General features: G+C 36.4%; 7 protein-coding genes and 1 long non-coding RNA gene across 18 annotated transcripts; 5 read left to right on the top strand and 3 right to left on the bottom strand.

Moving 5' to 3' along the window:
- The first annotated feature begins 2,633 nt into the window (after positions 1-2,633).
- LOC127843975 (VPS9 domain-containing protein 1-like) lies at positions 2,634-30,879 on the top strand. The gene is made up of 15 exons (XM_052373901.1): positions 2,634-2,771; positions 5,285-5,357; positions 5,621-5,716; positions 5,988-6,276; positions 7,967-8,072; positions 10,311-10,373; positions 11,403-11,455; positions 13,124-13,211; positions 14,458-14,543; positions 15,066-15,906; positions 16,373-16,491; positions 20,651-20,847; positions 21,155-21,227; positions 26,961-27,065; positions 29,060-30,879. The coding sequence occupies exons 1-15, from the start codon at positions 2,679-2,681 to the stop codon at positions 29,151-29,153; spliced, it is 2,376 nt and encodes a 791-aa protein (XP_052229861.1). The 5' UTR covers positions 2,634-2,678; the 3' UTR covers positions 29,154-30,879.
- Positions 30,880-31,664: 785 nt separating this feature from the next.
- Positions 31,665-50,188, bottom strand: LOC127843972 (uncharacterized). The gene is made up of 7 exons (XM_052373898.1): positions 50,009-50,188; positions 46,228-46,349; positions 43,670-43,871; positions 39,146-39,802; positions 38,856-39,029; positions 38,151-38,265; positions 31,665-36,937 (listed from the first exon to the last, which is right to left on the bottom strand). Exons 2-7 carry the CDS (start codon positions 46,337-46,339, stop codon positions 34,580-34,582), a joined length of 3,618 nt encoding a protein of 1,205 aa, XP_052229858.1. The 5' UTR covers positions 46,340-46,349; positions 50,009-50,188; the 3' UTR covers positions 31,665-34,579.
- A 1,694-nt stretch (positions 50,189-51,882) lies between these two features.
- Positions 51,883-108,522, top strand: LOC127843979 (bromodomain-containing protein 7-like). Of its 6 annotated transcripts, none has more exons than XR_008032496.1 (18): positions 51,883-52,049; positions 58,926-59,077; positions 64,407-64,492; positions 65,245-65,409; positions 71,248-71,392; positions 72,365-72,475; positions 74,748-74,902; positions 77,374-77,491; positions 80,911-80,983; positions 84,307-84,417; positions 85,280-85,415; positions 95,720-95,831; positions 98,272-98,313; positions 102,617-102,680; positions 102,871-103,026; positions 104,425-104,465; positions 104,779-106,150; positions 107,781-108,522. XR_008032496.1 is itself a non-coding variant. In XM_052373920.1 (17 exons), exons 1-17 carry the CDS (start codon positions 51,989-51,991, stop codon positions 105,043-105,045), a joined length of 1,995 nt encoding a protein of 664 aa, XP_052229880.1. In that variant the 5' UTR covers positions 51,883-51,988; the 3' UTR covers positions 105,046-108,522. The 6 variants fall into 6 exon arrangements, 1 of the variants encoding a protein (XP_052229880.1); XR_008032495.1 differs by having other exon boundaries at positions 104,779-106,295; XR_008032494.1 differs by having other exon boundaries at positions 104,779-106,730.
- A 10,831-nt stretch (positions 108,523-119,353) lies between these two features.
- On the top strand, positions 119,354-125,142 carry LOC127844019 (uncharacterized). Its single transcript, XR_008032515.1, has 3 exons — positions 119,354-119,852; positions 119,927-120,111; positions 125,078-125,142. It is a non-coding gene; the product is annotated as an uncharacterized LOC127844019 (long non-coding RNA).
- A 5,105-nt stretch (positions 125,143-130,247) lies between these two features.
- Positions 130,248-215,785, top strand: LOC127843981 (anoctamin-10-like). Of its 5 annotated transcripts, none has more exons than XM_052373923.1 (15): positions 130,248-130,385; positions 159,615-159,890; positions 166,257-166,392; positions 170,496-170,633; positions 186,224-186,340; positions 188,571-188,703; positions 191,089-191,386; positions 193,408-193,549; positions 193,781-193,836; positions 198,595-198,669; positions 201,690-201,899; positions 202,087-202,278; positions 207,165-207,299; positions 210,272-210,388; positions 212,494-215,785. In XM_052373923.1, exons 2-15 carry the CDS (start codon positions 159,705-159,707, stop codon positions 212,548-212,550), a joined length of 1,992 nt encoding a protein of 663 aa, XP_052229883.1. In that variant the 5' UTR covers positions 130,248-130,385; positions 159,615-159,704; the 3' UTR covers positions 212,551-215,785. The 5 variants fall into 5 exon arrangements, with proteins under 5 accessions (XP_052229883.1, XP_052229884.1, XP_052229882.1 ...); XM_052373924.1 differs by lacking the exon at positions 130,248-130,385 and adding an exon at positions 150,154-150,385; XM_052373922.1 differs by lacking the exon at positions 130,248-130,385 and adding an exon at positions 150,434-150,696.
- Positions 140,328-150,117, bottom strand: LOC127843985 (toll-like receptor 2). Of its 2 annotated transcripts, none has more exons than XM_052373932.1 (2): positions 149,982-150,117; positions 140,328-145,443 (listed from the first exon to the last, which is right to left on the bottom strand). In XM_052373932.1, exons 1-2 carry the CDS (start codon positions 149,999-150,001, stop codon positions 143,526-143,528), a joined length of 1,938 nt encoding a protein of 645 aa, XP_052229892.1. In that variant the 5' UTR covers positions 150,002-150,117; the 3' UTR covers positions 140,328-143,525. The 2 variants fall into 2 exon arrangements, with proteins under 2 accessions (XP_052229892.1, XP_052229893.1); XM_052373933.1 differs by lacking the exon at positions 149,982-150,117 and adding an exon at positions 149,628-149,777.
- On the top strand, positions 174,375-183,946 carry LOC127844003 (uncharacterized). Its single transcript, XM_052373969.1, has 2 exons — positions 174,375-175,054; positions 177,605-183,946. Exon 2 carries the CDS (start codon positions 181,398-181,400, stop codon positions 182,340-182,342), a length of 945 nt encoding a protein of 314 aa, XP_052229929.1. The 5' UTR covers positions 174,375-175,054; positions 177,605-181,397; the 3' UTR covers positions 182,343-183,946.
- A 159-nt stretch (positions 215,786-215,944) lies between the features above and the next one.
- Positions 215,945-222,781, bottom strand: LOC127846226 (uncharacterized). The gene is made up of 4 exons (XM_052377396.1): positions 222,507-222,781; positions 221,069-221,229; positions 220,277-220,500; positions 215,945-219,661 (listed from the first exon to the last, which is right to left on the bottom strand). Exons 1-4 carry the CDS (start codon positions 222,779-222,781, stop codon positions 218,816-218,818), a joined length of 1,506 nt encoding a protein of 501 aa, XP_052233356.1. The 3' UTR covers positions 215,945-218,815.
- Positions 222,782-234,716: the final 11,935 nt, after the last annotated feature.

Genomic DNA, 234,716 nt, shown 5'->3' with positions numbered 1-234,716 from the left:
ACAATTTTCAGTCTTCAAAGTTTCTTTAAAAAAACTGTTTAAAAAATGTCTTTTACACTTAAATGTAAATATGATGACTCTGGACCAAATTTGAGGGTTGAAGCTCGGTAAAAATGTATAGGTCCCTTTTTACAACAAGCTTAATTCCGGAAACTTAATGATTTACATCGACCGTCCGAAGACATTGCCATGATATGTGTCCAATCAAATATTAATAATATTAGTTGCATTAAGTAATTATTATTAAGTCGAGTTTGGTTAATGCTTTCCGGTGGTTTATAGAGAAATTTCAGTGAATTAAAACTTAAAATTCTCTGTTTCATAGAGTGAAAATCAACAGTGAAAATAATCGAAAAACTTCACTGGTTTTACGCTGTTTTTATGTCACGACGTCATTATTTTTGCATAATTGTCCAGTTGAAATACACAAATAATAATTTGCTAGCACAAAACAGGGACATATACAAATTGTTTGTGTATGTCCCTGCATAAGATAAAATCTGTTGGATTCGTTGGATTATCGATTTTAATTCACGATACACAACTCGCTTGACCTACTCATCATCGATCAGACCCGATCGAAGACTGAAATCTTCAGGGAGTAAAGGGCATTTTCCCTGCAAAGTTCACGGACCTTGGTACCATAATTCAATAAAAATCATGAAAAAAACATTCTTACAGTTCTTGCCGTTACATAATGCATCAAAACTAACGCTAGCGCCGTTTGAACCTTTGTTTACATACATTTCAACTGGCAGACATTTTAAACACACGAGTCATTTTATTGTGTCTTTACTCCTGAAGATTTTCTTCATTAATCGGGTCTGATCGATGACGAGTAGGTTACGCGAGTTGTGTATCGTGTTATTTCTTAAAATTTGACCCAGCATTTGTAAACAAAATACAAGATATGTACATTTCTAGAAAGGAAATTCATTTCTGAGTTGAATAAGACCGAGCTAATGGAAATCGCTGCACAATTGATGAAGTTATGTCTGTTCAAAGCGATGCACCCTGTTTTCGGGTGATTTTGAGTTGAATACCTTGTTATATATACAGTTTGTCAACCAGTTCTGGATAATCAGCAGTTCCGATTAATTTGTATTTAATTTTCCACAATGCCCCAATAAATAAAAATGATAAGTGTCTACGGTATACATAAGGTAAAGGAATAAATTAACAAAGTTTTAGCAAGAAAGCTTTTGTATTATGCTTACAGGGGGGATATATGCAGCAAAAAGTTAACCGGAACTGATTGAATGGGTTATGTTTTGAAATGTGCATATGGATATAGAAGGCTTTATTATTTTCAAATAAACTTTATGCTGATTGAAAACAAATGCCATGACAATGTTTTGAAATACTAATTCTGTAAGTTGAATTATTTTTTTTTCGAAGGGTGAACTTTAATTTGCTAATTTTCACAAAAAACTGCATTTGCCGTCTGGCCTAACCTGTTATTATACAAAATTAATTTTACCCTTTATTTTTACATCTTCTCACATTGACACTAATCTAAAAGAAATTATTGTGGTCGAAAGAATTAACGTTTTTTGCCGGGTGATTCTAAACTGGTTGACTGACTGTATATTTGATAGTGAAATTATTTTTCACATTAGTTGGTTTTTCGTAATAATTTGAATATAGTTCATTAAAAATGATGTTTTTACTAATTAATATCATAGCAACACGCTAACCACCTGTGTTCGGCATTGGCTACATCTTTTTTTTGAAAAATGCAAATTTATCTATTAGCCAAGCTAGAAGCCGATGTTTTTGTGCACGCACTTATACATGTTCAAATCAATCGTTTTATGTAATGAGCGATTTAATTGACTGGGAATGTGCTCTTCATACAGGCAAAATATCGCTTTGCTTTTACGAATTCTACCATGCCACAACGTATAAAGGTCCTCACGTTTCGAAACGGGTTGTATTTGTATGTTTCTGTACATTTTTGGATGAATATATCATCGCTGAATTGCACTTCATAGATTTTTTTTAAATAATGCAAACTATGTAGAAAAACATATAAAACCTAATCACCCTGTAAAATTATCCGTTAAATTTCAATACATCCGGGCCTAAGCGCCACCTCGGAAGTAGCATTGGCTCATTTATTAATGAATCTCACAAAAGTTGTGGCCCCCGTGATTAATGGCTGTGGAAGCGACGATATCAAATTTGACTGGTAAGTCTAAATTTATGTACAAAAAAAACTCGATTGATCATTGTCGGCTCGTGTACTACTTAAATGTACACCGGGTACATTTAAGTATACTTCAGAGTACCCGGGGTACATTTAAGTGGTACCCGAGCCGACAATGACCAATCGAGCACCAAATAAGCTATATCGTTATATCAATATACTGATATTGATGCGTTAGTATCTATTTTTTTTAAAGGAAGACTATAAACCATAACTTAACAGTCATTTTCTTCGTTTAATTGCGCTTATGTTTTTACATTAAAAATGCAAATCTTTGCTGTTAACATTTGGGACCGTTTATAATCAATGCCTTTTTATAATCTGTCACTCTGGATCAGCAGACGATTTATTCCATAATCGAGATAGCCGAAATATCGATAATCTGTGTCATTTTTGTTGACACAGTTATCCCCCTTCACAAAAGTCGGAGAGAAGCTTGAAGGTTTTAACATCACACATCATAGGCATAATGTCATCCGCTGAAACATTAGCCAAACAACTGATGGTGGTTATGAAAGATGTGTCAATGGCACTAGATTTCGACAATGCAGATAGAATAGAGGTAATGTTCTTAATTTCCTACACTCAGATGGCATAGCGGAACACCAACACTTCAGTTGCAACAGACCAAGTCCAAGTTGAAGTTGACTACTTTCGGTCTAAAAAAGTTCACAAATCGATATTGAAAAAGTGGACCTTCGGTCGCTATCTAAATCAAATGTTATATTTATGTACCCTCAACATACCCACATCACTGGACATTATGTTGACCCTGAATTTTACCCAGTGATTGACTTGGACAAAGATTAGTTGCAATAATACAACTCCCAACTATTGACCCTCCGGGTCGCTCGGTACGTATGTACTCATAAAAGCTCAGAGCATTCAAGAAGAACTAGGACAAAGATAGATGGTTCTTCTAACATCGTTAATGATTGCTACAAAGCTTTGATACTTGCATCAATGTTATCTATGAGCACTCTCAACACACCCACATCTCCTGACTTCATTTTGACGATGACATTGACCTACTTTTGGACTTATTCTGAAGGTCAATTTTCTTGGTTCACCCAATTTGCTTGTTTGATTGAAACCATTCTTACTAAAAAGATTTAATACTTCAATCTAATACTCCAAACACTCATTTTGACCTAGATTCTGAACTAAATTTGGACTAACACTATTCCTTATGGACCAATGAATCGATAATGATCAGGCTTCCGTTTTGTTTATCAAAGGCAGAATCTTCTTTCTATTATCAGATGTGTTCACATGCGGAACAGTTGAGTAAAAAACTCCTTCTTTGATGGTTCAAAACAATGCTAAAACATTTTTTTTAAATTAATATATTGTTGTGTCACTGCTAGTTTAAACTGACCCTGCATTAAATCTCAAGGCAATATCTTGCAATAAAAAATATTTTGATGATAAACTAATTGCGTTTATGATACTAATAATACAGACAATTTTGGATTAACAAGTCATGGCATCATGCTTTTAATATGTCGTATTGTTGTCTTCCAAGCTACTGAACAATTTTTATCCCCCCCTTCGAAGAAGAGGGGGTATATTGCTTTGCTCATGTCGGTCGGTCTGTTGGTCGGTCCGTCCACCAGGTGGTTGTCAGACGATAACTCAAGAACGCTTGGGCCTAGGATCATGAAACTTCATAGGTACATTGATCATGACTCGCAGATGACCCCTATTGATTTTGAGGTCATTAGGTCAAAGGTCAAGGTCACGGTGACCAGAAATAGTAAAATGGTTTTTGAATGATAACTCAAGAACGCATACGCCTAGGATCATGAAACTTCATGGGTAGATTGATCATGACTTGCAGATGACCCCTATTGATTTTGAGGTCACTAGGTCAAAGGTCAAGGTCACGGTGACCCGAAATAGTAAAATGGTTTCCGGATGATAACTCAAGAACGCATACGCCTAGGATCATGAAACTTCATGGGTAGATTGATCATGACTCGCAGATGACCCCTATTGATTTTGAGGTCACTAGGTCAAAGGTCAAGGTCACGGTGACCCGAAATAGTAAAATGGTTTTCGGATGATAACTCAAGAACGCATACGCCTAGGATCATGAAACTTCATAGGTAGATTGATCATGACTTGCAGATTACCCCTATTGATTTTGAGGTCACAAGGTCAAAGGTCAAGGTCACGGTGACCCGAAATAGTAAAATGATTTTCGGATGATAACTCAAGAACGCTTTTGCCTAGGATCATGACACTTCATAGGTACATTGATCGTGACCCGCAGATGACCCCTATTGATTTTCAGGTCACTAGGTCAAAGGTCAAGGTCACAGTGACAAAAATCGTATTAACACAATGGCTGCCACTACAACGGACAGCCCATATGGGGGGCATGCATGTTTTACAAACAGCCCTTGTTAAATCATCTTTTACAATTGAGTGCTTGAATCTGAATCTTGAATCTCATTAAAACATTTAGGGACACAGAGCATTGTGAAATAATTATTTTATGGTCAGTGAATTTTCTTTAAATATTTAAGGTTTACATAATGGCAATCATATTTCAAAATAAAATAAAAAAACTAAGAAAATTACTGTTGCCCCATTGGGGAATTTTGGTTATTTGTGACTCAAGTATAGTATCATCATCCAGCTATTTTGATAATCCTTTTCACTGGCACACTATCACAATCAGAGAACCCACAAAGGTCAGGAAGAAATTTTGTAGTACTTAGAAGTCTTATGTATTTAGTTTAGTTTAGTAATAATTTGTATTTTGGCCACATTCAGTCGATGTTTATCCATTATCCTAGTCAAATAAACAATACGCTTAAATCCTTTTTGTGCTGAAATAATATGATACTGACGTTATGTATTTGGTGTGTTCAAATTATGCCTCTTTGGTTTAAACTCAAAACTTGTCATATTACTGGTCAAAACGGCTTCAAAAGCAAAATAAATTTGAATTATTTTTTTTCTCAATAAACATTACACAGTTGGTAATCTAAGGCATTTTGGCCCTCTATCTCAAATGCAAGTTACTTATAATGGTTGAAGAGTATAGATATGCTAGTTGTATTTCAGGATGCCTACAAGAAGTATCTGGAGGTTGTGTTGAGGGTCGCTACAAGCCTGTTGAAGACGCTGCATGCTGATGGTAGGTGTTTGGTGTGCCAAACAGATGCAGTGGAAGTGCTCGTCTGTCTGTCAAATGTTCACAAGTAGAAGATTCACTTATGTTAGTTTAAAAATATTATGGATTAACGCCTTTTTTGTTCCATTTTTTACATTTGATATGTTTTATTGGGTTTACCTTTTTATTGTTTATTTTTCAACCCATTGTATTGTACTGGTCAAAAGTGTAGCTATTAATCCTGAGAGAGCATATAATCCATGTAAGTAATCCTTGAATGTTTGTAGTTGGCCACCTTCATGTGGCTCCAGACATAGTAAAGCTCATCAATCTGGGACAACAATGCATGGACCGGGCTGCAAACATCATCAGAAAGAAGTCAGGTGGGTATTTGTCTTCTTGGGACTGCTGGTAGTGGGTCAGATATCGAGGAAGATGTTTGATGCTGAATTGTAGCATGTTGGAACTTAGAAAATACTCTTTTGACAATGCCCATAGCATTAATGTATCTGTACATTTGTGCTTACTCTGATTCACCGATTTACATGTACCTTATGCTCATGAAAGTAAAAAATGCTGAAGAAAATATTTTGTTTTTTTAATAAACTTATAGAAAAATGTAGGTCATGTGATTTGCTACATCTGTGTGTTTAGGTGGTCAGACTGCCGCAGGTCCACCTAAGTCTTTTCCATCGTCTTTAGAGGGCAACAAAAATCAACCATCAAAGAAGCAGAAACAGACAAAAACATCTCCGTGGGATTGTGTTTCACCTGTGCTAAAAGACAAGATACTGTCTGGAAAGAGAACTCCAGGTGTGGACAGGCTGTCACCAGTGGTCTTCTCTTCATCAGTCAAGTTGCCAGACAAAGAGTGCCGAGGTAGTGTTACAACAACGGAGGGCAAATTGGCTTCTATAGTTAAAACATCATACACATTTTCCAGGTAGGGTTTCAGTTGAGCTACCATTGGGTACTCATTAATATAGTGAACATAGTTAGCTGTCATGGCAAAATCTCCAATTTAGCATCACTTCCATTGAGCTGGTAATAATAGACAACTTGTTTGGTGGATGGTGGTGGACAAGTTTCGTTTAATCTACCTGACTCAGTTCTTCAATTTGTCCGCATGAAATGCTTTAAGATTGTGTAGCAACCTATTTCCACATTTCACTAGTTGAAGCTTAAAAATGTGTCCTAACCTTTTGTCTAGATGTACAATTATCCACGCATTCCTGAGTTATGTACCTTTTAACCATGGGCAGTACAGTATCATAAAATTTTGAAAGTTTGAGGAGCAAACTTCTTTATAATTCTCAAAAATAGTAATAAAATACAAATTTAAAATGTGATATTTCCTTTAAGTGTCTGCTTTTCTAGGCACATTTAAATGCCAAATATTCTCTATGTTTCGAAGCTATGCGCTGTTGAACTAAGCCATTAATACGTCAGTAGCATAGAACTATGCGGAGCAATTCTTAGCAATTAAATTGAAACTTAAAATTGGTCAACTCTATGATTTGTACCTGTGCAAGATACTTTTTTATGCTCCCCGAAAATTTTCGGGGAGCATATAGTTGCCAGTTTGACGTTTCGTACTTCCTTACTTCCTTACTTCCGTCGTTCCGTCACACTTTTGTTACAGTTTCTCATAGCACCTTCAATACCTTACCGATCTCTTTCATATTTGGCATGTAGGTACCTTGCATGGACCTCTAGACTACCTTTTGATGAGGTTTGAGGTCAATGGGGTCAAGGTCACCGAGGCTTATAATAGATTTTTCCATCACACTTTTGTTACAGTTTCTCATAGAACCTTCAATACTTTTCCGATCTCTTTCATATTTGGCATGTAGGTACCTTGCATGGACCTCTATCTTTTGATGAGGTTTGAGGTCACTGGTGTCAAGATCACCAAGGCTTATAATATATTTTTCCGTCACAATTTTGTTACAGTTTCTCATAGCAGCTTCAATTCTTTACCGATCTCTTTCCTATTTGGTATGTAGGTACCTTGCATGGACCTCTACCTTTTGATGAGGTTTGAGGTCACTGGGATCAAGGTCAAGGTCACCAAGGCTAATAATATATTTTTCCATCACACTTTTGTTACAGTTTCTCATAGCACCTTCAATTCTTTACCGATCTCTTTCATATTTGCCATGAAGGTACCTTGCATTTGATGAGGTTTGAGGTCACTGGGGTCAAGGTCACCAAGGCTAATAATAGAATTTTCCGTCACACTTTTGTTACAGTTTCTCATAGCACCTTCAATTCTTTACAGATCTCTTTCATATTTGGCATGCAGGTACCTTGCATAAACATCTACCTTTTGATGAGGTTTGAGGTCACTGGGGTCAAGGTCACCAAGGCTAATAATATATTTTTTTAGGTGGTTATTTACACATAGATTGACAAAGCGCATTATAGGTGAGCATCCATCAGTTTCACTGATATTCTTGTTTATCTTGAATGCCCCATTTCTGAGTTTTTTGCCCTTGAACATAGCTGACAAAGCAGTGTGGGGGTACAAGCCATGTTTGTTACAAATGAAGCTTTGAATATTGTTTCTCTGATGAACCATCCTCTTTTTGATAATCTTGTCCTAATTGTTCTAATTACTGTCCATCATACAGGGGGATTGCCCCTTTGGAAGTTGCTAGGCGACAAAATCAGCAGCTGCTATCTGCCTTCAGACGACGCCAGAACCTGACAACAAACAAATCCCTCTCAACTACACTGGTAAGATGGTTTCTTTCTGCATTTTTTCAGATGTATGATTCTCATGAAAATCCTTTTAATGTTTATATTTCTTTTTTAGCTCACCTAAGCACAACGTGCTCATGGTGAGCTTTTGTGATCGCCTTTTGTCCATCGTGCGTACGTCGTGCGTTGTCCGTTTTGCGATGTCAACATTTGCCTTGTTCACTCTCTAGAGGCCACATTTATTGTCGAATCTTCATGAAATTTGGTCAGAAGATTGGTTTCAATGATATCTTGGATGAGTTCAAAAATGGTTACGTTTGCTTGAAAAACATGGCTGCCACGGGGCGGGGCATTTTTCCTTATATGGCTATAGTAAAATCTTGTTAACACTCTAGAGGCCACATTTATTGTCTGATTTTCCTGAAACTTAATCAGAAGATTCATCCCAATAATATCTTGGACGAGTACGAAAATGATGCCGGTTGGTTGAAAAACATGGCCGCCAGGGGGCGGGGCATTTTTCCTTATATGGCTATAGTAAAACCTTGTTAACACTCTAGAGGCCACATTTATTTTCCGATCTTCATGAAACTTGCTCAGAAGATTTGTCCCACTGATATCTTTGATGAGTTCAAAAATGGTAACCTTTGCTTGAAAAACATGGCTGCCAAGGGGCGGGGCATTTTTCCTTAAATGGCTATATATGGCTATAGTAAAATCTTGTTAACACTCTAGAGGCCACATTTAATGTCCAATCGTAATGAAACTTGGTCAGAAGATTCATCCCAATAATATCTTGGACGAGTTCGAAAATGATGCCGGTTGGTTGAAAAACATGGCCACCATGGGGCGGGGCATTTTTCCTGATATGGCTATGGTTAAACCTTGTCAACACTCTAGAGGCCACATTTATTGTCCAATCTTGATGAAATATGGTCAGAAGATTGGTCCCAATGATATCTTGGATGAGTTCGAAAATGGTTACGTTTGCTTGAATAACATGGCTGCCAAGGGGCGGGGCATTTTTCCTTATATGGCTATATAAGGCTATAGTAAAATCTTGTTAACACTCTAGAGGCCACATTTATAGTCCGATCTTCATGACACTGGGTCAGAAGGTTCAACCCAATAATATCTTGGACGAGTTCAAAAATGATGCCGGTTGGTTGAAAAACATGGCCACCACAGGGGCGGGGCTGTTTTCCTTATATGGCTTTAGTAAAACCTTGTTAACACTCTAGAGGTCACATTTATTTTCCGATCATCATGAAACTTGGTCAGAAGATTTGTCCCAATGATATCTTGGATGAGTTCGAAAATGGTTTTGGTTGCTTTAAAAACATGGCCACCAGGGGCGGGGCATTTTTCCTTATATGGCTATATATGGCTATAGTAAAACCTTGTTAATTCTTTAGAGGCCACATTTATTTCCAATCTTCATGAAATTTGGTCAGAAGATTGGTCGCATTGATATCTTGGATGAGTTCGAAAATAATTATGTTTGCTTGAAAAAAATGGCTTCCAAGGGGCGGGGCATTTTTCCTTATATGGCTTTAGTAAAATCTTGTTAACACTCTAGAGGCCACATTTACTGTCCGATCTTCATGAAACTTGGTCAGAAGATTTATCCCGATAATATCTTGGATGAGTTCAAAAATTATGCCTGTTGGTTGAAAAACATGGCTGTCAGGGGGCGGGGCATTTTTCCTTATATTGCTATAGTAAAACCTTGTTAACACTCTAGAGGCCACATTTATTTTCCGATCTTCGTGAAACTTGGTCAGAAGATTTGTCCCAATAATATCTTGTTATCTCAGGTGAGCGACTTTGGGCCTTTCAGGCCCTCTTGTTATTTTCTTATTTTACTCTTCCAAAATTAAAACTATGTGATAAAATTCATGATACAAATTAATCATAGAACACCCTAAACATTTCATTCATTAGACTGCATTTTTAAATTAAAAGACCACCAGTTAAGACCAATATTTTCCTTATTGTGAATCATTTTTATCCTTCTAAAAGTAGACATATAACTGAACATATATTTTCTTAAAGAACATGTATATATATATTTGACAAATTAAAGTATTTGCAGCTAAATCATGATTTGGCACTTGTATTTGACAACACATAATGGGCTCTATGTATTTTGTACCAATAAATTATGTAAACGGAAATACTGTACCATATCATTACACATTACTACCTTTAACCTGTATTAACCATTTGAAGATGTCATTTCCAATAGTCATTATGGTGTCATATTTTTTACAGAGTTTGACCATGCAGCGGAAGATGGCAGAAAACTTGGCGATTGCTCATGCACAGGAAACGGCTGTATCTTTTGTTATCACATGAAAAATAATGTGTATATAATATCCTATTTTTGCATTTCTTCCTTCATGACTGCTTTTGACCTCATAATGTGAAAAAATACTTATACTGTGAAAACACTTACTACGGAAGACCAGTTTTTTCATCCATTGCAACATTTCTTTCTTTTGACTGGGAAATCTTGGTTTCATGCTCAGACTGTCTGTTCGACACAATTTTAATGCACTGAAATTAACATGCATATGTCATTTTGACAAGTGAACATTGATGTCAAAGAGTCAAACAAACCTTAAGTCCTATCAATATTTGCATATTGGACAAATTTAAGCAATATATAAAGCACCAGGTAGCTTGCACTCAGTTTTCTCAATAAATGGGGCAGAGCAACAGATTTGTTTAAGTCTTCAGCTCGTCTATACAAACAAGGAAGGAGGATACAAGTTTTACAAACATCTTTTGTTCCTATTTGGATGTGTTGGTCATTAATATTAATTTTTATTATTATTCTTATAAAACCAATATATCAAGTGTGAATCATTAAAAAACAATTAGTTTTAAGTAAACATTGTAAGGTCATATTGATTAGAACACATACTCATAAAAAGTATACATGCACACACGTGTATCTGTCATCTAAGAATGTAACAAAATAAGCTTAACAATATGTGTTTTTTACAACACATACATTTGTGTGGAATTTAACCAGTCACTTATTTGTGCATTATTTAAAAACTAAAAGATTGGTGCAGTAGCTAACAACTCACTAATTCGCACTGTATCTAATAAGTCACTTATGGGGGCAGAATTTAACAACTCACTAATTGGTACAGTATTTAGCAATTCACTAATAGGTACAGTATTTAACAATGCATTGATTGGCACTGTATTAAACAAGTCACTTATTTGCGCAGTATTTAACAACTCACTTATTTGCTCTGTATTTAACAATCACGAATCGGAACTGTATTTTACCAAAGGAAGAATGTCTTGTTATTATCATAAGCTACTGTGAAGACCTTGACAAGAGCTCAGTTAGCAAAGAAGATTGCAGAACGTCAAGCCAGGCTCGAGGAACAAGCAACTAAGTATATTATAGCATGCATAGGGAATCATGAGTTGGATTTTTCAAATAAGTTGGAGATGCAGAGATATGGTTCTATTTTTCTGTAAAAGCAAATTGCTGTAGTGAACAAAATGGTACACATGTCAATATTATGCTTATGTGCGTTCGTACAGTCGGGCGGCGGGCGTGCCTTTGTGCGTGCATTCGTCTGAGCCTGTCTGGACTACAACTTCGTCATTCATCTTGCAATTTTGAAATAACTTACCATAAAGGACAATCATTTTAAAGCCATGTATGTCTCACTACCTCAAAGTAATTATACAGCATGTCCAGACAGCAACTTCATCATTGATCATGTAATTTATAAATAACTCGCCACAAATGTGCAGCATATGCAGATGGCTTGTCACCTGGTCAAGTTGTCTCCTAACTCAAAGGTCAAGGTCAAACATTAAGGTCAAATGTCCAGTTTGTCTTTACTGTAACTTCATCATGCAATTTTTAGCTCGGCGTTTTCGGAGAAAACCCGAGGTATTGTCATAGCCAGCTTATCGTCCGCCGTCCGCTGTAGGCGTCGTGCTAAAACCTTAACATTGGCTCTAAAATCAAAGTGCTTCCACCTACAACTTTGAAACTTCATATGTAGATGCACCTTAATGAGTTCTACACGCTACACCCATTTTTGGGTCACTAGGTCAAAGGTCAAGGTCACTGTGACCTCTAATATGAAACTGTAACATAGGCTCTAAAATCAAAGTGCTTACACCTACAACTTTGAAACTTCATATGTACATGCACCTTGATGAGTTCTACACGCCACACCCATTTTTGGGTCACTAGGTCAAAGGTCAAGGTCACTGTGACCTCTAATATAAAACTTTAACATAAACCTTAACATTCGCTCTAAAATCAAAGTGCTTCCACCTACAACTTTGAAACTTCATATGTAGATGCACCTTAATGAGTTCTACACGCTACACCCATTTTTGGGTCACTAGGTCAAAGGTCAAGGTCGCTGTGACCTCTAATATGAAACTTTAACATAGGCTCTAAAATCAAAGTGCGTCCACCTACAACTTTGAAACTTCATATGTACATGCACCTTGATGAGTTCTACACGCCACAGCCATTTTTGGATCACTAGGTCAAAGGTCAAGGTCACTGTGACCTCTAATATAAAACTTTAACATAAACCTTAACATTCGCTCTAAAATCAAAGTGCGTCCACCTACAACTTTGAAACTTCATATGTAGATGCACCTTGATGAGTTCTACACGCCACACCCATTTTTGGGTCACTAGGTCAAAGGTCAAGGTCACTGTGACCTCTAAAAAAAAAATCTGACAAGCTTTCATTTATTTAAAACTGCACCCGTAGCCGAGCGTGGCAACCGTTATGCGGTGCTCTTGTTTATTTAAATAATTTTCCACAAATGGTCACCACTTGGTGTAGGCATCTTTTGGGCAAAGTTTAGGATCACACTAAAGGTCAATGGTTAAACATGTGCATGGTGCCAGTTAAATAATTTCAGGTATTACTGACAATGGGAATGATGTGTTTCCGAAAGGAATCTACCTAGTTACTAATTATTGGATCTAAATATATGACATACCAGTAAACTTTTAATGGCTATTACCAACCCTATTCTTTGGTTGTCAAGAATGTTGCATGAAACTACTTCCACCACAGGAGGTTTAATTCACCAATTGGAATGTCGGAAGAGGAACAAAAGCAGCGTCATATTTACAGACGGGTGCTGGAGTTGGAAATGGAACAGGTATCTGTTTGTGTTTGAAGGGCATGGATAGTGGTGTGTATTATGTATTCTAGGGTTCTTTGGTTTCTAGTAGCTATCACTGTCTTGTTCAATATTAAAAAAATATGCCACTGTTTTAAGCTTCCACTGTTATTGTGTATTTTGAATGTCATCATCAGTAACTGCATTTGTTGAGTACGTATTGCAAAAATTGTATTTGTAATTTTAAAACAAAAATCTCCTATTTGAATGCTCTGATTTATTCTTAACACATAGCATTCAGAAATTAATTATTATATCCATTTTAAGCTTGACTTTTAAAATCTCAGAGGAGTTTTTCCTAATTAGAGAAAAAACTTTATTACTTGATATGAATACTTAGAATTGGGTTCCAATGCATACATTTATTGTATTTTTATCCCCGCCAAAAAATGTTTCGGAGGGGATATAGGAATAGTCTCCGTCCGTATGTGTGTCCGTCTGTGCGTCTGTATTTCCGTCCAAAACTTTGTCCATAGCATAACTCCAAATCTATTCAATGGATTTACGTTTAACTTAGAATATAAACAGATGGCAACTAGGAGAAGTGCAGTGACCAAGAACCATAACTCTATCTACCTTAGTTTTTGAAGTATCTCCCTTTATTTAATTTCAAAGTAAATTTTTGTCAGGAGCATAACTCTAAATCTACTGAAGGGATTTATTTAAAACTTGAAATATAAACAGATGGCAAAGTAGGAGAAGTACAGTGACAAACAACCATAACTCTCTCTACCTTACTTTTTGAATTATTTCCCTTTATTTAATTTCAAAGTTAATTTTTGTCTGGAGCATAACTCAAAATCTACTGAAGGGATTTACTTGAAACTTGAAATATAATAAGATGGCAAGTAGGAAAAGTGCATTGACTAATAACCATAACTCTATCTACCTTAGTTTTGAATTATCTCCCTTTATTTAATTTCAATTTTTTTAATTGCATCTATGCTATTATAAAGACAAGCGCCTGTGTTAATCGATTATTGTACATTCGGATACTTTTTCATGGTAACAGCTTTTATCCTTATAAAACAATTGCTAAGTGCACTTGTACTCAACTGTCCAATAAGGAAAAAATACAGACTTTCTGGATCCAATAACGGAATATATTGGACAGTAACGTGGTACATATGAACAATGCCCATTGGATGAATTTATTGGATATAGAATAATTGAGATTTATTGTGCTTCTACTACACTATTTGTTATAGGTCTGTATATATTTTAGGTATGGCTTGCAGAGCTTCGCAAAAGGCTGGATAGCAATCCTACAGACATTGAAGTCATAAGTGAAATAATTACCAGTATCCTTAGGTGGGTACATGATCCACACATCCTGAAGTGAAGTATATTCAGATCAATCCATACTATACTAAGATTGTTTGTTCAAATAATACAGTTTGGTTTAGTCTGCTTGCAGAAACAGCAATCACAATGCTGAATGTATGTGCCGGTGTCCAAGCTTGTTTTGACTATAACTTTGTCATTTACCATGCAAATTTAAAGTAAATGACCACAAATGTTAAGCATTATAAGAGGATGTCTTGTGAGTAACACTCCTCAGCCTTCCTCAAAGGTCGAAGTCACATAAAGAGATAAAAAAAGGTTTATTGTATGGTCTTTGTTTTTGACCTTTGAATAGCATTTATTTTGTAATTGAACAAAAATCTTTAAATAAAGTTAGTTTTAAGGTTAGTCATATTGCCTCTTTTCAACAATAACTCAATAAAAACAGTAACCTTATAAAAAAAAATTGTTTGTTTCCCATATATTTCAGGTTTTTATTGGCACAAATTCTTAATGACATTTATGATGTCAATTTTTTCTTCTTTTCAGTTGTCAAAGTCACCCACTGACAGAGGAGCTTGAAAAACATCAGAACAGAATCCTAGACAAACTTACACCGCTAGTGAAAAACATAGATTCTGATCTGAATCAAATCCAGCGTGTTCTGGAGTCAGATGTTAGCCTCGATTTACTGTCGCTGGAAGCAGGGTTGGATTCCAAACACCAGCTGATATTAGAGGGTGAACAACAAGACCTGATTTCTCCTAGTGATCAACATAATGAACTGGAAAATACTGCAAATAATAAAATGGAGGAGGATATAAAGAATGCCATTAAAACACATGATGTATCATCAAATGCCAGTACGAGTGGTAGTAATATTGTAAGTTGCACACTTGAAATGAAAAGTCAGATTAAAAAGTCGCTTGAACAAGGTGAAGAAGTGACAGCCGTATTTCAGAAAGAAGATGAGATGGTGAAAACTATAACAAGAAATATGGCTTCCGATTATTTAAGGTACAGTCAAGAAAATATGGATGACCTCTTTGATTCCGATGATGATGAAGCAGAAAATGATCTCCCTGTTGCAGATGATGTATTATCTAGCTCACGGGTTAAAAATGCTGACATTCAACAAGATGATGAACACAATGTCACAGAGGAAATAGAACTATCTAGTGCAAACAGGGAGTTAATTGACGATAATGACTGCCAACCTGATAAAGGGCCTGAAAACAATAATATTGAACATGGAATTGAGAATATATCCAAGAAAGATACAAGTTACAATGAAATGGAATACAAGATCTTCAACCTCCGTACTGAGGCCTACCATCGGCACTTGTCTGGGATAACAGAAGAAATCATGACCAGCATTGATACATTGCAGGTTGCGTGTCTTTTATTGAGCTTTTGGTTTGATTAACATACTTAATTTAGCCTAACTTATCTGAAGAAAAGTTTGTAATATTTTCAATTTGTTTACTAATCATTAATTTGGGCAATATTTGCATGAGCTTAGTTGTTTCATCTCTGTTCATGTACAGAGTGTTCTGGTTTTTGAACAACGCAATAGGTTCATGTTACTGTATAGCAACCTCATAGAGTGTTGGAGGATCATGTTACACCCCATAATTGGCCTTGTTCTATTTACAATCTTACAAATACAATCAGTATTTTTCTGATTTAGAAAGATGTTCTTTTTCTTTTGAATTTCACATAACTTTTTATGTATACAAGAACACAGTTTGAAATGTTAAACATTAGCAGTTGTTAGTAGTTTTGTTTTAGATTTTTAAGAGAAAGAGACTGGCAGATTGTTGCAATGTTCACTGCCACCATGCATTGTGTTTCAGTTGCTGTTTGTGGTTGTGTTTGAAAGTCTGGACAGCCCTGAGGGCAGGGACCAGTGTAATGTCCTCATTGAGCAGTACTTCTTCAGGCCCCTCTGGCAACACTTGCTCACCCTCTTCAGGTATCCTAGGGGCCTATCTTAACATAAGTTGATGAAGAAAATCAAACCTTTTAAAACTGGACATGCTTTATTGCTATGGAGTCAAATAAAGGCATTTCTAATGTCTTAAACTTTCAGTAAGCAATTGAACAAATAGGTCACAGCATTTGTGAAAATGATATCTTTCCGAGTTTGTAACTGGGTTACATGGCGTCAATAACTAGGTCAATAGGTCAAACTAAAAAATAGCCTGTGAACACTTCAGAGGCCACATTAAAATTAGTCACATTAGTCTTTATCATATCTTTTTAGAGTTCAAAATTGAGTCAGTTGGGACCAAAAACTAAGTCTCTACTTCAAATTAAATAAAAGGCTTGTGAACACAATAGAGGCCTCGTGTATTGCCAAATCTTAATGATACCTGGTCGGAACATTTTCACCAATGATATCTTGGCCAAGTTTTTTAACTGTAACATGGGGGTCAAAAACTTGGTCACCATATCAAATTTAAGGAAAAGATTAAGAACATTCTTGATGCCACCATTTATTGCACAATCTTATGAAATTTCGTGAAGGATAGCTCGGCTAAGTTTAAAACTGGGTCATTTGTAGTCTTAAACTAGGGCAAGAGCTCAAATAGAAAAAAAAGATAAAGCTTCTTTACATGGAAGTGCCCACATTTTTGGCCCAATCTTTATTAATGGTTCAGATAAAATAAGTAGTAAAGATACCTCAGCTGAGTTTGAAACTGGGTCACATGGGATTGGTAATAGGTAAACTAGGTCAAATTAAAGAACAACTTTTTAACACTAGGTAGGCCACATTTATTTATAATCTTCATGAAATTTAGTGACAATGATGTCACTGCAAAGTTAATTACTTGTTCTTGTCTATTCAGAAACATGGCTGCTATACCCTACATTTGAGGCATGTTGGGTCAAGGTAACTGCTGAAGATATATGAAGATTGTTTTTGCATAACTTCCACTAGAATGTAGATATTTTTGTGAAATTCTGTGTGTAGTTAACATACATGCTGATCTAATGTGGGATTGCTTTTGCGGCCACTGAGTCAAGGTAACTGTTACTGGAAATACAAAATACACATTCCTTTCACTTACTTGATTTGGAAGGAGTTATTTTGCTGAAATTTTGTTTGAAGGCATCACACATGCATACCTACCTAGAGACTGTATTTATGGCCATAGTTGTTTAAAAAAAACTACAAATTTTGGCTACATAAGTTTGCTTTTAGGTATTTTTCTGAAAGTTGGTGTGTGCTAACATTCATGCAAACATAGCTTGGGATTGCATCTGGGGCCAGTCGGGTCAAGGTTAAAGGTCACTGTTTGCTAAAAGTTGGAAAACAGTTACTGCACATGAACTTTTGTGGGGGGATGTTTTTTGTTGAAATTTGTGCAAGCGTAGAGTATACTGAGACCTTGCATAGTTATATTACTTTCTTTAATTTAAATGAGTAGTTAAAAGAATGAACGTCTGATTGTGTTGCATGCCCACATTTATTGTTGTGATGTACATTTTCTGATTTAATGTTGCAGATAACTTACTATATAGCAATATCAGATATTCACCAACAAAGATGTCTCTGCATTCTTTATATCAGGTGGCAGATAATGTATATACTTTTAGAGCGGAAGAATAGTCGAGCACGTTGTCTTGAGACATCTCTTGTACAATATTTATTCACACCAACCGTTATAACATATTTTTATGTCCTCTTTTGTCATGTTGTGTCTCAGCTGCAACTTTGCCCCTGAAATTGCTAAATGATATCAGATATGAAGTGCAAAAACACAATAAAAGACATTTTGTAGCTCATCTATTTTTTGAAGAAAAAAAAGAGCTATTGTCATCACCTGAGCATCTGCGTAGACGTCGGCATCTGCGTCCGGTTAAGTTTTGTGTTAAGGTCCACTTTTCTCATAAAGTATCAAAGCTATTGCATTCAACCTTGGTACACTTACTTACTATCATGAGGGGACTGGGCAGGCAAAGTTAGATAACGCTGGCTGGCATGTTACAGAATTATGGCCCTTTTTATACTTAGAAAATTGAACATTTGGTTAAGTTTTGTGTTTAGGTCCACTTTATTCCTAAAGTATCAAAGCTCTCTTATTTAAGTAGTTTTCATCTGATCTTTACCAAACTTGGTCAGAAGTTGTATCAAGACAATATCTAGGTCAAGTTCGAATATGGGTCATGCCGGGTCAAAAACTAGGTCATGGGGTCACTTAGTGCATTTCAAGGATTTAGCATGGTGTCCGCTCTCTAGTTTATGTGGCTTTCTGATTTATTTTGATATTCTAAGACATTTTATGCCCCCAAAGGAGGGCATATAGTGATCGGACTGTCCGTCACACTTTGCGTTTAGATTTCGAAAAATGCTCATAACTTCTATGTCGCTTCAAATAGCAATTTCATATTTGGCATGCATGTGCATATGGACAAGGCCTTTCCATACGCACACAAATTTTGACCCCTGTGACCCTGACCTTGAATTTAGGGTCCGCGTTTAGGTTTCGAAATCTGCGTTTAGGTTTCGAAAAAAGCTCATAACTTCTACCAAGCGTTTATAGGGGGCATAAGTCATCCTATGGTGACAGCTCTTTTTTTTTTTCTTATTTTTGGAAGATAGTGTAATAAATGACCACACACCCACACTATACACCCCTCTCCACCCCCACCCCTCCCTCCTCCTTTCTGATTGAAGTATTGAGATAGGTCCCTTCACCTTTATAAAGAAAAATAGATGAGCGGTCTGCACCCGCTAGGCAGTGCTCTTGTTTATAATTTAGTTACTCATTTTAAATTCTTTTATAAATTGTTGCTACCTGGTTTTCTAACCTACCATTACCCTTTATTCTGTATGTTGACAACAGCCCTGTCAGCCTGAAAGATAATGGGGTGAAGTATGCTGGAAAAAATAACATGGCATCTATTATGAATACAGTCCACTCTCGTTATGTCGACATCGGATATCTCGATATTCTCGATATGTCGAAGTAAGCTCAATGTCCCAACTTTTTTCCTTCTTTATCTATATAAATAAACATCGCATATCTCGATTTTCGTTATGTCGAATAATTCGATATGTCGATATAAAATTTTGTCCCGAGTCCAGATTTTACATGTATTTACTGTGGTTTATCTCGAAGTGCGAATAACTGTCCCAGTGTCGGCAAAAGGTGAGAAAAATTTTCTTTGATACTTCACCGCCCCGCTTCGCCCGGCTGCTCCCGATACTGTGCGGTAGGAAATCGATCCGTTGATTGCATCAATGATCACACGTGTGTAATGTCGTTAGCAATTAAAACTTGAGTAAGGCCTGTCACTTTAACTGTCACTTTAACATCAATTTACTGCAATTAATGCACCGCCTGCCGAAAGGCCGAAATATATTTTTTTATTTTATAACCGATTGAACTTTGCATTTCAAACTACAAAATGTTAAGTATTCTGGAACGTGATTTACACATGTTCAGATGGAAAACCCTCGTCTTGATTGGACGTCAATTGCATCATAACTATAAATAGCAACATTACCGGATGTTTACTCGACAGTTTAGAAAAATTATAACCGCATGTGTTCATGCAATTATGTAATACTTAAAACGTCATTTTAAGCATTTAAATTTAATCATGCCTCGTAAAAACGCGTATACATGTATATCAGGTAGAGAGTATTCTGCCACACGGTGACGGCTTTAGTTAGACCACTTAGCAGGTATATTTATGTTAAAAACAAGGTAAATATTCGTCTTATTTTTTCTTTAAAAACGCCAAATCGGATATCTCGAACTCTCGTTATCTCGATATATTTTCTTATTCCCGCCGACTTCGAGATAACGAGAGTGGACTGTATTTACAATTGCTTAATGATAAGTTTGCAAAGTTACACCTCTGTATTTGATGTCACTAATTTAAATATTTTGGTGGTTGACATAAATGCACCCAGAGTTATTTGCATCTCACCAGGGGCATTTATGAATAAAAAAATTATAATTGTAAATAATGTTCTGATTTTTTTTTATTCCCCCATCACATTTTTAGAACAAGTTAATATTTTAGTGGTCAACAAGACCAATTTCAGAAAACATGTCAGTCCAAATGTAATTTTGCCTGGCAAGGCAATGTGACAAAGACTGCTATCAATACTGCAGAATGGCCAACAAACCGAAGGAGATGAGGCTTGCAAAGGTGATGCGTAGCCATGCTGGTTGTGGCCCTGATCGGTTCAGTGTACGTGCCGAGCTGTGTCTCTCTGACCAGTCTGGGCCCTCCCCATACCAGAGTGCTGTACAGGAGCTGCACCAGCTGTGCCAGACAGACACCATGATGAACAAGCTGGATAGACTTGGTACTACAAGGACTGGTCTCATTACCTGTGTCTTGCATTCAGTTTAATATAGCTGTACGGTGTGTGTGGCTGCGTGTTTTCATTCCTACACAAGATCTGTGGCGAAAAAAGAAGTCATTGGTTTATTTGGAAAGATCTTGGAAACACTACTTGATTTTCTCACACCTATAAATGTATAAATCATCATGGATATTATGCACAGATTGATTATGGTAATACAATAAACTGTTTTGGCATAAGTACCTATACACATTAAAATTCATATCAATTCCCAATCTATTGATTGTGTTTCTTTGTTCTTTTACAGTGAAGGCTTCTAAAGAGGTGATGCAGTGTGTGGAGATGTACTACAGAGGTCGAGAGACCAGCCCACCTAGCATGTAAGTATTGCAGTGTGTAGAGATGTACTACAGAGGTTGGGAGACCAGCCCACGTAGCATGTAAGTATAGCAAGTGTGGAGATGTACTACAGAGGTCAGGAGACCAGCCCATCTAGCATGTAAGTATAGCGGTGTGTGGAGATGTACTACATAGGTAGGGAGACCAGCCCACGTAGCATGTAAGTATAGCAGTGTGTGGAGATGTACTACATAGGTAGGGAGACCAGCCCACGTAGCATGTAAGTATAGCAGTGTGTGGAGATGTACTACAGAGGTCAGGAGACCAGCCCATCTAGCATGTAAGTATAGCAGTGTGTGGAGATGTACTACATAGGTAGGGAGACCAGCCCACGTAGCATGTAAGTATAGCAGTGTGTGGAGATGTACTACATAGGTAGGGAGACCAGCCCACGTAGCATGTAAGTATAGCAGTGTGTGGAGATGTACTACATAGGTCTGGAGACCAGCCCACCTAGCATGTAAGTATAGCAGTGTGTGGAGATGTACTACAGAGTTTTGGAGACCAACCCACCGAGCATGTAAGTATAACAGTGTGTGGAGATGTAATACAGAGGTCTGGAGACCAGCCCTCCTAGCATGTAAGTATAGCAGTGTGTGGAGATGTAATACAGAGGTAGGGAGACCAGCCCACCTAGCATTTAAGTATAGCGGTGTGTGGAGATGTACTACAGAGGTCAGGAGACCAGTCCTCCTAGCATGTATATAGCAGTGTGTGGAGATGTAATACATAGGCCTGGAGACCAGCCCACCTAGCATGTAAGTATAGCAGTGTGTGGAGATGTAATACAGAGGTCTGGAGACCAGCCCTCCTAGCATGTAAGTATAGCGGTGTGTGGAGATGTACTACAGAGGTCTGGAGACCAGCCCACCTAGCATGTAAGTATAGCGGTGTGTGGAGATGTAATACAGAGGTCTGGAGACCAGCCCTCCTAACATGTAAGTATAGCAGTGTGTGGAGATGTAATACAGAGGTCAGGAGACCAGCCCACCTAGCATGTAAGTATAGCAGTGTGTGGAGATGTAATACAGAGGTCTGGAGACCAGCCATCCTAGCATGTAAGTATAGCGGTGTGTGGAGATGTACTACAGAGGTAGGGAGACCAGCCCACGAAGCATGTAAGTATAGCAGTGTGTGGAGATGTACTACAGAGGTCGAGAGACCAGCCCACCTAGCATGTAAGTATAGCAGTGTGTGGAGATGTACTACAGAGGTCTGGAGACCAGCCCACGAAGCATGTAAGTATAGCGGTGTGTGGAGATGTAATACAGAGGTAGGGAGACCAGCCCACCTAGCATGTAAGTATAGCGGTGTGTGGAGATGTACTACAGAGGTCAGGAGACCAGCCCTCCTAGCATGTATATAGCAGTGTGTGGAGATGTAATACATAGGTCTGGAGACCAGCCCACCTAGCATGTAAGTATAGCAGTGTGTGGAGATGTAATACAGAGGTCTGGAGACCAGCCCTCCTAGCATGTAAGTATAGCGGTGTGTGGAGATGTAATACAGAGGTCGAGAGACCAGCCCACCTAGCATGTAAGTATAGCGGTGTGTGGAGATGTACTACAGAGGTAGGGAGACCAGCCCACGAAGCATGTAAGTATAGCAGTGTGTGGAGATGTACTACAGAGGTCTGGAGACCAGCCCTCCTAACATGTAAGTATAGCGGTGTGTGGAGATGTAATACAGAGGTCAGGAGACCAGCCCTCCTAGCATGTAAGTATAGCGGTGTGTGGAGATGTAATACAGAGGTCTGGAGACCAGCCCTCCTAACATGTAAGTATAGCAGTGTGTGGAGTTGTAATACATAGGCCTGGAGACCAGCCCACCTAGCATGTAAGTATAGCGGTGTGTGGAGATGTAATACAGAGGTCAGGAGACCAGCCCTCCTAACATGTAAGTATAGCTGTGTGTGGAGATGTACTACAGAGGTCAGGAGACCAGCCCACCTAGCATGAAAGTATAGCAGTGTGTGGAGATGTACTACAGAGGTAGGGAGACCAGCCCTCCTAGCATGTAAGTATAGCGGTGTGTGGAGATGTAATACAGAGGTCAGGAGACCAGCCCTCCTAACATGTAAGTATAGCGGTGTGTGGAGATGTAATACAGAGGTCAGGAGACCAGCCCTCCTAGCATGTAAGTATAGCAGTGTGTGGAGATATACTACAGAGGTCGAGAGACCAGCCCTCCTAGCATGTAATTATAGCGGTGTGTGGACATGTACTACAGAGGTTTGGAGACCAGCCCATCTAGCATGTAAGTATATCTGTGTGTGGAGATGTACTACAGAGGTCTGGAGACCAGCCCAACTAGCATGTAAGTATAGCGGTGTGTGGAGATGTAATACAGAGGTCTGGTGACCAGCCCAACTAGCATGTAAGTATAGCAGTGTGTGGAGATGTACTACAGAGGTTTGGAGACGAGCCCATCTAGCATGTAAGTATATCTGTGTGTGGAGATGTACTACAGAGGTCTGGAGACCAGCCCAACTAGCATGTAAGTATAGCGGTGTGTGGAGATGTAATACAGAGGTCTGGTGACCAGCCCAACTAGCATGTAAGTATAGCGGTGTGTGGAGATGTAATACAGAGGTCTGGAGACCAGCCATCCTAGCATGTAAGTATAGCGGTGTGTGGAGATGTACTACAGAGGTCTGGAGACCAGCCCTCCTAGCATGTAAGTATAGCAGTGTGTGGAGATGTAATACAGAGGTCTGAGGACCAGCCCACGTAGCATGTAAGTATAGCAGTGTGTGGAGATGTAATACAGAGGTCTGAGGACCAGCCCACGTAGCATGTAAGTATAGCAGTGTGTGGAGATGTAATACACAAGTCTGGAGACCAGCCCTCCTAGCATGTAAGTATAGCAGTGTGTGGAGATGTAATACAGAGGTCTGGAGACCAGCCCACGTAGCATGTAAGTATAACAGTGTGTGGAGATGTTTTACAAATGTAGGGAGACCAGCCCACATAGTATGTAAGTATAGCAGTGTGTGGAGATGTATTACAGAGGTAGGGAGACCAGCTCACCTAGCATGTAAGTATAGCAGTGTGTGGAGATGTACTACAGAGGTTGGGAGACCAGCCCACATAGTATGTTTGTATAGCAGTGTGTGGAGATGTACTACAGAGGTCTGGAGACCAGCCCACCTAGCATGTAAGTATAGCAGTGTGTGGAGATGTACTACAGAGGTTGGGAGACCAGCCCACCTAGCATGTAAGTATAGCAGTGTGTGGAGATGTACTACAGAGGTTGGGAGACCAGCCCACGTAGCATGTAAGTATAGCAAGTGTGGAGATGTACTACAGAGATCAGGAGACCAGCCCTCCTAGCATGTAAGTATAGCAGTGTGTGGAGATGTACTACAGAGGTCGAGAGACCAGCCCACCTAGCATGTAAGTATAGCAGTGTGTGGAGATGTACTACAGAGGTAGGGAGACCAGCCCACGTAGCATGTAAGTATAGCAGTGTGTGGAGATGTACTACAGAGGTCAGGAGACCAGCCCATCTAGCATGTAAGTATAGCAGTGTGTGGAGATATACTACAGAGGTCGAGAGACCAGCCCTCCTAGCATGTAATTATAGCGGTGTGTGGACATGTACTACAGAGGTTTGGAGACCAGCCCATCTAGCATGTAAGTATATCTGTGTGTGGAGATGTACTACAGAAGTCTGGAGACCAGCCCAACTAGCATGTAAGTATAGCGGTGTGTGGAGATGTAATACAGAGGTCTGGTGACCAGCCCAACTAGCATGTAAGTATAGCAGTGTGTGGAGATGTACTACAGAGGTTTGGAGACCAGCCCATCTAGCATGTAAGTATATCTGTGTGTGGAGATGTACTACAGAGGTCTGGAGACCAGCCCAACTAGCATGTAAGTATAGCGGTGTGTGGAGATGTAATACAGAGGTCTGGTGACCAGCCCAACTAGCATGTAAGTATAGCGGTGTGTGGAGATGTAATACAGAGGTCTGGAGACCAGCCATCCTAGCATGTAAGTATAGCGGTGTGTGGAGATGTACTACAGAGGTCTGGAGACCAGCCCTCCTAGCATGTAAGTATAGCAGTGTTTGGAGATGTAATACAGAGGTCTGAGGACCAGCTCACGTAGCATGTAAGTATAGCAGTGTGTGGAGATGTAATACAGAGGTCTGAGGACCAGCCCACGTAGCATGTAAGTATAGCGGTGTGTGGAGATGTAATACACAAGTCTGGAGACCAGCCCTCCTAGCATGTAAGTATAGCAGTGTGTGGAGATGTACTACAGAGGTCTGGAGACCAGCCCACGTAGCATGTAAATATAACAGTGTGTGGAGATGTTTTACAAATGTAGGGAGACAAGCCCACATAGTATGTAAGTATAGCAGTGTGTGGAGATGTATTACAGAGGTAGGGAGACCAGCTCACCTAGCATGTAAGTATAGCAGTGTGTGGAGATGTACTACAGAGGTTGGAGACCAGCCCACATAGCATGTTTGTATAGCAGTGTGTGGAGATGTACTACAGAGGTCTGGAGACCAGCCCACCTAGCATGTAAGTATAGCAGTGTGTGGAGATGTACTACAGAGGTCGAGAGACCAGCCCACCTAGCATGTAAGTATAGCAGTGTGTGGAGATGTACTACAGAGGTTGGGAGACCAGCCCACGTAGCTTGTAAGTATAGCAGTGTGTGGAGATGTACTACAGAGGTCGAGAGACCAGCCCACCTAGCATGTAAGTATAGCAGTGTGTGGAGATGTACTACAGAGGTAGGGAGACCAGCCCACGAAGCATGTAAGTATAGCAGTGTGTGGAGATGTACTACAGAGGTCTGGAGACCAGCCCACCTAGCATGTAAGTATAGCAGTGTGTGGAGATGTACTACAGAGGTTGGGAGACCAGACCACCTAGCATGTATGTAAGTATAGCAGTGTGAGGAGATGTTCTACAGAGGTCTGGAGACCAGTCCATCTAGCATGTAAGTATAGCAGTGTGTGGAGATGTACTACAGAGGTAGGGAGACCAGCCCATCTATCATGTAAGTATAGCAGTGTGTAGAGATATACTACAGAGGTAGGGAGACCAGCCCACCTAGCATGTAAGTATAGCAGTGTGTGGAGATGTACTACAGAGGTTGGGAGACCAGCCCACCTAGCATGTAAGTATAGCAGTGTGTGGAGATGTACTACAGAGGTCGAGAGACCAGCCCACCTAGCATGTAAGACCTCTACTACTGCCAGAAGTGTCGTACACAAAAAAACACACACTATAATGCCTCTAAACAGGAGTTTAACATGTAATGAACTTAACATACATGCAGTTTTATGTATTTGAACACTGTTCTGCATAGCACTAACAGATCATTCCATTTCAATATGGAGAATACTAGGTAAGTATTCAATGAACGGATATGTACCTTGTTTAGAAGTCTTTGCAAGAGCTACTCATGTTAAGCTAAGCAAGATTAACTTCTATATAGTCAACATTTCCACCATTGGTTTTAATTTCATTCCAAATAATTTGAAAACCATAAACTCCTGTCAAAAATAACATCAAAATAGTTAATTCCATCCATAGTTTATCCTACAGATTTTCATTACCTGAATGTCAATGTCACTGTTTAGACAGCATAAGACTCAAGTTACCTGCGTTCTTTAATATAGTATCCGAAATGGATTGGTGCATCCCTTATGTTAATATCAATAAACCTTTGACATGCTGTCACTGATTTCAGAGGTGCCGATGACTTGTTGCCTGTCCTCAGTTTCATCATAGTTCGCAGCAGCCTCCCTCAATTGGTGTCAGAATGTCATGCAATTGAGAAATTCATCCATGAAGCGTTAGTAAATACTGAAATATTTTTCCTTAAATATTATTAGCTCGGCTGTTTTTTGAGAAAACCCGAGGTATTGTCATAGCCAGCTCGTCGTTATGTCCGCGTCGTGCTAAAACCTTAACATTTTGTCAAGGTTTTGAACATTGGCTCTAAAATCAAAGTGCTTCAACCTACAACTTTGAAACTATATATGTAGCTGCACCTTGATGAGTTCTACATGCCACACCCATTTTTAGGTCAAAGGTCAAGGTCACTGTGACCTCTAAAAAAAAAAAAAAAAATTTTTTTTGACAAGCTGTCATTTATTATGCCCCCCTTTGAAGAAGAGTGGGTATATTGTTTTGCACATGTCGGTCCGTCCGTTGGTCTGTCCACCAGATGGTTTCCGTATGATAACTCAAGAACGCTTAGGCCTAGGATCATGAAACTTCATAGGTACATTGATCATGACTCGCAGATGACCCCTATTGATTTTCAGGTCACTAGGTCAAAGGTCAAGGTCACGGTGACCCGAAATAGTAAAATGGTTTCCGGATGATAACACAAGAACGCTTATTCCTAGGATCATGAAACTTCATAGATACATTGATCATGACTCGCAGATGACCCCTATTGATTTTCAGGTCACTAGGTCAAAGGTCAAGGTCACGGTGACCCGAAATAGTAAAATGGTTTCCGGATGATAACTCAAGAACGCTTATGCCTAGGATCATGAAACTTCATAGGTACATTGATCATGACTCGCAGATTACCCCTATTGATTTTCAGGTCAATAGGTGAAAGGTCAAGGTCACGGTGACCCGAAATAGTAAAATGGTTTCCGGATGATAACTCAAGAACGCTTATGCCTAGGATCATGAAACTTCATAGATACATTGATCATGACTGGCAGATGACCCCTAATGATTTTCAGGTCACTAGGTCAAAGGTCAAGGTCACGGTGACCCGAAATAGTAAAATGGTTTCCGGATGATAACTCAAGAACGCTTATGCCTAGGATCATGAAACTTCATAGGTCCATTGATCATGACTCGCAGATGACTAATGATTTTCAGGTCACTAGGTCAAAGGTCAATGTCATGGTGACTCAACTTAGAAAAATGGTTTCCGGATGATAACTCAAGAACGCTTACGCCTAGGATCATGAAACTTCATAGGTACATTGATCATGACTCGCAGATGACCCCTATTGAATTTCAGGTCACTATGTCAAAAGTCAAGGTCACGGTGACTTGATATAGTAAAATGGTTTCCGGATGATAACACAAGAAAGCTTATGCCTAGGATCATGAAACTCCATAGGTACATTGATCATGACTCGTAGATGACCCCTATTGATTTTCAGGTCACTAGGTCAAAGGTCAAGGTCACAGTGCCAAAAAACGTATTCACACAATGGCTGCCACTACAACTGACAGCCCATATGGGGGGCATGCATGTTTTACAAACAGCCCTTGTTAAAAACTGCACCCGCAGCCGAGCGTGGCACCCGTTATGCGGTGCTCTTGTTACAACTTGTATTGAAAGTAATGAACAACTGTTATAAAATAGCTTCAGCTGAGTCAATAGAATAGAATAGAATAGAATTGAATGTTTATTGTATTCATCTTGAACACAAATCCTTTATCAACAGACTTGATTTAATGTTTATTGTGTTCATCTTGAACACCAATCCCTTATCAACAAACTTAATTTTATGTTTATTGTGTTCATCTTGAACACCAATCCTTTATCAACAGACTTGATTTAATGTTTATTGTGTTCATCTTGAACACCAATTCTTTATCAATAGACTTGATTTAAAGTTTATTGTGTTCATCTTGAACACCAATCCTTTATCAATAGACTTGATTTAATGTTTATTGTGTTCATCTTGAACACCAATCTTTTATCAACAGACTTGATTTGATGTTTATTGTGTTCATCTTGAACACCAATCCTTTATCAACAGACTTGATGTTTTTTGTATGATGAGTTGTTTCGCTGGTTTGTTTAAGGTACATGCTTGGTGAGGAGGGATATTGCTTGACCTCCTTTCAGACTGCCCTTAATTACCTGGTTACACAGGGAATGACACAGGATAAGAATTGAAGACCCTCTGTAACCTAGCCATACAATGAATGGTGCAGAAAGGAAATCCAAGGCCATTAATTAATGGGCACACAGGGGATGGAAATGAACAGGGATTGATTGGCTTCAATAGTGTGTGGACCTACAGGGGCATTTCTCAACTACCTAGTAATACAGGGAATTGAACAGGCATGGAAATGACATTTCTTAACTACCTAGAAATACAGGAAATGCAACAGAAATGGAAATGACATTTTTCAACTACCTAGTAATACAGGGAATTGAACAGACATGGAAATGACATTTCTCAACTACCTAGTAATACATGTACAGCGAAGGAACAGACATGGAAATGACATTTCTTAACTACCTAGTAATACAGCAAAGGAACAGACATGGAAATAACATTTCTCAACTACCTAGTAATACAGGGAAGAAACAGACATGGAAATGACATTTCCTAACTACCTAGTAATACAGGGAAGGAACAGACATGGAAATGACATTTCTCAACTACCTAGTAATTCAGGGAAGGAATAGGCATGGAAATGACATTTCTCGACTACCTTGTAATACGGCGAAGGAACAGACATGGAAATAACATTTCTCAACTACCTAGTAATACAGGGAAGGAACAGACATGGAAATGACATTTCTCAACTACCTAGTAATACAGAGAAGGAAAAGACATGGAAATGACATTTCTCAACTACCTAGTAATACAGGGAAGGAACAGACATGGAAATGACATTTCTCGACTACCTTGTAATACAGCGAAGGAACAGACATGGAAATAACATTTCTCAACTACCTAGTAATACAGGGAAGGAACAGAAATGGAAATGACATTTCTCAACTACCTAGTAATACAGGGAAGGAACAGACATGGAAATGACATTTCTCAACTACCTTGTAATACAGGGAAGGAACAGACATGGAAATGACATTTCTCGACTACCTTGTAATACAGGGAATTGAACAGACATGGAAATTACATTTCTCGACTACCTTGTAATACAGGGAATCAGTAGCCACAGTGCAGAATGTAATAAGAAGACCCTTAACTACCTAGTCAAAGAGGGAGAGGACCGGAATAGGAATTAATGGCCCTCAATGACCTTGTCACTGACATAGTAGATTTGGAATTGAAGGGTCTTAGCTATCTATTCACAGAGGGAATAGAGCAGAACTACGACAACTACCTGGTTACAGAGAGAATGGAACACAATGGGAATTGATAGCCATTAAATACCTAGCCACAAAGAGAATGTAAAGGATTGGGAATTGATTGTCCTGAACTACCTGATCACGAAAGTAATTGAAAGAAATAGGAATTGAAGGACCTAAACTAAACAGTCCCATAGGTAATGGAACAGAAATTGATTTGCTATTAGGTACCTGGTCACACAGGGAATAAAACTGAATGTGAAATGATTGCCCTCAACTTCCTAGTCACAGAGGTAATGGAGCAGAATTGGAAATGATATCTCTCTAATTAACTGGTTGAAATGTGTAAAGGAAACAATAGGAAGCGTTGTTCCTCAACTACCAAGCCTAACACTGTAATGACAGAATTAGAATTGAGCTCCATGTCTTGGGAATCAAGTTGACAGAGAAATGTTGCATAATGAAAGTGTTTGTTTTTTTTACTTGTTTCTTACTCAAACTTTTTCTATATTTATTTGCACTTGTTTGACATGCATGTTAATATTTTTTAAGACTTGTATAAAATATAACAGAAACCTTATCAGTTGTCAGTTTTTATACACACGTTTTCAAAACGGGACGTATCATATGATCACACTTGGCGGCGGCAGCGGCAGGCGGCGGCATCCACAGCAGTGTCCGCTCTCTAATTCATATAGTTTTCATCCGATCTTCACCAAACTTGGTCAGAAGTTTTATCTAGACAATATCTAGGTCAAGTGTTTATATGGGTCATGCCGGGTCTAAAACTAGGTCACTGGGTCACTTAGAGCATTACAAGGATTTAGCATGATGTCCGCTCTCTAATTGAAGTAGTTTTCATCCGACTTCACCAAATTTGGTCAGAAGTTGTGTCTAAATGATATCTAGGTTAAGTTCAAATATGGGTCATGCCGGGTCAAAAACTAGGTTACTAGGTCACTTAGTGCATTTCAGGCATTAAGCATGGTGTCCACTCTCTAATTGAAGTAGTTTTCATCCGATCTTCACCAAATGTGGTCAGAAGTTGTGTCTAGATGATATGTAGGTCAGTTCAAATATGGGTCATGCCGGGTCAAAAACTAGGTCATGAGGTCACTTAGTGCATTTAAAACAATTACCATTGTGTCTTTTACCCTAGTCTGTTAGTTGTGATATGCTACACTTGTTAATCAAGTTGTCCAAAACCTTAAAACAGGCGTATTGTGACAGTTTGGCACTCTTGTTAGTCTTGGTAGTTAGCTCATGGACTACCTCTTCTCAGCTTTTAGCCATTATATTGACAGAGCAATTTATTCTTCATTTCCGACATGTTTCTTGTACATTGTGAAGTAATAAACACACATGTTTAAGTAATAGTTTTATTGATTAAACATAAAAAAGCAAGTTCCAATTTCATTTGTATATAATTTCTACAAACTGATCATGAATGCTGAAAATTGTGTGTATATTCTACCAGCAGAAACAAGCCATAAAGTTCAGCTTAATGACAAATAACTATTGCAATCATTAGGCCAATATTGCACTTTGTCTACCCTAGAACATATTGTTACCCAAGATGACACTATTGCATAAGTATATTTTTAGGGTTGACAAATTTCACTCTAGTTTTAAGTTAATGCCTTTGGAAGTGTCTTGTTCCAGGCAAAACAAAACAAGGATCAACAACTCCTGATTCACAGAGTACCATGTCTTGTGCACTACATTGAAATCTGTCTGAATGATGTCATCCAACAAGCAAGTTATTGTACTCTTAGTGTTGCGTGTACAGTACTTCGACATTACCTTTAATGTAGCTTAGAATGAATCATCAGCCTCTTTAAAACCAGGTTGTTATATTGTAACACAATCATTAAAACCTCTAGACTGAGTTGCTCAAAACTTAATCACCCACTTAAGCTAACTGCTTGTAACTTTAGGATAGAGATATTTTTAAAAACTAGATGATAAAACTGTAAACTTTGTGTTTGTTGTCATACTAATTTTATTTATATCTAAAGTAAACAGTTTGTTTGCTTAATTGGCAGTTAAAGTTTAAAGCATCTGGTCATAATCCAAAACCCAGAACTATAAAGAAAGCAACCAACTACTGGGGTCATTATTGTATTACAAGAAAAGTAAAGTCTATTGCACATATGAACTAATTAAAGATTTTTAAAGAAATCACTTTCAAATTCATAAAACCTATTTAAAGAAAATACATGCATTTAATTTAAGATAAACAATTTATATTAAAACAATGATGTGGTGTAAAACAGTAAATTAAAGTGTAAAATATTGATATAAAAATACCTATTAAAGAAAATTGTTGAAATAACAAGTCGACTTTGCCGTAAAAAAACAACGTTTGAACATTCAAACAACAGAATATTAAATATATATTGGTACAAAAATATTTTTGATAAAATACATATTAAGGGAATGTTGTGTGATTTTCTTTCACTGATATATCTGCATGTTTTCACATGCCCATGCAAATGTTGCTTGGAATCCCAAGTTTATTCATAAAATCATGTTTGATTACAGCTATGATATACCAATGTACTTGAGACATGCTGCAATATTATTTCAATAATCAGAGAGTACAGACCTCTCTGCAATGATCTGCTTGGCATATATTAACAAATAAGATTAAAGGAACTATTCCAACAAACCAACTGTCTATTGTTGCACTAGAAAAAGTATGGTCTTATTTAAAGGCGCTATAAAGAGACCTTTGCTTTTTTTTAAATAAACAAGAGACTCCTTGCCATGATAGGAACCTCTGCCAATTTATTTGAACTAGATGCCTGTTGGCAACTATTTGAGCCCATTGTCAATAATGCTTGTATTTCCATGTATATATAACAAGCTGCGACATGTATGACCTCTGACCTGTTGTATGGCCCACTGCCCAAGGAGTGAGGGCATTGCATTGACATGTGTTCTCCACTGTGTGAACATTTTTGGTACATTGTTTTTTTTATTATTGCATGATAAATGTTAAGGTAGATATATACTGTAATTTGACACATTTAATCATAAGTTACAGTTTGGACCTGACCTCTGACCTCTAATTGTGCCCTTAACCTGGAGAGGGAGTTGCTACATATGCCATCTTTACATGGTGCACTTTTATAGTAACTCCAAAATCGGTATTATATATGGGGCAGCAGTTTTGGGGGATTTGGTGGTAGATTTTGTTGCATTTATAAATTGGAATTGGGAATAAAGACATTTATTTGCTTTTAATTGTGTGTATGCTAAATCAGTGGTAAGGTTTGCATGTGAATCATGCACATGATTCATGTACCAATGTACATGAATCGGAAAACTATAAACCCAATTACTATGAGCCAACCCAAGAACTAAGGACTCGTGTCAAATTCCAGACCTTCAAAAAAATATTTTAAACTAATCATTTTTTTTTATTGAACATTTATTAGTCAGTTGACTTCGATGTTGCTATTTGCCAAGGATTTTGTGAGCGCAAGTGATAGCTTTAAAGGGACCTTTTCACGGTGTGGGAAAATGATGATTTTTTAAACAATTATCATATATTAAAAAAAGAATGTATGCAATATGTTTAAACAAGCAAAATAACACTTTTAACTAAGATTATTTTTTTAAATATTGGTTCATTAACGAATAATAATCATTTTAAATCCGTAACAAGTTGGCTTTTGCTTCAAGAGGACCCAGGGATGGCAATATTTTTAATGAACTTTTTGTTCTTGCTTTTATAATAATTTAAGACTATTAAAAACATAAAAAGTTTTTTCAAAAATATGAAAATCTGCAAACAAATCTCTTTTATGATAACATTCCTACTCATATGTCAAATTTTGTATTGCAGTAAGATTTGAGGAATACGTTCACATTATTTCAGCAAAGTTATATAAATCCATGCATGCTGGAAAAAGTTATGCTCAGGGCAAACAGTAAAGTAACATTGACCTTGGACCTAGGTACCTGGTTCTTGTTATAACACTTAGTCTCAACACGCTCATCATTTTTTCCAAATTAATTGATCATTTGATCTACGTCTTTTTTAACACTTGTATGCACTTCTAACAATTATATATAGCCAAATGTATCTGTTCTAGGTATAAATATCTTAATTTCCTTTTTTTAAACAGAAATTCTCCCCTTGAAGTCCTTTTTGATCCCATAGCTCATTATTAGGTACACAATTGAAAGTATCAACATTCAAGAAAGTTCTGGTCAATACAGAATAAACCAGCATTTAATTAGATTGACTTTGACAGTTTCAATTCTAAACATTATCGCTGCTTATCCAAAGTTGCTGGTCTATATACTTTCACGGTGACTTCTTGCAAGGGAGGTAAACCACGAATCATATCTGCAGCCTTTTCTGCCAACATGATGGTTGGTCCATTCAAGTTGCCGCTGACAACACTTGGCATGATTGAGGCATCCACCACCCGCAAACCTTCAAGTCCAATGACTTTGGTTTCTGGATCAACAACTGCCATTGGGTCATTGACTGATCCCATTTTACAGGTACATGATGGATGGTATGCTGAATCACATGCCTCACGCAAGAATGCATCAATTTCTGAATCAGACTGGACAGTAGGTCCAGGTTGGATTTCTCTTCCTCGAAACTCATCAAACGCTTTCTGTGCAATGATCTCGCGTGACAGCTTGACAGCATCCCTCATTTCCTCCCAATCTTGAGGCATCGCCATGTAGTTGGCCACAATCTTTGGATGTACCTTGGGATCTTGTGACTTCAGCTTCACAAAACCCTTACTCTGTGATCTCATTTGTCCAATATGGAACTGGAATGCATGACAGTCACCTGTTTTCCTACCATGATCCTTCACTACAGATGGTAGGAAGTGGATCTGAAGATCTGGATGTTCCACTCCAGCAGATGAGCGGATAAATCCACCAGACTCTAGGTGCGTAGTAGCACCCCAGCCCTTGCGTGTAAAGATCCACTCCAAGCCAATCTTGACCATGTTGTGTGGAAACTTCCACTGTGCTGTATACAGAGTAATGGGCTTTAGGCATTCATACTGCACATACATTTCCAGATGGTCCTGCAAGTTTTCACCCACCCCAGGCAGATGGGCGACAACAGGAATGTTCAATTTCTTGAGATCATCAGCATTTCCGACTCCAGACAACATTAACAACTGAGGGGAATTGATTGACCCTCCACATAGAATGACCTCCTTATTGGCAAATACTTTCTTCTTTTTTCCGTTCTGTTCATATTCCATGCCCACTGCTCTGTTTTTCTCAAACAGGATTTTGTTTGTAAGCGCTTTCACTTCTGCGGTAAGGTTGTGTCGCTGTTTTATGATTGGACGGAGATAGCTAGCTGCAGAGCTCCACCTCCATCCTTTGTGAATGGTCATATCCATCCAGCCGACTCCCTCCTGCTGGTACCCATTCATATCATCAGTGAACGGGTAACCAGCCTGCTGACCTGCCTCGATGAAGGTCTGGTGTAGAGGGTTCCCAGACGTGCCTCGGGACACGTGTAGCGGCCCACTGCTACCGCGATAGTCATCCTCACCAAGCTCATGAGTCTGTGACTTCTTAAAATACGGAAGACACTTAGAGTAGGACCAGTTGGTTGCCCCTTCCTTCTCCCAGCGATCGTAGTCATATGCATGGCCGCGGACATACACCATGGCATTGAGGGAGGAGGAGCCCCCCCACACTCTGCCTCTCGGCCAGTACATCACCCGGTTGTTGAGGTGTGGTTCAGGCTCTGTGTGGTAGAACCAGTTGTACTTGTCATCACAGAGGTTGTAGAACAGAGCTGCTGGCATCCAGATCTTCCACGAGTTGTCCTTTGGTCCGGCCTCCAGTAGCAGCACTCTATCTTCCCCATTCTCTGTGAGGCGGTTTGCTAGAACACAACCAGCAGAGCCTGCCCCCACAATAATATAGTCATACTCACTTCTTGTAGCAGCAGTAGAATACTTTGCACATGATGTAGAAAAGGGTTTTCTGCCATCTGGTTGTGCTCCCTGTGAACAATTTCTGAAGAGTTTTGAATTGACCGGAAATGTACTAAATTTCCTAGAAAACTGATTCAAAGTAGATTGGTGATCAATGTTACCATATATCTCATTATTACCTACTTCTTTTAACAAGTATTTATTCACATGAAATACGGAGGGAACAATAAAATCAGCATGTTGAACCAAAGCGTCCTTTTCGCCAACACCATTCAAAACAGCAATTTTGCACAACACATTGGCATCCTTGGCCATCCTCATGTCTAACACTGAGTCGCCCACCACCACAGTGCGATTGGAGTCCACACGGAACTCTCCCATGATAAGTTGTAAATTATGTGGGGATGGCTTAGGCTGAGAGAATGGATCATCACCACAGACCATCATGTCAATGTACTTCAACAGCCCAATAGTCTTCAGGTCTGCCAACGCAGACTCGCGCGAGTCCCCCGTGTTAATGGCAATCTTCACGTTGCAATTCTTGAGCATCTTGCAGAGGTCCCTGGCCTCGCTGCTGTTGTCCTCTGTATGGCCCTCCAGGAGGTGACGACATTCCACCCACAGCTGGTTCACCGTCCACATCGACTCCTCATAACTCAGACCGTTGTGCAGCAGGATCTCCAGCAGCTTGGACTTTACCTGAGACACCACACAGAAAGTTTAAGGAAAAAAAACTCAGGAAGGCATTGATCTCTGTGAATAAGAAAAGAGCTTTTTAAGGACAGTGTATTAGCCAGACGGCCATAAAGATTCAAGTATACCACCTTTACTCCATTTTGGGGGGTATAAAAGATGCATTAATTGTAACAAATTTTAAACTAGGTTTACCAAACTTGGCATATGAGGTTTTCAATATGGGTAATAAAAAAAAAAATGTTTTTAAGTGAAATCCGTCTAGCCATTTCATAGAAACTAGGTAACTAAACACTTTTAACTGCTTAGTTTATATGAAAATTTCATAGTGAAAAAATGGCCTGTTTATTTTTTACACGTTAAAAACAAGAGTTACCATATTTAACTATTATGTAAAAAAAAAAGTGTAAAAAAAAACACCTTAATTTTTACAAATATTTTACTACAGCTTCTGAACTCGGCTATCAGGGCATTGCAATATGGGGAACACATGTTGCAAGTTTGAATGAAATCTGCCAGCCATTGAAACAAGCTTGCTGAAAAACTTTAGCCTAGCTCAAACGCAGACAACTGGGCGAGTACAATAGCTTGCTTTTAATCAAAAAGTCTTGCTCAATAGTGTCTTGAATATCTATGGTTCATGGTAATGATATATTCGAAGTTTCAAAGTAATCGTTGAGAAATATGGAAATAGGTTGCTAAAATAAACTAGAATATTGTATGCTACTAAAATGCCCATTGCAAAGTTTATTGGAAAATAACTCAGCAACATGTGGATCATTTGGCATGTAAAAATTGTTTTGCACATCCGCACTTTGTGCTGATAACATGTTAATTTTCAATTTAAGCACTTGACATATGCAGAAGTAGTTCTCTTGACAAACACTTCATGTGGAATAATCAAAGGATAAACAGATCAACAAACAAGAGTGACGTCTATAAACATCTTCCCTGCAGAAGTATAAAAACATTATTCCTGGACATACTGACAGACTGTGAGAATGACTACCATATTTCCCCTGTCATAGCTAGGGGTATATTAACATAATTTTATAGTAACTGCTGATTGTTTTGTTGTTGTTATTGTTTGTTTTTGTTTTATTTCTGTAAAAAATGCAGAATTGCAGAACAATTTATCAAACACATACTGTAAAATATATTGTTGTAGCCATACTCAACATGAATACTGCGGTACACTCAAGTGTTGTTTATATCTGACCTGCAGAGTGGTGCCGTCTGCCAGTATTCCCACTTGCAGTTTCTGTGTCTCCAGGCTGACTCCCAGCTTCTGATGCACGTCTGCCCTCAGTTCCAGCCCTGTTGTCTGCTCCATCCTGCAATATATAAAATGGTTTGTAAACATATCACCCATGTATCTTTTGCATGTGTAACAGACCAGGAATGTTTTCTCGTTTATTGTGAAATGTTAAATGTGTTTACCAGAAATTTCTATTTGTCTGAGGAGATACAGAAAATGCCATTTGACGGAAAAGAAACAATATGCCCATGTCAAAGACTTCAAAATAAGATATGGCACTTGTAAAGTTAAAATAGCAGTTGATAATAACTTTTGGACTCGTAACATTAGTGATGTATAAAAAACATGGAGGTCACATACACGCAAAAAGTCCAAATAAAGCCAAGGTCAACAAAGGGTTGTGTGATATTGATGGATACAGAACAGTGATCAGCAACAACTGTGTAAGTATCAAATGTTTGCTTTATTCAATATTGGTGCGATAAGAAAGAGTAAAATCTACTGCACCTATCTGTCATGTCAGGAACGGTGAAAGGACACACAGACATATATGTCTCCCAAATTACAAGGGGCAAAAGTCTCTGGATTTGACAGCATAAACAACAGTATTCTACCAATATTAATACAGCTATCTTTGATGACCATGAAAGCAAAATGACAAGTTACCTGTTACATAGTGTGTGGAGCCATTGCACATATCTGCGGTGGGTGTTCATCAGAGTGCCATGCAGGTCAAACACAACCAGTTGTATGCCGTCCTGCACCATGAGGGCCCTGGTTGGGGAGGTCTTGCCATGCTCCTCCAGGTGATGAGGCTCAAACATGATCCGCTCTGCAGAACTGCAATCAGGAAGCTAGTTGTGTGTGATTTACATTTTAGAATGATTCTCATTATTTGTTTTAAAATGGTAAACTTCAGTTTCAGTGTAAATCAAAGAATCTAGAGCACTATGCACCTGTACTTATAGTACTGCTGCCACTCTTTGCCAGGCAGTATGAGAGGGAGGAGGTCACTGACTGTGTGTATGACGTGGTCTGCCTCTGGCAGCAGGTCCTGGCTATTTCCCACCCCACTCAGCACACCCACGGTCCAGCCCAGCTTGGCAGCCTTGCCCATCCCCACGTCTGCCTTCGTGTCTCCCACCATGACCGTCTCAGAGGGAGCCACGCCCAGCTGGGAGCAGATCTTGTGGGCGGAGTAGGGGCTTGGCTTGGGAATGTTGTCAGGATCATCACCGCACACCACCAGGTCAATGTACTTCTCAAGGTCCAGCTCTTTGAGTGTTTCTGTTGTACCCTTACGTGAATCTGAAGTGGATATTGCTATCTTGACATCATTCTTCTTCAAAATTTTGAACAGCAGTTTCAGGTTGGCCAAAGACTTGAGAGTGTCGGTGCTTGTGTGGTCTCCCTCCTCCCAGACGCTGACTACCATGCCCCTGGCTGCAGCCTCCTCATAGCCCTCTGTTTCCAGCAGCTTGGTGAGCTCTGTCTGGATGATCAGCTTGGTGGACTCTGCAAGCAGGCCAGGATTGAACTTCTTGCTGATGCGACAGTAGCCCAGCAGCTCAAAGATTTTATTCTCTAAATCTCGGCCTGTGGCTGCACATATCCTGCAATGAATAAGTGAATTAAGTAGAATCTAGATGGTAACACAGGACATGATTATGTATGAGAATTATTTACATGCAACTTTGCAGCAAATATTGGCAAACTAGCCCTTTTGTTGTGGAATTGGTAATTTTTAAGTTTTGTAAATTGTAAAAAAAAACTATAGACAACAAATTTATAGTTCAACTTATGTTTTTTCCCCATTAAAAAAGATTCAGCATACAACTGACCAAGTTTTTTATATTGCATGACCAATTTAAGATTTGAATTTATCGGAGATCTTGTTGGAAGAAAGGTTTCCAGCAAATGTCATAAAGTGTTATCATTTAACTATTGACCATGTTGCCATTTCAAGAATACTTCCCCAACCCATGGCAGTAAATCAAGAAATATTATATTTAAGATGGTAAGATTATAACATACAAAAATAATATTAATCCTCTGAGCCTTATCTTTTCAGAGCATATAATCTTTTAAGTTTCCAATGTAAAGTCTATTTTAAGGGAGGTATAACAAGTCTATTGGGGGATATAACAAGGATGTACAGATACCAACAGAAAGATAGCTTTAAAATGTAAACATTAAAAGATACACCCTCTCATGTCTAGATAACAATGTCCTACCACAGGTGATTTTTTGGTTTCAACACAGTGATAGATATGGGCAGGTAAACAACCAGTGTATCACAGAACACTGAGGACAATGTGTGATAAAGATAGTGAGCAATAAGTAACTGCTTACCATTAATATAGTTATATAGTTCACATTTAAGGACAAAATACAGAACACTTTTAAACAAGAAAATAATTGTTTATCACAACATTGAGCTGTTAAAGGACAGCACCTTCACAACAACATCATGAACACAAATATATGCCCATTATACAAAATGGACCCCATATCTGGAAAGTTAATGACGATTCTGTAAATATTAATGAGTGAATAGACCTGAAAATTGGTGAAATTTGCTTTTTTGTATAAACAAAGAGAAATAACTCTGATTTGCCTTGTGCATTTTGGCAAGTTATCAAAGTTAGCATATATTTTATGTCAACAAATGTTTGTAAATTTGGTGAAGATTAAAACAAAACTGTATAAGTAAAAGATGGCAATTATTCTGCATTGACTCGGGTGGAAATTGGCTGGTTATATCAAAATTGCTCTGCTTTTTATGTCAACAAAAATTGCCAGAAAGTTTGGTAAAGATTTAAAAAAACTGTACAAGTTACAGAGCGCACTGGCAAATCTAGCAATTTTAGTAAAAATAAAGGACAATAACCATCAAGTGTAAAGTGCAAATGTGCTCCTTATCACACTTAGTCTCTATCTTATGTTAAACATTTTCTGAAAGTTTGGTTAAGATTTGATGAAAACTGTACAAGTTAAGAGAGCAAAAAGTTGCCTGCCCAACAACCTGCCCATTTCTTCCTCAGCCACGGGTGTCCCCATAATACATTCTGTCGAGAGCCTAGAATATGAAAAGCTGAAACCACATTAAAGTAAGACTTTTTATTTTTTATTTTACAGACAGAGATAACAGGTATCAGTGAATGTTGATGAGGCCAACATTTTTAGTTCATGTATTAGTTTTTAGAGGAACTTTTTTTTTAAACAAGACGGCCATCATTTGGAGTGATTTTCTAGAAAAATAAATACTCTGAAGTCATGGAAATATATAATTTGTGTACTTCAATATCATTAGAAATAAGGCTAGTTGTTCATGTTTTTGAATTCATCACAAGTCCTTCTCGTCACAATCATCCTCATCATCATCATCATCAAAAACAACTTAGTAACATCAATTTCCGTATCTCATTAATGGTTGTAATCATCTTAAGAAAACAGCAACTTCAACCTGTGTTAATTCAAAGGTTGCACTTTATCAAAAATTGCACACTAAATTATCACATGCTGTGGAAGCAATATATTTCAACAGACAAAATCAATTTTTTAAATCAGTGGACATGTAGTTAAAACAAATCTGAGAAGGTTTCATAAAGATTGGGCAAAAAGTAAGACTTCTAGGGTGCTTAAAAGGTTTTATTATAGGCTGCCATGTTTTTCTACTGACAGGGATCATTTTTTTACTGGGCCTAGATATCATTTAAACAAATTTTCTGAGCAAATTTCATGACGATTGCAGTACAAAAGTAACGTCTACAGTGTTAACACCCTGTCAATATATCCATATTAAGAAAACTACCCCCCTGGCGGCCATGCTTTTCAACAAACCGGAAACATTTTCAAAATTAGCTGAGACATCATTAGAACATGTTCTGAATAAGTTTCATAAAGATTCGAATATGAAGATTTCTTCTATAATTTTAACAAGCTTTTACTTTAATTTGACATAGTGACCTAGTTTTTGACCACACATGAACCAGTTTCAAATGCAGACAAGATAATATTGGAAGGGATGTTTTCACAAAGTTTCATAAGAATTAGAAAATATATGTGGTATCTTGAGTGTCAACAAGGTAAATGTTTATGTTGGACTACGCGAGATGCAGAATCATTATTGAGAAACACCCACAACACCAATGTGATCTCTTCCACAACTTCATTGACTTTAAGAAAGCTTACGACTGTGTGTTGCATGATGGCCTATGGCATGTTTTGAGAGGATATAACGAAGGGATAGTGCAAGTCATTTAAGAACTCTACAGAAACTTCAGGACATCAGTGGGCATCGGTCAGTGTTGTCGGCTATATCCCGTCCTGTTCAACCTTTTCCTTGACAAGATAATGCAGGAGACATTCCATGACCACCACACCTCTATCTTCATTGGTGAAGACCCATCAGTTGAGATTCGCTGATGACATTGATCCCATGGGTGGCATCAGCAGTGAACGTCAAGAGCTCACCAACAGACTCGAGGAAAGAGCAAGAGCATACAGGATGGAGGTCAGCACGGATAAGTTGAAGATCATGGTAAACAGCACGACCAACACCAGTGCCGACATCACTATAAACGGCGAGAAGCTAGAAGAAGTGACCAGCTTCAAGTACTTGGGAGCAACCCTGTCCAGAATGGTAGCAGTACTTCTGATGTCCAAATAAGAATTTCCATTGCAACCGCAGCGATGGCCAGACTGAGCAGGTTGTGAACAAGCAGTTCTGTCAGCTTTGCCACCAAGGACAGGCTCTACAAATCCCTTGAAGTCTTCATCGTACTCTACAGCTGCGAGAACTGGACGCTTCTCGGGAACACAGAACGCAGGATACAGGCATTTGAACATAAATGTCTCCGAAGACTGCTTCGCATCTTCTATATGGAGTACAAGACCAACAAGTTCATCCGGAATATGACTGCAACACTTGTTGGTCCACAAGGCCCCCTACTGACGACTGTCAAATGACAAAAGTTGTCTTGATTTGGACACATCACCAGGCACGACTCTCTGTGCAAGACTGTTCTCTAGGAGGGCACGCTTGAGGGAAGTCGCCGTCGTCAGAAGAAAAGCTGAATTTACAATGTAAAAGAGTGGACATCTCTTTCCATGGATGAATTACTCTCAGAAGCACACAACAGTCCCGACTGTAGGATTTCTGTATCGTCGTCCCTTATTTCCCCCCAATGGCTAAACCAGTCAAGGGATTGATGATGATGATAATGACGCAAGACGCACAACAAACAATGGAAAAAAGGTAATCACAAAAAATCTCACCATGAGCAGGTGAAAGTATTAAGTTTCTGGTAAAAGAAAATCCAATCCCATGATTTTTACGTTGGGCTATATTGTATCGAAATGTTTCAATTTTGAGATAAAGAAGAAGTTGTTTCATGAGGACTATATGAAATCATTGTTTATCAGTTTTATTGTGATTTAGTAGATGCGTGCTCATCTGAAACACTACGGGTACTCACTTTTTACTGATCTTGTGTAACCATGGCAGCCACATGGAATGAAAGCAAATGAGAGTTCCATCCTTGTCAAAGATGACCAGAGACATCTTCTTGTTTTCTGTCACTGTTCTAGTGGTTCGCACATTTTTTACTGTGGCCCTTAGATCCATTTGCGAATGAACAGTTCTCAACTTTGCATATGTTGTTATTCTGCGATGTATGTCTGAAAACAACAACAATTTACTTAACAAGATGAAGCACTATCCAACATGTGGTTGGTTCTCCATCGCTTAATGAAACTCAGAACAAACAAACAATTATTAAATTATTATTTACTTTAACTTGCAAGTCAGGGTGTAGTATATTTTGTGTAGTTTTAAGTGTGTTTCCCCTCATACTCCCAGTACAGACTGCTACCTAAGCATGCAGAGTGTCTGCTTTAGCTTGGATGCAGTTTCTGAGACTGCCTGATCAATCATAAACATAAGGCCACAACAAATTTATCAGTTGTTCTGCAGAATTTGACCCAACAAAATTGGAGCGAGCTAGTCAAAATAAATTCATAATTTTTATCCCATGTTTGATATAAATAGAGACCAGCAAAAAGAGCATAATAAAAAAATGTGTTCATATCAATTAAACATTTCTGCCAAACATATTCAAATTATATATATATATATATATATATATATATATATATAATTCCAATAGTTTCCTATTCATACAATCCAGTCCAATTTTCTTCCTTGACTTTTGTAAGCGACCATTATAGCAATATTAGCAATCAATTTTCGCATCAGAAATGGTTGATTGAGGCACCTTTTTAAAGATCCCATAAATTATGACAGCAGTTTGATAAGATCTGCTTCAGAATTGTTGCTTTAAGATGTATCTTTCATTTCAGTTCCTTGTATATATGTTCTGCACAACAATTAATGAAGTTGCAGTGAACAAATAAAAAGAGGGCCACAATTTCCCTGAAGCGCTCGCCTGAGTTTTAAGTAAGCAATTGAGACGTGTTGTGAGAAAACTGGGCTTTATGCATGTGCGCAAAGTGTCGTCCCAGATTAGCCTGTGCTGTCTGCACAGGCTAATCAAGGACGACACTTTCCGCCTTAGCTGGATTTTTGTGTAGAAGAGACTTCATTTAAACGAAAAATACCATGCGGACTGCACAGGCTAATCTGGGATGACATTTTACGCACATGCATTATGCCCAGTTTTGTCAGAACACGACTCAATTGTTAAAACATGACCAGTTGACCAAGTTGTTAGACACATGTGACTTGACCTAGGTATGGTCAGAGTATTTTTTAAAATAACATTTTGTCTAAGTATTATTAAGATCAGGTGAGCTAATAAGTGCTTTGCAACTTCTCCATCAACTGTCTATTCATAAGTGCAAAAGAGGACAAAGGATAATAATTCTGTCGAAATCGTAGCAGCTGAAATTCTTCTCTTTACAATCATCTCCACATTAGGGTCATTCAACTTAGAAAATTTGAGAAAGATCCACCCAGTATTTTAAGAGGAGTTTAAAACACAAGTTTCAAGCAACTATTCCAAATAGAAACAAGAAATGTGTTTGTCAGAAACACAATGCCCCCTATTGCGCCACTTTGAAGCCATAAATTTGACCTTTGACCTTGAAGGATGACCTTGACCTTTCACCACTAAAAAGTGCAGCTCCACGAGATACACATGCTTGCCAAATATGAAGTTGCTGTGTTCAATATTTAAAAAGTTATGATAAAACTTTAACGAAGGTTAAAATTATAGGAAAGAAAAATACAATGATATTTTACCTTTGACCTTGAATGTTGACCTTGACCTTTTACCACTAAAAATGTGAAGCTGCACGAGAAGTAAGTAAGAGATTAAATGGAGAAATGAAAATTATTTATTTTTTAATTTTGACCTTTGACCTTGAAGGATGACCTTGACTTTCACAACTCAAAATGTGCAGCTCCACGAGATACACATGCATGCCAAATATGAAGTTGCTGTGTTCAATATTATAAAAGTTATGATAAAACTTTAACGAAGGTTTACATAAAGTTTTAGGAAAATAAAAAAAAAGGAAAAATAACAACAATATTTGACCTTTGACCTTGAAGGATGACCTTGACCTTGACTTTTCACCACTAAAAATGAGCAGCTACATGAGATACACATGCATGGTAAATATCAAGTTGGTATGTTCAATATTGCAAAAGTTATCAAACATTAAACAAGGTTAAAGTTATGGGACAGACAGACAGACAGGACAAAAACAATATACCCCCGATCTATCGATCCGGGGGCATAAAAACAAATGGTCACAATTCTTCCAAAAATTATTGCAGACCAATTCTCTCAAAACACAAGGTTCAGGAGATATGGATAGACAAATAGTGACATTCTTAAGGATTAAAATGTGTTATAGTGAAAACAATTAATTGTTCCAATGTACTTGACCTTACAAACATGCAAGCACACATGTTCTGATGCTTCATGAACACTTAAAGTATATTTCCAGTAAGTATTCTTTCTTAATAGGAAATGAAGAAATACAACATTTACAGACAGCATTTACTTACTATTATAACATTGTGAGGTATGTCTCAGTTGCCCTCGGGATGCCAGGTAGGCCAGTTGTCTCTGACATTTCTGGGTGTGGCTCAAGACTCTGGTCAGATGACTAAACCCCATCCTTGGTGACCTGAAATCAAGTGAGAGCTTGTATCTTACTAACAGTTTACTAATATCTTTTAATTATGGCAAGGTAAAACAACAACAACAAACATAAACAAGAGAGCCTTAAAGTGCTCATCTGAGTTCAAGGTACGCCAATTGTTGATGACTAGTCCTGGTTATCTAGCCTTTGACCCCACTAAGACCCAGGTTGAAACTGTCCTAGATACAGTAAGGATAAACAATATGACAAAGTGTCAATACTTCTGAGTCATAAATTTAGGTTCTAGAGTGGTAACAAGGTTTTGTTAAGATTCAAACCTGGCCAATGAAAATATTATTATTATATTTATTATTTTCAATATTCTGACCAAGTTTTGTCAGGATTGAGTCAAAAATGTGGCTTCTAGACTGGAAACAAAGTTTTGATTTGAACAAACTGTGTATGGGACCACTATATGGTATTACATAGCCATTATTAAACATCTAAGCATAGTGTTACAGATACTTTTTAAGTCTCCACTTGTAAAATCAAACTTTAGCTCTGAGCTCATTATCCCTTCATACAATACTAAGTTCAGGCTTTTGTTATGGGTTTGCTAAGTCAAGAAAGGTTTGTCCGAGAAATGTTCTTTCAAATTTTTCTTCAGCTTGTTTATTATGACTAACGAGTTCAGCAATATTGTGTTTTTGTTCTTTTTTGTGAGAGAGTTTCAAGAGGATGAAGCCAGTCTTCAATTCCAAAATGAAACATATTTATTCAAACTAGTAATGCTGTCATACAATCATGTACAAATCAACCATTAAATTTAGTATATAGTAGTATATTTGAAATGGTATAGTAAAATTATTTAAATCATAAAGGCAAACATGATTTCTTACCTGCAAGTTGATTGTCAATATCAAACAAAATTATTCAAACTAGTAATGCAGTAAATCTCTAGTGCCTGCATCACCTTAAACACTAGTTTGGTATTTGAATCCTGGATTATTTGGCTTTACCAGGTGATTACAGAATCTAATACAGGAAACATTTGTTGTCAAATCAAACCATTAATTACTGAAACAACACTTGTATACATGAAACTTGCTTAAGAAGTGATAAACATTGCATAATCCAGATGTTTGCAGATAAGAAAGGAATGCACAACTACTACATGGACAAAAACTAAGAAGAAGACTTGCTAAAAACAACCATTAATATTATATAAAGTTATACAAGGGTTCATTCTAGCTAGCAATTTAATCATGTCATGAAGAAAGTATTCTGGCTGATAACACGTTGTTTATCTGAAATTACAGACAGTATAATTCAGGACGAATCTATGTGATAGGCATTTTCTTCGCTTAAACAATGCAGAAAAAATCACAATCTTCAGCATTTTTCCAGCAAAAATACACTTACAGTAAGTGTTAAACAGGTGTACTTTTTATATTTGAAAAAAAAGTTATCATAAGATTAGTATGTTCAAATGAAATTAAAGCTTGTTTAAGTATATTTTAATTAAGTTGATTGATACACTTTATAATGCAGAAAAAGTAGAGGAAAAAATCACAAGCGCATTAAATGGGCATAAAAACGTCGCCAATACCGCCGCCTTAAATGCGCATTAAATACGCTTTTCATAGCAGACCAGAACGATTTAAACCAGTATAATGAGAAACCGCTCTCATAATACTAGGATTGCGTCGAGCAAATATGCGCGACTGTTTTTGAAAATGTTCGTTTTCAACTTCTTTAAATCTTTAGCATCTTTTATTCTTTCTGAGTTCCGCAATTCAGTGTTAAATATGTTACACAGATAAATACGATAACCCTTTATGTATAGATCTTTCTCCTCGCTCAGAATGGTATAGAAATCACGCACGTACCTATTAATCAGATAAGTAAGAAATTCCCCGAAGAACGGTCAGCTGTACACAAATAACTTGCCAAAAACAATACAAAATTCCAGTTCCGTAGTTCCGTGCAGTTGAATGACGCTAGTACGTGTCAAACATGAGCACGTGCAGTCGGAACGGTCAACTTATGTGACATAGCATTCTCTTGATCACGACGTCAAATTGTTTATAGTCGGAAAAAAGTGTTGTTATCAACATCAAATAACAATAACATTTATGGTGTAAAAAGTTCATAAACAAGTCAATAAAATAGCAAAAGGAAATTAAAAGATTCGCAACAATTTGACAGTGAACCCACCTTGTGCGTGTGTATTGTTTTACTCTGACCCTCGTACAGCGTAGTTCCTTTATTTATAATGTTCGGTAAAAAAAATACGAAAATAACAATAATCCATACCCACGCAGGTATGCGGATACTTTGATAACAGATAGCACTTCCATAACAGATAAAAACACTTCCATAACAGATAAAACCAAAAGCCACGGCGAGAAGAGAGTTCTTCATCTTTTTTTGCAGTTATGTTCTGTTTATTTGGTTTTCAGATACGAAATATTGTTGGTCGATTAATGGTGTAGCACTTCGTATTGCGAAGAAAGAAATTCGCAGAAAAACGGTTGATAATATACAACAAACACGATAAAATTCCATCGATAAGCAGCATGAATTAGATGAATGAGTACAAATTTCAAAAAAAATAAAAATGCTTTAAAGTAAACCAAGAGGTGCTTACTTTTCGAAATAAAAGATAAATATTATCCATTAATGTTACACCATGTTAAATATAAGTCGACACTTTGTACCAGATATAGCACACTTTTTTTAATGAATCAGAAATGCAGAATTCGCTTTGGCATACCGGTACTGTTATAGTATTAAAGCAGGCAATGTATCAACATGTATGCACTGAAGTAAATAAAAAACGAATCTCCGAAACATTTTTTTATCCCTTTGAAACACGATTTTATAAAAAAAAGGGAAAGATAAATGTGAAACTAACTCGATATGTCTGATGAGTACATTCTATATGACCATATATTTTTCAGTTTTCGAGTCACCCAACCGCCAGATCTTCGCATTGTTCATGAGCTTAACCAATTTTAACGAACGTTTTTTGAAACGAAAAGGTTGCTATAAAGCATTTTAACTATGTCCTAATAAAGATACTAGCTACATTTACTTACATATTACATAGGATGTTATGAAACATTATTCTGCTAAAACTGCTACTTAGAGATAAATATCAGCGGCTATGCAGGTCCGATATTCTTTTAACTCAACCAATAAAGTGATTTAGAGTAAGGTGAATCGCACTTCGAACTTACGTTATCATTGCTCAAAAGTAAGGGCTCACTATAAGCAGAGCTCAAGATAAAGGGAGTTTTCAGTTTATATTATTTTTTGTGTGGCTACGCATTAGTATCGTCTTGATGATGCGATTCTAATGAGCACCATTGACATAGGATTAAATGAAGAACAATGGTGCATTTGCCTCTTTAAGTCCCATTCGCTCCAGTTATTGAGAGCCCTGCTTTAAAAAAACACTTAAGAACTTTCCTTTTCCTTGGGCTTTTGTTTTCCTCTGTTATCGAAGTTGTATCGGTTATCGAAGTATCCACATTACCGCACATTATCTTTTATAGTTTTGTATTCAACACGTGTATAACAATATACATTTTAAAAATTATATGATAAAATTTGCATTGTATTGTGATGTCATGCAAAATAATATAATTACACATATACGAATAAACTAAGAGTTACAAACATTGAAAGTAAGAACTCACAAATTTGCTCACAACAGCAACGTAGTCCTGTTAATAAGAATGTTCATAACAAATCGGATAAATACGTATAAGCGCGACCTTTTAAACAAAATAACACACGCATAGCGCATCTGATATTGCACTTTTTAATTTTCTTGTCTTATCTTCTTGATATAAATTAGAACATTGATAAAATACTGAGGCTACAAAGTATTGTCTGATTGGACAAGACAGAAAATATCCGTAATCAGTTGCAGTGGCGGATCAAGAATAAAAGGGGGGGGCGTAAACTTTGATGATTACAAATTTTAGTTTTAAGCTTTTTATCTTGTATTCTAAATATTTGGATGAGCTTACTTGCAATTGATTTGAAATAGGCCATCTTAAACTACAGACTTATGGGAGGTTTTCGTTCGATAGCTTTTTTTTAAATTCCGTTCCGACGGAAAATATCATGACACAAAAAACGAGGAATGCACGATACCAGTAGAGCTCAATAGGAGTATTCACTCAGACGAACTGATCGCCATTTTGTCAACCAGTTACCTGTAAGTAATCTCATTAAATACAGTCAGTCTACTAATGCTAAGCATTTAAACTGTACTGCTCCGTTGTTCTGATTTTCGACTAATAATTGAACCTCGCAAATCATAAAAGTACGTTCTACACCCGCCGCCGTATTATGTAAGCGTATGAGTGTTCTAATCGTGCAGATGTTCTTAAACATTTGGAAACATTTTACCCCAGCGGATATACGGAAACGTGTCTCGCTTAAGTAGGTTCCTATAATATTATTACTCTTATCGTTATTTGAATTTGATCTTAAATCTGCCGTCTACTACTAGGCTCTCATAGGGCTTCCGGAAAGGAGTTTTTGCAAACTCGGCATGTCCGGTGTGTCCTAGCGACGATATAGGACCACTCCATGTTTGATCATATACTCCCACAGCCATCTGACCCTTCGGTGCCTCATTTCATTGCAAATTGAAACATCCGCATCCAAAAAAAATTAAGTTTCAAAAGTTGATGCCGAATGGTGTTCTCTGGACTGTTCCGGTATATTCGGCGAACAATTTGAAACCATTCAGAAAATTCTGGTGTTTACATGCGACAGATGTGTTCTTTTTTCCTGCGCAATAAACCCGCTAGCGGCAAGACTGGTTTATCTACTTAAACTTTAACATCATCTTTGCAATGTTCGAAATGAGCGAACAAAAAAATCATCATATCATTATTTTTGTTTGATATGTGCTTTAAAATGTATAGCCCAGATTTGTTATGTATTGCGCCCTGACTGGCCCCCTACCGGACATTTGCGTAATGCGTTAAATGCAGACAAGTATTTTTGTATCTAAGTTACTCATTCGAGGCCAGTTAGAGCAGTGGTTGGTACATGCGCTTCTTGCCTACGCGACGAGTTCAACCCCCGTTCCCGTATCGAGGCATGTGAGTTTCGTTAGTGGTCACCATGCCTTTTCTCTGGACACTTCGGCTTCACCCCACACCACAAGACCAAATCAAAATTGAAAATCTTTCAGTAACAACTATAAATAGCAGAAAATTGAAACTATAATTCAAAATGAACCCAACTTTTGTGGGTTGAGTGAGTTTATTAGGTAGGAGTACTTGAACACACTCCGGGTCCACACATATTGCAGCCACACATAACGCACACGCACCCCCTCCACACACGCATGCCGAAACCACTGGTCCACACTTGAGCACATAATGTCTTCTGTCGCTAAAAATCCTATCTCTATATCTATTATTTCTTCTTTCTTATTTGTGTTTTTGGGGTCTTTATTTAAATATTTAAGGCTATATTAGAATAGAATGATCTGTTTTGTTTTTGAAGTGTTTTGGTTTTTGCTTTACCGTTTTTGTATTTGACCGTTTTGACTTTTTTTCACGAAGGTACGTAACTCCTGCCGAAACAAAATGATAGTAGCGTCAGTTTTCGTCTCAAATAAAATACACTAAAGACACACATTTTAAATTGAAATGGGGAAGAAAAACAAATCCAAAAAACATAAATCAAAATCTTACGAAGATGATTACGAAAGTAAGTGAAGAACGAATTCTATAATGCTTTGTTATATGTTTACGCGTTGTTTGACAATCGGCTAAAAATTTAATTTTGGCTTGCTTTTGCAGATACTATCATATAATCTGATGAACGCACACTAAGCTATTTCATGTAATACATATTTTTATGAGTTGCAGTCTTTCCGAAACATCGTCGGACCGTCGGAGATTTACAGACGTTTCGCACCCAAGTATTTTCGCATCCTTGTTATTTCGCCCCCATGACGTTTCCGCTCTCATCGTTTCATCACCAAATTTAATTTCAATAAGATTATATCACTTCAATGATTTCACTTATAGTCTAGAATAGTAACAAAAAACGAATAATTTTCTTATCTATTTATTTATTTATTTAATGTAAAATAACAGTGTAAAACAACATGATGAAAACAAATGATCTTCAGTAGTTAAGTAACATAAAACAACAATGAAAGCATTTCTTTATTTATATATTTAATGATGTACATAAACATAACAGCGTTCAAGCAACATGAAGAAGAGTTTCCCTCAAGCACACAGGTAGTGGGTGGTTAAGTTCGCCTGTTGAGTGTTAGTAATGCAGCGTACTCGGTAAATTCCATTACTCCATGTCTGGCGGTCTGTAGAGTTTTCAGCAATGTATATTGTTTTATATGTAAATTAAATACATAGAAAAACAAGTTGATTTATCATTTCATTATTAATAATTAATAATAACCCTAAAAACAAAAACAACATTTTATAAAATAATTTCTACTATGTAGCGAATAACAATAGAAGTACACTTACAGTTATTCAAAAATATATATCGCTTTGAAACCTTAAAAACTAGAAATTGTAATGTTTTCATGAAAAAAAAACAGCATGTAAATATCATTGAGAGTTGGTAGAACCGCCACATCATGACGATCTTTATCTTATAGTACAAATAACACTATGCAAAAACATCGGATTAGCAGCGATTTTCTAAAAGATAAGATGCCCGCATTGAGTGGCATATTTATGACACTTGTTCAAACTGTTAATCAAATACCCATTGAGGGAGCACTTTAAAAGAAAACTGAATTGTTTATTTATTGGCAATTGAAGGCGTGTGTCATTAATGGATTGTTGTCCAAGCACCATTTTGTGCATTAGCTGTCTAGTTTATGATTGGAATTTAAGTCGATATCTCTTTCATATTTATCCTACCGGAAAACAGTAAAAAATATTTAGGGTCGGCACAGCCAATGAAACCTTTAGGGTCGGCACATTTTCCTAGGTAGGGTCCGGTGACCCGAACCACAACATTTTTTTTATAGGCCTTACTTAAATTTAACATGGTACACTGTAATTTTCATTATCAAAGTTTAATAAGAAGCGCCGTTTTCTGTCAATGATGGTTCATCTATTGTTTCATGTTATTAAACCATATTAATTTGGAGGAAATATCAAATTATTCGCCATATAATTGTGTTAAAAAATACCAAAGAAACTTAACCGAAATCAACAGAATTCAGTGTTCTCTGCGCTACAAAGTTTGTATAAAAAATCAATACATGCACGCTTTCCACGCATAAACCTTGAACTTGTACATTGCAGCATAATTTTTGCGAGCTTTTGTTGGGAAATATACATGATGACTGTATATTAGAAGCATTTGTAAACGTCGTGTTAACATTAACAAGAAATATCTTTAAAAAGATATACGGAGTTGATTGTGGTTGGATTTGGTGAAAGGTAAAGAGTTCAATGAATGAGATCAAAGATAGCGAATGTCTTTTTCTGTGCAGTTCTTAGCTGCATCACACGCAGTACGGAATGTTACGCGGAGTTTTCACGGCTTATTTTACATTATTACATATTGCTGGTCATAAACCTATAGATACAAAACAGAAAACCAAAAGAAGAATGGAAGTGAAATTAAAACATTAAGTCAACCGGCCACATGTGAAGTATCCATACATATTTAAAATATTCATATACGTGCAGGGGACAAAAATATTCATAAACTGCACTCGTCCTGCAAACACACGCACTCGTCCTTCAAATATGTGTGAAATAAAGATTGCAAAGGGCTGATATGACTTATAAAAATTTCCTAAAGTGTATCACTGCTAAGCAGTGAAATAAGTTACTTTATTTATGAGGAACACAAAATAAATATTTTTTCTAATGCTCGCCTGCTTTCCGTTTCGGACGTTTAAAAATTGCCCCCGCCCCCTTTTAAGTACGCTCGTATGTCAGACATTTTTCAAACGAAATTCAGACTGGTTTAAATCTGGTTTAAAACCGTACTTCGCGCTTAAATAATTCTTTAAAAGTCAATACTAACAGTGACTGCAGTCGCATGGTTCCCTGTCAACATGTACGCGCAAAGCTTACACCAAAAAGCCAATATTTACTCGGGACACTAGTCTCACATAACAACGCGCACCTGCTGTATGAAATTTACAATTACAATTTCCGGTTCATTCATATTCTACTTTCGGAATAGATATGCTTTTAGAAAATGATTTTATTAAATGAAAAATAGTCTTACTGGTCGGAAAATTCATTTTTTAACATCAGCTTTTTTTCATTCGTCCTGTAGGACGAGAGCTTTAGGGAAATTCACTCGTCCTTTCAAGATTTCACTCGTCAATACGAGCGGACGAGTGGAATTTTTGTCCCCTGACGCGCGTTTTTCGAACAAACCTGTTTTAGTGGTTTGTCGATTATTAACAGTATCGAGAATAATGGCGCTCATGCTTGATACATTATTCAATATTGTGGAATAATTCTTGTTAAATTAATCGAAAATATTATTTATCATGGTATTGTTGAAAACACATTAAGAATCTAGTATTGACATACCATAATTATATCGCTGAATATTTTCATTTAACATATTTCTGGTCGAAAGAAAATTCCACAGTCCAGGGTATATGTCAGATTCTTGAGTCAGATAGACTTCAGTCCTTATCAGCAATACAATAATGGTCTGTAGCTGTTAATGAGATAACATGCTGAGATTGACCCTTTGAGAAGGTTAACCCGAGAAAGTGATTTATTGCTGCTGACCACAAGTCTTCCAGATAACCCAAACACCTCACCTTGTTCACTGGATAACCTCTATATTATATAACGATTATTTCACTGGCCTTGAATTGACCCTGATACTGGCGCTTGCAATCCTCTGAAAATAAAAGGTGCACGCACAAACTGCATTGATGTCGAGAGTTGAGTGTTAAACTGTTCTATCTATGAAGCCTTTTCAGGGGTTAACGTAAGAAATTGACACTCACTTGCCCGGGGGGCAAGTTACTTTGAACATCTACTTGCCCTCATTAAAAACTGGTTGCCCTATTTTGAAGTCAATTTTTTATTGTCATTTGATCTTTAAAGAAATGATACACATGCATTATTATGCTAGATTTAATTTCAGCTAAATTCAATGTATCAAAAATAAAATAATAATCGTTTTTATAATATAAAGTTGTAAACAAAACAAAATCTGGACAGTTTTATTTCATTGAATAGTCACTATTGAATACAATACATATGAAGAGTTTATTACTATTAAAATTTTAAAACGGTATACTTGTCACTATATCTATACAAGTTATGGCATAGATTAAAAGGGGGGAGGGCTTAAAATAGTACTGTGAAAATGATTGTTCAGAGTTTGAAAATCATGTTGATGTCTTTAATGAAGAGTTTCTCACTATTTGTAACTGTGAATGTGTAACAAACAAGTTATTCACATTTTAAAATAGTGAGAAACTCTTGATATGCATTCTTAGCAAGTTTTAAACAGTCTGCATATTAAACATGATTTTCAAACTCTGAACAATCCTTTTCACAGTTATTATATTCATGTTCATAGACATCACTGTCACTAGTATACGCTTCTTCATCCAGTTCTAGTAACTGTTCTGAAATTGTTTCAGTTTGAGTGCTTTTACACAAGAAAATTGGAATAGCACAGTTACTACCAACAATTTTATCTTGCTTGTTATTAAAATCAGGGACATTGTTGTTTTGGTCTGGTTCAGAACATTTAAAATGTTTAAATGAAAAGATCGGCTGGACGCTACCGTCCGCCATGTTGAAACGTCTGCCGAGTAGAACTTGTTTTGAGCGTTTAGATTGGCTGATACAACGCAAGCGACCAATGAAATCTCGTTTTACTAGTACTTGATAAAAAAATATATTGACCCAAAGAAAATAAATAGATAAAGGTGAAAAGTCGAACAAATACCGCAATTATGCTAATACGAAACGGGCTTGCCCGGCGGACTATCTACTTTGGAAAATCACTTGACGATTTTAACCCGGCACGGGCAAGCGGGCGTCCGCTTAAAAAAAGCCCTGCTTTTCATTAGAGATAAAATTGTTTCATGCAGTAAAACAGTGTTACAAAGACGCGTCCATGTTTCCAATGTTCTGGTGGTATGTTCAAATCAGCCAATTGAATAAATGAAGTGTATTCATTCGTATCTAGCTGCGGGAAATTTTATTTGAATTTTATTGGACACTTACAAAGGTCAGGTAAGGTGAAAAGCTGGCTTATACAGCTACGCCGAAAAATCAGAAGCGTGTTTCGGATTACAAACTACTTTTCTCATTTGGAAATTTAACGGAACATTTATTCTTGTGTTATATGTGTTATAAATTAAATATTAATTTGTCAAAACGCTTTACGAGTTGTATATTCATTCATATTGTAGGCATACCTGTAGATAAAAACATATTTTTTATACAATTATCTTTATTTTTATAAGCCACAGTTTTTAAACAATTTTTATTTACAATGTTTTTATTTTTTGGCATGCACAGTAGCACACTGCTACCGCGGTGTCGCGCGGCGGTGTCCTGATAAGAACGGAAATTGTCTGCATTTACCGACTAGGCTTAAGTAATAAACGCAGCGGATATTAGCTAACTCGGCGGAACACTGAGCGTTTTAGTGAGTACACCTCGCCTTCCCCGCTGCAGAATCTCTAGCAGACAAATGCCCCGCGGAGAAAAAGGCGTGGACTGTACTGTAAGCCCAATGTCTGCACTTAGAAACAAGACAACTGTTTAAAGGGGGACAAGTTAGCAATACTATCCCCCCCAGTTAATAAGTGCTTCAACAAACTTACACTTACTGACCGTTCATGGATTAGCATAATTTTGATCATAAGTTCAACACTTGGCATCCATAAGTTCACCTTTTTCAAACTTAAAAGAATTTCTGAGTTTTAGAATATGTTTGAGTATCTGGATGGTTAAACTTATTGAATGAACATTTTCAAGGTGTGATTAGTAAACAAGTGCATATTCACAAATGTGATATGTTTGACAGTGCATTGTGAGTACATTTGATATGTGTGACAGTGAAATGTGAGTACATGATTGTGATATGTGTGGCAGTGAAATGTGAGAACATGTGATATGTGTGACAGTGAAATGTGAGTACATGTGATATGTGTGGCAGTGAAATGTGAGTACATGTGATATGTGTGACAGTGAAATGTAAGTGCATATGAAATATTTGACTGTTCAATGTGCGTATGTAACATAATATTGTTGTTGTGTTTGTTTGTTTGCGGAACACTGAGCGTTTTAGTGAGTACACCTCGCCTTCCCCGCTGCCGAATCTCTAGCAGACAAATGCCCCACGGAGGGAGCGCATTTTTTGGGGAAAAGGCGTGGACTGTACTGTAAGCCCAATGTCTGCACTTAGAAACAAGACAACTGTTTAAAGGGGGACAAGTTAGCAATACTATCCCCCCCAGTTAATAAGTGCTTCAACAAACTTACACTTACTGACCGTTCATGGATTAGCATAATTTTGATCATAAGTTCAACACTTGGCATCCATAAGTTCACCTTTTTCAAACTTAAAAGAATTTCTGAGTTTTAGAATATGTTTGAGTATCTGGATAGTTAAACTTATTGAATGAACATTTTCAAGGTGTGATTAGTAAACAAGTGCATATTCACAAATGTGATATGTTTGACAGTGCATTGTGAGTACATTTGATATGTGTGACAGTGAAATGTGAGTACATGATTGTGATATGTGTGGCAGTGAAATGTGAGAACATGTGATATGTGTGACAGTGAAATGTGAGTACATGTGATATGTGTGGCAGTGAAATGTGAGTACATGTGATATGTGTGACAGTGAAATGTAAGTGCATATGAAATATTTTACTGTTCAATGTGAGTATGTAACATAATATTGTTGTTGTGTTTGTTTGTTTGCGGAACACTGAGCGTTTTAGTGAGTACACCTCGCCTTCCACGCTGCGGAATCTCTAGCAGACAAATGCCCCACGGAGGGAGCGCATTTTTTGGGGAAAAGGCGTGGACTGTACTGTAAGCCCAATGTCTGCACTTAGAAACAAGACAACTGTTTAAAGGGGGACAAGTTAGCAATACTATCCCCCCCAGTTAATAAGTGCTTCAACAAACTTACACTTACTGACCGTTCATGGATTAGCATAATTTTGATCATAAGTTCAACACTTGGCATCCATAAGTTCACCTTTTTCAAACTTAAAAGAATTTCTGAGTTTTAGAATATGTTTGAGTATCTGGATGGTTAAACTTATTGAATGAACATTTTCAAGGTGTGATTAGTAAACAAGTGCATATTCACAAATGTGATATGTTTGACAGTGCATTGTGAGTACATTTGATATGTGTGACAGTGAAATGTGAGTACATGATTGTGATATGTGTGGCAGTGAAATGTGAGTACATGTGATATGTGTGACAGTGAAATGTGAGTACATGTGATATGTGTGGCAGTGAAATGTGAGTACATGTGATATGTGTGACAGTGAAATGTAAGTGCATATGAAATATTTTACTGTTCAATGTGAGTATGTAACATAATATTGTTGTTGTGTTTGTTCAGATGAGGGAGAGGAGCGTGAGAAGGAGTCCTTGAAGATCGTACTTAAAGTCGGGGGTGGGGGAGAGCAGTCAGACGTCTCGTACCACGAGGAACGCAAGCACAAACATAAGAAGAAGAAAAAGAAGAGGGACAGAGATCGTCAAAGGCATGAGGTGAAAGGTTACGCTATTCTGTAAAGTTCAGGGCTCCCGCTGACATTCCCAATTGCGAAAATTTTGGAAAAAAAGCGATAAAATATGTTATTCTGCTATTTTGCGAAAACAAGTGACCATTATAATGAATTACATGTATCATTAGAGAATGGCTGGTCAATACAGGTCGTGCAAAGATGAACATCGAAATGGACGGTCGGGAGCAATTAAACTTCTTGAAATGGTTCATTGATGATGCCTTGATTAATTGCCTTGTGCCTTTTAACTATGCTTCTGCAGTTTAATGACCCCTTTTAAAACAACACTCAAGAATGAGTAAATGGGAAGAGGTAAAGTCTTAGATTTTCCTGGCTCTGGCAATTAATATTGGGCTCTTTTACATGTCAGATTTGGAATCTCTCTTGTTAAATGAGATTTACTTTTTATGCCCCCCTTCAAAGAAGAGGGGGTATATTGTTTTGTACATGTCGGTCCGTCCGTCGGTTGGTCCGTCCACCAGATGGTTGCTAGAAGATAACTCAAGAACGCTTAGGCCTAGGATCATGAAACTTCATAGGTACATTGATCATGATCCCTATTGATTTTCAGGTCACTAGGTCAAAGGTCAAGATCACAGTGACTCGAAATAGTAAAATGGTTGTCGGATGATAACTCAAGAATGCTAAGGCCTAGGATAATGAAACTTCAGATTGATCATGTCTGGCAGATGACCCCTATTTATTTTCAGGTCACTAGGTCAAAGGTCAAGGTCACAGTGACTCGAAATAGAAAAAATGGTTATCGGATGATAACTCAAGAATGCTTACGCCTAGGATCATGAAACTTCATAGGTACATTGATTATGACTATCAGATGACCCCTATTGATTTTCAGGTCACTAGGTCAAAGGTCAAGGTCAAAATGACTCGAAACAGTAAAATGGTTTCCGGATGATAACTCAAGAATGCTTACGCCTAGGATCATGAAACTTCATAGGTACATTGATCATGACTGGCAGATGACCCGTAGGCCATCCTTAAAAAATTGTTTGTTTGGCATAACCCGACCAAGGTAAATTTGGGTGGGTAGGTAGGTAGGGATTTTTTTTTTTTTTTTTTTTTTTTTTTCTGACATTGAACTCCGACATATACCAAACTGAAAGGTAATTATCAAATAAAGCTCCAAGTCTTCTGCCTCTGGTAAAGATTTTTCTGCACCGTCCGTATCACCGCACGTGTATTTGTAAGTCTATTTTTTCTATAAAGAACTTCGAAAATATAATATAATCGACAAAAAATACTTTATCTGAAAACGACAGTCCGAAAAATTTTACGCATTTTACACATGAAATAAAATGACAGAATATGTGCATATCGTTTGACTACAGAAAATGAAAACAAGTAACCTAGCAAATACGTAATTAATATACTATTTGGTTGACATATTACTTTACAATAGCATAGTTTGTGAGTAAAAAAACAACAAAGTAATTATAACATTTTAATTTCAATCAAGAACAGAAAGGTGAAACATCTTCGACATGTAACAAATTATTTAATTATCATCCTTTAATTCAGATCGATAGTCGGTAGAAATTTGTAAAGTAATCAGCTTAAAAATAATTTATTGAGTGTTACGCTTCTTTTCATTTGCTTATTTTTTATATGACTTTTGCTATCGGCCGTTATATTGTAGGCAAACGACAATATCAACTGTGTATTCCATTATCTGCGCATAAATGATCCAATATTACCCGATAGCGAACTCAATGTTGATTGGCCAGCTACCATATGCGCTTCAAATTGTTCATGGAAAAAAAAGAGAAAAATAGTTTAACAAGAGCTTGTCACAGTCGTGCCAAATCCCCGCCGAAATGTGTTTGCTTGTATGACAACATTTGTTTTAGAGAGTATAATAATATTTGTAAAAACTAATAAAGGGAGATAATTCATTATGCTCCAGACAAAAATTTACTTTAAAATTATATAAAAGGGGAGATAATTCAAACACTAAAGTAGATAGAGTTATGGTTCTTAGTCACTGCACTTCTCATACTTGCCATCTTTTTATATTTCAAGTTTCAAGTAAATCCCTTCAGTAGATTTAGAGTTATGCTCCGGACAAAAATTTACTTAAAATTATATAAAAGGGGAGATAATTCAAAAACTAAGGTAGATAGAGTTATGGTTCTTGGTCACTGCACTTCTCCTAGTTGCCATCTTTTTATATTTCAAGTTTCAAGTAAACCCCTTTAGTAGATTTAGAGTTATGCTCTGGACAAACATTTACTTTAAAGTTATATAAAAGGGGAGATAATTCAAAAACTAAATTAGATAGAGTTATGGTTCTTAGTCACTGCACTTTTCCTACTTGCCATTTGTTTATATTTCAAGTTTCAAGTAAATCCCTTCAGTAGATTTAGAGTTATGCTCCGGACAAAAATTTACTTTAAAATTATATAAAAGGGGAGATAATTCAAAAACTAAGGTAGATAGAGTTGTGGTTCTTGGTCACTGCACCTCTCCTAGTTGCCATCTGTTTATATTTCAAGTTTCAAGTAAATCCCTTTAGTATATTTAGAGTTATGCTCCGGACAAAAATTAACCTTAAAGTTATATAAAAGGAGAGATAATTAAAAAACTAAGGTAGATAGAGTTATGGTTCTTGGTCACTGCACTTCTCCTAGTTGCCATCTGTTTATATTCTAAGTTTAAAGTAAATCCATTGAATAGATTTGGAGTTATGCTCCGGACAAAGTTTCGGCCGGACGCACAGATGGACAGACGGACAGGACCAATTACTATATCCCCTCCGAATTTTTTTTCGGCGGGGATAAAAAACACTCCGGATTAAAATGGCAGATGTTTTCAATGAAATTTAACGAGATTTAAGCATATTCGCAAATTTTATTTTTCTTGAGCCAAATTTGCTATACTTTCGCAAATGGCGAACGACAGCGCAAGCCCTGTAATAGTGAGCATTTATTTCAATAATAACACGTTCGCAATGCTCGCACTGTCGTTTGCCATTTGAGTCATTTGCGAAAATATTGAGAATTTGGCTCAAGAAAAATCTAAATTGCGAAAATGCGAAAATCTAGTAAAATTTCGTTGAAAACATCCGCCATTTTAATCCGGACTGGTTTTCTATATTTGTCTCTTTGTTTCAATGAAAGTGTTCGCAATTGGAACAGTTAACGAAACCCGGTCTGTACCCGATTAGACATTGCTTGACCTTATTGTTAATAAAGTGCAAATGGTAGCTGGCCAATCAGCATTGAGCTCGCTTACACATGACATGACGTTGTCGAATGAAACGTGAGGACGGGTGGAGCTATCGGATAATATTGGGTCATTCATGCGCAGATGTTGTATAATTTGAATACACATTTAATATCGCCGTCTGCCTCCAAAATAGCGACCGGTCGGAAAGTCGTATAAAGAGATAAGCAAATGAAACAAAAATGTGACAATACCCGTCAATAAATATTTCTAAGCTGACCACTTTTTATCTTTCTACTGAATATTTACCGATCTGAATTCAAGAGTGATAATTAAATAATTAGTTATATGGCGATAATATTACACATCTCTGCCGATTGCCAAATTAAGTTGAACGGTGATAATTAATTTTATTTTTTTTACTCCCAAACTATCCTGAACAACAGCAGCATATTTTAATAAAAGGGATACAAGAAAAACAGGAGCGTTTTAATTGTATTTAAAATCTAATTAATCGCATATGCATATGTCAAATAAATAGGCGACTCAAATAAATACTGGTACACGTTTTGTTCATTGCTATTCTAGATATCCTTGAAAGAGCATTCAATTAAATGATGCAAATAACCGAAAAGGATAAAAAGTGGAAAGGAAAAATTTAGCGGAAAGAATTTTCGGCGAGCTCCAAAAATATTTTTTTGGGAAAGTAACAAAAAAAAATTCAGTTGGGCCGATTTTAGTTGGTCGGTCGGGTTATACCAAACAAAAGAATTTTTAAGGATGGCCCTATTGATTTGCAGGTCACTTAAGGTCAAAGGTCAAGGTCACAGTGACTCAAAACAGTAAAATGGTTTCCGGATGATAACTCAAGAATGCTTACGCCTAGGATCATGAAACTTCATAGGAACATTGATCATGACTGGCAGATGACCCCTATTGATTTTCAGGTCACTAGGTCAAAGGTCAAGGTCACAGTGACTCGAAACCGTAAAATGGTTTCCGCATGATAACTCAAAAATGCTTACGCCTAGGATCATGAAACTTCATAGGTACATTGATAATGACTGGCAGATGATCCCTATTGATTTTCAGGTCACTTGTTTAAAAATAAAAACAAATATTTGTAACAAAATATATTTTCAAGGAAGTAAAAAGAGACTAAATTAACTAGTTTAATCATAATTTTTATAAGTTAATACACCTGTACAAGTAGAAAATCTAAATGTTAAAAGTACCATCATAATCTACAATCAATAACAAATAAGAACAATATAGGTTTTACTTACGTATGTCTTATAATAATTGAAATGCAGCCTATTGTCATTGACCACCCATTTCAGCTTCTATTATAGTAATTAATTCAGCAGTAATGAGGCTCATCAGTTATTACATACATAGCAGGTTGAGGGTTAAATATATTAATGAAACTCAGCTAAATACATCAATAACACAACACACTTAATTGTGTTTGTTTATTATGCCCCCGAAGGTGGGCATATAGTGATCGCACTTTCCGTTTGTCTCTCCGTTCGTCTGTCTGTCTGTCCGTCACACTTTTTTTAAATATGCTCATAACTTCTATGTCGCTTCAGATGTAACCTTCATAGTTGGTATGCATGTGAATGGACAAGGCCTTTCCATACGCACACACATTTTGATCCCTTTCACTTTGACCTTGAACTAAGGGTCCGCATTAAGTTTAGAAAAATGCTCATAACTTCTATCAAAGCGTTTTTTAGGGGCATATGTCATCCTATGGAGACAGCTTTTGTTAATAATAAAACAAAGAATAAAAGCATTGTATCAAATTGAACACTGATTTAAGAATGATTTAAGTGGCAAAAAATATTAAAATGGTGAATATGGGTGGCGAAAGAAAATTGTAACCCAGCGATAGCCCTGAAAGCCTGTAACATATTTTCTGAAACTGATACTGATAGTATATTTATTCTACACGATACAAAGAAGATTTAGGGCTTTAGCGATAGAAAAATGGCAAACAATTTATCATGCAAAGATTTAAAATGTTAACTCAGATCCAGCTTACTGAAATCAAACTAGGCTGTAAAATTGTTGAATTTATTCGTTTAAATTTGTTTGATACCATAACTATACCTGTTAACTGGTAGGACACCCCTGTCAGCAAGGAAACCAATGATGATGAAGAGGAAGTGGAATATCCAGTCAGTCAGGAGGAGGATATAGATGAGGAAAGGTACGAGTTGCATTTATGTTCTCATGTTATTATACTGGTTAGCATGGGAAAGGTACGAGTTACAGACATCCACTACATATATGTCCACTGTTGTGCATTCAGACTAGAGCATCCACTACATATATATCCATTGTTGTGCATTCAGACTAGAGCCTCCACTACATATATATCCATTGTTGTGTATTCAGACTAGAGCCTCCACAACATATATGTCCACTGTTGTGTATTCAGACTAGAGCCTCCACTACATATATGCCCACTGTTGTGCATTCAGACTAGAGCCTCCACTACATATATGCCCACTGTTGTGCATTCAGACTAGAGCCTCCACTACATATATGCCCACTGTTGTGCATTCAGACTAGAGCCTCCACTACATATATGCCTACTGTTGTGTATTCAGACTAGAGCCTCCACTACATATATGCCCACTGTTGTGCATTCAGACTAGAGCCTCCACTACATATATGCCCACTGTTGTGCATTCAGACTAGAGCCTCCACTACATATATGCCCACTGTTGTGCATTCAGACTAGAGCCTCCACTACATATATGCCCACTGTTGTGCATTCAGACTAAAGCCTCCACTACATATATGCCCACTGTTGTGTATTCAGACTAGAGCCTCCACTACATATATGCCCACTGTTGTGCATTCAGACTAGAGCCTCCACTACATATATGCCCACTGTTGTGCATTCAGACTAGAGCTCCATTACATAATTTTATATGCCCACTGTTGTGTATTCAGACTAGAGCCTCCACGCAAGCGAGCCCTGCTAGAGCTGGATGAGGAGAGCAACTCCAGCCAGGACCACCAACCCCGCAGGACCACACGCAGGGTCACTGAAGTGAGGGATGATGGCAAGGGAGTGCTCCGGGAGTGCTTGCTTTACATCCAGAAACACCTTCAGAGGTATGCAACCCTTTGGCTGTGTAAATATAGACACAGTGACCGATCATTTTTATAACCACATATATTTTGACTGATTGCCATTGCCAAATACTGTTTGAACCTTATGTGAATGTTTGAACTGTAGATGGGAATTATTAGTGGGAACCAGCTTAATATTGAATTCCAAATTTTCCTACATCAAAATTTTAATTTGATAGAAAATATGCTCTGCATCAAATTGAAGTTGTTGTTAATTAGACAATGTTTTAATTACAGCTGACATCCATTAACAAACTTATTGATTTGATGAAATTTTTTGTAACAGCTCATTAGCTTATGAGCATTCATTTCATTTGACAATGCGTCTTAAATACATGTAGATAAACAGTGAAACACCTCTAAACTAGAAACTCACGGGATCAGGTTTAGAAGGGATTCTGTTGTAGACTGGAAAAGGCGTGTTGGTACAGCTGTATATTGAAGATAAATTTACATACTGTATTTAGAAACAAATACCAATGTCAACATATTGTTTAGTATATATACATCATTATAAACCTTTTGCAGTGCATTAAATCACAAAGAATCTTGCTCTTTGTTTTGTCAATACAAGATCAATATAAGATCAATTTAACTGGGAACAAGTGAGAAACTCTGTGATCAGGGTTTTTTCGTTCTCAAGAGACAATTCCTCATGCATTTGCTGAGAAGCCAGTTTACTCATTTTTAAGCTTGCTTACATATTGCTTTAATAAAAATTTAAGAACAAATACTTTTAGATTATCCCCGTTTATATGGTCTTCAGGGGTGTAAATTATTCCGGAAATCCGCATTTCAGCTGACCAGGGTAGGTTTTGAGATCAATGTAAATCCTATGAGATAATTTTTACTGGGGGGGGGGGGGGGGATTTGTTTGAAAGTGCAATGAATTGAGAACTAAATTATTATATTTAGTAAAGCTTCATCTTCTATCTGAATAGTTGCGCTCGGTACCAATTAATTTATTTCTGATTGGCTAGCGTATGGCACAGACATGAACGATAACTGGCGAAAAATAGTCGCTACTTTCAGAAAATCTTACAAGTCAACGAAGCGTTGCACATGTCTGCCATCGAGAAATGTTCTAAGTGATTGATTAGCAAACTAAAGCAATTCAATAGCTTACAGTACAGTCCATGCGTTTTTCCCCAAAAAACGCGCTACCTCCGCGTTTTTTTTTCTGCTAGCGAGTGTTTACCCGGAGTTAGAGAGGGAGGTGAACTCGCTAAAACGCTCGGAGTTCTGCCGAGTTCTGCCGAGTTCGCTAATACCCGCGGCGTGCATTACTTAAGCCTCAGGCGGTAAATGCAGGCAATTTCCGTTCTTATCAGCGACAGTCGCGCAACACCGCGTTAGCAGTGTGCTACTGGGCATGTAAAAAAAAAACAACATTGTTATTAAAAATTGTTTAAATACTGTGGCATATTAAAATAAAGCTAATTGTATAGAAAATTAATACGTATACAAATTATGTTTTTTAATTCACAGGTACGTCTACAATATGAATGAATATACGACATGTTAAGCGTTTTGACAAATTAATATTTAATTCATAACACATATAACACAAGAATAAATGTTCTGTAAAATTTCCAAATGAGAATAATAATTAGTAATCCGAAACAATTTTTAATGTTAACACGACGTTTACAAATGCTTCCAATATACAGTCATCATGTATATTTCCCGACAAAAGCGCGCGAAAATTATGCTGCAATGTACAAGGTCAAGGTATACTCCTTAAAAGCGTGTGTGTATTGATTTTTTTATACAAACTTTGTAGCGCAAAGAACATTGAATTCTGTTGATTTCGGTTAAAAGTCTCTTTGATATTTTTTAACACAATTATATCGCAAATAACTTGATATTTCCTCCAAATTAATTTCAAATCCAACACGCCGAATCTTTATCGTTACGGTATTTTTAGTAGAGTAATTATTTTAACAGTAATTGTACTGTAAACTGATTAAAGAAGACATCTGGACGGAACTGGATTAATTGTTTGACGTTATGAAAACACGCAAAGCTTGTCTACTAACCTTTTGTGTAGACTGCTGTCTGCGGTGTTTTGACAAAAGGGATTAACATGTGTGAATGTCACTCTGCCGATTTGGTCCATAATTACTGGTAAAACATTGTTTTGAATGTCGACGCAACTAGAATACAACTGTTAATATTTAATGCAACTATCAACTCAATAGTTACCACCTTCTTTTAGCAATCAATGGAATAACCTACCTACAAAGAGAAAATAAATGCATTAGTGAGCAGAGAATTGACTTTGTTCCGACAACTAAAAAACCATTCCTTATGCATTCGTTGAACGTATTTACTTGAGTAAGTTATGCCTTCAGACAGGAAGCGGCTTTCCTTTGATAACGTCAAACTGTCAATTCACACAGATTTGCGAGACTTTTAATAGGGTCCCCGGTCATTTGTTTACATGTTCAGTATAGAAAAAACACCTGCTAACATGACAACTTTGGATTAAATTATCAAAATAAAAACAATGTTGCAAACTGTGATTATATTAAATGGTAAGTATCAGTTTAAAGACGTTTTGTTTGTTGTAAATCAATGAGTTTTCTATACAACAACAACTACTTCTACAACCACGTGGGGATCGATCTATCTTGGTTGGCCTTTTTAATTGTATATATATATATAGGATCTGGCATGAGTTGTCATATCATACCATATTTTATTAAACGAGTTTAGGAATTTTGTAAGTAAGCGAGCCTGTGGCGAGCTTACTTATGAATTTCCTGGACGAGTTTAATAAAATATGGTATGATATGACAACGAATGTCAGATCTTTTTTATCACATGCTTTTAAATGAGCAAATTAAATACATATTTACGCCAACATAATGATAAATCCCGAATGTTGTTTACATTTCGTGACGTCATTTAACGTTGCAATGTCATTTCAGCAAAATAACAAAATGCGATTGGTCAATAAACGAAAACTAAGCCAATGAAAACGCTTAAAACTGTTGTATTACGCATGTGAAATACAAAAAAATATGTACTGGTTGTATTACATGGGAAACAGGGTATAGCATGTGATAAATATAAAATATTATATATGTACTTGTAATAAATGTAATTTATTTGAAAATCAGGAAGTCAAACAAAGTTAAATTGACTGTTATCTCATTAAACACAGAGTTTCCCCCGCGCTCCAACGCAGAGGGCCGCCGCGTCGGCTTATCAATTTTGCCGATCGTTAACCGCGAGTCCCAAATCATATAAACGCCGCGTATCGCGGGATTTTCTTAATCTCCCTCGGAGATACTGCCCACGGAGTAGTGAGGGAAATTGGGGAAAACGTGTGGACTGTTCTGTATGTAAAGCAATATGTTAACAAATTTTATATTTATTCAATTTGCTAGGTAAATGGTTTTCATTTTTCAGCATTCAAACGATATTCACATTGTATTTCATGCGTAAAACACATACAATTTGGGATCAGATACAGCATTTTTTGCCAATTTAATTTATGTTTGACGTCCTTAATAAACAAACACAGAGTGATGAATACACGTGCCGTGATATGGGCAGTCTGATTTATAATATTTGGAATAGAGTTCACCAGAAATTGCAACTACAAAGTCATTCAAATAGTACAATTAGTGGCTCGATGGGGGGGGGGGGGGAGGCACTGCCTTTTATCTGCTTTGGGGACCTATGTCCCCAGACCCCCTGCCTAGTTTTCCAAATTTTTAATTTGGGACAATTGACATCCCTGAATCACTATACATGTATGCCTTGGTAAACCCGCAAAATTTTTGCTGTCGTCTGTCAAGTTCCAGGCATGCATGTTGCAAAAGACCATGTGCTGTAACAAAATATTGACTTGCAACTCAGTAAATGTTTTTTTTTAGAATGAAAAACTTACATGGATATTAATGCACACAAAGTATTGAGACATTGAATCTATACAAAAACAAGTATCGTTGAAAACTATGGATGCTCCCCTTATGTTCGCTATGAGAAACTGTAACCAAAGTGTGACCTTGAGAAAATCTATTATTAGCCTCAGTGACCTCGGTCTTGACCCCAGTGACCTCAAACCTCATTAAAAGGTAGAGGTCCATGCAAGGTACCTACATGCCAAACATGTTAGAGATCGGTAAAATATTGAAGTCGCTATTAGAAACTGTAACAAAAATGTGACGGAAAAGTGTGACGCAAGGAAGGACAAACTGGCAACTATATGCTCCCCAATTGATTTTTGTCATTTTTAAACTCTACATTAGCGTAACCGATTGTAAAAATCGCATTTTGAGATTACAATTCCTGGTTGGCGATTAAAAATATGATTTTCATGAAATTAGCGATTGAAAAAAAGCACCCTCTGATTTTCAAATGCACATTCTAAATTCCTGTTATAAGGCCGTATAAATCACCAGAAACATCGACATGAATACACAGATAACATCCTTACCGAAAAGGCATGAGGGGATAGTGACAATTGCTTTGTTTGTCGATAATCCACATGGTTAATCCCTTAATTGGTCACGCCTTACACTGCAACCAGACTTTTATTTTAATTTGAGCGATTTACGTTAGAACTGTATCCCTGAGGCATGTCCTGTAATAACCTAGATGTCACGAGAAATTCTCGGGTTACTTTCTAGTCGCCAAACAGTGATTTGACTGTCCAATCGGTTATGAGAATGCTTATGAGGGTGGCGTTAAAGGCAGTCTTAACTGGCGACTATTATTTTTGATTGAAGCAGTCATGAATTAAGCATTTACAGCAGATTGATTGACAACGAATCACATTTTACTATTTCCGTATTATAAAACGGTAATTAATACAGTACATCAAAGACAACGTCGGGCATCATCATCACACCTTTATACTGTTAACAATTACTGTAATCATACTGTTAAGAATTATTACTTATAAAAAGTTAAATGCAAATGGTGAGCAATTAAATACTTATGGCAAGTAAAATGTGAAAACAATAACTGTTAACAATTTACGCGGTAGAATTTAATTCCAGAACTTGTATATTTCATCATGTCCATTTATAGAACTGATAACACCGTTTTTCTACAGCCACGTTATAATAATTGCTGCTACAAGTCCCTTTGTACACTATTCATGTTCACCATGTAAAACCCCTGTTTTAATAAGAGAGTGAAATTATTGCTTTTGTCTGTCAAAATCCATGCATGGAAAGTGTGCGTGTAGCAACATGCCACGTGCTTTAATTAAATATAGCAGTGCAACTCAATATTGCCGTATTTTATAATGAAAAAAATTATATCAGATTTAACTCGCACGATGGCACAGTATTGACCCATTTAAATTAAAAAAATCATCATTTGCAGTAGATGTATTTCTAAAGAGCTAAAAAGAACCAGACTAAGTTGTTTGACTTGTACGTTCATAAGAGATATTGGTGAGAGGGGGAAGCGTAGAGGAGTTACCCGTTACTGTCAATGCATGACAATGAATGAAAATAAAATAAAAATGAAATGTAAATAAATGAAATGAACATTTAATTTCAGGTGATTTTATTAAATATTTTATTTAAATGTGGTCTTCTTAATAATTTAATACATTGATTTCTGTATTTTTGATGCTTGATTTCTGTATTCCTGATGCTTGATTTCTGTATTGCTTTACAAAGAAGCAGTATTACTTTATAATATATTTTGTCATCGTCACTGTTAACAAAAATTTCAAAAATTCAAAATTGACACCAACAATTTTCACTTCGACTCCTCAAAATTTGGTCCAGAGGTCATTGACTCCTGGCTTTAAAAATCTATTGAAATCCGAGGTTTATACATTAATTTCAGGAAAGATGTGAATGGGTTCTTTGCTGCTCCAGTTAATGACACCATTGCTCCAGGATACTCAAATATCATAAAGGAACCGATGGACTTCAGCACCATGTTGTTGAAGATAGAGAATGATACATATGACTCAATCATGGATTACAAGGTATGCAATAATTGATGTTATTCTATATCCATCCAATGGGCATTCTTCACATGCACCACGTGACCGTCCACTATATTCCGGTATTGGATCCATATGGGACAGTTGAGTATAGGTGCACTAAGTAATTGTTTTATAACAATGAAAGCCTTTACCGAGAAAAAGTATCCGAATGTACAATAATTGATTCACACGGGTACTTGTCTGAAAATAGCATAGATGCAATTAAAGCATTTTTAAATTAAAATTAAAATCAAAGAGCTTAAGAAATAGATAAAGAATAAAAAGCTTATTAGACGTTTAAACTGTATAATTAGTCATATATTTGGACTCGCACACAGTTTTAAGTCATATTGGACTCGCTGAACGGCTCGTCCAATATGACTTCAAGCTGTGCACTTGTCCAAATATATCTCCGTATTGTACAGTGAAACGTCTAATAACCTATAATAATACTGTAGGTTTTTAATTGAAACTTCATACATTTATTAAGAGTCATTGTGTAAGATCACTGACGAAGTGTCATAACCCAGATATGCAATTAAGCAGAATTTGGCCACTTTTTTACTTTGAAAAAACATTTAAGGTAAACCTGCAACATCCTCATATCATGGTTTTAAATTTCAATTGAAACTCAAATTGTCATTGTGTGAAGCCACAGACTAAGTTCCAAAACTCTGACCTGCAATTTAACAGAAATAAGGCCTTTTCTTGTACTTAGAAAATAGTTAAGGTAAACCTGCAACATCTTCACTTTTCATGCTACAGGTATTCATTTAAAATTTTACGCATGTGTTAAGGGTTATGTTTGCTGTCACTGACCTATTTCATAAATCTGACGTGCTTTTTTATCATGCTTATTCCCGATCTTCGTGAAACTTTTGTAAGTAAATTGAATACTCTGTATAAAAGATTATCTTTAATAAGCAAAGGCTAATGAGGTTTAGGAGCAACCTATTAATTGTTTATTTGCAGACGGACTATGTGTTGATGTGCAATAATGCAATGACATACAACCGTCCAGAGACCATATACTACAAGGAGGCCAAGCGACTACTACAGAGTGGTATGAAGATGCTTAGCAAGGTCAGTCTCCACTATATGTCTGTAGACATAACCTAGCTTGTGAACAAGTGGTCAGTCAGGTCAAGATCAAGGTCACTGATACTAAGAGTACATCTATAAATTAAGTTTTGATATACCGTAATTACTCTATGTTTTCGGACACTCTAAGTTTTCGGACACCCCTTTTTTTAGCAAAAATAATTATTTTTCGTGACTCTGAATTTTCGGACACACGAGTTTTCGTCCATTACTAATGTTTAAGTTTTCGGACAGTATACTTTACAGCGCTATTTTACCAAATTTAGGTCCTGTTTTCGATATCTAATGACACTTCGATCATGGGGTTTTATTGCGTTATTGGGTAAATAACCTTGTAAACCGGTATTAAACAACAACAACAACAACAACAACAACATTTATAAGCTCTTAAGCATACAATTGCTTTTTAGCCAAATGCATTATACAATTATACATAATACACAAGTGTAACAGTGATTCATTTTGAAATCTACATCAATGAGTCCCTGGGACTCGCATATTTTGAAACAATGGGTCTAAACTGAAAACAATGGGTCCCAGATTGTGTCTTTGTAAATTCGTTACAAATAATCTACTTAACATGATACGCCTTAGCCACTGGGCTCTTTAATGCAATTTTACAGCTAAAAACAGAAATAGGTTTATAGCAAGTAAAATCTTTATTTGTTTTACTTTAAATAACAAACAGTGAAACATCTTAAACAGAGAACTTTTAACATCTTTAACAATTTGGACTGACTAGTGTTTTAATAAATTGGATGACTAGTATTTATAATTTTTTGGTCAAAATAAGCCCTTTCAAACAGTGTGACAAAAGACAATTTCTGCTTTGGTCAAAAGGTTTACACCTTCAATACAGATTTAGTGTAACAACTCTCATACTGTATTTAAGGTGTATAGCCTTCTCGCCTTGTTTTTTTTCCAAACAGGGAGAGCTTTTTCCATAAATTCATTCCGGGCAACATTGCACAACCTCACTCTCATAAGTTTATCTTGTTTCCCTACAGTTAACCTGTTCCTGAATTTGGTCAAGACCTTATTCTGTACAGAAAAAACCCTCTCACATCCTGAGTATGAACAGCAGATGTCTGTGTTATTATATGTACTTACATTCTACGTTACATAGGACGGAATACTGTACTATCTGTATCACTATTATGTATGTACCGTATAAAATAAAAAGATGCGTTTTATTTCAAAACTTGCAAATTTTTAATTGTCACTTTAGAAAAAACAACAATGATCAATTAATCCAGAAAAGTATAATAACATCGCTTTATTATATAACTGTCTGTGCTCACAACAGACAAACGCAAAATGTGTTTTCCGCCGTTTATTCTTCACATTTAAACCACGTGGTTTACATCGAGGCTGCGTTATCGATAAATATCTACACAGCGAGTTTAAATTGTTGAGGATCAATTTTGAAAACCTTTTTGGGTGGCATTTTCTTTGTTTACCATCCAGGACAGCCAATTTAACCTCCAACGAACTTTTAATAAAACGCCGTAACTGATTGGATAATTGATACATTTCAACCAATCAAAATACACGTATTACATTCCGAATGTAGTAATGTTACTTCCGTTCTACTTTTCAAAACGGTGTTTACATGTGTTTCGCTTATCTCCACGAATCGAACTCTGTATCATGTACAACTTTGACGATGTTGAAAATCGGAGTTTTTAAACAATGCGTCCCGAGTACGCACATGTTTGAGAATGATGTGTCCCCAGAAAAAAACGTGCGTCTGGCACGCGGGACGCACAGCAAAATGAATCACTGGTGTAACGACATGGATAATAATTATTATGAAATTAGGTAATAATTATAACAATTATGTAATGGAGGAAGTTAACAAATATTTTACTGATTCATAACATCGATAATGAAAGTTGTTAATAAAATAATGAGACAAAGAGTACATTGTTCTACATAATTAGTTTCATTTTAACATTCATATTGATTATTACTCATTAAATTATGGGAAAAAATAGTATACATAGATAAATTAATTTGTTTCTAAATTGTTCCGTAAACAATTTGCATTATATATATATTTTGAAAGATTAATGATTTCTTTTTTATTTTGTGTTTTCATTAATAAATCAAACTTATTTAATGTTGGCCATCTTTGATAATATGATTTTAAATAAGTTTTTCTAATATCTTTGTATATTGGACATATTAATAAGAAATGGTATTCACTTTCTACGACATTAAGATTACAAAATTTACATTTCCCATGTTACAGGAGAAGCTACTATCTATGCGTCGCTCTCTAGGGTTCATGTCCAGTATCACTATGGAGGAGCTTGGTCTCATGCAAGAAGACACCACAGATGCTGTTGTGGAAGAGCTCAATGCTAAGGAGAAGGAATACGAAATCACTGTGAAAAATAGGGACAAGTAAGCTGCCATTCATAAGTTCAATTTTCAGTAGTTAAAACATATTTATCATTCTATTATTACAGGATAAATAGTCGTGCTTATCAATACAAATGTGCATGAATGAAAGCTTACAAGTATTTTTCACACATAACCTCTTTTAGCTAAAACAAGTAAAATCTTAAAAATAAGGGATGTCAACGAATAGGAACACATGGCTTTAGTAAACCTTTTTAACACTCTAGAGGCCTTATTTATTGTCCGATAATCATGAAACTTGGTCAGAAGATTTTTCCAAATGATATCTTGGACGAGTTTAAAATGTATCCGGTTGGTTATAAAAGATGGCCAGCAGGGGGCAGGGCATTTTTATGTCCCCCACCACTATAGTGGGGGACATATTGTTTTTGCCCTGTCTGTTGGTTTGTGTGTTTGTTTGCGTCAAACTTTAACATTTGCCATAACTTTTGCAATATTGAAGATAGCAACTTGATATTTGTATCTCATGGAGCTGCACATTTTGAGTGGTGAAAGGTCAAGGTCATCCTTCAAGGTCAAAGGTCAAATATACAGCTTGAAAGTGGCGCAGAAGGGGACATAGTGTTTCTGACAAACACATATCTTGTTTCTTATATGGCTTTATATTACATGTACTATAGTGAAACCTTGTTAACACTCTAGAAGTCACATTTATTGTCCCATCTTCATTAATCTTGGGTCAGAAGATTTGTCCCAGTGATATCTTGGACAAGTTTGAAAATGGTTTTGGTCAGTTGAAAACATGGCTGCCAGGGGGCGAGGCATTTTTCCTTATATGGTTATAGTAAAAACTTGTTAACACTCTTAAAGCCACATTTATTGTCCAATCTTCATGAAACTTGGTCAGAACATTTGTTCTTCTGATATCTTAGATGAGTTTGAAAATGGTTCTGATCTGTTGAAAAACATGGCCGCCATGAGGCGGGGCATTTTTCCTTATATGGCTATAGTAAAGCCTTGTTAACACTCTAGATGGCACATTTATTGGCTGATCATCATGAAACTCTGTCAGGAGATTTGTCCAAATGATATCTTGTCACATTTATTTTCAAATCTTCAAACACTTGGGCAGAACATTTGTTTAAATGATATCTTGGATAAGTTTAAAAATAATTACAGACTGTTCAAAAACATGGCCGCCAGGGGTCAGGGAATTTATCCTTATTTGGCTATAGTAAAACCTTGTTAGCACTCTAAAAATTACATTTATAGTTTAATGATATCTTTGGGCTGCACAAAACAGGCCATTTCCTCTCTCTCTCAGATGAGCGACTTTTGGCCTTTCAGGCCCTCTTGTTTTTGAGAGAGCAACTCAAAATATCTTCTTCTTTTTTCTTTTTTTTATTCGCCAATATGCATTGTACAGTTGCATACAAACATCGCTGGAATACTAAGAAATTATATTACAGTACAACCAGTCATGTTACAATAATGTATGCCAATGCTATAAAAATACAACACAACAATACTAATAATTATGAAGGAAAATTAGAATTACAAAGAGATTCGACCAATGCCCACGAACTTTTATAACTATTGGCTAAATGGGTGTTTTGTATAACTGCAGAGGCTATTTTGCAGCTTCTTCAGAGACCATGAATTGTAGGGGTTACAATTCTACATCTACAGTTATAAATGAAGCGTTTTATTTCGAGACATAAAACGTTATACTTTTCAGATTGGTTACCAACTGAACCCAGTATAAATGTTTTACAATCAAAACTGAAATTTTTATCAATGTTTTTAATAGCAGATGTGATGTGATGTAAAAACATTTGTATGACATTGCAACTCCAAAATACATGGGCAAGAGTCTCTGTTTCTGTTTTACAGAAAGTACATTTGTCTGAGTCCCTTATTTTCAACTCAAAATATCTTGGAACTGTTTGTATTATTCTAAATTATTGTACTAGCTACTTTCCTCTAGCATCAATCCCACATGAGTTCATGTTAGAAGCTTTTACAATCTGCAAATTCATGTGTACCCTAAATTTGGATTTTGTCAAATCATCATGAAACTAGCATAGAATTTTTTTTTTATTCGATTTTCGCCAACTTCAAATTTGGTTTTGGTCTATTGGTTCAAGAATTGGGGAAGATTTCCTTACATTTCTTAGATTAAGCCTTGAAAGCACTCAAAAGTCAACTTGGCCGGAATTCATATGACATATCAGTTGAGTTAGCAAAATTGGTCTGGGTAAAAAGCAAAGTGAGAAGCAACATTTATTACACAAACATCACAACAGCTGCTTAAGACCGTTCTGTGCCTTTGGGTCTCAGGTGAGCAACCTAAGGCCTTTGGCCATGTTGTTTACAATGTTATTTTCAGAAAGAAAGGTTAGTTTAAGCTTGCAACAAATATTTACTTTTTTTGGCTTTAAATAGGAGATAAAATTTTGCAATTAATTCATCGTTCTGTTGATCACAATTGATTTGTGGAAGGGAATTTTCAGCATCAGTCGGTTTGAAGCATTTCCTGACAACATGACTGCAGACCAGATTCTAGCTCAGGCCCAGGCTGCAGCTGCCGATGCCAGGGACATGCTTCACGGCAAACAAACCAAAACACAGGTGGGCATGTATGATATATGACAAACAAACCAAAACACAGGTGGGCATGTATGATATATAGCAAACACACCAAAACACAGGTCGGCATGTATGATATATGGCAAACATACCAAAACACAGGTGGGCATGTATGATATATGGAAAACAAACCAAAATACAGGTGGGCATGTATGATATATGGCAAACACACCAAAACACAGGTGGGCATGTATGATATATAGCAAACACACCAAAACACAAGTGGGTATGTATGATATATGGCAAACAAACCAGAACACAGGTGGGCATGTATGATATATAGCAAACACACCAAAACACAGGTGGGTATGTATGATATATGGCAAACACAGGTGGGTATGTATGATATATGGCAAACACACCAAAACACAGGTGGGCATGTATGATATATGGCAAACACACCACAACACAGGTGGGTATGTATGATATATGGCAAACACGCCATAACGCAGATGGGCATGTATGATATATGGCAAACACACCCAAACACAGGTGGGCATGTATGATATATGGCAAACACACCAAAACGCAGGTGGGCATGTATGATATATGGCAAACACACCAAAACACAGGTGCACAGGTACTTGAAAAAAATTGTTTGGTCCTTATATATATATAATAAGAGTAAAGGTATCAAACAATGATTTCACAGGTGTATTGAATAACACAATCCAACAACATGAAAGAACAAACAATGCACACATATGTCGTTGTGGTTGCCAGCAGGAAGCGTCCATCTATGATAAAACACCTTTTATTTGATGAAAATCCACCAAGTATGTCCAAAATAGCTAAAAGTTTCACAAATATGACCCAAAAATCGAAGTGTGTAATTCCGAAGTCCAGCTGTCAGTAATGAATGAAGGCGATTTTCGGTTGATTTTTCACAATAAAACAAGAACTTTGCTATAAACTCCACGTACGAATGTATGATATAAGGCAAACACACCATAATGCAGGTGGGCATGTATGATATAAGGCAAACACATTATAACACAGGTGGGAATGTATGATATAAGGCAAACACACAAAAACAACAGGTAAGCAGGTATAATATATGGCAAACACACCAAAACACAGGTCGGCATGTATTATATATATGGCAAACACACCAAAAAAAAGGAGGGCATGTATGATATATGGCAAACGCACCAAAACACAGGTGGGCATGTATGATATATGGCAAACACACCAAAACACAGGTGGGCATGTATAATATATGGAAAACCCACCAAAACACAGGTAAGCATGTATGATGTATAGCAAACGCACCAAAACACAGGTGATACACACCAATATGCCATGTAGGCTTGTATGATATATTGCAAACACACCAAAACACAAGTGATACACACTAATTTGCCAAGAAGGCATGTATTATATATGGCAAACACACCAAAACACAGGTGATACACACCAAAATGCCATGTAGGCATGTATAATACATGGCAAACACACCAAAACACAGGTGATACACAACTATATGTCATGTAGGCATGTGATATACATGGCAAACACAAGTGATACACACCAATATGCCATGTAGGCATGTATGATATATGGCAAACACACCAAAACACAGGTGATACACACCAATATGTCATGTAGACATGTATTATACATGGCAAACACACCAAAACACAGGTGATACACACTAATTTGCCAAGAAAGCATTTATGATATATGGTAAACACACCAAAACACAGGTGATACACACCAATATGCTATGTAGGCATATATGATATATGGCAAACACACCAAAACACAGGTGATACACACCTATATACCATGTAGGCATGTATGATGTATGGCAAACACACCAAAACACAGGTGATACACACCAACATGCAATGTAAGCATGTATGATATATGTCAAACACACCAAAACACAAATGATACACACAAATTTACCAAGTCATGTATTATACATGGCAAATACACCAAAACACAGGTGATACACACCTAAATGCCATGATGGCATGTATGATATATGGCAAACACACCAAAACACAGGTGATTCAAACCTAAATGCCATGTAGGCATGTATGATATATGTCAAACACAAAAACACAAGTGATATACACTAATTTACCAAGTCATGTATTATGCATGGCAAATACACAAAACCACAGGTGATACACACCTAAATGCCATGTAGGCATGTATGATACATGGCAAACACACCAAAACACAGGTGATTCAAACCTAAATGCCATGTAGGCATGTATGATATATGGCAAACACACCAAAACACAGGTGATACACACCAATATGTCATGTAGGCATGTATTGTACATGGCAAAAACACCAAAACACAGGTGATACACACCAATATGCCATGCAGGCATGTACCATATAGGGCAAACACACCCAAAACACCATTAAATGTTTACAAGAGTTATGGCTGTAAGAGAACTAAATATTTCAAAAAGCTCTATTTACAGATGATGATTACTCGTGCCAAATTTTGACATAGTTATGGGCCCCATGGACTTGTAATCCTTAATTACATCAGGTTTAATTTTAGACATATCTCATGAAAAGCTTCATTTTTATGCCCCCAGATCGAAAGATCGGGGGCATATTGTTTTTGGTCTGTCTGTCTGTCTGTCCGTCCGTCCGTCCGTCCGTACGTCCGTCCCAAAACTTTGACCTTCGTTAAAGTTTTGTAATAACTTTTGCATTATTGACAATATCAACTTGATATTTGGCATGCATGTGTATCTCATGGAGCTGCACATTTTGAGTGGTGAAAGGTCAAGGTCATCCTTCAAGGTCCAAGGTCAAATATAGGGGGCATTGTGTTTCTGACAAACACATTTCTTGTTTTAACATATTTTTTAATGTTCTTCCCCATGGCGAAGTGGATATGGTGCCCGCCTAGGGATCGGGAGGTCAAGGGTTCCATCCCCACTGTGGGAGTGTTCTTAAGATCTCCCATATAGATACCAAGTACTGGTTATAGTCTCAGGAAATTGACTCAAGAGGGTTTCAAATAAGAAGTACTTTTAATGCAATCAAGCTTAAATAAATAGGTTTAAACTAAACTAATATGTTTTTTATGACCATTTATGTATCCTTGTTCTTGAGCTTTCTGTCATGTTTCAATTTTAATTTAGGGTGAGACAACGCTGAGCCCGTGGTGGTGATTCTTTGGTCTTTATACACAACACATGAGTATATGACTCTAGGGGCACAGTTGTTACTGTTTTCTCTTATGTAAGAAGTTGTTTTCTCAGTCATTTATTGACAGGTTATAAACATTGGTATTATAAATACTTGAACATAATAAACAATTTCTTTAAATACTTTAAAAATATAATGAATATAATGAATAAGCTAGTAGTTAGTATTTTGATCCACACTGAACTTGTTCACTAATTTTCTCTTATGTCTTTTAGTTGAGTTTTCTGAGGAAACGAGATGATGGGACAACTTCTCTTACTGTTCTCAACACAGACAATGATGGGTTCGGTTGGTACATTTAAAGTTGCTCACAATTTTCATTATCATAGCTCATACTTAGTCTTGCAAGTTTATATATTTTTAGCTCACCTGAGCACAAGGTGCTCATGGTGAGCATTTGTGATCGCCTTTTGTCCGTTGTGCATCGTACGTTGTGCGTTGTGCGGCGTCAACATTTGCCTTGTTAACTCTTTAGAGGCCACATTTATTTCCAATCTTCATGAAATTAAGTCAGAAGGTTGGTCTCAATAATATCTTGGATGAGTTCGAAAATGGTTACGTTTGCTTGAAAAACATGGCTGCCAAGGGGCGGGGCATTTTTCCTAATATGCTATATATGGCTATAGTAAAATCTTGTTAACACTCTAGAGGCCACATTTATTATCTGATCTTCATTAAACTTGGTCAGAAGATTCATCCCAATAATATCTTGGACGAGTTCGAAAATGATGCCGGTTGGTTGAAAAACATGGCCACCAGGGGGCGGGGCATTTTTCTTTATATGGCTATAGTAAAACCTTGTTAACACTGTAGAGACCACATTTATTTTCCGATCTTCATAAAACTTGCTCAGAAGATTTGTCCCAATAATATCTTGTTATCTCAGGTGAGAGACTTTGGGCCTTTCAGGCCTTCTTGTTTTCTTATTGTTAAGTAAGTAAGCTGAATTTGGTATATAAAAGTCTATAGAAATTAAGTTGTTATTTCTACATATGTGGTGCTTAAGAAAGTGATATGTGGTTTATCATTATCCCCCCCCATAGGGGGAGGGATATTGTTTTGGCATTGTCTGTCTGTCCGTCCGCCCCTCCGTCCGTTCTTCTGTCCTTCCGGAGCCATATCTTGAAAGTGCTTTGGCGGATTTCATTGAAACTTGGTATGAGTATATATATGGATAAGAGGATGATGTACGCCAAATGGCATTGTACACCAGCTGTTAATAAGGGAGTTATGGCCCTTTGTATCTTGAAGAAATGATTTTTAATATAGCACTTTTGTGTCCGGAGCCATATCTTGAAAGTGCCTTGGCGGATTTCAGTGAAACTTGGTATGAGTATATATATGGATAAGAGGATGATGCACGCCAAATGGCATTGTACACCACCTGTTAATAACGGAGTTATTGCCCTTCGTATCTTAGTAAAATGCTTTTTAATATAAGCTTAGAGCTTTATCTCCATTAACACATGAGCCAGAGTCATGAAACTTTCCAAAGCTGTTCTCAATCATCTGAGTGTGCTTCACATTCAACACCCAGAATCATAGGGGCTAAGGTTAAGGTCACATTTTGAGGTCAAAGGTCACAAATTTGATGATTTTTTCATTATTTAGTCATTCCTTTACTATGCATCATGGGATTCTGTAATAACTGTCCACCATTTTTCTCCATTATCTAGCTGAGTGTCAAATATAAGATCCAGGTTGCTAGGGTCATGGTCAAAGTCACACACAAAGGTCAAATCACGCATTTTGATTAAATATGCCTTATTTGGTAAGGATTCTACCATATTAAAGTTCTACACCCATCCATAAACAAAATTTATTTGGCGAGGATATCAATTCAACAAATTTGCTTGTTAATTATTGGATTTTCTTTAAAATAGCGTTTGAATTTTATAATGACAATTATAGATTTAACCAATAGAATGTAATGAACATTTCAGCATTATAGAAGTGCCCCTCAGAGAGGTGCCCTGCACTCAAATCGGGAGGGGCGGAAAACTGCCCCCCTGTCAGAATTAAGTAGGCGGATATCTGCCCCTTCTCAATAATTCAAGTGTGTCAGCTTATTAAAAAAACAATGAAACGTCTGGTTTCATCATCACACCTTTATACCGTAAACAGTTACTCAAACAACAATTGTTTCTAATAAGAAGTTCAATGCAAATGGTGAGCAGTTAATTACTTATGCCAAGTAAGTTTTGAAAACATTACCTGTTATGCATTTTATTTCCATTTATGGAAATGAATAACACAAATTATCTACAGTCACGTGATAATATTATTTAAGTCCCTTTGTATGCCTTTGCAGCATTCACTATACATGAATGCCATGTAAAAGTCGTGTTTTATTAAGAGTGCGAAACATAGTCGAGTTCCACGCAGGAAAAGCGCTCATGTTAAAACATACCATGTGTCGTTACTAAATATAGACGTGCAACTCAGTGCATGTAGTACTTATTAATGATAAAATACATCGTAAATAATGCACACAATAAGAAAATATTGACCCATTGAAAATATAAAAAAATATGTAAATTTACGAATAATAAACTAAATTAAATTGGCAAAATGGATTCCTATATATAAGTTAGCAGACAATTGTCTCCGTATATATAGGCATTCATTTTGCTACCTTTAACGATAACCACCGCGATCTTTTAATCTTTAAATTGGGAGACCGGACTGACTTCAATTATTGTTACCTTTGAAGAAAGCCGCAGACGGGTTTATTATAATGAACTGTCGAATTCAGTAATTGGTGAAAACAAACAAATCAATTTTTGTTTTCAGTTTGCATAAGATTGTATTAAATTGCATGCTAACTGTTTGTTTGAACTACGGGGAAAATAATCAGCCGCAAAAACTTTTTATATAAGCAAAAAAGAGATTTTTCTTTGGTCACATAGGGGATAATCAATGTTATTATCAAGATGGCGACGTCCATGCCGATGCAGGCATTTTTCGCCGTTTTATACCCTTTATATCTTGAATTTATTTTTTTAATTTCGCTCACTTTCCAGCCATAATAGCAAAAAGTTACTGGCGTTTTTTTCATTGTAATAATCGCTCAATATATCGACTTGACTCGCTGCGAGGGGAGCACTTATCCGGGCCATCAATTCTGACAAGAGGGCACTTCTCCGCCCCCTATTTTTCAGCAGGAGGGCAGGGGGGGGGGGGTAATAGTGATTAATACTTAACATAAAATAAGTCGAGTGACAATACAGAATTTTACTTGACTTTGACTTTACCTTCAATTGCATTTGACTTAAACAAGTTGGAGATAACAATGTTCAGCTGTAGTTGTTACTTTTGTGATTAACCTGTCTCCTTTGTCTGTAGACTCTACTTATGGCAATGCTCATATAATAATTTTTAATATTACTTAGTTTGACAATTATAATTATAAATGTACATATATGATGATATTTGTGATGCTAGGCATAACATTATTAATGTGGTTTATTTCAAGACCAGTGTGTCTCAAGCATAATATTTGATAGTGTTTTCCATTAATATCAGTGTTAACTTTTCTTTTGACCAGTCAGGGTGAGATTCTGGAATTTCTGCTCACAGAACCTTTCTTTGATTACACATGCCTGTTGTAGTTGGTGAGAATGAGCGGATCATTTCTCTGGGAGCACTGACTGGCAAGCTGACCACTGGCACAGGCTCTATAGCAGGCTTCAAGGAGGACAAGAGGAACAGAGCAAGTCAGAGTGAGTGTCACAGTGGGGAGTAGAGACAATCGGTAATAGTCAGTTACAGTGAGTGGTATAGTCGGTCACAATAAGAAGTAATCAGTAACAGTAGGTACATTTGTAGAAGAGTCAGTCACCTTAGGTATTAGTCACATACTTTGGGTGGTAGAGTCAGTCATAATGGGTATTTGATCAACTCACAGTTGGGGTTAAGGTCAGTCACCATGGGTGGTTGAGCCATTCTTAGAGGGTAGTAAAGCTAGTCACTGTTGGTTGTGTCAGTCACAGTTGGTAACAGTGAGAAGAAGAGCCATTGACATATGCCATATTGAGAAGTTATGTAACTATGACTGACTGATTCCATTTCAGTCAATTATTTGACACACGGCCTTTTCAGCAACCATGTCTCTATGTATAACTGATTCCATTTCAGTCAACTATTTGACATATGGCCCATTCAACAGCCATGCCCCTGTGTATTCTGATTCTATTTCAGTCAACTATTTGACATATGGCCCATTCAACAGCAATGCCCCTTTGTATAAATGATTCTATTTTAGTCAACTATTTGACATATGGCCCATTCAACAGCCATGCCCCTGTGTATAACTGATTCTATTTCAGTCAACTATTTGACATATGGCCCATTCAACAGCCATGCCCCTGTGTATAACTGATTCTATTTCAGTCAACTATTTGACATATGGCTCATTCAACAGCCATGCCCCAATGTTTAACTGATTCTATTTCAGTCAACTATTTGACATATGGCTCATTCAACAGCCATGCCCCAATGTTTAACTGATTCTATTTCAGTCAACTATTTGACATATGGCCCATTCAGCAGCCATGCCCCAATGTTTAACTGATTCTATTTCAGTCAACTATTTGACATATGGCCCATTCAGCAGCCATGCCCCTATGTATGACAGCTCCTTTGCTAACATCTCTAAGGAGGAATCTGACCTGCTGCTGTCCACATACGGAGATGAGACTGGGATGCAATATGCACAGAGGTAGGTGCATGTAATATCATGATTGACAACACACTTGTATTTCATATTTGGCGTTTGTTAAGGAAACAATCTGTGTTTAATTCAAAAGAGAAAGAAAGCATAACTTTTGTATTTAAAGGGACCGTCAACCACGAATGACGAAAAAAGAAAAGTTCTAAAATACCGTATTTTTTTACAATTATTAGTTTATATTGATTAAAATATCAGGACTGGTATATTACTTGAAAAAAGTTAATATTTTCAGTATATTCCGTAATAAAATTTTATTCCATGATTTATACTCACCTGATACGAAATATACATTAGGATTTACCCGTATAAAATGTAAGCCGATCCGCAAAATACACAAGAAGCGTGCAAGCGTCTGGCTAACTAAGTGATCAATATCCACCCAGACGCTATGTAGCCTCAGTTTTATTTTATGTGTTGAAGTGTAAACCACGTGTGATTTGCTCTGTAAATTTCATGAATTTGTACAAGTTAGTGAATTTATTTATCAGGCATTATGTCTGATAATGCTTTTTCGGATAATGAGCACGGCGAATTAGATTCAGAATCTGTGATGGAATAACAGTTTTCCACAAAATCCTCTCGTTCAAATTCGACTCGGAAACGAACGCCACGTGCTTCCAAAAAAGACTTGGGCAGTTTAAAAGACAATGTTACGTCTCTAAATACTAAGTTTGACAGTTTATTGTCGCTGTTCGAAACTGTTGCGAGGAATTCAATATCAAATAAAGGACAAGATTCAACAGGTAATCCGGTGTTCATTGCTACTGTTTCGGATAATCGTGTTTTGGATAAGCCATCGGCTATTCGTGTTTCGGAAATTGGTGGTTCGGCCACGCAATATACGAACAAGGTCAAGATAACACCACTTTTGGTGGGTGTAGTAGACCTATTGTGAACAATTTTGACACTCTGTCATTGCAACCGGGACAAACAGAACGTCGGGACCTGTTAGGGTTGTCTGACGACTCTAGTCACAGTGATGGTGATACTCTAGTCTGCCATTGTGAGAACACTAGTAAAGAGAAGTTTATAAAGTACAGTTCTAAGACTGAAAAATTGTTGACTGATCTATTTGGAGAGGATGCAGTAGGTGAACATAAGTCGGATGAGGGCATTGTTTTGGAATGAATGTCAAATGAACATTTTGAAACAGTCCTGGAGAAGTACAGAACCATCAGATATCTCGGTTTCCAGTCAACTCGTACCTAAGTCAACTTGTACCCTAGTCAACTTGTACCCGATTTGGTCAACTCGTACTTTAGTCATTTTTCAGATTGGTCAACTCGTACCTTTTTAATATTTGTTCTTTATGGAAACAAATTGCGATGGGTGTTTGCATGCATTTGATGTTTTTTATGTTTATTGCAGGTACGAGTTGACCAAATAAAGTTATATTTTGGCATAGACTAACATAAATTGTATGGTTTTTTTACCAGGGTACGATATGACTAATTAAAGTAATTACCTAAGTATATATATATATATATATATATATATATATATATATATATTTTTATTAATATGTCCAATATACAAAGATTATATTATCTAAGAAATATATAGAAATCATTTATCTTTCAAAATATATATTTATTAACAACTATCATTATCGGTGTTAAAAGAAAATATCTTACAGTATGAATCAGTAAAATATTTGTTAACTTCTTCCATTGCATGATTTTTATAAATATTACCAAATTGCAAAATAATTATCATCCATGTCGTTACACTTGTGTATTAGTTAATAAATGTTGTTGTTGTTGTTGTAGATATATGTCTTGAATTATGGTTCGTCTGAAAATTGAGTCCATGATTAAATCAATTAATCAACACCTAAAATACTTATTAACACCTAAGTGACACGGGTCGTTAATATCGTAATTTACCTAATCTTCACCTTTGTTAAATATTGATTAACACATTACTTGACACGGGTCGTTAATATCTAAATCGATTTAATCTGCACCTTTGTAAAAATGAAGAACACCTTTGTATCCAAACTAACAACTAACCAATCAATTAAAAAGATCAGGATTAATGTGTAAAACAAACGGATATAATGAGTATTTAGATGTTTTAGCATTCTTCAATAAAATTATTAGATTTCCATGTAAATTTGAAACAACGGTCAAAATATTCGAATAATTTGAACATTAAAATAAAAAGAATGCAAGTTATTGTCTCTTGTGTTTTTATTATGGCATTTATAAAACACTTGAATAACATATACACTGTAACTCCAATATAGCGCGGTCGATGGGGTCCAAGCCGCGAAACAGCGTTATAACGGATCCGCGTTATAGGTTTTGAGCTCATTTACTGCAGGGCGCTATAAAAAACAGGTATAGAATAGACTATAATATAGGTCATGTATATTGCCATGCTGTGTTGACGCAAATACATGCATATAAACCGAATCGTATCGATAACAGTATACATACCGCTTTTCTTATGTGCACACTTATCCGATAATCCAATAAATTGCAATATCACTTAAAAGATAATAATCTTAAACATTAATGACGATATATGTTTAAGAAATTCGTAAACACAACCGCACGCATATATGCCATTTTCAGTAGTGTTAAGAGTACAGTACATTATGGGGCAGAGCTTTCATTGGACGAGCGACTTTAAATTTAGATTGAATGCAATACGACTCATGTACAAAAAGTTGTTTTAATGTGTCATACGCATGCAAAAAACGTGTTTCCCGGGGACTTTCTGATACCGCGCGAAAATGAAAGTGAAACTCTGTTAACAGTTACCGGTACACTGCGTTCGCATGTAAATAAATCGTCTGCATTATTTTATTTCTTATACACGGACTGAAAGATTAAATGACATAATACTAGAATGATAATGAAATGACAGAAAAAGTTGTTTTATACAGTAGGCAGTATATTTCACAGCCGCTTATTTAATATAGTCAAACTGCAACCATATCAAAGTAAGAATGTTTCAATCGTTTTGAATTACTTTAATTGTATAACTATCCCGCTTGCACTTAACTCATGGAAATTATCGCACTGAACCGCTCTGATGAGGAATACATGTAATAAACACTGACACGCGAGTTTTTCACACCTTTATTGACATTACACAACAGATTAACACCAATTAGCTGTCGGTGTTGTTTAACCTCGAGGCGATTATAATCGGTTCAACGGACGGTTGAATAAAGCAATCAACATGTGATTGCCGCCATCTTTGAATTGTCTGAAAATACATGAAGTTGCATATTACGGATTTGAATCAGAAATCAAATGGAAGGTTGGAGAAAAAATGGGATCCAAGCACCCTCCGCGTTATATTGGATTCAGCGTTATAACGGAGCACGTTATATTGGAGTTACAGTGTACTACATTCACATTTAACACAAAAAAAAACAATATATTTCACACAGGGTAACAAACAAACCATCTTATACAAATACTTCATACATGTATTAAACACAAGAACTTTTATTAAAATTAATACAACTACCGACATAGATTATGTACAGCAACAAAGTTTCACACTTACAACAGAAACAGAACCAACACTTGTTTTCAATGACCACAAGCTTGTTCACACAGATCAACACATTGTTAAAAATCATATTAAAGATAATTTCTAAAAAAAATAAATGATAACAGTTCTGTTTTATAAACATGATTTATGCATGCATCAATATTTAGTATACTCTTTAGGATAATAGTTTCAACTTAATAATCATATTCTACATATCTAATTTCTATATGATTTAGTAATTGTTCTCAATGTTAACTATATTAGGTTAATACGACACTCAATCAATCAATTAACACAGACCGTTATCTCTTTAATCTCTTAATTAATCGACATTGATCAATAAAGGCCAGTTGCTACTTCACACAGTGCAATACACGCGAGAATTATTGGAAGTTGATCAGTTTAGTAAATTGAATATTGATGATGTTTTTATTGAGATTTAAGGATGTTTATATGAATTTTAAATTTATTTTCCTATGCAGGGATCGACAAGATTATAATAAATTAGATAATCCGACAGACGGTGGTTATATATTGCTGAATGAAAGAATCATAAACAACGCAAGAAGTAACACTCAAAATCTCATAATCTTAATGATTATAATACACATATTAATGTACAAATAATATATAAATTTAATATATACAGCTTATATATAAAATAATAAATGATGCACTTTATATTGTGTACATTATAATTTAGACTTTACATACTCACCAGTTCCAAATAGTGTATTTTAAATGATTATAGCTAGTAATAATGATAAAATAATAAAAACTGAATAGCTATATTTTATTGAGATGTTTTTATTATATACAATTGACAAATTAAATTAAACAAACCAGTTCCACAAAGCCGATGCTGCCAACGTTCACAAACGTCGCGGACCCGATACCGTATATACGTATGTACTGACGCTATATATTATCAAGATGTAAATGCCATCAGTTATAACAAAAAAAAGGTTTGTATTCCTCAGTTTACGCTTCTATAGAGGTCTGTTTCTCGAATGAAACTTATTAACAAAAATATAAAGGGATTACTTACCAGATTTACAGTGTCTGTGTTGCCATCTATCACATTCATCGCACATAATGGCCTTACACTCATCGGAAACAATATGTCTACAAACAAAACAAACACTGTCCCTATCTCCCTTATCCATGATGAAGCAGATTAATTAAACAAAACACTTTTAAATCATAATCCACGATAAACAATAAATGAAAATAAGTCCAAGACACGAAACACTGAGTCCGTATTTAGTTTCAAGATATTAATGATTAATGATTCAAGCTTTCTTCTTCTTCATTATTTTTTATCGAGTGCACCGGGATTGTCTCCCATATGGCCATCGCCCCCAGAAAGACGTGTTAGTTGGTTACGGGGGATAGTGCAAGATACAGGAGACACCCCGTTCCAGAGGTGACCCTGGGTCTTTTAGTGCCCGGTGTATAGCACCTAGTACACTGCACCTCGGTTTAACGTCTCATGCGAAAGACGAGTTAGTAGGTGAGGTGCAGCGGGGGATCGAACCAGCGATCTCTGGATTGTGAAGCCAGTGTGTTACCACTAGACCACGGATCCGCTACATGATTAAAGCCAATCTGCAAAGCCTATATATAGTAATTTGGGGATTTACTCATATAAAAGTGAGAAAAACATACTCCTTTAACTTCAAAGTGGATCATACCTTTAATTGGTTAAGTCATCATGCGGTGTTTACAATCAAACATTTTATCAAAGAAAATGCCGACAACTTCCTGCGCGTGTCATTTTAGATGCACGACAAACAAATTGTTTAACAAATTGCCGACGGTGTTCATAGTAGTCAACATTTTATCAAACAAAACGCCGACAAACATGTCCTTTATAATTATACACGTGTGAAAAATAATGAACTTGTCTACTTTTGAAAAAACAACATTTTTTTTGTATAACCTTTATCTTTATTCATATAAAAAAACATACACAAAAACATATTTCACGTCTTTGAGATATATATAAATAATTTTTAGGAGGGTACGTGTTGACCAATTCGGGTACGAGTTGACCAAAAATCGGGTACGAGTTGACCAAATCGGGTACGAGTTGACCGAAGGTACGAGTTGACTTAGGTACGAGTTGACTAGCTCCCAATATCTCTGCATTTAGAGACTCTTACAAGAATTCATTTCCTGTCAGTGACAGCACAGAGGAAATGCTTACGGTACCTAGCTTGGACAACATTGTCAAAAGCCTCTTGTTGAAGCGGTTTGGATCTAAGGCTGGCACTAAAGGTCAGTCACTTCATACCCAACCACTAAAATCACTTGAAAAAATTGCATATCCGGGACAACATGCAGCTCGTATGGGCATAATAGTCAATGTGTACATTCAGAATGCGTTGGGCAATTTGCTTACACTGTTGCAAGACAAGTCACCAAATATGGACTTAGCAATTCAATGTGTTAGGGATATTTTTGCGATGAGTAATAAGTCCCTGGATCAAACAGCACGATGTGGATCATTACATCATTTGATTAGACAGCGTGCTGCCATGGCAGATACTGGACTGAATGAGTTTAATGATATCAAGACACATGTTTTGGAGCTACCATTGACACATGATGGTGTGTTTGGTGGAGGACTAGAGAAAAAGTTGAAAGAAAGACAAGAAATAAACAAGCAGTTGTCTGATTTGCTCCCAGAGGTTGACAAGTAAAGGAAATTTCCAATTAGTTCGGCCACAGCTTCAGGTGCTCAGTGGAAGAGGCCACGCTTTCATGCAGATGACAGATTCCGTCAATCTGCATACGGGGACACGCACCAGAGCAGACAACCCAGATCATTGGCAGGGTTCACAATTCCGAAGGTGCCCAAGCCTAGTACACCAAGAACTGCTATGGTAAGTTCATTTCATCTAAAATCAAAACAATGACCTGAATATGATGAAACCAGAAATACCAGTTGGGGGTCGCCTCAAACATTTCTATAAAAAATGGGAACAAATAACAGAGGATCAATGGATTCTCGATATCATCAAACAAGGCTGCAAACTAGAATTTCTAAAAAAAAACAGCATTCAATTGGGTAAAACAAACGAAAATAAACAAACACAATTCACATATTATACTTCAGGAGGTAGACGAGTTATTGCAGAAAAAAGCAATAAAAATAGTTCCTCAGAACCAAATTCAGAGCGGTTTCTACAGTACGCTTTTTTAGTAGAAAAGAAAACTAGAGATTTGAGACCAGTAATAAACTTGAGGCCCCTCAACAGGTATTTAAAAACACAGCATTTCAAAATGGATACAATGCAATCAGTTTTGAATCTAGTTCGGAAAGGAGATTTTGCGGCCTCAATAGATCTGAAGGATGCTTATTTACACATCCCAATATTTGTCCAACATCGCCAGTATCTTCGATTTTGTGTAGCAAAAACAGTTTACCAGTTTGTAGCTTTACCATTCGGCCCAAAGTCAGCACCAAGAACCTGGACAAAAATAGTGTCTGTAGTTGCAGCCTACATAAGAAGACAGGGCTTGCGTCTAGCAGTATATTTAGATGACTGGTTAGCACTAAGTAATCTCAAATTAAGGCTCAAACCGGATCTAGAGAGGGTAATATATCTCCTGATCGAACTAGGATTCATAATAAATGTCAAGAAGTCTATGTTGGTACCAACACAACAGATAACTTACATTGGAGGGCTTTTCAATCTAAAATTAGGTTTGGTCACTCCCACATTGGAGCAGAAAGATTGCTCAAATAGTTCAGGACATAATGGCAAACAGTCTATCCACAGCACGGCAATATTTACAACTGCTAGGGCTAATGGCTTCGTGTTTGAATCTAATACCACATGCTCGACTTCACATGCGTCCCATACAATTACATCTTCTGCATTTCTGGAGACCCAGTACAAAAGATCTGGATTATCAAATTCCTATCACAATTCACTTGCAGAAACATCTGTCATGGTTGTTAAATCCAGTCAACATTACGATAGGCCAATCTTTTCAACCATGGACAGCAAACAAAGTTCTAGAGACCGATGCATCCATGACGGGATATGGTGCATGTCTGAGGAATCAAATTATTCAGGGAACATGGTCACAAGAGCAGTCCTTAAAACACATAAACAGTCTGGAAATGGAAGCAATTTTCATAGCGTTGCAGAGGTTTCAGCCACTTCTAAACAATCAGAGGGTTCTAATACGAACAGACAATGTAACTTGTGTACAGTATTTGAACAAACAAGGGGGGACAAAATCTCCACAACTCTGCTACCACACTTGGCAAATTTGGCAGTTTGCAATTCAAAGCAACATATCATTAGAAGTTGCTCATATTGCAGGCAAGTTAAATATTCTACCCGATCAGCTCAGTTGTTTTTGAATAAAACCAACAGAATGGAGCCTTCATCATTCTGTAGTACACCAAATTTTTCAAACATGGGGAAAACCTCAGATTGGTCTGTTTGCTTCAATACACAATCGGAAAACACTGATGTTTTGTTCATGGATTGCCCATCAAGAAGCCCTAGCCACAGATATATTAACAATTCCATGGGAAAGAATGTTTGCCTATGCTTTTCCACCATATGTCTCATTCCCAGAGTCATAAAATACATGAAACAGTACAATTGCAAAATAATACTGATAGTTCCATTTTGGCCGCGACGCCATTGGTTCCCGGAACTGTTGGAAATGTGTGTAGCCCATCCACTGAAGTTACCAGTTGTTCCAAAATTACTACAACAACCACAAACTCAAATATTTCATCCAAACCCCGAAGTATTCAATCTGACTGCATGGCTTCTATCAACAAATTGTTCAGAGATAAAGGCTTTTCAAAGAGAGTTAGAACACTTCTCACAGCCAGTTGGAGAGCAGGAACACAAAAATATTAATCATCCAAGTTTATCAAATTCAGTCGCTGGTGTTCTGAATGGGAAATTGATAAATATTCAGCAACCTTAACTGACTGTGCAGAATTTCTAACTTCTCTATACAAAGAAGGTTTACAATACAGAACAATCGCAGGCTATAGGTTAATGCTTTCTGTTGTATTACCTCCTATTGACTATACTCCAGTTGGTCAACATCCATATGTAATCAGACTTCTGAAAGGAGTGTTTAACTTGAGACCTCCCATTAGTAGATTGCTACCAGCGTGTGGGGATCTTCTCAAAGTCTTAACAGCCATACACAAATTTCCATTTGAACCTTTGAGGAAAACTTCGCTTAAATATATCACTATAAAGCTGTTTTTCTTACAGTGATCACCACATACAGACAGGTCAGTGACCTTCAAGCGTTAAGGCTTGGAGAAGGTGCCGTGTCAGTTCAAGCCAAAGGAATAACGTTTGTAAGACAAGGTTTGTCTAAGCAAGACCGACCTGGACACAAACCAGTTAATATATTTGTTCCTATGTTCAAGCAGAACAAACTGTTAGACCCAAAAAGGGCCATTGCTATTTATCTTAAATAAACTGAGACATTCAGAAATAAAAATGGCAGAGACGAGTCTAGTTTATTCTTGACAGTGAATGCACCTCATGAAAAGGCATCAGCAAAAACATTATCTTCTTATATTGTGAAGACTATTCAGGAAGCTTATGACAGTCCAAAGAAAAAAGTTAAAGCACATTCTACTCGTTCTATAGGTCCATCATGGGCTTTGTGTAATGGTGCTTCCGTTAAGGCAATACTGGAAGCAGCAGATTGGTCAAGTGAAAGTACATTTATAAAGTTTTATGTTAGGAATGTAACTCCTAGTGTTCTGCAGCTAGGATCTTAGTGAACATATCATAAATTGTGGATTAAAGTTTTTATTTTATGCGGATTGTGCAGGAAAAGATATTTCCACACAGTACATTTGTATTTTAAAAAAGGGTTGATTATCAAGATTGGTATAATCTACAAACTTCAAGTAGAAGATCATGTAAATAGTCAACAAGAAGTTGCAAATACATGACCACCATTGCTTAGAAATCATCCTAATGTATATTTTGTATCAGGTGAGTATAAATCATGGAATAATATTTTACAATTTGTTCTCAAGTAATAGTTTTATGAATGGATTTATACTCACCTTATGGGTACCTCCCACCTCCCCTCATGTATTTGAGGGGTTTACATTTCAACTACATAAAACTGAGGCTACATAGCGTCTGGGTGGATATTGATCACTTAGTTAGCCAGACACTTGCACACTTCTTGTTTATTTTGCGGATCGGTTTACATTTTATATGGGTAAATCCTAATGTATATTTCGTATCAGGTGAGTATAAATCCATTCATAAAATTATTACTTGAGAACAAATTGTAAAATTTTGCGATGTGAAATTGAAAGTTCATCACGAAAATAGGTGACATAACGAAATACACACTATAAATAACGCAAGTACATTGTAGATTGATAATTTTATGTATAAAATATATACAATTCAGTACGCATGCACAATTTGCATTCCTGGGTTTACCACGTGACGATGATGATCAAACTAGTTTGGTTATTTATAGTTAACTGGTAGTTACCTGGTACACATTCCCAGTAAAAAAATTTTACCGAATGTATGAAAATATGAAAACTTAGCAACTTTTTTCAAGTAATGTAATATACCAGTCGTGATATTTTAATCAATATAAACTAATAATAAAAAAATATGGTATTTTAGAAATTTTCTTTTTTCATCATTCGTGGTTGACGGTCCCTTTAAAAATACATATTATACATATTATATTTGTGATCAGTTAAGAATAATCTCTCCGTGTCATTGCATGTGTGGCAGTGTGATGAAGTTTGTAGAGGACGCTGAGGATGACTGCACAAAGATTGTGGACAGCTTGTTGGACGTACTGACCAAGGGACAGCACTCTGCCACCATGAAACAGATACACGAGGTAACCAGTCTCACAGCGCTGTGCTTTCAATAGGACATGGCAACTGTGGCACTAGTGGTCACTGTTGTTCATCCTCTTGCAGTCCTCTACAATGCTTATGCAGACATTTTCCTTGGGATCAGATCTGGTCCCATCCACATGGTCACATGTTTTATACAAACTTCAATAGCACTATTCTTATTTTCTATATCCATGATTGTTAGAGGTATTGATTCTGGTATGTGATATAGTAGTGTCATCCTGTAAAAAGATTGTCTCCCAACCCCCTGTTGTTAAACAGTGATCAGTCCCTGAGGATTTTATGATTCTATAAACTGTGTTTAAAAAACAACATAAAATAACAATTGTAAAGTCCAGAGATATTATATTTGATAAGCATCATATGCTGGATCCCATCATTAATGTAGTCATATAAAGTTCTAGTTTAGAATGGCAACATAATTATAGTGAGGCCCTGGATATATAGTGTTAAACTTTGCTTCTGGAATACCTTGTGGGTCAATGGATTATAAAGTACAATTGCAAAATGGTCATGAACTCGGTTGTAATTGTAAAGTAAGCACTTATGGGACACTTTGCCTTTTTGTAAATAGGATGTGGGAGTTAGTTTTCATACAGTTATTTACAAAATAAAATTTTTATGAAACTAAAAAATATGTTATCTTAAAAAATTAGAAGATGAAATGCATAGGAACATAAGGTCATATCCATGTCCAGAAAAGTTCAGTCTTCTTTTTTAGCTCACCTGAATGCTCAGGTGTGATTTTGTGACCGGTCTTTGTCCGTTGACCGTATGTCCGTCAGTCTGTACGTTGTCCGTCCGTCCTTATTTGTTCGTTAACACTCTAGAGGCCACATTGTCCTATCTTCATGAAACTTGGTCAGAAGTTTTGTCCCAATGAAATCTCGGTCGAGTTCGAAACTGGGTCGTGTCGGGTTAAAAAACTAGGTCACTAGGTCAAAACAAAGAAAAACCTTGTAAACACTGTAGAAGTCACATTTCATGCCCAATCTTCATGTAACTTTGTCAAAATGTTTGCCTTAATGATATGTTGGTTGAGTTCAAAAGTGGTCTGGGTCCGTTAGAAAAACATGGCCGCCAGTGGGCGGGGCAGTTTTCCCTATTTAGCTATAGGGAAACCTTGTAAACACTCTAGAAGTCACAATTTTTGCCCAATCATCATGAAAGTTGGTCAAAACATTGGTTTTTTTGATATCTCGGATGAGTTCGAAAATGGTCCAGATCAGTGAAAAAACATGGCCGCCAGTGGGCGGGGCATTTTTCTCTATATGTATATAGTGGCAGTTTTCCCTATTTGGCTATAGAGAAACCTTGTAAACACTCTAGAAGTCACAATTTTTGCCCAATCATCATGAAAGTTGGTCAAAACATTGGTTTTATTGATATCTCGTACGAGTTCAAAAATGGGTCAGATCGGTGAAAAAACATGGCCGCCAGTGGGCGGGGCATTGTTCTCTATATGTATATAGTGAAAACATGTTAACACTCTAGAAGTCACATTTTTGGCCCAATTTTCATGAAATTTTGTCAGAACATTTGTTTCCTTAATACGCGAGTTGAGTTCAAAAGTGGTTCCGGTCAGTTGAATAACATGGCTGCAGGGGGGGGGGGGGCAGTTTAAATATATTTATATAGTAAAAAAAAGCTTGTGAACACTCTAGAAGTCACATTATTTGCCCAATCATCATGAAACTTGGTGAAAAGACATGGCGGCAAGGGGGTGGGGCAGTTTTCCTTATGTGACTAGAGAGAAACCTTGTGATCGAACACTATAGAAGTCACATTTTTAGCCTAATCATTGTGAAACTTAGTCAATACATTGGTTTTATTGATTTCTCTGACAAGTTGGAAAATTGCTCAGATCGGTGAAACACACTTTTTAGCTCACCTGATTGCTCAGGTGAGGTTTTAGGATTGGTTTTTGTCCGCTGTCTGTCCGTCCACATTTGGTTTGTAAACACTCTAGCATTCACATTTCTTAAGCATTCTTTATCAAAGTTGCTGAAAGATCTCGGTCAAGTTTGATAATGAGCAAAATCACATAATTAATGCCATAATTATTGCCCATAGATTGTCCAAATTTTCAGTATATTATACAAAATTCTTGTAAACACTCTAGAGGTCACAATTTTGTTTCAGATTTTATGAATCTTGGTCATAATATTTATTTTTGTTCAATAATGATGAAACTGGACCAGGATTTTTGTCTGGACAATATCTAGGTCAAGTTTGACATTTGGTAAAGATTGAATGAACTGACTCCTCTCAGGTGAGCGAACTAGGGCCATCTTGGCCCTCTTGTTATTATTGTATGCTGGGTATGCTTTTATATACTTTGTGTTTAATGTTTTGAAAAAAAACACAACTAAATAAATTTATAATGTTTCAGCATGTTTTATCTTCTCTAAAATTTTCCAGAAGCGAAAACAGGATGAAAAACAGAAAGCAGCCCTTAAAAAGGTACAAGTTAAATGCTTAAAATAAGTTATTGTTTTACAAAGTTCTATGAATTTATGCAACATAATAAATAAAATAAAATATACTAAACTTGCATTTAGAGAAAGAATGTGTCATCTACTAATTGAGGAAAAGGTAAATAAATATAAGATATGCTCTGCAATTAGCAGAATAAGCTCCTTTCAGTACTGCCTTTTGCCTGTCATACCTTGTTTGTTAACTTTTTATGCCCCCAGATCTAATGATCAGGGGATATATTGTTTTTGGCCTGTCTGTCTGTTTGTCATTGTATGTGTGTGTCTGTCTAGAAACTTTAACCTTGCTCATAAAATGAAAACTCTTGGGTCTATGTTCTTGAAACTTCACATCTACATGCATTTCATTGAGATCTACAATCAAACATGGTTTGAGGTCACTAGGTCAAAGGTCATTGTGACCTTTACATTAAAAATATAACCTTGTTTCTAAAACAGCTGCCGTGCGGATTCAAAAGGGAAGTAGGGGGCATTGTGCTTAACAAACACAGCTCTTGTTATTGTACTACATTTTCTCCTAAGTTGCTGCCATTTGAAAAATATGGCCACCAAGGGCGGGGAATTTTCCTTCTTTGGGTGAAGTCAGTAATGTTTCAGTTGTTTTTGCCCTGTATGTTTGTTGGTTTGTTTGTTGGTTTGTTTACGTCAAACTTTAGCATTGGCCATAACTTTTGCAATATTGAAGAGAGCAACTTGATATTTGGCATGCATGTGTATCTCATGGAGCTGCACATTTTGAGTGGTGAAAAGTCAATGTCAAGGTCATCCTTCAAGGTCAAAGGTCAAATATATGGGGGGGGGGACATAGTGTTTCACAAACACATCTTGTTTTTCTTTATTTTTTACAGCCTGTGCACATAGCACAATAAACCAAGATATTCGAAAACTGAAACATAATTGGAAAATTGAAACAATATTAATATGATTATAATTACCAGTCGTCCAATTGTTTATGTGTGTATGTTTAACTGCATGTTTAAATTTATATTATAAAATGCTTCAAAATTGGGTTGCTGTATAATAAACTCAATAAAACAGTGATTTTTTTAGCTCGGCCGTTTTCGGAGAAAACCTGAGGTATTGTCATAGCCAGCTCGTCGTCCGCCATCCGCCGTGCTAAAACCTTTACATTGGCTCTAAAATCAAAGTGCTTCCACCTACAACTTTGAAACTTCATTTGTAGATGCACCTTGATGAGTTCTAGGTTCACTAGGTCAAAAGTCAAGGTCAATGTGACCTCTAAAAAAGAATAAAAAAATATGACAAGCTTTTATTTATTTAAAACTGCACCCGCAGCCGAACATTGACACTTGTTATGCGGTGCTCTTGTTACCCTATGCGTCCTGCGTCCCAGACACACACAAATGGCCATAGACGGAAAGTTTTAGAATATATCACATCACTCCCACTTTATTCAAGTAGCCAGTCCAGCCAAGATTCCTTGTGTTATTATTTCACTTTCTGTACGGGGTAAAATGTATGTTAACATGGTGCTCCTTACTTAAAGATTGCACCACTTGGATATTCAATTACTTTGAACCAATGAGATTGGTCGTTACCGTATACGTGCGCTTATAAGACGCATTTTTGAGACTTAAATTAATAAGTTACAGTTGGGGTCGCGTCTTATAAGCGAGATACTGGTGAAAATAAAAAAAAAAAAATCAAAATATCGAGTTTACTGGGCTTATGCTAGCCAAGTTGGACACTTGTCAGTTGTTTTGAATCATCGCGGCAGCCATTTGCATTTTCTCTAAAGTCTGTATTGGCCCGTACCGTGTATCGGAACGCTATGTTCAGTTACCGATTTATTTGTAATAAAATGTATTGTTACTGATTTTGTTGTCTATTATTTTCAATTTGAATTTTGTTATTTTTGGGGCGTAAGAAGTTATATTGTCCGTGATTATTCTTGAAAAGTTTTTATCACCTGATTGTCTGCGCGCGACGTCGTTAAATGCCATATAAATTGGTCATTACAGTATACGTGTGTAAGCGGCAACACGATGCCAACATGCTTAAAACAACAGCAAAATCAATTTTCAGTAAACACGCTGCCGATTACAAATGCTATTTGACAAGTTTGTATCACCTGATCGTCTTTGTTCCACGTTGTTAATTTTCAATTAAGACATAATTGGCAATTAGGGTATCCTCTGAAATAAGTTACCAGTTTGCAACTGTCAATTGTTAAATAAACACGTTTATTCAGACGAACCACTTATACTGATGACACATTATTTATTAGGGGCCAACAACGACGGGAGCAAAGAGCGACCGCATGCAATTATCCGCATATGGCTTTCTTCTCGACACGTGATTTCGATATGCGCTTCGGAGTCTATCACTCTATCACGCGATTGGCTAATTTTATGAAAGTAGGCGTTACCTATTGTTGAAAGACAATGGGCGTAAAATTTGCATAATCTAGGTAATAAAACTAAACGCTTTCAAAATATCTGCCTATTAGATTTCAATACCTGTCAAACAATACAATTAAGATGACTGACACGATCAATTTTGCTTGTGCATTGATATTACGAACGTAATATGTTTTATGTTTGCAATTGTTAGGGCAAATGATTAATACGCAGTTGTTAGAAATTTTGTCAATTTGATAATTATTTTTATTGCATGAATAATACTTGAAAATAAATTAAAACCCACTAATATATCACAAAATAAACAAATATTTTTTTCTTTGTTGTTTGATTGTTTTATTTTTCAGACTTGCGTGAATTACTAATTGTATGCAGCGCGAGTTTGAAAAATTCTCAATGTTTTACTAATTGATGATTTTCTTTAACATTCTGCCATTTTTCGGCCATGTTCTGGCCGATGAATACGGCAAAATTTGACCGCGTCTTACACGCGGGTCAGTCTCAAATCCACCCATTATAAAGTCCGAAGTCGGGGTGCGTCTTATAAGCGAGGGCGTCTTATAAGCGCACGTATACGGTAGTAAAATGTGTAAGGGCATATGGTTTAAGAGTAAATAGTTACATCTGAAAAGCAAATTGTTCATGACATATAGTTAACATTTACATCTGAAAAGCAAATGGTTTGTTTAGTCAGCTAAAATTTGTCTGAAAAATGGGCCCTAAGCGGAAACATACCAGCGAAGGCCAGCAGTTGTTGTTTTTTCAAAGTGATGCAAGGTCTTGCCCATCTAAATCAACAACCACCGTTTCCAGTGACGACTCAAACAATGTTCTTCCAAAAAAGCTACATGTTATAATAGAGAGTGGGAAAAACTGTTTAGCTGACCATCCTTTGACGATTAATTCAAGATTATGTACTGCACATTATGCAAGGATACTAAAAAGTTTAATGACATGATAAAAATACACATATTGAATTAAAAAAAACAACAACCAAAAGTCACTTTACATAAGCATTTTTTCAGCAAATTTTAGACCTGGTTACTGCTTCTCATTTGTTTATTTGTCTGTGTTTGTATATTTGCTCAATTCAACAATAGAAAGTTTATAATACTTGGGACTTTCACTTTCTGTTTAGGACTCACACATGTTTGTATATTTGCTCAATTCAACAATAGAAAGTTTATAATACTTGGGACTTTCACTTTCTGTTTAGGACTCACACATTTTTTGTCTTGTGAGTCCTAGGACTGACATACTGTTAAATTGTTAACAAAATCACTGAACCAATTCTTGTTTTTTTGTAAAGTTTGTCATTTTACTGGGACAAATTTGGTCAGATTTATAGTAAATAGTCACCATTAAGTTGCCATTTAAAAACAGTCTGAAAGAATATTTGTCCTTATGAAATCTCAGCTGGGATTGAAACTGGGCTATGTGAAGTCAAAAACTAGTTCAAATTTGAAAAAGCTTGTTGACCCTCCAGAAGTCAATGCATTCTATGTCCAATCTTCCTGAAAATTTGTCAAAACCTTATCACCTAATATCTCAGCAAAGTTGTTGAAAATCTGTCAAGAAATTAAATGTTATGTTTCATAAAGTAATTATTCTTAACCCACCTTCTAAAAATAGTTAAGTTCCTTCGGGTCTCTGTTAAGTGCCTTAGGTTACCATGACCCTCTTGTTTGATTTTGTTCTAGTCTCTTTTTTAGCTAGCTGGTGTTGATTAATGGTTTGTGTATTTTGGCAATTAAAAAAGTTAGTAGGTGTTGCTGTTTAGGATAGTATTTATTTTGGTGTGTGATGTGTGCCATTTGTATATTCCTATTAATTGACTTGCAATGTTTTTAACAGCATTTTGTCAACTTTGATATGTTATCTGTGTTTCAGACTATGATGTTCAGCCAGAATGACCCAGAGGAGGCTGATTTCTCTACAGCAAACACTACTGCAGGTATGCATGACTCTATGAGTCTCAACTTTGGATTGTTCCCTTCCAAAAAATAGTCTTGATATTAGATATCTGTATATTTATATGTATACTGGGTATGCTAAAATGTAGAATATCTGTATATCTATATTTATACTGTCTGTGTTCAGATGTAGTATATCTGTATATCTCTATGTATTCTGGGTGTGTTCAGATGGTGGCGAGGGCAAGCCCGATGTACAGCAACGTCTGGACCGGACAGCGGACCTCCTGAGGGAGCTTCATCAGGCCCAGCATGAAAGGTTGAGTCAGCGACCTCCCCCGCACCTGACCAACACCCTGGGACCTGGCGACACAGAGAAACACCTAGGTAACATGGCACTCACACATGCATGGTTATACTGTTGAATGGAACATTTCTTTACAAGATATGTTTCTAAATGTCAGAACTCCTAAGCTTGGACAGAACTTGAAAATATTATGTGAACAGTTAGATAACCAAATCTCCAATTCTAAGTCTTAATTGTTTTTGGTTAATACTATACATGTTATAAGTAACCTAACGTTTTCACTGAATGGGGACTTCAGGTTTATCCTTTGCTGAATTCTGATGAAAATTCAATGAAAGTTGGTGTACTAAGTAAGAAGGATTATGCAGGACCATTTGCTAGGGCACTTATACTTAAAATGGAGCTAAAGTGAATGTTATAATCAAAAAGTACTTAAATAAGATGATGAAACTTGGCTGCTGAAGTTCAACATTGTGTATATTGGTATACACATGGGACTATGGGTTTGCTATTTGTCTGTCTATTTCAACCTCTGACCATTTATTGGTCTTTCGATCTGTCCTCAAAAACTGAAGTGACTAAAAAAGTACATAAGATATGATCATGAAACTTGCTTTGCATGTAAGAAAGGGTCAGTCACTGTTCCAAATACTGCAATAAATTAAAAAGTATGTAAGACATACTCATGAACTATACTTATGAAGAGCAATGTCATGCTTATATGAAGCACTTGTCCATGCATCTGGTGAAAGGTTAAAACATATCCTAATACTTCTATTGCAAGTAGACTTTTGATTTAATTTTGAATGATTACATGTGTTCAGATAAAGGGAAATATGATGGTCATGCACAATCTTTATTTTGATTTGGGTTTTCACTGGTATAGAACTCTTTGAGTGTGTTGCTTGCAAAACATCAGATTAAAAACTATTTTTAACAATATTTAAAACTTTTGCATGGGATTATAATAAAATTATTTTTTAGACATTTCATTAATGAATAAAATAAGATAACATGTTAAGAACATTTCATTATTATGCAAATTTATCAAAAATATTCATTTCACATTGTTTTCTCACAGTAATTTATGAAGGATATGGATAATGTACACATAATCTGATACCAGATATAGATTCCTGGGTACTTTATCAGGAACCTGATCACATCTTGACTTTTATATATCCACAATGCGTAATTGATTGATTACAAGCATGAATCATGTAAATAAACAATTTGCTAATCATGACTATGGAACTTGTGGAATGACTTTATAATTCTGTTTTATGGAAATCTTTGTTTGTTCATTCGAACTACTCAAATAAGAATTTAACAGTGCACTTAATTTCAGTGTTCTTGTTGTATTTGTTTTATTGTGATACATTTTGATAACATAGTTTTAGCTGTGAGATTGAAATTATTCGGCACACACTCTTTGCTATGATAAGCTATGAAATGATTTTCTTTGTGTTAATTTTCAGCTGACAATGTCACATCTGAACTCACAAGTCTTGCAAAGGAAGTAAGTTTCTTGAAACAATAATTTTATGTAATGCTCCTTATGTTATAACTCATATGTTGCATAATGTTCTTTAGTGTTGGCAAACTATGTTCATGAACAAGAACAACATTATTTTCCTATTTTCAACCAAAAATATATTGATTCTAAATAAGGCTTAACTTTCTTTCACATTCTGCCAATAAACTCTTTGAATGTTATACTTTTTGTGCTACCTATTCCTTAATGTGTCTATTTAGAAATTAGCATTCAAATCATATTGTCTTGCAAAAAGTTCCCATAAAACATTATACACACTTTGTATTTCATATTGCAGGCATATCCCAGAGATGTAACAAGTCTTAGAGGAATTCGAAAAGCTTTGGGAATCTCAGTAGAGTCTGTCATAGGCACGGATGAATCTCAGCCAATAGAAATCGAGGATGGTGACAGTTTCAGCCAATCAAATGTTTCTTTACAAAATGATCAAGACAATTCACAGTTGGAAGCTGCATACAGCTATGACAATAATGATGGTCATCAGAATTTCATCGACAATGAACTCTTAATGGAGACAGATGGAACAGTTATTGATAACCTGTGAGAAGTGATCAATAACCTGTGAGATTTGGGAACATTTATTTGATGAAAAGTACTGTGTATATTTGTATACCTTTATGTCTAACTTTTGGATTAGAAAGGAAAATGAAATGATAAGCATTTGATAAAAAAAAGCACTGTTTTTTAATTGGATATAAACAGCGTTTGGTTTTAAATGGAAGACAAATGTGCATATTGTGTTAGAATTTAGCCAAAAGATAGTAGGGTCTTTAGCTTAACAAAGCACAAAGTACTTTGCATTTTTCCTTTTAAATTGTCCGTCATCTGTCATGACAACAGAATGTCCGTAACAGCTTCGCAGGAATATTCTGGGTATTTTGGCCACTATGTAAGTTGATAAACAGAGCATTGAAAAAGTAGTAATTTAATATAACTTGCAAGTAAAAGAATCTCTGCTGAAATTATTCAGAACTGGGGTCAGAACTGGTCAACATCCCTGGTTCACACGGTGTCATTAGACTGATAAAGCAGAATGACTACAAATCTCTAAAACCGGAAGGCCTACATGTTTTATGTATGGTTTGTTATATTTTATACGTGTCCTCTAAAATGATTTTAAAATTATATTCATTATGTCAAATCTGATCATGTTCCAGAGTGATCATGCATTATAAAGACCTAAATTCAAACAAGAATATGAATAATCCAACAAGGATACAAGATGATAGGTGAGTGTCCCTGGGCCCTCTTGTGGTATTATCATTTGATAATTGACTGCCTTCATTTAAAGACTAATTTAGTATTGTTTTAGAATATTGGTAGGCATCTATTAAGAACTGTTCAAATTTAAATATCAATTGATGTTGGGCATTTTTATGCCCCCCTTCAAAGAAGAGGGGGTATATTGTTTTGCACATGTCAGTCCGTATGTCCGTCCGTCCACCAGATGGTTTCCGGATGATAACTCAAGAACGCTTAGGCCTAGGATCATGAAACTTCATAGGTACATTTATCATGACTCGCAGATGACCCCTATTGATTTTGAAGTCACTAGGTCAAAGGTCAAGGTCACAGTGACCCCAAATAATAAAATGGTTTCGGGATGATAACTCAAGAACGCTTATGCCTAGGATCATGAAACTTCATAGGTACATTGATCATGACTCGCAGATGACCCCTATTGATTCTGAGGGCACTAGGTCAAAGGTCAAGGTCACGGTGACCCGAAATAGATAAATGGTTTCCGGATGATAACTCAAGAACGCTTATGCCTAGGATCATGAAACTTCATAGGTACAGTGATCATGACTCGCAGATGACCCCTATTGATTTTGAGGTCACTAGGTCAAAGGTCAAGGTCACGGTGACCATAAATAGTAAAATTGTTTCCAGATGATAACTCAAGAACTCTTATGCCTAGGATCATAAAACTTCATAGGTACATTGATCATGACTCGTAGATGACCCCTCTTGATTTTCAGGTCACTAGGTCAAAGGTCAAGGTCACAGTGACTCGAAACAGTAAAATGGTTTCCGGATGATAACTCAAGAACGCTTATGCCTAGGATCATGAAACTTCATAGGTAAATTGATCATGACTCGCAGATGACCCCTATTGATTTTCAGGTCACTAGGTCAAAGGTCAAGATCATGTTGACTCGAAATAGTAAAATTGTTTCCGGATGATAACTTAAGAACGCTTATGCCTAGGATCATGAAACTTCATAGGTACATTGATCATGACTCACAGATGACCCCTATTGATTTTCAGATCACTAGTTCAAAGGTCAAGGTCACGGTGACTTAATTTAGAAAAATGGTTTCCGGATGATAACTCAAGAACGCTTACGCATAGGATCATGAAACTTCATAGGTATATTGATCATGACTCGCAGATGACCCCTATTGACTTTCAGGTCACTAGGTCAAAGGCACGGTGACTTGACACAGTAAAATGGTTTCCGGATGATTACTCAAGAAAGCTTACGCCTGGGATCATGAAAATTCATAGGTTCATTGATCATGACTCGATGATGACCCCTATTGATTTTCAGGTCACTAGGTTGAAGGTCAAGGTCACAGTGCCAAAAAACGTATTCACACAATGGCTGCCACTACAACTGACAGCCCATATGGGGGGCATGCATGTTTTACAAACAGCCCTTGTTTATTGTTTAAATGATTTAAAATCATTGTTTGAATCATTTTTATTATCAAGCCTGCTTGCTGAATTCTCAATATAGTGGTCACAATTCTCAATATAGTGGTCAATATAGTGGTAAAAGGTCAAGGTCACGGTGACCCGAAATAGTAAAATGGTTTCCGGATCATGATACTTCATAGGTACATTGATCATGACTCGCAGATGACCCCTATTGATTTTCAGGTCACTAGGTCAAAGGTCAAGGTCATAGTGGCTCGAAATAGTAAAATGGTTTCCGGATGATAACTCAAGAACGCTTATGCCTGGGATCATGAAACTTCATAGGTACATTGATCATGACTCGCAGATGACCCCTATTGATTTTCAGGTCACTAGGTCAAAGGTCAAGGTCGCAGTGACTCAAAATAGTAAAATGGTTTCTGGATGATAACTCAAGAACGCTTATGCCTAGGATCATGAAACTTCATTGGTACATTGATCATGACTCGCAGATGACCCCTATTGATTTTCAGGTCACTAGGTCAAAGGTCAAGGTCACGGTGACTTTACTTAGAAAAATGGTTTCCGGATGATAACTCAAGAACGCTTACGCATAGGATCATGAAACTTCATAGGTACATTGATCATGACTCGCAGATGACCCCTATTGACTTTCAGGTCACTAGGTCAAAGGTCAAGGGCACGGTGACTTGACACAGTAAAATGGTTTCCGGATTATAACTCAAGAAAGCTTACGCCTGGGATCATGAAACTTCATAGGTTCAGTGATCATGACTTGCAGACGACCCCTATTGATTTTCAGGTCACTAGGTTAAAGGTCAAGGTCACAGTGCCAAAAAACGTATTCACACAATGGCTGCCACTACAACTGACAGCTCATATGGGGGGCATGCATGTTTTACAAACAGCCCTTGTTTATTGTTTAAATGATTTAAAATAATTGTTTGAATCATTTTTATTATCAAGCCTGCTTGCTGAATTCTCAATATAGTGGTCACAATTCTCAATATAATGGTCAATATAGTGGTCACAAGTGTTGAGTGTGTGTGCCTCCAAGCTTGTCAGGACTGCAACTTTGTCCTTCATCATGCAATTTTAAATAACTGCCACAACTGTTCACTATTAAGCTTGTCCAGACTGTAAAGATGTCCTTTCATCATGCAATCAAATGTAACTGATCCTGAATGACCACTATGAGAAGATTCTGGGATGCTTATAACACCTGGTATAAATAAATTAGACGAGTATTTATAATATCACTGTTGTGTTCAGTAGCCAAATTCATTTACCTGACTTCTTTTATGTTGTCATGTTATTTCTGAGCATGAAGAAATAAATAAATAGAATTAGCATGTATGATATCATTGTTGTTTTTTACAATATATAACCCACTTGACTGAAGAGAACATTTGCATTTAAAATTTTAAGTATTCACCCAAGATCTGTGTGATACAGACAATACCAAAAATTGATAACTCCCGGATTTCTTCCCCTGAATACTGGCATGCGCCCCCTTATGGTACTGCATAACGATACAGGGACCTTCATGTTGGTACCTGAACAATAAAAGGATTTGATCATCACATAATAGTGTGTATTTTTAAATAAATATTTTTATCAGTTATTTGGTGATTAATAGAACATGGTTTATCTGCATTTTTAGCTCACCTGATTCCTCAGATGAGCTTATGTTACCAGTCTTTGTGCGTCGTCTGCCCGTCGTCCACATTTGTTTGTAAACACTCTAGAGGCCACATTTATTGTCCGATCTTCCTGAAACTTGGTCAGAAGCTTTGTCCCAATGAAATCTTGGTCGAGTTCGAAACTGGGTCGTGCCGGGTCAAAAACTAGGTCAAAAAAAGAAAAAACTTGTAAACACTGTAGAAGTCACATTTCATGCCCAATCTTCATGTAACTTTGTCAAAATGTTTTTCTTAACGATATGTTAATTGACTTCAAAAGTGGTTCCGGTCCGTTGAAAAATATGGCTGCCAGTTGGCAGGGCAGTTTTCTTTATTTGGCTATAGAGAAACCTTGTAAACACTCTAGAAGTCACAAATTTTGCCCAATCACCATGAAAGTTGTTCAAAACATTGGTTTTATTGATATCTCGGACGAGTTCGAAAATGGTCCAGATCGGTGAAAAAACATGGCCGCCAGTGGGCGGGGCATTTTTCTCTATATGTATATAGTGAAAACATGTGAACACTCTAGAATTCACATTTTTGGCCCAATGTTCATGAAATTTGGTCAGAATATTTGTTTCCATGATATGAGAGTTGAGTTCGAAAATGGTTTCGGTCAGTTGAATAACATGGCTGCCAGGGGGGGGGGCGGTTTTCCTTATTTGGCTATAGAGAAACCTTATAAACAGGGATCATATTTTCCCGCAACATCAATCGGTCCGGATATAAATGGGGAAAAGTATCCGAAAATGTATATCCGAAATCATGGCAAAATACGTTAAAATATATACCATTGATTTTGCCATTCATGAAGGTGGTAAAATACATGTAAAATTCCCTTAGGCATTAATTTTAAACGGAACGAGATCTCTCAACTGGTTTTATCATTTGGTATTTCATTGTTGTTTCGTGTGCTGTTTTATCAGACTTTTTTCATCGTTGTCAATATTATTTATCTGTGTAAGTCTATACTGATGTTTTAAATTGTTGTCGACTCGATAATAGCTTACAAACATGCACTGAACCAAACAAATGTCTGTGCGTACGTAGGCTACCGACAACAACAAACCAAATAACTAAGAAATAATTTGTTGTCAAATAACCCACGGCCGATAGTTTAGATGCGTAGGGATTTAATCACGAGAGCGAAGCGTTTGAAACCACGCATCTAATTTTCCGGTCGTGAGTTATTCAACAACAAAGTATAAAGTACACGAATTATCTCGATTCTAACACGGTTTTACTAAAGATTTATTCAATGTATATCATTTTTCTTGTGTACTATTTTATGTATAGTTCCGCCGATAAAAATAACTTTCGGCTGTTCTGTCGATCAGATCCGCGACTTTCATTCATAATTATATTACCCGATTATTACGCTGGTGGAAAATGTATCGGCATGTTTTGTTTAGTTACAGCACGTGCATTCAGACGCGTCTTTCGGATGCGTCTATAATCCGCTGTTCACAAGTTTTTGATTCTTGGTCTGACGTGCAATAAACCGGTCCTGACCGGTTTAGAGACTGCAGCTAGTGGTTTATCACACCTAATCGAGATAAGAATGTCATTAGGGTGTGTTAGCATGTACACTGTGTAATCGATTTCATGACATGGGAATTTTAATAGCAAACAGAATCGGACCGACTGTTTGGGATTTTCAATCGGTCTGTCATGACCGCAATCGGTCTAGGACCGACAAAACCGAAAATAATATGATCCCTGCTTATAAACACTATTGAAGTCACAATTTTTGCCCAATAATCATGAAAGTTGGTCAAAACATTGGTTTTATTGATATCTCGGACGAGTTCGAAAATGGTCCAGATGGGTGAAAAAACATGGCCGCCTGTGGGCGGGGCATTTTTCTCTATATGTATATAGTGAAAACATGTGAACACTCTAGAAGTCACATTTTTGGCCCAATTTTCATGCAATTTGGTCAGAACATTTGTTTCCTTGATATGAGAGTTGAGTTCAAAAATGGTTCCGGTCAGTTGAATAACATGGCTGCAAGGGGGGGGGGGGGGGGGGGGGGCAGTTTTCCTTATTTGGCTATAGAGAAACCTTGTAAACACTCTAGAAGTCACATTTTTTGCCCAATCATCATGAAAGTTGGTCAAAACATTGGTTTTATTGATATCTCTGACGAGTTCGAAAATGGTCCAGATCGGTGAAAAAAGCTGGCCGAAAGGGGGCGGGCATTTTTCTCTATATGTATATAGTGAAAACATGTGAACACTCTAGAAGTCACATTTTTGGCCCAATTTTCATGGAAATTGGTCAAAACATTTGTTTCCTTGATATGAGAGTTGAGTTCAGAAATGGTTCCGGTCAGTTGAATAACATGGCTTCCAGGGGGGGGGGGGGGGGGGGGGCAGTTTTCCTTATTTGGCTTTAGAGAAACCTTGTAAACACTCTAGAAGTCACATTTTTTGCCCAATCATCATGAAACTTGGTGAAAACATTGGTTTTATATATATCACATAATTAATGCCATAATTATTGCCTTTAGATTGTCCAAATTTTCATTATATTATACAAAATCCTTGTAAACACTCTAGAGGTCACAATTTTGTTTCAGATTTTATGAATCTTGGTCATAATATTTATTTTTGTAAGCAAAGTTTGATGTTTGGTAAGGGGGGTCAACTCAAAATATAGGTCACCAGGTCAAATCTTACAAAAACAAAATCACTCCATATGCCAGAGTTTTGGTTCAATAATGATGAAACTTGACCAGGATGTTTGTCTGGACAATATCTAGGTCAAGTTTGATGTTATGTAAAGATTGAATGAACCGACTCCTCTCAGGTGAGCGAACTAGGGCCATCTTGGCCCTCTTGTTTAAGAGTCATAAAGTTCAGCTTGAATTAGGCCTTGATTGTCATTTAACATGTTATTTGAAGATGACACATGGTATCTTTTCTTTATAGCGGCATCTACACATGTGAAGAATGTGGTGTCACAGACATACCAATAATCACTTATAATCCACCCTTGGGATATCGTCTCCCACTGAGGGAATGCTTTCATGCCTCGATTGCAGATGGGTTTTTTCAAGACCATTATCTCGCTTACATTGACAATCCGTAATAAATAAAGAAAAACATCACTTATTTTGTACAAGTTTTAAGTGTTTATTTTAAATCTAAACTTTAAAATGAAAATTTATTAAAGAAATTAATACGTTTATGGAATGTATCAAACATTTTTGGAACTATTTAATTTTACTTAAGGCTCCATATGTGTAATGTTGAACATTTTTATCGTAAATTTATATTTTATTAAGAAAAAAAAATAAAGCAAGAAATGAGTTAAGTAAATATTGAGAATTTCTAGATGCAGCATTTTTGGCTCAATCTGAATGAAACTTGGTCAGAATGTTCAGGAGTTGTAATAATATGGGTCAGGTGGGGTTAAAAACATTTTTATCTTGAAAATATCAAGATGGAATCTGATCAAGTGGAGTCAAAAACTTGGTCAACAGGTCACAGCTTAGAAAACTACCTTTTTTCCCACATTTATTGATCAATCTTCAAAGTCAGAATATTAATCGTGAAATGATCTATACCAGGTCAAAGCCTTCAAACAATTGTTACCTCTCAAAAAGCGACAACTATTATTCAGTCTAAATAAAACTTGGTAAGACAATATCTTTTCCAAAGTCAAATGTGTAAAGTGCGGTCAAAAACTAGGTAAAATCTTCAACAATTGTATCATAGACTCAGATGAGTGCTTAGAGGCATTATGGCCCACTTGTTTATGCTTTCAGGTTTATCTGCTACATGTATTGGTATCAAACTTAAAATGTATTCAGTGTCTTTATGAATAGTTAACTACTAATGAATATAACATTTACCAGCCATTAATCACAATAATGAACTTCTACAAGTCAGGTTAGGGTGTGGGTGCAAGATGGATTTCAGGTTCAGGTTTGCATGCAGTAGAACCATGTACATTATAAGATGGTCACTGACTGAGACCTGTATACCTCTTATTTCAATAAGTGATAATGAAACAAGACTGTGCCTGTTTTTAGGTGACACTGACCTATGCTGATTAGTGATATCTGTGATCAGTATTTTAGGCAAAGGTAGCACCTTATATTATTTCAGGTTTAAGTCAACCTATGCAGCTATAACTTGTACAGATATCTAACTTTAAATATGTCTTTAAGGTCAATATATTGCTATTTGAACCATATAATAGAGTACAATAGAGTTGTAAATAGACATTTGTAAAAAATTGCACATTTAAAAAAGTGCTCACTTGCATTTCGTATAATGCTTTGATAACGCTAGGCTGTTAATGAAGACATAACAAAATACTGGTGTGTAAACAATATATATGTGTGCATTCATATTGTGTATCCAACATTTGTTTCATGCTATTAACAAGTCAAAATTTAGTGGAAGATCTGCAAAAAAATTTTTTTTTTATTGGTAATAGCAAATACTAGATTCTGACACATCAGCTGGATAGGTAAGCTTTGTCTACTTGTGATCATCAGATGAATTGGTAAGCTTGGTCTACTTGTGTCACATCAGCTGGATAGGTATGCTTGGTCTACTTGTGTCGCATCAGCTGGATAGGTATGCTTGGTCTACTTGTGTCACATCAGCTTGATAGGTAAGCTTGGTCTACTTGTGTCACATCAGCTGGATAAGTAAGCTTGGTCTACTTGTGTCACATCAGCTGGATAGGAAGCTTGGTCTACTTGTGACACATCAGCTGGATAGGTAAGCTTGGTCTACTTGTGACACATCAGCTGGATAGGTAAGCTTGGTCTTCTTGTGACACATCAGATGGATAGGTAAGCTTTGTCTACTTCTGATACATTAGCTAGATAGGTAAGCTTAGTCTTTTTCATATACATTAGCTGGATAGGTAAGCTTGCTCAACTTGTGACACATCAGCTGGATAGGTAAGCTTGGTCTACTTGTGAAACATCTGCTGGATAGGTAAGCTTGGTCTTTTTGTGTCACATCAGATGGATATGTAAGCTTGGTCTACTTGTGTCACATCAGCTGGATAGGTAAGCTTGCTCTACTTGTGACACTTCAGTTGGATAGGTAAGCTTGGTCTACTTGTGACACATCTGTTGGATAGGTAAGCTTGATCTACTTGTGTCACATCAGCTGGATAGGTAAGCTTGCTCTACTTGTGACACATCTGCTGGATAGGTAAGCTTGGTCTACTTGTGTCACATCAGCTGGATAGGTAAGCTTGGTCTACTTGCGACACATCAGCTGGATAGGTAAGCTTGGTCTTCTTGTGACACATCAGATGGATATGTAAGCTTGGTCTTCTTGTGACACATCAGCTGGATAGGTAAGCTTGCTCTACTTGTGACACATCAGCTGGATTGGCAAGCTTGGTCTATTTCTGATACATCAGCTGGAAAGGTAAGCTTGGTCTACTTGTGACACATCAGTTGGATAGGTAAGCTTGCTCTACTTGTGACACATCAGCTGGATAGGTAAGCTTGGTCTTCTTGTGACACATCAGATGGATAGGTAAGCTTGGTTCTTTTTGTGACACATCAGATGGATAGGTAAGCTTGGTCTTCTTGTGACACATCAGATGGATATGTAAGCTTGGTCTACTTGTGACACATCAGATGGATAGGTAAGCTTGCTCAACTTGTGACACATCAGCTGGAAAGGTAAGCTTGGTCTACTTGTGAAACATCTGCTGGATATGTAAGCTTGGTCTTCTTGTGATACATCAGCTGGATAGGTAAGCTTGGTCTACTTGTGAAACATCTGCTGGATAGGTAAGCTTGGTCTTCTTGTGATACATAAGCTGGATAGGTAAGCTTGGTCTACTTCTGTCACATCAGCTGGATAGGTAAGCTTGATCTACTTGTGTCACATCAGCTGGATAGGTAAGCTTGATCTACTTGTGACACATCAGCTGGATAGGTAAGCTTGGTCTACTTGTGTCACATCAGCTGGTTAGGTATGCTTGGTCTACTTCTGACACATCAGATGAATAGGTAAGCTTGCTCTACTTGTGACACATCAGCTGGAGAGGTAAGCTATGTCTACTTGTGACACATCAGCTGGATAGGTAAGCTTTGTCTACTTCTGATACATTAGCTAGATAGGTAAGCTTAGTCTTTTTCATATACATTAGCTGGATAGGTAAGCTTGCTCAACTTGTGACACATCAGCTGGATAGGTAAGCTTGGTCTACTTGTGAAACATCTGCTGGATAGGTAAGCTTGGTCTTTTTGTGTCACATCAGATGGATATGTAAGCTTGGTCTACTTGCGTCACATCAGCTGGATAGGTAAGCTTGGTCTACTTGTGTCACATCAGCTGGATAGGTAAGCTTGATCTACTTGTGACACATCAGCTGGATAGGTAAGCTTGGTCTACTTGTTACACATCAGCTGGATAGGTAAGCTTGGTCTACTTGTGTCACATCAGCTGGATAGGTATGCTTGGTCTACTTGTGTCACATCAGCTGGATAGGTAAGCTTGGTCTACTTGTGTCACATCAGCTGGTTAGGTATGCTTGGTCTACTTCTGACACATCAGATGAATAGGTAAGCTTGCTCTACTTGTGACACATCAGCTGGAGAGGTAAGCTATGTCTACTTGTGACACATCAGCTGGATAGGTAAGCCTGGTCTACTTGTGACACATCAGATGGATAGGTAAGCTTGGTCTACTTGTGACACATCAGATGGATATGTTAGCTTGGTCTACTTGTGACACATCAGCTGAATAGGTTAGCTTGGTCTACTTGTGACACATCAGCTGGAAAGGTAAGCTTGGTCTACTTGTGACACATCAGCTGGATAGGTAAATTTGGTCTACTTCGGAAACATCTGCTGGATAGGTAAGCTTTCTTTACTTGTGACACATCAGTTGGATAGGTAAGCTTGCTCTACTTGTGACACATCAGTTGGGTAGGTAAGCTTGGTCTATTTCTGATACATTAGCTGGATAGGTAAGCTTGGTCTATTTCTGATACATTAGCTGGATAGGTAAGCTTGCTCTACTTGTGACACATCAGCTGGATAGGTAAGCTTGCTCAACTTGTGACACATCAGTTGGGTAGGTAAGCTTGGTCTATTTCTGATACATTAGCTGGATAGGTAAGCTTGGTCTATTTCTGATACATTAGCTGGATATGTAAGCTTGCGCTACTTGTGACACATCAGCTTGATAGGTAAGCTTGGTCTATTTCTTATACATAAGCTGGATAGGTATGCTTGGACTATTTCTGATACATTAGCTGGATTGGTAAGCTTGGTCTATTTCTGATACATTAGCTGGATAGGTAAGCTTGGTCTCCTTGTGTCACATCAGTTGGATAGGTAAGCTTGGTCTATTTCTGATACATTAGCTGGATAGGTAAGCTTGCTCTACTTGTGACACATCAGCTGGATAGGTAAGCTTGCTCTACTTGTGACACATCAGTTGGGTAGGTAAGCTTGGTCTATTTCTGATACATTAGCTGGATAGGTATGTTTGGACTATTTCTGATACATTTGCTGGATATGTAAGCTTGCTCTACTTGTGACACATCAGCTTGATAGGTAAGCTTGGTCTATTTCTGATACATAAGCTCGATACTTAAGCTTGCTCTACTTGTGATACATTAGCTGGATAGGTAAGCTTGGTCTTCTTGTGACACATTAGCTGGATAGGTAAGCTTTATCTACTTGTGACACATTAGCTGGATATGTAAGCTTGGTCTATTTCTGATACATTAGCTGGATAGGTAAGCTTGGTCTTCTTGTGACACATTAGCTGGATAGGTAAGCTTGATCTACTTGTGACACATTAGCTGGATATGTAAGCTTGGTCTATTTCTGATACATTAGCTGGATAGGTAAGCTTGCTCTACTTGTGACACATTAGCTCGATAGGTAAGCTTGGTCTACTTGTGACACATCAGTTGGATAGGTAAGCTTGGTCTATTTCTGATACATTAGCTGGATAGGTAAGCTTGATCTACTTGTGACACACTAGCTGGATATGTAAGCTTGGTCTATTTCTGATATATTAGCTGGATAGGTAAGCTTGATCTACTTGTGACACATTAGCTGGATAGGTAAGCTTGCTCTACTTGTGACACATCAGCTCGCAGTTAGACGAACTACTTTTGTCTACTGAGTAGTAATACATCGTCTTGTCCATGTGAAACTTCCATGGCCGGGCCTGGTTGAAGATGAGTGATGAAAATTCTTCAAATGCTCCTGAATTAGGTGCTACCAGGGATTATAGCGGTGATATAAGTTCTTTTGATCGCATTAGCGAAGCTCTAGTTAGGATAGAAACCAGATTGTCCAAACTTGAATTAGACAAATCCAGACAAATTCCTTCAGTCGTTACTCAGTCGCCATTTTTATTATGCCCTTCTTTGAAGAAGAGGGGGTATATTGCTTTGCACATGTCTGTCGGTCGGTCGGTCCGTCAACCAGGTGGTTTCCGGATGATAACTCAGAACGCTTGGGCCTAGGATCATGAAACTTCATAGCTAGGTACATTGATCATGACTCGCAGATGACCCCTATTGATTTTGAGGTCACTAGTTCAAAGGTCAAGGTCACGGTGACCCGAAATAGTAAAATGGTTTTTGGATGATAACTTAAGAACGCATACGTGGCACACAGGGCGAACTCTGAACAATATAACTGAAGCAACTGGTCTGTAATCCTAAATCTATAATTATCAGTCCAATAAAACATCATCATTTGAGTAAAATAAAGTGGATCAGTAAAAATAGTATCAGTATATGAGATTTTTTTGTATATTTTGTATATTAAATATTGTGTTAATGTTTAATTTTGTTGATTAATATAAATATAAGCAGGACAGGGGAGGTAATACACTATTATATCTTTCTTATATACAGGGGAAACAAATGCAATAAGTTTAAATTTCATGTTTAATAAATAGAGGATATTTGTTCATGTCAGTGTGAGATCATTTGTTATTTTTTTCATTGTCCCTTGACATATTGCTTTTATTTGGAAGTAGTTCTTTCCGCCAACCATGTCAGCCATCTTGTGAACGTATTACAGATTGTTCAAATTTCGGCGCTAGACCGAAAGTTCCTTCACGTAAGGACACATGTGAGTACCATTTTATGCCAAACCAGGCCTGAAACATGTTCTCCAGTCCTGAACACAGTACGTTAACAGCTGGGAGCTCTGGATATGACATCCAAGAGAACTTCAATGTTAATAAAAACTCCGTTGAAAAAGTAGTGTTGCCACCACATATGAAATTACACGATTCTCGTACGGGAATTAAGCGTGAGAATCAAACAGTGTTGAATATACTGTCCAAAAGTGGCAGGTATGTTGAAACGATCTTAAAATTACTTAGTCGTGCACAGGAAGGTGAGGATCTAGACTTAGACCCCATAGTTTCGGTTTTGCTTGCACATATTCAATATCTTCAAGAAAAATTTGCTGTTTGCCTTGTTAAAGGCAAGTTTGATGACGGTACGGCACAACTATTCAGGGCATTACAGAAGGGAACAAGTGGTTTCACAGACTCTTGTTTACAAAATGTTAGAGTCGCTGCTGAACTCTCCTGCATAGCTAACCGGTACCATCTGGGGGTCGTTACAATAGTTTTCGAGGTGGATTTGGTCTTGCACGGTTTACACCTTGGAGAAGTCGCGGCTATGAGCGGCAATGAAAAATACGTTATGTAACAATATTGAGTTTTGGCGTAAAATTGAGACTAATGAACAAGTTTTGAAATGGGTAACTGAAGGGGTCAAATTTCCTTTTTCTTCTGATGTACCAGATTTTGAATTTTGTAATAAAAATTTTAATAAGACTGAATCAAAATTTATAAAATCAGCGATTGAACGTTTGCTATTGTTTGGCCAGATAGAGAAGTGCATACATAAACCGAAAGGTGTTTCACCCATAAATTGTGTAAAGAAAAAATCTGGAAAGTTCCGTTTGATTACAGATGTACGATTTGTTAACTCTAAGTGCACTGCTCCAAAATTTAAACAGGAAGATATTCAGTATGTTTTTTCAAATGTTAAAAGCTCTGATTATATGGTTACTATTGATCTTTAAGATGTTTTTTTTCACATCCCGGTTCATCCAAGTGACCAGGAGTATTTAGGGTTTAGTTTCCAAGATGAATATTATATATGGACAGTTTTGCCATTTGGACATTCTTGTAGTCCGTTCTTTTTTGCAAAGACTTCGACCCATAATTAGTTATTTTACGGTCATTGGGTATTAGAACTATTGTATATGTTGATGATTCCAATGTGCTTGCGCCAAAAAATCTGATATTTAATCATTGTTCTACTGTGATCAATACTCTTGAACAGTTAGGTTTCACTATTAATTATGAAAAGTCCTCGTTAGAGCCTTCACAGAAAAAAGTTTATCTTGGTCATATAATTGACAATACAGGAAGTTTTACTGTCATTAAAATTACTGGAGACCGTGTAAATCGGTTGAAACGTGTACCGGTAATTTACAAAACTTTGAATGCCAAAAGCGTGCAGGCTAGAACACTTGCTAGGATAGCTGATCAATGTGTTAGCATGTGCAAATGTATATTTCCTGCCAAGTTGATGCTTCGGAACATTTACAGACTATTAAATACTAAAGCATCTTGTACAGATCATTTAACTTTAGATGTTGCCAGTGTTAATGACCTTCAGTGGTGGTTGTCATCAATTGATACCTGGAATGGTAAAGTGGTAAAGGAAGAACATATCGATTTTCAATTAACTACAGACGCGTCATTGTCCGGTTGGGGCGGATGGATCCTAAACGAGAGGGCACAGGGTTTTTGGACTCCAGATGTCAGGCGCCAGAGTTCAAATTACCGCGAACTTTCGGCAGTTAGGTAAGCTTGATCTACGTGTGACACATCAGCTGGATAGGTACGCTTGGTCTACTTGTGACACATCAGCTGGATAGGTAAGCTTGGTCTACTTGTGTCACATCAGCTGGATAGGTAAGCTTGATCTACTTGTGACACATCAGCTGGATAGGTAAGCTTGCTCTACTTGTGTCACATCAGCTGGATAGGTAAGCTTGATCTACTTGTGACACATCAGCTGGATAGATAAGCTTGGTCTACTTGTGTCACATCAGCTGGATAGGTAAGCTTGATCTACTTGTGACACATCAGCTCGATAGGTAAGCTTGGTCTACTTGTGTCACATCAATTGGATAGGTAAGCTTGGTCTACTTGTGTCACATCAGCTGGATACGTAAGCTTGATCTACTTGTGACACATCGGCTGGATAGGTAAGCTTGGTCTACTTGTGTCACATCAATTGGATAGGTAATCTTGGTCTACTTGTGACACATCAGCTCGATAGGTAATCTTGGTCTACTTGTGACACAGCAGCAATGCCGAGATAATGAATGTATCAGTTCAGCCTAGAAACGATTTAAAATTCAACCAACTGGAACCATTTTTGAACTCTTGCAAGATATTATTGGAACACATGTTTTGATCAAGTGTCATGAGAATTTAACAATAAATATGGACTCTAGAGTGTTAAAACGGTAAATGTTGACGACGGACGAAATATAATTACAATAACTCATCATGAGCACGTTGTGCTCAGGTGAGCTGAAATGTAAGACATATTGATCAAAATTTATGTTTGTTTTTCCGGTTAAACATCCTGTTCAAAACTTCCGATCAATACTACCTTCTCGGAAGTACTAGTATTCACGTATCTCCAAATAGTGATGGCATAAGAGATTTCAAGCCGTAATATAGCATTACGAATGTCAGCACGTGTGTGTGCGTGCGTGCGTGCGTGTGCGTGCGTGCGTCTTGTCGGGATATTTAGAAAAAAAAATGCACAAATGAACATCATATCAAAACAACACGTTACAAGCTACAACCATCTTTATGCGTGCTCAAGGGTCAAAGTCACGCAAGACACTTGAACTTTGTTAATATGCCTTATACGTTAGTATTATATGAGTGCTAGTAATTGTTCGGCTATACCTATCAGTCCCTAGTAACCATACATTTTCTTACAGAGCATTCTAAGCTGAATGCATTTGAGATATAAAAAAAAGTGTCACGGGATGTGTGAGAAAAAACTTGACACGGTTCAAAGTACACTGTTTGTGAACGTTCTTTTTCTGCCTCCTATTTTCTTGACTGTAACCCGCACTCGTGCAAGTTCCCCGCTGTAGTTTCCAATCATGAAACAGCGATTTCTTGGTGAACAGCAATGCTTTCCCTGAAAAAAAGGTGAGAAAAGACTAAAAACGAGTATCATTCACTGATAACATGTCTTCACAAAACTATTAAAGAGTGCACACGCCCCTGTAAAGTAGCCTTTTCACGTTTGGGTAAATTGAAAAAATTGAAGTTGTTTCAGATTCGCAAATTTTCGTTTTAGTTATGATATTTGTGAGGAAAGAGTAATACTGAACATTAACCATGCTCTAAAATAGCCATTATATGTATCTTTTGACGATTTAAAAACCTGAAAATTATAAAGCGTTGCAACACGAAACGAATTAATAATTTGGAGAGTTCTGTCGTTGTCGAAACGAATTAATAATTTGGAGAATTCTGTTGGTGTCGTTATATTTTGTGAAACTACGAGGATTGCTTATATAAAGTAATACATCCATCATTGAATCAGGAAGGATGGCCGATTGGTCTAAGTGGCAGACTTTTTACTCCAGGACTCCGGGGGTCAGTGGTTCGAGCCCTGCTGAGGGTGACCTTTTTATTTTTGTAATTTTATACTTGATTTTTTTACTGGAGCTTTTTAGATCCAGTGTTCACATTTATCAATATAAAGCATTTCATGACAAACTTCAAAATCTGTGAAAAGGCCCCTTAATAAACCATCCACAGCATAAGGTGTATTCTTTTGTAATATACTATCATAAGTACATGTTAACAATCGTCAATGTGTCTTTCACCATTATAAAGATTTGTAAATTCCTTCTTTTGTAGTTTATACATATTGCCTGCCTCACTCACTAGTTATGCGGAAATAAATAAATCAATCTTAATTGTATTTGCGTATTTTAAAACGCGCAACCATTCGGCGTTATAACATCTATTATTTAACGTACATCAAGTTCAATGTGATTTGTACACGTATTTTCTTAATGTACATATTAACACTGAACAAAAACTGGCTATTTTATTTTCATACGATTTCTTCGTTAACAGGTTTATATAAACATGTTATGTACACTTTCACTATTTGCATCTGCGGCAAGTAATTTGTAAAGTGCCATTCGTGCAATAGTGGACCATTTCCTTGAAACTACAACATCTATCGCGATCATTTTCTTAATGTACATTGAACAAACACTGGCTCTTTTATTTTCATACGATTTGTTCGTTAACAGAGAGAAAGCGAGAGATCAGTTGGAGAAAAAATGTTGAGCGTAAGCGGAGAGAGTGAGAGTAGAATGTTAAAATAATGTAGAGAAAGGGACAATTGAGAGTGAGAGAGGGAAAGACGTTACAGTTAGCTGGTGGAGTGAGAAAAGAGCGATAACAAAGGATTGAAAGAAGGGAGCTGGAATAGAGTGAGAAGACAAAAGAGTTAGAGTAAACAGGTAAATGTGAGACAGGAAAAAGGGTAGAGAGACAGAAAACGTAACAAACAAGTGAGTTAGTAGAGAGAAGGGCGATTAGAAAGGGAGAATGTACGTAGCAAAGAAAGTGGTGTGAGAAGGGTAGAGTATACGAAAGACATCGGGCTACCACGACCAGTACTCAATGATGGTGGGCTCTTAGAGCTCCGTCCAACGATCAGAGGTAAGATCCGCAAGAGCGGACTGCACTGTGTGATGTGCACAGTTCATGATTTCGACGTGCTTGGTAGCGTTTTGTAGCATTTGGCTATATATTTCGATTTAGTTTTGGTTTCTAAACAGAAATGTAGAATTTAAATAAGGCATCACGGCAAATTTACTTTTTTATCACATTTTTTCTGGATTAAAATGCATATTAAATATTACTCAAGCGATGTATCTTATCTACTACTTTTTAGAATTTTATTTTTAAAATGTTTCTAACGGAACGTTGTGTTTCAGTAACTATAAATAATGCCCATTCAGCCTGTAGATTTGCGAACAAAAAAAAACTCTTTGTAAACAAAGATAAGGTGTGAAATGTCATGTTCACGGTAAACTTAAATACGTTTGTATCTTTCGTTTTCTTATACTGGGATTTCATCAAACATAACAAATTAAACAATATATGAGTTTGTTAGAAACACAATGCCCCCTACTGCGCCGCTTTGACGCCTTATATTTGACCTTTGACATTGAAGGATGACCTTGACCTTGACCTTTCACCACTCCAAATGTGCAGCTCCATGAGATACACTTGCATGCCAAATATCAAATTGCTATCTTCAATATTGCAAAAGTTAAGACCAAGATTACAGTTTTGGGACAGAATGACAGACAGGCCAAAAGCAATATTCCCCCGATCATTTGATCCTGGGGCGTAAAAATCACTGAAAAAGTTAAATTCTCAAAATCGTACATCGTAAAATAATAACATGAAAAGTAAAACGCATTAACTTGCACGTCTTAATGACCGACCGGCTTGCAACATTGCGCTCATAAATATTAATAGGAGCCATAATGTTATATTTTCCAGGTGTAAAAACCCACCGAGAATGATGAAATTGAAATTAAAATGGAATTATATAGCGTTGTACTACACCTGGTGACTTTTCGAACGCAGCATTTTTCAAACTTAAATATCTCAGTTATGAGTAAATATTTTGATTTCAAAATAATACATTTGATCATTTGACTACAGTATGTGCAAGCAAACGATAAAATCATTCATCCGTGACGAACGGATGCTTCAGCAAGTGGGGAGGGTAGCCTGCAACATGCCGATTGCGCTGTTGTGCTCCTTAAATTTTATACGAGACATTTTGATTTTAAAAATAATTTTATGTTTTCCTGGTGTATCAACCCACAATAAATGAAGAAATTGAATTAAAATAAGAATCATATCGCGTTTCACCATTTTCACGTGCAAAAAGATGAAACCACACCTTCCCCACGTGCAAAAGCGCCCGATTGTCACGGATAAATGATTGTATCGTTATCGTGCACAAAATATAGTCAAATGATCACTTGTGCAATTTTAAATCAAAATCTTAACTAATTACTGAGATATTCAAGTTTGACAAGTGTGCAAATATTCTGACTTGGGTCTTGTCTCTTAATTACTCAAGTATTCATATTGTGTATCCAACAAATGTTTCATGCTATTAGCAAATCAAAATTAAGTGGAAGTTCTGCCAATTTTATTTTTTACTGGTAACAGCAAATACTAGATTCTGACACATGAACTGGATAGGTAGGCTTGGTCTACTTGTGACACATCAGCTTGATAGGTAAGCTTGCTCTACTTGTGACACATCAGCTGGATAGGTTAGCTTGGTCTACTTGTGACACATCAGCTGGAAAGGTAAGCTTGCTCTACTTGTGACACATCAGTTGGATATGTAAGCTTGGTCTACTTGTGACACATCAGCTTGATTGGTAAGCTTGCTCTACTTGTGACACATCAGCTGGATATGTAAGCTTGGTCTACTTGTGACACATCAGCTGGAAAGGTAAGCTTCCTCTACTTGTGACACATCAGTTGGATAGGTAGGCTTGGTCTACTTGTGACACATCAGCTGGAGAGGTAAGCTTGCTCTACTTCTGACACATCAGTTGGATAGGTAAGCTTGGTCTTCTTGTGACACATCAGCTGGAAAGGTAAGCTTTCTCTACTTCTGACACATCCGTTGGATAGGTAAGCTTGGTCTACTTGTGACACATCAGTAGGATAGGTAAGCTTGGTCTACTTGTGACACATCAGCTGGAAAGGTAAGCTTGCTCTACTTCGGACACATCAGTTGGATAGGTAAGCTTGATCTACTCATGACACATCAGTAGGATAGGTAAGCTTGGTCTACTTGTGACACAACAGCTGGATAGGTGAGCTTGCTCTACTTCTGACACATCAGCTGGATAGGTAAGCTTGGTCTACTTGTGACACATCAGCTGGATAGGTAAGCTTGGTCTACTTCTGACACATCAGATGGATAGGTAAGCTTGGTCTACTCATGACACATCAGTAGGATAGGTAAGCTTGGTCTACTTGTGACACATCAGCTAGATAGGTAAGCTTGATCTACGTGTGACACATGAGAAGGATAGATAAGCTTGGTCTACTTGTGACACATCAGCTGGATAGGTAAGCTTGATCTACTTCTGACACATCAGTTGGATAGGTTAGCTTGGTCTACTTGTGAAACATCAGCTGGATAGGTAAGCTTCGTAAACTTGTGACACATCGTTTTGATGGGTCAGCTTGGTCTAAGTATTAAACATCAGCTTGATAGGTAAGCTTGGTCTTCTTGTGACACATCAGCTGGATAGGTAAGCTTGGTCTACTTGTGACACATCGTTTTGATGGGTCAGCTTGGTCTAAGTATTAAACATCAGCTGGATAGGTAAGGTTGTTCTACTTCTGATACATCAGCTGGATAGGTAAGCTTGGTCTACTTCTGACACATCAGCTGGATAGGTAAGCCTGGTCTACTTCTGACACATGAACTGGATAGGTAAGCTTGGTCTACTTGTGATACATCAGCTTGATAGATAACTTGGTCTTCTTCTGACACATCAGTTGGATAGGTAAGCTTGGTCTACTTTTGACCCATCAGCTTGATAGGTAAGCTTGGTCTACTTGTGACACATCATCTGGATAAGTAAGCTTGGTATACTTGTGACACATCAGCTGGATAGGTTAGCATTGTGTAATTGTTACACATCAGCTGGATAGGTAAGCTTGGTCTACTTGTATCATATCAGCTTGAAATGTAAGCTTGGTCTGCTTGTGACACATCAGTTGGATATGTAAGCTTGGTCTACTTGTGACACATCAGCTTGATAGGTAAGCTTGGTCTTCTTGTGACACATCAGCTGGATAGGAAAGCTAAGTCTACTTGCGACATATCAGCTGGATAGGTAAGCTTGGTCTGGTTAACACACATCAGCTGCATAGGTAAGGTTGTTCTACTTATGACACATCAGCTGGATAGGTAAGCTTGGTCTACTTGTGACACATCAGCTGGAAACGTAAGCTTGGTCTACTTGCGACAAATCAGCTGGATAGGTAAGCTTGGTCTGGTTAACACACATCAGCTGCAAAGGTAAGGTTGTTCTACTTGTGACACATCAGCTGGATAGGTAAGCTTGGTCAACTTGTGACACATCATCTGGAAAGGTAAGCTTGGTCTACTTGCGACAAATCAGCTGGATTGGTAAGCTTGGTCTGGTTCACACTAATCAGCTGGATAGGTAAGCTTGGTGTACTTGTGACACATCAGATGGAAAGGTAAGCTTGGTGTACTTGTGACACATCAGCTGGATAGGTAAGCTTGGTCTACTTCTGACACATAAGTTGGATAGGTAAGCTTAGTCGACTTGTGACACATCAGATGGAAAGGTAAGCTTGGTGTACTTGTGACACATCAGCTGGATAGGTAAGCTTGGTCTACTTCTTACACATCAGTTGGATAGGTAAGCTTGGTCTACTTCTTACACATCAGCTGGATAGGTAAGCCTGGTCTACTTGTGACACATCAGCTGGATAGGTAAGCTTGGTCTACTTCTGACACATCAGTTGGATAGGTAAGCTTGGTCTACTTCTGACACATATGTTTGAAATGTAAGCTTGGTCTACTTCTGACACATCAGTTGGATTGGTAAGCTTGGTCTACTTGTGACACATCAGCTGGATAGGTAAGCTTGGTCTACTTGTGACACATCAGCTGGATAGGTAAGCTTGGTCTACTTCTGACACATCAGTTGGATAGGTAAGCTTGGTCTTCTTGTGACACATCAGTTGGATAGTTAAGCTTGGTCTACTTGTGACACATCAGTTGGATAGGTAAGCTTGGTCTACTTCTGACACATCAGCCGGATAGGTAAGCTTGGTCTACTTGTGACACATCAGTATGATAGGTAAGCTTGGTCTACTTGTGACACATCAGTTGGATAGGTAAGCTTGGTCTACTTCTGACACATCAGCCGGATAGGTAAGCTTGGTCTACTTGTGACACATCAGCTAGATAGGTAAGCTTGGTCTACTTGTGACACATCAGTTGGATAGGTAAGCTTAGTCTACTTGTGACACATCAGTTGGATAGGTAAGCTTGGTCTACTTCTGACACATCAGCCAGATAGGTAAGCCTTGTCTACTTGTGACGCATGACCTGGATAGGTGAACTTGGTAAACTTGTGACACATCATCTTGATAGGTAAGCTTGGTCTATGTCTTACTTCTATTGATAATATCAAGAGCCAATTTCACAATTTTGGAGGTAAGTACCAGAACAAGTTTATAATGTTTTGTCTTCATTGTTTTAAAGATTATGTTCATAATTCTATTCAGCAACAATGCATCGCACTTGTCTGCCCGCACGTTTCCCCATACATGCTTAAGCTTAGAGGGTGATTCCCGTTTAGCCTTGTGGTCCAGCATCATCCCAACCTGGTGATGAGGGACGACACAATCACAAGGCTCCATGCCAGTCGCTACCATAGTATTGTGATTTTTGTAGAAGCTTGGACGCCACTCAGAATTTCAGCATCATTCCAAGGTCTGAATGAGTATACAACTTATCCTATGATAGTTGCTTGCAACAGCCGGCAAATCCCTCCCACCCACCTCTTGGTACATATATATTTATTTTTCTGTTTTGTTCGTTTTTTTCTTAATCCTTCGGCTCACTCTCACTTCATTCTTTCATTCGCTCTGATTCCCTGCTGCCTTTACTCACACTCATCCAACTAACGCGGCTCTCTCTCTCTCTCTCTACCCTTATTCCTGCCTTCTTCACTGCGACTCTTCCCTCCCTCACTTTCCCATCTCTCTCACATATTAACCTTCCACTTTTTAATAATTTTCCAATCTTGATTTCCATTATGTTTGTATTTTTATTTATGTATTAACCGCATATTTATGCCCATTGAAATGACTCAATCTGTATATAATCACATCGTTCACAAACAAGGAGCACATATATAATGTTTTATGTTCGTGTTTGTGTAGTTTTCTTTGTCACACCGAGAGCTGCACATGGTAGTGGTGTTGTAATATTGGAATAGACAATAAAAGTTACCGTGTTATTCAAATCATATTTTAGTCAACAAATTAATAAACTTATCAGTTCAATGAGACTGCAACTTATTTTTTTTTTACTGTTCAAAAATCTAGGGAAATGGTAACCGAAACAGTGCTAAAGACAAATACGTGTTAGTCTTAAAGACGAATGTGTTCTACTCATGGGCACACTGAGTGAATACTGATAATCAACTATTTTTATTTTTTTTAATGTAAATAAGCAGAGAACCAAACAGTTAGTTTAAACAAAAAATACATGTAATTAGATATTAAATCACATCCTGCAACAGCAGAGTCCCATTTACGTGTTTGAGTCAACGATGAATTACCCTACAGAATTAAACTAGCGTAAGCATACAGGTTTAACAGAGGCAGTTAGCAGTATATACAAACTACATTAAACTCATAGTACGCTTCTTCTTGGGACCATTATAATCAGACATCATCATTACAAAACATGTCCGTACACCCTCAAGTAATGGTATTAGCAGTAATTGCAGAAGCAGCTGCAGCTGTAGCAGAAGCTTTGTAGTGTTATCGTGCAAGTGTGAACAGGCAGGATAACACACAGTTTGTCCCTTACCCCCCCCCCCCACACACACACACACACCCTCCCCCCGTTCTCACATAGCTGAGACTTTACGAAGATCATCCTAATCAAGCCACGATCTGAAAAAAAGGCTCGAGGCCGATCGGAGTCTAAATCGAGCAATTTGGAAAATTATGGTCTTTATTTCGACCGTTCTACGATGCCACTACGTCAAATGCTTACTGCGTTTACTGCCGCGACATTCAAGATCATACTACGACGCTACGCAGAGCTTTTACTGCGCTTTTACTACGATCATGAAGATATCTCAACGATGCTTCCGCGCTGCCTGTACGATTATGGCGCTTCTACTACGCTCTTTTTACGACTTTACACCGATTCTTGTTGGCTACAAACCCGCTACGCTTGTTTTGAGCATGTTCAAAATAAGCGTTGCGAGAGCGTAAAGCTCTCCGACCATGAAGACTTTATCGCGATTATACTGCGCTTATGAAGACTTCTCTTCGTTTGCCCTGCGATTTGTCAAGATCGGCCATGTTTTCGGCCACGCTTTGATCGTAGTAGAAGCGGCGTCTATGTGTGAACGGGGGTTAGCCTGTATGAACGCCTGACTGCCAGTGGGTCTGTTTCATTTTTCTGTTTTCTCTATCAAGCCCCTCCGTCTGTCTTCTCCCAGTTCGTCAGTTGCAGTCGTATCTTATAATTAGCTACATTCTTTAACAGCTCACGATTACTTTTCTCTTTCATTTTTTCTTTGATGATTTACATGTATCTTATTCATTTAATGTATAACTCCGGCTACAGAAAGAACGAAATCTTATTTCTACAAAATATGCATACAGACCGACATGGACAATTACATAGCCAGGTTATCTAATACATTGAATAGGACATGGCACGGTGGGATTATTATACTTCGTTTATATGCGGTGTATGTTTTGTAATTACTAAACGCTAAAAAAAGGTCCTACGAATTATTAAGTCGGTACCTTCTTTAAAGATTTGCATAATTAATAAGATTAAGGTATCAATTCTTTTGAGCAATAAATGATAAAATTGCTGCATATACATTGTAATAGTTCAGGGACCTATACAAACAGGCCCCTGTTTGTTTAAATACGTCCCTGGATAGTTCATATAGCGTTGATCTAATTTATAGTCGTCTTTGCCTAAATTTACCGAACATTTTTTGAAACAGTGCATATAAGCCTTTTTTCCATCTATATAAATGCACTGATATGTAAACTGTTCCCATGTGAATTTTTTGTAATGTGCTGCAGGCCAAATAACATGTGTACCGGTATTATTGGCACTGTACTACAATGCTGTAGTATATTACGAATATAAATGAATATATTCGCCAATGTCGATTTAGTGTCTTTAAGCAGGAACACTTAAAACGTGTCTAGTAAACGAAATATATAATGCTTATAAATTAAAAAAAAGTGCTATTGCCACACCATGAAATGCACGAGTTGTTTTGTCAATATAATCTTCCATGCATTGTTTATCAATTAAATTCATAGTTGTAGGCCTAACTATAAAATGTTGGTAAGTGAGTTACAACATATCAGTATTTGGACTCGTCTTGTAGATGTTTAATTTCACACAATGCGATCACTAGTACTGGAAACTTGAGAGGAAAGAAAGGCGCCTAACTCTTGGAAACTCTCGAAACCAAATCTCATGCCGAATAATGCACAATTCTGGGAAAATGGCTGAACCATTCCGATTCACGAATGGCATCTTGTGATGCCTAAAACTTTAAAAGATAGGGGTACAAAAGATAGACATAAAAAAATCGTCGAACATTGAAAATAGGTAAGCATATGGAAATCTATACTTACTTATTTAAATAGGGGAATGTGCAGTGTTTAGTGTTGAAACCACCTAATTGCTAGTGAATAACTAGTAGCATTGGTACCGAACGTATCCTCCAGTGACCAAATACCGGTGTATTAAAGGGGCCTTTGCACTGATTTTGGCATGTTTTGAAGTTTGTCATTAAATGCTTTATATTGATAAATGTAAACATTGGATATAAAAAGCTCCAGTAAAAAATCAAGAATACAATTTTAAAAGGTTTACAGTCAACTCTTACCTTAGTCAACTCGCACGGTAGTCAACTCGCACGTTTTTTGGTCAACTCGTGCTCGATTGGTCATTGTCGGCTCGGGTACTACTTACATGTACCCCGGGTACTCTTAAGTATACTAACATGTACCCCGGGTACGGTAAATATACTAAAACGTACCCAGGAAATTTAACGCTAAATCGGTCGTTGTCGGCTATTTTTTCTTAAAATTAATTATATACACATGCATGTCAATTTTCTGTAAAATGGCCTCTATATTATCGAAACTCATACTCACAAAGCATGTTGACACAGTTTTTTTTAAAGAGAAGTTTGTTTAAGATTATCGGTAGCGCGTTTTACGACATCGGATTTTAGGCAGGAATACAACTCGGGTACAGTCTAATATCGACCGGGTACGATTAAGTATATTTACCGTACCCGGGGTACATGTAAGTATACTTAAGAGTACCCTGGGTACATGTTAGTAGTACCCGAGCCGACAATGACCAATCGAGCTCAACTCGCACGGAAGTCAACTCGTACCTAAGTCAACTCGCACGGTAGTCAAAATATTGATGTATTAATGGGTTCTGAATGAGTAATTTATGCATCAAAACAAATGAGAAATACTTTCAGAGTTTAGTTCAATACTTTTTCTTGAAAAATATTCACAAAATAAATTTAAAAAATCAGAAAATATTGTTTAACCATGGTAACGTTATCGGCACATTATAACAGACATTTTAAGTCCTTTTATCTATTTTTTAACTATTATTTTATTTTTTATTTCATTATTAGATCTAACACACATTATCAAAGCTTTATATATGTACACAAGTAGACATACATCTACATACTTTTCTTTTAATATTTATTTCAATATTTACACAAATTAAGAAAGCTTTGCAATATGTACACAATGAGACATACATCTATATATATTTTTTTAAATATTTATTCCAATATTTTCACACATAATCAAAGACCCCCTATCAGTAATATCTTTATCTACTCCTCGATAATCAGTACCCTTATCAGCTCTGAATGACTGACAGATTGTCAGTTTATTGTAATTTTAGTGGTGATAAATAGGGTATTGTTACTGATTAGGTGACAACTGTTTTCAATATCTTCCATAGCTCATTAAAAAAATATAAGCTTATACAAAATTTCTAACAATTAAATAGAAATTAGAATACAAATAATTAAAAAACAAAAAACATGAACGCGAAATAGAGCTCCACATAGACTTTCCACTATTATAAATCAACACGCGAACAATTAAACGTATTTCAATTAATAATTGCAAATTACATATATTCCAATATTGGTTAAAAATACTTGGATCGAGTGATAACAGTATCACAAAAACAAACTTTCATCTTCAATACAAATAAACAACGTTTATTAACTTCAAGCAAAGCTGGTACCATATTGAGAAAAGCTGGTATATTGAGATAACTACTTGACTTTATGACAAATCAGAAATAAGAAATACAACACACCACTAACATGATTTTGATTATCTTCACATTAATTAGAAATCTAAAGAGGTCGTTATAATAACATAATACGCGAAAATAGAAAATGTAAGTTTTGCAACGGACACGCTATAGAAAATGAGTATCACTTTCCACTTGTTTGACATTCTAATGCAGTCGGCAAATAGGCTTTTCTTAAGTTATGAAATATAATAGTATACAATGATATGAATGGTACTTACCGGTTTTGCATGTGTTCGATGTTGCCATTTTCGGCAACTATCGCATTCAATTGCTTGCTGCCTTGGACCCACATTCCTTGAACACAATATACACGGATAATCCATCACAACAAAACCCCGCATGAATTCACTATATGTATGTATTCCGTAGCACATATATGTTGATAATGATAACCTATTCTTAATTTAGTCGATTTATATACATAACTAAGATCTATTATGAAATAACCGCATGCAACAAACATAACCTAATTTTCGTTTTAATTTTCTTTAATTTAACTTACACCTGATTATAAAAGTAAAACTTTTTAATAACAAGCTAAATTAACTTTAATTGAATCGTGCTCGGTATACAACACCCTTTACAACATTCTTAGTTTTGTGACAAACATTAAAGTATCAATGATTAATTATCATACCAATTTAGTTTAATTGATTAATGTTTTGCCATTTTAATAATTGTTAGTTGTATATAAGACCTTTCACACCTATTACAAACATTCATATAACCCGTGAAAAACACCGACCACAAGTGTAAAAGAGCCATTAAATGTGACAATCGTATATTCAGATTATTAAAAAAGGACATAATTTCTATTATTTTTACTTATAAACTTCTTATAAACTACTGATCATATTACATCCTTCATCTATTTCTATGTATTTTTCGAGGCGTGCGAGTTGACTTCGAAAAGTGCGAGTTGACCAGAAATGCCGTGCGAGTTGACCAAAAAACGTGCGAGTTGACTACCGTGCGAGTTGACTTAGGTACGAGTTGACCGGCACCCTTTTAAAAAGGAAAACAAATTGACCCTCAGCAGGACTCAAATCACTGACCCCTGGAGTCCTGGAGTAAAAAGTCTATGACTTAGACCACTCAGCCATTCTTCCGGATAAATTGTCGGATGTATTTTATACTTTATATAAGAAATCCTCGTAGTTTCACCAAAATATAATGACAACAACAGAACTCTCCAAATTATTAATTCATTTCGCGTTGCAATGCTTTATAATTTTCGGGTTTTTAAATTGTCAAAAGATACTTATAATGGCTTTTTTAGAGCATGGTAAATGTTCAGTATTACTGTTTCCTCACAAATATCATCATTAAAACAAAACTTTGCGAATCTGAAACAACTTTTTTTCAATTTTGTGAATTTACCCAAACGAGAAAAGGCCCCTTTAAGAAAACGAGTTACAGAGATTCTAAACTAGCGCACACAACACATCAACAAACGATTTACAGTCAAAGAATAATTTAATTCCGTTAAAGTCCATGTCAAATTTGTTTACGAACAGCATGCTTAAGGATTCTATTTCCCTACAGACTACACCAAGCCATGGCATCCTTAGTTCTGGCTACCTTAACTTTAAATGTCGCTTTTTATGATTTTTGACTGGCGCAACTTTAAAGTTATGGACCAACCCCATTAGGTAAGTCAACCAGAAATTCCCGAAAACTTGACAGTTAACAAAGACCATCCAAAACAGCTTTCAAATGCAGTTATTGGCCCAAATCAACCACTTGATCAGAACGATTGACATTTTTCACATTTAACTGATATATTCTTTCACAAAATACTATCGTAAACATTTGAAATTTATCTTTTCTGCTCTAACATATCGAGAAAAACAGCGATGCGACAGACATTTTTTAAATGAGAATTTCCGGATATTTCACGGTCATTTGACATTATTTCTATTTTTAGTAACATACCATGTGCTCAAGTGTTTTCAAAATCAGAAGACATTTGCCGGTATTTTTAATTATTCTTGCTTGTTTTGTAAACAATTGTAGTGAATATACAAACTCAAAGTAAAAATTATTTAAAATTACCTGATTCACTTTGAAATCAGTCTTTTAATCCACCAGTCATAAGTTGTTAATCACAAATAAAAGATTTCAGAAAACAAAAGTTATGTTTACGATTTCAGCAAAAAATTTCAAGGTCGATCCAAAAGTGTCCAAATGAAAACTCGTCACGTGACAAAGCGACAATGGCTTCAAAATTGAGAATTTCAGGCTGATGAGAGTTATAAACCAGGTTTTCCGAAGGAAAAAACTGGTTATTAGATTGGCGAATGCGGGCGGGCTGGCTGGCTGGCTGGCGGGCGGAACAAGCTTGTCCGGGCCATAACTATGTTGTTCATTGTCAGATTTTAAAATCATTTGGCACATTTGTTCACCATCATTGGACGGTGTGTCGCGCGAAATAATTACGTCGATATCTCCAAGGTCAAGGTCACACTTTGAGCTCAAAGGTCAAAAATGGCCATAAATGAGCTTGTCCTGGCCATAACTATGTCATTCATTGTGAGATTTTAAAATCATTTTGCACATTTGTTCACCATCATGGGACGGTGTGTCGCACGAAAGAATCATGTCAATATCTCCAATGTCAAGGTCGCCACGACTATAAATATATATATTTTTTTTAAACAAACTTACAAAGGGGGTTAATTTTGTTTGTTCATTTCAAAAGTTCAGTTTGAGTTTTCTCCCTTTATCAGATTTTTTTTTCACAATGAAAACCTGGTTTTGTGACAATTTTGTCCCTTGTTTTCATCTATGCATTTGAATTATTTGAACCTTAAAATATGCCCAGATGCAGTAATTTATATTTATTCACAAATATATGTAGAAATGTATCCAAGAAAATGAACTATTTTTGATTTATAGCATGACATAAATATGTCATGACTCTGGTTGACTTTTGATATGGGGTTCGCTTCAGCATACAGGTCTGTCAATACTATATAAACTGTTCGCTGAAGTTTCTTTAGCTATAGCATCCACTACTTGCATGATTTACCTATTTCCAGTGACGTCACTCCAATTGGAGAAAAACTCCATTTCTATTACACTACAGGGGTTCCTGTGCTTCATTTTGCAATTTAATGGACATTTCTAATGAGGAGACGTAGAGTCTTGTTCTTAAATTAATGTAAACAAAAACACCAGAAATAGGTTCCCATGACAGATGATAGGTCACTGTCCAATAATATCTTTGCATTATGATTTAAGTTTGGTTATGTTTATTTCGGTATATCTTATGAATTTATTGACTAAACTTATGTCTGTATGCAAATGTTTTATGTTACCATACTGTAAGCAGTGCTTTTGACAATCAGTCATGGCCCAGTGTTTGATGTCCAGATTGTAAACCAAAGAAGAATCAAATGGTCTACAGCTGTACATGATTGTGTTTACTCAAGTTACTAATAGATTCCTCATTCAGATCACAGGTGTTGGGCGAGTGGCCATGTCACTTAATTACTATCAATATGTGATCGAACAACGGTTCGCATCGTGTTGACTAAAATATATTTCTGATGTACCGGTAATATATATGAATATCATATATATTATATCAGATTTTTTTTTTGTAAAAGTGATGACAAATGTTGTTTTATGACATATTGATAGTGTTTTAGTGGCTTAGCAACGAACCCAACACCTGTGATTCAGATCATACTTGTATCTATTCAGCGAGCTTCTAAGTTTCAGCCAATCATATAAAATAGATGCAACTCCTTCCCCCTACAGTCCCTAGATCTATGTTTTGGAGTAAATGAATTATTTGTAATTAACTAAACAGTGATTTTTTTTGCCCAAAATTACCACCTTTTTAATATAATATAATATTCCACGCTTATTTCACGCCACGATATCGGAACATTTACGAGGGAACGCGAGACTGGCAGTTTGCAGCGCCCGAAGAACGATGTATTCATGAGAACTGCAGTGTGCTTCCGAAGCTGCTCGAAGCCAATCTCGCGTTCACTCGTAAATGTTCGGATATTGGTATTCACCATTAGCTTTGAAGAGATTTGTGTTTTTGTAAAGATCGTTTTTAGTTATTCAGATATCAGTTGAACAGTCCTCCTCTACTATTACTAAATGGGACTAGTACATAATACTTTTATTGGGCACGACACAAAAACACTGAATTGAGAAACATGGATTTTGCTGATTAACCAGATACCATAAATGTATGTAAATACTGAATAGATTTTGTTGGTAAAAAAATATGTTATATGGCAAGATTTTCCACAGGATTTTGTGAAGAGACAGGAGCATAAACCCACATAATTATGGCATTGGTCAGATTTTTTCTTACTTTTAAGTGTCAATAATAATTTCAACATTACTCAAGGGTTAAAACACACACAGAAAATAATAGGAAATTTAGGCACATGGATGTTCCTTGATTGCAAATTCAGGCTCAGGGATATCCTTTAATTCTTCTTGAATGCGTTGAGCTTTTATATGTTCATGTATGTACATACAGCTCAGTAGCTGAGAGTTTGATTATTGCAATGACAGTAGCCTTTTTTGCAATCGAGCTTTTTGATGTGGGCGATAACATAGTGAATTCAACCCCATTATGTAAAAAGTAGAACAAAATTGGTGTGAAACATCTCATTTATAAGACTTGATACTGCAATTGTTCTGAATGTGCTGGTTTGGATTCCGTATGAGTGCCATGAAGTATAGTGGGATGGCTGTTTGATGTATTCTCATAATTGCTTGACGCCTAATGTGAAACTGTTACCAGTGAACACCTTATTGGTTACATGTTCACTCCACTAAGCGCAGGAAGTTAATTCTGTGGGATATTACCATTTGTATGATTAACATGTTTTTTGTATATATTTAAAACATTTGAGCACACTCAATATATTTTTTTTTTGATTGACTTGATCAGACTTTGTGCATTGGTTGACAAAATTTACCTTTCTGGGTCACTAGCCCTGACCAAAATGTAAATACAGGGTTGTATTTTGAGCTAGAGGGGTTTTCCTTGTCTTTTATAAAAGCTGTTGAACAGACCCAATCTGCAAAAAGATTGTTCCCAAATGTAAATTATAACATTTTTTTTCTTCATTTTAGGAGAAGAAACTTCGTTAAAACTTCAGAGAGTGTTAATTCATTCCAGATTGTGATGATTCAGATTTAAAGTACTAGCTTAAATACAGATACCCTGTGTTGGGTAAAAAAAGACTTTCTTCACTTGCAAAATGGGGAATATGTGAGATAAGTTCTGGACACCATAGTCCGTATTAAATCAGGCAGTATGGCGGAGATGCACAAAATGCACTTGGTATTGAAGGTGATCCTGAGGTGAAAAACAATAGAGCTGTGTGAGGAGTTTAAAAGCCTAAAGCAGAACTGTCATGAACTGATCAATTTGGTATTCATGTTGTTGTTTACAAATAAAAGAGTCATATTGAAGTTATAGTCTTAATAATGTCTTGACTTTCAATGTCTAAACAGTTTATGAAGGCAAATAAAATGTTAAACTTTCAATACATGTATGTGTGAGTTGGAAAATCCCAATTTGGGCCATTTAATTGATTCACAAATTGACCCCTAAGCTATTATTGTTGAGCAATAATTGTAGCTTCAACAATCATTATAAATCTTCATTCTTCAAACTGTATTACCTTTTCCTCTATGAGTGGGGTATAATTTAAAAGGAATATAAAATGTATTGAACAACATACATGTCCAAATACTAATGTTAAAAGCATGTTCAGTTTAATAAAGGCTTTATTCAATATTAATCATGCATCATAGCAATACAATATTTAGTAATAGTAAATGTACAACATAATTTATTTGTTATTCAGGTCATTTACGTAATACCTGATATTGTGTTAAAACATATGCACATAAAACAACAAATGTTATTATACCTGAAAAACCATGCCCAACCTGGTGCATTCAGTTTTACAAATTGTAACACAATCATCACATGGCTATTTAAGTAGGCAACACATTTGTTTTTACAAGCTGTCAATAGTTGTTATTCGGAACTCTCCAGTCTGGGTTTTTCTGATATTTGAGCACGCATGGTAGGTACAAACAAAAGCTGACTAGCATATTTTAAAAGAGAGTGAATCAATAATTTGTCTTATCGCTAAATAGTAAACACCACTTTTTCTGCTCAAACGTTCGTTTTAGTTGATAAAAATACCATGATTTAATCATTTTTAGCTCATCTATTTTTTGAAAAAAAATTATGAGCTATTGTCATCACCTTGGCGTCGGCGTCGGCGTCGGCGTCGGCGTCGGCGTTGGCGTTGGCGTCGGCGTCCGGTTAAGTTTTGCGTTTAGGTCCACTTTTCTCAGAAAGTGTCAATGCTATTGCATTCAAACTTGGTACACTTACTTACTATCATGAGGGGACTGGGCAGGCAAAGTTAGATAACTCTGGCGTGCATTTTGACACAATTATGTGCCCTTTTTATACTTAAAAAATTGAAAATTTTGGTTAAGTTTTGCGTTTAGTTCCACTTTTCTCAGTGAGTATCAATGCTATTGCATTCAAACTTGGTACACTTACTTACTATCATGAGGGGACTGGGCAGGCAAAGTTAGATAACTCTGGCATGCATTTTGACAGAATTATGTGCCCTTTTTATACTTAGAAAATTGACAATTTTGGTTAAGTTTTGTGTTTAGGTCCATTTTATTAGCTCATCTATTTTTTGAAAAAAAATTATGAGCTATTGTCATCACCTTGGCGTCGGCGTCGGCGTTGGCGTTGGCGTCGGCGTCCGGTTAAGTTTTGCGTTTAGGTCCACTTTTCTCAGAAAGTATCAATGCTATTGCATTCAAACTTGGTACACTTACTTACTATCATGAGGGGACTGGGCAGGCAAAGTTAGATAACTCTGGCGTGCATTTTGACAGAATTATGTGCCCTTTTTATACTTAAAAAATTGAAAATTTTGGTTAAGTTTTGCGTTTAGTTCCACTTTTCTCAGTAAGTATCAATGCTATTGCATTCAAACTTGGTACACTTACTTACTATCATGAGGGGACTGGGCAGGCAAAGTTAGATAACTCTGGAATGCATTTTGACAGAATTATGTGCCCTTTTTATACTTAGAAAATTGACAATTTTGGTTAAGTTTTGTGTTTAGGTCCATTTTATTCCTTAAGCATCAAAGCTATTGCTTTCATACTTGCAACACTTACTAACTATCATAAGAGGACTGTGCAGGCAAAGTAATGTAACTCTGACTGGCATTTTGACAGAATTATGTGCCCTTTTTATACTTAGAAAATTGAAAATTTGATTAAGTTTTGTGTTTAGGTCCACTTTATTCCTACAGTATCAAAGCTATTGCTTTCATACTTGCAAGATTTATGAACTATCATAAGGGGACCGTGCAGGCAAAGTTATGTAACTCTGACTGGCATTTGGACGGAATTATGGGCCCTTTATACTTAGAAAATTGAAAATTTGGTTAAGATTTATGTTTTGGTCCACTTTACCCCTAAAGTATCATAGATATTGCTTTCATACTTGGAACACTCACAAACTATCATAAGGGTACAGTAAAAGGACAAGTTGCATAACTCTGGTTGTCATTGTTACGGAATTATGGCCCTTTTTTGACTTAGTAACTTTTAATATATGGTTAAATTTTGTGTTTCGATCCACTTTACTTCTTAAGTATCAAGGCTGTTGCTTTCAAACTTCAAATACTTACATGCTATCATGAGGTTACTGTACCTGGCAACTTGAATTTTACTTTGACCTTTGAATGACCTTGACTCTCAAGGTCAAATTATTAAATTTTGCTAAAATTGCCATAACTTCTTTATTTATGATTAGATTTGATTGATACTTTGATGAAACTACTCTTACCTGACATACCACAATAGACTCCACCCAAACCATCCCCCGTGCCCTCCCCCCCCTCCCCCCTCCCCCCTCCCCCCTCCCCCCCCCCCCCCCTAATTTTTTTTTTTTTTTTTTTTTTTTTTTTTTTTTAAGATCATCTCACAAATGACCACCACACCCTCACACTATACACCCCCCCCCCACCCCCCCCCCCCATTTTTTTTTTTTTTTTTTTTTAAGATCATCTCACAAATTACCACCACACCCTCACCTTCACCTTTAAAAAGAAAATAGATGAGCGGTCTGCACCCGCAAGGCGGTGCTCTTGTTCTTTAGATGAACTAATCTCGATCGTGTTTAATTTGTAAGAATACTATGTAACACGATATAATGCTGCATGTACATGTAAACAGCTTCGATCACGTAACTATTCATTGCATATACTGTGCGTAGGCCTGGGCATACAGTTTAAATGGAAGTTTGTCAACGAAACTATCAAGACATTGACCCCATCGTATATATATTATACTTTTGAAATATATTAAAAATCATACAGACAAGTACGAAACAACAAAACCTTACTATCCTCAGTCCATTCGTAGTACTAGACCTAATATCAGTTGAATATTTATATGTTTATTGATATAGCTCTATTTTGATGCTTTTCTTTAATTTAATCTAAAAAGTAAAGAAAATGAAAGACTAAGACCTTAAGATTAGGAGACACATCAATAACAAGCTTTACCATACATTACTTTTATTTGCTATATCTATAAAGCATGCCGAAAAAACATGAATTATGATTTTCAGAAGAAATATTGCATATGTCAAGCGGTTTGTGGTTCCTTCATTACCATACAGCTGGCAAAGTCTGTTTTTCATGTCTTTTACTGATGTTAGCTACTGGACCCATTCGTATAGTCGGCTGTACATCTGAATGGTGTATTTAGACTTTAATCCTGTATTAAACGTCTGACATACGTGTATATCAGTGTTAAATTTGTTATGTGTAATTATTAATAATAATAGTAATAGTAATAACAACAAAAGACTTGAATTTTGACATTTCCTAAAAGAAACACTTCTGTCGTTTAAATACTTATTATCCGCTATTGGCTGGGAAGCAAGTCGGTTATCGATGTTACTGGTCATTACTGTATTAATGACAATGTTTTTACCTCCCGCGCGCGCTCAGAAATCGGAAAAACCCACAGCGCGCGAGTTCCGAATTAAATCTTTTGCAAAATAGATATAAGAAAAATATACATTTCTTTAGACCTGGTCGGTTTGGTCATACTGTAATTTATAAATATATTGTTATTATATGTATAAGTACTTATTAAAGAATCTGTCCACTTATCACTTTTCAATGTAAGTAACTTACAAAATTAAGCGTAACAATAAACTTCGTTTGACAAACATTGATGCCCATAGTTTGTGAAGAAAATACCTTCGACTGATTATTCTGGTCCAAGCAATATAAAATAATTCTGTAAAATAAGGCCTCATAGACCTGAGAAAGATGAAATCTCTCTATTTGATATTTTAGGATGTAATCAAATCACAGCCTGAAAGCACATAGCATTGAACACGAGGGGTATGTTTATAACGAGTTGACATGATGTGTTTTAGCGTGTGCATTTTACTGTTCAATTTCCTGGAATTCTTCAGAAATATTTACAATACATCAGGCTCTGGCCATAAATAATTGCATAATAACCCATTCTTGATTTCCTACTTTGTCTTGAAAACAAGCGGCTAGTAGTGTTAGAAATATACATAATACACTATCAAGTAATACTGTTTGATAATTTACATGGCATCTTAGTAACAATGTAAACATTCAAGATTTTTATCAGTGGTACTTAGTAGTGATTATCAACTTATTTGTTATTTGTGATAACCATTATAAATTATTATTGTATTTAAATGGAAATGCTATAGCAATGCTCAAACCATTGTTTTTTGGTTCAAATGTTTTTTCCCCCAAATGATTGCCTAAAATTCCCCATTTAAATGTTCCCATTAATTTTTATTTCATTTTTTATAAATATATAAATCACAACATTCTGTCCATCTATCTTTGAGCTCTTTGAGTTTAACCTTAACAAATATGATGTTAACATATTTGTATCCTCAATTTTTATGGTATTTGTAAGCAAAAAGAAAAACACAATTTCCTTATTTTAGTAAAAAGATTCAATTTTTCCCAATTTAAAGGCCTCAGGAATGTTTCTCAAATGTTAAAAAAAACACTGCCAATATGAAGCGCTATGCAGTATGGATATTTTTAATTTGTTTTTGGTTCTTAAAATATTTACATTCATATTGTAACAAGTGCTTTCCCAAAACTGCTCGCTCAACTATTTTATGCTTTGATAGTATCATGTAACCTGATATAATAAAAACAAACATGTATATCAAGTTTAATACTTGTAGTAGTTACATGGTATATATAAATGTAAAGATGAAAATTAACGGTGCCAAGAAACTAGATTTTCAACTTTTTACCTACTGTAGTCGAATTAAAAGCATGGTCTGCATATAAGTGATCTACACTGAAATTGTCGCACAATACCTCCATCTTAACTCTAGTTATTGAAAGAAAACCATTTGTCTATTTAAAGTAAAATTCACCTTGACCAAACAAGCTTAAATTGTGATCCCATCCTAGATCTGCATGTGAGTTGACTACAAACAAATATTGCAGCACAAAACCTTCATCCAAACTAAAGTTATTGAAGCGAAACACGTTCTATTTTAAGTAACAGGGACCTTGGCCTCACTAGTCCCAAATGCAATCACTCACTAGATCAGCCTGTAACCTTTCACATTAAGTTCCGGCACAATTTCTCCATCCTGACTGAAGTTATTGAGTGCAAACTTGATCTATTTTTAGCTAAATATACCTTGACTTAGACCCAACTGTCACCAAATGCAACACCAGGAGATAGGTATTGTTTAAGTTAGGATGGAAAAACAGTGACATGGACATGTTGCATGTTCACTGTAACCCTGGCCACATTAAGTTTCAACTGAATACCTGTAATAGAAGCACTGAAATAAAGATGTTGCATGTTTACCTTAGCCAGAGCACTAGTTTTACCCAGATGCCAACACTTATGACAAGACTAATGCCCACGTTGGGTGACATGTATAGCTTGGACTTTTTGTTAAATAGTGATGCTATAAAGGCACATACTTTCAATTCAGTATACCATGTAAATGAATTACTCTTTAACTTACTACACACTTGTTCAAACCAAAGCAATTTAGCAGTTGTATAATACTATTTTCAAATCAATTGATATCATATACAATTTATATTATATACTGCATTTTATGGGAATGCTTGTTTAAAGCCAAGCCATGTAGCAGTTGTATAATACTAATTGAAACAAATTTACATTATATATACCAGTACTGCATTTATATGTTCTGTTTCATTTTCATGGCCATGCTTACATTCCAAATTAGTTTGAGACTTGTGCACATGTGCTAATATTGTTAAGTTTGCAATATCAAACGGCTGATTCAAACTTGCATCCCATATTAGCACTGTACTGACTTGAGCTAAGTGAAGCCCTGCGTGAGTTATAGTCATAACCAGACTGGGAGAGGCTCTTCACAGAGTCCATGCGTGTCATAGACTGGGTACAGTCCGAGTCCGCATCTTCTCCAGGACTCATAGAGTGAAAATAGTTACGAACTATGAAATCCTTGTCAGACTCATTGAGTGACCCAATTTCTGGATCAATTTGTTTGCGCTTTTCTTTCTTTTCAACAAAGTGTTTTGTTTTTGTAATTTTCTTTTCATGGTTAGTTTGTTTCTGCTGTTTCACTATATTGTTAGATTGGTTTAGCTGCATTTCATCATCATTGTTAACTCCATGGAAGTGTTTCTTTTGCTTTCGTCTATACCACAGACACACTATAACCACTACAATTATTACAATAACTACCACTATGACACCAATAATTGCACCTATCACTACATTTAGGCTGCCTGACCCAGAATTGGCCATAAAGTGATTGCACTTGTCCAGCACATCGTCAGTCAACATGGCAATATTGTAGTTTTCTAAGCGTGATGGAGTTGAGCATTTAGGCATCTGACAGCTTATCCTAAACAATATCTGGTTGACATCCTGACAGAATAACAAATGAGGTGTTATAGGATTCCGTAACCACTCACGAAAGTCCCTTATTCTGCAATCACAGTACCACTGGTTACCGTCGAGTCTAACAAACTTCATTTCATTGGCAATGGTGAGGTCGTAGAATGCTGCAGGCAAGGTAGTGAGCTCGTTGGCTGAGAGGTCGATGTGTTGGAGGCTGCCTAGGAACATGAAGAGGTTGTGGTGCAGTGTGTGCAGGCCACAGGAGGAGATGTTGAGGTCCCGGAGGGACGTGAGGCCCTCAAACAGTGTGGCACTCAGTGACCCCAGACCAGGGTTGCTGTTCAGTTTCAGGCTCGACAGGCTGTCAGAGATGGGTTGGAACGTCAAGGAGGGCAGTGAGTTAAGTCTGTTGAAGGATAGGTCCAGATGAGAAAGATGTTTCATGTGCTTGAATGTATTGTTGGATATTGTACTGATGGCATTGTGAGACAGATCCAATGACTCTAGATACAAGCCCTGAAATTGGTTATCTGCAAGGGTTTCTATGTTGTTGTTTTGTAGGAACAGATGTTTGAGGTTTATAAGCTGGGAGAATTCCCCTTTCATGGGCAAGTAGTGCAAAAGGTTGAAGGACAAGTCCACTGTCTCAACATTGCTTATTGATTTGAATAAGTCATTTTCCATTGTTTGAATATTACACGAATTAGAAAGAAGTTTGCGTAAATTACGAACACCTTGAAATGAGGATCCTTTTAAGTTAGCAATACCATTGTTTTGAATGTTTAACTCTAAGAGATTGGTCTGCGAAGCAAAAAATCCGCTCGGAAAGTCAACAATTTTGTTAAAGCCTAAATTGACCTCTACAACACTGACAAGTGGTCTGAGAATGTCTGGACTAGCAAGGTACATAATTTGGTTGTGTGATAAATCCAACACACGTAACATGCGTAGATTAGCAAATGCATTTGGATGCAAGTCTTCAATTTCATTGTGACTCAGTTCTAGAATCTCTAAATCTGCAAACACTGATAAGGATCTGTCGCCGATTTTCTTCAGTTTGCTAGAGGTCACCTTTAACTTTTTTAATGTTTTTGCACTGATTTGAGAAAAATCAGTTGTTCTGAATTCACTGAATTCCCCATTGTGTATATCAAGGGTTAGAGTGTAACTTGGAATCGACATTGCCATGGATTCTACATTTGGCAACCTAGTGCAGTTAACACTTCTGGTGTCTGGTATACAGAAACAGTTCCCTGGGCAACCTTCCACCACCCGAACAGCGCCAGACAGCAACAACAGCAGCAGCAGCAGGGTATACCTGAAACAAAATACATGTATGTTATAGAAACATTATTTTGATCTATGAAAACTAAATAAGACACTGTTTAAGCAAGAAAAGCAAATGTATGTGCATCACATTCTAGGAACAATATAGTTGCATAGCAGGGATATGTACAGTGTTGGTGAATTGTAGGAATAAGTACAGTGTTGGTGAATGGAAGGAATATGTACAGTGTTGGTGAATGGAAGGAATTATATATATTTTCCTAGTGTTGGGGAATGGTACAGATATGTACAGATATGTTCAGTGTTGGGGTATATTGGAAGGGATATGTACAGTGTTGGGGAAGGGTATTAAACTTCATGATTGCAAGTAATAGGAGTGTTTTGCCAGACAGTGTTCATTTGTTTGGTACCTTTGTTCTCAGGACTGATATTTGATGATTGTTAAAGGAACTTGTTTAGAGATGGGGCCCTTTTTTAAGAGTGTCAGGAAATGCCTTAAATTGGTTTATTTAAACCACAGACTTGTAGAGCTCCATAATAATGACAAGAATAGAATTTAGAATTTAAAACTTCTTTATACCCTGCAGGGCTCAAACAAGTTTATTAGGATTAAAAGGCTGTTGATGAAACCACTGGGCCTCCAGACTGTTATCAACTGTGCAACATTTTATACTTGATATAAGTAATCCATGTTTCAAGGTTCCCGCTTTCAATTGCCATTGGTGACAAATTAAAAATTAACAACGCTTATATACTAGATTTCTACCCTTTTTCCTTTATCTGGGACCCTTCGATCATGGAGTTTTACAACAAGATTAAGATCATAAAACCTGGCATAGAATGCCCTGAGGGACCATTTCAATTGCGTAATTGGGTAGATTACCATGTATACCGGTAATATACATTGGTTTCATCGAACAGCATTTGAAATGATATCGTATTCAGGAAGCAGTATGGTTGTTTATTATAACGTTTTTATGTACCATTTCAGGTAAGAGATTGCAGAAGTGAAGTTGTATTTTATTTAAAGCAGAGAAAGGTGGGTACACCACAATACAATTAATGCACATTTATTTCAATATAATAATTGACCAACAAACATAACATACATGTCTCTAAATTTTTGGACGCTCATACTTTTTGACAAAAAAATTGTATCGAAATTTTCAGACACAAACAATAAATAAATTATTTTTAAGTGTCAGAAAACTTAGAGTAATTACGGTATCAACTTTGTGATTAAGTGTGAAGTGTTTCTCACAGTATACGAAGCAGATTAATGACTGTTAGGTTGACAACAATAACAATCAAAAAGGTAAGTATTGATTGTTTTAGAAAAATAGGTGTGATTAGGCCAAAGAAAATAAATTACTAGATTCTCATCCCCGCCCGCCCATCGAAAATCGTCCCGCCCGAATGTTTTTATTTTGAAAAAAAAAATCCGTAAAAAAAAAAATCGAGCCGCAAAATACTGAGGACGAAACAGCTGAATGAAATTTAAGTGATCTAGCGAAAAACAACAACAAAATGTTTCTTATTTTTAGATGTTGAAACGGCGTTACAACCGTATAAGATTGGTACAGGGTGTCAAAATGTGCAGAAACTTTAACTCTCGCGGACCTGTACGATGAGTTCACTTGTGGTTCGTATGATCAAGCCCCATCGTTGAAAGTTGACCACCCGAAAATCGTCTGTGCCTTCTTTTGCCGAAATAAATTAGAATTGACACAGGTGTTGCCCGATGTTACAGTTAGTCAAACTGTCGGCTGTCTAGGAAATTTTATTCACTTTAGTATTGGAGACACCCCTGAAACTTCCCATATTAAATGTGTATCATCTTCATTCTCAACATCTTCATCCAATTAATACAAACTGAACTTAAATTAGTAAATGCTGTCTATCGAATGCATACCATGTTTTAATCAATGACTTCTAGTCATACTGAAAAAATAATGTAAAGGGTTCTGTAACAGATTTGTATTTTCTTTAATACTTTGTCTAGTCAATGCTTTGTCTAGTCAATACTTTGTCTAGTCAATGTTTTATTGAATGTCATAATATGTTTAACATGATATTAAAAGGGTAAAATAAAACACAATAGTCAAATTTTGATAATGTTTTTCTTTTATTCTATAATTTTACATACATACATATAGGCATTGTGCATATAAACCAACAAATTTGTGAACATTTCATTACTTATATATAGGTCCGACACATACAATGAAAAATAAAAAAAAACAAATAATAAAACCCACCCACCCGCCCCAATTTTCCCCAAAATTTGTATGAGAATCTAGTTATTTATTTTCTATGGCCTTAAAGGCAATAAAATACTTTTTACATAGACTCACTGGTGCTATATGAAGGAGACATATTTTTTTGTTTCACTTGCCACAATTTCAAGTTTATTTAGAACTCCTAGTAAAAGCATTCTGGGCACTATGTAGTAGGTCATATGCTAGAACATATTTATATTATGTATATGCTACAAATGATTTACATGTAATTCACACAAATGAATTGATTACTATTATTTGAATATTATGTTCCCTTTTTGTATTTTCAGAGCACCAGAAAGCTGCTGAGGCATCCAAATAGCAGCAATATATGCAGGCTGATCATTAAATGTCCTGTTAATAAAATTAATAACTTGTTTAAATAGACTTGTTAAATGTGCTGTTATTAAATACATTTATTAATGTGCCGTTTTTAATAAACTCGTCAAACATACTGTAAAATGATTATTTTTGTTTGTATTATTGTAAAACGATATTCTTTGCCCCATTGGGCCCTAGTTTGGCGACAAAAGTAAGTGGTGACAACTTTTTTAATATATCAAAAGTAAGTGGCGACAACTTTTTGAATTTAGCAAAATTAAGTGGAGACAACTTTTTGAAGCCCAGAAAGAACCCTGATGTTTGAAACAAAATTAAACCAAAACCAGAGAATAATTCCAAATTTATTTTGTTTTGTATTTGTAAAACTTTTGTATTTTATCAATGTTATATGATTATTAGTGGTGACGACTAATGGCTAATTCTCAATAAATATATTTTTATGTCCCTTACTATAGTAGTGGGGGACATATTGTTTTGCCCTGTCTGTTGGTCTGTTGGTTGGTTGGTTGGTTTGCGCCAACTTTAACATTTGCAATAACTTTTGCAATATTGAAGATAGCAACTTGATATTTGGCATGCATATGTATCTCATGGAGCTGCACATTTTGAGTGGTGAAAAGTCAAGGTCAAGGTCATCCTTCAAGGTCAAAGGTCAAATATATGGGTCAAAATCGCTCATTTAATGTACACTTTTGCAGTATTTCAATATTCAAGATAGCAACTTGATATTTGGCATGCATGTGTATCTCATGGAGCTGCACATTTTGAGTGGTGAAAGGTCAAGGTCATCCTTCAAGGTCAGAGGTCAAATATATGTGGCCAAAATCGCTCATTTTATGAATACTTTTGCAATATTGAAGATAGGAACTTGATATTTGGCCTGCATGTGCATCTCATGGAGCTGCACATTATGAGTGGTGAAAGGTCAAGGTCATCCTTCAAGGTCAGAGGTCAAATATATGTGGTGCAAACCACTAATTTTATGAATACTTTTGCATTATTGAAGATAGCAACTTTATATTTGGCATGCATGTGTATCTCATGGAGCTGCATATTTTTAGTGGTGAAAGGTCAAGGTCAAGGTCATCCTTCAAGGTCAAATATATGGGTCAAAATTGCTCATGTAATGTCACTCCTGCAATATTGAAGCTAGCAATTTAATATTTGAAATGCATGTGTATCTCACGGAGCTGCACATTTTGAGTGGTGAAGGGTCAAGGTCAAGGTCATCCTACAAGGTCAAACGTCATATAGGGGGACATTGTGTTTCACAAACGCATCTTGTTTTTAGGTATTCTTCTCATACTTCATATAAAGTCAACTACAGACAAATGAAATTTACTGCACCAAGTTTGAATCACTATCATAATTTTCCTGTCAATTAATTTTATTGCAATTTATAGGATATGAATGAACTTTACTTATTTTTTAATTTATCAGTTTTAATTTGTTGTTGAACTGTGATTGACAAGCAGATAATCTGTAAACATCAGATATGCAGAGTTATGCAATTCTAGGATTTCAGATTTTAAGTAAGAAATACTGAGCTTGTTTTGAGTAATATTGTGAACATTCACTGCAGAACATTGTTTACCTGTAACAAATAATCCAATGCCAGTTTCCTGTGCTGAACACAATATCTATACTGGTAGTTGTATATCACTTTAATTATTACCAAGCAAACACCACAGTAGTAAAGGAGTGTATGTTTTGAGCAGAAAGTGTCCTACATTTCTTATCTATACAGTAGAGAAAAGTTCCCATGCACTAAACAATTTGAATAAACCACTAACTTTTCTCTGCTGTATAGATAAGAAATGTAGGACACTTTCTGCTCAATTTTCCAAACTGTCAGTTATGGTTCATATCTGCTCTTCACTTAACTAACTAAGGCGAGTTTTAGTTATTTTTTTCAATTTACCTGTCTAATTTACTGTTCACTAATTACCTGTAAATGTTTATTTCCATGATTAAAATCCAGAGCTAATATTCATGAATGCACTGATTCAATACTATGGATTCCAAATTGCATGTGTATTTTATGTTAAATAGAATGTAAAACTTATATGCTAGTATGATCTACATGACACATTGTAAACATTCATCAGCCATATTTGCTTCTGTCAAGGACACTTTACCTGTTGGTCTATTTTTAGCCTGATGGAAAAACAGGGATCAATCAAGTGTACAAGATCCCTGTAACACTTTCAAGTCAATACAAAACACATACACTACATTTCATTTGAATTTATGTTAATAAAAAGATTTGGGATTAGGTTAAGGGATTGGTCATTGTGAATATAGATATACCTGCCTTGAAAATGGTTTAAACCACCTGTTCAAACATGTAAGGTATGCTGTATGGTTTGTGTATTGGACAACATAAGTAAAAGGTGGACCAGTGTATTATGATAAATAAAGGGGTGTCTGGCCAGTAAAGAAAATAATCTTGCAATGCTATCTAATGAATTCATCCATTAAATGTCTTGATTTTATTGCTTCAAATGGAAGGAAAATCAATACATTATGAACAATAAAGTTCCCTTTGCGATCATGGTTCTTTAATTGGTCTGATACACATGATTGCACATACATCATGTATATAAATTGTCATCAATGAGAGAAACTTCTTTTGTCAAACAATTTCGAAAGCTGTTTTTCAGGTATGGTTTATATGTTTATTTAAATGGAATGAATGCACATTATCTTGTGGCTTGTTTAATGCAAATAAAAAATGGTACATTAATATTGGTGTTGGTATATATTAACTTGACTTTATGTTGATCGTGGGATGAATGCATCAATACACATTTACACATTCCATAACACAATTGTTAGGAAGCTTTACATTTACATGCTTAATCATCAAATCAAATCTAATTGTGAATCTGTTGCATTTTAAGTTAGTGCAATGTAATATTTTTATTATATTTTATACACGTACAAATAAATATGTATTTGTAAAAATATATGTATTAAAAGCAGCTAATAAATGGAATAATGAAATTTTTGGAAATGCAGTCCAACCTGACTTAACGGTCAACTGAGAACAACGATGTTGACTATGGTCAGGCTGGATTTCCCCTGACGAAATCCATCTTTATTTGACCTGAAAATAACGGTCTCAAGTTGTCTTCAATGGCCAGCTTCATTTTTATTTGACTCCAAGAGCCTTATTAAACCTGAGAAAAGCAGTCAGGAGTCGTTTCGTTGTGCAAAAAGTAAACATTTAAAACTACATAGTTATTTTTTCTTACCAGTGACGTCAGCCACTATTGTGCGTCTATTTAGAGGCTAAAGGATATGATTGCGGTAAATGCTTTTGATGTGATAAATGTGGCCCAATGAGAGAAATTATATCATATGGTGTTGAGAAGGTGGCACCTTCACTGGTGGCAAGCGCTCGAAACAACGAATCAAGGTTGCCATATGAGCATCCTCAAGTGGTTGATACAATTTTTCAATTATCAGTACATTTCATGACGGCATGAAAATGATAAGATAATTTATTGGGCAATTTTCTAATAAATGACAACTAGCTATCGATGAGCTGATTTTTGATATCATGAAACATGTGCAAGTAACAATAACAATGTGTATTGGTAGCAATTAGTGGACCAGTCAATGTGTATTGGTAGCAATTAGTGGACCAGTCAATGTGTATTGGTAGCAATTAGGGGACCAGTCAATGTGTATTGGTAGCAATTAGTGGACCAGTCAATGTGTATTGGTAGCAATTAGTGGACCAGTCATACGCCATAATAAGCTAGCGAGTGTTGTTATGAGAAGGCGTCAAGGATTAGTGGTCGTCTATTTTGGCAAAGCTGACACAAATCAGATTGCAACTTTTTTGCCAAACTTTCAGCATATATGCAACTAATCATTTTGTCACATTAAACTTCTGTTATTAAAATGCTGTTTGAATGCCAAATTTTAAAAGATTTAGTGTCTGTTTCTTTTAATGACGAAGATGCTGCTATGCCGTACTTTTGGTTAATAACAGCAATATGCTATTTATACCTTTTTGGATGAACGTAAATGACATGTGACAATTGTTATTTAAAAATATCTTCCAATGAAGGTAATGAATATAATACAACTAGAGACTGTTGGATTTAATGAACGAACAAGATGCATGAGTAAACAAAAATGTAATCGTTGATAAACTTATTACTTTAATAATAGGTATGCATTTAAATCAATTTAAATCATTTGATAAGATATTAATTTGTATTATTCACTACAAATAATCAATTTATCGGCAATAAGTGGTAGTTTACATTACACTGTGTGCAAAACAACTGGGTTGGGTAACACCCTAGCAATACTACCAACTGATCAACCATCAGTGGAAACTGAGAACACCGGTCACCTGTCTACAACGGTCACTTTGGCCATTGCCATCGACTGACCGCTGTTCTCAGGTTGGACTGTACTATATAGTTTCACTCATAAAGTATATAACAAATGATTAATTGGTGTTAATAATAGAGCAGGGTTTTTTTACCTTATATAACAGACGCCGAATATCGGCGTCTTCCCCCACCAAACTTGGCTGGTTTTTTCCCCTTTCAAAAACAAAAATTCTCCCTAAAAAAAAAAAAAAAATGTTTTTTTTTTTGTTTTTTTTTTAATAGAAAGATGTGTCTCATGATTATAATATCTCATTTCTATTTCAATTTAATCTTGCAAAACGTAATAAATTATGAAAAAAACAATGAATATAGTGCAAACATGTACAAATGTATTGTAATAATGAGAGAGTAAGTAAACAAATCCCCCAAAAAGGGGAACGCCGCGAAAATTCCCACGCGCACAATTTTTCCCCATAGTGGAAAATCCCGCGTAAAATTTCCCCCACATAAGGGCTAAAGGCCCCTTCCCCCACAACCCAAAAAAACTCCTGTAGAGTAACTTCTTACTGTTTTGCTTGAAATACTCCCCAAATGACAAGTTTCACAGGAATTCACTGGTTTGGTTAACTTTGTTTTAGTAGTTCACTTACGAATAACTTAAAAGTGTGTTGTGAAAATTGAAATTCTTAAGTACCAAATCCTGTTGTTTTTTTTTTAGTGATGTGATGAAAAGCTCATTTCCGAAAAAAAAAGTTCATCAACATGCATGATAACATTTAATCATATAGCTTGTGCAATTATTATATTTTTTCAAGATGGTATTACATGTAATGTCAAAATGTTTTTATGTCCCCAACCACTATAGTGGTGGACATAATGTTTTTGCCCTGTCTGTTGGTTGGTTGGTTTGTGCGTTTGTTTGCTCCAACTTTATTTATTTATGATTTAAATATTCCAAGTGTTTATAAGTGCATGTTTAACTGCATTTTAAAATTTATATTATTAAGTACTGTTTAATAAACTAAATAAATCAATAATTAAGTTTATTAGAAAAGTTGGGATAGTTTTGGGGGAAACTTTGGTAAGATTTTTGGGGAAAAAATGCTTCCTTTGCCATTGGGAAACAGCCTGTAAGAGGCTGTATTTTGAGGGGAAATTGTTGTACATTATTTCAAATTTTCACATTTAAAATTTTCGTTGCTGTAAAAACTCAGTCATACATCTACCCCCTCATTCGTCAGGGGGTATAAAAAAGGTTAGAAAATTTGACATTTTTGTGCAGATTGCAAAAATAAGTTTATTAAGTTTATTAAACAATACATCCAGTAGGCCAAAAACCCAAGTGGACATAGAGCATTCAGTGTTTACAAAGTAAATAGTTTATTATTAAACAAAGTAATAATACATTTCATTGCAACAATACATACATGCATTATCAAATACTAGGTTCTTATATTAACAACTATCAATAGTATATATGTAATTAGATATGTGTAATAACTTCAAATTCTTATGGAGCTTATTAATGGCAACCATATATGAAATAAATTATTATGTATATATGTTAGGACAATCTGTAAAATAATATAGTAATACATTGTACTAACATCAAGTTACAGCTTTCGTTTCATGAGGCACATGCATATAATATTTAGTTCTATGTTAAATAGTTGAATCTTATTTAATAGCTGTAATACAATTCCTATAATACAGTCATAATGTCGTAGAAGTATTCAGAAACAGGCACAATCCTGTAACAATGTCTTTATTAAACAGATAATGCTGACAATTGATAAAAACCACAACAACAAAAACAAACAAACATTTAAATACATTTTTTATGGTAAATTTAAAGCTACCGTTTAACACATACATAGGTCAATCCGGATCATATGTATTTATATCCCTTACTAAAAATGATTTGTATATTTTACAGCATAGTTTGTGTAACAACATTTTATTTTCAGTTCTTAGTAATTCAATAAACTTGTGCATGTTAGGTCGATGTGTGTAATTAAATGGTATATACTGAGATCTTAATTCTAAGTACATTCAACACTCTAAAACAAAGTGAAATTCATCTTCTTATACATTACATACATTACACTTTCTTTCGCCTAGAGGAACGGGAGAAGGTTTGGTCCACTTTCCACATACAATCTATGTGAAGAGCATCTTAATTTAGAAAAAATTGTAGGAAATATTTTGTGTATGTGTACTTCATAAGTCGGGTCAAAATTACAAGACAACTGGAAAATCAGGATCAGAAAAATTCATTGTCTGATTCTGTGAGAAAACTAAATTTTTTAATGTTTTATTTATTTTAAACAAACCTGAAATAATATTAGTTACAAAAATAGTATTACCTTTCAATCTGATAATTAGTAATAATCCAACAAAACACAATGCCATTATTTACTATAAATGTGTTTAAGAATTTCGTTCACACCCACACGCCATTGTTGGGAACTGTACAGAAAGATGGTAAATCTGAACTAATCGGTCTTTCTCCGAAAATCTTACATAAATTTCATTTCAAAGCTTAGGCCGAGTAATTACGCCAAATCGGGACTCAAGTTGCGTAAAACACACGTTCTATTAACCGCTAAACTTCACCTCTGTTCTCTGCAAATGTTTCAAAAGGGTGAGCTATGCACTTTCTGTTACTTAATTAGAAGATTGCCATTGAGTAACAAACCAACCATTGGTTCAGCATTTTGATTGCTAGACAAAGGAAGCAACTTTTGTCGGCAAGAAATGTGTTTCTTTATGGCTTAAGACAGGAAGCGACTTTCCTTCGATGACATCAAACTGTCAATTCAAGCAGAGTGCACATTTTCGCAAGACTAATTAATGTGATTGACTATTTGTTTACAATTTCAGTATGAAAAATAGAAACTTGATATTATTAAACTTGGGATTAAATTATCAGTATAAACAAAAGTGATGTTGAAATCTGTGATTATATTAATTGGCGTCAATTAAAAGGCGAAGTTTTGCGTTGTAACAACATCTAAAACCATTACTGCGACAATGCAGGGATCGATCTTCCTCGATTTTTTGTCCCCTATCGGTGAAACCGGAGGGGACTTATGGTTTGCGCTCTGTGTGTCGGTCAGTCAGTCATTCAGACAATCTGTCACACTTTTCTGGATCTGGAAAGTTTTTATTTTACTCGAAACTTTCTGTTGGTAGTGTTAGTAAAAGAATCAAATCAAATAATGACAGAAGTGTCTTACAAATGTGCAAATTGTATTATCTTGACAAAAAATATTATGCTTATATCATATTTTTCTTGTCATAGACAGACATTTTGTTCACTTTATTAACCCTTTTCCACTCAGAAGAAAAGTGAAAATGGCTATGTGCAAACAGCGTAAAACCAGAACAGCCTGCAAGTAATTAGCAGTCTGTTCAAGTTTTGTGCTGTTTGCTGCTCATCGGTATCTAAGGGTTGGAAATGAAGCCTTTAAAACTTGAATCTAGTTCGAAAGGTCTTTAATTAAAATTAACTTTCTAAGGATCTACATATGTGTCAAAATACATATCTTAAGTGGTAAAGGGTTATGTTTATTGGTATTTACAACGTGCAATTTAGACCTATTTCTTTGTTAATATATTCAGGTACATTTGTGAAAGCTTTTACAATACAATATCAAGTGGAAATAGTTAGTTTCTTTTTTATCTTCCCTTATGAAAGCATGCCTTAACCTACTAATTAAAAACAGGGGTGTAATTTCCTCACCGCGAAGATTCCCTCCCTTTTAGTTGCAGTACAGTCATATATGTAAAAAAACTTAGCTTTATCTTTTTAATCACAATTTATTCTTCTTATAGTACTCTAGAAATGCCCTGCATAACCTACACAATGTTTGCCCTCTACCTATGTAGTTTTAAGTTGATACCTATTACTGTTTTTCGGACTTGCCAAATAAAAAAACTAAAATACAATTACCAAAGGGTAATAACATTAAAATATTAAAGCAAGAGTTATGGCTCCTGTGCACTTGACATACACTTCATAAGATCTGCCTAGCTACTATGAACTTTCAAGCTGATACCTTTAATAGTTTTGAGCTTATGCCCAAGGCAAAAATCATCATGGCGGTCAGTACAGTACAGTCCACGCATTTTCCTCAAAAAACGCGCTCCCTCCCCGGGCCATTTGTCTGCTAGAGAGTGATTCCGCGGCGGGGAAGGGGAGGTGTACTCGCTAAAACGCTCGGCATTCCGCTGAGTTAGCTAATACCCGCGGCGTGTATTACTTTAGCCAAGTCCGTTAATGCAGACAATTTCCGTTCTTATCAGGACACCGCCGCGCGACACCGCGGTAGCAGTGTGCTACTCTGCATGCCAAAAAATAAAAACATTGTAATTAAAAATTGTTTAAATACTGTGGCTTATAAAAATAAAGATAATTGTATAGAAAATTCATATATGTTTTAATTCACAGGTACGTCTACAATATGAATGAATATACGACACGTAAAGCGTTTTGACAAATTAATATTTAATTCATAACACATATTACACAAGAATAAATGTTCCTTTAAATTTCCAAATGAGAATAATAGTTTGTAATCCTAAACACGCTTCTGATTTTTAATGTTAACACGACATTTACAAATGCTTCCAATATACAGTCATCATGTGTATTTCCCGACAAAAGCATGTGAAAATTATGCTGCAATGTACAAGTTCAAGGTTTATGCGTGGAAAGCGTGCGTGTATTGATTTTTTGATACAAACTTTGTAGCGCAAAGAACACTGAATTCTGTTGATTTCGGTTAAAAGTTTCTTTGGTATTTTTTAACACAATTATATCGCGAATAATTTGATATTTCCTCCAAATGAATTTCAATTCAAACACGCCGTATCTTTATCGTTACGGTATTTTAGTAGAGTAATTATTGAAACAGTTATTGTACTGTATACTGATTAAAGAGAACATCTGGACGGAACTGGATTAAGTGTTTGGCGTTATGAAAACACGCAAAGCTTGTCTACCGACCTATTGTGTAGACTGCTGTCTGTGGTGTTTTGACAAAAGGGATTAACATGTGTAAATGTCACTCTGACGATTTGGTCGATAATTGACCACTCGCCAGCTGTCAATCAAACTCACGAAATAATCAATAAGATTTCGTTTATTGCGGCCACATGGTCCGACAAACAAAGACTGTCAGAGTAATTGATAAAGAGTTTTATGAAAACACAACTTAGTGGGCGAAGCGATCTCGTATTTGGCGACTGGTCAATGATAATTACTGGTAATACATTGTTTTGAATGTCATTATTTTATATACATATGTAGTTGTAATGAATGTAATTTTATTTGAAATCAGGAAGTCAAAGAAAGTTTAATTGATCGTTATCTCGTTAAGCACTGAGTTTCCTCCGCGTTGCCCAATGCCGAGGGCCGCCGGGTCGGCTTATCAATTTGCTGATCGTTAACCTCGGCGGCACCAATCATGCAAACTCCGCGTATTGCGGGACGTTCTTAATCTCCCTCCGTGGGCGTGTCTGCAGAGTAGCGAGGGAAATTTGGGAAAACGCGTGGACTGTACTGTATACCCACTGGTGTGGTGCTGTTTTATAGACACAATATCATTAAATGACCAGTTGAGCTATAGATCGTGTAATATGTGAAGGAGATATATCTGATGCATAGAACATCTTTTATATCAAGCATTGGTTAATATTGACATTTCTACTGTTAAGAAATACGATCCTCAAAGTCAAGCTGTTTAACACATTATGTTCCTTTTTAAGAACACACTGCAAAAACCAATTCTGATCTGATCCAGCAATTGGCATGGCACATTCAGGCGCATTGGACCCTTCAAAAGTAAACAATAACAGATCCATTATTAATAAACATGTCTAAAATATATGCAAAATGTGATCTTGGGAATCAAAGGAAAGCCCTTCTAAACTTATATACTGGTACAGTGCTTAAATCTGCTACATTTTGTAGGTATTTGAACTATATATTAAAAGTAGTGAACTGATCTGCCCAAATTTCACATAATTTAAGTTAGGTTTAATGTGTAAATTGCAGGCATGTTTTGTGTTCATCTCAACTATTTTGTATTACACAATTATTAAAGGGACTTTTTCACAGATTTTGGCATGTTTTGAAGTTTGTCATTGAATGTGTTAAATTGATAAATTAAAAAATTGGAACTAAAGAGTTCCAGTATAAAGAAAAATATTAAAGAAAGCAAAAAGTATTCCAAACCTGGGCGTTAATGTTTGACCCTTGGAGTAAAAGTCTAGCACCTAAACAAACTCAGCCATCCATGTTGACGTAAATTTGCATGTATTTTATTTCTAATATAAGAAATCCTAGTAATGTCACAAAATATAACTATGACAACATTACTGAACTTTCCAAATCATACAATTGTTTAGGGTTTGTAAGGCTATATAATTTTCAGGTTTTTAAATCATAAAAGATGCATATAACAGATATTTTATAGCACCGTAAATGTTCAGTATTACTTTTTGGTAGCAAAAACATGTAATGAAAATTTGCAAATTTTTAACCTTTTTTTTCAATTTGTTCACTTTATCAAAATGTGAAAAGGTCTCTTTAAGCCATATTCAAGGCCTAAATTTAGAAAAAAAATGAAAGTTCCTAAATCAGCTGACCATATTAAAAAACTTTCAAATGGCTTAATTTTTTTTTCATCTTAACTGTTTTAAAAAGCAACTCCCATTTAGTTCAAAACAAAAGCATTATTGGTTTTGGTTTAAGTTAGCTTTTTAAAGGGCATGGCGGTGAAACTGTTGATCGAGACCCTGAAACTGTGTTAAGTTTATTCTCCTTTTTGTTAACTGATTTTTTTAGTCAAACCTTATCAAAGGCTGTAGTTTGTTGTTTACCAGTATACGATGTGTTAAAATACACTTTATTATTTCTTATGATTTTATGTCATTTTTAGAGCTCTTAAACTGATGGGGGGGATGAGTTGTGTCACTGACCAAAATCAATTGCTCTTGCTTGTAATTTTTCTGCCTTTTTGTATTAAATTAAATCTCGGGTTGCATTAAAGTAAATATGTGTGTAACTTGTAAAGATATTCAGCTGAAACTTAACACTTCTCTTGAAAGTCATAATGTCCAGGCATTTATAATTTCCCATAACTGTTCTGTCAATAATGTTATGTCACTAATACACTGCTTGTTAGATCGCCACAACCACAGTGTATAGAATTTTTCAGGTGGACCATAGATACCCTATCACAAGAGCAGTCTCCAGGTAGTCATCCCCACATCATATCTGAGTCATATCTGATTGGGTTGCTGTCATAATGGAGGAAGTACTCAAGCCCCAGTCTACAAACAATGATGTCAATTTCGAGCCCCTGGTCGTGATGGAGTTTGCACTGAACACCAACCAGGCTGCCATTGAGTGGATGATCACTAAACTGCAGGCATCCAGTGAGAGGAATGGAGCTGAGCTCTGTGTTACTGCTGTCAGGATGGAGCACAATCAGGTGAGTGGATCATATGGTGACTGCTGTCTGGATGGAGCACTATCAGGTGAGTTGATTCTAGGGTGACTGCTGTCAGGATAAAGCACAATCAGGTGTGTTGATCATATGGTGACTGCTGTCAGGATGGAGCACAATCAGGTGAGTGGATCATAGGGTGACTGATGTCAGGATGGAGTACAATTCAGGTGAGTGGATCATATGATGACTGCTGTCAGGATGGAGCACAATCAGGCGAGTGGATCATATGGTGACTGCTGTCAGGATAGAGCACTATCAGATGAGTGGATCATAGGGTGACTGCTGCCAGAATGGAGTACAGTCAGGTGAGTGGATCATAGGGTGACTGCTGTTAGTATAGAGCACTATCAGATGAGTGGATCATAGGGTGACTGCTGTCAGGATGGAGTACAATCAGGTGAGTGGATCATAGGGTGACTGCTGTCAGGATGAAGCACTATCAGGTGAGTGGATCATAAGGTGACTGCTGTCAGGATAGAGCACATTCAGGTGAGTGGATCATATGATGACTGCTGTCAGGATAGAGCACAATCAGGTGAGTGGATCATAGGGTGACTGCTGTCAGAATGGAGCGCAATCAGGTGAGTGGATCATAGGGTGACTGCTGTCACAATGGAGCACTATCAGGTGAGTGGATCATAGGGTGACTGCTGTTAGGATATAGCACTATCAGGTGAGTGGATCATATGGTGACTGCTGTCACAATGGAGCACTATCAGGTGAGTGGATCATAGGGTGACTGCTGTCGGGATAGAGCACTATCATGTGTCTGGATCATAGGATGACTGCTGTCAGGATGAAGCACTATCAGGTGAGTGGATCATAGGGTGACTGCTGTCGCAATGGAGCACTATCAGGTGAGTGGATCATAGGGTGACTGCTGTCAGGATAGAGCAGTATCAGGTGAGTGGATCATAGGGTGACTGCTGTCAGGATAGAGCACTATCAGGTGAGTGGATCATAGGGTGACTGCTGTCAGGATAGAGCACTATCAGATGTGTGGATCAAAGGATAACTGCTGTCAGGATGGAGCACTATCAGGTGAGTGAATCATATGGTGACTGCTGTCAGGATGGAGAACAATCAGGTGATTGGATCATAGGGTAACTGCTGTCAGGATGGAGAACAATTAGGTGAGTGGATCATAAGGTGACTGCTGTCAGGATAGAGCACAATCAGGTGAGTGGGTCATAAGGTGACTTCTGTCAGGATAGAGCACAATCAGGTGAGTGGATCATAAGATGACTGCTGTCAGGATGGAGCACCATCAGGTGAGTGGATCATAGGTTGACTGCTGTCAGGAAAGAGTACAATCAGGTGAGTGGATAATAGGATGACTGCTGTCAGGATGGAGAACAATCAGGCGAGTGTATCATAGGGTGACTGCTGTCAGGATGGAGCACAATCAGGCGAGTGGATCATAGGGTGACTGCTGTCAGGATAGAGCACAATCAGGTGAGTGGATCATAGGGTGACTGCTGTTAGAATGGAGTACAATCAGGTGAGTGGATCATAGGGTGACTGCTGTCAGGATAGAGCACTATCAGATGAGTGGATCATAGGATGACTGCTGTCAGGATGGAGTACAATCAGGTGAGTGGATCATAGGGTGACTGCTGTCAGGATGGAGTACAATCAGAAGAGTGGATCATAGGGTGACTGCTGTCAGGATAGAGCACAATCAGATGAGTGGATCATAAGGCAACTGCTGTCAGGATAGAGTACAATCGGGTGAGAGGATCATAGGGTGACTGCTGTCAGGATAGAGCACTATCAGGTGAGTGGATCATATGGTGACTGCTGTCCGGATGGAGCACAACCAGGTGAGTGGATCATAGGGTGACTGCTGTCAGGATGGAGTACAATCAGGTGAAACGATCATAGGGTGACTGCTGTCTGGATGGAGCACTATCAGGTGAGTGGATCATAGGGTGACTGCTGTTAGGATAGAGCACTATGAATTGAGTTGATCATAGGGTGACTGCTGTCAGGATGGAGTACAATCAGGTGAGTGGATCATAGGGTGACTGCTGTCAGGATAGAGTACAATCAGGTGAGTGGGTCATAGGGTGACTGCTGTCAGGATGGAGCTCTACTAGGTGAGTGGGTCATCGGGTGACTGCTGTCAGGATTGAGCTCTACCAGGTGAGTGGGTCATCGGGTGACTGCTGTCATGGAGCACAATCAGATGAGTGGATCATAGGGTGACATGGAACGAAAACAAAAACGTATTTCGGATTGTGCGTTTGTCATGTATAATTGGAAGCTTCAATAAAGTTCTTGTAATGGCTTCGACAAGTCACTTGATTTTGTAAATCGTGTTTTTGGTGACAGTGGTTGCATTCGATACAATCATTAAAAAAAGTCTGATTCAAAATAAATATAAATAAACAGATATAATAACAGAAAACGTTTTGCACATCGTTGTTATTGTATTATAATAAGCATCAGATTAAAGTTGTTAGAGAGGTGTGTCTTTTACTTTTTATACGCCCATTTTTCAAAACGGGAAGTATTATAGTTTCACCCTTGGTTGGTGGGCGGGCGGGCGGCGGCAGCCACAGCAGTGCCCTCTCTCTATTTCAAATAGTTTTCATCCAATCTTCACCAAACTTGGTCAGAAGTTGTATCTAAACAATATCTAGGTCAAGTTTGATTATGGGTCATGCCGGGTCAAAAACTAGGTCACGGAGTCACTTAGTGCATTTGAAGGTTTTAGAATGGTGTCCACTCTCTTTTTGAAGTTGTTTTCATCCGATCTTCACCAAATTTAGTCAGAAGTTGTGTCTAAATGATATCTAAGTCAAGTTCAAATATGGGTCATGCCGGGTCAAAAATTAGGTCACAAGGTCACTTAGTGCATTTCAAGCATTAAGCATGGTATCTCTCTAATTGAAGTAGTTTTCTTCTGATCTTCACCAAACTTGGTCAGAAGTTGTATCAAGACAATATCTAGGCAAAGTTCGAATATGGGTCATGACGGGTCAAAAACTAGGTCACGGGGTCACTTAGTGCGTTTTAAACATTGAGCATGGTGTCAGCTCTCTAATTGAAGTAGTTTTCTTCTGATCTTCACCAAACTTGGTCAGAAGTTGTATCTAGATGATGTGTAGGTCAAGTTCGAATATAGGTCTTGCCGGGGCAAAAAGTAGGTCACAGGGTCACTAAGTACATTTCAAGGATTTAGCATGGTGCAGGGGTTTTTATCTGATTTTGGGGAAAGGGCCTGGCCTTTTTTGAGGGGACAAAAAATTACGCGAAATGCCGGATTTGGGGGAAAAAATCACGGGAAACGCCGTATTTTGGGGGAAAAAAAGGAAAGTTTAAATAATCAATTTAAAATATTTTGCTGTTTTTAAAACATATTCAAGGCGATAGATAATTTAATTGTGCAATATGTTATATTTTCTACACTGGATCAGGTCAAGTTCAAATATGGGTCATGCCAGGTCAAAAAATAGGTCACAGGTTCACATAGTTTGTTAAAGTTTTCCAAAACCCTAAAACAGGAGTACCTTGTGACAGTTTGGCACTCTTGTTTTCAGTTGAACCCGCATGATTCGATTCTTTTCTGATATAAAAAATCTGCCCGGCTAATAACAAAGAAACTAGACTGTAATAGCCTGGGGTCAGAGATTGAAACAACACAGAAACTAGATTATAACAGCCTGGGGTCATTGTTTGTAACAACAAAGGAAAAAGACCATTACAGCCTTAAGTAATAGTTTGAAGCAACTTTGAAACAAGACTGTAATAGCCTGGGGTCATAGTTTGAAACAACAACAAAAAACAAGACTTTTACAGCCTTGAGTCATTGTTTGAAACAACAAAGAAACAAGACAGTTATAGCATGGGATAAGAGTTTGAAAAAACGAAGAAACAAAGACAAGACCTGGGGTCAGAATTTAAAACAACAAAGAAACACCACTATTATAGTGTGGGGTCGTTGTTTGAAACAACAAAGAAACAAGACTGTTATAGCCTGGGGTCATAGTTTGAAACAACAAAGTAACAAGAAAATTATAGCCTGGGGTCATAGTTTGAAATAACAAAGAAACAAGACTGTTATAGCCTGGGGTCATAGTTTGAAATAACAAAGAAACCAGACTGTTATAGCCTGGGGTCATAGTTTGAAATAACAAAGAAACAAGACTGTTAAGACTATTATAGACTGGGGTTTTATTTAGAAGCAACAAAGAAACAAGACTGTTATAGCCTGGGGTCATATTTTGAAGCAACAAAGAAACTGGATTTTTATAGCCTGGGGTCATAGTTTGATAAATCAATTTACAAAACTGTAATAAACTGAGTCATAGTTACTTATAACTAAGAAACAAGACTGTAATAGCCTGGGGTCATAGTTTGAAACAGCAAAGAAACAAGACTGTTTTAGACTGAGGTCATAGTTTGAAACAACAAAGAAACAAGACTGTAATAGATGGGTGCCTTAGTTTGATAAAAGAAAAGAAACAGGACAATAATAGGACTGTCAGCATCTGTGTGTGTCATTTACTGTTTTGTCATTAGTTACTACCACTTAAGAAGTGTCATTTTTTGCTTAATCTTGATGAAACTTGGTCAGAATGTTTATATTGACAATATTTTGTTGGTCTGATTGAGACCAAGTTTGAATCTGATTCACTTGTGTAAAAATAATTGTTAACCAGGTCAAATCTTATAAAAAACTTATTGCTTTGAAATAAGCCACATTTTTACTCAATCTTGATGATTTTGGTCAGAATGTTGATGTTGATTTAATAATGAGACCAACTCTGAATCTGTGTCAAGTAGGGTACACAGAATCACATATTTTGACTCTATAAGCTACATTTAATACATAACATTGTCAAAATGTTATCTTGATGATATAAACCCAATGTTAAGATTTTGTGATGTGGGCTAAAAAGCAAGTTCAACAACTGAAGTATTGGTACACCCTGAATGTTGGTCAATTCAATTGAGCCATCATGGCCCTCTTGTTCAACTCTCGCTTTTAAAATATGATGTCATAGTTTTGATAAGAGGTTTAAAAATGAACCATTAAAATCCTGAATTGTGCTTCTGATATTGCCCAGTTCAAGAAAGTTCACACCTTATCTGTTGTTCTTTTATCTCAATGTCAATTGTTTAATATCTAGAAGACATCATTGACATCAAGACATTCTATACACCACCACCAAGAGGACTATTAAATATGACACGCCATTTATCACCCACTGGAAACCAATGCTGATGTTGTCAGTATAATAAACATGACGATATACGCTTGTTTCAGGGACAGACTGTAAGTATTTGAAGCATGAATTTGTATTGTTTGAGCCACACATGTGTATGATATGTCTCACTATCAACACAATTAACATGACCTGATTGGTTACATGCAGATAATTTGTGTGTGTCTGTTTCTGTTAATTAGAAAATAGTAATCCTGTATAAGCCAGAAATTAATAACATCTATAAACATGCACTTGCTGATGAATATTTGTGGTTTGCCTTAGTTTATTAACATGTATATGCTTCTGATTTCCAAATAATATTAACTGCTGATATACATTTGTAGTTTGCATGTATTTGATAAAGGTTGTTTAAATTTATTTATTTTGTAGTGCTTTTTTAATATTCCTTTTTTAATGTAGGCAGTATTTTATTTAACACAATACACTTGCACGTAATAATTGTTAGCACATACAGGAAATGTTTGAAAATGAGTGTTACTCGCGTATCTACCAACATTCTTTTTGTGACATAAACACTTGCTGATAAAAAAATATGTATTGTCACACAGTGGAAAATGTTAAACATACAAAAATACTAATTGATCTCCTTTTGTTTTAGTTGCACAAGGATAATCATGCACTATTGTTTTGATAATTACTACTGAATGTAATGAAACAATTTTGTTAGGCATTTTTTAATTACTGTTCTTCATGTATAGTAAAGTTGTTTCATTTATTTAAAATAAATAAAAATAATGAAAAACAAAATTATATTTATGTCTTTACTAATACTACTCTGCATCATAGTTTAGAAGTAGCTTGTATAGTAATTGTTTAAGTAGGTTACTTTGTTATTACTTTGTATGCATAATTTTTTTCCAATCAGAAAACATATTTGTTGTCCTAAATTATAAAAATGTGTGCACTGCATAAGAATCAGCCATGTCTAGAATCCTAACTAATTGAATTCCCCAAGATAAAACTGTTACCTCGTGATCATTAAATATATTTAAAAATAATATTGTCTATTGTAAAAATTAAGACCTTGAAAAAAAAAATAAAGCAAAAAAGAATTCAGTCCCACTATGCTATACTTCTGCTTCTATCTTGTATTTGGTTGTGACTGTTTCAGGAAACAGTGCTGTTGATTGGTGGCAGGACAGAGCGCCTGCTGCTGGGAGCCGAGATGATGGGTCTCATGAAGGAGTACCGTGATGGAAACCTGCGAGAGTTCACCAGTATTGACATCAACAACTTCAGGGGCGCAGGTATGAACAACTAGCTGTACCACTCTGGGCTAAGCACAACAGCAGCACAACCCTGAGATTACCACAACAGTGATAACATACTTGCAAATGGAAATTTCATGTGAGAAATGATCTTCATAAAAAGGTTCCATGGTATATTGTGTTTGCAGACAATCCTGATGGCATTCTATCCATGGTATATTGTGTTTGCAGACAATCCTTATGGCATTTTATCCATGGTATATTGTGTCTGCAGACAATCCTGATGGCATTCTATCCATGGTATATTGTGTTTGCAGACAATCCTGATGGCATTCTATCCATGATATATTGTGTTTGCAGACAATCCTGAAGGCATTCTATCCATGGTATATTGTGTTTGCAGACAATCCTGATGGCATTCTATCCATGGTATATTGTTTTTGCAGACAATCCTGATGGTATTCTATCAATGGAATATTGTGTTTGCAGACAATCCTGATGGCATTCTATCCATGGTATATTGTGTTTGCAGACAATCCTGATGGCATTCTATCCATGGTATATTGTGTTTGCAGACAATCCTGATGGTATTCTATCAATGGAATATTGTGTTTGCAGACAATCATGATGGCATTCTAACTATGGTATATTGTGTTTGCAGACAATCCTGATGGTATTCTATCAATGGAATATTGTGTTTGCAGACAAACCTGATGGCATTCTATCCATGGTATATTGTGTTTGCAGACAAACCTGATGGTATTCTATCAATGGAATATTGTGTTTGCAAACAAACCTGATGGCATTCTGTGCATGGTATATTGTGTTTGCTGACAATTCTGATGGCATTCTATCAATGGAATATTGTGTTTGCAGACAATCCTGATGGTATTCTATCAATGGGATATTGTGTTTGCAGAAAAACCTGATGGCATTCTATCCATGGTATATTGTGTTTGCAGACATTCCTGATGGTATTCTATCAATGGAATATTGTGTTTGCAGACAAACCTGATGGCATTCTTTCCATGGTATGTTGTGATATCAGGCAATCCTGATGGCATTCTATCAATGGTATATTGTGTTTGCAGACAAACCTAATGGCATTCTTTCCATGGTATATTGTGTTTGCTGACAATCCTGATGGCATTCTATCAATGGAATATTGTATTTGCAGACAATCCTGATGGCATCCTATCCATGTTATATTGTGTTTGCAGACAATCCTGATGGCATTCTATTCATGGTATATTGTGTTTGCAGACAATCCTGATGGCATTCTATCCATGGTATATTGTGTTTGCAGACAATCCTGATGGCATTCTATCCATGGTATATTGTGTTTACAGACAATCCTGATTGCATTCTATTCATGGTATATTGTGTTTGCAAACAATCCTGATGGCATTCTATCCCTGGTATATTGTGTTTGCAGATAATCCTGATGGCATCCTATCCATGGCATATTGTGTTTGCAGACAATCCTGATGGCATTCTATCCATGGTATATTGTGTTTGCAGACAATCCTGATGGCATTCTATCCATGGTATATTGTGTTTGCAGACAATCCTGATGGTATTCTATCAATAGAATATTGTGTTTGCAGACAAACCTGATGGCATTCTGTCCATGGTATATTGTGTTTGCAGACAATCCTGATGGTATTTCATCAATGGAATATTGTGTTTGCAGACAATCCTGATGGTATTCTATCAATGGAATATTGTGTTTGCAGACAAACCTGATGGAATTCTTTCCATTTTATATTGTGGTATCAGACAATCCTGATGGCATTCTATCAATGGTATATTGTGTTTGCAGACAAATCTGATGGCATTCTATCTATGGTATATTGTGTTTGCAGACAATCCTGATGGTATTCTATCAATGGAATATTGTGTTTGCAGACAATCCTGATGGCATTCTATCCATGGTATATTGTGATATCAGACAATCCTGATGGCATTCTAGCCATGGTATATTGTGTTTGCAGACAATCCTGATGGCATTCTATCCATGGTATATTGTGTTTGCAGACAATCCTGATGGCATTCTTTCCATGGTATATTGTGTTTGCAGACAATCCTGATGGCATTCTATCCATGGTATATTGTGTTTGCAGACAATCCTGATGGCATTCTATCCATGGTATATTGTCTTTGCAGACAATCCTGATGGCATTCTATCCATGGTATATTGTGTTTGCAGACAATCCTGATGGCATTCTATCCATGGTATACTGTGATATTAGACAATTCTGATGACATTCTATCCATGGTATATTGTGATATCAGACAGTCCTGATGGCATTCTATCCATGGTATATTGTGATATCAGACAATGCATTATATACATGGTATAGTGTGTTTGCAGACAATCCTGATGGCATCCTATCCATGGTATATTGTGTTTGCAGACAATCCTGATGGCATTCTATCCATGGTATATTGTGTTTGCAGACAATCCTAATGGTATTCTATCCATGGTAAATTGTGTTTGCAGACAATCCTGATGGCATTCTATCAATGGTATATTGTGTTTGCAGACAATCCTGATGGCATTCTATCCATGGTATTTTGTGTTTGCAGACAATCCTGGTGGTATTCTATCCATGGTATATTGTGTTTGCAGACAATTCTGATGGCATTCTATCAATGGTATATTGTGTTTGCAGACAATCCTTATGGTATTCTATCCATGGTATATTGTGTTTGCAGACAATCCTGATGGCATTCTATCCATGGTATATTGTGTTTGCAGACAATCCTGATGGCATCCTATCCATGGTATACTGTGTTTGCAGACAATCCTGATGGCATCCTATCCAGGGTATACTGTGTTTGCAGACAATACAATCCTGTTGGCATTCTATCCATGGTATATTGTGTTTGCAGACAATCCTGATGGTATTCTATCCATGGTATATTGTGTTTGCAGACAATCCTGATGGTATTCTATCCATGGTATATTGTGTTTGCAGAAAATCCTGATGGTATTCTATCCATGGTATATTGTGTTTGCAGACAATCCTGATGGTATTCTATCCATGGTAAATTGTGTTTGCAGACAATCCTGATGGCATCCTATCCATGGTATATTGTGTTTGCAGACAATCCTGATGGCATTCTATCCATGGTATATTGTGTTTGCAGACAATCCTGATGGTATTCTATCCATGGTATATTGTGTTTGCAGACAATCCTGATGGCATTCTATCCAAGGTATATTGTGTTTGCAGACAATCCTGATGGCATTCTTTCCATGGTATATTGTGTTTGCAGACAATCCTGATGGCATTCTATCAATGGTATACTGTGTTTGCAGACAATCCTGATGGTATTCTATCCATGGTATACTTTGTTTGCAGACAATCCTGATGGCTTTCTATCCATGGTATACTGTGTTTGCAGACAATCCTGATGGTATTCTATCCATGGTATATTGTGTTTGCAGACAATCCTGATGGCATTCTATGCTTGGTATATTGTGTTTGCAGACAATCCTGATGGCATTCTATCCATGGTATATTGTGTTTGCAGACAATCCTGATGGTATTCTATCCATGGTATATTGTGTTTGCAGACAATCCTGATGGCATCCTATCCATGGTATATTGTGTTTGCAGACAATCCTGATGGTATTCTATCCATGGTATATTGTGTTTGCAAACAATCCTGATGGCATTCTATCCATGGTATATTGTGTTTGCAGACAATCATGATGACATTCTATCCATGGTATAATGTGTTTGCAGACAATCCTGATGGTATTCTTTCCATGGTATACTGTGTTTGCAGACAATCCTGATGGTATTCTATCCATGGTATATCGTGTTTGCAGACAATTATGATGGTATTCTATCCATGGTATATTGTGTTTGCAGACAATCCTGATGGCATTCTATCCATGGTATATTGTGTTTGCAGACAATCCTGATGGCATTCTATCCATGGTATATTGTGTTTGCAGACAATCCTGATGGCATTCTATCCATGGTATATTGTGTTTACAGACAATCCTGATGGCATTCTATCTATGGTATATTGTGTTTGCAGACAATCCTGATGGCATTCTATCCATGGTATATTGTGTTTGAAGACAATCCTGATGGCATCCTATCCATGGTATGTTGTGTTTGCAGACAATCCTGATGGCATCCTATCAATGGCTGAGAAGCAGAAGATCATTTTCCGTGAGTTGGAGAACATTCGTGCCACAGATGAGGACGAGCATGTGCCAGGATACGAGTTTATAAAGCTCTACCCCGGACGTACCATAGGTAGGCACAGCACAAACCTTTGGGGTAAACTTTTATATTAATTATTTGCCCTGTTTTCCACAAATAAAAAAAATCATACTTATAAGAAAAGGATACAGCATTCAAGGCTTGTCTGGAAAATATCATTAATTGACAAATTTTGCTTGGGATAACATTTGAGGTCAGTTTGGTCAAGTTCAAGGTCCTGTAATCGAAAATGGAAAAGCAGTTTCTAGTGAAAATTTAAATTATGAATTTAAAGGCGTCATAACTGGTTTTATTGACGTGTTTTTATTTTTGGTGATATTTAAAATTTTGTTTCCTGGGGAGCTCAAAATAAGCGGGAATAAATGATTCTTTTTATGTCCCCCTCTAAAGTAGTGGGGGACATATTGTTTTTGCCCTGTCTGTTGGTCTGTCTGTTGGTCTGTTTGCGCCAACTTTAACATTTTGCAATAACTTTTGCTATATTAAAGATAGCAACTTCATATTTGGCATGCATGTGTATCTCATGAAGCTGCACATTTTGAGTGGTGAAAGGTCAAGGTCATTCTTCAAGGTCAGAGGTCAAATATATGTGGCCCAAATGGCTTATTTTATAAATACTTTTGCAATATTGAAGATAGCAACTTGATATTTGGCATGCATTTGCATCTCATGGAGCTGCACATTTTGAGTGGTGAAAGGTCAAGGTCATCCTTCAAGGTCAGAGGTCAAATATATGTGGCCCAAATGGCTTATTTTATAAATACTTTTGCAATATTGAAGATAGCAACTTGAAATTTGGCATGCATGTGCATCTCATGGAGCTGCACATTTTGAGTGGTGAAAGGTCAAGGTCAAGGTCATCCTTCAAGGTCAGAGGGCAAATATATGTGGCCCAAATCGCTTATTTTATGAATACTTTTGCAATATTGAAGATAGCAACTTGATATTTGGCATGCATGTGTATCTCATGGAGCTGCACATTTTGAGTGGTGAAAGGTCAAGGTCATCCTTTAAGGTCAGAGGTCAAATATATGTGGCCAAAATCGCTCATTTTATGAATACTTTTGCAATATTGAAGATAGGAACTTGATATTTGGCCTGCATGTGCATCTCATGGAGCTGCACATTATGAGTGGTGAAAGGTCAAGGTCATCCTTCAAGGTCAGAGGTCAAATATATGTGGCCCAAATGGCTTATTTTATAAATACTTTTGCAATATTGAAGATAGCAACTTGATATTTGGCCTGCATGTGCATCTCATGGAGCTGCACATTTTGAGTGGTGAAAGGTCAAGGTCATCCTTCAAGGTCAGAGGTCAAATATATGTGGCCCAAATCGCTTATTTTATGAATACTTTTGCAATATTGAAGATAGCAACTTGATATTTGGCATGCATGTGTATCTCATGGAGCTGCACATTTTGAGTGGTGAAAGGTCAAGGTCAAGGTCATCCTTCACAAGGTCAAGGTCATCCTTCAAGGTCAAACATCATATAGGGGGACATTGTGTTTCACAAACACATCTCGTTAAATCATAAGATCTGAAAATGTAGTAGTCATTATTTATTTGTTATTCTTATTAGTTTTAACTAAAAACCTGATAAGTTGTAAATCAGTCTTTATTCAGTCTTTTGTGAATGAGTGTTACTGTTTTTCAAGCCTAAGGAAAGCACTTACAATTATTTATTTAAAATCAGCAACAAAAATAACTCATTATGTGTGATGAAGTTCAATACCTTTACTTTTTATGTTGTATTTTTGTGTCTTATTGATAACACAAATTCATGACTTTGCAAAAGAATAAAACTGGTCATTATTGGAGAACTTTGGGAAAATGTGTCGTCACAAATTCAAATAATTCTACATTATTTGGCAGAAATTTTGTGTGTTGGTACATTTTATACAGTGGTACCTTGGAATTACATTTTGTGCGAGTTGTCTAAAGGTCACTGTTATTTATGTCAAGGCCACAGTTAGTTGTGTCAATGTCACTGCAAGTTGCATCAAGGTCATTGTTAGTTGCATCAAGGTCATTGTTAGCTGCATCAAGGTCACTGTTAGTTGCATCAAGGTCACTGTTAGTTGTTCCAAGGTCATAGTTAGTTGTGTCAATATCATTGTTAGTTGTGTCAAGGTAACTGTAAGTGTTAATTAAAAAAGGTGTCCTTTCAATAACTTTATGAGATTGTGATGTTAGTACTGTTTTGAAGTTATTTTTGTACGTAAAGCTGTGTATTGCATAGCGCAGGTATATTTCGTGCAAACCTAGCTGTGGATTGCATAGCACAGTTAACTTTCATGCAGACCTAGCCATGACTTGCATAGCACAGGTAACTTTCATGCAGACCTAGCTGTGGATTGCATAGCAATGGTAAATTTCATGCAGACCTAGCTGTAGATTGCATAGCACTGGTAAATTTCATGCAGACCTAGCTGTGGATTGCATTGCACTGGTAACTTCCATGCAGACCTAGCTGTGGATTGCATAGCCCTAGTAAATTTCATGCAGACCTAGCTGTAGATTGCATAGCCATGGTAACTTTCATGCAGACCTAGCTGTAGATTGCATTGCACAGGTAACTTTCATGCAGACCTAGCTGTGGATTGCATAGCACTGGTAACTTTCATGCAGACATTGCACATGTAATTTTCATGCAGACCTAGCTGCAAATTGCATTGCACATGTAATTTTCATGCAGACCTAGCTGTAGATTGCATAGCACTGGTAACTTTCATGCAGACATAGCTGTGGATTGCATAGCACAGGTAACTTTCATGCAGACCTAGCTGTAGATTGCATAGCACTGGTAACTTTTATGCAGACCTAGCTGTTGATTGCATAGCACTGGTAACTTTCATGCATACCTAGTCATGAATTGCATAGCACTGGTAACTTCCATGCAGAACTAGCTGTGGATTGCATAGCTCAGGTAACTTCCATGCAGACCTAGCTGTGGATTGCATAGCACTGGTAACTTTTATGCAGACCTAGCTGTGGATTGCATAGCACTGGTAACTTTCATGCAGACCTAGCTGTGGATTGCATAGAACACATAACTTTCATACAGACTTAGCTGTGGATTGCATAGCACAGATAACTTTCATGCAGACCTAGCTGTGGATTGCATAGCACAGATAACTTTCATGCAGACCTAGCTGTGAATTGCATAGCACAGGTAACTTTCATGCAGACCTAGCTGTAGATTGCATAGCACTGGTAACTTTTATGCAGACCTAGCTGTTGATTGCATAGCACTGGTAACTTTCATGCATACCTAGTCATGAATTGCATAGCACTGGTAACTTCCATGCAGAACTAGCTGTGGATTGCATAGCTCAGGTAACTTCCATGCAGACCTAGCTGTGGATTGCATAGCACTGGTAACTTTTATGCAGACCTAGCTGTGGATTGCATAGCACTGGTAATTTTCATGCAGACCTAGCTGTGGATTGCATAGAACACGTAACTTTCATACAGACTTAGCTGTGGATTGCATAGCACAGATAACTTTCATGCAGACCTAGCTGTGAATTGCATAGCACAGGTAACTTTTATGCAGACCTAGCTGTGGATTGCATAGCTCAGGTAACTTACATTCAGACCTCGTAGCGATGAATGAGCTCGAGTAAGAGTGTGTTTCTGCTGACATATAGGTAAACTGGTAGTTAAAAATAGAAGGTTGTGTACATTACACTTTGCATTATTCATTGCTCTATTATGCCCATAAATAACCGCAACTTGCTTTATTCAAATCACTTTGTTTGTTGGTTTTTTTGTTGGTCTTTTAAGAGTCGATGTTCTTTTTTTTCCAGTTGCACGTTACCTTTCTTTGTGAATCATTATTCACCATAGAATCAAAGTTAAATCATAATTTCAATGGTACTCTGTTAATACAATTATAACTGAAGGGTTCACTATACATATATGTTCTCTTTTTCAAAACATTTTGTTTTATCATTGTATTTTCCTGTCTCAAAACATTTTGTTTGTAATTGTATTTCCCTGTAACAACATATTTTCTTTGTAATTTTATTACTTTGTTGGTATGCTTTTATGTTTGTTTGTATGTTTTTAGCTCACCTGTCACGAAGTGACATGGTGAGCTTATGTGACCGTGTGATGTCCGGCGTCCGTTGTGCGTGCGTGCGTGTGTAGACAGTAGAGGTCACAGTATTCATCCAATCTTTATGAAATTTGGTCAGAATGTTTATCTTGATGAAATCTGGGTTGGGATTGTATTTGGGTCATCTGGGGTCAAAAACTAGGTCACTAGGTCAAATGATAGAAAAATCTTGTGTAGACTATAGAGGTCACAGTTTTCATCCAATCTTTATGAAATTTGGTCAGAATGTTTATCTTGATAAAATCTGGGTTGGGATTGTATTTGGGTCATCTGGGGTCAAAAACTAGGTCACTAGGTCAAATAATAGAAAAACCTTGTGTAGACAATAGAGGTCACAGTTTTCATCCAATCTTTATGAAATTTGGTCAGAATGTTTATCTTGATAAAATTTGGGTTGGGATTGTATTTGGGTCATCTGGGGTCAAAAACTAGGTCACTAGGTCAAATCATAGAAAAACCTTGTGTAGACAATAGAGGTCATAGTTTTCATCTGATCTTAATGAAGTATGGTCAGAATGTTTATCCTGATAATAACTGATTTTGAATCGTTACAGGGCTTCCGCTGCCGTTCACCAGATTTGCCAGTGGCGAAAATTTAGCAAATTTAGCGAATAAAATAATCGTTTGGCGAAAACGTTTGGCGAACGATTTTTTTCCTGACAAATGCCGTCCCAGATAATAAACTCTTTCAGCTGTAGACTGTGCTTCAATACATCGCCGTGTTATTGACCCGAAAAATTGATACGCAGTCGGCATTAACACCGGTCAGAACCGGTCATCGAGACAAAGAAAAATGACTGGTGTGAAAACAAAACAATGGTGTAATCATATATCTTATCGGCTTAAATAAACAATTACATCTGATTAAAGATTAAAGATTGCTGCCAATTTCAATCAATTTGAGTAAAAGCTGTTAGCGAATTATCAACTTAGTCACACAATGAACTTAAGTAAAGAAGTTGATAATGGATTTTAATTTCAAGAAGTTCGTAATTCTGCTAAAATGTATGTTCAGGATAACATGTGCTCATGTAATGTAAATTTATCATGTGCTTATTTTATGAACATGTGCTTGAGTTATGATGTGTGTATATCTATAAATGTTTTGTTGTACTGTTGTTTTTTAGCTCACCTGAGCGATAGCTCGGGGAGAGCTATTGTGATCACTCACCGTCCGGTGTCCGTCCGTCCGTCTGTCTGTCTGTCTGTCTGTAAACAATTTGTAAACATCTTCTTCTACTAAACCATTGAGCCAATTTCAACTAAATTTCATGTGGAGCATCCCTAGGTCATGGGACAAAAGAATTGTTAAAAAAAATTTGATCACATAACCAAGATGGCCGCCATGACCATATATGGTAAAAACCTTAAAAAATCTTCTTGTCAGAAACCGCTCATCAGATTTTCAAAATTTTTCACAGGGATGACCTTTGAAGGCTCCCCTTAAAAAGTTGTTCAAAGAAATTTGATTCGTCAAAAAACATGGCCGCAGGAGCTCGTTGAACTTTGCATGTTTATTCGTTTTTGCCTATTTTGTGAAAACTTTCAAAAATCTTCCACATTTTTTGTCCGATCCTTTCCAAATTTGCACAGTGTCTTTATATCAATGAGGACAGGAACCCTACAAAAAATGAGCATTATTGGTCCATGAAGTACAGAATTACCTCCCCTTGAATTGAGAAAATGGTGTTTATGCAATAAAGTCCAAATTTTTCATCCAATTCTTTCCAAACTTGTAAGGATTTAGCATGGTTCAAACAAGGGAAACAACTACGGTTTATGCATGTTCTTTTTATTACAGATTTGCCTCCCTTTAATTCATTCAAAATCTCATTTTACAGCAGAGATTCCAAATCTGACCTGTAAATGAGCCCCATATTTACTGCCAGTGCTAGGTTACCTTTTCCCATTTGATCATTCTTAAGTATTGGTCTTGTAATGCTGCTACTGCTTCTGCTACTGCTACTACTACTACTACTACTACTTCTACTACTACTACTACTACTACTACTTCTACTACTACTACCACTACTACTACTACTACTACTACTACTACTACTACTACTACTACTACTACTACTACTACTTCTACTACTACTAGTACTACTACTACTAGTACTACTACTACCACCACCACCACCACCACCACCACGTCTACTATTACTACTTCTACTACTACTGCCACTACTACTACTACTTTTACCACTACTACTACTACTACTACTACTACTTCCACTACTACTACTACTACTACTACTACTACTACTACTACTACTACTACTTCTACTACTACTACTACTACTACTTCTACTACTACTACTACTACTACTTCTACTACTACTACTACTACTACTACTACTACTACTACTACTACTACTACTACTACTACTACAACTACTACTACTACTACTACTACTACTACTACTACTACTACTACTACTACTACTACACCACCACCACCACCATTCACAGTGACAAAAAACGTATTCACACAATGGCTGCTACTACAACTTATAGCCCATATAGGGGGGCATGCATGTTTTACAAACAGCCCTTGTTTCTATGGGATTTTAACCACAACTGTTCATGTTTATCTCCGACACATATTTTTAGGTCACCTGTCATGAAGTGACATCGGTGAGCTTATGTGATCGTGTGATGTCCGGCGTCCGTTGTGCGTGCCTGCGTGTGTCCGTGCGTCCGTCCGTCAACAATTTGTTTGTGTAGACAGTAGAGGTCACAGTTTGCATCCAATCTTGATGAAATTTGGTCAAAATGTTTATCTTGATGAAATCCAGTTTGGGATTGTATTTGGGTCATCTGGGGTCAAAAACAAGGTCACTAGGTCAAATAATAGAACAACCTTCTGTAGACAATAGAGGTCACAGTTTTCATCCAATCTTTATGAAATTTGGTCAGAATGTTTATCTTGATGAAATCTGGGTTGGGATTGTATTTGGGTCATCTGGGGTCAAAAACTAGGTCACTAGGTCAAATAATAGAAAAACCTTGTGTAGACATTAGAGATCACAGTTTTCATCCAACCTTTATGAAATTTGGTCAGAATTCTTGATGAAATCTGGGTGGGATTGTATTTGGGTCATCTGGGGTAAAAATCTAGGTCAAATAAATAGAAAAACCTTGTGTTGACAATAGGTCACAGTTTTCATCCAATATTTATGAACTGTGGTCAGAATGTTTATCTTGGTGAAATCTGGATTGGGATTGTATTTGGGTCATCTAGAGTCAGGAACTAGGTCACTAGGTCAAATCATAGAAAAACATTGTGTAGACAATAGAGGTCATAGTTTTCATCTGATCTTAATGAGTCAGGTGAGCGATTCAGGGCCATCATGGCCTTCTTGTTTTGTTATGCACACATGATTTTGATTATGGCCTTCTGCTACAATGTATGTTCAGGATATCATGTGCTCATGTAATGTAAATTTATCATATGCTTATTTTATGAACATGTGCTTGAGTTATGATGTATGTACTTCTATAAATGGTTTGTTGTAAACTGTTTATTTTTGTTATGCACACATGATGATTATAGTAATAAACATATTAAAGCTTTGTTTTTGTAGTTTCTTCTTTTACCCCTTTAGCCTAGACCTACAACAGGTGGTTCCTAATGCTTTGCTAAAACTTTGGCTACAGTTTCTAAAATTTGGCTACAAAAAATTACATTTGGCTAAAATGTTGGCTATAGAAATTTTTGGGCCAGGGGGAGCCCTGATCCTATATGGGTCATCTGGGGTCAAAAATTAGGTCACCGGGCCAATGCTAGTAAAACCTTGTGTAGATGAAAGAGGTTACAGTTTTCATCACGTCTTAATGAAATTTTGTCAGAATGTATTAATTAATGAAATCTGGCTTGGGATTTATATGGGCTGATAGAATTTAAGTTGATGTGGCAAGGTTAGTCAGGTGAGCGATTCAGGGCCATCATGGCCTTCTTGTTTTGTTTGTCTGACTGAAGTTAGAATGTATTGTGTACTCTTTTTATGTATGTGTAGAAATTTTTCTAGTAGAACCACGTTGCTTATTTTATATCATAATTTAAAGGCATGGGATGATTTGTGTTCAGTAAACATTCTCTTACCAAATGGCTAGTGATCTGAATATTGTTTCCTTAAACTGCAGAGGATTAAATGGGAAGTTTAAGAGGCTAAATTGTTTTACTTACTTAAAAGAATTGAACGCAAATATATATTGTCTGCAGGATACCCATTTCACCCCTGATATGTACAGTACAATTTAGTCAGAATGGGGATCTGATTGCTTTTTAAGCTATGGCTCATCTTACTCTAGGGGAACAGCTATTTTTATATCAAATAACACAGACTATAAAATACTCAACTCTGTTGCTGATCCTCATGGTAATTTTATTGCACTTGACATTTCTTTAAATGGATATCGCTTTACAATGCTTACTTTATATGGACCAAATATGGACTCACCTTCCTTTTTATACGCCCGTTTTAAAAAAGCGGGACGTATTATAGTTTCACCTTGGCGGCGGGTGGCGTCCACATCAGTGTCCGCTCTCTAATTCAAATAGTTTTCATCCAATCTTCACCAAACTTGGTCAAAAGTTTTATCTAGAAAATATATAGGTCAAGTTCAAATATGGGTTATGCCGGGTCAAAAACTAGGTCACAGGGTCACTTAGTGCATTTCAAGCATTTAGCATGGTGTCCGCTTTCTAATTGAAGTAGTTTTTATCCGATCTTCACCAAACTTGGTCAGAAGTTGTATCTGGACAATATCTAGGTCAAGTTCGAATATGAGTCATGCCGGGTCAAAAACTAGATCACGAGGTCACTTAGTGCATTTCAAGCATTTAGCATTGTGTCCGCTCTCTAATTGGAGTAGTTTTCATCTGATCTTCACCAAATTTGGTCAGAAGTTGTGTCTAGATGATATGTAGGTCAAGTTCAAATATGGGTCATGGTAAAGTTATCAAGTTGTCCAAAACCTTCAAACGGGCGTATCTTGTGACAGTTTGGCACTCTTGTTTACTGATATTTTTGAAGTTATTGATAGACTTGAAAATGAGGCTTTTATTATATGTGGAGATTTTAATTTATAGATCCTGAATTAGATTACTTTAATTATAAAAAGATTAATAACCCTAAAGCTCAAAATATAGTGTTAGAATCAATTACATGCTATAATCTCGTAGATCCCTTTCGACAACAAAATCAATAAAAAAAAGATTTACGTGGCGTAGAACAAACCCAATACAACAGGCTAGGCTTGATCTATTTTTAACCACTTCAGATTTCTTGCAGCACCTGAAATCAACGGACGTTGTGCCGAGTCTCCAATCTGACCACTCAATAATTACTTTAAATTTAACTTTAAGTAATTTTTGTCATAAACCTGGTCTTTGGAAACATAATAACTCTCTGCTGTATGTACAGGAAATCAACAAAAAAATTGATGAAATTAAAATTCAATATGCTTTACCTTTTTACAATTATCAAAATATAAAGGACATTCCTGACAGTGATTTACAGTTTACAATAAGTGATCAACTTCTTTTAGAAACTCTGCTCATGGAATTAAGGGGCAAATCAATTTCATATGGGTCTTACGTAAAAAAGCAATCAAAACTTACAGAAAGTAAACTATTAACACGAATTAAAGAGTTAGAAGAAAACTTTTCAGATGAGACTAAAGAGCAATTAGAAAATTTAGAATCTGAAATAAATAATATTAAGAGCACAAATTTAAAAGGGAGCATGATAAGATCAAAATTTCAGTGGACCTTGCAGGGTGAAAAGCCATCTAAATATTTCTGCAGTCAAGAAAAAAAATAACGCAATATCCAAAACAATATACAAATTGAAAAATGAAGATGGTAGTGAAATTACAGATCAAACATGTATCCTAAGTACCATAGCATCTTATTATCATCACCTGTATTCCAAAGGGTGATAAATCTAAACTTTTTATACAAAATTGGCGCCCAATTACTCTTTTAAATATTATTTATACAATTGCCTCTGGGGTAATAGCTAACAGACTGAAATTATTCGTTAATTCACAACGACCAGACTGGTTTCATTAAAGGGAGATACATTGGAAAAAATACCAGGTTAATTTATGATATTATGCATTATACTGAGGAAAATGAGATCCCTGGATTGCTTCTCCTAATTGACTTTGATAAGGCCTTCGATTAATTGTCATGGTCCTTTGTGCAAATACACTCTCCTTTATTAATTTCGGTTCAGACATAAAACGTTGGTTTCAGATTTTATATAAAGATTCTAAATCAGCTGTTTCTCAATGTGGTTACTTATCCGATTTTTTTCCTATTGAAAGAGGCTGCAGACAGCGATACCCCCTCTCATGTTATATTTTCATCCTCTGCGCTGAAATTGTGTCGCTTGCATTTAGAGATAACAAGAATATAAAAGGTTTAACCATTAATGGAACTGAACACAAATTGTCCCAGTTTGCAGACAATACTACAATTTTATTAGACGGTACTGAACAATCCTTAAATGAAACTCTCACTGTTATTCAGGATTTTGCATTTATATCAGGTCTAAATGTAAACTTTGATAAAACAAACCTTGTATGGATTGGCAAGCACGAATATAGTTTTCATACCATTAAAAACTAAATGGAAACTAAATTGGATTCAACACAGCTTTAAAATGCTGGGAATACATTTCCATGTTGACCTTTCAAAAATGATTAAATTAAACTATGATGAAAAAATTGTCAAAATGGAAAATATTCTGAAAAACTGGAAAAGAAGATTTTTAACACCAATTGGAAAGATTGTAATTGTGAAAACACTTATTGTGTCCTTATTCAATCACTTGTTCATATCATTGCCTAACCCACCAGATACCATTCTTAACTCTATAAAGTCTTCTATTCTGAGTTTTATTTGGGATGGGCATTGTAAAATAAAGTTCCCAACAATAGTAAAAGATTATAGTGAAGGAGGTTTAAAAATGATCAATCTGGATGCATTTATTCCAGCATTGAAACTAACATGGTTACAAAAAATTCTATCCTTTAGGGGAAATTGGATAGAAATCACAAAACTTTATTTTGATACATATAAACTCTTAAATTGCAGTTATCATTATGCTTTAAATATAGCTAACAGAATTTCTAACCCTTTTGGGGTAGATGTTTTAAACAGCTTCTCACTTTATTGTGGTAAATTAGAAGTAAACACAGACGAAATTTTGTATTATCCACTTTTTTACAATCCAAATATTTTGATAGGAAATAAAAGTTTTTTCTTTAAGTCATGGTTCCTAGCTGGAATTCATTGTATAGGTGATATATTCAAAAATGGAACCTTTATCTCTTGTGATGACCTTAATAAAATGTACAATTTGAACATAAATTTCATTCATTATACAGGGGTGACAAGAGCGATAGATACTTTTTTGAAAAAATGTCGTATATCTTGTCCTACCCTACAAATTATTAAACCCTTTTTACCACCATTATTTCAACTTGTACTGAAACAAGAATCAGGTGCAAAACGACTATACACCATTCTAAATAAAAATAATGAACAACCAACTGTTAAACAAAAATGGTGTACAAAACTTAATACCATAATTAATGAAAATTAATGGAACTGCTTATTTGAACTACCCTTTTTAATAACCAATGATGTAATGGTTCAGTGGTTCCAATATAGGCTAATTCACAGGATACTTGGAACAAGAAATATCTTTTAAAAAGATATACGGCGTAAATAGTTTAATGAATGAGATCAAGGATAGCGAATGTCTTTTTCTGTGCAGTTCTTAGCTGCATCACACGCAGTACGGGATGTTACGGGGAGTTTTCACAGCTTATTTTACGTTATAACATATTGCTGGTCATAAACCTATAGATACAAAACAGAAAACCAAAAGAAGAATGGAAGTGAAATTTAAACATATGAGTCAACCGGCCACACGAGAAGTATCCGTATTTATAGGCGTGTTCTTCGAACAAACCTGTTTTAGTGGTTTTTCGGGCATTGCTATTTGATTCGATTATTAACAGTATCAATTATCATCGTGCTAATGCTTAAAGTGATATTATGGGCATTTTGCACTGTTGAATTGAGCTGAAAAGAATTAACAGGTCAAAATAGTTAGTTAAAATGTGGTTACTGATTAATTATCTGCAACTCACCTTGCTACCAGTTGTTTATAAAAATATATTTTATATTCGATATTCTTACGTGACCCACCCAGTCCTGTAAGCTGAAATGATCCGTAAAACAATTTCGTGTCTTTGTGTCGTATGAACAAATCTGCACTAAAACTAAATTTAGGTTCAACTCGTAAACGCATGATCAGTTGTCAAACGAAAGTACGGTTGATATTCAAATGCATTATTTTTCTCTTTCTGGTATATTGTTTTAGTATGATGATGCTGCATTAATTAATATAAGTGTATATGAAGTAGAAACATCAAAAATAATCAACGGTTGCGATAGACACCTATAAACTGTTACATGCTCATAATATCACTTTAGTACATTAAGCAATATGGACGAATAATTATTGTTAAATTTATCAACAATAATATTTATCATTGTATTGTTGAAAACACATTAAGAATCTATTATTTACATACCATGATTATATTGCTGAATATCTTCATTTAACATATTTCTGGTCTAAAGAAAATTCCAGGTCACCTAGTTCACGGATAGCGTCTTTATTATATAACGATTATTTTACTGGCCGCCAACTCCGGTGATGACCTGTATATAAACTCTGAATGTCCGCGAATTGACCCGATATACCTCGCGGGTTGAAATGCAATGCTTTAAAGTGAGGCCTCGCTTCCATTGCTCTTTATACTTTTACATGTTAACATGTTGACAGGAATAAGGAAGTAAGTACTAAATATGAGAACATAGCCTTTTAAGTATAAACGCTCTTGCGCTGGTAATACTCTGAAAATAAAAGGTGTACGCACAAACTGTATTGATGTCGAGAATTGAGTGTAAAACTGTTCTATCTATTAAGCCTTTTCATTCGAGATAAAATTGTTTCATACAGTAAAACAGTGTTACAAAGACGCGGATATGTTTCCAATGTTCTGGTGGTATACTCAAATCAGCCAATGGAATAAATGAAGTGTATTCATTCGTACCTAGCCGCGGGAAATTTTATTGGAATTTTATTGGACACTTACAAAGGTCAGGCTAAGGTGAAAAGCTGGCTTAATACAGCTTACGCCGAAAAAAATAGTCTTTTGAGTAAAATGAAAGTTACTGATGATCCATTATGTTCATTTTGCAAATAAAGTGAGGACAATTTAGAACATTTATTCTGGGGGTGTCACATATCTAAGGCAATTATTGATGAAATATTACCAAAACAATCTTTTCCTTTTATTAACATGACAATCGTACTACTTGGATATTCAATTAAGTCTGCTACAGCCATAAATAATGTTATTTTGTTTGTTAAGCTATACCTGTACACGTGTAAAATGAATAAATATATTCCAAGCATAATAGGAGCAAAGAAATACATTAAGTATGAATACGATAACTTGAAAAAAATATCAATTTAAAAAAATAATTTAGAATCCTTCGACAGTGAATGGGAATTATTTAATGATATTGTCTCACGAACTTTGAATTGAAATTTGATGATTGTTGTAGTTTTTAGTCTCCAATGTTGAATTAAAATTTGATGACTGTTGTAGTTTTAGTACTTTATACAAATACTAACTAAAGCGTACCGTTACCCACATCAAATTAAATGTCTACGTTATAAAATATAGCGATATACACATATTAATATGTCCTTATGCACTTTTCATCTGTTAGTTTAATGTACACATTCTAATCAGTCTACACTTACTTGATGTTTTTTCCATTCTTTACATATTTTGTATATGTATTTTCAACACGAAACTACTACACGTAATTGTAATCTTTTAAATTTACTAGATACTTTACTAATCTTTACGCTTTGTCATCGATGAATACTATTACGAATAACATATGAAATGTGTTTGATGCATTGCTTTTTTTTTTGGTGCCATTTTCTTATGTCTGATTGCAAAACAATATTGTTACTATTATATTTTCAACACTAAACTACTACATGTAATTGTAATGTTAAGTAGATACTTTACTAACCTTTACGCTTAGTCATCGATGAATACTAGTACGAATAACTTATGATATGTGTTTGATGCATTACATGTATTTTTGATGCCTTTTTCTTATGTCTGATTGCAAAACAATATTGTTACTATTCATATTGTATGTAGATGCAATAATTACGAAATAAAATGTGTTGAAAAAAAAAAAATCATGCAGACCTAGCTGTGGATTGCATTGCACTGGTAATTTTCATGCAGACCTAGCTGTGGATTGAATAGCTCAGGTAACTTTTATGCAGACCTAGCTGTGGATTGCATTGCACTGGTAACTTTCATGCAGACCTAGCGGTGGATTGAATAGCTCAGGTAACTTTTATGCAGACCTAGCTGTGGATTGCATTGCACTGGTAACTTTCATGCAGACCTAGCTGTGGATTGAATAGCTCAGGTAACTTTTATGCAGACCTAGCTGTGGATTGCATAGCACAGTTAACTTCCATGCAGACCTAGCTGTGGATTGCATAGCACTAACTTTCATGCATACCTAGCTGTGGATTGCATAGCACAGGTAACTTTCATGCAGACCTAGCTGTGCATTGCATAGCTCAGGTAACTTCCATGCAGACCTAGCTGTGGATTGAATAGCTCAGGTAACTTTCATGCAGACCTAGCTGTGGATTGCATAGCATAGGTAACTTTCATGCAGACCTTGCTCTGCATTGCATAGCTCAGGTAACTTCCATGCAGACCTAGCTGTGAATTGAATAGCTCAGGTAACTTTTATGCAGACCTAGCTGTGGATTGCATTGCACTGGTAACTTCCATGCAGACCGAGCTGTGGATTGCATAGCACTAACTTTCATGCAGACCTAGCTGTGGATTGCATAGCACTGGTAACTTTTATGCAGACCTAGCTGTGGATTGCATAGCACTGGTAACTTTCATGCAGACCTAGCTGTGGATTGCATAGAACACGTTACTTTCAAGCAGACCTAGCTGTGGATTGCATGGAACACGTAACTTTCATGCAGACTTAGCTGTGGATTGCATAGCACTGGTAACTTTCATGCAGACTTAGCTGTGGATTGCATAGCACTGGAAATAAAATCAAAGTACAAGTATATTAAATACTAAATATGGGTTTAAAGTTGCAGATTTTGTTGTTGCTTCTTTCCTCTTCTCAACAACATTCTACCAGTATGCTATATTCTGCTGTTACGCATATGCTTTATTATGCTTAAATCATATGATCAGTGTTGTGATGATACAAAGTGATACTGCTGTTATGTGCATCCCACCATCTTGTTACATTAACTACATTTTACTTTTAATTTGATGTTACTGTTTCTTGAGATGGAGAGTTTATTGATAATTTTCTGTTGATATTCAGTGAAGAAGATGTTGAGTTCAGACATTGTCAAGACACTGTTTCCAATCCATGACCAGGATTTCTTGAAGAAACTGGGGGCAGAGTGGTATAAGAGGCCATTAAGCAGTCAACCAATTGGTGAGTATATCCAAAAGGCCATTCAGCAGTCAACCATTTGGTGAGTATATCCAAGAGGCCATTCAGCAGTTAACCATTTGGTGAGTATATCCAAGAGGCCATTCAGCAGTCAACCAATCAGTGAGTATATCCAAGAGGCCATTCAGCAGTAAATCAATTGATAAGTATATCCAAGAGGCCATTTCAGCAGTCAACCAATCTGTGAGTATATCCAAGAGGCCATTAAGCATTCAACTGATCTGTGAGTATATCCAAGAGGCCATTCAGCAGCCAACCAATCGCTGAGTATTTCCAAGAGGCCATTCGGCATTCAACTGATATGAGTATATCCAAGAGGCCATTCAGCAGTCAACCATGGTGAGTATATCCAAGCCGCCATTCAGCAGTCAACTAATCAGTGAGTATATCCAAGAGGCCATTCAGCATTTAAAAAATTGGTGAGTATATTCAAGAGGCCATTCAGCAGTCAACCAATCCATGAGTATATCCAAGAGGCCATTCAGCAGCCAACCAATTGGTGAGTATATCCAAGAGGCCTTTCAGCAGCCAACCAATGAGTGAGTATATCCAAGAGGCCATTCAGCAGTCAACCAATTGGTGAGTATATCCCAGATGCTATTCAGCAGTCAACCAATTGGTGAGTATATCCAAGAGACCACTCAGCAGTCAACCAATCAGTGAGTATATCCAAGAGGTCATTCAGCAGTCAACCAATCAGTGAGTATATCAAAGAGGCCATTCAGCAGTCAACCAATCAGTGAGTATATCCAAGAGGCCATTTAGCAGTCAACCAATCAGTGAGTATATCCAAGAGGCCATTAAGCAGTCAACCAATCAGTGAGTATTTCCAAGAGGCCATTCAGAAGTCAACCAATTAGTGAGTATATCCAAGAGGCCATTCAGCAGTTACCAATTGGTGAGTATATCTGAGAGGCCATTCAGCAGTCAACCAATTGGTGAGTATCTCCAAGAGACCATTCAGCAGTCAACCAATCAGTGAATATCTCCAAGAGGCCATTCAGCAGTCAACCAATCAGTGAGTATATCCAAGAGGCCATTCAGCAGTCAACCAATCAGTGAGTATATCTAAGAGGCCATTCAGCAGTCAACCAATCAGTGAGTATATCCAAGAGGCCATTCAGCAGTCAACCAATCAGTGAGCATATCCAAGAGGCCATTCAGCAGTCAACCAATCTGTGAGTATATCCAAGAGACCATTAAGCAGTCAACCAATCTGTGAGTATATCCAAGAAGCCATTAAGCAGTCAACCAATCAGTGAGTATATCCATGTATCTGGAGTTTGTAAAAGTTGTACTGTATGCTAAACTGGCTGTTTACAGTATGCACACTTTGTAAGCATGGAAGTAGTGAACTACACTGCAACTCTGTTATATAAAGGTTTGCGGGGTCCAAAGATTAGGATCTCAATATATTTGGTGCACAATATAACTTGTCAGGTTATTTATGTATGTATATTAATGGATTAGCATAGTTTGGCAATTTCTTAACATGCTATTTACCTACGTTATTGCATTATGTGTTATATCACTGCATTAAAAATGTGTTTAACATAAAGACATTATTCTATATAAGTATTTTAAAATGCGTAAACTAAAATCATCCAAAAAGCATTGCCAATTTTTATTGTTCACCAAAGATGACAAAATCTAGCAACAAATAAACACTCCTCATGTATTTCCCATAAATTATTTGTACTTATTAAAAGCATGCATTATTAAGACCTCATGTAGAATGTCACATCATTCTTCCTTGTGGAAAGCATGGGCTTTGAATTCTGAATAATAACTTGGTGCATGGCAGACAACACATTCTTTGATTTTGGATAAAGAATTCATGTTGCTTAAAACTGAGTAAACTTTTCCTCTGAATTAAAAACATGTAATTTTCACTGTATCTAAAGCCCAAATATTGTTGAGTTATATTAATATTAATCTGTGATGTTTACTATTACTGCGATATATAAGACATTGTGATATAACAGACCGCGGTATAACAGAGTTCCAGTCATGGTTTTGTGACCACAGAACTCTTCATTGGAGGCACACTAGTTATTAAAAATATATGAGCATTATGCTTAAAAGCGGCACAAAATGGACAGCTTTTGTTGATAGGTTGTGATTTAGTTGATGATGTTTAGTCTAGATGATTATAAGTTGTTATCAGTACTTATCAGGGCTGCTGAATAGATTAAACTGAATGTAATTTCAGAGAAAATTAAATATTATTTTGGTGAGAAGCTTGGTATCTACTTTGCCTTTCTGGGTTTCTACACAATCTCGTTGATTCCCCCTGCATTGATTGGTTTCCTGTATTGGATCACATCCTGGCAGAACCTCTACAGGTGAGCTAAACACCATCCACACTAGTCTTGATGACTCAAATTCACAAAACATATACAAAGGCAGTAATGAATGTACATCAAAGGGTTGTAAGCCTGTGTTTCATATTTAAGACACATTTGTTTACTGTCTATTTCTATGAAATGCCCTTGTTGCTTGTTATTTGGACATCAAATTACCCAGTTTCCAACTTGTCAGAGGCAATTGTAGAACACCTTTTCTGAGAAAGTTTAATGACAATTAATTTAATCCATTCACATTTCTTGTGCACAAATTTTCTTTTGAGTTTACCTGAGTACCAAGTGCTCAAGGTGAGCTATTGTGATCACTATGTGACTGACATCTTACATAGTTTTTGTTAGTGTACGTCGTCAACTTGACCTCTTTACTACTCTAGAGGCCACATTTTTTTTTATCTTGATGAAAAAAAGACATTATGCAAAATGGAATCTGGGTAACACGTGTCTAATACTTGAAAACTCAAACTCAAATCTTGGAGAAACCTTGTTACTACTATAGAACCAACATTTAAAACCTGATCCTTATTAAACTTGTTCAGAATGTTTATCTTTATTGTCTAGGCTGAATTTGAATCTATGTCAAGTGCGTCAGAAAACTAGGTCACCGTGTTAAATATTACAAATAACTTTTAAATACTAGAGGCCACATAACATAATTGACCAGTCGCCAAATTATCGATCGCTCCGCCCACATAGTCACGTGGTCTAGTGATTAGAAAACTCTGACAAGCAGATCGCAATTATAGCGCATTACGTGAGTGAAATACTATACTTGTAACGATGTATCATGCTCTTTTTATTAAAGCCGCACACTAAACTTTACTGCTTTGTACAACTTTAATACAATCATAAATGCGTTAGAGAGAAATGGCGTAATCAAAATAAATGAGTTAACTATCAGAAACGTTTCTTATACATATTATAGGAAGTTGATGAAAAATCAGTGGTAAAAATGAGCATTTATTTCATATTGATTTTGAACTTGTATTAAAACCGTCTGGCAGTGAATCCGGTGGCTATTCATATATAATTTTGAAAATATTTTTATTAAATGCAAATGACACATCCATATCATGATGGGTTTTTTGTTTATTAAAAATGTTTAGATCTTTGTTTTATTGTGTTATTTTTAAAGACACCGATTTTTTTAATTTAGATATAAATTAAATTTTGATTGTAACCATAATATAATACAGGCCTAATTTCGTGGTTTCATTAACAGATCTAATATGCATTTTATTTCATTTATGTTTAATGGGAACCTGCTACATTTCACTATCGAAAAATGAAATTTTGGTATTACGGTGCTGTTCACGAACATTTGAATTGAATGCATTTAGCATATTATGCATTTGTTTATTTATAGCAAGATGGCCCTTATATGATAATTGCAATTTTCACATTTCTCCCCGTATCAATATATGTTGTATTAGAAATGTTGTTGTTGTTGTTGTATGATAAGCCTTACATTTTACACTTGAAGTCGCTTTAAGCTAGCTAAGCCGCGTTGAAATAACCTTTTTGTTGTTTTAACTTTAGTTAAAACAATATTTAAGTTAACAATTTATAATGATTTCCATTGTTTATGATCCACAGAAAATAAATATATAATTGGAAATCATTTAAGTAATTAAATATTTCTTTTCTTGTGTACAGTACCTAACAATGCCTTAATGTTCATTCATTCTGAGATCCACGCAACATACTGTCATTTATTAATCATTGACAATTACGCTGAGATTAATAAGCACGTGTGGCAATTATTATGTTGCCCAAATTGCTTAATAATATTGTGCATCAAACGGTATAACACGTTTTATAGAACACACAACTGGTGTGGTTACACTATTTATTGTGTTTGTTTTCTCATTACTCGTTCATATGTTCAAGAAATAAAGATAAAAAAATAATAACCTTTTATAAAGTATGTATAGCACCTACAATTTTGAATAATGATCGAACAGTAATGATCATGCATTTGATATAAAATCTGTGTAAACTCTTAAAAATTACGTCCATTCCATATGTACGATACGCTTTGTTTGTCGGACAAAATGGCGGCCAGATAAGCGTTGCTGAGGGGTGTGTGAAAAATCGATATCTGATTGGCTGATCGAAGAATGTGGGCGGAGCGATCGATACTTTGGCGACTGGTCAATTCATTTGCAAATGCCCAGAGAAAATATTTAATATAATTTTTTGCCTTGAACAACATTCATATCTGGTACTCTCAGGAGCAATAACTAACATGCCTAAAACCATTGGGTAATTCAGGTTTTTAAATCTTATATTTGTAGTTTCCAACATGATGTGAGTAATGCATGTATCCAAATTATCTATAAAACACAACAATGTTTATACTTTCAGGGAAGCCATCTTTGCAGTCTTTAATTTAATTTGGGCGACAGTGTTTCTTGAAGCATGGAAACGCTACTGCGCTGAACTGGCATTTAAGTGGGGATGTACAGACTTTGTTTCTTCTAAGTTTGAGGAACCCAGAGCAAATTTCCATGGTCACATGGGTAGAAATCCTGTAACCCAGAAACCCGAGCCAGTTTTTCCGAAATCGCAACAGCTGCTGCGGTTTTATGGGGTGACAGTGCCGGTTCTATTTCTGTGCCTTACCTGTGCCTTCTATGCAATGTTGGGATACTTCTGGCTACAGGTGACTAATTTACTGTTAAAAAATATACAGTGTGTTTTAGCTCACCTGAGCACAATGTGTTCATTGTGAGCTTTTGTGATCGCCTTTTGTCCCTCGTGCAGCGTCAACATTTGCCTTGTTAACACTCTAGAGGCCACATTTAGTGTCCAATCTTAATGAAATTTGGTCAGAAGATTGGTCTCAATGATATCTTGGATGAGTTCGAAAATGGTTACGTTTGCTTGAAAAACATGGCTGCCAAGGGGCGGGGCATTTTTCCCTGTATGGCTTTATATGGCTACAGTAAAATCTTGTTAACACTCTAGAGGCCACATTTATTGTCCGACCTTCATGAAACTTGGTCAGAAGATTCATCCCAACAATATCTTGGATGAGTTAAAAAATGATGCCGGTTGGTTGAAAATCATGGCTGCCGGGGGCTGGGGCATTTTTCCTTACATGGCTATAGTAAAACCTTGTTAATACTCTAGAGGCCACATTTAATTTCTGATCTTCATGAAACTTGGTCAGACGATTTGTCCCAATGAAATCTTGGATGAGTTTGAAAATGGTTCTGGTTGGTGGAAAAACATGGCCACCAAGGGGGCGTGTAATTTTTCCTTACATAGCTATAGGAAAACCTTTTTAACACTCTATAAGCCATAATTATGTCCGGTCCGGTCATCATGAGACATTGTCAGAAGATTTGCCCCAATGATATCTTGGGCAAGTTCGAAAATGGTTCCAGTTGCTTGAAAAATATGGCCACCAGGGGGCTGGGCATTTTTTAACCAGGTTTTCCGAAGGAAAAAACTGGTTATTAGATTGGCGAATGTGGGCGGGCTGGCTGGCTGGCTGGCGGGCGGGCGGAACAAGCTTGTCCAGGCCATAACTATGTCGTTCATTGTCAGATTTTAAAATCATTTGGCACATTTGTTCACCATCATTGGACGGTGTGTCGCGCAAAATAATTACGTCGATATCTCCAAGGTCAAGGTCACACTTTGAGTTCAAAGGTCAAAAATGGCCATTAATGAGCTTGTCCTGGCCATAACTATGTCATTCATTGTGAGATTTTAAAATCATTTGGCACATTTGTTCACCATCATGGGACGGTGTGTCGTACGAAAGAATCACGTCAATATCTCCAATGTCAAGGTCGCCACGACTAAAAATAGATTTCTTTTAAAAACAAACTTACAAAGGGGGTTAATTTTGTTTGTTCATTTCAAAAGTTCAGTTTGAGTTTTCTCCCTTTATCAGATTTTTTTTTCACAATGAAAACCTGGTTTTGTTACAATTTTGTCCCTTGTCTTTATATGTCTTCGTGAATCTTAATAAAACTTTGTCAGAATATTTGTTTAAATGATATCTTGGATGTGTATGGAAATGGTTCTGGTCTGTAGAAAAACGTGGCTGCCAGGGTGTTCAATAGTCTGAAGTCATGAAAGTTGGTAAGAACATTTTGTTCTTATGACATCTTGGGCTGCACAGAAAAGGTCAGTTCCTTTAAATCTCAGGTGAGCGACTTTGGGCCTTTCAGGCCCTCTTGTTTAACCAGTTTGGGAATGGGGCCGGGTCCCTTTGGATTGGGAAATTTTGCATTCTTTTGCCAAAAATTGGGAAATTAATGTTGTTGATTTTATGCTTACAAATACTTTAAAATTGATAATCAAAGTGATTTCAATATTATATTTTCTAAGGTTAAACTTATAGAGCTAGATTTAGAGATAATTTGACATGTTTAGACTTAATAAAAATAAAATAAAATTGGAGACCATCAATTTGGGAACTTTTAGGTCGTATTTTGGAAAAATATATACTTTTTCTCGATGGGAATGGGTTCCTCTACCGGACCCAAATTTGAACAAAAAAGCACACAATTCATACAGTAATTGTATATGGGGAAAAAGTTCTATGTGAATTTCTTCAAATTGTTCACTATATGATGAAACATCCAAATTTAGAAGGATTTTCACATAATGATCAATGAAGCTGGTGTTTATGTGTTGGGCCTGTATTTAATAACCAATGTATTGCAGGCGATTGTTGACCGATGGTACTTGGAGGATAAGAGCTGGCTCAACAAGATTGACACATTTATGCCCACGGTGGTGTACGCAGTTGTCATAGCAATCCTCAATGCAATCTACAGGAAGGTGGCCACCATACTCAATGAATTTGGTGTGTACACATTGGAGCTTCCTTATTAACTGTCATTTGCTGTTATTTTTAGATTGTATGGAAGTTTGTGGGTGTGCATTTATGTACATAACATATTTGGTTATAATACATTACATATTAGGAAACCTAACTTTCTGAGATTGCTGGTATGTCTTACAGACATCTGGGTATGGGAGCTGCACATGTCTCACAACTATAATAACCAAACGTATGTTTTTTGTTTGCTTACAGAGAATCACCGTCTCCAGACCAGCTATGACAATCACATGATCCTGAAATTGATACTGGTAACATTTACTTAACTATTTACTGTTAGTCATATTTTCTCTGTCTCTGTTTTTGCATTATATTTGAGGACCAATTGCAAAACTTTTCTTAAAAAGCATAATTTTGAAAGATTGTTAAACCCCCAGAGACAGCAGTATCTTGGCTTATTTTATCACTTGGTTGTATTTTCTGGTAAGGTGGGTTGGTTTGTCATCATAAAATGTATACAGTTTGTGCAGCTACATGTAACTTGTTAAATATTTTGCCAGCAATTAAATTGCAATTTCTTATGTGTCGTCAGCATGTAGATGTGCAGGACACTTAATAGCAGTGATCTGAACATTCTCTGTTACTTTACCTTGAACATAGCTGAAACATCACAGATGCAATAATTTTTGTAAGTTAGTGAAGTGAAATACTTCTTTATTAACGTAGACTTATTATATGCAATTCAAATCCAAAAATAGCGACCATTAGAACTTACTGTATACGTTATTGTGGTTTGTCCCCTCAAAGTAAGAAAATCTTTTCTTATGATTGACAAGTAATTTTTGTCCCTACCTTCTCGCTTGTTCATGTTAATAATGTGAATCTTAGTACAATCATGACATGCTGTACATTTTATATACGTTTGCTGATTGCGCTCTACAATGTTGTGTATACTTAATAATTATGTATATGCAGTTTAGTATTCCATTCTTAATTAAATAAATTAATCAAGTTCAAATAATAACGTTCTATATACTTAAACTTGACAATCAGATGAATATTTAATGTGCTCAAACATATTATGAAAATTTAATAAATTAATGAAATCGCTGACCCAACCCGAATATTCTTGGGTATTTAAATTTTGACTCGCAGAGTTGACTCGAAGAATATTTTTTACCTATGTGAGCCCCAACAAATATGTTATGATGAAGTTTAGATGTGTTGTACGCTTTTTAGCTCACCTGATTGCTCAGGTGAGCTTTTCTTTTGTGACCGGTCTTTGTCCGTCGTCTGTCCGTCCGTCTGTCCACATTTGTTCGTAAACACTCTAGAGGCCACATTTATTGTCCGATCTTCATGAAACTTGGTCAGAAGCTTCGTCCCAATGAAATCTCAGTCGAGTTCGAAACTGGGTCTTGCCAGGTCAAAAACTAGGTTACTAGGTAAAAAAAAAAGAACAAACTTGTAAACACTGTAGAAGTCACATTTCATGCCCAATTTTCATGTAACTTTGTCAAAATGTTTGTCTTAATGATATGTTGGTTGGGTTCAAAAGCGGTTCCGGTCCGTTGAAAAACATGGCCGCCAGTGGGCGGGGCAGTTTTCCTTATTTGGCTATAGAGAAACCTTGTAAACACTCTAGAAGTCACACTTTTTGCCCAATCATCATGAAAGTTGGTCAAAACATTTGTTTTATTGATTTCTCGGACCAGTTTGAAAATGGTCCAGATCGGTGAAAAAACATGGCCGCCAGTGGGCGGGGCATTTTTCTCTATATGTATATAGTGAAAACATGTGAGCACTCTAGAAGTCACATTTTTGGTCCAATCTTCATGAAATTTTGTCAGAACTTTTGTTTCCTAGATAGGTGAGTTAATTTGAAAATGGTTCCGGTCTATTGAAAAACATGGTTGCCATGGGGACAGGGCAGTTTTCCTTATATTTATATAGTAAAAAGGCTTGTAAACAATCATGAATTAAGGTCATGTAACATGCGAGACAACTCTTCTAAATATTGCATTTAAGTTTACAGTAGTAACTCCCCTTTGACTATTAATGTTTTCATAATAATACAGTGTAGTTGTGTGTATTATTTATGTGTTAATTGTTATTCCAGGTTCGATCTTATTTTTTTAGCTCACCTGATTGCTCAGGTGAGCTTTTGTGACCGGTCTTTGTCCGTCGTCCGTCCGTCCGTACGTTAACATTTGTTCATAAACACTCTAGAGGGCACATTTCTTTTCTGATCTTCATGAAACTTGGTCAGAAGCTTTGTCCCAATGATATCTCGGTCGAGTTCAAAACTGGGTCAAAAAAAGAAAAACCTTGTAAACGCTGAAGAAGTCGCATTTCATGCCCAATCTTCATGAAACTTTGTCAAAATGTTTGTCTTAATGATATGTTGGTTGAGTGCAAAAGTGGTTCTGGTCTGTTGAAAAACATGGTCGCCAGTGGGCAGGGCAGTTTTCCTTATTTGGCTATAGAGATACCTTGTAAACACTCTAGAGGCAACATTTTTTGTCCGATCTTCATGAAACTTGGTCAGAAGATTTGTCCCAATGATATGTCGATGGAGTTGGAAACTGGGTCATGCTGGGTCAAAAACTAGGTCACTAGGTCAAAAAAAAGAAAAACCTTGTAAACACTGTAGAGGTCACATTTCATGCCCAATCTTCATGTAACTTTGTAGAAATGTTTGTCTTAATGATATGTTGGTTGAGTTCAAAAGTGGTTCTGGTCCGTTGAAAAACATGGCCACCAGTGGGTAGGGCAGTTTTCCTTATTTGGCTATAGAGAAACCTTGTAAACAAACTAGAAGTCACAATTTTTGCCCAATCATCATGAAAGTTGGACAAAACATTGGTTTTATTGATATTTTGGACGAGTTCGAAAATGGTCCAGATTGGTGAAAAACATTGCCGCCAGTGGGCTGGGCATTTTTATGTCCCCCACTATAGTAGTGGGTATTAGTGGGGGACATATTGTTTTTGCCCTGTCTGTTGGTTGGTTGGTCTGTTGGTTGGTTGGTTGGTCTGTTTGCGCCAACTTTAACATTTTGCAATAACTTTTGCTATATTGAATATAGCAACTTAATATTTGGCATGCATGTGTATCTCATGGAGCTGCACATTTTGAGTGGTGAAAGGTCAGGGTCATCCTTCAAGGTCAGAGGTCAAATATATGTGGCCAAAATCGCTCATTTTATGAATACTTTTGCAATATTGAATATAGCAACTTGATATTTGGCATGCATGTGTATCTCATGGAGCTGCACATTTTTAGTGGTGAAAGGTCAAGGTCATCCATCAAGGTCAGAGGTCAAATATATGTGGCCCAAATCACATATTTTATGAATACTTTTGCAATATTGAAGATAGCAACTTGATATTTGGCATGCATGTGTATCTCATGGAGCTGCACATTTTGAGTGGTGAAAGGTCAAGGTCATCCTTCAAGGTCAGAGGTCAAATATATGTGGCCCAAATCGCTTATTTTATGAATACTTTTGCAATATTGAAGATAGCAACTTGATATTTTGCATGCATGTGTATCTAATGGAGCTGCACATTTTGAGTGGTGAAAGGTCAAGGTCAATTTCATCCTTCAAGGTCAAATATATGGGTCAAAATTGCTCATGTAATGTCACTTCTGCAATATTGAAGCTAGCAATTTTATATTTGAAATGCATGTGTATCTCATGGAGCTGCACATTTTGAGTGGTGAAGGGTCAAGGTCATCCTTCAAAGTCAAACGTCATATAGGGGGACATTGTGTTTCACAAACACATCTTGTTCTTTATATGTATACAGTGAAAACATGTGAACACTCTAGAAGTCACATTTTTGGCCAAATTTTCATGAAATTTGGTCAGAACATTTTTTGTCCTTGATACGAGAGTTGAGTTAAAAAATGGTTCAGGTCAGTTGAATAACATGGCTGCCGGGGAGGGGGGGGGGGGGCAGTTTTCTTATATTTATATAGTAAAAAAAGCTTGTGAACACACTAGAAGTCACATTTTTGCCAAATCATTATGAAACTTGGTGAAATTATTGGTTTTATATATATCTCAGATGAGTTCGCAAATGGTCCCGATCAGTCAAAAAACATGGCCGCAGGGGGGGGGGGGCAGTTTTCTTTATGTGACTAGAGAGAAACCTTGTGATCGAACACTATAGAAGTCTCATTTTTTGCCTAATGATCGTGAAACTTAGTCAATACATTGGTTTTATTGATTTCTCGGACAAGTTGGAAAATGGCTCAGATCGGTTAAACACACTTTTTAGCTCACCTGATTGCTCAGCTGAGGTTTTAGGATTGGTCTTTGTCCGCCGTCCGTTCGTCCACATTTGGTTTGTAAACACTCTAGCATTCACACTTCTCAAGCATTCTTTATGAAGGTTGCTGAAAGATCTCAGTCAGATTTGTTAATGAGCAAAATCACATAATTAATGCCATAATTATTGCCCTTAGATTGTCCAAATTGTCATTATATTATACATAATCCTTGTAAACAGTCTAGAGGTCACAATTTTGTTTCAGATTTTATGAATCTTTGTCAAAATATTTATTTTTGTAAGCAAAGTTTGATGTTTGGTAAGTTGGGTCAACTCAAAATATAGGTCACCAGGTAAAATCTTACAATAACAAAAACACTCCATACGCCAGAGTTTTGGTTCAATAATGATGAAACTTGACCAGGATGTTTGCCTGGACAATATCTAGGTCAAGTTTGACGTTTGGTAAAGATTTAATGAACCGACTCCTCTCAGGTGAGCGAACTAGGGCCATCTTGGCCCTCTTGTTTTCATTACCAAGTGATCCACTTATGCCAGAGTTATTTTCCCGTGGATATAGCTGACATTGTTGTTGAGGGTATTAGTACATTTGTGACAAAGTTATTTTTGTATTATCAAGTATTGACAAATGTAAAATAATTTTTTTATAAAATTCATCAATTTTATATACATTTTTTTTTTAATTTTAAAGATCTTCAATTGCAAATACTGGTAATTATTTGTTTATAAAATATTAATATTTGTTTAAGAGAAAGTTATTTTTATTTTCAGTTTGAATTCATCAACTGCTTTATTTCCCTGTTCTATGTGGCATTTTACCTTCAAGATATGAAGTTACTCAAAAGTGTAAGTAAAATGTGCTCATCTTATGCAATAATAACAAGCATACATATATAATTATGTCTCTTATTCATAAATGTTGTATTTTGAGCTACACTATTTACCCAATAGTCCAAGCTATACATGTACTACTATTTTCTAAAGTCGTTGTCCAAATATTTATCTGATTAAGTTTAATGTGCCACACCTCTATATTTCACTGTTTCTTCTATATTGCCAATTAAAGGGTCCTTTTAACGTTTTGTTAAATTGACAAAATTAAAAAAAATTGTTTCAGATTCACAAATTTTTGTTGTAGTTATGATATTTGTGAGGAAACAGTAAAACTGAACATTTATCATGCTCTAAAATATCCATTATATGCATCTTTTGACAATTTAAAAACCTTAAAATTATCAAGTGTTGCAGCGTGAAACGATTGAATAATTTTGAGAGTTCTGTTGTTGTCGTTATATTTTGTGGCACTATGAGGATCATTGGCCGAGTGGTCTAAGCGTTAGACTTTTACTCCAGGGGTCAGTGGTTCGAGCCCAGTTGAGGGTTAGTTTTTTTCTTTTTTTAATTTAATTCTGTTTTTTTACTGGAGCTTTTTAGATCCAATGTTTACATTAATCAATATAAAGCATTTAATGACAAACTTCAATATCTGCCAAAATCTGTGAAAAGGTCCTTTTAAATAATATAGTTTGATGCTTACATCACTCAGAGGAAAATCTGTGTTCAAATGCAATCTAAATCAAGAAGATTTTGAAAAACACAAGGTGCTGTCAATATTTGTGCAACAGATTCTAAAACAGCATAAAACACAAATGTATATACCATTTCAAACAAACGATATGGAAGGCTTTGAATATACAGGTAAAAATAAACTATTCTAACACCATAATATTTTGTTGATCACATAACAGCTATATCTAACACAGTCTCCGCCTGTCAATCTAATTTACAGGACCAATTGTCTGGTAAAAGAATTAAGAACAAATTTGTTTGGTTTGTCGATGTTTGTTTATGACTCTGAAAGTTTTACCTGTTGTAAAACTAGTGATAGTGTCTTTATACCCGTGCTTTTCCATACCAACGCTCTTTCTGCTGACTCAATTTTCTGGGGGCATCTGATTGTACTATTTTACGCTGCGTTTCACACATGTCGCAAATGTGATTTCAACATGACAGACAATAAACAAAAACTTGCATTGAAAATTACAAAAAACAAACAAATGAACAACAGCCCGAAAAGCCTGTGTCATTCAAAAATGGACAAAAAATATTGGATACAAACAACATATTTTTCTTAGAAATTTATGTTTTGAATGTCATAGAACGAGTGTTTGTAAATTGGAGTTTACGCGCTAACTTCGAAGAAAAATGAAAATGACAAACATAGTTTGATTTATATGTTAGTGGATCTGTTCATAATCAGATTCATGTGCATATTTTACGGGAAGCGGACAACAACAATGAGGGATGCATGGTATTGCATTGCGCATGGGGTGTTAGAGGGTTAGGGTATATAGGGTTAGAGTTTGGGTTAGGGTTAGCCTTAACCCTAACCCGACCCCTAACCTTAACCCTAACCATAACCCAGGGTTATCTCCCCTAAACCATGCCTCGCTCATTGTCGTTCCCTTCCCATATTTTACATTTTACTGTTATGGGATATTATTGAAATGGAAGATATTGAAAGGTAAACATATAAAATATATAAATTGATATAAGTTAATACATCAATAACACTCAAGTATGTAAAGGTATGTTTATGGGTGTAAACAATTTTCCAAACTGAAACTAACACAATTTATTTATTTACAAAATTGGTGTTTTGCGCTTTTTTCGCCCCTTGAATTAAACATTTGATAAAATGTACTTTGTGAATGTACTTTTCCATGCCTCTTTGCCCTCCTGGGTATTGCACTTATAAATGAGGCGTGTGAAATGAACAACTGGCCTTTAAATTTGTGCTCCTCGCCTCGTTGTCTGTCGTGTCTTTCCCCATGTCTGCATAATTATCTAAAGAATGCTGGTCCAGATCCATGACAGCCTAGTTGCTTAACAAGATAATCATTCTATTATAAAATGATACAAATATCAATTTGTATGGTTGTAATTGCAATTGTTCTGTATATTTACGATCATTGTCAATCGCACCGTCATGACCTTGATTACAGCAAAGAAACCGGACTATTTTACTATTATAAGTGTATAGGACCCATGATTCTGTTAAAATTTGACAAGTTTTGCGGAGACTTACAGAATTAATTCTACTTTATACAAACACAATTAACAACATCCTAATTTTCTGTCCAGTCCCATCACTTATTGGAGATGCCAAAGAAAGAACTTTCCAGTATAAATACATAATACAGAGTACACCAAATAGTGCATATTTGTTTTAAAGTTAACTTATGGAGTTGAACATGTGCAATTTCTGCTCAGCAAGTTCTGATTATTCTAAACCCATGTTTTGGGAATGCCTTATTAAGTCTACAGTTCGACAGTCTGTCATTCCGTCAGTCTGTCTGTCACAGCCGTGCATGGCTTTATCAGAATCTATATATGATATCAACATGAAACTTTATGGGTGTATAGATATCAATGAGGAGAAGTGCCATGCACATGAACCATAACCCTACACTTTCTTAAATACGAGCTATTGCCCTTTGTTTTTTTTATGATATAACTTTTCAGGCCTATATCCTAGATACCATACAAGACTTCAACATGAAACTGCATGGGTATATAGAAATCAATGAGGAAAATTGCAATTCATAAAAAATATTACCCTACATATAAATAATTTGTTTTCAGTTATACCATATATCAATGGATTTGCACCCATCCATAAACAAACTTTATTTGGCTGGAGATATCAATTCAATGAATTTGCTTGTTCAACTTAAAATATGTCCAATTTAGTACTTGAAAATATATTCATATGAATGTAACAACTACATAAATCATCATCTTTTACAAATCTTCTAAAGATATTCCATGAAAACATCTGATATTATGAAATTTGTTGTTAACAGCATCTGATGGCACTGCTGATCACCACCCAGATCCTAGGCCAGGTGCAGGAGTCAGTAGTACCGTTCCTGTTCCAGCGTCGACGTGCACACCGTCTGCAGCAGGCCGTCAGGAAGCTGGAGACGGCGCAGTCTGTGAGCTACTCCAATGGGGATGTGGGGCAGGATCTGCTGAGACAGGTGTCCATAGAGAGCAGCATGGATCAGTATAGGGTGGGTATAGTGTAATATTTTACACCAAACAATGTTCCAAACATTGACATTATTTTTTCAGTAGAATTTCGTAATTTTGTTCAAATATCATTTTTCATAGCAGTTGGTGAAAGGCATAAATTGTCCTTGCTTGTTTGACTAGGTCATGTTGTGAAAGCAGTCTATATGCTAGATGTGTGTATTACAGGGGACCCAGGATGACTACCTGGAGATGTTCCTGCAGTTTGGCTATGTGTTCCTCTTCTCCTCTGTCTTTCCCCTGGCTGCCATGTGGGCCCTCATCAACAACGTCACTGAGATACGATCAGATGCCTTCAAGATGTGCAGAGTCTTCCAGAGGCCATTTACTGAGTCTGCTGCAAACATTGGAGCCTGGCAGGTGAGGTGTCCAGTTGGTTCCATCATGAGAAAATATAAAGATTAATAAATTTTTTTTAAAGAAACTCGTTACAATATATTTTACAATACCCTACTGCATGAATAAGAAAGTGTTCTAATCCTATTTGACCTACTATTCTACCGAAACGAAGTAAACCGTATTGGCACAACTTTACAAGGGATGGGAAAGTTGATCCAAATATTTGAAAATCAACAGATTATTTGAATCCAAAATTCATATTGGAACATTTGCTTTTTAAGCAAAAACCTTACAAAAAAAGTTTTGAGTGCAAAGTCATTTTTTTTTTGGTTCAGTGCAGACAACTGTTCAGTGTTGTGTATAAGCAATTGTTTGGAAAACAGATGCCATCAATTAACAAGATGATTATTGGCAGACGGGATTGTATAAGCACTGCCGTTAATCACAGGCGCCACCTCGTTTTGCGATGCATCGATAAATCAAACAATGCTACTTCCGAGGTGGCGCCAAGGACTGAATGTTTTGAAATGTCACGGATAATTCTACAGAGTGAGTAGGTTTTATATGTTGTTTTTTTCAACACTTATCGCATTATTTTTTAATCGCGAAATGTAGTGCTATTCAGCGAAGATTTATACATCCAGGCATGTACAAAAACATATAACAAACCATTGAGAAATGTGATGACCTTTATATGTTGTGGCATGGAGAAGTTTTTAACAGAAAATCTATGTATTTTGCCTGTGTGACTAGCAAATTTCCACCCACTGAAATCGTTAATGACATCAAATAATTGCTTTGACCATGTAAGTTGTTCCATGCACAAAAACATGGCTTCTTGTTGATCTAATAGATAATTTTGTATTTTTCCAAAAGAGATGGAGCCAGTGCCAAGGAGGTGGCGCTTATGACAGGAAGTGGCGCCAATGCACATTTTCAGCTATTTTAATTTTCGATACCGACCATACACTTTTGTGGATTTAGTGAATAGTACATATTTTGGATTTATATCGTACGCTATGTTTTTTCAGGTTATTGACTTCTTAATTTAGTTGGCTACTTATATATTTGCATCTTTTTATGCCCTAGGTAGGGTGGCATATAGCAGTTGAACTGTCCGTCTGTCTGTCTGTCTGTCAGTCTGTGCGTCCGTCGGAAAACTTTAACATTGGCCAAAACTTTTGCAATATTGAAGATAGCAACTTGAAATTTGACATGCATGTGTATCTCATGGAGCTGCACATTTTGAGTGGCGAAAGGTCAAGGTCATCCTTCAAGGTCAAAGGTAAAAAAAAAATATATGAAAAAGGAACATTATTATATTTAAGTCATGTGATGATTCATATATCATGCATTGGCACCACCTTCTGTCATAAGCACTACTTCCTTGACATTGGCTTCATCTTTCCTGGAAAAATACACAATTATTTATTAGATCTGCAAGAAGTCAATGTGTTTGTACATGCAGCAACTAGTAAGTGATGAACACAAACGTTTGATTTCGTTCGCGAATTAATCGTATGGAACTTTGCTGGTCACACAGGCAAAAGATATCGATTTTCGATTTTATTTCACAAAAACTCCACCATACCACAACCTATAAAATCCTTTAGTTTCCTAAAGGGTTGTGATTGTATGTTTCTGTACATTTGTGGATGAATTAATCTTCGCTTAATTGCACTTCATTTCCTGATTTTTATAATAATGCCAAATATGTTGGTAAAAACATATAAAACCCACGCATACTGAAGAATTATCAATGAAATTTTAAAACATTCGGTCCTTAGTGTCACCTCATAGGTAGCATTTGCTCATTTATTAATGTATTGCAAAAAAAAGGTGGCATCCGTGATTATTTTCCATGATAAGGAGAGGGATATTGGGATATTGGTTTCATCAAGGAGTTTGTATGAGTGTTAATACACCGTTTAAAGACACCTATTGCTTAAGATAATTGACATTCACTTACAGTTCAACGTCTTGCAAGTAAGACAAGTAAGACCACTTGCATTACCTTCATATGGACAATTATTTAAATTGCTATACATTATATCCATGATAATCTAATCAGATTTTAGTTTGCAAATATTAACAAATAAAATCGTTGTCTTTCTTGAGTCTGTTAAGAAACAAAATCGGGGAAAAAAAAACATAAATATTATCAACGGGAAGTAATCCAAATAGTGATTACGGTAATATCTTATTTATTACAAAAAATCAAAAGAATTAAAATAAAATGAGAAACATAATTTAAAAAAATATTGTTTTCAAAAATTATTACTCTGTCCTCTTTTTTAAAGCCTCAAATAAGATACGAGTTATAGTGTTATTTGTGGCAATTAGGCAAATTTCTTTGCTCCAGACTGTCATACAATGTACAGCATAAAAGCATAAATATTATCTAGGGGAAGTAATCCAAATACTTAATTAAAGTATAACAGTTATATCTTACATATTGCAAAAATAACAAGAATACATTTTATAGTGTTATGTGTGGCAATGAGGAAAATTGCTCTTGACTGTCATAATTTCTGAAATTTAAATTCAATCTTTAAAAATTGAATATTTGAATATATTCTAATGACAGCCAAATATTCAAATATCATTTTCAGTATTTGTTCCCATCCCTGCATTAGGGTTTAATGTTAAGTGTCAGATAAGTACAAAGTCAATCTACTCCCCTTGGTGTAGTATTTGGATTTATCTGGGGTGCAAAACAAATGAAAAATATGTGCGTGTATTGAATTGGATACTAACGTCTTTCATGCTTAGGGTAATTTGGTCTTAAAAAATAAAACAGTGGGCAAATTTATTTGTTGAGATCTTAAATTTTGGATCTATCAGCCCACAATTTTTTTTATGCTCCCAGAAATAAATTTCTATTGAAATGTTCTGTTGAACAACATTGCCTCCAAGGGTTGGGGCAGTTCTCCTGTTATGGCTATATTAAAACCTTGTTATAACTCTAGAAGTAACAATAACAGCCCAATCTTCACGATACTTTGCTTTAATGATATCCTTGAATTTTGAAAATGGTTTCGGATCCTTGAAAAACATGGCGGCCATTTGGCAGGGCAGTTTTGCCCATATCCGTATATTGAAAACATTGTAAACGCTCCAATGGCCATATTTATTAGCCAATCTTTATTTAGTTTGTTCAGAACATTTGTCCCAAAAGATGTTTGGCTGAGGTTGAAACTTGCTCATGTAAGCTTAAAAAAAATAGGTCACTATGTCAAATTTAAAAAGCATCTTTATACTCTAGAAGTCATTTTCTTTTTTTAGCTCATCTATTTTTGAAAAAAAATTATGAGCTATTGTCATCACCTTGGCGTCGGCGTTGGCGTAGGCGTCCGGTTAAGTTTTGCGTTTAGGTCCACTTTTCTCAGAAAGTATCAATGCTAATGCATTCAAACTTGGTACACTTACTTACTATCATGAGGGGACTGGGCAGGCAAAGTTAGATAACTCTGGCGTGCATTTTGACAGAATTATGTGCCCTTTTTATACTTAGAAAATTGAAAATTTTGTTTAAGTTTTGTGTTTAGGTCCATTTTATTCCTTAAGTATCAAAGCTATTGCTTTCATACTTGCAACACTTACTAATTATCATAAGGGGACTGTGCAGGCAAAGTAATGTAACTCTGACTGGCATTTTGACAGAATTATGTGCCCTTTTTATACTTAGAAAATTGAAAATTTGGTTAAGTTTTGTGTTTAGGTCCACTTTATTCCTACAGTATCAAAGCTATTGCTTTCATACTTGCAACACTTATTAACTATCATAAGGGGACCGTGCAAGCAAAGTTATGTAACTCTGACTGGCATTTGGACGGAATTATGGGCCCTTTATACTTAGAAAATTGAAAATTTGGTTAAGATTTGTGTTTTGGTCCACTTTACCCCTAAAGTATCATACATATTGCTTTCATACTTGGAACACTCTCAAACTATCATAAGGGTACAGTAAAATTATGGCCCTTTTTTGACTTAGTAACTTTGAATATATGGTTAAATTTTGTGTTTCGATCCACTTAACTTCTCAAGTATGAAGGCTATTGCTTTCAAACTTCAAATACTTTCATGCTATCATGAGGTTACTGTACCTGGCAAGTTGAATTTTACCTTGACCTTTGAATGACCTTGACTCTCAAGGTCAAATTATTAAATTTTGCTAAAATTGCCATAACTTCTTTATTTATGATTAGATTTGATTGATACTTTGACAAAACTACTCTTACCTGACATACCACAATAGACTCCACCCAAACCATCCCCCGTGCCCTCCCCCCCCTCCCCCCCCTATTTTTTTTTTTTTAAGATCATCTCACAAATGACCACCTTACCCTCACACTATACCCCCCACCCCACCCACCCCCCCCCCCCACCCCACCCCCACCCCCATTATTTTTTTTTTTTTTAAGATCATCTCACAAATTACCACCACACCCTCACACTATCCCCCCCCCCCCCCCAAATTTTTATTTTTTTAAACGGTTATGTTTGAAATACCGTCCAACCATCGCACCCAAAAAATCCCCATCCCCCCCCCCCCCTTTGTGATTGAAAATGAGAGTCCCTTCACCTTTAAAAAGAAAACAGATGAGCGGTCTGCACCCGCAAGGCGGTGCTCTTGTTCAAATCTTCATTACCTTTATTCAGAACATTTTTTCTAATTATATCTCAGTTGAGTTAAAAATAAAAAATGGGCCTAGAAATAAAATATAAATGTTTCATTAAGTACATATACCATCATTGTTTTGGACTCCATCTTGTCAGAATAGTTTAGTTCCTAAGTTTCTCAGGTGAGGGCCTTAGGACCCATGGACCTCTTGTTTTATGATAATGGTACATATGAATAAATTGTGTAGCAAACTGTTGTCTCAAATGAACTGTTGTGTTTGCAGATGGCGTTTGAGCTGGTGAGTGTGCTGGCAGTTATGACCAACTGTGCCCTGATTGGTATGAACCCCGAGGTGCAGAGACTCCTGCCCAGTGACATCACCGCCGTCAACGTCCTCATCATATTTGTGGCTGTTGAGGTAGCTTCATGCTTTGTGGTGTGGGTACACGGCATGGTGAACGACTTTCTAATTCACTTATTAGTTACCTTTCTGTGTGTCGCTGAAGGCTGAGGGATATAGTTTTGGTGTTGTCCATCTGTCAGTCAGTATTTCCATCATGCACAAAATGTTTGTTTCAGAAACTTTATACAATTTCAGCCTGAAATTTCATGGGTGTATAAATATCAATAAGCAGAAATAGCATGCACACGAACCATAATTCTACACTTTATTTAAAGAGTTATTGCCCTTTAGTTGTTTTTGTTGGATGTAACTTTTTAGGGCCCTATCTCAGTTACAATACAATATTTCAATATAAACTTAATGGGTGTATAGATATCAATGAGGAGAAAGGCCAGCTTAAGAACCATAACCCTACACTTAAATAAGAGTTATTGTCCGTTATTTTTTGTTTGGAATAATACCATATTTCAAGGGATTTGCATATGCCCTTCATTGTTAATTGTTATCAGGGAGTGAGGCACATGCAAGGCCCATGGCCCTATAGCTTAGTTCACACAAATGTCATTGCATATGGCCTTTCAATGGCAGAGTTGTTTTGCACCCATCCATAAACACAATTTATTTTGCTGTTGATTTTAATTCAACAACTTGGCTTGTTCTGCTCATACATCTGTTTGTTAGTCGTTCTGTCTGCAAAACTGGATACTGCAGTTTCAAAACGAAGACTGACGATCAGAATGAAATCTGGTGTTGTGTAAAATAAGCCATGTGATGGTTAAGCAAATCCTTTTGTTTCTTCTGAGGTCAATGATAAGGTTTACTGTTACCTTAAAATAACTGAATATAGTTCTAGCTTTAAAAGAAACATACAATTAAGTATAATAATGAAACAGTGAATAATAAGTTTGCTTTTTGTCATTAATTCCTTCTTATGTTGATCTGTCGGTCTATCAGTCTATCCTCAAAAGGTACAAGGGATACAGGAAACATGGCATTAATACTATAAGTAATGTTAAGCATGGGCCATACTTTCTCAACAGGTAAGTGACTTTCTCTAAAAATATAGTTACACTACATTGTAAGTTCAGCAAATTCTCGAAAAGTACACAAGATACATGTATTATGAAACTTTGGTATTCACATGAACAGCAATGTGTTGGCTATGTTCAACAATTTTTTAAAGAAGGGCAAACCTACAAAAGCTCAATTTTAATACTACTGTGACAAATTATGATTTCATTATGAAACTTGATAAGAGTACGGATAAAGCACAATAAGATTATAATGCTATGTTTTATTTGAAATGTGTTTTCATCTTTAGTGCACTTCTCTTATGATTTTAATACCACTGAAACCTTGTCATAACTTGGCAAACAAAGTTTGAAAGGGAATGAGTTTGCAGAGCAAACTTTTTCCACGTTGTTAAAAAAAATAATGTGCAAATTACTTCTTCATTTCTTAAGTGATTACAATCAAACTTGAATCACTATTAAGGTTGGATGAGTCAAACGAAAGTACCTATTTAAGTTGTTCTAATGGTCCATGGTTGAAAATAGGTAAAAAAAATAGGTAACTAGACCAAATTATAGAAAAATATAGTTAACACTCTTAAAGTCACATTTCAAGTCAAATCTTCATGAAACTTCGGTCAGATTTTGTCCTTTTAAATCTCGTCCAAGTTAAAAGATGGATCCAGTCAGTTTTAAAACATTGCCACCAAGGTGCAGTGCACTTGTCCTAATATGATTATGGTGAAACATTACTAATACTAGTACTCTAGAAGTCACAATTTTAGTTCAATTATCATGAAACTTGCTCAGAAGATTTGTTCTAATGATATTAGGGCTTAGTTAAAACATGGCCCCAGTCTGTTGAAAAATGTGGCTGCCATGTGATATTTTAGTTTAGATTGTAATGTTGGCTAAAGTGCAACCTTTAATACAGTATTTTTTTCTGAACATTATTAACCATAATAATATTACTATAAAAGTGGAAGTTGAAGATGTTGTTGATGTTGCTGCTGATGATAATGATGGTTTTGGTGGTGCTGCTGCTGCTGCTGATGATGATCTCATTTCACCATTTGATCTCTAAATAATTTACTAGTGACCTATTTAACTTTGTGTAGACAACCTCTTTTGCAGGGAAGACAGTCAGCTACTGGTTTACTGGGTTATTATTCCCTGCTTAAGGTGGAGGGATACTGTATAGAATTGGGTTTGTCAGTCCGTCTGTTCATCCAACCGTCCAAACATCATGGGTGTATATTTATCAATGAGAAGAAGTTCCATGCACATGAACTGTAACCCTACACTTTCTTAAATAAGATTTATAAGATTTATAAGATTTATTTATTTATATTATCATATGTAACTTTTCAGGGCTATATCTTAGATACCATACAAGACTTCAACATGAAACTTAATGAGTGGGTGTATTGATATCAACGAGGAGAATTGCATTGCATAAAAACAATTACCCTACAATTAAGTATTTTTGTAGGATTATAACATATATCAAGGGATTTGCATCCATCCATAAATATTTTTTTAGGATTATAACATATATCAAGGGATTTGCACCCATCTATAGGCAAACTGTATTTTGCGGGGATATCAATTCAAAGAATTTTCTTGTTTCAGTAGAGTTGACACCCAAACATTAAAATAAGGTTGAAATATGTATATAAAAACATTCTGTCTGCAAAATATTTCAATTATCAAAAATGTGTCTTAATAATGTGTGAAGAAATCAAATATGTATGTTTCATAAAGTACTTTTATTTTCTGCACTCCACCTTCTCAGGCTAGTTTAGTTCTTATGTTTCACATGGGAGTACTTCTCAGACTAGTTTAGTTCTTATGTTTCACATGGGAGTACGGTAGGGCCCATGGCCTTCTGTTATTTTTACAATGAAGTTCAAGGCAGTTAGTCCAAATAAAACAAGTTTTTGGTTGCCTGTATTATTGAGTGTGTGTATGTTTTAGCACATTCTGCTGGCTCTGAAGATGGCGGTGGCTTATTTTATACCTGATGTACCAGACTGGGTGGAGGTGGAAGTGGCTAAGATTGCCTACCAGTCCAAACTAGCTCTGCAGAAAGAGGTACAATCAAAACGTAAAACATGAACTTATATCCAATGAGCATGATAACATTTGCATGTTTTCTGTATTGCATCAGTTATTTCTGTGTTCTCATAATCTGTGAAACACAGACTCATGCTCACAGACACAGATCAGAACAATGATAATAACTCTAATACAGTCACCTAATTTTCCATCGTTTCCTGTATAAAAGTGTACTCTGTCAATCAGGAAATGTCAGGCTGCTCTTTCTTTGATCAGAATAAAGTCAGTGGCATGGAACAATATTATCATTTTATGCTCTTCATGGGCACAAAGTTCAAGTGTGTATGCCTTGTGTCATTTGCCATAAACTTTTAGGATGTTAATATAGCCAAATATTTTTTCCTCGAAATCAACATGGTTTAAAAAACATTATGTATGCAACATTTTATTGTGTTTCTCTTAAAATTTTGTTGAAAAAATGCTTCTTTGCTCTAAACTGGCTATTCCACAGGTTCCAATTTGTCAGTATTACAATTTGCTGCATAACTTCTACATGTGACAGTATTCTTCATTACTGTGACAAGTTTTTCTTAAACTTGGCTAAAATGTTAAGGTCATTGTCTCAATGCATGAGTCAGTCATTCTGGCTCAAGGTTCTACTCCAAGGTAAAATGTTCTCGTCTCCATTTGTCATGACCTGGTTGATATCTTGTATATCCTTCAAAGGATTTTCATGAAACTTGATGTAAATTTTATAGTCCTTGCGACCTGTGCAGAAGGTATGCGTCAGTTATGTCTGTTGAGGGTCAAGGTCATTCTTCAAGGTAAATGTTTGAGCCACCATGTTCATGTTTGCTCCATATATTATATACCTGTAGATGGGTTTTCATGAAACCAGGCTACAGTATTAAGATCATTGATATTGATGTGTAGAAGGCATATGTCAATCACTGTGGCTTAAGGTCTATTTCTCACTAAAAGGTAAACAGTTGAGCCTTCTTTGTCGTGGTATCTGCTTCATATATCATGTATCCATTTAAGGATTTTCATAAAGTAAATGTCATTCAGAAGATGCTCAGAAAGTCAATTCTCTAATCACCCTGAAATCAAGGTCACCGCTTCGGGGCAAAAGAATCTCGTTTCTGCTGCTTGTACTGCCATGTTAAAAATTTAAAAAAAATGAAATAAATAGTTTAGCCTTATCAAAATCCAAGAGTAAAATTAATGGTTAAAGCAATTAAAATATTTGTTGCAATGTCTTTTAAAAGTTGAACTATTGTTAATGTATTTCCAGGTTGAGGAAATTATTTGGTCTTTTTATAGAGTTTAAAATTCAAACACTTCTCATCCAAGTAAACTATAAATATAAAAAAAAAGCTTTTTGTTTGCTGTTATCGTGTCACTTGTCAGTCTATTTGTAACAATATGGTGGTGATTTTCACAATTATCATGTATTTGATTATTATGTCGGTTTCTATAAGTATTATACTTTGTCTTTAAACTGGATATTGTGTTTTTTAAAGGAACCTTTTCATGTTTTGATAAATTAAAAAAAAAAATGTTTCAGATTTGCAAATTGTCCTGGTAGTTATGGTATTTGCAAAGATAAGTTATACTGAACATTTACTATGCACGGAAATATTCATTATATGCATCTTTTGGTAATTTAATTAATTAAATTATTATTGAATTATAAAGGGTTACAAAGCTAAACAATTGAATAATTTGAAAAGTTTGATTGTCCTTGTTTTATTTAGTGTTATTACGAGGATCGCTTATGTAAATAATAAAATATACCCATCAGGCCATCACTATGTGAGCACGAGTGGTTTATTGGCTAGACTTTAACTTTATAGGTCAGTGGTTCAAGCCCAGTTAAGGATCCTTTTTAGTTCCAATGTTTACATTTATCAATGTAAAGCATGTAATGACAAACTTAAATGCATGCTAAAATCTGTGAAAAGGTCCCTTTCAATATGTTACACAATATTTGGAGCTTGTAAAATGTATATATATATATATATATATATATATATATATATATATATATATATATATATATATATATATATATATATATATATATATATATATATATATATCCATTCAACAATTTACCTTTTTTTTTCTTTTTTTTCCAGCAAATACAGCGCAGTGCAGCATCAAAGAGAAAAGCTGAAGTGATCAGTACCATATAGTTACATCATAATGAAGAACTTTCATAACAGTTGTTAAATATATGTTTTGTTGAACATCTATATTATACACCAGTAGTTGTGCACTTCTTTGTTTTATGTTATTATACATATTAGTTATATTTGTTTTTATGCCCCCGGTAGGGTGGCATATAGCAGTTGAACTGTCAGTCTGCATGTCCGTCCGAAAACTTTTAACATTGGTCATAACTTTTTCAATATTGAAGATAGCAACTTGATATTTGGCATGCATGTGTTTCTCATTAAGCTGCACATTTTGAGTGGTGAAAGGTCAAGGTCAAAGGTCAAAAAAACAAAATCCAAGGGAAGTAACAATCTTTAAAGGGAGATAATTTCTATTTATCATTTGGCAGGTACAGATCATTTTAACAAGGGAAGTAATATTTTTTTAAAGGATATAATAAAAAAAAACTTGTTTAATTCAAAGCAGCGCATTTTTGATAAACACATCTCTTGTTCTTTTATAAAGTCATTTATCTGCAATAACTATAATATGCTAAATTATATAATAGTTACTATGACTGTTATAATTATTATAATTTTTCCTCACATCAGCATGAAATACTTATGATGAACTTTTGTTGAAGATGGTTGTCTGTCATCCTATGTTGTCAACAATTTGCTTCAAAGACATACTTATCTGGTGAGCCAGAGTAACCGAAACTAAATAAACATGTTCCTTGCATGAGACCTCAAGGCGAGGGCATAGGTATTTGAAGTGGAATAATTGGTACTAAACTTTTACTAAACTTGTTCAATAGATTTTATTTGGAATTCGCACGCTTTGGGTTTTTCCGATTTCTGAGCCGCGCGGGAGGTACAAACATTGTCATTAACACAATAATACAGTAATGACCAGTAACGTCGATATCCGCATTGCTTCCCATTCAGTAGTGGATATTTAAATGACAGTTACTAGTGTTTCTTTAATGAATTTTCAAAATTCAAGCCTTTTGTTGCTATTACTATTATTATTAATAATTACACATAACAAATCTAATACTGATATACATGTATGTCAAACGTATAATACAGGATTAAAGTCTAAATACACCGTTCAGATGTACAGCCACCTATACGAATGGGTCCAGTAGCTAACATCCTTAAAAGACATGAAAAAACAAACTTTGTCAGCTGTATGGTAATGAAGGAACCTATACAAACGGCTTGACAATTCAATATTTCTTCTGAAAAACATTATTCATGTTCTTGTTTTTTTCGGCATGCTTTATAGATATAGCAAATAAAAGTCATGTATGGTAAAGCCCGTTAGTGATGTGCCTTATAATCTTAAGGTCTTAGTCTTCAGCGAATAATTTTCTGTACTTTTCAGATTAAATTAAAGACAAGCATCACAATAGAGCTTTATCAATAGACATATAACTATCTAAATGATACGGAACGATATATTAGTTCTAGTACTATGAATGGACTGAGGGTAGTAAGGTTTTTGTTGTTTGGTACTTGTCTGTATGATTTTAAATATATTTGAATAGTATAATATGTCTACGTGTCTACGATGGAGTCAATGTCTTGGTGGTTTCGTTGACACAGTTCCATTAAAACTGTATGCCCAGGCCTACGCACAGTATATGCAATGACATAGTTACGTGACCGAAGCTGTTTACACGTACATGCAGCATTATATCGTGTTACATAGTATACTTACAAATTAAACACGATTGAGATTAGTTCATCTAAAGAAATATGATTAAATCATGGTATTTTTATCAACTATAACGAACGTTTGAGCAGAAAAAGTGGTGTTTACTATTCAGCGATAAGAGAAATGATTGATTCACTCTTTTAAAATATGCTAGTCAGCTTTTGTTTGTACCTACCGCGCGTGCTCACATATCGGAAAAACCCAGATTGGAGAGTTCCGAATAGCAACTATTTATGGCTCTGGGATCAAAGTTTGTCATGCATGGGCTGCAAAGGTGTTTTCCTTAATATTTCATTATAGTAAAAAAAATATCCTGTTCTGTCAAAAACTTAAATTCTCATCTGTAATTGACCATTTAACAATTCTGAGATGTTTCAAACAATTTTCATAGGATGACAATCAACCAAATGATTTGACATTATTTTATTATTGTTTCATTATTTGTCTGACAGCATAATAATGATGGTTTCTTTAAAGCATGGTGAGCGACCTAGCCCTTCTTGTTAATAACATAGACATATTAAATTAAAAAAAAAAAAAACATGATTAAAATAAATGTCTTCTTCAGAACATTTACTTAAATGCAATTTTCAAGCACTGCCAAACTTGCTCTACTTTGAACTTACGGGTATACTGACTTGAAGTGTCTTCTTTACAAATTGTTTATGAATGATTAACAAGTAAGCCTTGAAAAGTATTTGATATTTGATGCTTCAAAGTCTGATTCTGTGTTCCGCTATTTTGCAGTAGTGTTTTATGTGCAATTATGTTTGATTTAAATGCATTTTAGCTTACCTATGCACAAAATGCTAAATTAAAGCTATTTCGATCAACCTATGCCTTTGTTGTGTAGTGTGCATCTCTCCTAAACAACTTTTAGTTTGTTACCACTCTAGAGGTCCCTTATCTGTTTTTAATATTGATAAAACTTTTTTAAATGTTTTTCTTTACAATAATTAGGCCTGGTTCAAATCAGGGTCAAGAAAGAATTAACACTAGGTCACCTGGTCAAATCGTCAAAAAAGCCTGTTAACACTCTAAAAGCCTTGATACCTAGCCAAGTTGGAATCTTTGTCCTGCTTGTTAGAAAAATATTTCACTAGGTAAAATCATATAAAACTTTGTTACCCCTCTTAAAGCTACATGTATCATTCAATCTTAATGGGAATTGAGCAGAATATTCATCATCAGAATATGTGGGCAAGGTTGGAATCTCCTGAAGTGCTGTCAAAAACTTGGTTATCTGGTCCATTCTTAGAAAAGATTTTGTACCTGTCTAGAAACCACATTTACAATAAAATCAGGAGGAAACATGGTAAGAGTGTTAATCTCACATTCACTGGGCCAATTTTGAATCGGGGAAGAATCGATTCCAAAAATAAAATCTTAGAAAAACCTTGTAAAGAGTCCAGTAACACGTGTGCACAATCCTCAAGCGTGTTACACATTCCCTCTGGTTTCTAGGCAATCTGTCGAGATAGCTTTAATAGGTAACCATAATTATATAAAAGGCGTAATTTGTTGTAATAAACCTTGACATTCTTGAATAAAGTTGCTTATTACTCGCCTCTTAAAGACAAAACGATAAGAACTACCGGTACATATATTTTCAGTATTTAAAAATACACCCCCAAAATGAACCAAATCATCTGAAAGCTTCTGTACACAGGACACTCAGTTACATCACTTTATTTTCTAAAGGTGATACAAAGTTGAAATAATTATAATATGTTGCAAGACCATACACCATTACCATATGGTTCTTGTATACCTATAAATATATGTAGCGTATTGCAGGGCTCACACTGTACTCGAATGAGCCAACTAGTTTGTTTGTTGGCTTGTGAAAAATGGAAATCAAATAAAATATTAATACAATGTACTGTTGGCAATATAGTAAATTATGACAATTGTACATAGCAAATTACAAAACATCATTTATTTAATACATGGACGCACACTTTTAACATTAATAGATTCTATCGCTACAGGCATATCCTGTCAAGCCAATTTTGAACAATATAGATCAATGGCATGTAAAATACGAGCACATTTCAGTCAACACATACATTACAAACATATCCTGCTATCTACATGGAACATTATTACAGAAATATTATTTCATCATTAATCTGCGTGTCTTAAATATTTTATGGATTACAAATAAATCAAGTGATGCAATTTACGTTGATTGTCTTACAGACTACGTTACACTTTACTCCCTTCCTTAAAGAATATTGTAATATTTTACGTTATAAGCATCTATATTACTGAATATTCTTGATATAACTAATTGTTTAACGGCTGTGGGAAACATAATCAAATACGTGCAACACCAAAACTACAAATGTATGACTGCAAACACTTGATTCAATGGAATGTGCACACTTCTATCTACTAGTCCACTCACAATAGGGGCACCATGCAATCACCATCAAATATTCATGAACATGTCTACAAACAGTCCACTCGTCGTATGGTACTAACTACGCATGGACATGTCTACAAAACAGTCCACTCATCGTATGGTACTAAATATGCTTGGACATGTCTACAAAACAGTCCACTCATCGTATGGTACTAAATATGCATGGACATGTCTACAAAACAGTCCACTCATCGTATGGTACTAAATATGCATGGGCATGTCTACAAAACAGTCCACGCTTCGTATGCTACTAAATATGCATGGACATGTCTACAAAACAGTCAACTCATCGTATGCTACTAAATATGCATGAACATGTCTACAAAACAGTCCACTCATCTTATGGTACTACACTATAGTTCAAAGCTTGGATTTGCGATACTAATGATGAGGTCAAGTTGTTGACGCCGTTTTGTCATCATCATCGTCGAAAGTTGTGTGACTGTGTTGGAGGTGCTGAATGTTGCAAAAGGCCATCAGATGCGATTTATTTGCACGCGGCGTCGGGTATTACGTTTACATTTACAGTGAATGAAAATGGCTGCACCAGAACTCAGCGCGTATTGTACAGAGAAACATCAGGCCCGACATCGTGCTGTGGTTAGAGGCGGGGAAACGGCTCATTGTGATCAAGTTAACCGTACCTTGGGAAACCAGATGCGAGGAGGCATACGAGAGGAACAAGGCAAAGTACACAGAGCTGCTAGTAGCTTGCAACCAACGAGTCTTGTGTACTTGGTTGTTCCACATAGAAGAAGGCTCTATATGGTTTTGTGCACAATTCGTGTGCCGACTGATGTCAGCCATCGGGTCTAGTGGCAGGGATAGTCGTCCAGCTGGTGGTGGCCGAGGCCAGACGAGACAAATTGGAAGACGAACTATTCACATTCACACCGTATCTGCGGTGGCTCCATCCTCCCCAGAGTTCCATGGTTCAGGGACGAAACATTGACGACATCAGCCTCCATGCTAATGATGAATGTCGAGCCGCAATCCACAACCGCCATAACACGTGAGTCTGAAGGAGATTCAGGGATGGTGTGCAATTGTACTTAACTAAAACAAGATATTAACCACGACAGTATCCTTGGATAACAATTAGGTGCTACAGTAACCTTTTTAATATTCAGATTATTTATGAACAACATTTAAACCAACACATCAACAAACTCAAAACTGTTTAATAGCGTATATAAGGTGGCCGTTATAATTGTTGTCCATTCATGTTTAGCAGGCATTTCTTTTATTATATTTTCTAAAAATAAACAGTTCTCGAATTGCATTTTCACAAGAACATAGTTCAAACATCGTTAAAAATAAATGGTACGTTAATTATTTTTCTAAAAACAGCTAAAAACATAATCAGAGACATATTTCTGAATTGTTAATATTTCCCTTAGTTTGACTTAAACAAAAATTAAGACAGCATAAACATTTAACATGACTGTAGTTATTGGCATTTGTAAATATCTCTTCTTTAAAATAACCTTATTTATACGGTTAATTTGTAAACCATGTTTGATATAACACACGTAATTACTGGTAATCGATTAAACCTTTTCTACGGCGATATTACGTCTAAGACTTCTATAGTATTTTGTGTATTGCTTATGACAAGCACAGGTATATTTCAGTCATGTATTGTTTAAACATCTGGGTTTACAATTGTTAAACGCGACTAAAAGAAAACAACCTCGTGAAATCAAGTAATGTAACAATAAATTACACTTTGCAAAGTTACAAAAGTGTATCCTAACAAAGCGGAGTACCCCGAATTTTTATATATTAATACATTTGTAATTTACACGCGTGACTATAAATCAATGAAAGTTAATACATTTCAACTTGTGGCGATATGAGTCTGAAAATATTTGACTGTATAACATCACACAGTCCTATCATCTGTTTCTGTTCCGTTTCAACACATATTTGAAATAGCTGAGGTTTAGCCTTTCGCTACAGTACCGACGGTTCGAACTAGAGGTCAAGATGGATTATTTTATCACAGATTCAAAAATAATGTCACAAGAATTTAAGCCTTAAAAACTTTTTTAAAAGGCTGTGAATATAAATTCCGCATAACATCCAAATGAGAAAAACAAACCAAACTTTCACCTTGTCCCTTTACTGCATGTGCTGTGTTAAATAAATCGTCACACATCTTCGATTGTCATCTCGTCATCCACTCCCCCATACGACTTGGTCGCGAAATTCGTTTGCAGCGTGGTCTCAGCCACATCGCTGCGTGCGTCAAAAACTTCCGCCACGGACGCAATTTCAGCCTTTACGCGTATTTGCGACGCCAACTCTCCGCTCATTTTCGCGGACACCCTTCTTGCCTCTAGCTGGTTTTGATTTAAACTATTCTGAGAGGAGCTTTTCAGATTCGAGTAGTCGCACTTCAATTCTTTGCAGTGCAGTCTACGAGTTGGCGCCGATGTTGGTCTTGATCTGTCCGTTGTCGTTGTCAGGAATTCACGACTACATTTAGACGGGGACGTCACGCTTGCGGTGGCTGTGTAGACGACATCAGTGGTATTTTCGTACTCTCCTATTTCATTACCGTATTTCTTCAGGTTCTCCAATGTCCTGCGTTTCTTTCTGTCCTGCGACGGTTGTTCGTACTGACTGATCTCCGATAGGCGATTCATTGACAACGTCGAACGATTCGTTTCATCCGCCCCCTCACTGACGTCGTCGTCTTCTAAGCTAAAGTTACAGTCGTCGCCGCATTCTTCTTCATTGACGTAAATGACGTTAAAGGAAGGCCGACGTGCGTAGTCTTGAAATGCGTTTTCTAGCGGAGGTTCGGATGTGGTCAGAGATCGGTCCTCGTCATCGGATCCTATGACACAATTATTTACGTCATTGTCAGCTTTCGTCATGTGATTCAATTGACTTTTAAGTAACACTTTTGTTGTCTCCAGGATATTCGGGTTTTTCTCGATATTTATTTCTTTCAGTTTCAGTTTAAAGTGCTGCAGTAAACGAAGCAATAGCTGGAATGAAAATTGACATTTGTAGATGTTATTGTCATTTTAAATCTTAAAACTAAGTGATTGATTAGATGGTAATTTACAAATAATAAAAAAGTTTATTATTAAAATATTGATTACCAGATTCGGAGACCTATGTTTTGATTCTCAACCCTGTGAATGTTCACTAATTTGAAAAAGGGTTAGATGTCATTTATTGAAGACCATCGGATACAATATTCAACTTAAGAAGGTCTTATATTCGCACGAAAACGGGGCTATGACTTTCCAAGATGTGGCATCTTTTTGAGACAGACACATATAGAATAATCTAAGCGTTTCATAATTGGTATATGTAGATTATTAATTTGTAAGATACATGTAAATTTGTATGTTATTTAATTGTAAAGGACTAATGTGACCGAATGTATGCTATAGCGGCCTCATGAACAATAAAATACATGCCCAAACTTTTATTTAAATTATAGTTTTATGACAAATCTAGTACAAAATCAATCCGTTACTATGACAATAAAGACCATCCATCTGCCTTGTCAGTGAATTCTGTTCTTCACTAACGCTAAAATAAAAACATTTTGCACATTATAGACCGTATGAAAAGCCATAAACACAGTCTACCTGTCCGCTGAAATCGGTGATTCCCGTACACTCCATATCGAGCGTTTCGAGACACGTCGCCCCTGGCAACGCCGTAACTAGGCTCGCCGCACATGCGTCACCGATGACGTTGAAGTCCACGTGCAGAGTGCGGAGGCTTGAGCCGGAAGCCAGTGACATTGCGAGCCGTCTCCAGCCATGGCAAGTGATGCGCGTGTTGTGGCTGAGAATGAGCTCACGTAGACCTAAAGAACAGTTCAATTTATGAGCTAAAAGTAGAAGATGAGATTCGATTTCCACTAGCTGAGTATTGAGAATACCATATGCATATACTGAGGATTGAGCAACACATGAAACTCAAAGAAAACTTCTTTGAACATAACATTGAGCATCAAACTCAGATACAAAAATTAGAAAATGAGAAAAAAACTCACACACATTAGATGTTTAAGACACGTTAAAGTAAGTGTTGGGACTCAGTTAAAAAAAGAACTGTAGTAAAATCATAAATGCATTTACAGTTATACTTTAATTACTTCTTAAATTTTTAATATAACTATGATAATTTATGTTCGATATGCATCGCCACAACTAGTGATTCCCTAAACTGTTTTATTCAACGAGATCAGGATGATAATGACGATGACAATTATCATAATGTTAAACATGATGAATCTTAGTTAGTCTAACACAAATAATAATAATAATGTTGATAATGAAACAGAAGACATGGTCTTTACAATATACACAGCAGCTTCATTTATGGTTAAATGAGCACTCTCTGAAAACAAAGAACTCCAGTAAGCACGTTACCATGTCTCTCCCGTGTATCTTTCAGCATACCGGCCAAGATACCCAGCCCCTGGTCGCCAAGGTGACAGTCCCCGAGATCGAGGCAAACCAGTCTGGGGTGATGATAGAGGGCAGACTGCATCATCATCAGGTGCGCGTCTGTGATCGGGTTGCCGTAGAGACTGAAACATACGTTATATTACATTACTACGATACCCTGTCACTGGTCGCCAAGATGACAATCCCGGTGGTAAATAAAAACTAGTCTTGGGCGGTGATTGAGGGCAGGTTGAAACATCACATGCAAGTGCGCGTCTTTAATCGGTTTGCCGTAGAGACCGAAAAATATACACGGTTAACGTTATATTACATCACTACGATACCCAGCCCATGGTCGCGTGGTGACAGTCCTTAAGGTCAAGACAAGTCTATGGAGGAATTTTGCTTAAAGGGGCCTTTTCACGTTTGGGTAAATTGACAAAATTGATAAAAAAAGGTTTCAGATTCGCAAATTTTCGTTTTAGTTATGATATATGTGAGGAAACAGTAATACTGAACATTTACCATGCTCTAAAATAGCCATTATATGCATCTTTTGACGATTTAAACCCCCGAAATTTATAAAGCGTTGCAACGCGAAACGAATTAATAATTTGGAGAGCTCTGTTGTTGTCGTTATATTTTGTGAAACTACGAGGATTGCTTATATAAAGTATAAAATACAACTGACATAGTATTCGGAAGAATGGCCGAGTGGTCTAAGTGGTAGATTTTTTACTCCAGGACTCCAGGACTTTGTATCCAATGTTTACATTTATCAATATAAAGCATTTAATGACAAACTTCAAAACATGCCAAAATCAGTGAAAAGGCCCCTTTAACCCTCGCGAGCCAGTGAGATATTTTTAAGTAATGTGATCGAAACTATTTAGTTATGCCCCCTGAAAAACGGGAGCTGCGACCGCGGCTTCTGTGGCTCCCGCTTATACGAAACCTTGCCACATGACAGGAGAAAAAAATGATGTCATAGTCATTTTTAATTCAACTCAAAGCTCAAGAATGCTGCATGACTAATTGCAAAATTAAACAATAGGACCAATCCGTTGCTAGGAAGTATAATTGATTACAGGTAATCCGAATATCTATCTTTGGAAAACATATGTTATACATGTACTGAGAACTTTTTGAATTTATTTAAGTCGCCTTTTAATAATTGTAGCTTCAAGAAAATCTAGCAACAGTGTTTGATTTCGCCATATCTGTCAGGAGTGTTGACGGGTTTGAAGAAGGTCGTCAACACACCAACGCGAAAGAACGACAACTGTACCGACCAGAGCGATAAAAGGGAGCCGGTACGATAATTTCGCAATCCTTTTGACCTTCTTTAAACTAGCTTACACACGCAATATGGCTGAAATAAGCCTCTATATCTGGCAAATTATGTAGTATGTTATCTTACTGCAATCCCACCAGAGAAAAGTTCTTCTGCAGCGCTCGTGCTAAATGTTGAACCCGAAATGTGTCTATGACCTGATCAATACTCAAACTCAGATGACGTAACTTCCGGCACAAGGCGACGGTTCGCATCATCTGCTTGTATTCTTTGTCACTGACAATGCAGTCTCGAAAGGAAATAACGTCAACGACATCTTTCTGAAGTTTCTCGCGTGCTTTCTTTAGTTCGTCTGCTGTGGGGCAGGTGCTTTCGAAAGCAATGATGTCTTCAGCTTCCATTTCCCATGAATTCCTTTTTTCTGTTCAAACGTGGAAGGAGTTAGTTTTACTGAAAACCCACTTTTTGGTATGATTTAAACAATAATATTTTCATCATTTCTGTAAATTTTTATAAAACATCAACTGATAACTATTATTTATTATTCAAAAATCAAATAACAAAATGTATGCTTCAATCAATCATATCGAGATGAACCCTCATCTAAAACTGAACTGGTGATAAGTATGTACACTTCATTTATACTACTTTTTGATACTGCTTTATTTGTGTTTTAAGAATGAATCCAAAATCAACCAATTACCGATTACGGTGATAAGAGCTTCTTCCACGAAGAATGATATATTTGTGGCGTGTGACAAAAATCACATGCAATACAACATGTCTTGCTTATTTACAGGTATCTTGAAACAAAAATCCATATCACTATCAATTAGAAACATCAGAAATAATATATATGAGCATATACACGAACATCGTATCAAACTTCAAGAGTTTATTATCGTTTATGTTTAGGAAAAATATAGTCTTTGTTAACCGATATGTATTGGTATATATTATTTACAAACCATTTTTACTGAATCACTGTATCAGAAACACAAATTGTACATTAAACAAAAAGAACACGATAGAAACTGTTTCTAAGACGGCAGCTGTTGTGCTCTAAAATATCTTATTCCCATATAAAAACAGAATATTGCACACAATAATTTTTTCCCCTAAACCTATACCACTTAATGTACGATGTTTGCAGTTGATTTGCTTAGAATATTCGTGAATTATAAATGAAGAGTGCCGGGCAGTCATGTCTTATCAATAGACAGAAATCAAGACCTCCATGAATAATTCATTGGGCAATAACGATAAGTTCCTATTACGGGTTTCAAGATGCAAACCATGTTTTATTTAAGACCAACCACTAGATTGTTCTATTATATTCTAAATATTGATACTTATATATTATAAAATAAGTATGTGCACATTAAAAGGAAGGTCACATGATTTAAAGGGTCCTTTTTACAGATTTTGGCATGTATTGAAGTTTGTCATTAAATGCTTTATATTGATAAATGTAAACTTGGATCTAGAAATCTCCAGTAAAAAGCAAGAACACAATTTAAAAAAGAAAAAAGTAACCCTCAACTGGGCTCGAACCACTGACCCATAGAGTCCTGGAGCAAAAGTTATCGCTTAGACAACTCGGTCGTCCGGGCTCATCAATGATTTTTGTAATTTATGCTTTATATAAGCAATTCTTGAAATGTCACAAAATAAAACGACAACAACAGAACGCTCCAAATTATTAAATCGTTTCGCGTTGCAACGCTTTATAATTTTCAAATCGCCAAAATATACATATAAAAGGGCTATTTTAGAGCATGGTAAATGCTTAGTATTGCTGTTTCCTCACGAATATCAAAAATAAAACGCAAAATTTGCGAATCTTAAACATCTTTTTTTTTTAAATTTGTCAATTTACCAAAACGTGAAAAGACCCCTTTAAATTCAACTTAGTCATGGATCAATCTTTCAATATTACTGTCGTCAACGTTTTTTTCATTTAAATGCAAATATGCGAGTTATATCTACAGTTTCTTAGATCAGCATTTTTTTCGTACTGGACAAATGTTGGGTTAAAATGCATTTAAATACTTAATTAACGTCTATATGTTTGTTTTTTCATAAATTGTACAATATCCAGTGTACATATATCTCAATAACATAATACACATTGTACAAAAGCTATTTTTTAAGTCATATATTCACATTTCAACAAATCATTATATACAAACAATCAATTAATCGCAACCTTTAAGCACTCAAGTAGAGATTGACAATTGAAAAACCTGCCTGTCCTGCCCATCCTGCCCTGCCATGCCCTGCCCTGCCCTACCCTACCCTACCCTACCGTACCCTACCCTACCCTACCCTACCCTACCCTACCCTACATACCTACCTGGTCCACCCAAACCTACATGCGTACGTACATATACCAAATAAAGTTTGATATATCAGATCGCGCAATATTATCTGTCAGAATAATAAATATTTAGTGGTTATTCGCCACGTGATGAATTTCGCATCCAATTATAGGCAAAAAATACAGACTTCTTTTTTCCATTTACCCGATCCATCCTTATGTTTGATGCCGAGCCTTATTTGTTTAGGTTTTTCATGTTGAGTGTTAAACCATTTTTTTCAATATTTGATTTTATTCGAAATATTCACTTTTATATTTAAAAAAAGATATGTTAAATCGAGATTTGCAAGATATCTTTCATTTGGAATAGATTGTGTATAGTAAATAAAGATAACGAACAATCTTTTGCCGACCTAACTTATTATTATGTTTGGAGATTTTAGTGGAGAAAACAACTTATTTCTTTGCATAATCCATGACGTAGAATTCCCTACCAATTACTTGATAATTATGAAAAGTAAGAGCATGCTGCTTTACATTATGCGAAATAAATTTTGCTGCTATACATTATGCGAAATAAATATGTATTGAAAAAGAGTTGCCTCAAGTCAGCCGTTTGTGTGGTCATTCCAAAATGTCTCAACATGTCACTGAAGGCACTATTCGAAATCCGATTTTATGACAGAAAACATGTGCCACTACCCTTAACTCTGGACCCTACCCTTCACTCTGGACCCAACCGACATGATCCACTCTTTACGGAGACTCCGGAGATGGACGAAGTGTTACAATTGACTACCCTTTATGTCAGGTTTAGCCAGTAGCGGTTATGTTAAGGTACTCTATTTGACGTGCCTTTTTATAACTATGGCATTCGAAGTTGTTCTCACTGCTGTCATTTGCGATCTTTGGGACAGTTATTTCTCACGTTGCTTCTGCTAAGCTTGCTATCAAATTCCCAATGAATAATTGTAACATGTTCACGCCTATGGTAATTTAATTTTATTTATTAAAATTTACTTCTGACACACAACTTAAGAGTAAGTTGTATGCAAAATGTATACTGTTTGTTATTAATTATACTGCATGTACGTGTTTCTTTTTCAAAATATTACTATACGTAACTTTTATTCTCTCTTTTTTAAATGTTTTCCAGTTCTTTTCTAAAACAAGTTGTGTATATAATTTTGGGTTACCCAACGATTAGTAAACTTGCGATGCACTCTGCGTTTTGACACATACAGATTGGGTCATACATGTAGCTTCTAAAGTGATAACAAGGTTTTTCTCTAAGATTTGTAAGAACGCCATTGAAAAAGATTAGAAATCGGTCTACATATTTTCAAGACAAATAATCTGACCAAGTTTCATCTAAATTAAGTCATAAATGTGGCTTCTTGAGTGATAACAATTGTCTTTTTAAGATTTTACCAGGCGACGTATTTTGGACGCGCGTGACCAAGATTCGAACTCGGCGTAGACATCGTCAACATTCTGACAAAGTTTGCTCAAATTTGACACAAAGGCTGTGTCTTGAGTGGTAACAAGCTAAACGTTGACGCCAAACGACGACATACATTGGTACAATAGCTCTCCATGAGCAGTGTCTGCCCAGGTGAGATAAATATAAATTTGACGACGCTTCAAATGTTGGCGTATATATACTCTTAATGATGGACATCTTACAAGATTCAAATTTAAAACATGTACAAAGAACTGACTAATGTACACATTACAAAATCCTTGACCTGTCATAGGTCGGACACAAATTTCTTAAAGACATTTCTTTATTATTATTTCAGTGATCCATAAACAATGCAGCGACGTCGTTCGATAATCACATCGAGACGTACCATTTACGACGTGTTACTTTCAACATTTGAACTTTCCATATTGTCGTCTAACTCATTTTCGCGGGTAACGTAATAATGTTAAGGTACGCGTTTTCCGTTTCACGGGATATTCAAAACATGTTGCAGAATGAGAAAATAACATTTTGAAAAGAAAAAAGATTACCGTTAATGCATAGTAATATGTAACACGTAGTTTTTTGTCTCGCGCATTCGATTATGAAATCATATTTGAAAGATTTGACAATAAAGTACAGAGTTTATTGGTTTAAAGTATTAAAGGTTTCTTTAAATTAACGTGTCATTGATAAATTGAGTGTTTGGATAAAACTGCAGTATAAAAATCACGTATCACAGTATAAAAGTCTAGCCACGATGTAACGCTAGCGAACAACTTTGGTTAAATGCATTTCTAAGACAATTGTGCGTATAAATAATTGATGTTTTAATGACTTTGTTGTTTTGGCGTCATTTAATCCGCCAAGACGAAATACCAACAAAAATCGTGTATCGTGTATTTACGCGTATAGTTAACGTCCTTGTGTATCTCGTATTTGCGCGTATAGTTAACGTCCTCGTGTATCTCGTATTTGCGCGTATATTTAACGTCCTTGTGTATCTCGTATTTGCGCGTATATTTAACGTCCTTGTGTATCTCGTATTTGCGCGTATATTTATCGTCATTGTGTATCTCGTATTTGCGCGTATATTTAACGTCATTGTATACCTCGTATTTGCGCCTATAGTTAGCGTCCTCGTGTATCTAGTATTTGCGCGTATATTTAACGTCCTTGTGTATCTCGTATTTGCGCGTATATTTAACGTCCTTGTGTATCTCGTATTTGCGCGCATATTTAACGTCCTTGTGTATCTCGTATTTGCGCGTATATTTAACGTCCTTGTGTATCTCGTATTGGCGCGTATATTTAACGTTCGTGTGTATCTCGCATTTGCGCGTATATTTAACGCCATTGTGTGTTTTGGCATCCTCAAAACCCGCCAATACGCCAGACTGACACACTAGTGGCATAATCGCTTCAAAAAATGAGCTTAGTAGCGAGAGATTGAGATGTCGTGTAGTCGTTCTGGTGGGTATATACATGTGTTGTCTTCGTGCTTGCAGTAGTCGTTCTGGTGGGTATACACGTGTTGTCTTCGTGCTTGCAGTAGTCGTTGTGGTGGGTATACATTTGTTGTCTTCGTGTTTGCAGTAGTCGTTGTGGTGGGTATACATGTGTTGTCTTCGTGCTTGCAGTAGTCGTTGTGGTGGGTATACATGTGTTGTCTTCTTGCTTGCAGTAGTCGTTCTGTTGGGTATACATGTGTTGTCTTCGTGCTTGCAGTAGTCGTTGTGGTGGGTATACATGTGTTGTCTTCGTGCTTGCAGTAGTCGTTGTGGTGGGTAAACATGTGTTGTCTTCGTGCTTGCAGTAGTCGTTGTGGTGGGTATACATGTGTTGTCTTCGTGCTTTCAGTAGTCGTTGTGGTGGGTTTACATGTGTTGTCTTCGTGCTTGCAGTAGTCGTTGTGGTGGGTATACATGTGTTGTCTTCGTGCTTGCAGTAGTCGTTGTGGTGGCTATTCATGTGTTGTCTTCGTGCTTGCAGTAGTCGTTGTGGTGGGTATACATGTGTTGTCTTCGTGCTTGCAGTAGTCGTTGTGGTGGGTAAACATGTGTTGTCTTCGTGCTTGCAGTAGTTGTTCTGGTGGGTATACATGTGTTGTCTTTGTGCTTGCAGTAGTCTTTCTGGTGAGTAAACATGTGTTGTCTTCGTGCTTGCAGTAGTCGTTGTGGTGGGTATACATGTGTTGTCTTCGTGCTTGCAGTAGTCGTTCTGGTGGGTATACATGTGTTGTCTTCGCTTTCAGAAGTCGTTGTGGTGGGTATACACGTGTTGTCTTTGTGCTTACAGTAGTCCTTCTGGTGGGTATACACGTGTTGTCTTCGTGCTTTCAGTAGTCGTTCTGGTTGGTATACACGTGTTGTCATCGTGCTTGCAGTAGTCGTTCTGGTGGATATACATGTGTTGTCTTCATGCTTTCAGTAGTCGTTGTGGTGGGTATACATGTGTTGTCTTCGTGCTTGCAGTAGTCGTTCTGGTGGGTATACACGTGTTGTCTTCGTGCTTGCAGTAGTCGTTCTGGTGGGTATACACGTGTTGTCTTCGTGCTTGCAGTAGTCGTTGTGGTGGGTATACATGTGTTGTCTTCTGGCTTGCAGTAGTCGTTCTGGTGGGTAAACATGTGTTGTCTTCGTGCTTGCAGTAGTTGTTCTGGTTGGAATACACGTGTTGTCTTCGTGCTTTCAGTAGTCGTTCTGGTGGGTGTACACGTGTTGTCTTCGTGCTTGCAATAGTCGTTTTGGTGAGTATATATGTGTTGTCTTCGTGCTTGCAGTTGTCGTTCTGGTGGGTATACATGTGTTGTCTTCGTGCTTTCAGTAGTCGTTGTGGTGGGTATACATGTGTTGTCTTCGTGCTTGCATTTTATTGTTATGGTGTGTACGTGTGTTGGAAAGCCTACACGTATATGTTTGGTATTTTTTTTATTTGTAATTTTGATTGCAGATGCTGCGATATCTAATGATATTTGAAAAAATTGAGGAGTAAACTTGTACATGTAATGTTAATCTACTGTGATACACGACAGCGGCATTACTGTAATGTTAAACTACTGTGATACACGACAGCGGCATTACACTACTGTGATACACGACAGCGGCATTACTTGATTGGATCTTTTATATATTTTCATCAAACGAAAATAATTCATAAACCACTCTGGACTTACATTAAATTCCAGCTGGGACGTACATAAAACTCGTATTTAACGCTATTGAGCAATCGTTAAACATGTGTGTTTATTGATAACTAAAACTACAATTTATTTATAAATTATTATATACCTGTAATCTTTTTAATGCCCCCCCCCTCCAGGTTATTACACAACAAAAACTTTCACAAACGGGGTACTTTCTGATGATACTGCAAGCCGGTCCGTTTTTGAGCAATGTGAAATAGCCATTAAATTTTGTAACGTGTCACCTTTTAGTTTCAATTTTTCAACAACCAGTAAGTCACAGTTCAATCGCAGCACACTTTCGGAGTTACATTCACACACGTAGATATTGCCGTTCGCCTGGTCGACTGTGACTCCGCGGGGACTTAACTCCGGCGCACTGAAAGTTCGCACGAGCTCGCCTTCCAGGTTGAGGCAGACGACACTGTGAGTGCCCGAGTCTGACACATACACGAGTTTTGTAGACTTGTTCAGTGCGATGTGGTCTGGATTAACAAACAATTGCCTTCCCTGCGAGTCCTTCCTGACGAAGTGTAGCACGATGCCCCCTCGCGCCATGATGTGCACGCCCGGTGTGTCGGACATGTTCTCGCCATCATGTCGACACACCGCCACTATACGCTGCTTGTTCCCAGTCACCCCGTAATACTCGTTCTGAGACTTGATCGGGAACCACGGCGCCAGTTTCTTACAGCCGTCTTGAAACTTGAAGTACTGCATCAGTCTGACAAATGGGAAGGTGACTACTATGAACTCCTCGTCAAGTACCGCCGCTCCCCACGGCTTGAACACGCTGCAATACTTGTGTGTCTGGCGGAAGGCACGATCTAGAAGCTTCACCTCGCCGTTACAGTGGTCGCATACCAGCATCCCTCCCGTGTCTCGTAGAGGCGCCATACTGGTTATTTCAACTGCCTCTTCATCTTTCCTGGAAACAACACAATATTCCATGTAGTCCACTTCTCTAACTTGCGCACCTTGCACGTCACTGTGCTCACCATTGTCTTCGTGTTCGGGACTCGTTGCATTTTTCTTGCCAACTGCATCATGAACGGATCTGTTATCTGTAGATTCTGTCGATTTATCTTGACCACTCTTTATCGTGATATCACAATTTGTATGTTCATTTGCATTCATATTTTATAGCATGACCGCACCGTGTTTCCAAAAGGGTCTTTAAAACTCCAAACTTTCTTGGTCTATAAATATTTAAATACCAGTTTAAAGTCTGTTCCAGAAGTCAATAAAGTATTTGACAATTCAACAATCGTCTTGTATTACATCAGTAAATGTGACTTGCTCAATACTGTCTTCATCTGACTACCACAATATGCGCATGTCAATTTTTGCCATTAGTGTTTCCTTTACTCGCTTCTATTTGCTTAATATTTGTAAAACGCATTCATCAAACAAAGTCCTAATTTAGATAAATATCTAATAGGATCAATACCGCATTGTATTAGCGACAATAATTGGTTAGCCGCACAAATATTGATACACCCTCGTCGGCACACTTCGTCGACTGTTCAAAAGTAATGCAAATGTAAATAGACACGATCTCATTTTCTTCTATGTACACATGTTTAGTCTGATTACTGTGATGTCGCCTTCGCGACACCGCTAAACATTGTCTCCGTTCTTTGTTGGAACATGCCACATTTTATGAATAAGGAAACGCGGTTAATGTTGCATTCTACAGCTTAACAAAGAATTATTTTGACAAGTAAAAAATACGAAACATGAAACGCAGATGAGGTAGTAGTTGAACAACCGCTGCTTTTGTAATCAAATGTGCACGTGGTTCAGAGGGGGTAGTCACGTAACGATGAAGATGGCGACGCCCGTGCCGACATAGGTATTTTTCGCCGTTGAATACCTTTTATTACTTTGTTAATTTAAAAGCCGCTGACTTTCCAGCCATATCAGTATGCAAGTATTTAGCGTTTACTTCGTATTAATATCCGCTTTATATCTCGACTTTACGGTCTACAAATTTTCTTCGCGGTCACTGTAATGTTGTGATCCCGCTAAGAAATTTAAGAAAATAAACTCTTATTATTTCGAAATCAGGTTATACACAGAATATCATTATTGAAATATATGTCTTGTACAATGAAATACGCTCAGATTAACATTTTAAAAGATAAATTGAAAAACCGTTTCCGGAACCTGTAAACCTGATAAATCTTCTGATGGGATGTAGCAGGGTAACAAAAAACATGATGATCACATCGGAAAGTATGGTTATCTCATGCATATTGTTGTAACAAACAACATGAAAAGCAATACTAAGTTAAGCTTTTTTGTTTATTCGTTGCATATTAAACTCGTTCAAAGTCGTAGAATGTACATCCGCAGCAGAATAAAGCAGACCAAAAAACAACAAAATCAAACTCATGTATACTGCACGAAATGTCATTATCAGATAGTTAATGCTCAAACATGAAACATTTCAAAACAAAAAAAATAAGTGGCTTTTGGTTTTGATCCTAGCTCAGAACCATGTGTAAAGAATTTCAACAAATAAAATAAATAAATAATAATAATTATAATGATAACTTTTAATATAATAGCGCTTATGGAGTAATACTCGAAAGCTGTCGATGAAGCTGTTGCCAGTATATCTGAACGGATTTACACATGATTTACATTTATATGAGAAAAAACATCCCTATATTTTGTAACTTTATCATGATGATCTTAACAACACGTAATCAAAACGGGACCACCGTGTTTAGAGAAAATCTTATAGATAAATATGAAACCTGTGCAATTTCGATGTTTAAATTATAAACAAAACATGCATGTTTGAACTGCGTAATTATGAAATTTTCTTTTCAGCGTATTGCTTAGTCGCTCTTGATAGATTGAAAGCCGTTTATAGCAATATTCTAATACATATTGTATTCTGCCTACGGTACAACATAGAGGTATAAGGATATGTGTATAATTATGTAGAAAATTGTCGCCATAATAGCACTGTAATTAAAAAATATCCGTATACGTTTTTATCTGTGGATCATTGCTTCTTAACAAACCCACATAAATTGTACTTTGTATTTTGATGTGAAAACAATAATGATTGACAATTTACATAGTTGGTTTCCTAATGTGTTCTTATTCTCAAGATAAAGCTCAGTTAGACAGGCGAATGGAATGTTGATTATTCGACGTACTTAATAGTTTTTGTATTAACTGCGCGGTTGTTACTTAGAATGTCCTAGTACGTTCAATATCATCAAATCAATAAAGTAGTACGTTCACCTGTGGCCTGTAGGAACTTAGCTGTTTTTAAATGTTTGGATAATAAAGAACTTAGCTGTTTTTAAATGTTTGGATAATAAATTTGCATTATGCCATCATGTTTAACCCCACATGACCCAGATTTGATTTTGCTGAGACCTTTTTGAAACATATTGCCTGGCCTATTCAGAGGTGGTAATCACGTGATAATTTAAAGGGAGATGGTAACATCCGTGCCGACAGGTATTTTTCGCCTTTTTATACCCTTTATTACTTGTATTTAATTATTTAATGCCGCTCACTTTCCAGCCATAGCAGTAAGTGATCAGCGTTTATTTCGTAGTAATATTCGCTCTATATCTCGACTTTACCCTCCGCAAATTTTCATAGCGGGGGGAGCCTTTCACCATGTAATTTATGATGTTTGCTGGGTTTCACTTATTAAATAACTCTCCTGCATACAGACACAGATCTATTTATTAATCCATATAAGAGTATTCATTTAATGTTTCTTTCTGTGTTTGGTAAAAACATAGATTTGTAAGAATCGTTTTTAAGTAGCAAGAACTTAAAAGGTTTTACGATCTAAATGGGTCCCGCTTTTGAGATCATCACAAAGGGATCGCGATTTCAGCCGAAAAAACGTTAGCTCGTTGAATGCTTTTCTGGTGTAAAATTAAACGTGAAAGAATAAGGTTGACTAGATACATATTAACTAGGATAAAACTAACAGTTCTTATCAGCCAAAACCTAGCATAACTTTTGAATGGCACTCCCATTCATTTCAAAACCACGCATGCCTTTCAGCTTTTTTTCATACTTTTTACAGGAAAACGTGTGACCGATCAAATTGCTTCCACAGGAATCATAACGGCAACTGATGTAAGTATGAATTAGTTACAGACTGTTCTTGCCTGTTATTTATTAAGCACCATAACAAATGCACGTTTTACTTTACACAAATACAATCTATTTTGTGCATGTATGATATTTTATATATAAATTTCATTATTTGATTCAAGGCGTTACTATATAAATATTTTACTTAATTAATCATCAGAAACCTACACAAAGTTCCAATTAATGAGGTCTAAATTACTGATAAGTACTAATTAAATGGCATTTAAGGACTGACCATTTAAAAGGTAATTCTTATGCGTACATTAGGTACAGTCTCAGTCTGTAACTTTTATGAAAAGCTCTTGGTAAGAATGGATTTTACACTGGGCAGTAGTTATACAAGGTTTATACTGCAGTGGCTCCATTAGGAAGAGAATCAATAAAGTATGCTATATATGAATGTCGCCATGAGCGATAGTTAATTTGCCAATAAATGATTTTCGGTCATAAATACATTAAAACGGAACGGTCTGTTGTTAGTTTATTCAAATTAAAGCAATGCATGGACATAATTTTAAATATCTTTGGCATTATACGTTTTCCTACGAATGTTTAGTTTGTTTACATACAAAAATTGTTGTTTTCACACAAATCTTTGATTTCAAACTTGTTTACACAATGCTAATAAGAGTTCAATTTAAAATTATGTAACGATGGCAAATGTGTAATATTATATAAAAATGATGAGTGTCACCTTCTGGCTGGACCGGTAAAATTACTTATTGTTGGGAAACAATAATGCAATTAAATGTAGGAGTTTATTGCGACAAAACGTATCTGTGTTACAGTAAATGCCATCAACATGTCCCTGTACGAGATGAAGGAGTAGTTGTTTAACTGATTGAAGATCGACATTTTAATTATTTCAGACGATTGCAAAGACGAAGTCATGTTCAAAAGTACAGGTTCCGACAACAAGACCAAGCCAGGCAGGGTTCATCATCCACCACCGCGAGGATGCCTGGAGATCGATTACGGCAAACTTCTCCGATGGAGGCAAAACATACGCTGTTAACGACTATCGTATATCATCATGGACACTTATTTATCGAATATCCTTCAAAAAAGAAATTCAAATCTTCAGTAACTTTGATTTCACCTACCAAGAAAGAAATACCACGATTAAACGACAAAATAAATATAACAGGTAATGCATGTGGTAACGAGTTTGAAGAGTTATACCCTGAATGCCATCAAATACTTAAAATACCGTCAGATTATCCA

This window comes from Dreissena polymorpha, chromosome 9 (genome assembly GCF_020536995.1).
Source record: "Dreissena polymorpha isolate Duluth1 chromosome 9, UMN_Dpol_1.0, whole genome shotgun sequence".
Classification (NCBI taxonomy): Eukaryota; Metazoa; Mollusca; class Bivalvia; order Myida; family Dreissenidae; genus Dreissena; species Dreissena polymorpha.
The sequence above is the reverse complement of the archived record's forward strand: the minus strand, read 5'-3'. Positions and strand labels throughout refer to the sequence as shown.

What these genes read in the sequence shown, in the direction of transcription:
- LOC127844003 (XM_052373969.1), top strand. Translation starts at nt 181,398, where the DNA reads ATGCTGGGAATACATTTCCATGTTGACCTTTCAAAAATGATTAAATTA.
- LOC127843985 (XM_052373932.1), bottom strand. Translation starts at nt 150,001, where the DNA reads ATGGAAATAAACATTTACAG. An exon ending in ATGGAAATAAACATTTACAG is followed by an intron (nt 145,444 to 149,981) that starts GTAATTAGTGAA and finishes ATTTTGTTTCAG; the next exon opens with GTATACCCTGCTGCTGCTGC.
- LOC127843972 (XM_052373898.1), bottom strand. Translation starts at nt 46,339, where the DNA reads ATGGGGTTTAGTCATCTGACCAGAGTCTTGAGCCACACCCAGAAATGT. An exon ending in TACCTCACAATGTTATAATA is followed by an intron (nt 43,872 to 46,227) that starts GTAAGTAAATGC and finishes TGTTGTTTTCAG; the next exon opens with ACATACATCGCAGAATAACA. An exon ending in CTCCACACACTATGTAACAG is followed by an intron (nt 38,266 to 38,855) that starts GTAACTTGTCAT and finishes TATATATTGCAG; the next exon opens with GATGGAGCAGACAACAGGGC.
- LOC127843979 (XM_052373920.1), top strand. Translation starts at nt 51,989, where the DNA reads ATGGGGAAGAAAAACAAATCCAAAAAACATAAATCAAAATCTTACGAA. An exon ending in ACTGTGAAAAATAGGGACAA is followed by an intron (nt 74,903 to 77,373) that starts GTAAGCTGCCAT and finishes GGGAATTTTCAG; the next exon opens with CATCAGTCGGTTTGAAGCAT. An exon ending in CGACACAGAGAAACACCTAG is followed by an intron (nt 103,027 to 104,424) that starts GTAACATGGCAC and finishes GTTAATTTTCAG; the next exon opens with CTGACAATGTCACATCTGAA.
- LOC127843981 (XM_052373923.1), top strand. Translation starts at nt 159,705, where the DNA reads ATGGAGGAAGTACTCAAGCCCCAGTCTACAAACAATGATGTCAATTTC. An exon ending in TCAGGATGGAGCACAATCAG is followed by an intron (nt 159,891 to 166,256) that starts GTGAGTGGATCA and finishes TGACTGTTTCAG; the next exon opens with GAAACAGTGCTGTTGATTGG. An exon ending in TCCTGGCAGAACCTCTACAG is followed by an intron (nt 188,704 to 191,088) that starts GTGAGCTAAACA and finishes TTATACTTTCAG; the next exon opens with GGAAGCCATCTTTGCAGTCT.
- LOC127843975 (XM_052373901.1), top strand. Translation starts at nt 2,679, where the DNA reads ATGTCATCCGCTGAAACATTAGCCAAACAACTGATGGTGGTTATGAAA. An exon ending in GAAGACGCTGCATGCTGATG is followed by an intron (nt 5,358 to 5,620) that starts GTAGGTGTTTGG and finishes GAATGTTTGTAG; the next exon opens with TTGGCCACCTTCATGTGGCT. An exon ending in TGGAGTTGGAAATGGAACAG is followed by an intron (nt 13,212 to 14,457) that starts GTATCTGTTTGT and finishes TATATATTTTAG; the next exon opens with GTATGGCTTGCAGAGCTTCG.
- LOC127846226 (XM_052377396.1), bottom strand. Translation starts at nt 222,781, where the DNA reads ATGGAAGCTGAAGACATCATTGCTTTCGAAAGCACCTGCCCCACAGCA. An exon ending in TTTTCTCTGGTGGGATTGCA is followed by an intron (nt 221,230 to 222,506) that starts GTAAGATAACAT and finishes CGTATGTTTCAG; the next exon opens with TCTCTACGGCAACCCGATCA. An exon ending in AGATACACGGGAGAGACATG is followed by an intron (nt 220,501 to 221,068) that starts GTAACGTGCTTA and finishes ACTGTTCTTTAG; the next exon opens with GTCTACGTGAGCTCATTCTC.